This window comes from Palaemon carinicauda, chromosome 20 (assembly GCF_036898095.1).
Source record: "Palaemon carinicauda isolate YSFRI2023 chromosome 20, ASM3689809v2, whole genome shotgun sequence".
Lineage (NCBI taxonomy): Eukaryota > Metazoa > Arthropoda > Malacostraca > Decapoda > Palaemonidae > Palaemon > Palaemon carinicauda.
In genome coordinates this window covers 94,677,953-94,966,310 of record NC_090744.1, presented here as the reverse complement: position 1 = coordinate 94,966,310, position 288,358 = coordinate 94,677,953, and the positions used below count along the sequence as shown (strand labels likewise).

Genomic DNA, 288,358 nt, shown 5'->3' with positions numbered 1-288,358 from the left:
TATATATGACAGATCACTATCCTGGAGTTCCTATATGTATTGGTTTATGGATATACTTTTATTTCCCGGCCCGGGCTTAACCTCGCTCCGGGAAATCAGACACCATGTGTCTTAATTCTTTGTTGCATCCTTTTTTATGATCCCGGCTCGACCGGAATGGATAGCTATACTCTAGTCTTAAGTTAGACTTATGTTTAGGCCCGGGTCCTCCGGACCCGCCCCTACTTGAGAGTATTACAGTTAAGCTCTAGTCTTAAGTTAGACTTATGTTAGTCCCGGGTCCTCCGGACCCGCCCCTACTTAAGAGAATTACAGTTTCTCATATACTATTCTTTTTATAGATGGTGCATTGTCAGACGACGGCCTGTGCGGCTGTTCTTCATCAGCCTTGTGGCCATACTGTATGTAGGTCTCACGCCCTCTGCGGAGTTCAGCTGGAGGACATAGTGGTCTGGCACCCTGATAACTGTATGGTCTGTTTTGACCTCATCACCACCCTCGGATCTGATTCGGTGAGTCCCGTTGGCTATGTTGCCTTTCTAATTATTTTACCTTTTTTGGTATACATACACTATTTAGTAAGATTTCTATGGTCTTGAAGGACCACCGGGAATCTTCCTTTTTATAATTCCCACTATTATTTCAGGCATCCCCGGAGCAGAAGACTGCGGCTCGGGCCACACTGAAAGTGTGGGTTGGGGGATTTGCCAGAAACGTCAAATCTAAACAGCCTTACGTCCTATCTGAAGACTACTGTGCCATGATCTACCCTAATGCCAAGTCTTCAGCCGCTGTGGCTAGGCATGTTGCGGCACCCATCATTGCCGACATTGATGCCACCATAGCGGGATTCATCGACCAGGAACAAGATCCGTTGGATGCCCCCGGAGATCAGGAAGACAATGTTGCTTCCATGAACTTGGATGTTGAACCCATGTTATTGGATGATCCGGATGCAGGTAGGGTGGTAAGTGAGGCAGGTGTTACCGGCGCTGAGATTCCTATCCTCAGCCCCGCTCTTTCTTCTTCATCTGATCTCTCTTCTTTTCATGGTTTCTCTGGGGACCGTGATTCGTCTCATCGATCACACCCGGTTCCCCCCAAAGATAAGTCTACGTCTAGAACTTTGCCAAAAGCTCGTAAGCCCCACAAGGCTTCCCATAGTTCCAAGCCAAATACAAACCCGTCATCTAAGGCTTCCGGCTCCTCCTCTAAGTCTCACGACCCGGGAGTACAATCCGCCACTTCTGCTCCTAGCCCAGGCCTTTCCGAATCAGCCATGCTTCGCATCGTGTCGGAGATGCAATCTAAGATTGTGTCGGAAATGCAGGCCAAGATGGACAAGATGTTCTCTAACATTGGTCAGAGACTTGGGGCATTAGAGCAAGGTGCTCCGGAGCGAGTTCAAAGCTCTCTCATACCGGATGCCTCTAAGCTCCCGCCGTTTACCAAGAATAACCCTTGGCGCATGGCTCTTCATTCCCCATTCTCAGACGGGATGTTAACATTGGAAGGTCTTGGCACTCGTCCTCTGGAGGATTTTGAATTCTTTCCTCCTGGTCTAGCATTTCCATTTCATGGTTATGCCAGGCTTACCGAGGAAGCTCTGGTTCGGCTGGATAAGGTCCCCAAAGAGACTGTCATTTTCCCAAAAGAACAAGCCCAATCTGTTTGGGCTAGGTTCCTGAATGATATTGGTTGCACCAATACCATGTTGACTCCTTATAAGAGTTCCTTCACAATGTTCTTAATGGACAAAAACACCGTGACTCCATGCGTCAATAAGGTAGCAGAGCTTGCTTTCCAATATGCTCTGGAGGAGAAGCCCTTGCCTCCCATCCGAGAGGTGGATCCGATCTCCCTCCTTCTTCCTTCAGGTAATGAGTGTTGGGACAATGTCCATACCACTTTTACTTCTGGCAAGCTAACAGCGGACTGTGCTTCAGTTATGTTTAGTGAGCGGCTTCCCCGTCTCCCGGAGTCCCTTATTAAACAGGAGTATGATTCCCGCCTACGTGTTGGCCGAACTTTGAACTTGGCCACGTCTACGGAGTCGATAGCCTTAACTTATGATACTGAGAGTATCTTTAAGTCTCTCAATAAGGCTACGTTGCAGTCATTATATTTCGATTTATATGACTTTGCTATTGCTAAACGTAGGTGCCGCAAACACGTCCTGGCTGAGGCGACTATTAGGCACGAGCCTAATAAACTTATCCGGTCCTCTTGCTGGGGTTCAAATCTCTTCCCTGAGGATCTTGTGGAGGAAGTCTTGGCAGAGGCTACTAGAGTCAATCAGAGCCTTAAAGCCCGTTGGGGTTTGACTCCTAAACGGAAATATGACCCCGCAAATTACCAAGCCCGGGGTAGGAAGAAGCTCCGCCCGTATACCTCCACCCAGTTCCGGCAACAGCAGAGTAGTTCGTCCATTTTTCGACAGCCTCTTCCTCCATCTCCTGCTGCTCCTGCACAGCCTTCCACCTCTCAGGCTCCTTCATCGGACGACTATGTCACCGTTCTGCTCCCTAAGAGCCAGCTTCCCGGTGCCTCCACCACCTCTCCAGCCTTTAACCAGTCTTATGAGGCTCAAGGCTCTTCCCAGAGTTATAACAGAGGTAGAGGCTACCACCGTGGTTCAAACCAGAACAGAGGTAGAGGCAGATTCTTTCGCAAGGGAAAGAACTTCCGAGGCGGACGTGGAGGCAACTCCTCAAGCCAATACTGAGGTGCAGCGGGTAGGGGGGAGGCTTTATGCCTTCCGCAACAAATGGAGGTTCAGTCCCTGGGCTTTCAGTATCATCTCCAAGGGACTGGGGTGGAGTTGGATTCAAGGACCTCCTCCTCCGAACAGATTTCATCAACATTCCACTCCGGACCTAGTCGAATTTGTCCAGGACCTGTTACAAAAGAACGCCATACAAGAAACGAAACACCTGAAGTTTCAGGGTCGGCTGTTCAGTGTCCCGAAGAAGGATTCGGACAAGAGAAGAGTGATTCTAGACCTATCCCTTCTCAACTTGTCCATTCAATGCGACAAGTTTCGAATGCTTACCGTCTCGCAGGTGCGGACCTTACTTCCCCGTGGGGCCGTCACCACCTCTATCGATCTTACAGACGCCTATTATCACATCCCGATAGCGAGACACTTCCGTCCGTATCTAGGCTTCCGCCTAGGGGGCAAAAATTACTCCTTCAAGGTGATGCCTTTCGGGCTCAACATCGCCCCAAGGATCTTCACAAAGTTAGCAGAAGTTGCTGTTCAGGAACTCAGAAATCAAGGGATTCAAGTAGTAGCCTATCTGGACGACTGGCTCATTTGGTCAGACACCTCCCAAAATTGCCTAAAAGCCACTCACAGAGTCATCCAATACCTTCAATCTCTAGGCTTCCAGATGAACTTCAAGAAGTCCCGTCTTCTCATACTCTGTGTCTTCCCAAACCCAAGAGGTTAGAGATTGCAAGGAACGCCAAACGCTTTCTCAAAGACAAAGTAAGTTCCAGACGACTCCAAGAGAGGATCCTAGGGTCCCTTCAATTTGCCTCAGTGACGGATCTACTTCTGAAGGCAAAATTGAAAGATATCAATCGTGTCTGGCGTTCGAGGGCGAACCGGAAGCTCCGGGACAGGAAAGTCCGCCTTCCTCCTATTATCCAGGAAAGACTTCTTCCTTGGACAAGGGCCAACAATCTGTCAAAGTCAGTTCCCCTTCGATTTCCGCCTCCGAAGTTAATCATTCACACGGACGCATCCCTATCAGGTTGGGGCGGCTATTCTCAGCTCAAGAAAGTTCAAGGTCTTTGGTCTCCCTTATTCCGCCAATTTCACATCAATGTGCTGGAGGCCATGGCAGTTCTTCTAACCCTGAAACGTCTCGCTCTACCCAAGAGACAACACCTTCGCCTGGTTCTCGACAGCGAAGTGGTGGTCCGCTGCCTCAACAGAGGCGGATCAAAATCAGGGCCTCTGAACCATGTTCTAGTAGCCATATTCTCCCTAGCAGCCTCGAACCGTTGGCATCTTTCAGCTGTCCACCTGGTGGGAGTCCGGAACGTAGTGGCAGACGCCTTGTCCCGGACCTCCCCTCTAGAATCGGAATGGTCACTCGATCTAAAGTCATTCCGGTGGATTCTCTCTCGAGTTCCCGGTCTCCAAGTGGACCTCTTCGCCACGGAGTCCAACCACAAATTGAGAGTATATGTGGCTCCCAATCTAGACCCTCAGGCTTACGCCACAGACGCCATGTCACAGAATTGGGACATCTGGGAAAGGATTTATCTCTTTCCCCCGGTGAATCTTTTACTGAAAGTCCTAGACAAACTGAGATCCTTCAAGGGACGAGTAGCCTTGGTCGCACCCAACTGGCCCAAGAGCAATTGGTACCCTCTCCTGCGAGAGTTGAGACTACATCCTCACCCGATACCCAATCCGGTTCTGTCTCAGATAGTACAAACACGCGTTGTGTACGCTTTCTCAAACATTCAGAGCGCCCTAACTTTATGGACTTCATGAAGTTTGCGGCCATGCATGGTGCCAATATCGATCCTCAAAACACCCTGTTCCTAGAATCAGATAAACGGGATTCCACCATCCGCCAATATGATTCTGCGGTTAAAAAGTTGGCTAAATTTTTGATAGACTCAGACGTACACTGTATGAACTTGAACCTTACAGTCACTTTCTTTAGAACTTTATTAGAATCAGGTCTGGCAGCCAATACTATCACCACTATTAAATCTGCTTTGAAAAAGATCTTCCTAGTGGGTTTTAACATAGACTTAACCGACTCTTTGTTAGCTTCAATTCCGAAAGCCTGTGCCAGACTGAAACCGGTTACTCGTCCTACCCCGGTTACCTGGTTCCTTAATGATGTACTCAAATTGGCTTCTGATACCATTAACAGTTCTTGTGATTACATTCCCCTTCTCAGGAAAACACTTTTCCTGGTGAGCTTGGCTTCCGGGGCAAGAATTTCTGAACTGGCAGCCTTGTCAAGAGACCCGGGTCATATTGAGTTCCTTCCTTCGGGAGAGGTCCTTCTTTCACCTAACAAATTCTTTTTAGCTAAGAACGAAGACCCTCAGAACAGATGGTCCTCCTGGAAAATTGTTCCCCTCACACAAGATCCGTCTCTGTGCCCTGTTACTACTCTTAGGTCTTATTTATCCCGGACCTCCTCTAACTCCTCGGGACCTCTATTCGTTAGAGAACAAGGCGGTACCATTACCATTAAAGGGATCAGGCAACAAATTTTGTATTTTATTAAACAAGCTAGCCCTGACTCTTTTCCTCTTGCACATGATATCAGAGCGGTTGCTACTTCGGTGAACTTTTTTCACCACATGAATTTTACGGACCTTTCCAGGTATACAGGGTGGAAATCACCGTCAGTGTTCAAGAAACACTACCTTAAACATTTGGAAGCCCTTAAATTTCCTACAGTAGCTGCAGGGAGCGTAGTTACCCCCAGGTAACTCACATGTTAATTCTTTGTCATTTTATCTCTCCCCCTTACCTGCCTCATTTATACCCTATTTGTATTCGTTGGTTTCGCACCTGATTACTATTACTATATTTGTAAATTTTTGACCTCTGAGTATCTGTATATATCATCACTCACGGCATTATTATACCTTACCTTTTTGTCAATTGTTCTACCAAGTGGATTTATATTCTTTTTAAGATACCCTTATAGCTGTTTTTGGCACTCATCTCTGATTAAAGTAACTTGTATTTTCCTTATGTTTATGTTTTTCCTTTATTTTGCAAGTTTGGTGACATTTCTCTTGTATATATTCACTGGCCGGCACAGGTTCAAGCCCAGAAAAGGGATTTTGACGTAGGAAAAATCTATTTCTGGGCGAGGGACCTGTGCCGCCCAGTGAACCCTCCCAGCTCCTCTCCCTTGGAGTCCCCAAACTTTGGGTGCTAAGGAGTTGGGTTCTGAGCGGATGCAGAGTTGGTGGTGCCGAGTGAGGTTGAACGGCTCTCCTCTATTGGGGTCTTTGTCGTGGATGAATCTAAATAGTGCGGGACCTCTGGATTATACGCCTAATTTTATACCGACACCAATAGGTGAGCGAGCTAGTTAACCTAGCACTCCTTTACATTTTTTCTCTGGTATATTTAGCAGTAAATTACCTAAGAATAAGTGCTAATAGGAGCTTATTCACTGGGCGGCACAGGTCCCTCGCCCAGAAATAGATTTTTCCTACGTCAAAATCCCTTTATTATTCTTATTGATATTATTATCAATATTAAAATACTGATTATTATTATTATTATTGTTATTACTATTATTATTATGCACTGTAATAGCAGAGGTGCACTATGAATATGATTTTATTTTACTGAAGATCATGACACATTTAGCACCCTTTTCATTATTTACACAAAGACCACTCTCTTCTTTATGTCCTCAATCGCAAACACCAACAGACTAAGTATTCTGTGCACTGATGCAGATGAACCGTGTGGAAAACAACCATTCTGCACTGTAATAGTTCAGTGGCTACTTTCCTCTTGGTAAGGGTAGAAGAGACCCTTTAGCTATGGTAAGCAGCTCTTCTAGGAGAAGGACACTCCAAAATCAAACCATTGTTCTCTAATCTTGGGTAGTGCCATAGCCTCTGTACCATGGTCTTCCTCTGTCTTGGGTTAGAGTTCTCTTGCTTGAGGGTACACTTGAGCACACTATTCTATCTAATTTCACTTCCTCTTGTTTTGTTTAAGTTTTTATAGTTTATATAGGAGATATTTATTTTGATGTTACTGTTCTTAAAAATTTTTATTTTTCCTTGTTTCCTTTCCTCACTGGGCTATTTTCCTTGTTGGGGCCCCTGGGCTTATAGCATCCTGCTTTTCCAACTAGGGTTGTAGCTTAGTAAGTAAGTAAGTAATAGTAGTAATAATAATAATAATAATAATAATAATAATAATAATAATAATAGTAATAGTAATAATAATGATAAAAGCAAGCTTTTTTGACATCCTAACATGTGGAAAAAATCTGCTCATGTGAAGCGAGCCCAAAAGGCCATTCCCTGTTTAGTGAAGTCATGTTATGAAAGGACTCAGATTTGTTTAGTTAGAAAAAAATCTAAATTACTTTTCATAAAATGTGTTTGTTATAAAATTGTTTTGTCTCTGCTCTTTCATACCTCTTGTCGAACCATTTGTTTGGTGATCTTTTCATACTTTGTTTACCTTCCTGATGAGGGACAGTCAGAGCAATGTACAAAGTAATTCCATTCTCTTTTGTATTTCCTTTTGTATATATTTGGTTTAATTAGATTTACTTTGGGGATCTTATATAGTTTGTATTACAGTACATTTATTATGAGGTCATTGCTAATGATATTCATGGTTGTTTCAGGAAATAATCTACTGAAGTTCAAGTTGAATAAAGCTTGGGTAGCAGCAGCCAAGTCTTTTAATGTCACAACAATGATCTTTTATTTATTTTATTTAGCAGCTATGTTCTCAGTTACTGTATATGATATGATTGATAGTTTTTGTTCAATTTCAGTCTTGCCTTATTCTTTTTTTTCCTTTTTTATTATGCATGTACTCATTTATGGAATCTTGTTCCTAAGTTCATGCTCCTATTACTTCAATAAACTACCTCCCATTCATGGTCATTCTCGTCTACCAGTTTTAATCCTCGTCCAAGCACTCGAGCATTCACCTCTCTCACCCACCACTCCATCAACATACACAAGTTAAACAACCACGGTGACATCACACATCCCTGTCTCAGCCCCACTCTCACCGGAAACCAATCACTCACTTCATTTCCTATCCTAACACATGCTTTACTACCTTTGTAGAAACTTTGTTAGGCTGGAGGAACGTAGAGAGTAGAGGTCCCCTTTTTTGTTTTGTTTCATTTGTTGATGTCGGCTACCCCCCCCCCCAAATTGGGGGAAGTGCCTTGGTATATGTATGTATGTATCATATAAAAAACAATGATTGTAAATGGTGTACAGTCAAAGAAAATAAGATAACATATTTGTTTTTCATCAGTTAATTGAATTTAGGATTTATGCACGGTAGCTCTGTAAATTGAGTTTTGTAAAGGTATTGTACATGTCTTATGTTTTTTTTTCCAGTGCCAGGGTGGTTCCTAGAAGAGGAAGGTAGAGAGTTCGCGCAAGTGTTTTCGGCTCTACGGACAATTTACCTCATTTACCACCACTTGGATGTTGAGATGTTATATTCTGATCACATCCTTCCTCCATCATGGCTTACTCCTGCCAGCATGCATCAGTGGTATAATATGCTGAGAATTGATCAAGGAAAAGACAGAGGGTGAGTTTCCTGTAGATATAGAGAATTTATTGAAATTAATCTATACTGTTTAAAATACGACAGAAAATATTGCCGACTTGTTACCGAAAGTTAGTCTATTCAATGTTGATAAACGAACCCAGCCTACGTGTGAAAACCTTGAACACCCACAGAGAAAAATAAAGCTTTTATATATATTGTACTAAACCAAAATAATGCTTTAATACACCATCATTACCACAACCATTAAAATTATCGAAAGGTTGGAGAAAGATAAAGATTACCGGGACGTAACCACAATTCTGTGTACATTTTGTCAGATAGACTCGCTTAGTTAAAAGTTGATTTCATTATTGATTTGGAATTTTTCCTTAAATAGGCTATTTATTATGAAATTATGTTAATAAAATGTTTGGTTACATTTATTATCAGGCACTGTACTTAGAGCTACCAATATACTTGAAAAGACACTAAGATTTGATACGTTTTGTGGTGCTTGACTCGCAGACTTCGAATATCATCGCAGATACAGAAAATTTATTTTTGAAAACTAGCGACTGCATAAATGGGGAATCACACAATTTGAACACTCATAATTCAGGACTGTACTATACCACAATGGAAGGAACTGAAGTACTTTTGATGGAGTGAGGCTTGAGGAAAGACTATCAACTTGATGATTCACTGTGTACCAACAGAACCCTTACTGACTGGTAAATCAGGCTCAGCCTGAAGAGTTAGACTAGGATTAAAAAGGGCAGGTTACACTCGGTTCTCTACCTTTGCTTGAAGGCTCACTGGCCTCGTTAGATTGTACTAACATGGCAAAATGTTTTTGAAGCTCTTTACTATCAACCCCCGCAAGCATGGTATGTGCTGGAGAGGCATTAGCAACCTCACTCTCATATTAACCCTTTTACCCCCGGGCTATTTGGAAATTTCCAACCCTTAACCCCCAGGGGGTTATTTTTTTCCCAGCACATTTTGCAGTTTATTTTTTTTTAATTGCTCTAAAAGCCTTAATTTTTGTCATAGAGAGGTCAGGTTGGTCTCATTCTCTTGGAAAATGCCTGAATTTTCTCAAAAAATTATTAAAAATATGAAAAAAAAAATTTTTATAGCATTTTTTTGCAAGGACGTACCGGTACGTCCATTGGGATAAAGGGATGGCTTTTGTGAAACGTACCAGTACGTCCTTTGGGGGTAAAAGGGTTAATCAACTAGCCTAGTCTTTTCTGGAGATTCCCTGAAACTAAAAGACAATTTTCCTTTACTACTGGAATCTTTTACTGGGGGAGTCATTGATTGAACATATAACTTCATAAGAGGAACTGTTAGGAAACTACGTTCTTCACAACTGTTATTTAAATCACACTTTATCCTTGGCACAGGCACAAAAGAGAATGAGGATCAGAATAAATCACCCAGTAAGAAATTAATTGAAAAACCAACACAGGAAGACATAGAAAAGCCAGAACACATCCCCTATTAATCTATATTTGATAATGAATTTCTACAGAACTCAATAAAACTAAAATCACAATCTGTTGTGTGAATAGAATGACAAGATGTACACATTATTACAAGAGAACCGAAAGGCAGAGAAAATATGGCTCACCCACAGACAAGTACAGTATCGATATGCACTGCCATATAATTTTAATACTACACTAGGAAAGAAAAGAGGAATATTTTTAGTTTTAGGGTAGATGTCTATGTTTCATTAAAAGAAAAAAAAATTGTTAGAAAGATAGCGTAAATGGAGTGCTGACCATAACCTTGTTGTCACACCTCTTTAGAGTAGTGGGAAAGGCAAGGCTTACTATTAAATCCATTGTTATAGAAAATTATTTTTACATACCTATGAGCTTATTTTTTATTCAAGTATGGATGCCATGTCCCATTTCCTCTACCCCATTATCATTATCTTTAATACACTGCTCCGAAAGCTGTTTAAGGCACAGGAATGTTTGTTGTGTTAAATATAGAAATTGACAGTATGATAACCAACGGGACTATAGTGGAGGTCGAGGATTTTTTTACCCGGCAATGCGGATAGAAGTTGTCTCTTGGTTTGTCCACTTCAACAAGGTGTCTAACGATTAGAAAAGATTTCCAATTATAAAAAGCTGTTATTTCAATGTAATACATTTCATCGTGTTTCCTGTCGTATATAAGGCTTACTTCATTCTACTGTACAGAATTTGTAATTTTTCCCACATTGTATTTTTTTCATGCTTATAAGATCGATGAAAGTTATATGTGTTCCATTGATTATAGGATAGTGCAGTACAGTTGTCTTTTTAAAATTTACCTCAGTAATGCTGTTAAAGTTTTTATTGTTTTATGTTATAAGATTTTATTACTGAAAAATATTTTGTTTAAAGCCGACATTTATTACCAGACCAAGCGACATCTCTGAGGAAGAATTCAACCGTACATGTACTAGATGTGGAAGAGTTTTAGCAGGTTCAGGACAGCATATTTGGAGATGGACAGGGTACAACTTTGGTCTTGATTTAGTGATGACCCATGATGGAGCTTCTCTAAGACTGAAGCGAAACCACCGAAATGAAAACATTGCCAGTATTGTTCAACCTGGGAGAAGGAGCATTATGTACAGGTGAGGTCCAAGAATCATGATTCTTACTTTAGAAGTTTTCATCTGTAATATAGTACATGTGATAGGAAACTTAAATTTTTGTTGCCCAGAAGAAAAATGTATATTTGTAAGTAAAATGTGACATTCATTATATCATTTGTACATCTGGAATAAAAGTTTATGTTTTGTTTCTTACACAGTTGCAAACCCTTTATTCATCATCATCATTTATTTCTATGAACCTCCCCTGATGTTCCTATTGCTTTTTTCCTGAAGCCAACTCAGCAATGACATTACCCCAAAATTTCCTGTTCTTCCCTTGAAGAGGCCACACCTCCCACTCACCAATGTAACAGCTAGTGACTAACTGTAACTTGAGGCAAGGACTGGCTATTATTTACCTTATCAGTCTCTGACCTTGCTAGAATTGGTGATGTTTATGCCTTTTAGCTGCTGCAGTTGTTTGCAAAAGATTTATGTTTTACGATGGTCCAAACATAAAGTAACTTATCATTTTTTTGAATGCTAATTTTGAGTTAAAAGTAATATTCATTATCAACCACTTGTTAACTTTTTTATTATAACTTTTAGTAGCTGTTATTTGTAATGATACCTGCCACAAAGTGAGTGTTATCTGGGTTTTAATTAAATATTAATTAGGTTGTCTTCTCTGGGAGTTGCTTTGTATCTCAAAGATAGTGCACTCATCTTTGTGAAAGCATTTTGTTTTTATGGTTGAAGGAAGTTTGTTCGCTAACATTTCCTCTTTTAAGCTCTGTTCAGCTAATAACTGACCCCTTTCAACTTCATACTTGAACTAAGGTAACATTTTGCCACTGTACATCTTTATTAAGTTTTGTTTTACAATTAGAGTAGACCGTTTAAAAGTTTTTCATTTGCATATGCTTCACTAATTTCCGTTCCCGGGTCAGAACTTTAAATCTCCGGTGTTCAAGATAGTAGCAAATCTGATACTAAGGTAATAGGCGTTTGTGATTAATGCCTTTTTATTTATAGAGTGATGTGAATTTTTATGGTTTCAGTAAAATAGAAGAGATTTCTATTAGAATTTTTTTTTAATAAACTTTACTGTAGTATGTTTTGTCATAAATTATGTTTCATTTGGACAGTGAGCTCAGTTTATGTAGACTCAAGACATTTACTGTTTGTTTTTAATGAAGAAGTAGCATCAACCGATGATAAAATTAAAATGTGAATTTTAAACTTTTCATACAATTGAATTTTAGTAATAAAAATTTTCATTACTATACTCACCTGATGTCCATATTGCTTTGTTCCCAAAGCCAACTCAACTGCGACAGTGCCCCTAAAAAAAACTAACTTTCCATTCTTCCCTTCAAGATACCATGCTTCCTACCCACCAAACAACATCTAGTGAGTAATGGCAGCTCAAGGTAAGGTCTGGCCTTCCCTACCTGATCAGCCTTGAACTCATAGCTAATATCCTATCCTCTTAAACTTATAAGTCAGTGGGGAGGAGGGTGAGCATGTATATGAACATCAGGTGACTATAGATATAATAAATTTTATATTCAAAATTACAGTACATTATCTTAGATCTTTGCTTTATGTGGTTTGGTGCCAGGTGAGTTATCTCCAGTTTTCCTCATCCTTTGGTTTCTGGCTAGATTTCCATCTGGTTCAGGTTTTCCTACATTTATACCCTTTCTTTCTCGGTGCTCCTGTTTGACTCCAGAATGATCAGCATCTTACCACTCAAATCTTTCTATCTATCTACCTTGGTACTTTCCCTAATTTTGGGAGGTAGCTGACATCCAAAAAGAAACAAAAAGGGATTACAGTATCTCCCCTGTGCTTCCTTGCCTGATAAGGGACTTGGCCAAGTTTAGTTGGTACTGCTAGGGTACCACAGCCCACCATTCTCCATCACAAATGAAGCTTCATATGCTTACTCCTCTTCTTCCGCTACCTCAGAGGTGACCCAAGGTAGCAGTAGCAGGGCCTATCGGAACTGCGTCACAATCACTTTCACATCTATCCTCCTGTCATCTAGGGTTTCTTCACTCCATCCATCCACCCAAACTTTGGCCTTCCTCTTGCATTTCCATCAACTCTTGCATTCATCACCTTCAGCAGACAACCATTTTCCATCCTCTCTATATAGCCAAACCACATCTGTCCTTATTCCTACTATTTCCTTCCTTATTCTATCGAACCAAGATACATTAGCCATACTCCTCAGACATTTCATATTGAACATATTCAATTTCTGTCTCTTACACTTTCATTCCTCACAATCCAATCCATACATCATATAATTACTTTTTCATACAGAACTCTCTTTACATTCATCCTTAACCCTCTTTTGCTTCACTGCCTCCAACACTTTACATCCTTCATTCCCTCTCTGATGTACATGTGCTTCCACTCTACATTTTGCAGTAACAACAGAACCCAAGTATTTATACTGATCTACTTCCTCACGTAACTTTCCATTCAACATGACATTCAGTCTAGCACCACCTTCCCTTTTTGTGCAGCTGATAACCTTACTCTTATCCACATTAACTCGTAACTTCCTTCTCTCACACACCATTCCAAACTTTTATCACAAATTGACAAAGCTTCTCCGAGTCTGCGACTCATACAGTATCATTCGTATACAACAATTGATTCACCTCCCACTCATGATCACTCTCATCTGTCAGTTTCAATCCTCGACCAAGCACTTGGGAGCATAAACCTCTCTTACAGCTCCATCAACAAACAAATTTAACAACTATGATGACATCACACATCCCTGTCTCAGCCCCACACTCACAGGGAAGCACTCGCTCATTTCATTCCCTATCCTAACACATGCTTTACTGCCTAAGTATAAACTTTTTGCTGCTTGCAACAACCTTCCTCCAATTCTGTATAACCTAATGTCATTCCACATAGCATCCCTATCAACTCTATCATAAGCTTTCCCTTGATCCATAAATGCAAAACATACTTCCTTACCCTTCGCTAAATATTTTTTGCATATCTGCCTAACTATAAAAATCCGATCCATACCTCCCCTACCTCTTCTAAAGCCACCCTGTACTGTACTTCTAAAATTGCATCCTCCATTTCATCCTTAATCTTATTAACACTCTACCATACACTTTTCAAAACACACTATACAAACTAATACCCCTAGAATTACAACACTCATGCACATCTCTTTCACCATTGACAACATAAAATATATTAAAAAATCTTACCAACCATTCCAGCACAGTCGTACCCCCTTCCTTTAACATCTCAGCCTTCTCACCATCCATACTAGGTGCTTTTCCTGCTGTCGTTTCATGTATTGTAGTGCTTTCTTCACTTCCTCTCATTCAATCTCTATTTCATTTTCATCTCCCATCACTGGCACCTTAACACCTACAGCAGCAATTATATCTACCTTCCTATCATCTTCAACATTCAGTAACCTTTTAAAATATTCAGCCCACCTTTTTGCTTAAATACCTACCAATTTGCATTTAAATGGAAGGAATGAAATGGTGAATCTAAGCTTAACAACAAGTACTGCAGCGCTTTGATACTAAAACTTGTATCCTTTACTCAAGAGAAAAATTACGCTTGAATAAATACACTGGTGATACACTTCCTTTGGAATTACTGTAGTCTACTTAGATGAAGGAGAAAGAAAGAATGAACATTATGACAATGGGAAGAGTGATAGTGGTTAAAGTTCTTTGCTCTAACTGCAAGTATATGGCTGATTGAAGGTTTGCTATTGTCTTGGGATACTAAGATTATTACATATTTCTCTGTCCTTTTCCTTCAAGCCATTCACCTATTTATCTTTCCACCTGAACTTTGGCCTTCCCATCCTCCTTCTGCCCTCCACCTCCATGTTCATAACCTTTTTACATACTTGTTTGTCTTTTTTCCTCGTGACATGACCAAACCATTTCAATCTTCTTTCCTGAGCTTTCTTTGAAACCTTTAATACAGTACTTTGACTGTCCCCATGATTAATTTATTCTGGATCTTATATTTTTTTGTGACACCACACATCCATCTTAGCATTCTCGTCTCAGGCACTTCCATTTTTCTTTCTTGCTCAGAACTATAGGATGAATACCATTGAAGAGACATTGAAGTTTAAGGGATTTTTTTTTATGCACAAAATGGCTTAATTATAAGAAAAGGGTTTGTGATAAAACTGATCACATTTTACTAATTGATAAGCTTGGTGGTAAGATCTTGATAATATATTTAATGTTTGTAGTACTGTAACTTAGATGCATATTGCTGCAAGCAGTCGGTTGATATTTGGTTTATGGCAAAAGAGGTTAACAATATTTGTAAGTACAATTCATTGCTGTCACTTGACATCTTTATAGTTGCTAAGTGAGCAAGGGAATAAAAAAAAGGGATATTAATGTCTATTGTTACAAATTTTTTCCCAGAATTACGGTTGCATCTCTGAATGACCAGAAACAAGTGATTTACACAAAAACTTCTGGGGTTCAGTCTGTAACACTCGCTAAAAATGAAGAGGTAAGTCTTTTTTTTTTTTTATATTAAATTTTGTATTGCACAATTAAGCTATATATTTCTTTTAGTTACTTTAGGGAATATATGTTGCAGTTTATTAAGTGCTGCAGTAGATAATTATCTAGAAAATATACCCCTTTGGCCTTTTTAACTGAGTTAAGAGTTCCATGTCATTTTTTTAAGGCAGTGTTTCCTAGTAATATACAAATCCTTTATCTTACTCATGGTCATACAATCAGTATGGAGTATCAACCTATTCCTATACTTGGTTCATTTACTAAATGAAGGAAATATCCCTCGAGCAAAAGGGTTCCCTTTGTTATTTCTTATGTACTGTATTATTAACTACCGTATTTGAATTCTGTTTTTGGGATTAATTTACAAAGTGTTCTCTTAGGACTTTCTTGTAAAAGGCTAGAACATGTAATCCAATATGACATGTATTACCAAAGAAATATTGTCTCCCTTACTTTAGGTCCAGTATTCCAATACACAAAGCACAGACTCAGAGTGCATAAGAGAGACTCGTAAATTCATTCGCTACTGACCCTGTCTCAGCACCTTTATGCTGAAATCATCTGGCAGCCAGAGACATGACAATACTGAGAACCAATACTAATACTGAAGACAAAGCTACTTGTATCCTATTCAGCTCAGGGAAGTGATTAGTCTTCATATACTGTACTGTTAAGATACAAATATCAAGTTATGATTTAGTTATCCACACTTCTTAGTATCAGTGTTTGTTATGTCTGTTTATATGACTGCTTCATACAGTAGTGTTTAAAGCCATTCACTCCCATTTTATTTTTTACAGCACAGAGGTGTTTAAGTTTTTGTTGCCTGTCACTTCTTACAATTTTATGATTTTTACCCCCTTTCATTTTAATTACTGTATTACTTTTGTGAGTTTGATTCCTTACCATAAAACTTTCGGCTAACATAGCATTGTAAATTACACGATTGCCAGTCTTTTATGTCAGCTTTGGAGGGTCATGATTTTATATGTTTTTTGAGTCCAGCTCAAGTTGTCAACGCCTTTTAAATGTTTAGACGAGCATAGCCTAATGTTTTTCGCATATGCTAGTGTAATATAAGTGTGTTTACTCTATTGATAGTCACTCCATGGCTATTATTTTGGTAGCTTTCAGTAGTTACCTGCCAAAAACATCTTGGTCAATGGGTACTATACCCATGTAGGCTAAATTTTATTGTTTTATATGTAATTACAAAATTTTTGTCGAACTGTCTAACCTCAGTTAGGTTGGGCAGGAGTGTGAATTAATTAATTCCCAAAGCCTTTACATGGTAGTTTTATATCTTGTGCCTTATATCAGTAGGAGAGATAATAATGGAAAATTGAATACAGTAAAAATTTACATCAGCTTCTTTTTTTTTTTTTTAGTATTTTCTCTTACATGGCATTGTCTGTGAATATATGAACATATTTTTGGGGAAGAGATATAGACTTTTCTTCTACTTTGCGATACTAATAAATTAATTATCCAATTGTGAATATTATATTATATATGAAGGAAATCAAGGCTAAATGTAGCTAAAGCTGATGTATAATAATCCAGTTAACCATAACTAGTGCATTATATTGTTGCTAGTTAAGTAACTTTTGTGCTTGTTGGAGCAGGGATTTTTACCCTGTAAATTGCACTTTCTGCTTCCAGTGGATTCATTCTGCCCTGGATAAGGGTTTATAAGCAGCAGGTTTGAGAGAAAGTGCCATATCTCCTTTTGTGAACGTAAAAGGATTTGTTTAGCTCACGGGTTCCACTGGGTATTTACCTAGTTAGGATCTCCTTTTGCTTAGGTAGAGTCCCAAATCCCTGGTCCTTAGGATATTTTTCAAGAGAAATAGGGCAACTGGAGGCAAACCAGGTGAAACCAGAGGCTGGTCAGCATTGCAGGGACTAAGGACCTAATCCATGATTGTCCTCAGATTCAGGGTTGTATCCATCGTATCAAGAATGTTCGATTTTTTCTTGGTAGGGACAGAGCATAGTCTCATAAGGCTTCCCAAGAAGGATAGGAAAAGTTCTAAACAATGAAATTGCGGGAATGAACTCTTCATGTCAGTTGATGGCAACATATAGCAATATTCAAAGCCCCTCAGGTTAAGGAAACACTCGGCTTCAAGCTTTTTCTCAGAGAGTTTATGCCTCAACTGGAAAGGAGTACAATTTAACCATAAAAGAAACTCTTTCTGGTACAACTCAGGAACATAAATGGTGGTCTACTCTTAAAATTGCACTCTTTGGTGTAGATGCAACAGTTCCTCCTTTACTTAAACCTGATGGCTCAGTCACTCACTGTCCAAAGGAAAAGGCAACCCTTTTGGCTGATGTTTTTGACAGTAAACAGAGTAATGAAGAACTTGAACTTCCTCATTCCTGTTTTCCTGAGGCTAAACTAGTTTAGCTTTTCAATCTCGTGAGATTAAAGCTCTGTTGATGGACCTTGATGCTTATGGAGGTGTAGACCCAAATGGTATTTTTCCTTTGTTTTTTTATAAAGACAGCAGATTTCTTAGCTCCAAAGTTATCTGTTATTTTGCGCAAGTTAGCAAGAAGAGGAGCTTTTAGCACTTGTTGGAGAATTGGTAATGTTACTCCTCTATGTAAATGTGTTTGTGGTAGCTCAAGTCCCACTGATTACCGCCCAATTTCCATAACTCCCATATTATCTAAAGTTTTTAATCTAAAGGTTTTGAACGTCTTCCGGCAAAACGTCTTAATAGGTTTGCTGAAGGTAATCATCTACTCCCCAGTTTGCAATTTGGTTTTCGTAAAGGCCTTGGAGCATGTGATGCCCTTCTTACAATCTCCAATGCTGTACAGAAATCCCTTGATTGTGGTCGGGAAGTTCGTATGATTGGCCTTGATTTTAGTGCTGCCTTTGACCGTGTTAATCATGAGGCCCTTGTTTTCAAACTGAAACAGTTGGGAGTGGGTAGGTTGTTTCTTAGCATTATTATTGATTTTTTAAGTAATAGATCTCAAAGAGTTGTTGTTGACGGGCACCATAGTGAGTATAGGAATGTGATATCCGGTGTTCCACAGGGTAGTGTTCTTGGCCCATTACTTTTCATACTATATACACATAACATGTGGTTTGGCCTAGAAAACAAGCTTGTTGCATATGCAGATGATGCTACTCTCTTTGCATCAATTCTATCTCCTGAATGTAGATCGGTGGTTGGTGAATCCCTTAATAGAGATTTAGCTAAAATTAGTGCATGGTGCAAATTATAGGGTATGAAGTTGAATCCTAACAAAACTCAAAGTATGATTGTAAGTAGGTCAAGGATGGTGGCTCCTCAACATCCGGATCTCAGTATTGATAATGTTTCTTTAAATTTGTCTGACTCTTTCAAAATTTTAGGTGTGATTCTCGACAGCAAATTTACTTTTGAGAAACATTTAAGGTCTGTTTCTTCTTCAATTGCACGAAAAATTGGCTTATTGAGAAAGTCTTTTAAGATTTTCGGTGATCAATCTATTCTGAAGAAGTGTTTTAATTCTTTCATTCTACCTTGTTTTGAGTATTGTTCTCCTGTCTGGTCTTCAGCTGCTGATTCTCATCTTAATTTGTTGGACAGAAACTTACGGTCTATTAAATTTCTTATTCCTGATCTAGATATTAATCTCTGGCACCATTGTTCAATTAGTTCATTATGCATGTTGCATAAGATTTTTCATAATTCTGACCATCCTTTACATTCAGATCTCCCTGGACAATTCTATCCTGTTCGTATTACTAGGCAGGTAGTTAATTCTAATAGCCAGGCCTTCTCCATCATAAGGCTCAATACTACGCAGTACTCTAGAAGTTTTATTCCTGCTGTTACCAAGTTGTGGAATGATCTTCCTAATCGGGTAGTTGAATCAGTGGAACTTCAAAAGTTCAAAGTTGGAGCAAATGCTTTTTTGTTGACCAGGCGGACATGAGGCTTTTTATAGTTTATATATGACGTATTTGTTTTTGACGTTGTTAAAAGTTTATATATATTATGACATATCTGTTTTGACGTTACTTTTTTAGAATGATTTATTGTTAATTTGTTCTCTTCATTTATTTATTTCCTTTTTTCCTTTCCTCACTGGGCTATTTTTCCCTATTGGAGCCCCTGGGCTTATAGCATCTTGCTTTTCCAACTAGGGTTGTAGCTTGGATAGTAATAATAATAATAATAGTGGTAGTAATGACCATTGTAATATTCTCAGGCAACAAGAAAGCATTGACATATATCGGGAAATAAAGGAAGGCAAAATTCAATTCCTATTCAGGATAAGGGAAAAAAATATTTGACAAGAACAGGTCTTTTTCCTCTTCTCATGAAGGCTGCTTCTGCCTATAGGGTCAGCCCAACACAGACATGTTTAGAACCTCACTGAACCAAAATATAGCTCTGTTTTGTTCACCCCTGTGTCAAGATAGGTTAAACCTGGATTTTTACACCTTTCCACTTGACATGATTTGGTAGGTGATAGATACATAAAAAATTTGGTAAAGAGCAAAATTGCACTGATAACTACATTTTGGCCAGAGAAGATATGTACATAATTTTGTGGTCCGTTATCAAAGCATGATGAGGTTGTCATCCAATCAATCTGTTCAGACAAACAATTTTCAATCATTCTCTGAATCCAAGTGAGGTGGACCTTACTGAATGGAATTCTATACAACATCTCAGAAGGGTTGTGGTGGCCGTTGTGGTAACGTTCCCGACTGGTGAACGCCAGACTGGGGTTTGATTCCCACTCAAACTCATTAGTTTCCTTGGTTGCTGTAACCTCACCATGCTTGTGAGCTAACGATTGGGGTGTTTCTTGGTGCCTTTAGATCTAACTGCCATTCATCAGCACCCATTGCCTGCCCCTCCTTAGTCCTAGCTTGGGTGGAAAGGGGGCTTGGGCACTGATCATATGTGTGTACATGGTTAGTCTCTCGGGCATTGTCCTGCTCGATAAAGCAATGTCACTGTCCCTTGCCCCTGCTATTCATGTGCAGCCTCCCCACATATTAGTGGCATCAAGAGGATAGGAAATTATTTCAACTCTGAGACTGAAGAATCTATCTGACATTCTTTACTAGAGGTATTAGTGTATTGGAAGGAAATAAAATGGGAAAATTTCTTAATTTTAAGGAGTAGCATCAACATTCCAAGCTTCAGAGATGAAAGCAATATGAACATCAGGCGAGTATAGATGTGAAAAATTTAATGATCATTTTAATGATAGTGACATTTACACCATTTTAATATTGGAGAAGATTGTTTCTTAACTTTTGCTCCCTCTATATTGAATTACCTTTAATAATTATTTCATATCAGTTAAAATATGTCACAGTTTCCAAGCCAAGATTTTTGTTAAGAAAAGGAACATACGCCACGAAACAGATGCTGACCTTCTTGAAAATTAATTAATAAGACGCGTAAATGAAACAATCTTTACAGCTAGAGATAGGGAGTGATATAAAAAGGGTTATCTCCAATAAACAATTAATCAAGTTAGTCTCCGGGTGAAAGATTTCCACGAACTGTCAATGCATTAAGTTAAGGAATCATCTAATTTGAATATTACTGTACTGCCTCATAAACATTGGAAAAATCTGTACGATCTCTAATTTATATTGGAGGACATCTTTTTTAAATATTAAACTTAGCCGGTGAATATATAATAGCTGACGTCTCCGACGGCTCGACAGAATTCAAAAACTCGCAAGCGATCGCCATGAAGGTAGCGGGTGTGCCCACCAGCGCCGACTATCGGCCAGATACCGCATATACATGTAAACAGCTCCAGTTCTTCTCTGTCGGTTTCATCGACAAGTCGATTCCACTCGCTATTATGACCTCGAGTTTTCTACCGAATTGGTGAAGTACTTGGTTTTGGTTTTATTGCTTTCGCCGTGTTGGATTATTCAATATTATCCTCAAAAGAAATGCTTTTGAAAGGAGAGTAAAAGTGTTTTTGCCCTTGCTTTTATCTCTGGTTTTTTTTCCATAGAGTAAAAATGGCCGACCCTTCCCTTAGTGTACGGAAGTGTGTTTTAGGCTTTTAGCAATTATCTTATCACATTATAAATTGTTGTTGTTAATTATAGATTTTCCTCTATATATTTTATATCTCACCCGCCTTTATTAGGCCTCTTCGATTAGCTTTCCACTTATACTAAACATCAAGATAAATTTTAATGATTTGTTTATATACGGCCTTACCTATTCCTCCCCTAATCCGAGAGTAGGCGGTCCTAACTTGGAAACCGAAGTTAAACAACGTTGAGCCCATTCAACTTTTATTTTCGTTAAGTTTAAATCATTTTCTCTGTAAGAGTTATTAAATGAATATTTTTTAGTAAATATTTTATGAAAGATTTTCTTTGAATAGTCTTCGTGCTGTTTCAAAGATGAACTAACAATTGGTTTATTTATGCTACGCAGTTTGCGCTCTATCGTTACGATAGAGAAAGAGAGAATCACGGTTTCACTTTGCAGAAAGAGTAAATCGATTTTGACGTTTTGTTCATTCTTCTTTCAAACTGAAATGTTTTAATACTAATTTAAAGGAACTTGTTAATTTTCAATTTCTTAGTTCTTTAAGTTTTTTCCTTTGGTCAAATAACCTGTTTATTGACGAAGGGTAAGTGGGCTTTTCTCTTCTGTGTGAAATCAAGAGAGAGAGAGAGAGAGAGACGGAGAGAGAGAGAGGAAGAGAGAACGTTCCGATCTTTATTCTCGTCCCAAGCGAGTAATGTTGTTCTCGAGTCAGTTTTTTTTTTTGCTCTCGTCCCAAGTCTCTGTACGGGGAGAAAGGATAAAACGTTTTTAGTTTTTATTCTCGTCCCAAGGCACTGTACGGTGAGAGATTGAAAACGTAGTTTTTAATGAACTAGTGTTTAGTCTCCTCCCCAGTCACTGATCCTTTTAACTTTATATATTTCCGTTTTATTCGATATATATGTTTACTGTTTTTTTTTGCTTGTATTAATGTGCTTACATTATACGACTTATTTCGCAATTAAACCTTTTGATGTAGGGGAGAATTGCGTGCTTCAGGTAGAAATCAGTTTTTATTCATGCCTAATTTGAAATTATTGAAAAATTCGATTTCAGTGAAGTAAGTGCAAAAACAAAATCGTAGTGATAAAGTGATAATTGCGCAAAGTGTTTTTTAGTGTTGCGATCGAGGGTTCGTCTGTTCGTGCTTGTCGTTCACCTAGTCCGATACCTCTTTCAGGCTCCCATGCTCCAGGGAGAAGTAATGTCGTAGGACTTATGGGGACGAGAGGCTTTAACCAACGAACAAACGTTCCCTCTATGGTATCGGGCGTGTCTAGCAAGATCGCCCCTACCATAAGACGAGCGAGGCTGTTTTTCTCCTCGTCATCCCAAGGCTTCTCCCAAAAGAAATCTTGGAGCAAAGTTTCTAGACCCTTAAAGCGGAAGTCAGTCCATTCAGGACAGGTCCAGCGTCCTGGCTGTAGCCATGGGGACAGCTCTGACCCTTTGCAGTCGTTGGAAGACGATTCGCCTATTAAACGCAAGCGTAACACGGGGTCCGAGGGTCGCGGTAAAGGCAATGTTTTGCCAACACAGACGTTACCGTCGTCTCGGCCCGTCCCGACTCCTGTTGATCCTAAATGGGTTGTCCTGCAGGACATGCAGACTAAGCTTGCCTCCCTTATGGAGAAGTATGACGTTGAGCAGGTTCACGATAAACCTTCGCTTTCGAGTCGCCGTTACACTAAACGAGACTCTGGCCGTCAGCCGCCCAAATGAGCATTTACTCGTCCGTTTGACGTTATGAAACGTGATGTCGGTAGTTTGTCACGTCAGTCACGTGACTTGGATCCTTACTCGCTGCAGTCCCGTGTTGACTTTCAGCCGCTGCCGCAGCCTCGTGTTGACGTTCAGCCGCTGCCGCAGTCTCGTGTTGACGTTCAGGACGCTCGCCAACCAGCTACAGTTGCCTTGTTTTGACGTTGAACGTCAAGCACCGCAGTCAAGAGTTGTTTTAACTACTCTATCTAGGCAGTCAAGGCAGTCTCGACTTGACGTCGAGCGTCCTCCCGCACCTGTTGTTGTTGTTGGTCAGTCCTTTAAGCAGTTACATGACGTAGCCTCCTTGACTGCTACTGATGCTCCTTTGCGTGTGGACTCTGCTTGTCAAGCATTGCCACCACGGCAGGTCTCTCCCTTGCTTGAGACTCGGCAATTGTCAGACGAGGTTCCTTCAGATGAGGAAGTTGCTGATCCCCCTCCTACTGATATTCCCTTGGGGACTCTGTCAGACGGAGAGGAGCCTAAAGCTGCTCAGCCCTCTATGGACTTTAAATAAATCATGCTGATTTTTAAGGATCTTTGTCCGGATCATTTTGTAACTGCTGCTCCTCGTTCGCCTAAACGTCAGAGTTTACACTAGGCCTAGCTACTTCGAAGCCGTTGTTTTCTAAGCTAGTGCTCTCTCGCTCTTCTAAGAGAGCTTTACGTTTGCTAGGCGACTGGTTGATCACCAGGAGGAGTTTGGGGGAGACAGCCTTTGCTTTCCCTCCTTTTAAACTGGCTTATAGAGCGAGCGTCTGGTATGACACGGGAGAAGTTCTCGGCTTGGGAGTTCCTGCCTCTGCCCAGATAGACTTCTCAAGCCTCATAGACTCTCCCTGGAGCCTGGCCATGAGACGCTCCAAGATTTTATGGTCGGCTTCAGAGCTAGACCATCTCCTGTTAGGAGTTTTTTTTTCGAGCGTTTGAAGTTTTGCTGTACAATTATGTCATGCATAAACAAGGCTATCAGGGATGGCTCCAATGATCTGACAGCCACGTTCTCTGCAGGAACAAGACTATCAGGGATGGCTCCAATGATCTGGCAGCCACGTTCACTGCAGGAGTACGTAAGATGCAAGTGCGCTCAATGTGTTCATTGTCAAGACAAACTTCACAATGAAGTCTACCTAGCTGTCTTGACAGCATTAATGGAAGGCGACTGGATGGTCTCTCTCGACCTTCAGGATGCATACTTCCACATCCCGATTCATCCAAACTTTCAACTACACCTGAGGTTTGTGGACGTGAAAGTAATGTACCACTGTCGAGCACTGTACTCCAACCTCATTCCCTCTCTTCTTGTTTTTACAAGGCCATTGCAAAATGTAGCAAGCTTTCTACATTTTTTGAGGATTCAGAGCCTCCCTTTATTTTGACGACTGGCTAATCAGGGCGTTCGTCATTATATCGCTGTCTGGAGAGCCTCTAATGGACATTAGACCTAACCAAGGAGCTAGGTCTCATAGTGAACGTAGAGAAGTCGTAACTTACAGTATCCCATCCCAGACTATTCTTTTTTTGGGAATGGAGATACAGTGTCTGATTTTTTTACCCTTTTCGTCTCCCGCAAGAATGGAACACGCTCTGTTAAAAGTCCTTCACTTGCAAGAGAAAAACAGTTGCTCTGTAAGAGTTTGAACTAGCCTCGTGGGAACTCTTTCATCGCTGGAGTAGTTTATCTCTCTGGGGAGACTCAACCTATGCCCTTTCCTATTTCACCTAAACATTGGAACAAGGAGAAGGGCTTAGTGAGTATCTCTTTCCCAATCTCCAACTCAGTCTAGACATGTCTGACTTGGTGGGACAGCAACATCAGACTTCGAGAAGGTCTTTCTCTTGCGATCAAGAACCCAAACCATGTGTTGTTTTCAGATGCAGCGGATTTGGGTTAGGGAGCTCCACTGGACAGTCTGGAAGGCTCGGTTCTTTGATCCACGGATCAGAAGGAACTCCTTTTAAGGCAGTAACATCTCTCCTTTGGCGAGATTTGTGCAGAAATGAATGTCTTGGTGGACGGCCTCAGCAGAAGAGGACAAGTCTTCTCCATGGAGTGGACGTTGCATAAGACTGTATGCGAGAAGCTATGGATGACATGGGGTCTACCCACCATAGATCTTTTTGCTACTCTCTCTGACAAAGAGGCTCTCGACTTACTGCTTTCCAGTTCCAGATCCAGAGGCAGCTCACATAGACGCTTTCCTGCTGGACTGGTCTCACCTGGACGTTTATGCCTTTCCACCTTTCAAGATCCTAGACAAGGTGCTGCAGAAGTTCACCTCTCACGAAGGGACCAGGTTGACATTGGTTGCTCCACTCTGGCCCGCGAGAGAGTGAGTAACAGAGGTACTTCAATGGCTGGTAGACGTTCCAAGGAGTCTACCTTTAAGGATGGATCTCTTACGGCAGCCACGTAAGGAGTCTTCATCAAAGCCTCCCCGCGCTTCGTCTGACTGCCTTCAGACTATCGAAAGACTCTCAAGAGCTAGAGGATTTTCGAAGGAGGCAGCCAGAACGATTGCGAGAGCTAGGAGAGCATCTACCATCAAGGTCTATCAGTCGAAGTGGGAAGTCTTTAGAGACTGGTGCAAGTCATCATCCATTTCCTCTTCCAGTACCTCTGTAGCCCAAATTGCAGACTTTCTCCTACATCTGAGAAATGTTCACTCCCTCTCAGCGCCCACTATTAAGGGCTACAGGAGCATGTTGGCGTCTGTGTTCAGACATAGAGGCTTAGATCTGTCCAATAATCAAGATCTCCAAGATCTCCTTAAGTCCTTCGAGACCTCTAGGGAGCGTCGTATGGCAACTCCTGGATGGAACTTAGACGTGGTCCTAAGGTTCCTAATGTCCGACAGGTTTGAGCCATTACATTCAGCCTCCCTGAAGGATCTCACCCTCAAGACGCTTTTCTTAGTGTGCTTGGCTTCGGCTAAAAGGGTCAGTGAGATCCATGCCTTCAGTAGGAACATCGGCTTTTCTACAGATAAAGCCACATGTTCACTTCAGCTTGGTTTTCTTGGCCAAAAATGAACTGCCTTCTCGTCCTTGGCCTAAGTCATTTGATATACCTTGCCTGTCAGAGATCGTAGGCAACGAGCTTGAAAGAGTGCTGTGTCCAGTTAGAGCTCTGAAGTTTTATTTAGCTCGGACTAAATCCTTACGAGGTGGATCTAAGGCTTTGTGGTGCTCAGTTAAGAAGCCTTCATTGCCTATGTCAAAGAATGCTTTGTCATATTTTATTAGATTTTTAATCCGAGAGGCTCATTCTCACTTGAGTGAAAAAGATCGTTGCTTGCTTAAGGTTAAGACGCACGAAGTAAGAGCTATAACAACTTCTGTGGCCTTTAAGCAAAACAGATCTCTGCAAAGTATTATGGATGCGACCGTTTGGAGAAGCAAGTCGGTATTCGCGTCATTTTACTTAAAAGATGTCCAGACTCTTTATGAGGACTGCTACACACTGGGTCCATTCGTTACAGCGAGTGCAGTAGTGGGTAAGGGTTCTACCACTACATTCCCTTAATTCCAATATCCTTTTAATCTTCTCTTGAAATGTTTTTAATTGGGTTGTACGGAAGGCTAAGAAGCCTTTCGCATCCTTTTTGATTTGGCGGGTGGTCAAATGTCATTTCTTGAGAGCGCCCAGATTAAGGGTTTTGATGAGGTCCTGTTGTATGGGTTGTCGCCCTAGATACTTCAGCTCCTGGGAGTCTTTCAGCATCCTAAGAGGATGGCTGGGCTTCGTGAGGAAAGCGGACTAACAAGGCAGAGTAATCGTTAGAGTCAGCTTCCTTACCAGGTACCTATATTTATTTGGGTTTGGTTATGATATAACTGTCAAAAACTCTAAGCATATACGCCGTAAACTGTATTAATACTGGTCTCTACCCACCACCATGGGTGTGAATCAGCTATTATATATTCACCGGCTAAGTTTAATATTTAAAAATGATATTTTGATTATAAAATAAATTTTTGAATATACTTACCCGGTGAATATATAAATTAAAGGCCCCCCCTTCCTCCCCGATAGAGACCCAGCGGGATGAGAAGAACTGGAGCTGTTTACATGTATATGCGGTATCTGGCCGATAGTCGGCGCTGGTGGGCACACCCGCTACCTTCATGGCGATCGCTCGCGAGTTTTTGAATTCTGTCGAGCCGTCGGAGACGTCAGCTATTATATATTCACCGGGTAAGTATATTCAAAAATTTATTTTATAATCAAAATATCATTTTTAACTAAAGAATTATTGTATTTAGGTCCGGATAATGGTGCTAGATCCAGAAGTAAAGTATCCTCTCCTTCTGAGTGCAAATTTTCTCATTACTACCAATCATCCTATTCTTCTTCGTGCTGGAAGCCAAACATCAAGCTCAGGATGTCTTCCACAACCAGAAGTACCCAGCTGTGTACCGCAAGAGTAGGATGTATTGACAAACACATTCTGTCTGTTGATAATCAAATGTATATAACTAGGTTGTCTTATAGAAGTCTTTTGTAGCACACGTGGTGTCAAGTTAAATTGTTTTTTTTTTGGGGGGGTATGGTCGCTTTCATGTAAGTTATACAGAATTTCTTGAAACAAATTGTTTTAACAATAGTGGAATTCTTAACTGTACTGTTTTGATAGAAATCTTGTATTATGTCCAATGAAAATTACTGTTTTGTTATCCAACAATATGTAGATATTGCACAATTTGTGGATGCGAATGAGGTAACGATAAGTTTTAGCTCTTTTTATGCATAGTAGTATATGATAGACTCCAGTGTATTTTGATGATAGACCATATAGGATTTTTATAATAGACAACTGCATAATGCATTATTAGGCTAAAACCAAAACTTTACGTGCAGTACATCAGCTTACATAAAGTAAGATCTTCCAAATTCATGAAAGCTATCATTTGAATTAAGATGAGAGTTGAAGAGTGAAGGCGAGCTACTTCAGAAACTTGCCACTCTATGTAGTTCATAGTTGTTCTACAATTCAGAGCTATTCTGGAAAGCAGCTTAGGAAATTCCATTAATTTTTGCATCTGTTCATTATTCTGCCATTCTAGCTAAATAGCATACATTCTATCATTATTATTACCTAATGATTGTGAACATCATAATTATCATTTGTTCATTCATGATATAGCAACCGCATGGTTAAGATTCATTGTATATTTTATGTTTTCTGGGTGTTTACACGTTTTACTGAACCTTTTTAAAGACATGATGGATCTGTGCACTAATTACTTTTTTTCTTCTGTGTATTCATAGGTTACATTGTATTAATTTTTTTTTTATAAATTCTTCATGCTATATAGCTCATTGTTACAATTATTCATTAATTTATTTTTAGGCTAAAATTTGTTCTTTTGCACTAGTACATACTTACTTTATTGCATAATGATGATAGGCATTTATTTCTTTTTGACAAGAAAAGGATGGCTTAAATAACCCCAAAAGAAAATATGAGTTTGCATTGTATTTTTTCAAGAATTAATGTTTTTTTATGCTTAGTGTTTTGTTGAGGGTTGGTGTTCACACACTACTTTTCCTTGAAATAAGTTTTTGACTCATTACTATAACTCCATTTACACATTTTCACAACAGCTTTTTAATTGTATAAAATGTTAAATTCATTCTTTCTATTTCTCTGCCCTGTACTCTATCTTCCTGAACTCCCTATCAAGTCCAGGTCATTGTTTTTCTCCTTTTTCTGCAATGAACTTACCATTCCTAAAGGCTTTTATATGGTCATTTCATCATATACTGGCTTTCTAATAAACTGTTTTGATGTTTTATAATTAGTGTATTATGGTTTCATCTTTGTAGAGATAAGCATCCAAGCTTCCTTCCTCCTCAGTTGGTAGTATATGGGCTACCTGGCCGCAGCACTGATTCAAGTGCCCCAAATTATATAAATCCAATTTACTCCTTTCTTTTTAGGAGTTCCTCACTTCACCACTTTGAACTCTGTGTTGGTATGCCTGTAGTACATGCTTTCCCTTCCTAATGATATACTTTCATCACTAGGAACAAATATATAGTGTAAATTATGTAACAGTACTGTATTCAACATAAATGATGAGGAACCAGTAAGATATTGTAAACTATTAGTTTTGTGATAGTTACATCCTGAATTAAATTTTCCTTTTACCCAAACATTTTGATGGTTTACAGGGTACCTAAGAGAATTTCACCACTTCTAAACTGTTGACACTTCCAGAAATGTTATAATTATTCTTATGGTTTCAGGTGAACTGTGGGTGGAGATGCTTTTATTAGTCACCAGGGATCCATATTACATGGAGGAAAAAGTCAAAACTATTAAGGCCTATTTAGCATCAGAATCACTGTACACAATTTCAATTTATGGCGAAACTTCCCTAGTAACAGCTCCCATTGACTCTGAATTTTCCTAGGAAATTTAAAGTGCTGTGGATGCAAATGAAGGACAGGGGCCAGTCACATTCTGCTTGGATAGTGAAAATGTGGTTTTGCTTAATAATTTATCCAACAAGCCAGGGTGGTTTTCAGCATGCTGAGTGGTGTTTTGAAAAACACGTTTTACATCCTCATCGTCCTTAGCACAGGATTTCAAAATCTGCATTTCAAATAGACCTGTCAAAATCCTTAAGCATTGTGTCCTCATTAGGGGTTCATGTGTTACAAATATCTTTTTGAGTTCATTAGTGAGTCCAGCAAACATTTTGAAGTCTTGGAGTTTTCTGTCCTAGCAAAACTTCCAATTTTCTGAAACTTTCCAGAATATGTCTGATTGTGGCCATATTTGGATACTGTCTTTCTAGAAAGTCCCATCCCTAACTGTAATTCATTGACTACAATATTAATAGCTTGACCCTCTCCTGCAGTGAATGTTAATGGGCCCAACTATGGTTCACATGACATCAAAAGAAATATCAACCGAAATGAAAAAAATATGGAAGTGGTAAAATTATAGGGACATCCGTCTGTTGTACTTTATAGCTAGTTCCTACATTTTCATAAAATTGATCTGAGGTGTGCCAAAATACAGTATATTTACTGTACTTGATTTACAGTAAATATTTAAGTGAAATATGAGAGATTTTCATCTTATTGTTTCTGGTAGACCACTCTAAGTTAAGATCTACAAAAATATTTTCTTTTTTCTTGCATTAATACAAATCATTAAATTTATTTTATAGCTTTTCTTTCTATGAGGCAAACCCCTTTCCATGCCAACTTCTACGCTATGTATAATTTTTAAAGTTTTTTATGATGGGAGTGGAGGGAGGTAGCAGGAGTAGTATGTGAGAAAAAATGCCAGTCAAACTAAAAGTCGATCTATAACAGTAATAAGATCAGTGTAAATGTATGGATTGGATACATGAGCTAAGACAAAGAGAGGAAGCAAAACTTAACAGAACAGAAATGAGAATGCTCAGGTGGATTATGGGAATATCACTGCTTAAAAAATTGGAAAATCATGAAATAAAAAGATTGGCAGGTGCAGTAAAGATTACATTGTTCATAAGTGTGTCACAATTCAGACAGTGTGGACACGTGCGGAGTATGGATGGTAGGGAAAGTGAGGAGAGCTTGGGAGGAACTTGTAGGGTGGATCAAGACGGAGAGAATTAGATGGCGAGATAAGGTGAATGATGATATGGAGGGAAGAGGTTTGTTGGAAGAGGATACCATTGATAGAACCAACCCTTTAATGTAAGGATAATAGTGGGAAAGAAGATATTGATTTCAATGTGGTTGGTTGTCATCTTTCACTGGGCTAATATTAGCTGGACAAGGTACAGTATACAATACAATGTACAGTGGCCATCATAAGTTACTCTGATAAACGGGTGATCGTGGTAGGTGTCAGTGGCGTGGGCCAACTGAGTTCTCTAGGGCCTGTTATGGCCCTTCCCTTTGATGGAGGAATTATCTAAATGGAAGACAGCCTGTGAATAGTGGTTTTCACACGCCCCTGTTATATACACGACACCCACAAGGTGCTCGCGCGAGGGTAGTAACCTCTGCATTCCATGCTTTTATCTTTCTCTAGTATATTTGGAAGATTTATATTAGAAAAGTGTAAAGAAGGACTTCTTTCACCGGGCGTCACAGGTCTCTTCCCAGAAATAGATTTTTCCTTCGTCAAAATCCCTTTTTTTATTTATGAAGCATTTAATTAATCTATACTGTACTGTATATTTGTTTACATTAATGAAGATCAATAATCCTATTAATCAATAAGCTTTTTAATGAGACCATAAAACTCAAGTGCAGGTGTGCTGGAGACCAGGCCATCTTTAAAAATCTCTCATGATTTACTAACACAAACTTTGCAGCATAGTAAACATTCTTGGTGTTTGCCTGTTAATGGTTTTAGCTTCATATCAGGTATCCCTTGCATTATTTCATTCTCTATCAGTATGTATTTTTGACATTTCCAATGGTGGGTTTTGATAAAAGCTTAAAAAAAGTTGTTTAGGGTGCATATATTTGACTTGACTACAGTAGGAATAGGAAGGAGAGCTTACGCTAGATTTAGCTTGTTAATTTAAAAAAACTAAAAACTCATGTGGTGGAGTAAAAAAAATGTTTTTTTTTATGACATTTCAGATTTTCCTTCTTTGTAATCAGATAAACAATGAAGGTTTATAAGCTCCTTATTACTCAGTGAGGGTATGTATTTTTCCTTCATTGCTTTTTATTGCACATTTCTCATCATATGTAGAGGTGGCCATCACTACTTCATGTGTGCAAATTCTGATAATTTATTCATTAGTAACTAGATGCTATTCCATCCATGAATCTCGGTGGTCTATAATAACACACTTTAATGATCTCACCCATGGCGTGCTGCATACCAGAGTGCAGGTCTTATACAGTAGGTCCCTACCATTTGCGGGTTTAACATTTATGGATTTGATTATTCGTGTGGAGCTAAATAAGGTAAAATATTTCTAGTTTTAACTGTTTATGCAGATTTTGTGCTAATGGAATACTATACACTTATCAATAATCCAGCAGTAATTTTTTTTCCTATTCCTATGGACACTTTAAGGTCAATTTTTTCACCCTAGTTTCCCTGCTGTATTTGACTTCATTGCATTTTCAGGTACATAACTTTTTATTTGTTTTTATTGAAAACATTGGTAATCAGTGCCAATAGGCATTTATTCTGTTTGGGTATTTCTACTGCCTTCGGTGCCATTGAATGTATTTTACGCCGAGTTACAGTACTGTACTACCATTTTTTCTCATTCATGTGTATAAGAATTTTTAAATATTTAACTTAGCCGGTGAATATATATAAGCTGCAACTCTGTTGCTCGACAGACACATACATAAAAAACTCGCGAGCGATCGCTATGCAGGTTGCGGGTGTGCCCACCAACGCCAACTGTCGGCCAGATACCACTCTCGGATGTAAACAAAACCTTCAATTTCTTCTCTGTCGACGTGTCGACAAGACGTACTTTTACTCGCTGTTGAACCTGGAGTTTTTCCCATCATATTTGGTGAAGTACTTTAATTTGGTTTGAGCTTTCGCAGTACAGGTGTTTTTCTTCAAATAAATCCTTGAACTCGTTTTTGGATAGATTTAATTTTTGATAACAAAGAGAGTATGGACTTTCTTTGACTTTTAAATGGCCGACCCTTCCCTTAGACGGAAGTGTGTTTAGGCTTTTAGCAATTATCTTATCACGTTATAAATTAATTATAGATTTTCCTCTATATATTTTATATCTCACCGCCTTTTTTAGGCCTCTTCGATTAACTTTCCATTTATAATAAACATAAAAATAAATTTTAATGATTTGTTTATATGCGACCTTTCCTGAGAGTAGGCGGTCCTTACTTGGAAACCGAAGTTAAACAACGTTGAGCCCTTTCAATCGTAAATAGCTTTTAAAGAGCTAATGATTTAAAACTTTTAAAATGAATATTTTTTAATAGATATTTTATGAAAGATTTTCTTTGAATAGTCTTCGTACTGTTTCAAAGATGAACTAACGTTTAGTTTATTTATGCTACGCAGTTTGCGCTCTATCGTTACGATAGAGAGAGAGAGTATCACGGTTTCACTTTGCAGAAAGAGTAAATCGATTCTGACGTTTTGTTCATTCTTCTTTCAAAGCTTAAATGTTTTAAATTCTATTTTAAAGGAACTTTTTAATTGAAAAACCTTTCAGTTTTTTCCTTTGGTCAAATAACATGTTTTTTTGACGAAACGTAAGTGGGCTCTTCTCTTAGGTGCGAAATCAAGAGAGAGAGAGAGAGAAAGATAGAGACGGAGGGAGAGAGAGGAGAGAAAACGTTCCGTTCAAGCGGGTAACGTTGTTCTCGAGTTACTCTCGTCCCTAGTCTCTGTACGGGGAGAAAGGATAAAACGTTTTTAGTTTTTTATTCTCGTCCCCAGGCAATGTACGGTGAGAGATTGAAAACGTAGTTTTGAATGAACTAGTGTTTAGTCTCTTTCCCAGCCACTGAATTTTTTATCTTAAAATATGTTTACTGTTTTTTGCTGGTATTAATGTGCTTGCATTATACGACTGATTTCGCAATTACTACCTTTTGATGAGGGTAGAATTGCGTGCTTCAGGTAGAAATCAGTAAAAGTTTCGATTTCAGTGAAATAAGTGCAAAACAGAAAATCGTAGTGATAAAGTGATATTGCGCATAGTGTTATCAGTGTTGCGACCGAGGGTTCGTCTGTTCGTGCCTGTCGTTCGCCTAGTCCGGGACCTCTTGCAAGCTCCCAAGCCCAGGGGAGAAGTAATGTCGTACGACTTATGGGTTCGAGAGGCCTTGATCAGCGAACAGACGTTCCCTCTATGGTATCGGGTGTATCTTACCAAGATCACCCCTACCATAAGGCGAGAGAGACGTTTTTCTCCTCGTCATCCGAAGGCTTTTCGCATAAGAAACCTGAAACAAGGTTTCGAGGCCCTTAAGCGAAAGTCAGTCCTTTCAAGACAGGTCCAGCGTCCTGGTTGTAGCCATTAGGACAGCTCTGACCCTATGCAGTCATCGGAAGACTGCTCGCCGCCTAACAAAAGCGTAACACAGACTCCGAGAGTCTTTTTGTTGGCAAGGTTTTGCGGTCACAAACGTTACCCTCGTCTCTTACCGCAACCATTCCCGTTGATCCTAAATGGGTTGTACGGCAAGACATGCAGAATAAGCTTGCCTCCCTTATGGAAGACTATTCTGCCGATAAGTCCGTTGAGCCTACCCGTTTATCTCATCGAGATCCTGGCTTTCAGCCACCCTAACGTTCCTTTGTGCGTCCTGTTGACGTTGGCGTAGCTAAGTCACGTCAGTCAGGTTGTTTAGAACCACACTCGATGCGGTCTCGTGTGGATTTTCAGCCACATTTGGACGTTAGGCCACTTGCTGATGCTCCTGTTGATGTTCAGGACGTTCGCTAACAATCGGAGTTGACTTGTTTAGACGCTGAGCGTCAACCTCCGCATTCTAGAGTTGTTTTGACTGCTCAGTCTAGGCGGTCAAAGCAGTCTCGAGTGGACGCTGTGCGTCCTCACGCACCTGTTGTTGTTGACAGTTCACAGACTGTCAAGCAGTTACATGACCTTGCGTCCTGGCCTCTCGCACCTGTTGTTGTTGACAGTTCACAGACTGTCAAGCAGTTACATGACGTTGCGTGTGGACTCTGCTTGTAAAGGATTGCCACCACGGTAGGTCTCTCCCTTGCTTGAGACTCAGCTATTATCGGACAAGGTTCCTTCAGATGAGGAAGTTGCTGTTCCCCCTCCTACTGATATTCCCTTGAGGACTCTGTCAGACGGAGAGGAGCCTAAAGCTGCTTAGCCCTCTATGGACTTTAAATAAATCATGCTGATTTTTAAGGATCTTTGTCCGGATCTTTTTGTAACTGCTGCTCCTCGTTCGCCTAAACGTCAGAACTTACACTAGGCCTAGCTACTTCGAAGCCGTTGTTTTTATAAGCTAGTGCTCTCTCGCTCTCCTAGAGAGCTTTACGTTTGCTAGGCGACTGGTTTATCACCAGGAGGAGTTTGGGGGATACAGCCTTTGCTTTCCCTTCTTTTAAACTGACTTATAGAGCGAGAGTCTGATATGACACAAGAGAGGTTCTCGGCTTGGGAGTTCCTGCCTCTGCCCAGATAGTCTTCTCAAACCTCATAGACTCTCCCTGGCGCCTGGCCATGAGACGCTCCAAGATTTTACAGGTCAACTTCACAGCTGTTTTCGAGCCTTTGAAGTTTTGCTGTACAATTATGTCATGCATAAACAAGGCTTTCAGTGATGGCTCCAATGATCTGACAGCCACGTTCTCTGCAGGAACAAGTCCCTCAGGGATGGCTCCATGATTTGGCAGCCATGTTCACTGCAGGAGTACGTAAGAGGCAAGTGCGCTCAAAGTGTTCATTGTCAAGACAAACTTCACGATGAAGTCTTCCAGGCTGTCTTGACAGCATTTATGGAAGGCGACTGGATGGTCTCTCTCGACCTTCAGGAGGCATACTTCCACATTCCTATACACCCGGATTCCCAACCGTTTCTGAGGTTTGTTTACAAGAATGTGGGGTACCAGTTTCGAGCTATCGGGGATACGAGCCTCCCTGTACTTGGACGACTGGCTTCTCAGAGCATCGTCCAGCCTTCACTGTCTGCAGGATCTACATTGGACGTTGAGTCTGGCCAGGGAGTTGGGACTTGTGGTCAACCTAAAAGTCCCAACTGATCCCATCCCAGATTATTCTATTTTTGGGGATGGAGATTCGCAGTCAAGCCCTGCTCGAAGTCCAACTAATGCTGAAAAGAAAACGTCTATTCAGTCAGGAGTTGGAACAGTTTCGTAGGGACTCTCTCATCCCTGGAGCAGTTTGTCTCACTAGGGAGACTACCCCTTCTGCCTCTCCGGTTCCATCTAGCCTCTCACTGGAACTAGGACAAGACATTAGAGACGGTATCATTCCCAGTCTCCGAACCAATAAAGGCATGCCTGAAATGGTGGGACAGCAATATCAGTCTGAGAGAGGGACTATCCCTAGCAGTCAAGAACCCAAACCACGTGTTGTCCTCAGACGCGTCGGGTTTGGGTTGGGTGCGACCCTGGACGGTCGGGAATGCGCTGGTCTGTGGACCTCAAGTCAGAAGAGCATGCACATCAACGGCAAGGAGCTATTAGCAGTCCACTTGGCCTTGATGATATTAGGAAGCGTCTTCAAAACTAAGTGGTAGAGGTCAACTCAGACAACACCACAACTTTGGCGTACATCTCCAAGCAAGGAGGCACACACTCCTTCACGCTGCTCGAGATCGCAAGGGACCTTCTCTTATGGTCTAGAATTCGAGGCATCTCCCTGTTGACGAGATTCATCCAGGGGGACTTGAACGTCTTGGCAGACTGTCTCAGTCGGAGGGGTCAGGTGATACCCACGGAATGGACCCTCCACAAGGACGTGGGCAAGAGTCTTTGGGCTTCTTGGGGTCAACCAACCATAGACCTCTTTGCCTCCTCGTTGACCAAAAGGTTACCAATCTTTTGCTCTCCAGTCCTAGATACAGAAGCAATCTACATACAGTGAACCCTCGTTTATCGCGGTAGATAGGTTCCAGTCGCGGCCGCGATAGGTGAAAATCCGCGAAGTAGTGACACCATATTTACCTATTTATTCAACATGTATATTCAGACTTTTAAAACCTTCCCTTGTACGTAGTTCTGTTAACAAACTACCCTTTAATGTACAGAACACTTAATGCATGTACTACAGTACCCTAAACTAAAACAGGCACAAATATTAAAGGTGATTTTATATCATGCATTTCCTAAACACGCTAAAAAGCACGATAAAAATTGGCAACCAATGTTTTGTTTCATAATGATCATAATGAAGAAACAAACTGGAGGTAGAGCTTTGCTTATTACCCAGACATATTTCCCATACTTTTCCCTTAGAACTACATCACATCTTCCTAGTTTAGTATATATATATATATATATATATATATATATATATATATATATATATATATATATATATATATATATGTGTGTGTGTGTGTATATATATATATTTATATGCATACACATATACATACCTACATATATACATAAATACATGCATACATATATATATATATTACTGTATATATATGGGTTATGGAAAAAATCCGCGAAGTGGTGAATCCGCGATGGTCGAACCGCGAAGTAGCGAGGGTTCACTGTAGATGCGTTTCTACTGGATTGGTCTTTTATGGACTTATATGCATTCCCACCATTCAAGATAGTCAACAAGGTACTGCAGAAGTTCGCCTCTCACGGAGGGACAAGGTTGACGTTGGTTGCTACCCTCTGGCCCGCGAGAGAGTGGTTCACCGAGGTACTTCAATGGCTGGTAGACTTTCCAAGAAGTCTTCCTCTAAGGGTAGATCTGTTACGTCAGCCCCACGTAAAGAATGTCCATCAAAGTCTCCCCGCTCTTCGTCTGACTTCCTTCACACTATCGAAAGACTCTCAAGAGCTAGAGGTTTTTCGAAGGAGGCAGTCAGTGCGATTGCAAGAGCTAGGAGAGCTTCTACCATTAGAGTATACCAGTCGAAGTGGGAAGTCTTTCGAGACTGGTGCAAGTCAGCATCTGTGTCCTCGTCCAGTACCTCTGTAGCCCAAATCGCAGATTTTCTTTTACATCTGAGAAAGGTTCGCTCCCTTTCAGCTCCCACGATTAAGGGCTACAGGAGCATGTTGGCTTCGGTCTTTCGACATAGAGGCTTAGATCTTTCCAACAATAAAGATCTCCAAGATCTCCTTAAGTCTTTCGAGACCTCTAAGGAACGTCGTTTGGCAACTCCTGGATGGAACTTAGACGTGGTCCTAAGGTTCCTCATGTCAGACAGGTTTGAGCCATTACATTCAGCCTCCCTGAAGGATCTCACCCTCAAGACACTTTTCCTAGTGTGCTTGGCTTCGGCTAAAAGGGTCAGTGAACTTCATGCCTTCAGTAAGAACATCGGCTTTTCTACAGAAAAAAGCCACTTGTTCACTTCAACTTGGTTTCCTGGCCAAAAATGAACTGCCTTCTCGTCCTTGGCCTAAATCTTTTGATATTCCTAGCTTATCAGAGATCGTAGGCAACGAACTGGAAAGAGTATTATGTCCTGTTAGAGCTCTTAAGTTCGATTTAGCTCGTACTAAGTCTTTACGAGGGAAATCTGAGGCATTATGGTGCTCAGTTAAGAAACCTTCATTGCCTATGTCAAAGAATTCTTTGTCATATTTTATCAGATTTTTTTTAATACGAGAAGCTCATTCTCACTTGAATGAGAAAGACCGATGTTTGCTTAAGGTTAAGACGCACGAAGTTAAAGATATAGCAACCTCCGTGGCCTTTAAGCAAAATAAATCTCTGCAAAGTATTATGGACGCGACTTCTTGGAGAAACAAGTCAGTGTTCGCGTCATTTTACTTAAAAGATGTCCAGACTCTTTACGAGGACTGCTACACACTGGGTCCATTCGTTGCAGCGAGTGCAGTAGTGGGTGAGGGTTCTACCACTACACTTCCCTAATTCCAATATCCTTTTAATCTGTCTCTTGAAATGTTTTTAATATTGTTTTATGGGTTGTTCGGAAGGCTAAGAAGCCTTTCGCATCCTGATTGATTTGGCGGGTGGTCAAAGTCATTTCTTGAGAGCGCCCAGATTAGGGGTTTGATGAGGTCCTGTTGTATGGGTTGCAGCCCTTGATACTTCAGCTCCTGGGAGTCTGTCAGCATCCTAAGAGGATCGCTGGGCTCCGTGAGGAAGACAGACTTACAAGGCAGAGTAATCGTCTAAGTCAACTTCCTCACCAGGTACCTATTTATTTTGGTTTTGTTATATTGATAACTGCCAAAATGAAAAAAACTCTTAGCTTATACGCTGTAAACATAATTAACTCTGGTCTCTACCCACCTCCTTGGGTGTGAATCAGCTATTATATATTCACCGGCTAAGTTAAATATTTAAAAATGATATTTTAACCCTTTTACCCCCAGGCTCTTTGGAAATTTCCAACCCTTAACCCCCAAGGGGTTATTTTATCCCCAGCACATTTTGCAGCATATTTTCTTTAAATTGCTCTAACAGCCTTAATTTTTGTCATAGAGAGGTCAGGTTGGTCTCATTCTCTTGGAAAATGCCTGAATTTTCTTAAAAAATTATCAAAAATATGAAAAAATAAATTTTTATAGCATTTTTTTGCATGGACGTACCGGTACGTCCATGGGGGTAAAGGGATGGCTTTTGTGAAACGTACCAGTACGTCCTTTGGGGGTAAAAGGGTTAATTATAAAATAAATTTTTGAATATACTTACCCGGTGAATATATAAATTAAATGACCCTCCCTTCCTCCCCAATAGAGACGCAGTGGGATGAGAAGAAATTGAAGGTTTTGTTTACATCCGAGAGTGGTATCTGGCCGACAGTTGGCGTTGGTGGGCACACCCGCAACCTGCATAGCGATCGCTCGCGAGTTTTTTATGTATGTGTCTGTCGAGCAACAGAGTTGCAGCTATTATATATTCACCGGGTAAGTATATTCAAAAATTTATTTTATAATTAAATATCATTTTACAAAATATGTGAAATTTTATATCAAAGGAAAAGAATTTAATTCAGCTATATTATTACAAAAACTGTAAAGTCCTATTTCTATTATTTTTTTTGTGTTGAATTAAGAATATGTCCTAGTAATAGGCCTGAAACTTCTGTGCCAAAGATTTTGATGACGTGTTGGTGCTCAAGAAGTTACGATAGATCACAGACCTTCAGTTGGCTGTCCTGGCCATCTGCAAGTTTTAGCAATTCAATCTTTTCAATTGGCCAATAATTAAGTAAGACGTGAATAGCAGTATTTCTGCTAAAAGCTGTTTGGATAGTATGGTAATTTGGTATTTTGTTTACAAGACCACCCTCTCCATTTACTCCCAAAATATGCAGTTCTGCAGCTCTCCTCTTCTTGTACAGTAATTAGGATGTTCTTTGAATGCTGGGAAAGTACAAAATGACGAGATATGTTGAGCAAGGGGGGATAGGTTATGAAAAAAAAAATTAGCTTGGTTTCTTCACTAAACGATCTAGAACTGACATTGTCAACATAGTCAACAACCAGAAGTTTGTGATGCAGAGTACATAAACGGAAGTTTGTGATGCCAGCGTACATAAACGGAAGTTCATGATGCCAGCGTACATTCGATATGCTTTATATTCAAAATATATACTAAATTAAAAATGGAGTAATTATTCAAGTGTCATTATTTGTGAATTGTATATTTTATAGACTTTTGAGTAATTACTCCATTTTCAATTTAGTATATATTTTGAATATATATCAAATGTACGCTGGCATCATGATCTGTTTATGTATGCTGGCATCACAAACTTCTGTTAGGTTGACTATGTCAGTTCCAGGTCGTTTGGTGAGGAAACCAAGCTAGATTTTTATTACCCGTCCCCCATTGCTCAACATATCTTGTCATTTTTTGTTTTCCAAGCATTTAAAGAACCTCCCAATTACTTTACAAGAAGAGCTGCAGGACTGTATAACTTTGGAGTAAATGGAGAGCGTGGTCTTGTAAACAAATAAGGATAATTCATTTGGCTTGGGTACTCAGACTGTGAAATATGTGGAAACTACAATGGTATTCCAGTAGCTGAGTCATTCAATATAATGATAGCTTTGTTGTCTTTTGTGGACATGACCCTTACAATTCGTAATGTTTATGATATATCTTACTGTACATAGAATTGGGAGTTATACTTCTGATTTAACAATCAAGGAGTGCCTTTAAAATATTAGGATAGAGTTTTTGTAATTATGAGGCGGCAATATGAACGTGCTTTAATGTTTTCTAAAAAGTAAGCTGTAAACTTGTTTTCATGGGACTGAGTAAGATATACTTTAGGTTTTTAAATGTGAGAAGACTTGTCTTTTTGTGTTTAATTATTTCTGATCTGGAGTACTTAGAAATCACAGTATGGGAAATTAAGTGGCTTTAATGATAATTATAATAAAAGAGTACTATTTCATATTTTGCAGGTAGCACATAGCAATGTTTGGTATAGATAGCTCATATTTAAAAGTTAATACAAGATACTTTATGTAGAAATATTTCTGTAATGTAGAAATTTTATTCTATTTCTTCTCGTGTGATTTTCTGGGTTTAGGTCATTGTTTGTACTGCTGTTGAGTTTGGAAAATAATGTAAGTGTCAATAATCATAGTGTGTAAAATATTGATACTGTCATTTGAAAAGTCCTGGGTTTGATCCCAGTGTGAGATTATTGTTATTATTGTCATTATCATACTTAATCTCAGACGGTTGACTAGAATGGTATATCTTTAATAGTTAAATTCAAACCTCCTTTGATAAATTCCACTTTTTTAAAGGAGGAAAATAAAGTAAGCTTGTTTGATTAAAATTTTGCTGTGATCACACAGCAGAAAGTGAAGCGAGAGGCAAGGTACTGTACGCTCCAATTGGGTGAGCCCTTACCTACCAACTTTACAAGTTATTGGTTGAGTCATCATACAATTAAAGGTAGTGTCTTCTGAATGTTTAGAATTGATATTTTTTATGAGTATTTTAAAGTTTTTATCATATTTAAATTATATTACATGATTTTCATCAATATTTGTTTAATTAAAGCTTTGATGTAGCTGGTTCATGAAAAAATCTTCAAAAACCTGCTTAATACTGTGACAACTCACCAGACCTTATAGATTAATTTCAATTGTGAATTTAATAAGGCAATTAGGCATCTTTGGTTGTAAGGAGTAAAAAGGTGACAGTGAAACACCTCAAGCCTTTTCAAGAATTGTATGCACTGCAACTTTGAAACAAAGATCTTTGATATTCATCAAACACAATTGTGCTCAGTAAGGTGTGACCGGACTTTAAGTTTTAAATATAAAAAATCTTTACTGCATTTGAAATCATGTACCAAATAAATGAAAAACAAACCAATGCAAGAGAAATTATCAGTTATACTGTACTGTAAATTTGCAGATTTTAAAATCAACTATAAGGCCAAACATCCAAGTGTAAGGAGAATATCTCATGATAGATTTTACAATTTTTGGTATGCAAGATGGGTAGCAGGCCACAGTTTGGTGTAATAGTATCTCATCTTTATCTATAATGAAAACCTTTACTTTTACATGTGTGCCATATTGTTGATGCTTGTTGGAATGGAGGTTTCATTGAAGAAGTGCCATTCATAACTCTGAACTGACATAGTTTTTTTCTAAATGTCATGTACTTTTTATTTTCAGACAATGTTATTCAGGTCTCAGAATACACTCATCTGCATTATAATTTTGGTGCCTATTGCATTCTCATATCTCAAAATCTGTTAGCAATTTTCTGTACCTAGAAATTAATGAAGGGTTGGAGTTAACCAAGCTGGTATAAAGCATAGCAAATATGTTTGGGATAAGATTATCTCAAGAATTTAGAGTTGTCATAAAAATTGATTGAAGGTTTTTCCTAGTACAGTATTAGTATATATAACACCATAAGTTTTCACTGCCATTATTATAGCTATTCCTAAGTGTGGATGTGATTTTTGCTGGTTACATATTAGTGTTAAATGGAACCCTATAATTTTTTTCTAATTTTTAATTCCCTGCTTTGTACTTAAAATCTCGAAACCTCAAAGATGCCTTGGGTGCTAATTTTTTCCTCCCTTTATTTCAATCAACATTGTTTTATACCTATTTTTCATAATAACAAAGGTGAAACTTCATAAAAAATTTTCTATAGATATGTATGAGCCACAACCACTTTTGTGTAGCTTTTGTGGATTTTAATGATGTTCTTTCCACCTTTATTCTTACTAAGTTCTGTTACAAATGGTTACAAATGCTATGAATTTGGTACAGTATTTATTGATAGATAATGATAAGATCAAATCTCACAACAGTTGCAACAAAACCTTGAAATCTGTATAGGTAAGCTTATAATATTAGTATAAAAAAGATTTATACTGATGACCCATATGGATAACTATGCAGATCAACTCTTGGTCATGATGGCATTATCATTACTAAGTAACATATACTGTACAGTAGGTCTAAAATGTTTTTTTTTTCTACTGGTTTGAACTCAAAAGATGCTATAGTATATTATCCATCATTATCAAAATCATAACATTCTTATGTTATTGCTGCCTTTTCTAGAGTTAGATGTCAGTAAACTACTGTATTGTGTTTCATGAGCTATTTGTAGAACAGCATTTCCATATAATTTATTGATAAACATTTAATAATAACTACATCTAAATAAATATTGGCTAAACATTGCATGTATTAGAAAGGTCAGGTATAAGAAATATTTATCTTTATGTTGTTATTGTGTGTTGTGTGTGAAGTCACTCCAGCATTTGATTTAATTTTATAATTAACAATAGTACAAGCATTATAAATGTAAACTGAAAAATTTCCCTTTATTTTCTATCCCTTTGTTTCATTTACCTCAGTCTTGATGATATAATCTTTGCACTAAGGTTGTGGTAAGGCCACGAATGTCATGTGCTCGAGAGGCCCCCTGGCGACGCTTCCTAATGAGAATTTATATGCTCCCATAATAGTTTCTCACAACCAAAATGAATTATTATTCTAAGAGATTTTCTTTTTGGAACAATCAATACTCATAAATAAATTAGGAATTTTAGGTCCAAAAGGGGCTGTCCTCCTCAGGTACTGTATTTGCTGACTGCTCTTATGGGACCGAGTAAAATTATCCGGATCATCAGTTACCTCTTTGAGAGACAAGATCATGAAAGTGTAAAATCTAGAGTCAAGTATGCCACGATTTTAAGTTTAAGCCACAAACTCAGGAATAAAAGATAAGGATAATTCTTTCCACCTCTTAGAATGTGAAATAAGATGAGCCATGTAATCTGCTTACCTTCTTGGCTGAGGCTAGAGCAAGGAGGAGGGCAATCATTAGGGGAAGATCCCTGATTAGAGTTCATAAGGGCCATCTTAAGGGACCTAAGGGGGAGGCCTTCCCAGAAGAGGGCAGGTCTGTTCAAAACTCCTGATGAGAGCGGAGAATTCCATGAAGAGGAGAGATTAAGACCCTTCAGATTAAATACCTGGCTCAAAGCTGAGCGGTAACCTTTCTAACAACAGTGACCGAGAGGGACTAACCAATCCTCAAGAACACTGAAAAGTCAGCAATCAGGAGAATAGTGGCCTTGAGTGGAGCAATATTCCCCTTATAACACCAATCACAGAAAGTTGACCACTTAGACTGGTAGACAGCTGCGGACAACTTATGGAGGTATCCATGAAGTTGTTTTGCAGTCTGTCCCGAAAATCCTTTCAGAGAAGTTGGATAACCTCCAGCCGAGAAGAGCTAGGCAGTGGACTGCCTTGTGGAACCCTCGAACGTGTAGTTAGCGTAGTAGGCTTGACCATTCTAGAAGTTCTCTTGGTGCTTACATGAGAAGATCCGGCAAGTCTGGATACCACTCCACGTATGGCAACTTTGGGGCTACTAGCATTACTCTGACTTCTTGGGACAGGCATACTCTGTTCAGCACCTGACAAATCAGACAGAACGAAAGAAAGGCGGGTAGGTCAAATCCGTCCCATGGGTATTAGAAGGTGTCTTCCATCGCCGCTCCTGGGTCTGGTCCTAGCGAGCAATGCACTGTGAGTTTGGTGTTCAGGTGTGTGGCGAACATGTCCAGAGTTGGGGAACCCAACAAAGTCACAAGACTCTAACCAACTATCATCCCTGGTCTACTCAGATGATCTGCAATAACGTTCCTCTTCCCGGGAATGAATATCGCTGAGAGATACTGCATTGACTTGCACCCTATGGTGGATTCCCATTATTAGCTGGCATAGCAGGTGCAATACCAAGCCGCCTTGTTTGGAGATGTAGGTCACCACTGGAGTTATCACTCATTAACACCACAGTGGTGTGAAAGGCCTGAAATCTGCTCCCTTCGAAGTTGGCAAAAGGTATCGGAGAACAGAAGGCACTCCAGAGGAGGAACCTGTAGGGGTGTGCTTGTTAGCAGGTTCTCTTGTCTCAGCCACCATTGGAGATCTGTCACCATTTCTTGAGGCATAGGCACTTGTGACCACTGGCTCTTCAGAGCTGACTGCACCAAGCAAAGTTGGATCCTCCTGAAGGGGACCAATTTCTCTAATGAGGCGAGGTGTTCCAGAATCTTCTGGCAAGAGCACAATGGGAGTGATTCTCTTTCGAGAAAGGATTTTACCACTTGCCTGAATATTATTGCCCTATCAGCAGATGGAAAATCCCTGGCTTGGGCCAAGTCGATCTCCATGCCTAGGTATTTGATACATTGTTGAGGGACGAGGCTGGACTTCTCTAGATTCACCTGGATTCCTAAATCCTTGCAAAAGTCAGGTTTGTGACTATTATTACTGGCTAAGTTACAACCCCAGTTTGAAAAACAAGATTTTATAAGCCCAAGGGCTCCAGCCACTGAGGGTGGGCAAGCCAGCCTCAACTTCGTGCCGGTCCCAAGCCCGGGTAAATGGGGAGGGTTGGCGGAAGGAAAGGCATCCGGCCATGAAAAATTAGCCAAAACAACTATGATCAGTGAGTATAAGGGCTCCAACAGAAAAATAGCCCAGTGAGGGAAGGAAATAAATGCAGAATATGAGAAGTAATGAACAATTAAAATAAAATATCTTAAATACAGTAACAACATTAAAACATATTTCATATTATTATTATTACTTGCTAAGCTACAACCTTAGTTGGAAAAACAGGATGCTATAAGCCTGAGGGCTCAACAGGGAAAATAGCCCAGTGAGGAAAGGAAATAAGGAAAATAGAATATTTTAAGAAGAGTAATAACATTAAAAGTCACACGTTCTATGGAAGATATTTTCCCCTTTCGCTACTGTGCTATTTATAACGAAAAAACAACGCCAGGAAACCATGTTTACACTCCATTGTTCCCCCAGTCTCGACTCGACGCGTTTAGCGAGGGATGATGGTGGACTGTTCAATTCAGTTCAGTTGTTGGGTGGACTGACTCGCCTTTCCATCGGCACATCCTTGTTTTTTTTTTTTTTATTCTAATTCTTTTGTTTTCTTCTCTCACTTTTTTCCACATCTGATAAATATATTCTTTTCTTCTCTCTATTCCTTCTTTCTTAAACAGTACGTTTCATATTATCTTCTTTTCTTCTTCGTATTCTTCGTACAGCTGCTGTAATTCAATTATTTTCCTTTTGTTGATTTTTGGTTCTATCTAAGCAGGACCTACCCCATGGAGGTAACAGACAGCTATTGTTGTCTATCCAAATTTTTTATTTTTAAATGTTTTTTTTTTACTCTCTCTCTCTCTCTCTCTCTCTCTCTCTCTCTCTCTCTCTCTCTCTCTCTCTCTCTCTCTCTCTCTCTCTCTCTCTCTCTCTCTCTTCAACATCACCATCATCAGTTCCAATACATTAGTGAAATGCTGAAAACTGAGGCGACCATTTATTTTATGGACGTATTCGGGGGTGGGGGTGGTGTTTAAAGTGACAAATATGGCTAAGGAAATTGATACCTTCCATAACTTGAGAATTCCCTTGCAATGACAAGGGCACACGAGCTCTATGGTATCGGGGTATTAACTGGTCATTTTAAATGAGGCCTAAATCCTAAATTCAATTTGTATTTGTATCCTTTACTTGGGCGTTTGAAAGAATAACTCAAAAACAAACCATAAATCAAAGGGACTTTCTCGCCTTATACATTCAAGCGGGAAATATTTAGCTTCTCATTGGCTGATTCATTCTCAGCTGTGATTGGTGTTTGTATGTGACGTCATCCAATTGTGTAATTGAATGAATTTAACCGGGAAGAGGTAAAAAAAAAAAACTATACTTATTATTTCTAAACTGTGACTCAAAATTACAATTTTTATGGAAATGAACTCGAAAATTGTTATTATTTATGAAATTAATACACAATGAATTTTTGAAAGGGTATAAGTTAAATAAATAGGTCAAATTTGAAGGAATACTTTCCGGCGATTTTGGTACAATGTTAGATGTGTGTGTGTGTGTGAAGCTATAATACGGAAAGGAACCACCAATCACAGCTGATGAGGATTTGGCCAATCAGAAGACAGGAATATATCGTCAAGAGAGAGCGACAAGGTCTTATGAATTGCTGTTTGAGAAACCTGCCGAATTTCCATACAGTCATTTTCAAACGCTCTAGTACGTCGGGACTGAAGATTTTTTCTTTAATTTTTAGGGGAATTTAAAATATATATTTTTTTCAATATATATATATATATATATATATATATATATATATATATATATATATATATATATATATATATATATATAAATATATATATATATATATATATATATATATATATATATATATATATATATATATATATAGAGAGAGAGAGAGAGAGAGAGAGAGAGAGAGAGAGAGAGAGAGAGAGAGAGAGAGAGAGAGAGAGAGAGCATTATAACATTATAGGATGTTTGAATAACATATGCTATTAGAGATAAATTCTGATTACTAAATATATTCAGAAAATATGTCTTAGTGACGTTATCAAGAGTAAGATGAATTTTACAGCTTGCCTTTGCTTTTGTTTGCTGGTTTGAGAGCTATTATAATATCGAGCTTGAATAATGTAATAACTACGTAACTTTAATTCGCATTTTGTGACGTTGATTATGCGCTTATTGAGGAAATATGTTCTGATAAGGGATAGGGATAAAAAAAATACCAGTATCCATACATATTTCTGCTCCCAAGAGATTGTGCTTGGTTCGAGCAGCACATGTGGTGAACTCAGACCAGGACAAGTATATTGTTTTTTTTTCTTTTTTTCAATATTAAAAATACGGGACAAAGGGCAGGACAGGACATATGTGATAAATATGTGATGATCCCGTCAACTACGGGACATCTGGTTACTTTGATGGAACTCTGTAGCAAATACATATATATATATATATATATATATATATATATATATATATATATATATATATATATATATATATATATATATATATATATATATATATATATATATATATATATATATATATATATATATATATATAAAATCCCCATTGTTAGACTCAACTTGATTGGTTAAGAAACACAAGGGAAAGTAGATTATAATGTATGCGAATAATAAAAAGCTCTGGGATTGATGGCAATATTTCATAGTAGGATGCAATCTAAGTTGATTGATTAATAAAAGGGAAATTAACACGATAATGCAATAGTAAATTCGGATGCTAAAAATGAGATATATATATATATATATATATATATATATATATATATATATATATATATATATATATATATATATATATATATATATATATATATATGCATTGGATATTTTTTCTTATAAATTTTGTAAGTTATGGATAAACTGATTAACAAGATATTTCTAAATCTTTGATCATTACAGGAAACGAAATCTGTCGGATTATCAGACCTACCTTCCTCATCGCAAATAATTGCAACAATTATTGTGCATCAATTTGTAGCTGAATATATATTTTGACGAATATTAGGATATGGAAGATTAAACAATAAGTGCTAAAATGATATGACATTACCACCCAAAAAATAAGTTCCTTAAAGAAATATCTAAGTGTGAACTAACAAAGGCGTTTATATTGGTTTTCTAAATACTGATGTTTATTACTAAACGGACAAAAATAACAAATACACTGTAGGACAAAAGCCTCAGAGATTCCTTATTTTGGCCCTTTCATCATCACACGGTCCTCTGTGGATTGGTGATAGTGGGAAACTTTAGTCTGATCGCTCACAGCAAACCAACCTAAAATGGATGACCCTGTCTATTACAGCTTTTCTGATCATGGTGATACATAAATCCTTTCACCAAATTAAGGCATCCCTACTGATGATGGTAAATCTGACAAGACAGAGCCTGCATATCAAATGAAAAATAAAATGTGTCTTTGTACCTTCATCACCTTAAAGAGTATTATACGAAAATATCTAAGATAGTTCCAAAAGTCCTGCAACAAATTAACCATAACTGTACAAGTAAAGTTGGTATAACAAAATAATTTGGAATGTTCAAACAATTTTCAGTTGGAAGCATGTTTCTTTTGAATAGGCCTACCCATCCAGGCTGGCACAAATATCTTTATAGCTTATATATGAAAGATATGTTTTCCCTGTTGGAGCCCTTGGTGTTATATCATCCTGCTTTTCCAACTAGGGTTGTAGCTTAGCTAATAATAATAATACTAATAATTTCTATGATAATAATAATAATAATAATAATAATAATAATAATAATAATAATAATAATAATAATAATAATAATAATAATAATAATAATAATAATAATAATAGCATGATATAAGTAGGGCAAAACAGAAAAAATAAGAATAAAGACGTGTCTGAAACAAAGGCAGCACAAAAAAGTAATTAAAAAGAATACATATATAAAAACCTCACCATTAAAAATAGAGAGCAAACTGTGTCATAGATACGAGAGCCGTCACATGTCTACCTCCCTCACCATTGCAATACAACCTCCATCATGCGAGTCTGAATCGTGTCAACGTGACCTTATACACAAGTCAACATGCCATCCTGTGCTGTATTCTGTATGAAGAATAGAAACTGTGACATCGTGTAATAATAAACATCATTTATGTTGACAATTATCTTAAAGCGGCATACGAATTCCTTGCGTTAAAAACTGGATAAGTTACGTAAGTATATGCAACTTTATTTAATGAAAAGTGTAAATTTATTGAGAGACAGCAGAACAAGACCAGAAGCCTTTCTCGAATTAAACCAACCTGGTCTTAAAGAACTAGGTTAAGAAATCCTATTTCGAGTTCCGCAATGTACCCAATCAAGCCAAACCTTCCGGTAGTCCCCAGAGGTTACGTTAGGTTAACTAAGCCACTATAATGCCATCAGAATAACTTTGGGGTGTATGTATGATAGCGGCTACTTGTATGTATTATTGTACTGTATTACAGGGCAATGTAACCTAGGAAAAAAACTACTTTTTCTTATAGAAAAAATTACGCTCTTCAAAAATGACACCCGTTTCCGCCGCTAATGAATAGTTTCAGAAATATATATACATCTATATCCTACGATAATGGGGGAACCCCAGTGGGAACTCGGGGTTTTGGGTGGGGAAACGATATATAATTGTTTTCCTATAGTAAATAACGTGAATTAACCGAATTTGATGTTCATTTCAATTGGAAACAAACAGATCAACCAATTCGGATAACTTTGAGTTGCAATGTTCTCTTACGAACGAACGATAACATTAGCAACGTTACCAATAATACACAGTGTTACCAACGTTGACGTATGGTACACAGAGTTACCAACGGCACGCTGAAATTACTAAAGATAGTAATGATAGATATTTTCATGTGTATTTTAAATAATTTCTCCATATAAGTTTTACTCAATATATAAAAAGTACAAAAAGGGCACAGAACCTAACAAACCCACCTAACCTAGCCTAGTAGTATGACAGGTCACAAAATAACATTTTATATACATCGGACGTTGGCAGCACTGGTTACTGTATTTTTTCATGACACAATCTTTGTAACGGCGCCTCCAAAGTTTATCCAGATATACTGTTTTGTATTTTCCTCCGGTTATTATAATTTCAAGAAGGTAATGTATAGAGAAGAAAAGGCTTGTTTTACGGTTATATATCGATTCCCCAGTATGTTTTCCCCACCCAAAACCCCGAGTTCCCACTGGGGGTCCCCCATTATTGGAGGATATAGATGTATATATATTTCTGAAACTATTAATTTGCGACAGGAACGAGTGTCATTTTCGAAGAGAGCGTAATTTTTTCTATAAGAAAAAGTAGTTGTTTTCCTAGGTTACATTGCCCTGTAATACACTACAGTGAAACCAGTTTCAGAAATATATATATATATCATTATGTCTAACTTAGAATACAGCAGTGTAAAGGGGGTCACAGGGGGGTGTTAGCCCCCTCGTTAGTTAAGTAGGTAATGACACGCCTTGTAGGTTAAGGGGGAAAGTTTAGGTTAGTTGATGTCCATTTTAAATGAACACATGAGGAACTGGCCGCTGATATACAAAGGCTCCATAACTTTAATCATAAATTGTTCTAAGATACTTGGATATTCGATTTGTACAGACACGTTATCTTGAGTTATCCTAGGTGGGGTTAGGTGGGAACAAAAAGTTTCTATATTTACAGTTGACAGCACTCAGGTAAATATTTTGGTAAAATCAGATTTTCTTTACTGTAGTAAAATATTTGAAAATTAATATGCTTAAATTATAGTTATGGATGGAACAACATTTTGAACAGAAAATGTAGTTTGTCTTGTAGTAAATACTGTGCTTTCATTGAATTTGACCTTCAAACCAAAAGCCCGTTAGACTGACTAAGAACGGGGATATTTTTTTTTAGAAATCAAATGGTTTTTGCTCCACCATGCGCTCACTTCGCTCACGGAAAAAGAAAAACATCAAGTGCCTATTTACTGGCAAGCAGTACATGGTGATGTGTGCATGCTAATCCCATTGATGTCTATTTTTTAGATAATTAAGTTTTTCTTTGCAGTGAAAATAAGTATCATTATCGAAGAAAACGGAAATTTTTCTAAAGGAAACACTGTTTTTTTAGTGAACCGCTCTTCCGACCATAACTATAATAAAACTATTGATTTCACCCAGTGTAATTGAATAGATCTCTACTAATTCACTAGTTTGAACCCCATAACCTACACTTGGTGGGTAATGTTAACCTAGATATCTGTTTTTGTAAAAAAAAAATTTGCTGTTTTATATTTGATGTATTGTATTTACCCACTCCCATGATGCAAGAATATCCTGGAAACTTAATAATTTTCAAAATTAATCTTACCCGATGATCATGTAGCTGTCAACTCCGTTGCCCGACAGAAATCTACGGTCGGGATACGCCAGCGATCGCTTATACAGGTGGGGGTGTACTCACCAGCGCCATCTGTGGTCAGGTACTCCAGTACTTCTTGTCAACAAGACCTCAATTTTTCCTCTGTCGTGCCACCGGCAAGACCTACATGGATACGCTGTTGATTTTGGAGTCTTTTGTTCACGATTTGGTGAAGTATTTGCTCTGAAATTTAGCCTTCGCTGTACAGGAAGCTTTAGCCTTAGCTTAGCAAGCTTTTGGTATTAATTTGATTCATTGGTTAACGATCTTTGCTTTACTTTGGAATTCCCCCTTTGACTACTTCTAGAATTCAAGATGTCTGACACTTCCCAAGTTCCTAAATATAGGCGATGTAGTGTTAGTGCTTGTAATAGGCGTCTTCCGAAGGCCTCTGTTGATCCTCACACCGTATGTTCCAATTGTAGGGGAAAATCCTGTCAATTGGAAGATCGATGTGGGGAATGTGCTGGGCTTTCGGAATTCGATTTTAATGAATTCCTCAGATATACTCGTAGGTTAGAGAAGGAGAGAGATAGGAGGAGTTCTTCTCGCTCTTTGGTTATTTCCTCTCCCCATGCCCCTCAACCTTTTCCTTCCCCTGTGGTGGTGACCCCCGAACCTGCTACGAGTGCTCAGCCTTCAATGGCTGATATGTTGCGTGCCATTCAGGCTCTCGGTGATAAGGTGGAGTCGTTGGTTAGTGACCGCAATCAGCTCTTGGCGGATGTCAGAGAGCTGAAAGCGAAGAGTGCAGTGGGAAGTGTTAGTGCTAGTGCTGTGCATAGTGTCAGTGTCAGTGTTGCGCATGAGGATACATCTGTGCGTGCCAGTCGTCCTCCCAGTCCGGGACCTCTTGCAAGCTCCCAAGCCCAGGGGAGAAGCAATGTCGAAGGACCAAAGGGTTCGGCGGGCCTTGATCGGCGCACAGATGTATCCTCTGTGGTTGCGGACGTATCTGCTAAGGATCGTCCCTTCCACTCCCAGACGAATGAGCCCTTACATTCCTCGTCTGTGGAAGAGGTTTCCAGGAGGAAACGGTGGACTAAGGTCTCACGACCGCTTAAGCGTAAAGTCCCTTCAGAGCTAGTCCAACGGCCCAGGTGTAGCCACTGGGTCAGTTCGGACTCGCCGCAGTCATCGGATGACTGCACACCTCCCAAGAGAGGTAGAGTGGTCCCTCAACAGGCCTCTGCTCCAACCACAGTAGACCCTAAGTGGTCCATGCTGCAGACTATGCAGTCTCAGCTTGCGGCTTTTATGCAGGATTATCAGGCAGAGAAGGTTAACATCCCTCCTCCTGTGAGAGCTCCTCCACAGTTGCGCAGTCCTCAGCCCATGCAGCATGCTCTGCAGACCTTACAGCATGAGCCGCATTCCATGCAGCATGAGCCTCATACCATGCAGCATGAGCCTCATCCCATGCAGCATGAGCCTCATACCATGCAGCATGAGCCTCATCCCATGCAGCATGAGCCGCATGCCATGCAGCATAAGCCGCATACCATGCAGCATGAGCCGCATCCCATGCAGCATGAGCCGCATGCCATGCAGCATGAGCCGCATGCCTCACAGCATGCTCTGCATACCACCGCAGACCCTCCCTCACACCGGCCCTCTGCTTTTGTTGTTGCCAGCTCACAGTCTGTCCAGCAGAGGCATGATGATGGATCCGCAGGTACGCATGCACCCGTTCTGCAGGATTCACCTGTTCAGCTTGCTGCTCTGCCTTTGCCTCTTACAACTCAACTGTCGGGTGAGGAGGCTTCTGAGGATGAAGCTGCTCATCTTGATGATCCTCATTCTGATGTTGAAGGACACAAGTCTTCGCCACCCTCCTTAGACTTCCGCAAAGTCCTTGCTTTGTTCAGAGAGTTGTACCCTGAACACTTTGTGTCTGCAACCCCTCGTTCTCCTCCCTCCGAGTTTGCTCGGGGCATGCAGCCTACTGCGCCTGCCTTCACCAAGCTTGTTCTTGCCAGATCTTCAAGGAGAGCTTTGAGGGTTATGGGGGATTGGTTGCAGTCCAAGAAGCAACTGGGAAGGACCTCTTTTGTGTTTCCTCCTCCCAAGCTGGCTTCTAAGTCGGGCGTCTGGTATGCCACGGGAGAGGAACCTGGCTTGGGGGTTCCTGCCTCTGCCCAGGCCGACTTCTCAAGTCTGGTTGACTCTCCCCGCAGGTTGGCTATGAGACGTTCGAAGATCTGCTGGTCCCCTACAGATCTTGATCACTTGTTAAGGGGAGTCTTTCGTGCCTTCGAGATATTCAACTTCCTCGATTGGTGCCTGGGAGCCTTAAGCAGGAAGACTGCCCCTTCTGACAAGGACTCAGCCATGCTGATCATGTCCAGCATGGACAAGGCAATACGGGATGGGTCTGGCGAGCTTGCGGCTTCTTATGTATCAGGGGTCCTGAAGAAAAGGGAACATCTGTGCTCCTTCTTATCTGCTGGTATCACCCCTTGCCAGAGGTCAGAGTTACTTTTTGCTCCTCTGTCCAAGTGTCTGTTTCCGGAGGAATTAATTAAGGGGATGACTGCCTCTCTTCTCCAGAAGGATACGCATGACCTCATGGCTTCTTCTGCACGTAAGGCTAAGACCTTACCTTCCGTGTCTAAACCTTACCGCCCTCTAGCAGTTGATACTCCTGCTTCCAGGTTCATCCCACCCTTTCGTGGCAGAACCTCCAGCAGAGGAGGTACCCGTGCAGACAGTAACCGTGGCAAGCCCAAGAAGGGTTCCAAGTCCACAAGAGGCAAGTTTTGACTTTCCTCCTCTCCAGACAGCTGTAGGAGCCAGACTCAAGACCTTCTGGCAAGCTTGGGAGAGCAGAGGTGCAGACGCTCAGTCTGTGAAGTGGCTGAGGGAGGGATACAGAATTCCGTTCTGCCGCAATCCCCCTCTAGCTACATCTCCCATCAACCTCTCTCCCAACTACAAGGAGAAGGACAAGAGGCTAGCGTTGCAACAAGAGGTGTCGCTCTTGCTACACAAGGAGGCAGTGGTCATAGTCCGGGACCATCAATCCCCGGGCTTTTACAACCGTCTCTTCCTGGTAGCCAAGAAGACAGGAGGTTGGAGGCCGGTGCTGGACGTCAGTGCGCTCAATGCTTATGTCACCAAGCAGACGTTCACTATGGAGACGACGAAGTCGGTCCTAGCAGCGGTCAGGCAGGAGGACTGGATGGTCTCGTTAGACCTGAAAGACGCATACTTTCACGTCCCCATCCATCCAGACTCCCAACCTTTCCTGAGATTCGTCTATGGAAAGGTTGTGTACCAGTTCCAAGCCCTGTGTTTTGGCCTAAGCACGGCACCTCTTGTGTTTACGCGACTGATGAGGAATATTGCGAAATTCCTTCACTTGGCAGACATCAGAGCCTCCCTCTATTTAGACGACTGGCTTTTAAGAGCTCCCACAAGTCGTCGCTGTCTGGAGAATCTCAGATGGACTATGGATCTGACCAAGGAACTGGGCCTCCTGGTCAATTTAGAGAAGTCCCAGCTCGTCCCATCCCAGACCATTGTTTACCTGGGTATGGAGATTCAGAGTCGAGCTTTTCGGGCTTTTCCGTCGGCCCCAAGGATCAACCAAGACCTAGAGTGCATCCTGAGCATGCTGAGAAGGAGCCGATGCTCAGTAAGGCAGTGGATGAGTCTAACAGGGACACTTTCATCGCTGGCCCTGTTCATCGAGTTAGGGAGACTCCACCTCCGCCCCCTTCAGTATCATCTGGCTGCTCACTGGATCAAGGACATGACGCTAGAGACGGTCTCAATTCCTGTTTCCGAAGAGATGAGGTCTACTCTAACGTGGTGGAAGAACAGCATTCTTCTCAAGGAAGGTCTTTCGTTAGCTGTTCAGACCCCCGACCACCATCTCTTCTCGGACGCATCAGACTCGGGCTGGGGTGCGACATTGGACGGACAGGAATGCTCGGGAACATGGAATCAGGAACAAAGAACACTCCACATCAATTGCAAGGAGTTGTTGGCGGTTCATCTGGCCTTAATGAACTTCAAGTCCCTCCAGCTAAACAAGGTGGTGGAGGTGAACTCCGACAACACCACAGCCTTGGCTTACATCTCCAAGCAGGGGGGGACTCATTCGAGGAAGTTGTTCAAGATCGCAAGGGACCTCCTCATTTGGTCAAAAGATCGAAAGCTCACGCTGGTAACGAGGTTCATTCAGGGCGATATGAATGTCATGGCAGATCGCCTCAGCCGGAAGGGTCAGGTCATCCCCACAGAGTGGACCCTTCACAAGAATGTTTGCAGCAGACTTTGGTCCCTGTGGGGTCAGCCAACCATAGATCTGTTCGCTACCTCGATGACCAAGAGGCTCCCATTGTATTGTTCGCCGATTCCAGACCCAGCAGCAGTTCACGTGGATGCTTTTCTGCTGGATTGGTCCCATCTCGACCTGTATGCATTCCCGCCGTTCAAGATTGTCGACAGGGTACTTCAGAAATTCGCCTCTCACAAAGGGACACGGCTGACGTTGGTTGCTCCCCTCTGGCCCGCGAGAGAATGGTTCACAGAGGTACTGCAATGGCTGGTCGACGTTCCCAGGACTCTTCCTCTAAGAGTGGACCTTCTACGTCAACCTCACGTAAAGAAGGTACACCCAAGCCTCCACGCTCTTCGTCTGACTGCCTTCAGACTATCGAAAGACTCTCAAGAGCTAGAGGCTTTTCGAAGGAGGCAGCCAGAGCGATTGCTAGAGCTAGGAGGACATCCACTCTCAGAGTCTATCAATCTAAATGGGAAGTCTTCAGAAACTGGTGCAAGGCCAATGCAGTTTCCTCAACCAATACCACTGTAACCCAGATTGCTGACTCCCTGTTACATCTAAGGAACGTTAGATCCCTATCAGCTCCTACGATCAAGGGTTATAGAAGTATGTTGGCAGCGGTTTTCCGCCACAGAGGCTTGGATCTTTCCTCCAACAAAGATCTGCAGGACATCCTTAGGCCTTTTGAGACCTCTAAGGAACGTCGGTTGTCCACTCCAGGCTGGAATCTAGACGTGGTCCTAAGGTTCCTGATGTCATCTAGATTTGAACCGCTCCAATTAGCCTCTTTCAAGGACCTCACATTAAAAACTTTTCCTAGTATGCCTAGCAACAGCTAAGAGAGTAAGTGAGATCCACGCCTTCAGCAGGAACATAGGTTTCACATCGGAAACGGCTACATGTTCCTTGCAGCTCGGTTTTTTGGCTAAAAACGAGCTTCCTTCACGTCCTTGGCCTAAATCGTTCGAGATCCCTAGCCTATCTAACTTGGTGGGTAACGAGCTGGAGAGAGTACTTTGCCCAGTCAGAGCTCTTAGGCACTATCTGAAAAGGTCAAAACCTTTACGAGGACAATCAGAAGCCTTATGGTGTGCTGTTAAGAAGCCTTCGCTACCAATGTCTAAGAACGCAGTTTCTAACTACATCAGGCTTCTGATTAGAGAAGCTCATTCTCATATGAAGGAAGAAGACCTTGCTTTACTGAAGGTAAGGACACATGAAGTGAGAGCTGTGGCTACTTCAGTGGCCTTCAAACAGAACCGTTCTCTGCAGAGTGTTATGGATGCAACCTATTGGAGAAGCAAGTCAGTGTTCGCATCATTCTATCTCAAAGATGTCCAGTCTCTTTACGAGAACTGCTACACCCTGGGACCATTCGTAGCAGCGAGTGCAGTAGTAGGTGAGGGCTCAGCCACTACATTCCCATAATCCCATAACCTTTTTTAACCTTTCTCTTGATTGCTTTTATTGTTGTTTTTGGGTTGTACGGTCGGCTAAGAAGCCTTCCGCATCCTGGTTGATTTGGCGGGTGGTCAATTCTTTCTTGAGAAGCGCCTAGGTTAGAGGTTATGATGAGGTCCTTTAGTATGGGTTGCAGCCCTTTATACTTTAGCCACCTAAGAGTCGTTCAGCATCCTAAGAGGACCGCTACGCTCAGTAAGGAAGACGTACTTATTAAAGGCAGAGTAATGGTTCAAGTCGACTTCCTTACCAGGTACTTATTTATTTTTTATTGTTATTTTGAATAACTAATAAAAATGAAATACGGGATACTTAGCTTCTTTGTTAACATGTATACTGATAATACTGGTCTCCACCCACCACCCTGGGTGTGAATCAGCTACATGATCATCGGGTAAGATTAATATTGAAAAATGTTATTTTTATTACTAAAATAAATTTTTGAATATACTTACCCGATGATCATGATTTAAATGACCCGCCCTTCCTCCCCATAGAGAACCAGTGGACCGAGGAGAAAATTGAGGTCTTGTTGACAAGAAGTACTGGAGTACCTGACCACAGATGGCGCTGGTGAGTACACCCCCACCTGTATAAGCGATCGCTGGCGTATCCCGAGCGTAGATTTCTGTCGGGCAACGGAGTTGACAGCTACATGATCATCGGGTAAGTATATTCAAAAATTTATTTTAGTAATAAAAATAACATAATTCCCAACCGGTGATTAGCCTGTCCAAACTTTGATTCCCCATTTCCTGTATTATAAATACTGGTACAGTGTATTCATATTCAATCTCAAATGACAGGTGTATCATTAGGAATATTATACTACAGTAAAAATTTAAATAAAGGTTTACCTAGGTATAGTAGACAAGATAGTTTTAAAGTATAAATTAAAAAATCAATCTATGGATAAGAAATATAGGTTCTAGAAAATGTTTACCTAGATCATGGGCAGCTCCTCTACAATCTTTCTAGCCTCATAACCATCAAGATATGTGTAGGGAAATGGAGGAAAACCCCCTCTGGCTAGGAAGGATATGGTGCCTTAAGTAGGTTGGTGTCAAATATGTCACAGATGCATCTATGATGTATTTTTGAACTGTGACTTTTGAAAACTCAGCATGCACAACTGTTGGTACAAAATCAGATGTGCACATGTTGCGTTTGTATAGATATTTTAGGAATATTGTCTAATTTCTTTTACACAACCCAAATTGCCTCTTGGAAGGTTTGTTTACTGAACTCTGTTCCTACTCATGAATCCGGTTATTTGAGCTACCCAAAATGATATGGGTAATATGCTAAGTGTTCTCAGCCCTGGCCTGGCCATGGAGAATCTTGTGCCCCAGGTTAGGATGAAATCTTATAGATATCTCTGCCATATTTATTTGCTAATTTGTAGGGGATTCAAAGATAGAGCAAAGTTCCAATCATTTACTGTATGACTTTGAGGCAAGCTTAGGTTAGGAGGCAACTGGGTTAATACCATTGCCAAGTTTCTAGTTAAGGTTAAGGTAGTTAGGTAGGTCTTTTTTGCTTAAAGAAGGTTAGTTTAGTATGTATTGCTGTAATTTCCATTGGCACATTTTCATAGTTTTTAAAGTGAATGTTGCTGATCACATAAACCAAATATTTTTCCATATGCCTAATATCTTACCTACCGACTTTTTGTATTTTATCTTCTTAATATGGCAGGTTTTGGTTCAAAGTAACATTGGAATTAAGGGTATGTTTAAGAAAGATAAATGTTTTTTTTTTATCCATGGATAGGGTATAGATTAGCTTATTTAAAAATTGCTCTAGTTTTTTCCGACTAATCAATAAACAATCGAAATATAGGAAATAAATATAAAGAGCAACTCACAATAATGTTAGAAATTTTAGTATAATTTGTATTTTTTCCTAGTTATACAAACCACAGTTACTTAAATGGGTTAGTAATTGAAATATAGGAAATAGATATAAAAAGCAACTCAATAATATTACAAATTTCAACATAATTTGTATTTTTTCAATATTAATCTTACCCGATGATCATGTAGCTGTCAACTCCGTTGCCCGACAGAAATCTACGGTCGGGATACGCCAGCGATCGCTTATACAGGTGGGGGTGTACTCACCAGCGCCATCTGTGGTCAGGTACTCCAGTACTTCTTGTCAACAAGACCTCAATTTTTCCTCTGTCGTGCCACCGGCAAGACCTACATGGATACGCTGTTGATTTTGGAGTCTTTTGTTCACGATTTGGTGAAGTATTTGCTCTGAAATTTAGCCTTCGCTGTACAGGAAGCTTTAGCCTTAGCTTAGCAAGCTTTTGGTATTAATTTGATTCATTGGTTAACGATCTTTGCTTTACTTTGGAATTCCCCCTTTGACTACTTCTAGAATTCAAGATGTCTGACACTTCCCAAGTTCCTAAATATAGGCGATGTAGTGTTAGTACTTGTAATAGGCGTCTTCCGAAGGCCTCTGTTGATCCTCACACCGTATGTTCCAATTGTAGGGGAAAATCCTGTCAATTGAAAGATCGATGTGGGGAATGTGCTGGGCTTTCGGAATTCGATTTTAATGAATCCTCAGATATACTCGTAGGTTAGAGAAGAAGAGAGATAGGAGGAGTTCTTCTCGCTCTTTGGTTATTTCCTCTCCCCATGCCCCTCAACCTTTTCCTTCCCCTGTGGTGGTGACCCCCGAACCTGCTACGAGTGCTCAGCCTGCAATGGCTGATATGTTGCGTGCCATTCAGGCTCTCGGTGATAAGGTGGAGTCGTTGGTTAGTGACCGCAATCAGCTCTTGGCGGATGTCAGAGAGCTGAAAGCGAAGAGTGCAGTGGGAAGTGTTAGTGCTAGTGCTGTGCATAGTGTCAGTGTCAGTGTTGCGCATGAGGATACATCTGTGCGTGCCAGTCGTCCTCCCAGTCTGGGACCTCTTGCAAGCTCCCAAGCCCAGGGGAGAAGCAATGTCGAAGGACCAAAGGGTTCGGCGGGCCTTGATCGGCGCACAGATGTATCCTCTGTGGTTGCGGACGTATCTGCTAAGGATCGTCCCTTCCACTCCCAGACGAATGAGCCCTTACATTCCTCGTCTGTGGAAGAGGTTTCCAGGAGGAAACGGTGGACTAAGGTCTCACGACCGCTTAAGCGTAAAGTCCCTTCAGAGCTAGTCCAACGGCCCAGGTGTAGCCACTGGGTCAGTTCGGACTCGCCGCAGTCATCGGATGACTGCACACCTCCCAAGAGAGGTAGAGTGGTTCCTCAACAGGCCTCTGCTCCAACCACAGTAGACCCTAAGTGGTCCATGCTGCAGACTATGCAGTCTCAGCTTGCGGCTTTTATGCAGGATTATCAGGCAGAGAAGGTTAACATCCCTCCTCCTGTGAGAGCTCCTCCACAGTGGCGCAGTCCTCAGCCCATGCAGCATGCTCTGCAGACCTTACAGCATGAGCCGCATTCCATGCAGCATGAGCCTCATACCATGCAGCATGAGCCTCATCCCATGCAGCATGAGCCTCATACCATGCAGCATGAGCCTCATCCCATGCAGCATGAGCCGCATGCCATGCAGCATAAGCCGCATACCATGCAACATGAGCCGCATCCCATGCAGCATGAGCCGCATGCCATGCAGCATGAGCCGCATGCCTCACAGCATGCTCTGCATACCACACCGCATGCTCCTCAGCCCACCGCAGACCCTCCCTCACACCGGCCCTCTGCTTTTGTTGTTGCCAGCTCACAGTCTGTCCAGCAGAGGCATGATGATGGATCCGCAGGTACGCATGCACCCGTTCTGCAGGATTCAGCCGTTCAGCTTGCTGCTCTGCCTTTGCCTCTTACAACTCAACTGTCGGGTGAGGAGGCTTCTGAGGAAGAAGCTGCTCATCTTGATGATCCTCATTCTGATGTTGAAGGACACAAGTCTTCGCCACCCTCCCTAGACTTCCGCAAAGTCCTTGCTTTGTTCAGAGAGTTGTACCCTGAACACTTTGTGTCTGCAACCCCTCGTTCTCCTCCCTCCGAGTTTGCTCTGGGCATGCAGTCTACTGCTCCTGCCTTCACCAAGCTTGTTCTTGCCAGATCTTCAAGGAGAGCTTTGAGGGTTATGGGGGATTGGTTGCAGTCCAAGAAGCAACTGGGAAGGACCTCTTTTGTGTTTCCTCCTCCCAAGCTGGCTTCTAAGTCGGGCGTCTGGTATGCCACGGGAGAGGAACCTGGCTTGGGGGTTCCTGCCTCTGCACAGGCCGACTTCTCAAGTCTGGTTGACTCTCCCCGCAGGTTGGCTATGAGACGTTCGAAGATCTGCTGGTCCCCTACAGATCTTGATCACTTGTTAAGGGGAGTCTTTCGTGCCTTCGAGATATTCAACTTCCTCGATTGGTGTCTGGGAGCCTTAAGCAGGAAGACTGCCCCTTCTGACAAGGACTCAGCCATGCTGATCATGTCCAGCATGGACAAGGCAATACGGGATGGGTCTGGCGAGCTTGCGGCTTCTTATGTATCAGGGGTCCTCAAGAAAAGGGAACATCTGTGCTCCTTCTTATCTGCTGGTATCACCCCTTGCCAGAGGTCAGAGTTACTTTTTGCTCCTCTGTCCAAGTGTCTGTTTCCGGAGGAATTAATTAAGGGGATGACTGCCTCTCTTCTCCAGAAGGATACGCATGACCTCATGGCTTCTTCTGCACGTAAGGCTAAGACCTTACCTTCCGTGACTAAACCTTACCGCCCTCTAGCAGTTGATACTCCTGCTTCCAGGTTCATCCCACCCTTTCGTGGCAGAACCTCCAGCAGAGGAGGTACCCGTGCAGACAGTAACCGTGGCAAGTCCAAGAAGGGTTCCAAGTCCACAAGAGGCAAGTTTTGACTTCCCTCCTCTCCAGACAGCTGTAGGAGCCAGACTCAAGACCTTCTGGCAAGCTTGGGAGAGCAGAGGTGCAGACGCTCAGTCTGTGAAGTGGCTGAGGGAGGGATACAGAATTCCGTTCTGCCGCAATCCCCCTCTAGCTACATCTCCCATCAACCTCTCTCCCAACTACAAGGAGAAGGACAAGAGGCTAGCGTTGCAACAAGAGGTGTCGCTCTTGCTACACAAGGAGGCAGTGGTCATAGTCCGGGACCATCAATCCCCGGGCTTTTACAACCGTCTCTTCCTGGTAGCCAAGAAGACAGGAGGTTGGAGACCGGTGCTGGACGTCAGTGCGCTCAATGCTTATGTCACCAAGCAGACGTTCACTATGGAGACGACGAAGTCGGTCCTAGCAGCGGTCAGGCAGGAGGACTGGATGGTCTCGTTAGACCTGAAAGACGCATACTTTCACGTCCCCATCCATCCAGACTCCCAACCTTTCCTGAGATTCGTCTATGGAAAGGTTGTGTACCAGTTCCAAGCCCTGTGTTTTGGCCTAAGCACGGCACCTCTTGTGTTTACGCGACTGATGAGGAATATTGCGAAATTCCTTCACTTGGCAGACATCAGAGCCTCCCTCTATTTAGACGACTGGCTTTTAAGAGCTCCCACAAGTCGTCGCTGTCTGGAGAATCTCAGATGGACTATGGATCTGACCAAGGAACTGGGCCTCCTGGTCAATTTAGAGAAGTCCCAGCTCGTCCCATCCCAGACCATTGTTTACCTGGGTATGGAGATTCAGAGTCGAGCTTTTCGGGCTTTTCCGTCGGCCCCAAGGATCAACCAAGCCCTAGAGTGCATCCTGAGCATGCTGAGAAGGAGCCGATGCTCAGTAAGGCAGTGGATGAGTCTAACAGGGACACTTTCATCGCTGTCCCTGTTCATCGAGTTAGGGAGACTCCACCTCCGCCCCCTTCAGTATCATCTGGCTGCTCACTGGATCAAGGACATGACGCTAGAGACGGTCTCAATTCCTGTTTCCGAAAAGATGAGGTCTACTCTAACGTGGTGGAAGAACAGCATTCTTCTCAAGGAAGGTCTTTCGTTAGCTGTTCAGACCCCCGACCACCATCTCTTCTCGGACGCATCAGACTCGGGCTGGGGTGCGACATTGGACGGACAGGAATGCTCGGGAACATGGAATCAGGAACAAAGAACACTCCACATCAATTGCAAGGAGTTGTTGGCGGTTCATCTGGCCTTAATGAACTTCAAGTCCCTCCAGCTAAACAAGGTGGTGGAGGTGAACTCCGACAACACCACAGCCTTGGCTTACATCTCCAAGCAGGGGGGGACTCATTCGAGGAAGTTGTTCGAGATCGCAAGGGACCTCCTCATTTGGTCAAAAGATCGAAGGCTCACGCTGGTAACGAGGTTCATTCAGGGCGATATGAATGTCATGGCAGATCGCCTCAGCCGGAAGGGTCAGGTCATCCCCACAGAGTGGACCCTTCACAAGAATGTTTGCAGCAGACTTTGGTCCCTGTGGGGTCAGCCTACCATAGATCTGTTCGCTACCTCGATGACCAAGAGGCTCCCATTGTATTGTTCTCCGATTCCAGACCCGGCAGCAGTTCACGTGGATGCTTTTCTGCTGGATTGGTCCCATCTCGACCTGTATGCATTCCCGCCGTTCAAGATTGTCAACAGGGTACTTCAGAAATTCGCCTCTCACAAAGGGACACGGCTGACGTTGGTTGCTCCCCTCTGGCCCGCGAGAGAATGGTTCACAGAGGTACTGCAATGGCTGGTCGACGTTCCCAGGACTCTTCCTCTAAGAGTGGACCTTCTGCGTCAACCTCACGTAAAGAAGGTACACCCAAGCCTCCACGCTCTTCGTCTGACTGCCTTCAGACTATCGAAAGACTCTCAAGAGCTAGAGGCTTTTCGAAGGAGGCAGCCAGAGCGATTGCTAGAGCTAGGAGAACATCCACTCTCAGAGTCTATCAATCTAAATGGGAAGTCTTCAGAACCTGGTGCAAGGCCAATGCAGTTTCCTCAACCAGTACCACTGTAACCCAGATTGCTGACTTCCTGTTACATCTAAGGAACGTTAGATCCCTATCAGCTCCTACGATCAAGGGTTATAGAAGTATGTTGGCAGCGGTTTTCCGCCACAGAGGCTTGGATCTTTCCTCCAACAAAGATCTGCAGGACATCCTTAGGTCTTTTGAGACCTCTAAGGAACGTCGGTTGTCCACTCCAGGCTGGAATCTAGACGTGGTCCTAAGGTTCCTGATGTCATCTAGATTTGAACCGCTACAATCAGCCTCTTTCAAGGACCTCACATTAAAAACTCTTTTTTCAATATTAATCTTACCCGATGATCATGTAGCTGTCAACTCCGTTGCCCGACAGAAATCTACGGTCGGGATACGCCAGCGATCGCTTATACAGGTGGGGGTGTACTCACCAGCGCCATCTGTGGTCAGGTACTCCAGTACTTCTTGTCAACAAGACCTCAATTTTTCCTCTGTCGTGCCACCGGCAAGACCTACATGGATACGCTGTTGATTTTGGAGTCTTTTGTTCACGATTTGGTGAAGTATTTGCTCTGAAATTTAGCCTTCGCTGTACAGGAAGCTTTAGCCTTAGCTTAGCAAGCTTTTGGTATTAATTTGATTCATTGGTTAACGATCTTTGCTTTACTTTGGAATTCCCCCTTTGACTACTTCTAGAATTCAAGATGTCTGACACTTCCCAAGTTCCTAAATATAGGCGATGTAGTGTTAGTGCTTGTAATAGGCGTCTTCCGAAGGCCTCTGTTGATCCTCACACCGTATGTTCCAATTGTAGGGGAAAATCCTGTCAATTGGAAGATCGATGTGGGGAATGTGCTGGGCTTTCGGAATTCGATTTTAATGAATTCCTCAGATATACTCGTAGGTTAGAGAAGGAGAGAGATAGGAGGAGTTCTCGCTCTTTGGTTATTTCCTCTCCCCATGCCCCTCAACCTTTTCCTTCCCCTGTGGTGGTGACCCCCGAACCTGCTACGAGTGCTCAGCCTGCAATGGCTGATATGTTGCGTGCCATTCAGGCTCTCGGTGATAAGGTGGAGTCGTTGGTTAGTGACCGCAATCAGCTCTTGGCGGATGTCAGAGAGCTGAAAGCGAAGAGTGCAGTGGGAAGTGTTAGTGCTAGTGCTGTGCATAGTGTCAGTGTCAGTGTTGCGCATGAGGATACATCTGTGCGTGCCAGTCGTCCTCCCAGTCCGGGACCTCTTGCAAGCTCCCAAGCCCAGGGGAGAAGCAATGTCGAAGGACCAAAGGGTTCGGCGGGCCTTGATCGGCGCACAGATGTATCCTCTGTGGTTGCGGACGTATCTGCTAAGGATCGTCCCTTCCACTCCCAGACGAATGAGCCCTTACATTCCTCGTCTGTGGAAGAGGTTTCCAGGAGGAAACGGTGGACTAAGGTCTCACGACCGCTTAAGCGTAAAGTCCCTTCAGAGCTAGTCCAACGGCCCAGGTGTAGCCACTGGGTCAGTTCGGACTCGCCGCAGTCATCGGATGACTGCACACCTCCCAAGAGAGGTAGAGTGGTCCCTCAACAGGCCTCTGCTCCAACCACAGTAGACCCTAAGTGGTCCATGCTGCAGACTATGCAGTCTCAGCTTGCGGCTTTTATGCAGGATTATCAGGCAGAGAAGGTTAACATCCCTCCTCCTGTGAGAGCTCCTCCACAGTTGCGCAGTCCTCAGCCCATGCAGCATGCTCTGCAGACCTTACAGCATGAGCTGCATTCCATGCAGCATGAGCCTCATACCATGCAGCATGAGCCTCATCCCATGCAGCATGAGCCTCATACCATGCAGCATGAGCCTCATCCCATGCAGCATGAGCCGCATGCCATGCAGCATAAGCCGCATACCATGCAGCATGAGCCGCATCCCATGCAGCATGAGCCGCATGCCATGCAGCATGAGCCGCATGCCTCACAGCATGCTCTGCATACCACCGCAGACCCTCCCTCACACCGGCCCTCTGCTTTTGTTGTTGCCAGCTCACAGTCTGTCCAGCAGAGGCATGATGATGGATCCGCAGGTACGCATGCACCCGTTCTGCAGGATTCACCTGTTCAGCTTGCTGCTCTGCCTTTGCCTCTTACAACTCAACTGTCGGGTGAGGAGGCTTCTGAGGATGAAGCTGCTCATCTTGATGATCCTCATTCTGATGTTGAAGGACACAAGTCTTCGCCACCCTCCTTAGACTTCCGCAAAGTCCTTGCTTTGTTCAGAGAGTTGTACCCTGAACACTTTGTGTCTGCAACCCCTCGTTCTCCTCCCTCCGAGTTTGCTCTGGGCATGCAGCCTACTGCGCCTGCCTTCACCAAGCTTGTTCTTGCCAGATCTTCAAGGAGAGCTTTGAGGGTTATGGGGGATTGGTTGCAGTCCAAGAAGCAACTGGGAAGGACCTCTTTTGTGTTTCCTCCTCCCAAGCTGGCTTCTAAGTCGGGCGTCTGGTATGCTACGGGAGAGGAACCTGGCTTGGGGGTTCCTGCCTCTGCCCAGGCCGACTTCTCAAGTCTGGTTGACTCTCCCCGCAGGTTGGCTATGAGACGTTCGAAGATCTGCTGGTCCCCTACAGATCTTGATCACTTGTTAAGGGGAGTCTTTCGTGCCTTCGAGATATTCAACTTCCTCGATTGGTGTCTGGGAGCCTTAAGCAGGAAGACTGCCCCTTCTGACAAGGACTCAGCCATGCTGATCATGTCCAGCATGGACAAGGCAATACGGGATGGGTCTGGCGAGCTTGCGGCTTCTTATGTATCAGGGGTCCTCAAGAAAAGGGAACATCTGTGCTCCTTCTTATCTGCTGGTATCACCCCTTGCCAGAGGTCAGAGTTACTTTTTGCTCCTCTGTCCAAGTGTCTGTTTCCGGAGGAATTAATTAAGGGGATGACTGCCTCTCTTCTCCAGAAGGATACGCATGACCTCATGGCTTCTTCTGCACGTAAGGCTAAGACCTTACCTTCCGTGTCTAAACCTTACCGCCCTCTAGCAGTTGATACTCCTGCTTCCAGGTTCATCCCACCCTTTCGTGGCAGAACCTCCAGCAGAGGAGGTACCCGTGCAGACAGTAACCGTGGCAAGCCCAAGAAGGGTTCCAAGTCCACAAGAGGCAAGTTTTGACTTTCCTCCTCTCCAGACAGCTGTAGGAGCCAGACTCAAGACCTTCTGGCAAGCTTGGGAGAGCAGAGGTGCAGACGCTCAGTCTGTGAAGTGGCTGAGGGAGGGATACAGAATTCCGTTCTGCCGCAATCCCCCTCTAGCTACATCTCCCATCAACCTCTCTCCCAACTACAAGGAGAAGGATAAGAGGCTAGTGTTGCAACAAGAGGTGTCGCTCTTGCTACACAAGGAGGCAGTGGTCATAGTCCGGGACCATTAATCCCCGGGCTTTTACAACCGTCTCTTCCTGGTAGCCAAGAAGACAGGATGTTGGAGGCCGGTGCTGGACGTCAGTGCGCTCAATGCTTATGTCACCAAGCAGACGTTCACTATGGAGACGACGAAGTCGGTCCTAGCAGCGGTCAGGCAGGAGGACTGGATGGTCTCGTTAGACCTGAAAGACGCATACTTTCACGTCCCCATCCTTCCAGACTCCCAACCTTTCCTGAGATTCGTCTATGGAAAGGTTGTGTACCAGTTCCAAGCCCTGTGTTTTGGCCTAAGCACGGCACCTCTTGTGTTTACGCGACTGATGGGGAATATTGCGAAATTCCTTCACTTGGCAGACATCAGAGCCTCCCTCTATTTAGACGACTGGCTTTTAAGAGCTCCCACAAGTCGTCGCTGTCTGGAGAATCTCAGATGGACTATGGATCTGACCAAGGAACTGGGCCTCCTGGTCAATTTAGAGAAGTCCCAGCTCGTCCCATCCCAGACCATTGTTTACCTGGGTATGGAGATTCAGAGTCGAGCTTTTCGGGCTTTTCCATCGGCCCCAAGAATCAACCAAGCCCTAGAGTGCATCCTGAGCATGCTGAGAAGGAGCCGATGCTCAGTAAGGCAGTGGATGAGTCTAACAGGGACACTTTCATCGCTGGCCCTGTTCATCGAGTTAGGGAGACTCCACCTCCGCCCCCTTCAGTATCATCTGGCTGCTCACTGGATCAAGGACATGACGCTAGAGACGGTCTCAATTCCTGTTTCCGAAGAGATGAGGTCTACTCTAACGTGGTGGAAGAACAGCATTCTTCTCAAGGAAGGTCTTTCGTTAGCTGTTCAGACCCCCGACCACCATCTCTTCTCGGACGCATCAGACTCGGGCTGGGGTGCGACATTGGACGGACAGGAATGCTCGGGAACATGGAATCAGGAACAAAGAACACTCCACATCAATTGCAAGGAGTTGTTGGCGGTTCATCTGGCCTTAATGAACTTCAAGTCCCTCCAGCTAAACAAGGTGGTGGAGGTGAACTCCGACAACACCACAGCCTTGGCTTACATCTCCAAGCAGGGGGGGACTCATTCGAGGAAGTTGTTCGAGATCGCAAGGGACCTCCTCATTTGGTCAAAAGATCGAAAGCTCACGCTGGTAACGAGGTTCATTCAGGGCGATATGAATGTCATGGCAGATCGCCTCAGCCGGAAGGGTCAGGTCATCCCCACAGAGTGGACCCTTCACAAGAATGTTTGCAGCAGACTTTGGTCCCTGTGGGGTCAGCCAACCATAGATCTGTTCGCTACCTCGATGACCAAGAGGCTCCCATTGTATTGTTCGCCGATTCCAGACCCAGCAGCAGTTCACGTGGATGCTTTTCTGCTGGATTGGTCCCATCTCGACCTGTATGCATTCCCGCCGTTCAAGATTGTCGACAGGGTACTTCAGAAATTCGCCTCTCACAAAGGGACACGGCTGACGTTGGTTGCTCCCCTCTGGCCCGCGAGAGAATGGTTCACAGAGGTACTGCAATGGCTGGTCGACGTTCCCAGGACTCTTCCTCTAAGAGTGGACCTTCTACGTCAACCTCACGTAAAGAAGGTACACCCAAGCCTCCACGCTCTTCGTCTGACTGCCTTCAGACTATCGAAAGACTCTCAAGAGCTAGAGGCTTTTCGAAGGAGGCAGCCAGAGCGATTGCTAGAGCTAGGAGGACATCCACTCTCAGAGTCTATCAATCTAAATGGGAAGTCTTCAGAAACTGGTGCAAGGCCAATGCAGTTTCCTCAACCAATACCACTGTAACCCAGATTGCTGACTTCCTGTTACATGTAAGGAACGTTAGATCCCTATCAGCTCCTACGATCAAGGGTTATAGAAGTATGTTGGCAGCGGTTTTCCGCCACAGAGGCTTGGATCTTTCCTCCAACAAAGATCTGCAGGACATCCTTAGGTCTTTTGAGACCTCTAAGGAACGTCGGTTGTCCACTCCAGGCTGGAATCTAGACGTGGTCCTAAGGTTCCTGATGTCATGTAGATTTGAACCGCTCCAATCAGCCTCTTTCAAGGACCTCACATTAAAAACTCTTTTCCTAGTATGCCTAGCAACAGCTAAGAGAGTAAGTGAGATCCACGCCTTCAGCAGGAACATAGGTTTCACATCGGAAACGGCTACATGTTCCTTGCAGCTCGGTTTTTTGGCTAAAAACGAGCTTCCTTCACGTCCTTGGCCTAAATCGTTCGAGATCCCTAGCCTATCTAACTTGGTGGGTAACGAGCTGGAGAGAGTACTTTGCCCAGTCAGAGCTCTTAGGCACTATCTGAAAAGGTCAAAACCTTTACGAGGACAATCAGAAGCCTTATGGTGTGCTGTTAAGAAGCCTTCGCTACCAATATCTAAGAACGCAGTTTCTTACTACATCAGGCTTCTGATTAGAGAAGCTCATTCTCATATGAAGGAAGAAGACCTTGCTTTACTGAAGGTAAGGACACATGAAGTGAGAGCTGTGGCTACTTCAGTGGCCTTCAAACAGAACCGTTCTCTGCAGAGTGTTATGGATGCAACCTATTGGAGAAGCAAGTCAGTGTTCGCATCGTTCTATCTCAAAGATGTCCAGTCTCTTTACGAGAACTGCTACACCCTGGGACCATTCGTAGCAGCGAGTGCAGTAGTAGGTGAGGGCTCAGCCACTACATTCCCATAATCCCATAACCTTTTTTAACCTTTCTCTTGATTGCTTTTATTGTTGTTTTTGGGTTGTACGGTCGGCTAAGAAGCCTTCCGCATCCTGGTTGATTTGGCGGGTGGTCAATTCTTTCTTGAGAAGCGCCTAGATTAGAGGTTATGATGAGGTCCTTTAGTATGGGTTGCAGCCCTTTATACTTTAGCCACCTAAGAGTCGTTCAGCATCCTAAGAGGACCGCTACGCTCAGTAAGGAAGACGTACTTATTAAAGGCAGAGTAATGGTTCAAGTCGACTTCCTTACCAGGTACTTATTTATTTTTTATTGTTATTTTGAATAACTAATAAAAATGAAATACGGGATACTTAGCTTCTTTGTTAACATGTATACTGGTCTCCACCCACCACCCTGGGTGTGAATCAGCTACATGATCATCGGGTAAGATTAATATTGAAAAATGTTATTTTTATTACTAAAATAAATTTTTGAATATACTTACCCGATGATCATGATTTAAATGACCCGCCCTTCCTCCACATAGAGAACCAGTGGACCGAGGAGAAAATTGAGGTCTTGTTGACAAGAAGTACTGGAGTACCTGACCACAGATGGCGCTGGTGAGTACACCCCCACCTGTATAAGCGATCGCTGGCGTATCCCGACCGTAGATTTCTGTCGGGCAACGGAGTTGACAGCTACATGATCATCGGGTAAGTATATTCAAAAATTTATTTTAGTAATAAAAATAACATTTCCTAGTATGCCTAGCAACAGCTAAGAGAGTAAGTGAGATCCACGCCTTCAGCAGGAACATAGGTTTCACATCTGAAACGGCTACATGTTCCTTGCAGCTCGGTTTTTTGGCTAAAAACGAGCTTCCTTCACGTCCTTGGCCTAAATCGTTCGAGATCCCTAGCCTATCCAACTTGGTGGGTAACGAGCTGGAGAGAGTACTTTGCCCAGTCAGAGCTCTTAGGTACTATCTGAAAAGGTCAAAACCTTTACGAGGACAATCAGAAGCCTTATGGTGTGCTGTTAAGAAGCCTTCGCTACCTATGTCTAAGAACGCAGTTTCTTACTACATCAGGCTTCTGATTAGAGAAGCTCATTCTCATATGAAGGAAGAAGACCTTGCTTTACTGAAGGTAAGGACACATGAAGTGAGAGCTGTGGCTACTTCAGTGGCCTTCAAACAGAACCGTTCTCTGCAGAGTGTTATGGATGCAACCTATTGGAGAAGCAAGTCAGTGTTTGCATCATTCTATCTCAAAGATGTCCAGTCTCTTTACGAGAACTGCTACACCCTGGGACCATTCGTAGCAGCGAGTGCAGTAGTAGGTGAGGGCTCAGCCACTACATTCCCATAATCCCATAACCTTTTTAACCTTTCTCTTGATTGCTTTTATTGTTGTTTTTGGGTTGAACGGTCGGCTAAGAAGCCTTCCGCATCCTGGTTGATTTGGCGGGTGGTCAATTCTTTCTTGAGAAGCGCCTAGGTTAGAGGTTGTGATGAGGTCCTTTAGTATGGGTTGCAGCCCTTTATACTTTAGCCACCTAAGAGTCGTTCAGCATCCTAAGAGGACCGCTACGCTCAGTAAGGAAGACGTACTTATTAAAGGCAGAGTAATGGTTCAAGTCGACTTCCTTACCAGGTACTTATTTATTTTTTATTGTTATTTTGAATAACTAATAAAAATGAAATACGGGATACTTAGCTTCTTTGTTAACATGTATACTGGTCTCCACCCACCATCCTGGGTGTGAATCAGCTACATGATCATCGGGTAAGATTAATATTGAAAAATGTTATTTTCATTAGTAAAATAAATTTTTGAATATACTTACCCGATGATCATGATTTAAATGACCCGCCCTTCCTCCCCATAGAGAACCAGTGGACCGAGGAGAAAATTGAGGTCTTGTTGACAAGAAGTACTGGAGTACCTGACCACAGATGGCGCTGGTGAGTACACCCCCACCTGTATAAGCGATCGCTGGCGTATCCCGACCGTAGATTTCTGTCGGGCAACGGAGTTGACAGCTACATGATCATCGGGTAAGTATATTCAAAAATTTATTTTACTAATGAAAATAACATTTTTCCTAGTTATACAAACCTCAGTCACTTAATTAGGTTAGTTCTGGCATAGTATGTTATGACCAGTTGAAGAATTATCATCAATAATTTGTCAACTGGCAACCCGGTATGATTGCATCACCCACCCTCTATGAGGGCCGGTACGTTGGTGCTCATGGCTGGGTTCCCAATCTATCCCTGGCTGGGACTTGCATGATGGCAGAGGTGGGAAATATAAATTAAATGAGTCAAGTTTGTGTAGCTAAGAAAATACAGATTATATTAAAATTTGTAGTCTGTTCCTACGCAGATACGCAGATATAAACTCTTGTCATTTAATTGGGAGTCTTTCTTCTTAGGAGGGAGGAAGTCCCTGAAGTTAGCAGGGCATCTGTCTGGCCATTCATTTAGAATGATCATGACCTGCTCTGATGAGGAGCAAGGACGTGGCATTCGAGCCTCTTGTGACTCATGGATAGGCAAATGCATCATGTCCTGACAAGAAAGGTTATAATTGTGTAGAACAGCCTGAGGTACAGTATTTGATTGAAGGATTTTTTAAAAACAAAACATCATTACCCATAATAGTGAGCTTACCTGCATAAGTGTTCAATCAGTGGAGATACTCCCAAGGGAGGGAGAGCAGGAAGAGAAGAAAAGATCAGGCATTTAACTCTCAAACCCCCAAAAAACATAGATGTACCTAAGCTATTAAGTGGTTTTGCGGAAGACTAGAGTTGTGGCAACATCACGAATATCATGTGCTTTGAGAGGGGCCCCAGTAGATGCTTCTTCTGAAGATTTGTAAGCTTTCATGATTGTCACGCATAACCAAAAAGAAATACTAATGTTGGTTACTCTTTCTTTCATCCGGTATTCACAAATAGATTGGGAAGACTCAGACAACAAGGACTTGTCCTCTTTAATTAAAGAAGGACTGCTATTACAGGACCCAGCAGCAAACTGTCAACATCATCAGTTACCTCCCTGATTGAGGAAATGGTGAAGAAGTCAAACCAATGGTCATTAATAGTTGGATTTTGGGCCTTGGCTATAGAATTAAGTACGAACAAGAATGACGGATCTTCCCACCTCTTGGAGTGTGCCACAAGATATGAGAGACCATGGAACTTGCTTACCCACTTTGATGAGACTAGGGTGAGGAGGGAAACTTTTTCAGAGTGAGGTCTCTAAATGTAGTCTTATGGAGAAGTTCATATGGTGCCGTCACACTTCAAGTCAGGGGTTTGATTTTCAATGTTTGACAAGATTGTTTGAACCTTTTAATCAAAGCCAAGAGCTCCTACTAAGAGGAGAGATTAGTTCCCTTGTCTAAAAATTTGGCTCAAGGTTGAGCGATATCCTTTCACCGCAGAGACCAAGAGAAGTTTCTTCTCCCATGGGAAGAAAAAAGTCCGCATTTAGGGGAATAATGGCCTTGAGTAGAGCAGTGATTTGTCTACAACAACAACTACAGAAGAGGGACCACTTCACCTGATAGACTGCTGCTGAAGATTTGCAGATGTATCATGACAGTTTGTATCATGACAGTTACTTTGCAGCGAGTCTCGAAAAGCCCTTCTTTCGGAGGAGGTACTGGGTAACCTCCAACCTAAAGAGACTGGCACTGAACTGCTGTGTGGAACGTTCTTACATGTGGTTGTTGTAGAAGGTTTGGCCAAACTATAAGCTCTGTTGAAACTTCTGTGAGCAGATCTAGAAGATCTGGATACCACTCCACATGAGGCAACTTTGGTGCTACTAGTGTTACTCTGAGGTTTTGTAACATTTGGATCTTGTTCAGGACCTGACAGATCAGGCAGAATGGGGAAAAGGCATAAAAGTCCATTCCATCCCAGGGCTGTTGGATTGTGTCATCCATCACTGCAGCTGGGTCTGAAACTGGAGAACAATACACTGTTAGATTGTGGTTCAGGTGAGTGACAATCATATCTATGATTGGAGAACCCTGCAAAGTCAGGATTTTCCTCGTCACTTCAGAATTCAAATACCATTCTGAACCAAATATCATTCCTAGTCAGCTCAGATTGTCTGCTATTACAGTAGATTTCTTTTCCCTGGGATGAAGCGGGCTGTGAGGCAAACAGTGTTCACTTGCGCCCAATGTTGCATCCCTACTGCAAGTTGGCAAAGGTGAGACACAGAGTCTCCTTACTTGTTATTAAATGTCACTACAGTGATGTTGTTGCTCATCAGCACTACTGAATTACCCTTGACTGTGTCCGTGAAGTGGAGCAACTCTCGATACACCGATTTCTGTTTTAGATAGTTTATGTCGAATGACTTTTCTTCCTGTATCCACATCCCTGACACCTGTTCTGTTTGCTGGTAGGCCCCCCATCCTCGGCAGGATGCATCTGAGAACAAGGAAATCCGGAGGATGGACTTGTAATGGTGAACTGACTTACAAGTTCTCCTTGATCCACCAAGTGAGACCTAGTCTGATATCTCAAGGAACTCTTAGGAGAGCAGACAGAGGGTTGGTTGACTGAGACCACTGTGGCCATTAGTGCCCACTGAAAGGAACGAAGGTGCATTCTTCCAAAAGTCACAAGTTTCTCCAGAGAGGCCATATGTCTGAGTGATCTCTGCCAATGCTGGGCTTGGAGGAAATCATTTTCAAGGAATGTTGCTGGAATCACAGGATCCTGTCTCTGGATGGAAACAGTAGCTTGGGCCGAATCTGTGTCCATGCCAAAATACTGTAGACAGCGCTAGGTTGCCAGACCATCAGTAATTTTTCAACTGGTTGTATCAGGTTGTGCCAGAGCTACTCAATTAAATGATGAGTGTTTATATCCAGGTAGGAATAAATAATGCGTTTATTCAGAAACTTATTTACAAAAGAAATGATGTTGTTTCCCCTTTTGGTTTTATTGGCAAAATTTGCAATAAATCCAAGTAGTTATAAATAGGAGAACAGGCTGGAAGACAAAGCAATAATTTGTGATATTTAAATGGCGAGTTAGTGAGTTATTCTTTGTGATTTGGGTTTTCCGTTGAAGAGATTAAGCTAGCACGATGGCTTTAGACTTGAAGATCGTCATAGAAGGGATGGCTTCAGGATGGGACAGCAAATGTTGTTTGTTCCTACACTGAATACAAACCTTAGGTTCTTGACATAAAAGAAATCACTGCTAGCTGGCGTACTGCTATAAAACTGGTAACCATTACAGTTGTTACCAGTGGTAGCAGGGAGAGTCATCACCCCCCCCAGCAAACTCATTCCTCCACTTTTATCTCGGCTGTGGTCGAAGAAAGATGTCTCCTTCCACGTTCCTAAGTGGCTTTGGCAAAAACTTACACTTTTCCCTTCTTTCTTTTTAGATTGTGGTGTGAGTGTAATTGAGGGAGCACAACATGTGCATTTGGTTTGGAGGACACAGCCCATCACCATCTGTGTCCTCCATGTAGAGGACACTCCTGCTTGGAGGCTTTCCCTTGCCCAGAGTGTAGGGAGTGGCCATCCTCCCAGTGGGAGCAATATGGCTGGAAGAGGAAGAAGTCTAAGAGAGATTCTTCACCTTCTGGTTCATCCAGGAGGTCGAAGAAGTTGCGACTTCTCTCCCTCACCCCTGGTACCCTCCTCTCTGACTCTGCTCAGTCAGTCTCCTTTGGGGAATGGTCTAGTAAAAGCGATGATCGTTTGACTCTCTGTCAAACTTCGGGTTAGGCTGCATCCTCCTCCTCCCCTAGTGAAGTGGAAGGCACAGTCTCCCAGGGGGAGGCCTTGTTTCAAGATGCCTTGCGTCTTCTGTGGCCGTACTTAGGACTTTCGGGTCTACCTTCTTAGGACCGGCGGCTGAAGGTGTTGGCGAAGGGTTCACAGTAGGAGACGGTTTCTGCTCCTGCTTGAGGAATACTTTAGTCTTTTTCCCCTTCTGAGCTTGTTGGCCTTTTAGGGTTTGGCAGACATCCACCTGGGAGATCTTCTCTTCAGGTATCTTGGAAGTGCCAGCAAAACTTGTTGCCTATGCTCCTTAGCCCTTTGGAGCTAAGTTCTGAGGAGCTTACAGAAGATTTTTGCAATTGTTTTGCAACCCAAAGTGCTTGCACAGCTGGGGCCTCGTGAGATTCTTGTAGTCTTCAGTGAGTGCAGTTACCTATGGTAACTTGCCCCTGACGCTCTGCCAGTCAGAGCTCCCCAGGTAGGTTAACAAGCGCTGCACAACACCTGCATGCTCCCGCTGTCCCTTCTACTGTGTCTCACTCACACGCAGGTGAGCACTAAGTACCTCTTCAGGTAGCTTGCGAGTCAAAATTATGTGCACCTGCTTCCTGTGTGCTTGGGGCAAGTAGCGAATTGTCCAGCAGTCACTTTCAGGTAACTGCGCAATCCTTAGTAGCTGATGAGTGTGAGCGATATCTTGTTCGCGATTTAGGGAGTGCTCTTATGAACCAGTTAGATGTCCCATGTTCATGCTTCAGTACAGGAGTAGGCCATCACTGAACCCATGTCGTCAAGTTTGTTTCGCTGTGGCTCTCCTGAAGGAGATTCCTAGCACAGTAGCCACCATTGTCCCTGATCCCCATGGAACTATGACAGACCAGGTTTTGACAGTTCCTGGGAAGGTAGCTGTGCATCATTTATCCTTTGACCGCCTCCAACCTGAGGTTACATCGGCCTGCAAACCTTGACTGCATGACTTTCAACCCACCTCAGGTCCTGGTGCCAGCGATGCCACCTTAGGCCTTGCATGGCACCATGAACCTTCTCTCTCAGCTATTGCTTTTAGGTGTCCTACACTTTTTCCTGTTTTGGTCCCTCAAGTTCCGCTCTCAGTACAGGAAGGACACACTTCTAGGTGGCAAAACCAGGACATCGGGCATTGATACAGAGTGGGAGAGATTAGGAATAGTACCCATTAAACCTGGTTCAGAAACGGCATTGACTTAGGCCGGTCATGCCCCCGCCTGGTGATGCCTACCATTCCAGGACCCATAAGGAATTGAGATTCTCCAAGGGAGATCTCTTTTGTTGACTCTTACAGAATTTTGTATATTAAGATCATGCATTCCTACACCTCAGAGGCACCTCCCATTCTGGTGCTAGTCCCAGAGAAACTGACCACGGTTTCAGGGCCAGAAGAGGCATCTTCTAGCATTCTCACTTCTTTCACAGGAAAGCCCTGTGAGTGGAAGGATTCAAAGACCCTGCCGAAGAATTGGACTTCCATACCCTTGTAGGATCCAAATCTTCAGAAGCAGGTCCCTTCGACTACAAGCAATCCTGTACAAGAGGTGAGTGTAGTCCCTACTAGGTCTCGTTCCCTTATGACCAACCAAGATGACGGCCTTGAATCTAGTTCAGACCATTTGATCATCGATCTCCCTTCAGCTACTAACCCTGAGTCTTTTGACATGGAGGAAGACGACGAGTCAGATTTTGCATTTATGCTGGTTCTCTATTCTCACATGCATCCATATGGTCAACAGACTTGAGGCTCCACACTCAACCTCCCAAGGAAATTGTGAACATTCTGTCCCATGCTCCTGGAGCCACTAGACAACGGTTAGAGCTACCGTGGTCTAAGTTGGCTGTTGGGTCCAATGACAAGGTTGACTCAGATTCCCTTAGGGCGAGCAAATCGTCAAAGTTACTTTCTCCTCTGTTTGTGAGACAGAGGAAGTATTATAATATCCAGGACAATACTCAGTCTCCTCTGCCATTAGATCAGGCAGTGTAGGCCTTGTCTCAAGGTTTGACGATTGAGAAGCTATAGACGCAGATGGTGACGTTCACGTCTATTGAGGCGCAAAACATGGAGAGGTTGAGGAAGGCAATTCTTCAGTCTTCCTCGTAGATGGACCACTGGTCTGGGACTGTTGGCTTCTTAGCCACAACTGAGGTCCGCTGATCTCAAAAGCGGCCTGTGCTCATGAATATCGTTCTCTTAAGTGCGAGAGTGATAGAGTTCTTGACACGCAATGCAGCTAACCAGTGGAGCAACTGGATCCTCAAGAGGTGTGACACCATCATTTCCAGCTTTCAGAAACAGGTTCTGAAGAGGGAGCCTCTCCTTCTTCATAACTCTTGTTTGTTCCGTAACGGTAATACAAACCTAATTACGACATGCAATTGCCATTGTCAGGTAAGGAGTTTTTTTTTTTTTTTTTTTTTTTTGCATACAAATTGGTTCCTTAAAAACACAGTTTGGTCATGCCATAAAAGCTTCTAGAACCATTTTTCTGATACAGTCTGGACCCAATATTGCACTATATAACAAAAATGTGGCATTGGAGACCACGTGGTGTCATTTACAACAAAAGGCGGTTTAGTTTGAATCCTGATTTGGCCCTGATGTGATGACACTTTTGAGAAAACACTACTTAAATTTCTTCTTGCTGGAGTTACTCTTGAAAGATACAATAAATCAATTTTGATATATTTATTTAGTATTATTGCATCTACACGACAGTGGACAACTATTATTTTTGAGACAAATATTGCGATGTTAACATAATAATAATAATAATGAATATTATTAATGATAATAATAATAATAATAATAATAATAATAATAATAATAATAATAATAATAATAATAATAATAATAATAATAACAATTAATGATAATAAATATTTAGATGATGAGTCATTTTGGTTTATCTTAGCCAATATTTATATCATGATCGCTTTTCTTGTACATTTATTTCTGATACTGTAAATAAGTTCTTTAGTCCATCAACACTATTTTGAATCTTCAGGAGAATGCATCGAGGCAAAATAACCTTTGGGAAGATTGGCTTCAGTTTTGGAAACTCTTCAACTTCAAATAGTCAGGGAGGAGACTTGATCTTAAATGAAAAGGAAGAAAAGACTGAAGATGGGGATGCAGCTGGCTTTGGATCATTTGGAAAAATTCTAGCAAAACCTAAGAAAAATGATGAAAATGAAGAGCAAGAAGAGCAAGGTAAGTTAAAGTTAATATAGATATTGAACTTTAAATAATCAGGTAATTTGTAACCCTAAATTCATGCTTTTTGCACAACCATTTTTCTTAATGCCAACTATTTCAAATTTTTTTTTCAGTTTGAGTGTAGTACTTTACTGTACAGTACTCACTTTTGTTGGTAATATTATTATAATCATTTATTGTTCTGTCACTAAATACAAATCCATTTACTCTTTATTAGGGAATATACTTTCGTCAAAACTGGAAGACTAGCCATAAGACGTTTAGTGAGGTATAACTACCCCACCGCTCCTTCTCGTTAGCGGGTGGAGTAGGGGTTAGTACTGGCTATCCCACTCACACACACACACCGGTGTTGTCTCGTCACATTTGCTTTTGGCTCGGTTGAGAGTGGACGCTGTCTCTCTCCATTGCACATACTGACTGGCCATTATAGACTTATCTTTTCATTGCTTTTTCTCTTTTCAAGTTGTGAGTGTTTCTTCTTCCTGGTCATCATACGGACTTGTCGTGGACTTGAAGGGCGCAGATGCGGCACCTTCATGTCCGCGGTTGAGACAGACCCCCATTCGCTGTGCCCAGCCTGCCGAAGACAACCATGTAACCAAGACGACACCTGTGAGTTGCGTAGGGAGTGGTCATCCTCCCAGTGGGAGAAGTTTAGCAGGTGGCACAAGAAGAAGTTGAAGAGGGATTCTTCTCCTTTGGGATCATCCTTGAAGTCGAAGAAACCTTGACTCCCTTCTTCTGCTCCTCAATCTCTGCCCGAAGCTCCTTCTCTCTCGGTCTCTCCAGGGGATCGATCAAGCAGAAGAGTTGATCTTTTAACCCTTGGATGACCCCTAGGTTCAAAGGACGTTGCCGCTTCCTCTAGCGGAGCGATGATGCCCTTCTCCACAGGGGAGTCTTTCTTTGTTGACGACCTTTTACAGATTTGGCCTTCCCTTGGTATCGCTGGTCTTCAGTCAAAGGAAGGCCTGTTCAAGTTGTTGCAGTTGGGAGCAGAGAGAGAGGAAGCTTTCACTGGCTTCCAAAGAGGTGGACGTTGATCTTTTCCCAAAGGGCTCTGAAGGTTTCGTACTGGAGGAATTCCCCGCTTCCGTGCCGGGCAAATTCTCTCCAGCCCAGTCTCTGACTTCGCCTCCCTCAGTGCTGGCCCAGCACGCCAATGATGATGTTCCTCCTTGTTCTGAGTTCACTCAGCCTGCAGAGGGGGCCATAGTCCAAAGGCATGTTTCCTGTTGCTCTCGAGGGTCACCTTTCCCGTTCATGGATTAGTTCCTCCTCGGAGTGGTCTCCACTATGTGGGACTTTGAGAAGGCGGCCGGCTTCGCCCATGCCTTTATCTAGCCCCTCGGAGTGTGGTTCGCCATCTGACGTTACTCGGCCTCCAGTGATTTTGACGTGCTCCTGCTTTGCCTTGCCCTGTTCCTTCTTTGGATTCCAGGAGTTGTTGTCGCTTTCCCCTGGGAATCGTTGGAGCGCTGAGCGCACCTTGCCACTGACCAACACTCGCTACCCCTATCTTGCAGCATTGACAGGAGGATTATCCTGAATATCCGCTGCGATCCAGAATCACCCTCTTCCATATCCCGCAGTGGTTCAGCGCGTGACCCAGGCACAGCACACTACCATTCTTCAGCGAACGAGCAGTCACCTCCTCGTCATCGGGTTCCAACGCGCATCCAGGCAGTGTGTGATCCAGTTCCAGTTTGTCAGAGAGCTCCAGAGCGCGACCACTTGTGACCGCGCTCCGGGGCATTACTCCTCGTTGACCCAGTGCTTTGCACCTCGTGAGAACCTTTCTTCACGCTCCCGGCTTCCTGAACGCGATCACCCTTCTGCATGTGATCGCCCACCTGCTCGCAACCACGACGCCTCCTCTTCTCGGTCTTCTACCTCAGCTCGTGATCCAGTTCCTACTTGCGATCACACGTCCTCTCGTGAGCGTCTAGTAGCGTGCAGCGAGGCATTTGTCCGCGACCCCCCAATAGAGTGAAATCCCTCAGCAGCGTGCGAGCGCCAAGCAACGCACAACCACCAAGCAGAGTGCGACCACCCAACAGCAAGCTTCCACCCTGTAACGCTGTAGTTGTTTGCAGGCTACTGCCAGATGTAGCACACAGACTGCCTAGTGTTGGAATGCCGACCACACCCCAACTTTTCACTACACAAAAATTTGGTGGAATGCCCAGAGATCTGGGCACAAAGTAAACAATCAAGAAAGAACTGGGCACCACCCTTTGATTTTATACTGAGCAAGGGGACCCAGCTATGACTGCTGAACTTCCCATTATCTTTTCTTGTCTTGAGTTTGCCGAAAAAACAGTTAGTATGAGTGTTGATTTAATTCTGGAGAAAATCAATAGTATATAGTGTATAGTATAATAAATAGCTTGAATCTCAGGTAAGATTTTAGAAAGGAAGCAAATAACACATAATTTCTAAATTGGTGGCTGAGGAAGGGACAGGTTATGCGGGGAAAAAAAAACGCTTATTACTGTTTGTAAAAATAAAAAAATTTCTGGGCTCGAACCTGTGCCGCCCAGTGAATAAGCTCCATTTAGCACTTATTCTTAGGTAATTTACTGCTAAATATACCAGAGAAAAAATGTAAAGGAGTGCTAGGTTAACTAGCTCGCTTACCTATTGGTGTCGGTATAAAATTGGGCGTATAATCCAGAGGTCCCGCACTATTTAGATTCATCCACGACAGAAACCCCAATAGAGGAGAGCCGTTCAACCTCACTCGGTACTACTAACAATGCATCCGCTCAGAACCCAACTCCTTTTAGCACGTCTTGTGTGTAACCCGCTTTTTTGTTGTGCTCTCGTTTTTTCGCTTATTTTCTTTGGATTATGGCTTCTTCGTCGGTTTCCCTGGAGACACCGTCTAAGTTAAGTACCAAGCTGTGTTTTGCTGTGTTTTGAGCAACCTAGATCGTCTAATATTTGAATTATAGGAGTGTATTCTCTTCGTTCATACCGATCTTGCTTGATTCCATTTACAGTTGGTACTCCTGTTTTGAGAGCTTTTAGTTTCACTCGCGGTGTTACTATATGTATTATTTTTATTATTAAATTTTATTTGTTATTATGGATATTCATTATTTAGCGTTTAGAACCCTCGTGGTTCAAATTTTGGGCCGATATCATTTACGTATCGTTATGGCTGCCGACCTTCGTGCTAGGCGGCAATGTTATCTTTTAAGCCATCAGGTGTGTCTTTTGTGATTTAATTATTATGTTGCATGCCTTGCCCAAAAATTTTTATGTGTTTATTTTATATTATCAACGCTATTACTATTATAATGAATATTGTGCTATTACTCCGTTTGATCTGTCTGGTTGGGGATCGTCAGTTGGTAGCCCTGCTGCTCCGTATCACGTGATCCTCCCCCATGCTCCCCCTCTAGCTAGGTGGGTGGCTAGGCTTCTCTCCCCCTCTCCCCTAGGGGACCGTTGCCTTCCCTCCATGTAGAGGGGGTAGTTCAGTGTTTATGGACTTTGTCCTCCGGGTGTCCCGGCGGGTTCGGCTCTGTCTAGTCTGGTTGGCCACCGGTCAACAGAGTTGGATCCCGGTGCACCCTATTTTATATTCACTTATCACACTGGTTTATGTTATATGAAACCCTCTGGGTTCCGTTGGCGGTTCTTATCTACAGTTCCGCCCCCTATTTAATTTATAACAGTTCCTATGATGATTATATGACAGATCACTACCCCGGAGTTCCTATACGAATTGGTTTTGGATACTTTTATTTCCCGGCCCGGGGCTTAGCCTCGCCCCGGGAAATCAGACACCCTGTGTCTTAATTTTTTGTTGTTGCATCCTTTTTTATACTCCCGGCTCGACCGGAATGGATGGCTATACTTTAGTCTTAAGCTAGACTTATGTTTAGGCCGGGTCCTCCGGACCCGCCCCTACTTAAGAATATTACAGTTAAGCCCTAATCTTGTGTTAAGCTTATGTTAGGCCCGGGTCCTCCGGACCCGCCCCTACTTAAGAGAATTACAGTTTCTCATATACTATTCTTTTTATAGATGGTGCATTGTCAGACGACAGCCTGTGCAGCTGTTCTACATCAGCCCTGCGGCCATACCGTCTGTCGGTCTCACGCCCTCTGCGGTGTGCAGCTGGAGGATGTCGTGGTATGGCACCCGGATAACTGTGTGGTCTGTTTTGACCTCGTTACCACCCTTGGATCTGACTCTGTGAGTCCCGTTGGCTATGTTGCTTTCTTATTTATCTTACCTTTTTTGGCATACATACACTATTTAGTAAGATATCTATGGTCTAGAAGGACCACTGGGAGTCTGCCCTTTTATAATTCCCACTATTATTTCAGGCATCCCCGGAGCAAAAGTCTGCGGCTCGGGCCACACTGAAAGTGTGGGTTGGTGGTTTTGCCCGGAACGTGAAGTCCAAGCGGCCGTACGTCCTCTCCGAGGACTACTGTTCCTTGATTTACCCCAACGCCAAGTCTTCAGCCGCTGTGGCTAGGCATGTTGCAGCTCCCATCATTGCCCACATTGATGCCACCATAGCGGGGTTTATTGATCCAGAGCAGGATCCGTCGGACGCCCCCGGAGATCTAGAAGACAATGTTGCCTCCATGAACCTTGACGTGGAACCCATGTTATTGGATGATCCAGATACAGGTAGGGTGGTAAGTGAGGCAGGTGTTTCTGGCGCTGAGATTCCTATCCTCAGCCCCTCTCTTTCTTCTTCTTCTGATCGCTCTTCCTTTCATGGTTTTTCTGGGGACCGTGATTCGTCCCAACGATCACACCCGGTTCCCCCCAAGAATAAGTCTAGAACCTTACCTAAAGTTCATAAGCCTCATAAGGCTTCTCATGGTTCTAAACAGAATACAAACCTGTCATCTAAGGCTTCTGGCTCCTCCTCTAAGTCTCGCGACCCGGGAGTTCATTCCGCGACACCTGCTGCTAGCCCGGGCCTTTCCGAATCAGCCATGCTTCGCATCGTGTCGGAGATGCAGGCTAAGTTTGTATCAGAGATACAGTCTAAGATGGACACGATGTTCTCTAACATCGGTCAGAGACTTGGGGCATTAGAGCAAGGTGCTCCGGAGCGGGTCCAAAGCTCTCTCATCCCGGATGCCTCTAAGCTCCCGCAGTTTGCCAAAAACAACCCTTGGCGTATGGCTCTTCATTCCCCGTTCTCAGACGGAATGTTAACTTTGGAGGGTCTTGGCACTCGTCCCCTAGAGGACTTTGAATTCTTTCCTCCTGGTCTGGCATTTCCATTTCATGGTTATGCCTGGCTTACCGAGGAAGCTTTGGTTCGGTTAGACAAGGTCCCCAAGGAGACAGTCATCTTCCCAAAAGAGCAGGCCCAATCTGTGTGGGCCAGATTCCTGAATGACATCGGCTGCACCAACACTATGTTGACGCCTTATAAGAGCTCCTTTACAATGTTCCTAATGGACAAAAACACCGTGACTCCATGTGTCAATAAGGTAGCAGAGCTTGCCTTCCAATATGCTCTGGAGGAGAAGCCCTTGCCTCCCATCCGAGAGGTGGATCCAATCTCCCTCCTTCTTCCTTCAGGCATTGAGTGTTGGGACAACGTCCATACCACATTTACCTCTGGAAAGCTAGCAGCAGACTGTGCTTCGGTAATGTTTAGTGAGCGGCTTCCCCGTCTCCCGGAATCCCTCATTAAACAGGAGTATGATTCTCGCCTACGCGTTGGCCGTACTCTGAACCTGGCCACTTCCACGGAGTCGATAGCCTTGACTTACGATACTGAGAGTATTTTTAAATCTCTCAACAAGGCTACGTTGCAGTCATTATACTATGACCTGTATGACTTCGCTACTGCTAAACGCAAGTGTCGCAAACATGTCCTGGCAGAGGCGACTATTAGGCATGAACCTAATAAGCTGATCCGGTCCTCCTGTTGGGGTTCAAACCTCTTCCCTGAGGACCTTGTAGAGGAAGTCTTGGCGGAGGCCACTAGAGTCAACCAGAGCCTTAAAGCCCGTTGGGGTTTGACTCCTAAACGTAAATCTGACCCTGCAAATTACCAAGCCCGGGGTAGGAAGAAGCTCCGTCCATATACTTCCACCCAGTTCAGGCAACAGCAGACTGGTTCGCCCATTTTCCGGCTGCCTCTTCCCCCATCTCCTGTTGCCCCGGCACAGCCTTCCACCTCTCAGGCTCCTTCGGACGACTATGTCACCGTTCTGCTTCCTAAGAGCCAGCTTTCTGGTGCCTCCGCCACTTCTCCTGCCTTTAACCAGTCGTATGAGGCTCATAGCTCTTCCCAGAGTTATGGTAGAGGTAGAGGCTACCACCGTGGTTCTAACCAGAACAAAGGCAGGGGAAGAGCTTTTCGCAGAGGAAAGAACTTCCGAGGCGGACGTGGAGGCAACTCCTCAAACCAATACTGAGGTGCAGCAGGTAGGGGGGAGGCTCTATGCCTTCCGCAACAAATGGAGGTTCAGTCCCTGGGCGTTCAGTATCATCTCCAAGGGACTGGGGTGGAGTTGGATTCAAGGACCTCCTCCTCCGAACAAATTTCGTCAACATTCCACTCCGGACCTGGTCGAATTTGTCCAGGATCTTTTACAAAAGAACGCCGTACAAGAAACGAAACACCTGAAGTTTCAAGGTCGGCTGTTCAGTGTCCCGAAGAAGGATTCAGACAAGAGAAGAGTGATTCTAGACCTATCCCTTCTCAACTTGTCCATTCAATGCGACAAGTTTCGAATGCTTACCGTCTCGCAGGTGCGGACCTTACTTCCCCGTGGGGCCGTCACCACCTCTATCGATCTTACAGACGCCTATTATCACTTCCCGATAGCGAGACACTTCCGTCCGTACCTAGGCTTTCGCTTAGGGGACAAAAGTTACTCCTTCAAGGTGATGCCTTTCGGGCTCAACATCGCCCCAAGGATCTTCACAAAGTTAGCAGAAGTCGCTGTTCAGGAACTCAGGAATCAAGGGATTCAAGTAGTAGCCTATCTGGACGACTGGCTCATTTGGTCAGACACCTCCCAAAATTGCCTAAAAGCCACTCACAAAGTCATCCATTATCTTCAATCTCTAGGCTTCCAGATCAACTTCAAGAAGTCCCGTCTTCTTCCAAAATCGAAGTTCCAATGGCTCGGCCTGCAATGGGATCTTATATCTCATACTCTGTGTCTTCCCAGACCCAAGAGGTTAGAGATTGCAAGGAACACCAAACGCTTTCTCAAAGACAAAGTAAGTTCCAGACGACTCCAAGAGAGGATTCTGGGGTCCCTTCAGTTTGCCTCAGTGACGGATCTTCTTCTGAAGGCAAAATTGAAAGATATCAATCGTGTCTGGCGTTCGAGGGCGAACCGGAAGCTCCGGGACAGGAAAGTCCGCCTTCCTCCCATTCTACGGGAAAGACTTCTTCCTTGGACAAGAGCAAACAGTCTGTCAAAGTCAGTTCCCCTTCGATTTCCGCCTCCGAAATTAATCATTCACACGGACGCATCCTTATGAGGTTGGGGCGGTTATTCTCAGCTCAAGAAAGTTCAAGGTCTTTGGACTCCCTTGTTCCGCCAATTTCACATCAATGTGCTAGAGGCCATGGCAGTTCTTCTAACCCTGAAACGTCTCGCTCTTCCCAAGAAACGTCTGGTCCTCGACAGCGAAGTGGTGGTCCGCTGCCTCAACAGAGGCGGGTCAAAGTCAGGGCCTCTGAACCATGTTCTAGTAGCCATATTCTCCCTAGCAGCCTTGAACCGTTGGCATCTTTCAGCTGTCCACCTGGCGGGAGTCCGGAATGTAGTGGCAGACGCCCTGTCCCGGACCTCCCCTCTAGAATCGGAATGGTCACTCGATCTAAAAGTCATTTCGGTGGATTCTCTCTCAGGTTCCCGGTCTCCAAGTGGACCTCTTCGCCACGGAATCCAACCACAAATTGAGAGTATATGTGGCTCCCAATCTAGACCCTCAGGCTTACGCCACAGACGCCATGTCACAGAATTGGGACACCTGGGAAAGGATTTATCTCTTTCCCCCGGTGAATCTTTTGCTGAAAGTTCTAGACAAACTGAGATCCTTCAAGGGACAAGTAGCCTTGGTCGCACCCAACTGGCCCAAGAGCAACTGGTATCCTCTCCTGCGAGAGTTGAGACTATACCCTCACCCGATACCCAATCCGGTTCTGTCTCAGATAGTACAAACACGCGTTGTGTACGCTTTCTCAAACATTCAGAGCGCCCTAACTTTATGGACTTTATGAAGTTTGCGGCTATGCATGGTGCCAATATTGATCCCCAAAACACCTTGTTCCTAGAATCGGATAAACGGGATTCCACCATCCGCCAGTATGACTCTGCAGTTAAAAAGTTGGCAAAATTTTTAATAGACTCAGACGTGAACTGTATGAACTTGAACCTTACAGTCACTTTCTTTAGATCTTTATTAGAATCAGGTCTGGCAGCCAATACTATCACCACTATTAAATCGGCTCTGAAAAAGATCTTCCTAGTGGGTTTTAACATAGACTTAACCGACTCTTTGTTAGCTTCAATTCCGAAAGCTTGTGCCAGACTGAAACCGGTTACTCGTCCTACCCCGGTGACCTGGTTCCTTAATGACGTACTCAAATTGGCTTCTGATACCATTAACAGTTCTTGTGATTACATTCCCCTTCTCAGGAAAACACTTTTCCTGGTGAGCTTGGCTTCCGGGGCAAGAATTTCTGAATTGGCAGCCTTGTCGAGAGACCCGGGTCATATTGACTTCCTGCCTTCGGGAGAGGTCCTTCTTTCTCCTAACAAATTCTTTTTGGCTAAGAACGAAGACCCTCAAAACAGATGGTCTTCCTGGAAAATTGTTCCCCTCACGCAAGATCTGTCTCTGTGCCCTGTTACTACTCTTAGGTCTTATTTATCCCGGACCTCCTCTAACTCCTCGGGGCCTCTATTCGTTAGAGAACAAGGCGGTACCATTACTATTAAAGGGATCAGGCAACAAATCTTGTATTTTATTAAACAAGCTAACCCTGACTCTTTTCCTCTTGCACATGATATCAGGGCGGTTGCTACCTCGGTGAACTTCTTTCACCACATGAATTTTACAGACCTTTCCAGGTATACAGGGTGGAAATCACCGTCAGTGTTCAAGAAACACTACCTTAAACATTTGGAAGCCCTAAAATTTTCTACAGTAGCCGCAGGGAGCGTAGTTACTCCCAAGTAACTCACAGGTTAATGCCTTGACTCTTTATCTCTCCCTCTTACCTGCCTCATTTATACCCTATTGTATTCGTTGGTCTCGCACCTGAATACTGTTATTATATTTGTAAATTTTATACTCCTGAGTATCTGTATATATTATCACTCACGGCATTATTATACCTACCTTATTGGATTTATGTTCATATTTAAGATACCCTTATAATTGTTTTTTGGTACTCATCTCTGATTAAAAGCATCCTGTATTTCCCTTACGCTTATGTTTTTTCCTTTATTTTGCAAGTTTGGTGACATTTTCTCTTGTATAGATTCACTGGGCGGCACAGGTTCGAGCCCAGAAAAGGGATTTTGACGTAGGAAAAATCTATTTCTGGGCGAAGGACCTGTGCCGCCCAGTGAACCCTCCCAGCTCCTCTCCCTTGGAGTCCCCAAACTTTGGGTGCTAAGGAGTTGGGTTCTGAGCGGATGCATTGTTAGTAGTACCGAGTGAGGTTGAACGGCTCTCCTCTATTGGGGTTTCTGTCGTGGATGAATCTAAATAGTGCGGGACCTCTGGATTATACGCCCAATTTTATACCGACACCAATAGGTGAGCGAGCTAGTTAACCTAGCACTCCTTTACATTTTTTCTCTGGTATATTTAGCAGTAAATTACCTAAGAATAAGTGCTAAATGGAGCTTATTCACTGGGCGGCACAGGTCCTTCGCCCAGAAATAGATTTTTCCTACGTCAAAATCCCTTTTATATTTCCGAATGGAAAAATAAAGATGGAAATTATGTATGAATTTTGAAAAAAACACATGATTCCACATTAAGTTATGATATCTATGAAAATGTTAAAATCCTAATGATTTACATACCATTAAACACTGACAATAACCAAAGGTGTCATACTATATGGTATAAAGTCACCAGGATCAGGTTATACAGTAAGCCATACATTTAAGAAAATAAGATAAGAAAAATATAAAAATCCTTCTTCAGAATATCATCCCATCGGGTCCCAGATACAAAATCTGTATTGTAAGCATTAACATCATAACAGAGCCTTTACAGTCAAGGTATATAAGAAAGCTTCAGGCTTAGGAGGACCCTGCACCACTGCAGCCCACTATCTACACAATAAGTAAGCAGGGTCTGGACATTGACTGTCCTTAAATTTTCACGGCCACTCTGACATATTTTACTCCACTTTGTGGTTACTTGTTTCTGGGACCTAATATATGACCCTAATACTGGGACAATTGTGTCACTATATGCAAAGAGGCACCCACACTATGACAGGGAAAGGTCTGTCAGGGATTCTGGGCAGACAATAAAAATCACATGATAAGTGGAATCCAGCCTCTACTCTACAGTAATTTCACTGAAAGGTCCACTTACTGTGTGCAGTGTTCTGGGTCAACAAACCCTTTTTCCTTTATTTTGAGAACTGAACTTTTCACAACATTTGAGCCCCAAGAATGAAATAGCACAATCGTGTCTATGTACATGGGCACACTAACAAACTAAAGGTCTGTATTTGTCCATTATGTGCAATGATGGGGGTAAATCAATTGTTGAAAGATGAAATCAGGAAATCGTTGGGCCAAGACCAGATATGAGAGAGTAAAAGACTCAAAAGTTCAGTACAAGGAAAAGATAGTGCAGTGGTGATTCAGTGAAGTTAATCTAAAACAAGTTTCTATAACTCTGATCCCTGCTGGGTGCAGGGCACCATTACTCTGTAAAAACAAAGAAAGGGGTCATGAGACACAGGTATTTTGAGATAAAAGCTCAACAAATTAATAAAAGAAAAATAATATTAATTACAACAAATCTGAAATAATTTGTATTTTCCTTAATCTTTCTGGTTTTTCTTTTACAACGCAATGCCATCCAGCAGCACGTGATCAACCAGCAACACGTGACCTCGCTGCAACGCGCATCCACGCAGCAGCACAGAGAAATGCAATCCACTGTGATCGAATCAGGTGTTCTCCCAGAGCTTCACGGTCGCTGATTCGTTCTAACAAGATAGAGTGTGACAGCATGCCGGTCCCAATACAGACAGATAAGAGACCTCTTTCTCCCAACAGATGACAAAATCATGGACTCTTTGTAGGAAATCTCCAGCCCGTGGGCTTCTCAGAGAAACTCCATCCTCAGTGCTGGCCTTCATTAAGGTTGCACCTCGGTTCAACGAATGGGTGAGAGTGGTTCGTCTGATGGTTACCAGGTCTACGCAGACTCCCACAGGTAAGTATGTACTAGCAGCATTGACCAGCACATCTTGGATCCCATTGGATACTTCGGTTTCTTTGAAGCTCTCCTCTCCTCCGTCCGACCTAAGGCATAGGACTTCCGTTCCAATCCCATCTCATGAATGTCAGCCCCTGATGATTGTGTCACCAATTAGATCTAAGGTGGGCAACCCTCCTGGAGCCGCAGAAATGTTGCAGCAGGATTTCTCCCAGTTGGAGATCACACCCATTATGCCAACCAAGAAGAGTAGAAGGCAGAGGCATCCTATTCCTCTTCCAGGCAACACCCATCTCTCCCTTACAGGCCAGGGTTTGAGATCCCCTAAGGAGATCTCTGACTAAGACCTACAGGCTCTCTCCCATCGAGGTCGCCACCCTAGGGCAGTGTGCTTCATCAACGTATTAGAGCAGCCTTCACAAGTCTCTTCACTCAAAGATACTTCCGAATCTTCCAGATGCAAGGAGAATGCAAGACCTTACCTTCTGGCAGAGTTCCTTCCCCCCCCTACGGAGAGTAAGGATTCCAAGACTGTCCCAAAAACCGCTCTGCTAGAACATCGTCCCAGCCTCAGGAAAGGTCCCACAGCTCTTCAGCATCGATGGTAACTACGGCGACAAAGGAGGCTCCCATGTCATCTAGGGAATCTTACAGGCACCTCAAAGACAACTCCAACTCAGCCTGGGCCCCTATGAATGAGGACCATGATTCCAGGCATGATGACTCTTTCCAGGGAAGAGTGTTTAAGATATTCGGAGGCCGAACAGAGAGAATCTGACCACAGGTTCTGGCAGGTGCTGGCCTGCACGAGGGCCATCAACGGCTTGGACAACCCTTTTACAGCTCCGCCAGAAAGGAAGGACAAGGTACTAGACCATCTGTACAGCACCCAGAGACCCTTCAAAACCAGTTCAGCTTTCTCCTGATCAAGGGGGTTGAAGGGGGCCCAGGAAGAAGGCCTCGCAGATCTCTGGAGCTTTGAATTCTCTATGTGCCAGTGACTCCTCTAAGCTTCCACCTCTCCTATCATCCAACAGAGGAGGTATTATGAGGTAGCTGAAGAGAAACTGTCAGCCTTACTTCTAGAACCAGTCATCGAAGCTTTGATGAGGGGCGTATCATGCTAGAAACTCTCTAGCCTTCCTGTCACCTAGATATTGAGAAGGTCGCAAAGTTCGCCATGCAGGCAACTTTGTGGCTTGATCTGTGGCTAGGGTCAGTGAGCCATCTCATCAGGACGGAAGACTGGTCTCAAGAGCGTGCTAGAAAGTCCATGGCAACTTTTGTATTGTCGGAAACCAGAACCATGGAGTTTCTTGCTCATCAAGTGGTCACCTTGTGGGCAAACTTGATCCTCAGGCAAAGGGACTCGATAATAGAAAAGTTCCATAAGCAAATTTCTAAGACAATGGAGGGCTCATCACTGGAGGGCTCATCACTGTTCAACAGAAGACGTCGAGAGGGCTGTGGAACACTAAAGTAAGTTGAGTGAGGGACTCTCTCCTTCAGATGGCGATGACCTTTAGATTCTACGGATTGGCTCCTCCACTGAGGAAACCACAAACATCCAGACTGCAGGGGAACAAAAGAAGCTCAGGCAGTCCCAAGGCTTCTGCCAAGAAGCCCTTTCCTTCCCGAGAACAGCCGATGGGAAGCAGGAACAGTAGAGGAGGCAAAGGAGGAAGAGGTAGCGGTCAAGGCTGCTCCCGCTAGTGAGGGCAATCCTCCCACTTGTCCACCCGTGGGGCGATGCCTGTAACGCTGGTGGCAGAGGTGACTGCAGCTGGGGGCTGAGGCCTGGACTGTCTCCTTGATTCATTTTGGATATTGCATCCCGTTCACGCAATCTCTCCCTTCATTGACTCAATGTCCAATTCCGTCAAGCTCCTACACGAAGGAATCCGTAAAGGAGCTGGCCTTCAGGGCTGAAGTCCAGACCAAGTTAGAGAAGGGCGCTCTCCAAGATATCCTGGATGAGTCCCTAGGCTTCGCTGTTGACTATTTCTCGTGAAAAAGGTATCTGGAGGCTGAAGACCCTTCATCCACCTTTCCTCCATGAAAAAGTTGGTGCAACAGACTCCATTCAGGCTGGAGATGGTAGATAGGGTCAGACAGGCAGTAAGACCACAGGACTACATGTGTACAGTACTGTACATTGGACCTAAAGGATGCATATCTCCAGATCTCAGTCCACCCATCATCAAGGAAGTAACTAAGGATGATCTATGACAACAAACAGTACCAGTTCAACGTGCTGTATTTTAGCCTGTTGACAGCACCTCAGGTTTTCACAAGAGTTTTCTCCATAGTGTCAACCTGGGCACTCAGAATCGGCATCTGTCTCCTAAGATACCTGGACGACTGGCTAATCCTAGCAGACTCGGTGGCCACCCTTCTTCAACACCAAGACGGACGCCTCGTGTTTAGTCACAATGTGGGGATTGTGGTAAACCTTTAGAAGTGATCCCTGCTACCATCACAAAGACTGTTACATCTGGACATGATCATCGATACTAGCCTGCAGAAAAACTTAACTTCAGACGAAAGGATCCAGATGCTGAAGAAGGTAGCAAGTCCCTTCTGTACCAACCGTGTGTCACACAATTGTACATAATTCCTATTGTATATATTATGCTTGTATCTGCGCTCTTCCCTCGCACTAAAAAGAACCTGAATGATCATGTCTCCGGTTTTGCTCTGAACTTTGTCTGTCCCTCGAACATGCCATGGCCTGTTGCCTTGAGGTTTTGTATATAAAGAAGAGTGTTCCTTAATATATAACTCAGTCGTTTCCAATCTGCCTTTGATCTCACTACTCCTCTCTCGGCCCGTCACATTGGTGACCCCGGAGTGACTCGCTCCTCCCGCCTCCCCATCCCCCCTACACCTCTCACCGTTACTATGACGCCGTCAACGCATACCTTCTGCAGCAGTACTCGCCGTCGCCAGCCGCCCGTATAGCAATGCCTTTTCAGCTCTCTCAACAACCGTTGGGGGACCAAAGGGCTTCGCTCACCCTCGGGAAAATGACCAGTATCACTCGCCTGCAACCTGCCGCAGACAGCTCTCCTCGTGAGGTGAACTTACTTCGTGCCCTTATGGACAGCCACTTCATGACCTTCAAAACCTCCATCAACGCCTCCACTCGTGACGAAGAGGACACCTATTCAACTTCAACCGAAGCTGACGTGAATGCTGTAGGACATACACGCCTATGAACGCCGTACGCCTATGAATGCCGTAGGATATACTCGCCTATGAATGCCGTAGGCCTATGAATGACGTAGGACACACACGCCTATGAATGCCGTAGGACACACTCGCCTATGAATGCCGTAGGACACACTCGCCTACCCCGTGACGAGCCGGAGCGGCAACACAGCCAACCATCATCCACCACTTGCTCGCACCCCAACCAACGACTTCTACAGCCACTCACTGCTGCTCATCGGCGCAGTTGTTACTATTACCTCTCCAGATTCAGGGCACCTATTTAACATGTTCAGTATGTCATTTTTAGAGGGGGAGCCATGTACCAACCGTGTGTCACACAATTGTACATAATTCCTATTGTATATATTATGCTTGTATCTGCGCTCTTCCCTCGCACTAAAAAGAACCTGAATGATCATGTCTCCGGTTTTGCTCTGAACTTTGTCTGTCCCTCGAACATGCCATGGCCTGTTGCCTTGAGGTTTTGTATATAAAGAAGAGTGTTCCTTAATATATAACTCAGTCGTTTCCAATCTGCCTTTGAGTTCACACAGCCTCTCTCGGCTCCGTCACACTTCCTACAACGAGACGCTCTCTTGGCTCAGCAGTAGTTACGTCTCATAGGTCACTTATCCTCCCTAGAACGTCTAGTCCGCAATGGCTGCCTATGAATTTGATCGCTTTAATGGCGGCTGAAGTCCAGGTGAGTTCAGCATGAGGACTTTCCAGATTCACTGGTCCACATGGGGCCTGAGCTGTGGATAGACCTAGAATGATGGGTAACAGATGAGAATCTCCACCGAGGGGTTAACCTTCTCACTCCTCCCCCGGAATTGATGCTCTTTTCAGATGCGTCAAAAAAAGGGTGGTGGCCCATCTGCTGAATCACACAGCCTCCAGACTCTGGTCAGAGTCCTAAACATCCCAGCATATAAATATTCTGGAGATGAGGACAGCCCTGCAACAGTTCCAGTCCCTGGCAGGTCACTCGGTGGTGTTGATGAGCGACATCACCATGGTCGTGGCTTACATAAATAAGCAAGGTGGTACTTTTTCACAGCACCTTTGCTATCTACCAGTAGAGATGCTAGAATGGACAGTAGACAACTCAGTGTCCCCATCGGCTTACTTCATTTCAGCCATGAGGAATGTGATCGTGGACAATCTGATCAGAGCGACTCTAATAGTGGGCTCTGAGTGGTCTTTGAATCTTCCAGTAGCCAATAAAGTCCTGACTTTGTGGGGTTCCCTAGCAGTGGACCTATTTGTGATGTCGCTAAACAACAAACTCCCGCTTTACTGTTCCTCAGTTCCATATCTCCAGGCTCTCTGGCAAGATGCATTCCAACAACGATCGGACAATATCCTTTCCCCCATTTTGCCTGATGAGAATGGTGCTCAACAAGTTAACATCATCCTCCAATCTAGCAATGACTCTTATTAGCTCCACTATGGCATCATGAGGAATGGTTCCCGGACCTTCTTTAGCTGCTGACAGAAGTCCTGAGAGAACTCCCTCCACGACACGATCTACTCAGACAACCAAATGTGGACATCTACAACAAAGCCGTAGAATCCCTACATCTTTCTGCCTAGAGGTTATCCAGCAGCTCCTCTCACAAAGAGGTTTTTCACAACACTTTGCAAAGAAGATGTCTGATGTCTGGATATCTCCAGCTGCTGTCTACCAGGCTAAGTGAACTCCATGGTCTTTCCTACGATGTCTTCCATTCAATGGGATGGGGAGAGGTAATCCTTGGCTTGGTCCCTGACTTTATTGCCAAGACTCAAAATCCGGAAATAGCGGATCCCAGATTTGGCCCCTTTCAAATTAAGTCTTCATAATGTAACTGATGACCCGGATCAACTGCTACTTTGTCCCGTGAGGACCTATATGTGCTACTTGAAAAGAACTGTGGGAGCTTGCTGCCGAGTGAGAGCACTCTTTGTCAGCATTGGAAAGGTCAAGAGGAGGATCACCAAGAACACAATCTCAGATTGGATGCGCATGGTCATAGACTGAGCCTTGAATCCTTATCCTTCTTAGCAGACGAGGAGACCTAGAGCTCATGACGTTAGGGGCATTGGTATGTCCCTAACGTATAAGAAGAACTACTCTGTGATGCAGGTCCTTCAATCGGGTTTGTGGAAGTGTCAAATAACCTTCACTGCCCACTACCTGCAAGACATGACCCATAGGAACATAGAGACGTTCTCTATCGGTCCTGTGGTGGCTGCACAACAAGTAGTTTAGACACCTCAAGCTTCTTGATGGTCAAGTTGCATATGGTGAGGGCAGAGGTTACCCTGAATTAATTCTGGGGTGAATGATAAAAATGACTGGCTGTTTCTTTCTTTCATTTTCCCCTCTCTTGGGAACAGCACCTATGGTACTCTGCAAGCTGGCCTCCTCTGTCTACAGGTAATAACCATTTCCCTTGTGTAACCTGGTATAGAAATATGTACTTGTTGCATCCCTATACCCCCTGGCAAGGTGGAATTGGGTAACGTCTGTGGTTGGTTCAAAGAATTCGGATTTGTAAGAATTCTTACCTAGACTATTCGCTTTGCTAGTATCACACAGTCACACAGATTGCTCAGGCCACTAAAACTTGCTATTGCACAGAGTTTTAGCAAGGTATCAGGGTATTCCTCCTTATGCATATATAGCACAGGAAGAAAACCCTTGGTCAAAAGGTAGCTAGTGGGTTAGGACTACCACCGCCCTTGGGGGTGAGTCTTCCTTAATAAAGAGCGAAAGGGTCTGTATTTAGTGACAGAACAAATGACAAATTTAAAGTAATTTGTAGTTTTCCTAACGATACAAACCTAGAGCTCTTTATACAAATTTGGCCCGTCATCACCTATCTCCATGCAAGTCCTGCTTACAATTAAAAGTGACGAGACAACACTGGTGTGTGTGTGAGTGGGGTAGCTGATACTACCCCTTGACCCCTGCTAACTAGTGGTTGGGTTGTTACACCTCTATATAAGTCTTATGGCTAGTCTTCCAGTTTTGCTGAAAGTATATTTACTAATAAAGAGCTCAAGGTTTGTATCTTTAGGAAAAAACACAAATTTGTCATCTTAAGAGCATTATGATCGTTACATCATGTATTTACATTGACAAATAGCCTGTAACTTCCACACATGCAATTATGTGTTGGACCAGTAATTAAAATTTGCATATTTTATTACTAGAACAAGCTTCTTGAAATGTGGCCAAAGGTGCTCATGCTTGTTTTATTTACATAGAAAAGAGATTATTTGGTTAAATTAGCATAAAACGAACTACAACCTTCTACTGTTCTGAATCTTCAAATAATATGCATTTGTTGACCATAGTTTTGTATAGATAAAAAATTAACCACAATTAAAAATAAAGAATAACCATAGGTCAAATAATTAAAAATAACTTTAGTATGAAGACGTTGAGAAAATGTAATTGTTCCGTAACTGGAATACAAACCACGCTATTTAATAGTGGTATTACTTTCGGCATAGCTGAAATGACGAGGCATTAATTTTTAACTAGGGTTTACTACCCACACCGCTAGTTAGTGGGAGTAGGGGAGGGTAGCTTGTTACCCCCCCCTTCTCACACACCTGTGCTTGAGCTCACTTTGCTCTCGGCCCGGATGGTGGTCGGACATGTCCGCTCTCATCCTCGCTGTCATATTGGCAGCCATTTAATTGCTTTTGTTCATTTCTTTTTCTAGTTTCTGTATATGTGAAGTTGGCCTCTGCAATCATGCGCACCTGCCCTGGGTTTCCCGACCGCCCCTGTGGAACATTTATGTCGGCGGTTGAGACTGATCCTCACACCGTTTGTCCTTCTTGTAGGGGCCAACGTTGTGATAGTACCAACAAGTGTAGTGAGTGTAGGGAGTGGTCTACCTCCCGGTGGGAGAGGTTTTCGCGACGACGGAAGAGGAAATCCAAACGGGATATTTCTCCTTCGAAGGTTGGTTAGAAAGGAGAAAAACCCAAGGCCTCTTCTTCCGTTGCCCAAACCTCGTCCGAAGCTCCCACTCGGTCGGTCTCTTTCGAGAGACCGTCGAGTGGTAGCGTAGACCGATTTATTGTTAACCAACATAAAAATAAAATACGATCATCCCAAAACATTAAATTAGATGGCCATAACATATACAAGGGCTTACAAATAATATAAGAAACTAAATGAAAGCCCGAAAAACAAAGAGATCACGAGGAAGCGACACCAAAATGGCCGCGGGAGAACCCCCGAAAGGGAACCTGAACAAGCGGCGATAAGATGAGAAATCAAAAAACCCAACACGGTAAAAGATTAAATGAGTGTCGCTACCTAGAAATCCCAAACAGACAAATATAATACTCAACTTGGGAGCAGGGATCTCTAAAATGTTGGACATCTTCAAAAACAAAACAACACCGAGCAAAGCAAAACACGTCTGACCAACGCTGGTTCTTTAGAGGAATAAAGTAAGGGGGTGGGGAGGTGTAGAGGTGGGGAGGGATAGTCGTAGTAGGAGGCAGCAGACGGGTGTAGGATGGTACTTCGTTGTTCCGGGGGATGTTGATGAGGGAGAGGTCTAATTGGTGAGAGACCTAGGGTCGTGGTTCAATCACACCCCAGTTTTCTATACTGACACTCAAAGAGTGAGCGAGCTAGGTTTATTCCTGGCATTCCATGCATCCTTTTTTCTCTGGTATATTCAGCAACAACTATGCCTTAGAAATGGTCTTAGAGGAGCATTTCACTGGGCGACACAGGTTCCTTGCCCAGAAATAGATTTTTCCTTCGTTAAAATCCCTTTTTTGGGCTCGGCCATGTCCTCCTGATGGAAGGTTCCTTTAGGTAGCCTTTCTAAGGGATATTTGCTACAGTGATACTCCCAGAGAAATAAACCGAAGGTTTCCAGAATTCTAACTCCTGGCACGATTCATCCGTAATATAACTTTAAGGATGTCGCATATTATCAGGGGACGTATTTTTTAGATACGACACATAGCAATCTTCACCCCGAATAGATTTTACTCTTTGAGGGGGAAGAGTGGCGAACGAAGGGGGGCCGTTATCAAGGTACTTGTTAGACCCCCTCCCTGTACTACTACGGCGCATTATTCCTTGTTGCATTTAAGCTGGAATAGCCGCAGATAGAGTAGTTTCAGATGGGGTCATATAGGAAAGAAAGAAGGGTGGGTCCATCAGGACGACATGGCTATCTCACCCAAAAATAGATTTGTTCCGTAACTGGAATACAAACCACGCTATTTAATAGGGGTATTACCTTCGGCGTAGCTGAAATGACGAGCTATTAATTTTCAACGAGGGTTTACTACCCACACCGCTAGTTAGCGGGGGTAGGGGAGGGTAGCTTGCTCCCCCCCCCCTCACACACCTGTGCTTGAGCTCACTTTGCTCTCGGGTCGCATGGTGGTTGGACGTGTCCGCTCTCATCCTCGCCGTCATTGGCAGCCATTTAATTGCTATTGTCATTTCTTTTTTTTTCTCTAGTTCTGTATATGTGAAGTTGGCCTCTGCGATCATGCGCACCTGCCCTGGGTTTCCCAACCGCCCCTGTGGAACATTCATGTCGGCGGTCGAGACTGATCCTCATGCCCTTTGTCCTTCTTGTAGGGGCCAACGGTGTGATAGCAACAACAGGTGTAGGGAGAGGTCTACCTCCCAGTGGGAGAGGTTTTTGTGACGACGGAAGAAGTCCAAACGGGATTTTTCTCCTTCAAAGGTTTCTTTGAAAGGAATAAAACCCAAGGCCTTTTCTTCCGTTGCCCAAACCTTCTCCGAAGCTCCCACTCGGTCGGTCTCTTGCGAGACACCGTCGAGTGGTAGCGTAGACCGATGTACTGTTTACCAACCTCGGGGCTCGAGAGATGACGTTGCTTCCCCTAGCGAAGCAGCTCCACCTCTCCCCCCAGGGGAGGATATGTCACTAACCTTATTTCAGCTTTGGTCCTCCTTGGGGCTTACGGGTTCGCCCTCTAAGGAGGTTTTGCTTAACTACATTCGATTGGGTGCCGCTGTCAAGCAATCGCCGTCACCGTCAGAGGTTGATCCTCTGTCTCTTGTCGACGTTGTGGTGTCAGAGGTATCCAATGCGGTATCACCCATCAACTCTGCCTTTCCAAACTCTACGGTAGCTGACGGCTTAGTTTCTTCCGTTCCTGTTCAACCTACGAGGGAGAAACTAAGTCCATCGTCAGTCTCTCCTGCTAGTGTTTCTTTCCCTCGGGGAAATTCACTTACAGAGACTCCTCTTCGGAGGACTGCAAAAGGTCAACGTGCTGATCCAACGGCCCCCAGAGGGCGCATTCGTCGGAAGGCGAATAGAGGCCTTCCTTCACCTGCGGTGAGGAGGCGCCTCTTTGGTTCAACACCTTTGATGCTGTCCACCGCAGAGGATCCTCGAGACCAATCATCTATCACTGCTACTGCACTGGTCCTGGACCTTTCTGCAGATCGTTCGCGATCTCCATCGGTAGAAGGTCGTCCTTTTAAAGCACACGTCGACCTTCCATCCGACAGACCTGCTGACCTGCCTTCACCATTTCTACATGGGCCTAATAAGGTTTCACCTAAGCATGCCAAGGCGCGCCAACCAGATACGCACTACGCACCAACGAAACCTGATGAACGCTCCTTAGTAGCTCGTCAGGCCCCATCACTAAACCCTAACACAGGGCATCAAGGGCGTACGCGCCAACACGCGCATACACCCTGACAGGAGCATAGCTCCACCACGCGCTACGCGTGCCCTCATGCGCATACGCGCCCATGTTCTCCTGCGCGCCAGGTCTTGCCTGCGACTACGCGCCAACATTCTCCTACGCGCCCGCGCCCATCTGCGCGCCATCAACCTCCTGCGCGCCATCAGCCTCCTGCCCGCGCGCATACGCGCCCAACATCTAACTCTCCTGGGCGCCAACGATCTACTGAACGTAGTGCTGCTGGAAAGTCAACAAAGCTGGCTTCTCCCACACGCCAACTAGTACCCTCGCGCCAGCGCTCACCTTCGTGCCAGCCTTCTCCCACACGCATCCGCGAGGATATGCGCGCGCGGCCTGCGCACGCTCGCCCATCCTCTCCAAAGGATGTGAGCCAACATTCTCTCACGCTCCCACGCGCCTCACATGACTCAACTGCGCGCCCACGCGCTAGGGATCTTTCTCCTGCGCGCGCGCACCCTACGGCTGGTACAGGTGTGCTCGCGCCAACAGTGTCCCACATGCGCACCAACAGTCTCCCACGCGCGCGCCCCATCAGTCTCCCGTGCGCGAGCCCCAGTATTCTCCCTGGCGCGAGACTACTGAACTACGCACGGCAAGGTCGCCATCGCCTCATTTCCCTTCCCTGCAAGCGCATACCACCGCGCATTGTGGGAGAAGGGAAACATCTAGAGGGGTCCAGGATCTCAAAGCCACCACAGGCGAACTCACCAATGATGGGGACTACTGAGGGATCCTTCAATCCCTATCCCTTTAAGGGGTATGTCTGACAGCGCATCTGTCAGCCAACAGCCCTGGTTTGGTGCACTGATCAGAGCCGTAACGCAGGCTTTCAAGCCTGTCTTCTCTGAATTGGGACACAGAACCATGGCTTCTTCTACCCCTTTGAAGAGAAAAGAGGAGTTCCAGACGCGGTCACTTCCCCAAGGGCGAAACTGACTCCACGCAGACTTTCGAGGCAGATTCCTTCCTTTCCTCAGACTGCTTCTCCTTCCCTTTCGGACGAAGATTTCCCGTCCCTAAGGGAATCACACGAAGAGAGACTTTCCCCCATGGCACCAATGGGGGAAACCACTCCTCGCGCCAAGCGGTCTACTCAGTCGGGGATTGAAAGGAACATGCCACCCTTGTCAATGTTGGAGTCCTACATCCTTCCCAGGAAGGAATCTAAGGACTCCAAAACATTGCCGAAGTCCTCTACTAGGACTAGGATGGAACCAGCTAGCCACTCGGGGAACGTCCGCGACTTTCCCCAAGAAGAGCCTTTGGGGACAGAAGGAGACTTCGCTGCAAGTCCTACAACAGGAGGAGACCAGCAAGAGTCAGAACATGCATTTCGGCAAGTTCTGACTCTAATGAGGGCTCTCAACAGGTTTGCCGACCCAGAGATCCCTCCTCGAAAGGGCAAGGACACAGTCTTGGACCGTGTCTTTGGTACTCAGAAACCCTCCAAGACCAGTGCAGCACTGCCCTGGTCTCAAGGGGTTAAGAGTACCAGGGACAAGATCTCACAGCAGCTCTCCGAGATGTCCTCCTCCAACCGTTCCGGTGCCACCAACAAGCTCCTTCCACCTTCTCGCGTTCAGCAGAGGAGGTACTTCGAGATCCTTGAGGAGCCTTGTTTAGCTCTTCCTCTTCACCACTCACTGGAAGAGCTAACCAGGGAAGTCCCTCTTGAGAGACTCTCCAACCGGCAGTTCTCGTTCTCGGCATCCGAGATCCTCAACCAGGAGAAAGTTGCGAAGTGTGCTATGCAAGCCACTTCGTGGCTCGATATCTGGTTGTGGACTTTAGGTATCTTGATACGTTCTGAGGATTTCTCCAAAGAATGCACCAGGAAAGCTATGGAAACCTTCCTTCTCTCAGGCACTTGCACGATCCAGTTTCTGGCCCACCAAGTCTCGAACTTGTGGGCAAATACCATCCTGAAACGTCGGGATGCAGTAGCTGAGAGATTCCATCAGAAGGTCCCTAGCATCAAGATCAATAGGCTCAGACATTCCTACCTAGAGGGATCCGTCTTGTTCGAGCCTAAGGATGTGGAACATGCCGCTGAGAGGTGGAGGAAGTCTCATCAAGACTCCCTCCTTCATAGGGCTGTAATATCCAAGCCCTGTAAGCCTCCAGCACCACAGCAGTCCCGTCCAGTCAAGACCACTAAGACGACAACAGCAGCGAAGACCCTGGTTTCTAAGCCCTTTCCTGTCAAAGAAAGGAAAGGCAAAAAGTCCTCCAGGGGAGGTAAGAATCCTAGAGGGAGCAGCCGAGGCCGCAAACGCTAGGATAGGCAGTCCCTCTGCATGTTCACCAGTGGGGGGATGCCTACAAACTTGCTCAAACAGGTGGAATCAACTCGGGGCCGATTCCTGGACAATCTCCGTGATCAGTTTAGGACATAGGTTCACTACAGCTTCACGCCTAGAGACTATCCAGCATCTCCTCTCTGAGAGAGGATTTTCGCAACAAGTTGCGATCAGGATGTCTGGACACCTGCGAAAGTCGTCAGCAGCAGTTGTTGCAATCCTCGTGGGGATCGAACCAGGTTCTTTTGAATTGATTAATTAAATTAGGATAACTCGACAACCACCCAAATTGAAAAATGGAATATAGAAAGAAAACTTGCAAAAGAAAACATAATTTTATTTACAACTAGTAAAAGATCAATGTTTCTTGATTGAGTACTTGGGAAGCACAGAAAATCATCTGATTAAACTACGCTCCAACAAATGGGGGAACAGTCAAGAAAGCAGACAAATAATGCTTAAAAGAAACGATGATACTCTTCACAGCAGATCTTGACGAATCAGGAACGTAGATACTTCAGGTCTGGGCGTTTCGTGGTTGGTAATACTGTAACGACAGGGGTCAACTCGTTCTGACATCTCGGACAAGTTGTCGTATGGCTGGTCACGTCTGCATTCTGGCCCTTAAGTTCTCTCTCTTTCTCTGTGCTTGTTCTCCTCTCGTTCTCCCTCTCGTCCTCTCTCTCTCTCTCTCGTTCTACTTTTTGTACTCCCCTTCTCTCGTTCTCTTTGAAGTTTATATACCCCTGTATGGGAGGGGCTAACTATGGACAATTCGATATAAGGAAATTTTCTCCTTCATCCTCATTGGTTTTCCTTAAAACCACGCCTCTTTGATCGCACCTTCCCGAACGCTCTGCTGGTGTAATCATGATCCATATGGTGCTATAATTGAAGCGAGACATGTGTTTACCTTCCGTTAATGTATATTCTTCGGCGACAACAGGCTCTCCTTTTCCTTCAATAATTATATATATATATATATATATATATATATATATATATATATATATATATATATATATATATATATATATATATATATATATATATATATATATATATATATATATATATATACGGGCTACTAGACCTGTATATATGACATTACCGTTATTTTCATATCCACCAAGCTTGGAACTAGCTTAGGGCTTCCTGCCCCCTGCAGGGACAGTATCGACTTCGTCTATAAGGATTCAAAGTTTGTATCTCCATAGGGACGGAAGGTAATACTTAGAGATTACCCTTCTCATACCTTGGAAATCTGTACTCTGATTTCAAGTTGGGCCCTTCTAGGGTTTAATTAAAACTCTAGTACGCTTTATTCGTCTGTAATTGAGATAGCAGCAATAAGACGCAAATACGTTTAGTATTTTACCTTGCAACTAGATTATGAAATGTAGCTACAATAGGGTATGAATCTGATCCGGCATTGAAAACACATCAGGGTCCATATTTTCTCTTGTTGAAAAAATATGTAATTTCGCCGAAATGATACCACTCAATGGAGATGTGAAACCAAATCTGACTGATTTGTACAGATTTTGGAAATGCATGAACACCGTGACGCAACGTTCACTCGGCACTGGTATTATTGGTCAGATATGCACCTATATTGAACATTGTGTTGATCATCGTTGTGATTTGCACTCGAGGGTAAATGTACCCATGCACCCGATGCACTAGAAAGTCCCAAAGTAGTTCACTGTTCATCGCAGTGCTAGACGACGGGTTTTATAACACTACCCGCCGCCACCACAACATGTTTTATTTCATGTAGTTGCTTCGTATAGTGTTTGTAAAAGATCTGGGTGATCTCCACCCAGTGTATGAACGGAGTCTACCAAAGCCCCTGTGTTGGAAGAAGTTCCATGAAGAAGCAATTTTCCTTGGATTGTGACCTGCGGGTGAGCTGTCAGGATCCGCTCTGTGAATAAGTAGGTGAGCTTTGCTCTCAGTTGTCTTAGGGAAAGATTTTGATCCTGAGGTTTCGCTTCGGAAGAGCTGTCCTTCCTTGAAGTCTGAAGTTCTACGAAGATAGACCTTAAGACACTCTACTGGGCATAGAGAGACATCTTTCTTCAGTGGGCAGATTTTCCATGGACCCTGTCACCTGTTTCATCTGTTCCTGCACCTCTTTCTTCCCCTGCTTGGAGCCGCTTACCGTCAGGATATAAAAGAGTTCACCGAAGCACAGGACGACTGATCTGGAGAAGTCTCTTGAGATGTTTCCAGTTTCCTCTCCATCCTTCTTTATAAAGAGAAAGATGGAGAAATGTATGCATTCCTGTCAGTCTTATAAATGCCTCTGCATTTGGAAACACAATTTGATAGGATTGAGATTCTCCTAAGACCGTCCACTTTACGTAGTGGAGGCCTAGTCTAACATCTTCGACACTTGTATTCTCAGGTAGTTAGGAGGTTAAACAGGAGTAAACTGACATTTCCTGGGTCAGGAAACCAGCCACATTGATTATATAGGGACTTCCATACTGCCTCAGGATAAGTCTCCTATTATGTATAGGAACAACTCACAGAATCTACTGTATCAGTATTTTTTCTAACCAGGCAAACTTCGAGATCTTTCAGTTGCACTACTGCTTTAGCCACCCCACTAGTCTTAGGACAAAGGTCAAAGTGAAGGTGAACGCTACCACCAGTCGGGTTGGCGTAGCTTCACCACCTAACTGTCAGCTGTGTTTACCTCATTAAAAGCTTAACAGCTGCTTTCCATCATACTCCTATTAAAGGTCTCAGGTTTGTATGGTTAGGAAAAATACAAATTCATTAGAAAATATGTGATTCTTTTTCTAATTATTATTATAATTATTATTACTTGCTAAGATATAACCCTAGTTAGAAAAGCAGGATGCTCTAAGCCCAAGAATTCCAACAGGGAAAATATCCAAGTGAGGAAAGGAAATAAGGAAACAGAATACTGTAGTACTTTATGCTTAAGTAAATTAGAGTTCTCAAATTAATTATTGTGAGTTCTTTGTAATGTTTTGTACATTTAAAATTACACTTTAATCTTCAGAAGAAAAGTTTGAAATTTATTTTTTTCTCCCCAGCTGAAGTATCGACATCTATGGGATTTGCTACCTTTGGGAAGAAATCAAGAGAGTTTGATTTAGAGAAACTTGTTGAGGAAACAAGGAAAGCAGCTTTGGATAGAAATAAGACAAATTTGGGTAAGTAAAAATGTCTTTGAGTATTAGCAAAGTATTGTTTATCTCAATACTGAAAAGAACTTGTGGTTAGTATGATGAGTTTATATGTACAGTACACTCATATAAAGAGGAGAAAGACTTTTGTATAGTCTTCAGAGTAGGAAAATTGATCTTCAGTAAATATTAGTTGTTCCGTAACTGAAATACAAACCACGCTATTTAATATGGGTAATTACTTTCGGCGTAGCTGAAATGACGAGCCATTAGAATTTTACCAAGGTTTTACAATACTACCCCACCGCTAGTTAGGGAGGGTAGCTTGCTACTCCCCCCCTCAGACACAGCTTATTTTGTTCTCGGCTCGGGTGGTAGTCGAACGTGTCTGCTGTCACCCTCGCCTTCTTTGACAGCCATTGCTAATCTTTTGTTTGCTTCTCCTTTGACAGAGTGTGTGTAAAGTTGGCCTCTGCGATGTGTAAGTGTCCTGGTTTACCTGACCGCCCTTGTGGTACGTATATGTCGGCGGTCGAAACGGACCCCCACACCTTGTGTCCTTACTGTAGGGGCCAACGGTGTGATAAGAATAATGTGTGTGGTGAGTGTAGGGAGTGGTCTACCTCCCAGTGGGAGAGGTTTTCCCGGCGCCGGAAGAAGAAGTCCAGGCGGGATATTTCTCCTTCGAAGGTTTCTTTGAAAGGAGAAAATCCCAAGGGCTCTTCTTCCGTGGCCCAAACCTCCTCCGAAGCTCCCACTCGATCGGTTTCTTCCGAGAAACTGTCGAGTGGTAGCGTAGGCCGTAGTTCTGTTGACCGATCTCGGGGTTTGGGAGAGGGAGTTGCCTCCCATAGCGAGGCAGCTCCTCCTCCTCCCCCGGGGGAGGATTTAAATGTAAATGTTACTAATAATGATTTGTTGCAGCTTTGGGCTTCCTTGGGGCTTGAGGGTTCGCCCTCCAAGGAAGCCTTGTTTGACATGATCAGGTTGGGGGCAACTATCAAACAATCGCCGACTTTGGCAGAGGTTGATCCTCTGTTTATCGTCGACGTTGTTGTGGCAGAGGCTTCCGATGAGTTGTATCAAACCTCTGCTCCTGATGTTGCTGATGTAGTTGAAGGCTTAGTTCCCCCCTCCGAACATCTTTCGAGGGAGGAACTAAGTCCAACGGTCTCTCCTGCCGGTGATTCTCCCCCTCGGGGGAGTTCACTCACAGAGACTCCTCTTCAGAGGACTGCTGATGGTCAGCCCGCTGACCCCATGGCCCCCAGAGGGTGTGTAAGGCGTAAAGCCCGCCTTCCTCTTCCCCGTAGAGGCCTTCCTTCACCTCACAAGGGTGTTAGGAGGCATCTCTTCGGTTCATCGACCCCGCAGTCCGACGCAGAGGAACCTCACCGTCGTTCGCCGACTACCAGTTACATCCCTGGACCTCTCCGCAGATTGTTCGCGATCTCCTTCGGTGGAAGGTCGTCCTTACAAGGACACGCCGACCTTCCACCCGCCAGACCTGCTGACGCGCTGTGGGCGCCTACTCACCCTGTTGTTAAACGGGCAACGGTCCCTTCGGGGCACTAGGGACTTTCACACAAAATTGTGTCTAAGTCCCTTACGCGCCAGGTATCCCCTGTGCGCCAACATTCTCCTGCGTACCAGTGCGCAACTGCGCGCAAGCGCTCGCCTGCTGATGATCCTGTTATAGTGCGCCGGCGCTCACCTGCGTTCCAGCGCTCATCTGCGCACCAACGCTCACCTGTTCGCCAGCGCGCTACTGCGCGCCCTCATCCTGATGCGCGCCATGCGCGCTTCCGTTCTCTTGCGCGCCAGCGTTCGCCTACGCGTTAGCGCTCTCCTGCGCGCCCACGATCTTCTGATCTGGGCGCAAAGGGGAAGATAACCTCTTCCCCTGCTCCCCAGCGCTCTCCAAAGCGCCATCAATCGCCGACGCGCCATCGGACCCCGCCTGCTTGCCATCCTTCACCTGCGCGCCATTGCGCGCAGTCTCCAATGCGCGCCCTGCGCGCCCACCGGTACAACCAGATGTGCGCTCTCATGCGCGCCCCCGCGCAAGGGATACATCTCCTGCGCGCGCGCCTAACGTTATTGCCCTAACGGGCTCTTCGAGATCCTGCGCGCCCGCGAGCGTGCAAACAATCGCCTTTGCGGGCGAGAACGCTCATCCAGCCTTCTGCGCACCCTCTGCAATGTCCGGAACGCGCCATCGCTCGCCCACGCGCACCCTCGCCATCGCCCTTGTGCGACCCAGGCCAAATCCTATCGCGCGATCCCACGCACGAGGCTGCAGGACGCCTCGCGGCCAGGTCATCATTATCGCGTCCCCCTCGCAAGCGCAGAACAGCGTGCTCGCCGGAGGGAGGGAGGATTCCGGATAGGTCCAGGGACTTCTCTCCTTCTTCTTTTCAGGCAGACCCTCCTTTGGTAACTCTTCCTAGGGATCGAACGATCCCCTTCCCTCCAGAGGGAGTGTCTGACAGCGCAGCTGTCAGTCGGTAGCCCTGGTTTGGGTCCCTAGTCAGAGCGGTCTTGCAGGCTTTTAAGCCTGTTCTCTCTGAGCTGGGCCACAAATCAGTGGCAGCTTCAACTCTTCTGAAGGGGAAGAGAAGAGTATCTGATGTGGTAACTTCTCCAAGGGCGAAACTGACTCCTCGGAAGTCTTTGATTAAGGGGAGTCACGTGAGGTGAGGCGTTCCCCCATCGCACCAATGAGGGAAACCCCACCTCGCGCAGGAAAGTCTTCTCGGGTAGGGGTGGAGAAGAGCCTCCCACTTTACCGAAGTCATCCTCGAGGATTAGACCAGAGCCAGCCAAGCCCTCAGAGAATGTCCACGAGTCCCCCAAAGAAGAGCCTTTGGGGACAGGAGACTTTGCTGCTAGCCCTTCAGGAGGAGAGCTACAGGAGTCAGAGCATGCGTTCTGGCAGGTTCTGACCCTTATGAGGAATCTCAATGGATTCGCGGATCCAGAGATTCCCCCTCATGAGGGCAAGGACACGGTCTTGGACCAAGTCTTTGGTACTCAAAAACCCTCAAAGGCCAGCGTGGCTTTGCCCTGGTCTCAAGGGGTTAAGATTGCCAGAGACAAGGTCGAGGGCCAGCTCTCCGAGCTTGCCTCCTCCAGCCTATCCAGCGCCGGTAACAAACTCCTCCCGCCTCCTTGTGTCCATCAGAGGAGGTACTTTGACATCATGGAGGAGACTTGTTTAGCTCTACCCTTACACCACTCTTTGGAAGAGCTTACCAGGGGAGTCCCTCTAGAGAGACTCTCCAACCAGCAAGTATTGTTCTCGGCTACGGAGATCCTTAGCCAGGAGAAGGTGGCGAAGTGTATCATGCAGGCAACTTTGTGGCTGGACATCTGGCTAGGGTCTCTGGGCATCCTGTTACGATCTGAGGACTTGTACAAAGAGAGTACCAGGAAGGCCATGGAGACCTTTTTACTCTCAGGCACTCGTACCATCGAGTTTCTAGCCCACCAAGTCTCGAACTTGTGGGCTAATACCCTCTTAAAACGTCGAGATGCGGTGTCCGAGAGATTCCACCAAAAGGTCCCAAGTACCGAGATCAGCAGGCTCAGACATTCTTCCATCTTGGGGAAGAATTTGTTCGAGCCTAAGGACGTGGAGCAGGCGGCTGAGAGGTGGAGAAAGTCCATCCAGGACTCTCTTCTACATAGAGCTTTAACATCGAAGCCCTATAAACCTCCAGCAACCCAGCAACCACGTCCTACCAAGACCACGAAACCGGCAGCTACAGCGAAGACAACGGTGTCTAAGCCCTTTCCTGTCAAGGACAAGAAAGGCAAAAAGTCCTCCAGGGGAGGAAAGAATCCTAGAGGGAGTGGCCGAGGCCACAAACGTTAGGATTGGCAGTCCCCCTGCATGTCCACCAGTGGGGGGATGCCTACAAAGTTGCACAAACAGGTGGCAGCAACTCTGGGCCGATTCCTAGACGATTTCTGTAATCAGTCAGGGATATCGCGTCCCGTTCACAACATCTCTACCTCCCCTGACAGCGAATCCAGTGTCGTTTAGCTCCCTTGCCATGGGATCGGCAAGGGGGCAAGGCCTTCGGGCAGAAGTCGAGACCATGTTGAAGAAGGGCGCTCTCCAAGAGGTTGTCGACAGGTCCCCAGGCTTCTTCAGTCGACTCTTTCTTGTAAAGAAGGCATCTGGAGGCTGGAGACCAGTCATCGACCTCTCAGCTCTGAATAGGTTTGTCAAGCAGACCCCGTTCAGCATGGAGACGGAAGACACGGTCAGACTTGCAGTCCAGATCCCAGTCCATCCGTCTTCAAGGAAGTACTTAAGATTCAGCCTAGACAACAAGATCTATCAGTTCAAGGTGCTGTGTTTCGGTCTCTCCACAGCACCTCGGGTTTTCACCAGTGTTTTCACCCTAATATCGTCGTGGGCACACAGGATCGGCATCCGTCTCCTCCGTTATCTGGACGACTGGCTGATCCTAGCGGACTCGGAGTCAGCCCTTCTTCGACACCGAGACAAACTTCTGGGACTTTGCCAAGATCTGGGGATCATGGTAAATCTCGAGAAGTCTTCTCTGCTTCCTACTCAAAAACTGGTATATCTAGGCATGATCATAGATACCAATCTCCACTAAGCCTTCCCATTAGACGACAGGATAGCAAGGCTGAGGAGGGTCGCAAGTCCTTTCCTCAGACGAGAAGAGCTCCCAGCCCAATCGTGGTTACGTCTCCTCGGTCACCTCTCATCCTTGGCCCGTCTAGTTCCCAACGGTCGCCTCAGAATGAGATCTCCCCAATGGCGACTCAAGTCTCGGTGGAATTAAGGTCACGATTCCCCGGACGTCATGATCCCTATGAGTCCTGCGGAACAGACGGACCTTCAGTGGTGGGTGACAGACGAGAACCTACGAAGGGGAGTGGATCTTCTCGTCCTCCCCCCGGATTTGAGGCGGTTTTCGGATGCCTCAAAGAAAGGGTGGGGGGCCCACGTTCTGCACCACAGGACCTCAGGCCTGTGGTCAGAATCAGAAAAGTGCCTCCATATAAATCTGCTAGAAATGAAGGCCGTATTCCTGGCCCTTCAACAGTTCCAACATTACCTGGCGGGTCACTCTGTGGTGGTGATGAGCGACAACACCACAGTAGTGGCTTACATCAACAAGCAGGGAGGTACCTTTCCAGAGCAGCTATCCCATCTCGCAGTAGAGATACAGGGATGGACCGAAGTCCACTCAATTCCACTATCGGCTCGTTTCATTCCAGGCAAGAGGAATGTGCTCGCCGACAGTCTGAGCAGAGCGTCTCAAATAATGAGTACCGAGTGGTCTTTGGATCATCTAGTAGCCAACAGAGTCCTGACTTTGTGGGGTTCCCCGACTGTGGACTGTGGATCTGTTCGCTACAGCGCTGAACTTCAAGCTCCCGCTGTACTGCTCCCGAGTCACGGATCCCAAGGCACTCTGGCAAGATGCCTTCCAACGATGGTGGGACAACATCGACGTATACGCCTTTCCCCCGTTCTGTCTGATGAGGAGGGTACTCAACAAGACCAGAATATCAGTCAATTTTTCAATGACCCTCATAGCTCCACTATGGCATCACGCGGAATGGTTTCCAGACCTTTTGCAACTCCTAACGGAACTTCCGAGAGAACTCCCTCCACGACACAAGCTACTCAAACAACCACACGCCAACATCTTTCACAAAGCCGTAGCTTCGCTTCGATTTCACGCCTGGAGACTATCCAGCATCTCCTCGCTGAGAGAGGATTTTCACAACAGGTTGCAAACAGGATGTCTGGACACCTGCGAAAGTCATCCGCAGGGGTCTACCAGGCAAAGTAGCGAGTTTTCTGTGGTTGGTGTTGTGGAAGTGGTATCTTTCCACTCGATGCCACTATTCCAGCAATAGCGGAGTTCTTCGTGTATTTGCGAGAAGAAATGCGCCTTTCAGTCTCAGCAGTGAAAGGCTATCGCTCAGCCTTAAGTCGAGCCTTCAGGCTCAAAGGAGTGGACATTTCTTCTTCGCTGGAACTTGCCCTACTCATACGAAGTTATGAACTTACCTGCCCTCAGTCGGAAGTGAGACCTCCTCCATGGAACGTGGTTCGAGTTCTCAGGTCTCTTAAGAGACCTCCCTATGAACCATTACGCCAGGCTTCAGATCGCCACCTAACTTGGAAGACGGTGTTCCTACTAGCTTTGGCCTCGGTCAAGCGAGTCAGTGAACTTCATGGTCTCTCGTATGACATCGCCCATTCAAGGGGATGGGAGGAGGTAACGTTCAAATTCATCCCTGAGTTTGTTGCTAAAACTCAGAATCCGGGAGTGCCGGACCCTTGGTTCGACTCTTTCCAAATTTAGAGTCTTTGTTCTGTAACAGATGACCCAGACCATCTCCTACTGTGCCCAGTAAGGAGTCTGAGGCTATATCTCAAAAGAACGGCTGCAGTTCGTCCCCAAGTGCAGGCATTGTTTGTGAGCACTGGGAGAACAAAGAGGAGGGTTACCAAGAATACAATCTCAGCATGGATTCGTAGGGTAATCCATCTGTCCCTGAATCCAGACCCTACTCAGTCACGTCACCCTAGAGCACATGATGTCAGTGGCGTAGCTACGTCCCTGGCCTTCAAGAGGAACTTTTCAGTGACGCAGGTTCTACAAGCAGGGTTATGGAAGCGTCAGACGACCTTCACAGCCCACTACCTGCAAGACGTGACCCACAGGAGGCTCAATATGTTCTCTATCGGCCCTGTGGTGGCTGCACAACTGCTGGTTTAAACCTCAGGCTCCTTAATGGACAAGTAGCAGAAGGTTGAGGGCATTGTTACCCGGTCTTAGTCTACATGAATGAAAAGGTTTGTCTGGCCCTTATTCTTTTCTTCATCCTCCCCTCTCTTGGGGAAAGCAGCATCCTGGGTTCTCTGCACAGCTGACCTCAAACCACTGCAGGTAAACCATGTTTCCTTGTGTTCCTAGTATTAAGCTAATACTGTCACGTCCCCATACCCTGACGAGGTGGTATTGGGAGAGTCCTTGCCTAAAGTTTCCATCTAAAGGACTACAGGTCAATTTCCTAGGATGAGTCACACTTCAGACCTTCACACACAGCTTACGTAGGCCGCAGCCCTTGCGCAGCAAGGTTCTAGCGAGGTGCAGAGACTCCTTATTGTTGAGTGTCAGATACTGAGTCCCCAGGCAAAGCCAAAAGCCAGTACTGGCTGGGACTTACCACCCTTCCTAAGGAGTGAGTCACCCATATTAAATAGCGTGGTTTGTATTTCAGTTACGGAACAAATGACAAATTCGTAGGTAATTTGTATTTTTCCTAACTATACAAACCTTAGCTATTCAATTAAACTTGCCCGCCAGCCCTATCCCCCGTGAAGTCCTACCTCCAAGCAAAGTGAGCTCAAGCACAGGTGTGTGTGAGAGTAGGGGGGGGGGGGTAACAAGCTACCCTCCCTACCCCCTGCTAACTAGCGGTGGGGTAGTAAACCCTCGTTAAAATTCTAATGGCTCGTCATTTCAGCTACGCCGAAAGTAATTACCCATATTAAATAGCTAAGGTTTGTATAGTTAGGAAAAATACAAATTACCTACGAATTTGTCATATTTCATACAATTATAAGTTTCTACTCTATCAAATTTAGAGTGGGAGAATAAAACCTGAAATACATTAGACCCTAACCCTCTTATTTTATTCAGGTTATTAAGATTAGATTCAGCACAAAGGAGCAAGTGTGTATGTAAGGATTATCCTTTACTGTTGCTTTTAGTGCACTTCATAAGACAAACTGTAGACACTATCCTTCTTTGTTTACTAGATTAATTGTTTGTTTCGTCACTAATACAAATCCTTTCACTCTTTATTAGAGAATATACTTTCGGCGAAGCTGGATGACTAGTATAATTACCTCACCGCTAATTAGCTGGGTGTGGTTTGGGGTAGTACTTGTTCTATTGACACTTTTGTGAGTGTTGCTGTTTTAGGTCGTCATGCGGACTTGTCCTAGACCTGAAAGGCGCAAATACGTCACCTTCATGTTCCTGTTGAGACCGACCCTCACTCCCTGTGCCCGGCCTGCGCAGAATTTCGGGAGTGGTCATCCTCCTAGTGTGAGAGATTTGGTAGACGACGTAAGAAGTCGAAGAAGGATTAGTCTCCTTCGGGGTCATCCTCGAAGGCGGAGAAACCTCAACTTTCTCCTTCGTCTTCTCGATATCTTCATGAAGCTTCTGCTCAATCGGTCTCCCCTGGGCCCTGGGGAACGATCAAGTCGAATCTGTGGCCACTTGACCCCTGGAAGACCCTTAGGACTGAAGGACTACACTGCTTTCTCTAGCAAAGTGGCGCTGCCCTCTGCCTCAGGGAAGTCTTTCTCCGTCGATGATGTACTTCAGCTGTGGCCTTCCTTAGGGATCACTGGCCTGCCGTCGAAGGAAGGTCTAGATCTGATTCACTTATGGGAGTTAGGTCTACTCCTGAGTGGTCTCTGTGCAGGGCAACAAGAAGGGTTTTGGATTCGTCTTGGAACGAAACGACAAGGTAGAGCGTAGACTGGGTGCATCTGCGACACCTCACCAGCGAGTTCAACATACTCATCGGTCTTCGACCTTGACTCGTCCAGCCAACATGTCTCGTCTAACCAGTTTGAATCGTCCTTCCAGCATGATTCACCCAGATCCTGTAGTGCATCCTAATGCTGGATCACACAGGATTGCTCGCCAGACTCCCAGGCGAGTACTGGTGACTGACGCATGAGCAACTTCGACACATGATCCAACACGTGGCTGGATGATGAAGCATGATCTGACAATCCCAGAAGCACTCACTGACAACGACCCTCGCAAGTCACGGTGTTCGCCTTCACCAGCTCACGATCCCTGTAGCCTAGTCAACCATAGTAATCGACGTGGTCGCATAAACAACGGCTTCAGTGATGAGACAGTACAGTATTCCAGCGTGCAACCACAATTCAGCAGCGAATGACCATGCAGCAACGCTCGACCACGCAGCACCTTGCAATCACGAAAAGAGGGTTCCTATTCGTGACTTCCTGTTTGTCAGCATCGAAGAGCATGCTCGTCCAGAGTTTTCACTTCAGCACTTGCACATCCACGAATGCCAGTTCCTACTTCCAGGTTGGAAACGACAGCTTGCCTGTGTGCATCCATTTAGCTAGGCGCAAGCGCTCTTCTCCCAAAAAGGAAGACAAAACATTACAAGATCTTCCTCAACGAACTCCTGGCAGATGAAACCCAAAACGCAGCTCCCTCATGGGGCCCCAATGACCGTTCCTTCCTTTAACAAGGACATGCCCTGGTTTCATGAGTTGGTTAGGGCAGTTCAACAAGCAGTATCTGGTATTTCACAGGTTCCTTTAGGTAAAGGTCCAGTAACTTCATCTTCGACAAGCACCCGATAGATCCCGCTGGAGGCTTCAAGTGCCTCTAGGTTATCCTCTCCCCCATCTGATCTGAGATGGAGGAGTTCGGCTCCAGCTCAATAGCAGGAGCCGCAGGTTCCTATAGTCTTGTCTCCCATCCGATCTTCCAAGGTATATAAACCTCTTATAGAATCTGGCAAGCTGCAGCAGGACTTTTTGAAGTTGTAACTAACTCCGATGGTTTCTTCAAAGAAGAGGAGGGGACAGAAGGAGGCAACTCCTCCCCAAGGTGACACGTTTCACCCCCTGACCAGCAGGGGCTTGATATCTCAGAGAGAGACCTCATTAACGAAGAACTATCGGTTGTCGCTGATTGAGCCTGTTCGACCTGTCCAACCCGCTCACCCTGTAGAAGCAGCCAAGCCCACTCACGTCTTGCTTCCTACGTGTACTTCAAGGAGAGCATAAAGAGAACTTCCTCACTCAACGAATTCTTAACCTCGGCCGAAGGAGAGGAAGGACTCGAAGTCGGTGCCAAGAACTGGACATCGAAGATGATTGCACCAATTCAGGAACAAGTGCGAAGCTCAACAAGAACCACAACAATAACCACAACAATGACAGCAGACAATGAGTTTCCCTCGACGATGGAAGACTGGGAGACACCACAACAAAGACTACGCCCCACCCTGAGCTTTTATGGGTGCGAGCTTGTGGGTGGAAGACCTCGATCAAGATTCTGGGCACAGTGACACACTCCCGAGCGGCAAGTCCTAAGATCTTAGCTGCAGAGCAGAATGAGACAGATCATGCATTTTATCAAGTCCTTACTTGTATCAGGGCCATCAATGAGCTAGACGTTCCTGCCTGAAGGTAAGGTAAGGACACGGTCTTGGACCTTCTGTATGGCACCTAGAAACCCGCCAAAACCAGCATAGCTCTGCCCTGGTCGAGGGTATTATAGTGGGGTAAGAAGAAGGCTTTCTCACAGATCACTGAAGGTTCTCATTCCTTGCAGTCCAGCAATGTAGCAAATCTCCTCCCTCCACCTTTTGTCCAACAGAGGAGGTACTATGAGATCGTGGAGGAAAACTTAGCGGCGTTACCTCTCAATCCATTGATAGTGTCTCTAACCAAGGCCATATCATATCAGAGACTTTAAGGTTTACAGGTGAACTTCTCAGCAAGCGACACCCTTAACATGGAGAGGGTCGCAAAGTATGCCATGCTGGCTACTTCGTAGCTTGATATATGGTTGGGATCAGGAGGACACCTGTTCTAGAAAGAAGACTGGTCCCAAAAACATATAAGACTCGATGTTTACCTTTCTACTCTTAGGTACTAAGACCATCGAGTTCCTGGCCCACCAAGTGGTAAAATTGTGGGCTAATTGGGTACTCAAACGTCAGGATGCTGTGATTGAATGATTCCATAAACAAGTGTCTAAAACAGAAGAAATGAGACCACGAACCTCATCGATGGAGGGTCCTTCACTATTCAATGTTGAAGACATCGAGAGGGCAGCAGAGTATTGGAGAAAGACCAGCCGGGACTCTTCTCTAGAGGGCTATGACGATGAGACCCTACGCAGCAGCCCCTCCAGCCCAGAAACCTGTGCCTGCTAGATCTCAAGGAAGCAACAGAAGTCTGGGTGCTCCCAAGATGTCCGCAAAGAGCCCTTTTCTGCGAAAGACCAGAGCAAGGGAAGTAAGAGGGGAAAGGAAGAAAAGGAGGAAGAGGTAGTGGACGTGGTTTATCCCGCTATGGAGGGCAGTCCTCCCACTTGTCCACCGGTGAGAGGATGCCTGCAGAGCCTGCGGCAGCGGTGGTTGGCCCACGGGGCCGAAGCTTGGACGGTCTCCATGATACATTCAGGCTATCATGTCCTGTTCACGCTATCGCTCCCTCTTAACAAGAGAATGCCTTGTCGAAGTCATCGTGCTTCACCAGGAAATAATGTTTTCATGTTGAAGCATTGTGACGGGCAAGAGGGCTCTCGAACTTGGGGAAATTGCTCCCCCAGTTTGAATCTAAGTTTCTCTCTCTCATCTTTTTCTTCCTCTGAATTTTACGTCGACCTTCTCCTAATTTTATAAATTTTCTTTCGTGTTGCCATCCCAACTCTATGAGTAAAATTTCCCTTATTTTATAAGTGTATGTATGCATGTATATGTATATATGTGTGTATGTACTGTATGTGTATATTTACCTTTTTTTTTTTTTTTTCAAGGCGTGATGTTTCTGCATCCATTATTGTCGCTGCTTTAGATGTTTCTACATCTGTTATTGCTGCCAGCTTCGATGAATGGGAGGAGGTGTCACGGTTAGGAGGTATTTGCGCTCAAAGCTATATGAGAGTATTGGATGATCTCAGCCATCCCAAAGATGGTTTGGACCTTTTTGGCGGAACTATTCTCAAGTGTTGGGTCTTCGGAATCCAGGGGGATCCAATGCTTGGGGTAGGACTCTCGGCTTTTGGCCGGAAGCCCATCATTACAGATATGGGGAGGATGATTCCATATTTTCTTGGTCTCAGTCCTAACAGGCAGGTTTAGCTTACACCTGTGCATCTATATCTGTTTTGATGCTATCCTTTGGGTAGGGTATGGAGTGGACCATCTGGGAAGTATACTCTCATTGTGCCAATAGTGGAGAGTGCAGATTTCCTTTCTGAAGTGTGATGCCTTAATTTACTCGAGCAGGTAAATCAAACTAATCACTTTCTCAATGTCAACCCCGTCTTATGGATTCTTCAAGCAACGAGCCCCCATTCCCTGGATATGCTGACTCTCCCCCGGCACTGTTGACGACCTCTACTAATTTAAGGAAAATTCTGTGGATGACCTAGGAATAAAAAAGGACCCCTCTACTAATGTTTCAAAACCATGTACAGTGAACCCTCGTTTATCGCGGTAGATAGGTTCCAGACGTGGCCGCGATAGGTGAAAATCCGCGAAGTAGTGACACCATATTTACCTATTTATTCAACATGTATATTCAGACTTTTAAAACCTTCCCTTGTACGTAGTTCTGTTAACAAACTACCCTTTAATGTACAGAACACTTAATGCATGTACTACAGTACCCTAAACTAAAACAGGCATAAATATTAAAGGTGATTTTATATCATGAGTTTCCTAAACACGCTAAAAAGCACGATAAAAAATGGCAACCAATGTTTTGTTTACATTTATCTCTGATCATAATGAAGAAACAAACTGGAGGTAGAGCTTTGCTTATTACCCAGTCATATTTCCCATACTTTTCCCTTAGAACTACATCACATCTTCCTACTTTAGATATATATATATATATATATATATATATATATATATATATATATATATATATATATATATATATATATATATATATATATATATATGTGTGTGTGTGTATATATATATATGTATATATATATATATATATATATATATATATATATATATATATATATATATATATATATATATATATATATATATATATATATATGTATGTATACACATATACATACCTACATATATACATACATACATATATACGTACATAAATACATGCATACATATATATATATATATATATATATATATATATATATATATATATATATATATATATATATATATATATATATTACTGTATATATATGGGTTATGGAAAAAATCCGCGAAGTGGTGAATCCGCGATGGTCGAACCGCGAAGTGGCGAGGGTTCACTGTAAGTCGGGTAACAAAGGTAAACTTTGCATCCTTCATGTTACCTTAATTCCAATAGATACTGATTATGGTATGCTATATAAAGCATTTAAATGCTATGGAGTGATAAAAGGAATAAGAATGAAACTTGAAAATGAAAAATGCCATTCATGGATATCTTAAGATAATCAGGAAGAAGTATTTAAGGCAATATGTAACATCAATAATATTAAGACTAATATCATAAATGTCATGGGCGCCCTATGTGATAAGATACCAAACAATTTGGATGTATATAGACCTGCTGACTGGTTTGAAAAAGATGTTGATGTAACTTTGCCTCCCCAGAGAAAGCCAAAACCACCTATGTGGCTTCTTGCCGAGCCTAAAGGGAGTAATGGGAATTATTTTAGAATTAGCAAACTAATTCAGAAAAATGTAGGAACCATTGCACCAGGTGATATATCTCGCTTTAAAAAAAGTAGCTTCCTAATCCGTGCCAAATCCGGCACGCAATTGGTAATACTGTCTAACCTCAAGACTAATTAGTGATATGTTAAATGTCAAACCCCACGTAAATTTTAGTTACGGAAGGTGAGTAGTCTTCAATAAAGACCTATATAAATTTACAGAAGAGGAAACACTGGCCATGTGTCCATTAACAGTGTAGAAAGTGCATAAGGTTCATGGGACGTCGATGATTATCCTCACTTTCCAGGATGCTGATATGCCTTTCAACATCATTATTGAAAATGAAAGAATTAAAGTTCGATCTTTCAAACAGAAACCCCTACAGTGATTCAAGTGTTTCAAATTTGGACAACCTCTAAAGTTTGCAAAAATGAAAAAATATGTAGCATCTGTTCTAGACCATACCATCGAGAGTATACACTTGAAGTCAGCTGTTTGAACTGCAACTCAAACCGTAAAGTCACTGACAGGAGCTGCGATATTTATAAGTTTGAAGAGGCTACCCTCAACAAATCCAGTATAAAACACATAAGTGTGGGACATGCCAAAAGACTACTGAATAAACCAAACAGTTATGCAAACGCATTAAAATCAAGAGAAAATATACCACAGGAGACATCAAACCCACGTAGTGCTGCCAGTAATTCCAAGAAAAGAAGTACATCTAATGATAGTAATGTTTTGCATGGCAAGGTAAGCATATTGCTTTCTAAGGCTTTGTCAAGGTGTATTAAAACTGCGGTATTGCCCATTACTGTACAACCTTCATCCCCCATTACCAACAATAGCACTAACCTCTCAGGCCATGTCCTTGCCTGATTTGATGGAGTTTCCACTTGAAACCAACTTACCAGGTGCACCTGTGGTGAGGAAGGTGCAAAAACCTGGTAGCTCACCACCTATTAATCGGAAAAGAGAGAGACCTCCATCTCTCTCACCCCCTTCCATAAGAAACATTAGAGTTATGACGTCAAATAAGTGTGATGGTTTGAAAGTTGATGTTTCTGATCAACCAGAAGACAATTTAAATAAATCAGAAATTCAAGTTGAGGTCCACCATACCCCTCAAAAATTAGATCAAAAGGACATAAAGAAAATTACAAACACAAAACCCAATTTATCAAGACCCTCTCTAATAAAACCACCGGGAAATAGTGATAGATCAAAAATTGCTAATGGGAAGACTTCATCCAAAATTTCTTCCAAAAAATAAACCGTAGTTTTTTTCTCCATTTTGCAATGGAATTGTCAGGGTTTAAGGGCCAAATATGAACTTAAGCTTATCATTCATGAGCACTCCCCCATAATTATGTGTCTACAAAAGAGCAAACTTGATGACGATACTCCTTGTCCTCGCGAATATATTAGCTATAGGACACCATATGATCATCAAGTAGGGAGCCATGGCGTAAGTCTCATATACGTTCGTCGAGATGTTCTCCAAATATCTTTGTCTATTCGTACACCATTTATTTTACTTGGAGACTTGAATGGTAGACATCCCTTGTGAGGTGATGTTTTAGCAAACACCAGAGGCAATATGATATCATCAATTGTGGAAAATGAGGATGTCGTACTCCTTAATACAGGAGAGCCCACACAATTCCATGTTCAGACAGTATCATGCATTGACCTTTCAATTGCAAGCTCTAACTGCCTTCATGATTTCAATTGAATGACATTAGATGATTGGCTTACTAGTGATCATGCACAAATCATTATAAACACCAACAATATTCCACCTTTACAAAGATCGCCACGATGGAATCATGACAAGGCGAACTGGGTTAAATTTGGTATTAAGTGAAATCGAGGGGAGTGCAGAACAGTTTGAAAGTATTGATGATGCCATAGACTTATTGAATGGAACTCTCCATACAGCAGGATTCAATTCGATTCCCAAAACCACAGGATTATTCAAACTACGACCAGTCCCGTGGTGGTATTCAGAATTAACTGCCTTGCAGAGAACCACAAGAAAATCTCTTGACTGGATTGCATAGATGCCGTACAGAGGAAAATTTGATAACATTCAAAAAATGTACTGCACAGTTTTGTTTTACCATGAAAAAAGCTAGGCACCAATCTTGGGTATCTTTTATTTCCTCAGTCAACAGTAGAACACCACAATTTTCTGTATGGAGGAAAATAAAAAAGATTGCAGGCAAATTTACCCCAAACCCACCACCAGTGTTGAAGGTGAAGAAAATTTTAAATTTGGTAACAGGAAGGGAAGAGTCGTATCCTTCTCTCTGGTTACGGTTCATTTTCCTTTCGCCTACACACATCCACACTGAATAGTCTGGCCTATTCTTTACATATTCTCATCTGTTCTCATACACCTGACAACACCGATTACCAAACAATTCTTCTTCACTCAAGGGGTTACTGCACTAATTGTTCAGTGGCAACTTTCCTCTTGGTAAGGGTAGAAGAGACTCTTTAGATATGGTAAGCAGCTCTTCTAGGAGAATGACACTCCAAAATCAAACCATTGTTCTCTAGTCCTGGTTAGTGCCCTTGCCTCTGTACCATGGTCTTTCACTGCAATGATTAAACATGTACAGTACAGTACCTATTAATGCTAAGTTATTTATTTCAAGCATTACTAACAGAATATGGCATGATCATAGTATTCCAAGTGTTTGGGAACTAGCCATTATTTAAGCGTTTTTAAATCCCAGTAAGGATAAGTTTTTAGCTGCAAACTATCAACCAATTGCATTGACATCCTGTTTATATAAGATCATGGAGAAGATGGTCAATGTGAAACTAATGTGGTACCTTGAAAAGAAGGGTATTTTATCACCTTTTCAGTGTGGATTTAGAAAAATGTACTCAACGATTGATGTGTTGATACGAGTCCTCTATTTGTGAAGCCTTTGCTTCCCAACTGCACCATGTAACAGTCTTTTAATGCATATGGAGATATGGTATACTTAAAATCATTCATAATTTAGGATTACGAGGAGAGCTACCATTGTTCATTCAATCATTTATTTCACATAGATATTTTGAAGTGAGAGTGGGGGAAACTCTATCGGAGAGAAAATGTCAGGAAGAAGGAGTTCCCCAGGGTAGTGTGCTAAGTGTAACCCTATTTGCACTGGAAATTAATGGGATATCATCTGTCATTCCTCAAGATATTCTCTCAACACTATTTATAGATGATCCCTCCACATCATTTGCTGGAGCTAGAATGGCAATGGTTGAGAGAAAACTACAACTCGCAATTAACAAAATTATTCAGTGGGCTATGAATGGGTGTAAGTTTTCGACAAGCAAAACTGTTGTCCATTTCTGTCGTATTTGGGGAGTACATCCAGATCCTGATATGTACATCAGAGGTCAACAGATCTCAAGTGCAAGTGAAGCTAGGTTTTTAGGCTTGATATTAAATTGAATGTTGACATTGGTTCCTCTCTTAAAGTCCTTAAAAGCAAAAAGTCTTGATGCTTTGAAGCTTTTGAGAGTTTTGTCCCATACATCATGGGGACGGACCGCAAAACTATCTTAAAGTTATACAAGGCCTTGATTATTTTAAAAATTATTTATGGGTGCGAGATATACTCCTCGGCCACCCCAAGTCAACTAAAGATACACCATTCTGGTATTAGATTGACAATAGGAGCATTTGAACTTCACCTATTCCAAGCCTCCTTGTTGATGCTGGAGAATTACTGTTAGACCTTTACCGAAAGTCTTCTATTGTTCGGTATTTGTTTAGGTTGCAAAGACTCCCTAATTCTTTAGCTTTTCAGACTGCAAGCCTTGTAAGGCACTCAGCATACTTTGAGAGTTACCAAAATCTCCTCAACCTTATGGTTTTTGGGTGAAACAATTATTGAACAGTCTTGATACAATAGAAGTAAGGTGCTTCTATTCAAGATATCATCAACCCCTCCATGGAAATTACCGGAGATATCTTTTTGTAAATATTTTATTGGTGTTAAAAAGGATATGACTGTCATAGAAGCCAGATCTTTTTTATTGAACATGTTGCAGAACATAGGGAATCAACTTTTATATATGTTGATGGCTCCAAATTTGATGTTGGCATTGTATTTGGAGTACATAGTAATGATTTTAATTGTAGAGATGCGCTTCCTCTAACAACTTCCATATTTACTGCCAAACTGTATGGCATACTAACCACTATTGAGAAAATGGCATTGGAGAAGGAGAGTAATTTTACTATTTTTAGTGATGCTGATGCCAGGAGTGTCCTTCAAGCTTTTAGAAGTTTTTAATTCTAGTATCCCTTTAGTTTTAAAGATTTTATAGGGGCTTTTTATTATTGGACTGAGAGGTATAACAGTTTGATTTTGTTGGGTTCCATCACATGTAGGTGTGTCTGGGAATGAGAAGGCATCTATGGTACTCTGCAAGCTGGCTTCCTGTGTCTGCAGGTAATAACCATTTCTCTTGTACAACCTGATATATGTACATATATTTGTTACGTCCCCCATATCCCCTAATGAGGTGGAAATTGGGTAATGTCTATGATTTGTTCAAAGAAGTCGAGGACTTCGAGAATTCTTACCTGGGTAAGTAACATTGCTAGTATCACGCGGGTTGCTCAGGCCACTAATACGTGCACATGCACGGAAGTTTAGCGAGGTGTCAGGGTGACTCCTCCATAAAGCATGGAGGATCACTTCAGGTTAAAATCAACCAGTTGGTTAGGTCTTCCACCCCTTTTAAGGTGAGTCATCCTTAATAAAGAGCAAAAGGGTTTGTATTAGTGACGGAACAAATGACAAATTTGGAAGTAATTTGTATATTTCCCAACCATACAAACCTTGAGCTCTTTATACAATTTTGTCCTGCCATCACCTATCCCCATGCAAGTCCTGCCTGCAATCAAAAGTAATGTCATATCACAGGTGTGTATGTGAGCAGGGTAGCTGGTACTACCTCCTACCCCATAGCTAACTAGTGGGGGGCTAGTTATATCTTACTAGTCTTCCAACTTCTCCAAAAGTATACTCTCTAATAAAGAGCTCAAGGTTTGTATCATTAGGAAAAATACAAATTGCTTTTAAATTTGTCATTTTAATAACTCATGTCAGGACTTTAACCCAAATAAAAAGTAAATCAGTACAAGCCTTTCTTTGAGAATGGTATCTAAATCTAATTTTAGGAAGAGATTACCATTTGGCTTTGGTGATAGTTTGCAGAATATTAAAACTCAAGTTACATTTTTTCCATCAATCAGTGGCCACTTTGCTTTGGAAATTTTCTTGTGATTAATTCAGATGTCTTTCATTTCAGAAAAGATGAAAGTAGAGTCCAGTTTAGAGGTAGAAAACCCTATGGTATCTTCCTCAACTGTAAAAGGTGCAGTGGTAGATGACTCCTTTGATGAAGACGATGATGACTTCATAGGCCCACCTCTCCCACCAGGCTTGAAAGACAACTCTAGTAGTGAGAGTGAGGAAGAGACTTACCAGCTGCCTATATCTCATGAGATGACCCTTGATCACGGCACAAAATTAGTCTCTGCTCTAGCTGTAGATCCTTCAGGATCACGGTTAGTTAGTGGTGGCTTTGATTATGATGTGCGTTATTGGGATTTCCAAGGAATGGATCAAGCTAAAGAACCCTTCAGGTCATTTTGTCCTGCTGAGGGTTATCCATTGAATTGTGTAGAATACAGCTGCACTGGTGACAAAGTCTTAATTGTATCTGGCTCTCAGCAAGCTAAAGTATATGACCGCGATGGCATAGAACTTTTCGAATGCAATCGAGGGGATATGTATTTGCATGATATGGCAAAGACAAAGGGTCACATTGCAGGGTTGACATCTGGTACTTGGCATCCAAAGGACAAAGAAGAATTTCTTACAGCAGGTCGTGATGGCACGTGCCGCATATGGCATACGGATTCACCTCACTGCCAGAAATATGTTATAAAAGCGCGAGCGATGAACGGTTTGAAAACTATACCAACCACCTGTGCTTTCAGTCGCGATGGCCTTTTGGTTGCTTGTGCTTGTGATGATGGTTCAATACAGATGTGGGATCATCGAAAGACTTTTGTAAATGTTTCCATTAATGTCAAAAAAGCTCATGATAAAGGGACTGACACATCGAGCCTTCAGTTTGCATATGATAACAGAGGTTTTGCTACCAGAGGAGGTGACGACACACTAAAACTGTGGGATATAAGGAATACCAGAGAACCAGTTCACGTTGCTGGAGGATTATTCAATAGGTTTAGCATGACAAACTGTATCTTCAGCCCAAATGATCAACTTGTTATTACTGGAACCTCACAAAATCGAGGAGAAAAGTCAGGGAAAGTGGTTATGTACAATCGTAGTACTTGGGAGGTATATAAGGAACTGGAAAGTGGGCCAAGTCACATTGTCAGACTTATATGGCACCCAAGATTGAACCAGTTGATGGTAGGATGTGGCGATGGTAAGGTTCGCATTTTGTATGACCCCAACCTGTCACGAAACGGTGCTGTACTTGTTGCGGGTAAACATAAGAAGAGACTGAAAAAAGCTGAAGTTGTTGTATCTCAGCAAGTTATAACACCCCATGCCTTGCCTATGTTCCGTGAGGAACGCCACAAGTCCACAAGGAAAGTAGAAGAAAGAGATCGTAAGGATCCTGTTAAATCACGTCAGCCGGATTTACCAGTTGGCAAAGCAGGGTCAGGAGGCCGTGTATCTGCAGGAGGCTCCACTCTGTCATCTTACATCATACGTAACATGGGTCTAAGAAATAAAGTGCACGAGGAAGGAGACCCCAGAGAAGCCCTTCTTAAGTATGCCAAGGATGCTGCAGAAAATCCATACTGGGTCACGCCAGCTTATGCCAAAAATCAGCCTACACCTATTTTTCAAAATCAACAGCAGCAAGACCAGAATTCGGATGATGATAGCACCAAAACAGAAGAGCCTGATAAGAAGAAACTCAAAACTGTGTAAATGATAATTCTGAAAATAAAATTATTCTTATGAGACATGAGGCAGTTTTCCAGAAGTCTGACCCTAGTTTTGAAAGAGAGTTAAAGGCAGGGCTTGGAAATGCTGTGAAAAATTTTTATTGTAAAATAGTTTTGTTCGATTCAGTGAAGGAGTTTATAGAATTATTCATACTCATGGGATGTGGGTTATTTCTTGTGCCCAGAAAATGGACACCGACACAAAAATTCTTTGTGAATAAATATGTAATCTTTAAAGAAAGCCTTGGGTGAAACAAAATTATAGTGGGGACTGTACAAACATGCTCACAGTACCAAGAACAAAGCCAGACTAGGCTAAATCTTGCACATCAGTAAACTCCAGTATATACAATGCAAATCATTAAGAAAATACTACATGTAAAAATAAAATATTTTGACTAAATCCTCATATGAAACTTATCCAAAAGTAAATATCACACAGAGTGAAAGGAAAAGTATAATTTAGTAATTACAAGACTTACGCACTTGTGATAATTTGGAGTACCTGCAGATTGACATTTAAAATTAGGAGTTGAACAATGGAATGAATAGGAAGTGTAGGTCCCTCGACAGTGCCTAAAGGTGTTGAGAGCGTTTTTTTTTTTTTTATTTATATGGAAGTGTTTGGAGACTGTTTCCTGACAGATAAGACTACTTATGATTAATGGGTTGTGATGAGCAGAAAAGATTTTGGCAGTTGCTTTATTATGCCCGCACCTAGACAAAAGAAAAGACAGTACAAGCAATGTTGGAAAAAATTTTGTTTTGTAAGAGAATGTAAGGACTTCAGTAATGCCATCTATTGGTGTTCTGAGGAACAAATTGAGAAAAGATGTCAGTTAGTGCTAGAATAGAAAATTGCCACTTCATGCTTTTACCATTTTTTGTATATTATAAAACTTTACTTTCTTTCATCTTCAATACTAGTCACTTTCCCATTTTGCTGTTCATCTGCGTCTTCAAATTGATGACAATACAAAATGACTACACCAATAATCATCCTATGGAACGGATGTGCTGATTTTACTATAATCCTCGAGTTAAAGTTTTAGTGGTAAGAGGTTGTACTGTACTAATTATACAGTGTTACTGGATAATGCAAGTTATTAAATGAATATATTACAAAGTATGTGCATATAGTCTAACTAAATTGCAAATATTAAAAAATTATAGTAACATAATACTGTAATTCTTATATGCAGAAAAAATAAATACTAAATGCTAGACTTTCAAAACATTACTGACTTGTTCAATGCAACCTGTCAGTCATAAGTAAGCTTATCTGCTGTGATCTAGTGTCCAGTTGCATCCTAATTAAAGTCATAACCTGCACCCTCATCTTAACGGGAATGACATAACCTGGTTAAAACTCTACCTCTTTTTGTCTTGCAACACCATGCAATGGTATAGTTAATATCTAAGTCCATCAGCATATTGCCCAAATTGTGTTCATTTATCAACTGCTGTTTTCATTCTTGTAATTTGTTCCTATAGTACACAAGAATACAAATCCTATGTTCTTTACATAGGAAGATGATAACAGGGTGAGATGGCTTATGGCTATAAAAACTTTTAATGAGGTGTGTACAACCAGACGGTTGTTACCAGTGGTAATGGGGAGAAGTAACCCCCACTCACTCATGCCTCCCTCACTTCAATTTTCCTTTTTCTTTTGCATTGCAGTGTGACTGTGTTTGAGGGTGCAGCATGCGTATTTGCCCAGGCAAGGGGTGGCTGTTCCAGCGGTTCGTTCATGGCCCAGGAGGACACGGAACATCACCGGCTTTGCCCTGTGTGCAGAGGAGACACTTGCACACAGGCTTCCCTTGCCTAGAGTGTCGGAAGTGGGAATGGTACAGCAGAAGAAGAAGTGTGAAAGGGATTCTTTGCCTTCAGAGTCATCCTCAAAGTTCCAACCTCTCTCCCTCATTCCTGGTAACCACCTCTCTGACTCTGTTTGATCGGTCTCCTCGTAGTAGTGATCAATTATGAGTGATGGCTAGTTAATGCCCGGTCAACCTGTATGTCAGGCTGTTCAACCCTCCTTCCCTAGTGAGGCAGGGGAACAGTACCCCAAGGGGAGACCTTGTCTCAAAATGCCTTGCATCTTCTGTGGCGGTCATTAGGACTCTTGGGTCCACCCTCAAAGGACTGGCTAGCGTAGGTGTTGATGAAGGGTGCACAGCAGGAAAGGGTTTCCGATCCTATGGCAGTTGGCCTCGCCACTTCCCCCTCAAGAGCCGACAGTAGGGAGTCCCTTCTGCTTGGTCTCGTGCCACCTGAACCTTCATCCTGGGGTTGGTGAGCACTCTGAGTTTGCTCAGCAGTAGGAAGACCTTGGTCATCCTCCCCTTTCAATGCATTCCAGCCCTTCAGGATTTGGTGGAAACTCTTGCAAGTGCAAGACCTTGTCCTCTTCAGGGAGTTCTCCCCTGGCAGCTCAAAAGCGATAGCTTAACTTGTTTCCTATCCTGCTTAGCTCCTTTTGATTCGAGCTCTCACGAGCTTGCAGATGGTCTAGACCAGGGGTGTGCATCCTTTTCTAAAGAAGGGCCACTAGTCAAGAATCTCATGTTGTGGAGGGCTGCACATAGGGGCCTCAATAAAGAATCAACTACAAAATTAGTTATGTATTTTCAACCAATGAAAAATATTCTGTAGTAACAAAAGGCTTCATAGGACATATGAATATAATATATAATACAAAATAAAATAAAAATCCTTTCACCTATGTCAAGCAAATTATCTCAAGAAATAAGATTCTTTACATTCCCATCCTAAACTAAATACTGTTTATTTCTCATCTAGGTACCCATCTGAATTTTATATGGATATTTCTCAGGGGGTAATTATTATTAGATATGGCTGTAATATGCATCTAAAGATAACTGTGTACTTGAATTGATGTTATAATATCATAACCTTTATGCAACCAAGTAAAAACTAATACAGTATAGGAGAATGGCTGACTGCATTATTTTGACCAACTGGTCAATATCAGGCATTTTTCAATATTTAACTTAGCCGGTGATTATATAAGCTGCAACTCTGTTGGTCGACAGAAAACTCTACGTTAAAAATCCGCCAACGATCGCTATGCAGGTAAGGGGTGTACTTCAACAGCGCCATCTGTCGTGCAGGTACTCAGTACTCAATGTAAACAAAGAACTCAATTTTCTCTCTGTCGGGCTACCGGCAAGACCTACTAATTCGCTGTTGCTAACTGGATTTGTTTTCACAACTATTTGGTGAAGTACACTATTCTAGTTTTGAGCTTTCGCTATGCAGGTGTTTTATCTTCATCTCAAAACTTGAACTCGTTTTGGATAGATTTAATTATGGTGACAAAGAGAGTATGGACTTTCTTTCACTTTTAAATGGCCGACCCTTCCCTTAGACGGAAGTGTGTTTAGGCTTTTAGTAATTATCTTATCACGTTATAGATTTTCCTCTATATATTTTATATCTCTCCGCCTTTATTAGGCCTCTTCGATTAACTTTCCATTTTTTATAAACATATAAAATAAATTTTAATGCTTTGTTTATATAGACCTTTCCTTAGAGTAGGCGGTCCTAACTTGGAAACCGAAGTTAATCAACATTGAGCCCTTTATATCGTCTTTAGCTTTTAAAGGATTTAAAACTTTTTAAATGTAATATTTTATGAAAGAATTTCTTTGATAGTCTTCGTACTGTTTTCAAAGATGAACTAACGTTTAGTTTTTTATGCTACGCAGTTGTTGACGTTCAGGACGTTCAACATGCGCTCTATCGTTACGATAGAGAGAGAGTGTATCACGGTTTCACTTTGCAGTAAGAGTAAATCGATTCTGACGTTTTGTTCTTTCTTTCTTAGCTTAAATGTTTTAAATTCTAATTTAAAGGAACTTTTTATTTGAAAAACCTTTCAGTTTTTTCCTTTAGTCAAATAACATGTTTTTTTGACGATATATAATTGGGCTCTTCTCTTAGGTGCGAAATCAAGAGAGAAAGAGAGAGAGAGATAGAGACGGAGGGAGAGAGAGGAGAGAAAACGTTCCGTTCAAACGGGTAACGTTGTTCTCGTGTTACTCTCGTCCCTAGTCTCTGTACGGGGAGGAAGGATAAAACGTTTTTAGGTTTTTATTCTCGTCCCCAGGCTATGTGCGGTGAGAGATTGAAAACGTAGTTATATGAACTAGTGTTTAGTCTCTTTCCCAGCCACTGATTTTTCTTTTTATCTTAAAATATGTTTTCTGTTTTTTGCTGGTATTATGAGCTTGCATTATACGACTAATTTCGCAATTACTACCTTTTAATGAAGGGTAGAATTGCGTGTTTCAGGTTGAAATAAGTGCAAAACAGAAAATCGAAGTGATAAAGTGATATGCGCTAAGTGTTAAAGTGTTGCGTCCGAGGCGCAAAGTGTTACAGTGTTGCGTCCGAGGGTTCGTCTGTTCGTGCCTGTCGTTCACCTAGTCCGGGACCTCTTGCAAGCTCCCAAGCCCAGGGGAGAAGTAATGTCAAAAGACTTATGGGTTCGAGAGGCCTTGACCAACGAACAGACGTTTTCCCTCTATGGTATCGGGTGTTTCTTACCAAGATCTCCCCTACCATAAGACGAGAGAGACGTTGTTTCTCCTCGCCATCCGTAGGCTTTTCGCATAAGAAACCTGTCACAAGGTTTCGAAGCCCTTAAGCGAAAGTCAGTCCTTTCAGGACAGGTCCAGCGTCCTGGTTACAGCCATTAGGACAGCTCTGACCCTATGCAGTCATCGGATAACTGCTCGCCGCCTAACAAAAGCGTAACACAGACTCCGAAAGTCTTTTTTTGTAGGCAAAGTGTTGCGGTCACAGACGTTACCCTCGTCTATTACCACAACCATTTCCGTTGATCCTTAAGGGGTTGTATGGCAAAACATGCAGTATATGCTTGCCTCCCTTATGGAAGACTATTCTGTCGATTAGTCCGTTGAGTCTAGCCGTTTATCTCATCGATATCCTGGCTTTCAGCCAACCTAACGTTCCTTTGTGCTTACTGTTGACGTTGGCGTAGCTTAGTCACGTCAGTCAGGTTGTTTAGAACCGCACTCGATGCGGTCTCGTGTGGTTTTTCAGCCGCATTTGGACGTTAGGCCACTGGCTGATGCTCCTGTTGACGTTCTAGACGTTCACTAACAATCGGAGTTGACTTGTTTTGACGCTGTGCGTCAACCTCCGCATTCTAGAGTTGTTTTGACTGCTCAGTCTAGGCAGTCAAAGCAGTCTCGAGTGGACGCTGTACGTCCTCACGCACCTGTTGTGGTTGACAGTTCACAGACTGTCAAGCAGTTACATGACGTTGCGTTCTGGTCCGCTACTAATGCACCAGTGAGAGACTCGGCTTTTATCGGACAAGGTTCCTGTAGATGAGGAAGTTGCTGTTCTCCCTCCTACTGATATTCCCTTGAGGACTCTGTCAGATGGAGAGGAGCCTTAAGCTGCTTAGCCTCCTATGGACTTTAATTAAATCATGATGATTTTTTTAAGGATCTTCGTCCGGATCTTGTAACTGCTGCTCCTCGTTCGCCTAAACGTCAGAACTTACACTAGGCCTAGCTACTTCGAAGCCGTTGTTTTTAAGCTAGTGCTCTCTCGCTCTCCTAGAGAGCGTTACGTTGGCTAGGCGACTGGTTTTTCACCAGGAGGAGTTTGGGGGATACAGCCTTTGCTTTCCCTTCTTTTAAACTGGTTTATAGAGCGAGAGTCTGATATGACACGAGAGAAGTTCTCGGCTTGGGAGTTCATGCCTCTGCCCAGATAGACTTCTCAATTCTGGTAGACTCTCCCTGGCGCCTAGCCAGGAGATGCTCCAAGTTGTTTACAGGTCAACTTCTCAGCTGTTGTCGAGCCTTTGAAGTTTTGCTGTACTATTATGTCACGCATAACAAGGCTTTCAGGGATGGTAAACGGTTCCGCCTCAGTCGCTAACCCCGTCTGTTGCCACACCTGCTCCCGTAGACCCTAAATGGGCTTTGCTGCAAGACATGCAGTCCAAGCTGGCGTCCTTGATAGAGGACTTAAATGCGGAGAAGAACCTTCTGGCCAACAACCTTCCAACCGGTCGGTTGTGCGCCCTGTTGACGCTGAGGTAACCTACTCGCGTCTGCCAGTTGAGGTGGTTCCTCCACCGATGCGACCCAGTGTGGGTTGCCAGCCGCACGTTGACGTTAAGCGACGCTCGGAGGTGGTTGTTGACATTCAGGACGTTCAACAACCAGCAGAGGTGACTTGTTGTGACGCAGTGCGTCAACCTCAGCAACCCGGTAGGGTGTTGACTGCACAACCCAGACGGTCTAGACAGTTTCGGGTTGACGCTGTGCTTCCTCGCGCACCCATGGTTGTTGACAGTTCACAGACTGTACAGCAGTTCCATGATATTGCGTCCGGCTCCGTCACGCATCCACCAGTGCGACCGGATTCAGCGAGTCAGACGTTGCCCACTCCGTTGCCGTTTCCTCATCAGTTTCGGATGAGGAACCCTCTGATGAGGGCGTTGCTGAACAAGACGATCAGCCCCCAGCCCTGCTATCCATCCAGAAGATGCTGAAGAAGGAACGCTGCTCAGTCAGGCTGTGGATGAGTCTGGTAGGGACGCTGTCATCCGTGAATCAATTTGTGTCACTAGGAAGACTACACCTCCGTCCTCTTCTATACCATCTAGCTTTTCACTGGAAAAAGGACAAGACGCTAGAAGCGGTCTCGATCCCGGTTTCCGAAAAGATAAAGTCTTGTCTGACTTGGTGAAAGGACTATATCAACCTAAGAGAGGGTCTTCCCCTGACTGTTCAGACTCCCAACCACGTTCTCTTCTCGGACGCATCGGACGTAGGCTGGGGTGCGACATTAGACGGACGGGAATGCTCGGGATTATGGAACTCGAGTCAAAGGACAATGCATTTCAACTGCAAGGAGCTACTGGCAGTACGTCTGGCCTGGAAAAGCTTCAGGTCTCTCCTTCAAGGCAAAGTGGTGGAGGTGAACTCGGACAACACCACGGCTTTGGCGTACATCTCCAAGCAAGGAGGGACCTACTCTCTGACGTTGTACGAGATCGCAAGGGACCTCCTCACCTGGTCAAAAGGTCTAGACATATCACTAGTAACGAGGTTCATCCAAGGCAACTTGAATGTCATGGCAGATTGTCTCAGTCGGAAGGGACAAATAATTCCAACAGAATGGACCCTCCACAAGGATGTATGCAAGAGACTTTGGGCCACCTGGGGCCAGCCAACCATAGATCTCTTCGCAACCTCGATGACCAAGAGGCTCCCAATATTTTGCTCACCAATCCCGGACCCAGCAGCAGTTCATATAGATGCCTTTCTCCTAGATTGGTCACATCTAGATCTATATGCATTCCCTCCGTTCAGATTGTCAACAAGGTACTGCAGAAGTTCGCCTCTCACGAAGGGACAAGGTTGACGCTAGTTGCTTCCCTCTGGCCCACGAGAGAATGGTTCACCGAGGTACTTCGATGGCTAGTAGACGTTCCCAGAACACTTCCCCTAAGGGTGGACCTTCTACGTCAGCCACACGTAAAGAAGGTACACCAAGGCCTCCACGCTCTTTGCCTGACTGCCTTCAGACTATCGAAAGACTCTCGAGAGCTAGAGGCTTTTCGAAGGAGGCAGCCAGAGCGATTGCTAGAGCAAGGAGAACATCCACCCTTAGAGTCTACCAATCGAAGTGGGAAATCTTCCGAAACTGGTGCAAGTCAGTATCCGTATCCTCGACCAGTACCTCTGTAACTCAAATAGCTGACTTCCTCTTATATCTGAGGAAAGAACGATCTCTTTCAGCTCCCACTATCAAGGGTTACAGAAGCATGTTGGCATCAGTCTTCCGTCACAGAGGCTTAGATCTTTCCAACAATAAAGATCTACAGGACCTCCTTAAGTCTTTTGAGACCACGAAGGAGCGTCGTTTGGTTACACCTGGTTGGAATTTAGACGTGGTACTAAGATTCCTTATGTCAGACAGGTTCGAACCGCTACAATCAGCCTCCCTGAAAGATCTCACCTTAAAGACTCTTTTCCTGGTATGCTTAGCCACAGCTAAAAGAGTCAGTGAGATTCATGCCTTCAGCAAGAACATCGGATTCTCATCCAAAACGGCTACATGTTCTACAACTTGGTTTTCTAGCCAAAAACGAGCTGCCTTCTCGGCCTTGGCCAATATCGTTCGATATTCCAAACTTATCGTATGGTTGGAAATGAACTAGAAAGAGTCTTATGCCCTGTAAGAGCTCTTAAGTTCTATTTAAAACGAACTATGTAAACCTTTACGAGGCCCGTCTGAAGCTTTATGGTGTTCAGTTAAGAAACCATCTTTGCCTATGTCAAAGAATGCTTTATCCTATTTTATCAGACTGTTAATACGAGAAGCTCATTCCCATCTGAATGAGGAAGACCAAGCTTTGCTGAAGGTAAGGACACACGAAGTTAGAGCTGTCGCAACTTCCGTGGCCTTTAAACAAAATAGATCTCTGCAAAGTATAATCGACGCAACCTATTGGAAAAGCAAGTCAGTGTTCGCGTCTTTTTATCTTAAAAATGTCCAGTCTCTTTACGAGAACTGCTACACTCTGGGACCATTCGTAGCAACGAGTGCAGTAGTGGGTGAGGGCTCAACCACTACAATTCCCTAATTCCATAACCTTTTTAATCTTTCTCTTGAAATGTTTTATTATTGTTTTTGGGTTGTCCGGAAGGCTAAGAAGCCTTTCGCATCCTACTTGATTTGGCGGGTGGTCAAAGTCATTTCTTGAGAAGCGCCTAGATTAGAGGTTTTGATGAGGTCCTGTTGTATGGGTTGCAACCCTTGATACTTCAGCTCCTAGGGGTCGCTCAGCATCCTAAGAGGATCGCGAGGCTCCGTAAGGAAGACGTACTTAAAAAGGCAGAGTAATTGTTCAAGTCGACTTCCTTACCAGGTACTTATTTATTTTAAGTTTGTTATTTTGATAACTGCTAAAATGAAATAAAAAATCCTTAGCTCATAATAATATAAACATTTATTGCTGGTCTCTACCCACCCCCCTGGGTGTGAATCAGCTTATATAATCACCGGCTAAGTTAAATATTGAAAAATGTTATTTTTATAATAAAATAAATTTTTGAATATACTTACCCGGTGATTATATATTAAAGGACCCTCCCTTCCTCCCCAATAGAGACGCAGTGGACCGAGGAGAAAATTGAGTTCTTTGTTTACATTGAGTACTGAGTACCTGCACGACAGATGGTGCTGTTGAAGTACACCCCCTACCTGCATAGCGATCGCTGGCGGATTTTTAACGTAGAGTTTTCTGTCGAGCAACAGAGTTGCAGCTTATATAATCACCGGGTAAGTATATTCAAAAATTTATTTTATTATAAAAATAACATTTTAAGTGCCTATCAGTTAGTGATGACCAAAATTTATTCTTAACCAGGTTCATTTTTTTTAAAGAGATGTGCACTACATACGTGCTACTAAAATCTGCCATCATCTTCCTTGCATGACCAGATAGTTTGGGATATTTTGTTTGATAAATGTTGTTTATAGAACTGATATATGGAGCTACCACCATACTTATTTCTTAGTTCATTATTAAACTGCGGTTCCATTATTTCAATTTACATATCCTTTGCAGTAGTTTCCACATCCACATGAAATGCGGAAGCAAACAGTTCAATAGCTAGTGAATGTTTTCTAAGGTCATGAAATCTCATTGAAAATTCTTCTTGTAGAACTGCCAACCTTTCATCCTATTTCAGACACTGTTCACCGCTTATTACATGGTTATTTAATGTTTGGAAGTGGGCTGTGTTTTAATTACTGATTTGTGATTCCTGCAACCATAATTTGGTCTGAAACCCTTTGATAAGGTAGAACAAATCATTAATGAGTTGAGCTTTCTCTGGAAGCATAATATTTAGGGTACTGAGATAGTCTGTTATACCTACCAAAAATGCTAAGTCACAGTTCATGCATTATCATTCATTTCAGGGATAGAGTTACCTTTCATGCCTAAGAAGAGCGCGACTTCATTCAAAAGTTTATATGCTCTTTTCAGCATTCCTGCTTTACTTAGCCACTTGACTTCAAAAAATACTTCATCAAAGTATTGTGCTTCAGTATCTGCCTGTAACTTTTTAAACTGGCGATGATTCAGACTTTTTGACCTAATGAAGTTGACTGCTTTCACAAGAACATTGGTTTCATGCGTAAAGTATATTGTCATTGCACATAAAGATTTCTGGTTTATAATACTTTGCAGGACAATAAATGAAGACGAGTTAATATTTTGAGACTCCATTTTACCCTTCAACAATCCTACCAGACAATTCTTTTTACCTGCCATTGCAGGAGCCCCATCTGTTGTAATGCAAAACTAAATTCTTGTAATCCAGCCCAAACCTAGCTAACACAAGTATTATTCCTGATGGGTGAAGGCTACAGCATCTCTCTCTCTATCTCTCTCTCTCTCTCTCTCTCTCTCTCTCTCTCTCTCTCTCTCTCTCTCTCTCTCTCTCTCTCTCTCTCTCAAAACAACATCTTAGGAATATAAGTTATTAAGGTTTAGTAAATTTTCAGCTTGGCAGTTGGCTCCATGAGCCGCACTGTGGGATATTCATTTTTGGAGGGTCAGGCCGTACTGAGAAGTCTTTAGGGCCGCAGGTTGCACAGGCCTGATCTAGATGATCATCCTGCAAACCAGTGTACTACCGCAGCTGGGTTCTCGCGAGATTCTCATAGTTTCCAGCAAGCCAGGTTAACTGCAGTAACTTGCCAGGCTAACCTCGTCAGAGCTTGCCAGGGAAGTAGGGGAACGGTGCAAAACATCTGCGCATTTCCCCTAATACCTCTACTGTTGCTGGTGAGCACAAACTACTCCATCAGGTAGCTCGTGAGCCACCGGCTAGCATGCTTTCTACTAGCAGAGAGACTATTGAATTGCCTCATGATTGCGACTGCACTACCTCTGGAAGTTCTGCTTACTCGTGATCTAGTGAAGTCTCGTATACAGTATATCAGCCTCGTGTGCCCCTACAACAGGTTTACACTCAGGTACAGGCGCAAGTTAACAGTGAATGATTGGCTTCAGGCTTGTCTCATGAGGCTCTCCCGTAGGAGATCCTTAGAGCAGCGGCCCTCCATCGTTCCTGCTCCCCAGTTCTCTTTGACAGACCAGAGTGTGATATCCTGGGAGGGTTGTTGGGTATTGCTGGGACATGGTAGCTCCGTCCGACCTGAGGTTGCGTCATGCTGCATATACCAGCCTCGCAATTCCTCCTCAGGCCTAGATGCCGGCGCCAGTGATTCTAGCTCAGGCTTCCACTGTTGCCCAGTGTCCTACGCCTTTTCCGGCTGGGGTTCCTCTAGTTTCATCCTCCGTACAAAAGGTTCACACTTCTACTGTAGGTGGCAGCATCACCAAGAAGCACTTGAAGCTAAACCCAGAACATATGGGATTGCTCCTGAATGGGAAAGGTTGGGAGTGGTTCCCATTAAACCAACACAGAAGCAGTATTGGCCTAGACAGGTTACTCCTCTGCCTGGTGACGCATACCATACCAGGATCCATAGGGAACTCGAGCTCTCTGATAGAGATTTAGTTAGTTGACTCACTCAAGCTCTGGCCTAATGCGGTCGTATATTTTTCCGCCTCGGAGGTGCAGCACAGCTGGGTGCTAGCCCCAAAGTAACCATCTTCCGTAGCAGGGCAGCAGAAGCTCAGTTAAGCATTCTTGTTTCTTTGACTAATGAACTCCATGAATGGAAGGATACGAATTTGGCCGCCAGACTTTTGGAAGACCCAAAACTTCAAAGGCCTGTACAGGAGGTCAGTGTTGACCCTATCAGTCTCATTCCCCATGCTCAACCCCGACAGCGACCCATGCACTGATTCTGACAATTCTGTTGGTAATCTACCGACAACTGCTAGCCCTAAGGCTCCCAACATGGAGGAAGGCAAGTCAGAATCTGCATTCTTGCAGGTGGTCTCTCTAGACAATGGTTGGGGTTACCGTGGTCTAGACTTATGGTGATGTAAGTTATCAAAGTTACTTCCTCCTGCATTTGTGAGACAGAGGTTCATTTTTGAAAAGAGATGTGCACTGCATACGTGCTACTAAAATCTGCCATCATCTTCCTTGCATGACCAGATAGTTTGGGATATTTTGTTTGATAAATGTTGTTTATAGAACTGACATATGGACCTACCCACCATACTTATTTCTTAGTTCATTATTAAACTGCGGTTCCATTATTTCAATTTTCATATCCTCTGTAATAGTTTCCACATCCACATGAAATGGGGAAGCAAACAGTTCAATAGCTAGTGAATGTTTTCTAAGGTCATGAAATCTCATTGAAAATTCTTCTTGTAGAACTGGCAACCTTTCATCCTATTTCAGACACTGTTCACCGCTTATTACATGGTTGTTTAATGTTTGGAAGTGGGCTGTGTTTTGATTACTGATTTGTGATTCCCACAACTGTAATTTGGTCTGAAACCCTTTGATCAGGTGGAACAAATCATTAATGAGTTGAGCTTTCTCTGGAAGCATAATATTTAGGGTACTGAGATAGTCTGTTATACCTACCAAAAATGCTAAGTCACAGTTCATGCATTATCATTCATTTCAGGGATAGAGTTACCTTTCATGCCTAAGAAGAGCGCGACTTCATTCAAAAGTTTATATGCTGTTTTCAGCTTCCCTGCTTTACTTAGCCACCTGACTTCAAAAAATACTTCATCAAAGTATTGTGCTTCAGTATCTGCCTGTAACTTTTTAAACTGGCGATGATTCAGACTTTTTGACCTAATGAAGTTGACTGCTATCACAAGAACATTTGGTTACATGTGGAAAGTATACTGTCATTGCACATAAAGATTTCTGGTTTATAATACATTGCAGGACAATAAGTGAAGACGAGTTAATATTTTGAGACTCCATTCTACCCTTCAACAATCCTACCAGACAATTCTTTTTACCTGCCATTGCATGCCATTGCAGGAGCCCCATCTGTTGTAATGCAAAATTAAATTCTTGTAATCCAGCCCAAACCTAGCTAACACAAGTTAGAAATGTAGAAATGATTAACACTACCCACCAGGCTTCTGCGGGAGGCAGGTCGTACGAGAGTACTGTACTGTACTCTAGTTCATTCTTCTTGGGCGTGGGCATAGACCCAAGTCTTGTGCACTGGTGCGCAACTGTTCACCGGGCACTAGCAAGGTGGGTGGGCAAGGTCTTTTGCATGACGTAGGTTGGCGTGCGATCCAGGTCATCCATTATCTTAATGATAGAGGTAGATACTTCAAAAGACTGAACCTCAGTCGGTCTCTGTACTCAAAGAGGGATACATCGTTCCGTTCATGCTTTCTCGCCCTTCTTTGACAATGTCAGATTCCTTCGCAAGATAGCATGCTATGTGGAATATAGCGGACGAATCTTGTCCCTATCATCTAGCGAGGTGGGTGGGCGAGATCGTCTGCCAGATGAAGCTGTGCAACTCACTTCTGCTATGCTTGGTGCTTTCTGAGGCGAGTCTTTCTACCAAGAGTCACTCGCACAAGAAACATTGTCTGGAATAAAGGAGAGTTCTACCTCGCGTATGCATGCAGGGAGGTAGAGGCACACAGGTGGACTACACTTTACCTGGGCGAGCTGAGAAGCTTGCGTGCATTAGTGCACCTTATCAGCTTTCGCCTTGCCAACGCTCACCTTGCAGTTGATCTACTTTGCGAGAGGAACAGCAAGTTCCTTTGCAAGGGCAGGTAGCATTTCCTTCACAGATGATCTCTTGGTCAGACTTGGACAGCGCCCACTTCCTTAAAGAAGTCAAACACAAGGAAGGGCACGAGGTGACATCCTCTCATGCCTTCCCATTTCCTTATCATTCCACCTAATCCAAGGAAACCGGCTTGTGGGGTTCAATCGGGAACAGTCTCGTTCTCGAGAGGCAACTCCTGGTTCCTGGACCCTGTCCAGATTATGAAGCAGGCGGTCTCAGGATCGACCGGTCATCCTCCAACGGTTCCACCTTTGGGTCTTAACACCTCAATCCACTGAACACCTCAGTGCTGGTAGATCTAAAGCAGAAGAGAGACCCGATTGGTGGGTGGCAGATACCAACCTGCTCAGGGGAGTAGACCCTCTCTCTCCTCCCCCATATTTGTTGCTCTTCATGAATTCATCAAAAGAAAAGGGAGACTCACCTGTCACGCCTCAGCATCCGGACTTTGGTTCGAATCTGAGCAAGTACCACATAAAACTCCTGGAATGAGGTCAGTCTTTCTGGCCCTCAAACAACTCCATCAGCTCATTTCAGGGCACTCCATAGTGCTGATGAGCACCAACACTGTGGTTGTGTCACATACAAACAAGCGAGAAGGTACTTTTCATGGCACCTCTGCCAATTAGCTGTGGGATCCTCAGAGGGAAGGAGAACTCCATAGCCTTTCTTTCATCCTGGGCAAAAAGAACGAGCTGGTGGACAACCTGACCTAGGTTACTCAGATAGTAGGCTCCCAATGGTCTCGGAGACGACAGTTAGCCAAATAAGTTTGTCTTTGTAAGGTTCACCGACAAGCGACCAGTTTACGTCATACCTAAACCAAAATCTTCTGGTGTACTACTTGCCAGTATCGGGTACCCAGGCAATCTTACAAGAAGCCTTTCAACATCCATGGGACCGGACAGAAGTCTACACGTTCCCCTCCTTCGGTATATTAATGAGGCTTCTAAACAGGGCATTGCAAAATCCCTTGATGACACTAGTACAGTAGCTCAGTTGTGGCAACATGCAGTGATTCCTGGCCCTTTTGCATCTGCTCACAGAGGCACCAAGAGGGCTCCCAACACTTCCCAATCTACTTAGATAACCACGTGGAGACCTTCCATAAATCGATTCCATTGCTTCGTCTTCACGCCGAGTGGTTATCTATCAACCCCTCAGAAAGAAAGGCTTTCGAGACTGGGGACAAAAGAATAGCAGGATACCTCTGGGGAAATATCTCCTTGATAAACCAGGCAAAGTGGACCATCCTTTGTGGTTGATGTCATAGATGGGGTATCCATTCCCTCAGTGCCACTATACAAATAATAGTGGAGCTCCTGTTGTTTCTCAGGGAGGAAAACTTTGTTTGGTATCGGCAATGAAAGGCTATCACTCGGCCTTAAGCATCATTTTAAACTGAACAAAGTTAGCATTCCCTCCTCAACAGAATGATCTCTTCTTGTACAGAATTCTGAGCACACCTACCCTCAGTCGGGAATTAGACCATCTGGGAACATAGTGGAATACTGCGCTCACTGAAGGAACATTGTCTTCGTCAATCATCAGATCATGATTCGACTCGAAAGACGGTGTTCTTCCTAGCTGTCCTCTGCAAAGAATGTCAGCAACCTACATGGTCGGGTCTATGACATCACTCATTTACGGGAATGGGGGCAAGTGACACTCTGATTCGTCCCAGAGTCACAGCAATGACTCAAAACCCTGCTGGAGTGGATCCTAGTCAGTTCCTTCCAAATTGAGAGTCTCCGTTCTGTAACAGAGGACCCAGACAAACTGTTACTCTGCCCTGTGAGGGCATGGAGGAAATGCTTTAAAAGAACCTCAGAGCCCAACATGAAGCCAGAAGTGTTCATACATTCCGCAGGTGTTACAAGCTGGTGTGTGGAAACTGCAAACAGTGGCCAAATCCCCCATTAACTGCAAGACATAACCCACAAAACGTTGTCACTAACACCTCAGCTCCCTGGTAGGACAAGTAGCAGCTGGTTGAGGGAAGATGTTACCTGCGAATAAGACTAGAATGAATGTGTGGTAAGACTAGAATGAATGTGTGAGTGACTGGCTACTTCTTACTCCATTCTCCTCTCTCTAGGGGTTCAGCATCAGAGCAGCTCTCCAAACTGACCTCCTCTGACTACAGGTGGATACCATGCTTTGTGCAACCTGGTATATACTGTATACATACATATTTGTTATGTCCCCGTTCTCCCTGCAAGGTGTAGTTGAGCAATGTCTAGGTTAAGTGAGGGATTTAGCTCCAATTTTAAGCTTACCTGGTAGTCACATTGCTAAATTTTATGCTAGCACCAATTGGCCAGGCTGTCATCCTTTTAGGATCATGAGGTATCAGGGTTCTCTCTAAACAGCTCATGCTTGCACAGAGGGATGGTCTCCAGCCAGTTAGTTTTAGGGACTTCCACCAACCATGGGGTGAGTCTCCTATCTGGTGTCGGAAAAAATGACAAATTTGAAATCATTTGTATTTTTCCTAACCATACAAAACTGAAGCTTTTTGCACCTACTAGTCTCGCCATTACCTTCCCCCAGAAGTCCTGCCGCAGTTGCAAAGTGACATTTGTTTACTAGTGCTTGTGTGAGTACGGTGGTTGGTCTACCTGCACTGACCCCCTCCGCTAACTAGCGGAAGGTAGTTACACCTCACAAAAACTTTAACGGATGGTTTCAGCTATCACCAAAATAATACTTCAATGTAAAGAGCTTCAGGTTTGTATAGTTAGGAAAAATACAAATTACTGTATTCCAAATTTGTATTATTACAGTACAGTACTTTGAAATTTGTCATTTTCTTTTTTCCACGTGTGATCATTGTAGTTTTTTTTATTCGGATTTGGAAAAGCTTAATACCAGGGTTAACCTACCAGAGTGCGTTATTTAGAGGATTGCAATGTTGTTTTGCAGCGTTCCAATGGTCACTTGAAATTTCATGAAGAGTTATTTAGCAAAAAATTCTAACATAGCCAAGAGTTATTATTCAGGTTTTAAAACTGATATGATTTTAGAATATTTCTATTACAGTATTTTTGGATTATCATTTTCTAATACTACCCGATTGAACAACCAATTTACAAAGGCTAGCCTTTCATGGGCTACAATTTGCATTGTTAGCCTAGTTTGGGTTGAGAGTACTAAAAAATTTTGATTTTGCACTGCAATCTTGATTTTATGTTCTTTTTCATTCATCGTTGTTTAGTCATGTTTTTCCTCATGTCATCTTTAGTTAAAAACTCAACATTTGTTGTGGATTAAAAGGATTGTGTTTAATATAACACTTGCAGTGTATGGGAGATGAGCAATTTTAAAGGGTTTGAAATTTTCAGAGCATATAACTTGTAATTGTTGAGCATCCTTTCCTAGATTTTCTCTTTTTTATCAGCTATTACGTTAACTTAACCTTACTTCAATCTGAAGCATTCCAGCTCAGTCATAGATGGGGAGTGTGCTAAGGCTTTGATACGTTGTTGAGATGAAGTTTAAGGACTCTTTATTTTCCTCGCACACCAAAAGAGAGATTTCTTCTTGTTTTGCTGCCTTGGGAATGCAGCTGTCTGTTCTACCCACTAGACCCTTACCACTAAGGTTTGCAAGATTGAGTGTACTCACTGTTGTCCACTTGTCCTCACCAAGCTGAATTATTTTGACCCAAGATATTGACATACCTATCACCTAACTCTTTCCTACTCCCTCTAGCTATTACATTAACAAGTTTTCCTCACAACAATCCACTCCCATTAGCGATTACAGTAACAAGCTTGCTTTAAGATGATCCAGAACATCCACCTCTGCCACCTGCTATGTAGGTATCCTGCCACTGGTGGAGTGGTAGGAGTTATGTCCCCCTAGCAGGATTGATTGATTGATTAAGAGTTATCTGGCATCCTGACATCTAAGGTCATTGATGCCAAACCTCCTAGCAGGAATGGCCACGCTTTCCTGCCTTCGCTCTTCTACCCTTGGAGCCTCATGTTCGAGAGGGTTGCTTAGATTCCTGCTTATTCTAAGCTGCCTGCTTAGGTGGTTGTAACCCTTTTTTATGTCCCTGGTGATTGAACGGGAACAATCGCTGTGGCAGCGGTGCCGAGTTGTAAGGGTAAGAAGTCATTGCCCAATGGAGGAGGGAGTTCTGGCTCACCTTCCTTCCTCTCTGCAACTGGCTCCATGCCCTCCATGTTGAAGAGGGAGGGGCCATCCAGTGAGGAGTTGCGAAGCTTCATAACTTCTCTAATAGGCACCTGCCTCTGGAATTTTTAGACTACACCATCCCGTCATCTCAAAATCCACTTGATTCACTGGTTGAGGATATTGAGTAAAAACTTCACTGTCCTGGTACCTGAAAGAATTAAAGCAGACATTGCCTCCTTCTTCTGGTCAATGGAATAGTCCTCGTTTTTAAACAGGTACCCCACCGACCCTAACCCTAACCCTGAAGCGGTCTACAAAGAACCCTTTTCAACCCGCTCCATGTTCCATGTTTATGGCATCCGCTGCAAAAAGGCTACCGGCAAGGATGCAAACTTATCCAGAGACATATTTTGGGTTAAGGCCACAATAGCTGGATCTAGAGTATGAGGCGACGGATCGTCATCAACAATCTCGTAGTACTTCCTCTGTCGTATGTATGGCGGAGGAAGCAAATGAGACGAGTTCACAGACCTGAGGGACTGCAAGACTCCTGGCACTTGGGCATAAGCCCTCTTCTTGCCACCCTTGACCCCACCTAGACTAAGGCAAGGCTACCTTAGTCTCGGTGGGCTTGGGAGTGTCTTAGAAAAAGTCCAGGACAGTCTCCTTTCCCTCAGCTGGAACTTGATCTGGTTCCCCCCAAGGAGTTGATCATCTGGATGTAGAAAGACGTAATTGGAGTCCTGCTCCAGGGGGGGGAGAAATCTTCGGGCTGGCAGATGCAGGCAGGATTCCATCAAAGTATTCTGAGTTGTCATCAGATGGATCTTCCTTCACAGAGCTCACATCCATAGGAACATGGGGTGAATCAAGGTCGTCAACTGTTCTCCGAAGAGGTTCCTGAGATTTCTCGGAGGGAGGCTACTGTGCTCTGATCTTATGTAAGCAGACCTGGAATCAGGAAAACCTTTCCTCAGATCTGTTTGCTCAGATCTCAAGTACCAGTTCTTTGAAACTGTCTTAGCATCCTTCCTCTCATGTAGGTGGGATTTAAAGTCTGCAAGGAGAGGATTCTCCTTCCTTGCCGGTTCCTTGAACCTTACGTCCTCAGAGGGCACGGGAGGAGGGGCTGGAACCTAAGCCGCTGGGCGAATGATTCCTGTTGACCCCAGTCTATTGGTGAGAGCGGATAGGTGTCCTTGAATAAGACATCTTTAGGAGATCTCGAGCCTCTGCTGGTCCTACGATGGATGGAGTCCGCTGGGGGACTGAGTAGCCGCCTAGTGACCTCGTTTCTTCTTCTGTGGTATGATGGGTATGATACCCTTTTCCCACTCAGGGTCGTAGTCGGTGTTAGAGGAGGCCTTGGTACTAAGGTACTACTGGTACCTGGAAGACCTCTTACAGGAAGGAAGGCAAAACACCTCTGGAGGAGAAATCTGTTTAGCAGCAGGGCTACTGCACCTTGGGTCAACTGGAGAACTACTCCTCCCCGAGGAGTTCAAAACCTCCAACGGTATGATTGGAGTACTGCAGGAGGATCATGGGTCAGGCCTGAGACTGCCTGCACCAGATCAGCAAACCATAGTGCGTTCTTCAAAAAGGGCATGGCATTTGAAGGGGCGCCACGAGTGTTTCTTAGGCTTAAATGGAGTACCTAAGAAAGGAAGAGCACTACCGGATAGACCATTGTGCCTTTTTGCATGCTCCGTTCCCCTGAAAAAGCGAGAGCGTTCAGCCTGTCATTCATGAGGGATTGCATCCTTACCTACCTACAGTAGTAGAGTCGAAATATGTAGTGGTCAATGCTACCAAAGCAGTATTGCCTTAAGAACGTGATCACGGTACCACTTGATGGCAAGGCGAGAGTGCTTCAACAAACACCTGTGTCAGAGCAAGCAGATAAGGTGTAACTCACCTTTACTTGTTGTCTCGTCACCTGCTCGTAGTGCGCTGGCGAGTGAGCTACCAAGGTATTGCTCAACTGTGGTCAAAGCATGATGGGCTAGTGAGTAGGGTTTAGCGAACTTTGTGGTGAGCATGGCACTTAGTTGGGAAAGCGCAGACCCTTATCAGCAGAGCTCGCCTGCCCACCTCACTAGTTGATTAGGTGTGCGACACCACGCAAAACTAGGATCTGTGTCTCTCCGAACTAATGCGCTCTGTAGAAAAAGACACGCTTGCTCATCCTTCCTCTTAAAGGAGATCGGCAAGCAGCCTTCCCCTTCTCCTACGAGAGGAGATATTCGCTCACAATGAGACGAAGAAGGTCGGGCTGTAGCTGTGCAGTGGTGCACAGGGAAAACAGCAGGTTCTCTCTTGTGAGAGGTCGAAACCCTAGAAGAACTTGGTCTTACAAAACACTGCTTCTAGACAATTTGCTGACAACAGTGAGGGGTGGGAGATGCGGGCAGCTGCCTAACCCTATCATCGTTAAGCTCTGAGAAGCTACACTTTGAAGAGCTAGAGCAGGGTATCGATGAATCAACCACATGCTTGCGTTAGTATCAGGGTGGGAGACCACTCTGGCGAACAGTGCCTTTCCCGTGAAGGTGATGCCTGCCTGACACCTGGAGCTGAAAAAGCTGCCTTTCCCTTGAACAGGATGGCTGCCCGATACCTATAGCTGGCGAAGGGTGCCTTTCCCACAAACAGGATGGCCGCCCTACACCTGGAGGTGGATCTCCAAGCAGTGCACTCTGCTTCCTGGCAACGCACTTAGCAAGCCCAGGATGAAGATTGGCATCATGTGGTGCCAGCGAAACAGCGGAAGCTAGTTACTGGGTTGACAGTGCAGGCATCCCCGACGAGTAACTCCCTACGGGCACTCGTCTGTATCTGCACACGTTTGTCCGCCGAAGCAGGGTGAACATAGAGTGGTTGAGCAGACAAAAAGGTTAGTAAGGCCAGAGACACAAGAGGCTCTTTTAGGTACGTGACCTCCACAGCCTCCGGGTAGGAGGATCAAAATCAACCTCTAGGGAGACGGCTGTTCCTTGCACGGGCGGCCTTGCAGCAGAGAGACTCACCTATGGCCTAAGTTGATGCTGCTTTTCTAGGGGGATAGTAATTAATGGGAGACTTCAGAACTGTAAGATTGTCCTGGGGGTCAAAGGGCCACCACTCATACTTGACCGATCACCAGAGAAGACCGACTGAGCATAGTCGGAATGACAGGAACGAGCCGACTGAGTCACCAGGTTTCTTTGCCTTCGAGGATGAACTCGAAGGGGAAGAATCCCTCTTTGCCTTCTTTTTCCGCCCCCTACCGTATCGCTGCCGCTGGGAGAGAGGCCACTCCCCACACTCATTACATGGAGATGCCTGCGAACAGGTGTAACCCCTACACCCAGGACAAAGGCCATTTGGATCTGCTTCCACAAACTGACATAAAGATGTCGCAACGGCGCCTTCTATGCAGGACTATCCCGCGTGCTAGATCCTCACGTACTCACACTGAAAGACAAAGTGAAAGTCTTTAAGTTTAAGGCCAGTTGAATTCAATTGTAACAGAGTACAGTAAATCAGTTTGCAGGGAGAGAAAGACAGCAAGTCTGTTCTCTACTGAACCGAAATGAAAAGTGATGTTATGTTACCTGTGAGGGGTGGCCAGTCTACCCGCCATTAACTAGTGGTGGGTAGTTACACCTTGCTAAAAGTCTCATGGCTGGTTTCAGCTGTTGCCTAAATATGTCTCCAATGTAAAGAGCAAAATGGCTTGTATAGTGCTGGAGCAAATGCAAAGTTGTAACTACTGTATTCCTAATCATAAGTGTGGGAAAGCCATTAGGACTTTTTCCCATCGTTTATCATAAGGACAACAGGAGTATTAGTGATGACCCCTCAACATGACATGATTGGTCTACTTTTATATAATGTATAGTTATTGAATTTCCTTCCAATACATGACATCATAGATAAAAAAACATGAGAGCTACAAGGCCACTTACAGTGCTCTGAAAAATCTGGTATTTCAAGCTCATACATAACTTATGTTGCTTATACAGTACAGTACTGTATTTGGACATGGAATATTGGGACTTCAGCATAACTCAGTTAAATGGGATGAGAATGAAATGTTTCCCGTTATTCAAAAGTCCTATTTTTATGTCAAAACATGAGTTAACTAATGTCTACAAAAAATTTTAGCAGTTTGTACACAGGTTCATCTTTGGGGGTGGGAGTTCACATTAATGTGGAAAAAGAATGGTGCAATAAATTAAAATAAGTCTTGATATATACAATAACTTGAGACAAAACACTTTACTTTACAAATAATTATTTTGTCTCAAGTAAACTAAGGCTAACACAAATAGTAATAAAATGGAGTTATCTACCTTACATGAATGACAGAAATTATCAGCCTATTGCATGCAATTACATTTGACTTTTTTCCTTTCCATTACCTGACATTTCAATATGAAATACAGTATACCTAAACTTACAATCCAAAGTAGAAATAGAAAATTAAAAAAAGATGGTAAACACTAGTCTACAAGTGTACCAAGTCTCTTTTGATGATGACATTACAGAGTGAGTACTGTATGTATAAAATGTTTTGGAATGACAAGAAATTAACTTATGAGAAAGAGCCAGCAAACTCATGACTTCATCAATGGATTTCTAAACATAAGATGCTGTCTTCACTAAATCTTTTTACAAATTAATTCACACAATATCATATACAGTAATACCTTGAGATACGAGCGACCAAGCATACGAGAAAATTGAGATACGAGGAGAGTTCCGAGCAAATTTTTATTCTGAGATACGAGGAAAAACTTGAGATACGGGGTACAGTAGTTCCTTATGCGGCCGCAGGGTGGCCGTGTGTGCGAGAGGCTGCGCACAAGGACAGCATCACTCGGACTTTCCCGTTGGATCTCCGTAGCGTAAAGTTATCTCCGAGCATCGGCCATATTGTTTACTTTTTTTTATGTGATTTTTGCATGAATCGGTACATAATTCATTAAATAAACAATGGGTCCAAAGCAAGCGAGTGCTAATAAGGGTATTGAGAAGAAAAAGCGTATGATGACAATGGAGATGAAGCATGAAATAATCGCAAAACATGAGAGTGGCGTAAGAGTGACTGAGCCGGCGCGCCATTACAAGAGCAGTACATCGACTATATGTACCATCCTCAAGCAGAAGGATGCTATAAAGAGCACCAAGCCTTCCAAAGGAGTAACCATCCTTTCCAAGCTGCGCAGTGATATCCATGACGAGATGGAGAGACTTTTTTTAATATGGATAAAGGAGAAACACTTGGCAGGAGATAGTGTGACCGAGACTATCATATGTGAATAAGCCAGCAGATTCTACGATGACTTGAAAGGGAAGCAAGCAGCCGAAAGAGGGGAGACTTCACCACCAGCAGAAGCCTTCAAAGCCAGTTGTGGCTGGTTAAATAACTTTAAAAAACGGACTGGGATACACTCGGTTGTGAGGCATGGGGAGGCAGCAACTTCCTACTCGAAAGCCGCGGTGGACTTCGTCACAACCTTTGCCTCGGTTATCGCCCAACATGGCTTCATCCCCCAACAAGTCTTCAACTGTGATGAAACTGGCCTTTTCTGGAAGAAGATGCCCAGGAGGACTTTCATCACGGCAGAAGAGACGAGACTACAGGGCCATAAACCCATGAAGGACCGGTTAACTCTAGCCTTGTGCCAATGTCAGCGGTGACTGTAAGGTCAAGCCACTGCTAGTACCACTCTGAAAACCCACGTGCTTTCAAGAGCCAAAGGATCTTGAAAGAAAAACTGCAAGTGACGTGGCACGCTAATGCTAAGGCTTGGGTTACCCGGCATTTCTTCACAGAATGGGTTAATCTGTGCTTTGGTCCGGTAGTCAAAAAATATTTGGCTGAGAAAAACCTGCCAATGAAATGTCTCTTGGTCCTCGACAATGGCCCTGGTCATCCTCCTGGCCTCAAAGAGGACATTCTTGATGAATTCAGGTTCATCAAGGTCCTTTATCTCCCACCCAACACCACGCCACTCCTCCAGCCCATGGACCAACAAGTTATTTCCAACTTTAAAAAACTGTACACGAAGCATTTGTTCAAGAAATGCTTCGATATCACAGACAACACCAGTCTCACTCTTTGGGAATTTTGGAGGGAACATTTCAACATCATGCATTGTTTGAAAATTATTGACGATGCATGGCAGGGTGTCAAAAGACGAACTCTTAATGCAGCGTGGAAGAAATTGTGGCCAGCTTCCATCACTGAGAAGGACTTTGAAGGATTCGATACGTCAGACCCTGATGACCCCGAACCTGTTGTGATAGATGAAATCGTCTCTTGGAAAGTCCATAGGGCTGGAGGTAGACGAGGAAGACGTGAACGACCTCGTCGAGGAGCATCAGAAAGAGCTCACGACTCAGGAATTGATCGAGCTCCAGGAGATGCAACATTCGGAGGTATTGCAGGAGCTCAGTAGCGAGGAGGAGGTGGAAGACGAGGGCCGCCTTTCTACGGCAGAAATCAAAGACATGTTAGTGAAGTGGCAGGAGTTTTCTAATTTTATGGAAAAGAGGAGCCCGGACAAGTTGGCGAGTGGTCGTGCGTTAGCCTTGTGTGACGACACTTGCGTGCATCATCATCGCAACATTTTGAAGGTGAGATAAAAGCAAACATCCCTAGATAGGTTCCTTTTAAAAAGGCTGTCAAAAACTGCAGGTGCAAGCGAGGCAAAAAGAGCCAAGCCAGAAGAAGAAAAGTAAAAAGATCAAAATGAAAACAAAATATAGAATTAAGTTTAGTGTACCGTAAGAATAACATTTTATTTTTAAGTGTGTGTACCGTAAGCTAATTTCATTTAAGTTAAAAAGTTGAATTTCATTTAAGTTGAATTTAAAGTTAAGGTTATGTTACGTAGTGTTACAAAAGTGTTGCGTACCGAACTTGTTTCCGTCAAGTCTCTCTCCTTCTCCTCTTCCTCCGCACACACCGCCGGCTACCGTCTGTCTCGAAGGTAAGAACTTCATAATAATGATACATTTCATAACCAGTTCATAGCTACCGGTATTTGTTATTTTGTTTGCGTAAGGTGTTGATTACAACCAACCATTAAAATGTTATTTTCATTAGTAAAATAAATTTTTGAATATACTTACCCGATAATCATGTAGCTGTCAACTCCGTTGCCCGACAGAAATCTAAGGAGGGATACGCCAGCTATCACAATACTAGAAGGGGGTGTACTAACAGCGCCACCTGTGGCCAGGTACTCAAGTACTTCTTGTTGACACCTCCTCAATTATTCCTCGATCCCACTGGTTCTTTATGGGGAGGAAGGGAGGGTCAATTAAATCATGATTATCGGGTAAGTATATTCAAAAATTTATTTTACTAATGAAAATAACATTTTTCAATATTAAACTTACCCGATAATCATGTAGCTGATTCGCACCCAGGGGGGTGGGTGAAAACCAGTGAACAAGATTAAAGGATAGCCAAGTATCCCCAAATTTCATATAACAGTTATCTCTAATAACAAATGAAATAATAAGTACCTGGTAAGGAAGTCGAATTGAACCGTTACTCTGCCTCTTTTTTAAGTTCGTCTTCCTTACTGAGCGCAGCGTTCCTCTTGGAGGCTGAATCAACCCAAGGTGCTAAAGTATATAGGGTTGCAACCCCTACTAAAGGACCTCTACACAACCTTTAACCTAGGCGCTTCTCAAGAATGAATTGACCACCCGCCAAATCAAAAGGATGCGGAAGGCTTCTTAGCCTACCGTAACAACCATAAAAACAACAAAAAGAATTCAAGAGAAAAGTTAAAAAGGTTATGGGATTAAGGGAATGTAGTGGCTGAGCCCTCACCTACTACTGCACTCGCTGCTACGAATGGTCCCAGGGTGTAGCAGTTCTCGTAAAGAGACTGGACATCTTTCAGATAAAATGATGCAAACACTGACTTGCTCCTCCAATAGGTTGCATCCATTACACTCTGCAGAGAACGGTTTTTATTAAAGGCCATCGAAGTAGCTACGGCTCTTACTTCGTGGGTCCTTACCTTCAGCAATGCAAGGTCTTCCTCCTTTAAGTGAGAATGTGCTTCTCTGATCAGAAGCCTTATATAATACGAAAGCCCATTCTTGGACATGGGTCTCGAGGGTTTCCTGATGGCACACCATAAGGCTTCTGACTGTCCTCGGAGAGGTTTAGACCTCTTGAGATAATATTTGAGAGCTCTGACAGGGCAAAGAACTCTCTCAAGTTCGTTACCTACCATGTTGGCAAGGCTAGGTATCTCGAACGATCTAGGCCAAGGACGTGAAGGAAGTTCGTTCTTTGCTAGGAATCCAAGCTGGAAAGAACATGTAGCAGACTCGGTCGTGAAACCAATGTTCTTGCTGAAGGCATGAACCTCACTGACTCTCTTAGCTGTTGCCAGGCAAACGAGAAAAAGAGTCTTGAGGGTAAGGTCCTTGAATGAAGCTGACTGGAGAGGTTCGAACCTAGATGTCATAAGGAACCTTAAGACTACGTCTAAATTCCAGCCTGGGGTGGAAAGACGACGATCTTTAGACGTCTCAAAAGACTTAAGAATGTCTTGAAGGTCCTTGTTGGAAGAGAGGTCCAAACCTCTATGGCGGAGAACTGAGGCCAACATACTCCTATATCCCTTAATCGTAGGAGCTGAAAGGGATCTCTCATTCCTAAGATGAAGCAGGAAGTCAGCTATTTGGGTCACAGAGGTATTGGTAGAGGATATTGAATTGGCTCTACACCAGCTTCGGAAGACCTCCCACTTAGACTGGTAGACCCTACGAGTGGAAACCCTTCTTGCTCTGGCAATAGCCCTGGCTGCCTCCTTCGAAAAGCCTCGAGCTCTAGCGAATCTTTCGACAGTCTGAAGGCAGTCAGTTGAAGAGCGTGGAGGTTTGGATGTAACCTGTCTACGTGAGGTTGACGTAGAAGGTCCACTCTTAGAGGTAGAGTCCTGGGGAAGTCTACTAGCCATTGTAGTACCTCTGTGAACCATTCTCTTGCAGGCCAAAGGGGAGCAACCAGCGTCAGCCGTGTCCCTTCGTGCGAGACGAATTTTTGCAGAACCTTGTTGATTATCTTGAACGGAGGGAATGCGTACAGGTCGAGATGGGACCAGTTCAGTAGAAAGGCATCCACATGAACTGCTGCAGGGTCTGGAACAGGAGAACAAAACAGAGGAAGTCTCTTGGTCATGGAGGTGGCAAACAGATCTATGGTAGGTTGACCCCACAAGGTCCAAAGTCTGTTGCACACACTCTTGTGGAGGGTCCATTCCGTGGGAATGACCTGATTCCTTCTGCTCAGACGATCTGCTGACACGTTCATATTGCCCTGGATGAACCTCGTGACTAGAGAGAGGTTTAGACTTCTTGACCAAATGAGGAGGTCCCTTGCGATCTCGTAAAGGCTCCTCGAATGGGTCCCCCCTTGCTTGGAGATGTAAGCCAAGGCTGTGGTGTTGTCCGAGTTCACCTCCACCACTTTGCCTAGCAGGAGGGACTTGAAGTTCAACAGGGCTAGATGAACTGCCAGCAGTTCCTTGCAGTTGATGTGGAGAGATCGTTGTTCCTCGTTCCACATTCCGGAGCATTCCTTTCCGTCCAAGGTTGCACCCCAGCCCGAGTCCGATGCATCTGAGAAGAGATGAAGATTGGGGGTCTGAATGGCCAAGGATAGACCCTCTCTGAGAAGGAGGTTGTGCTTCCACCACAGGAGAGTGGTCTTCATCTCTTGGTTGATAGGGATAGAGATTGCTTCCAGGGTAGAACTCTTGTCCCAATGAGCTGCAAGGTGGAATTGAAGAGGGCGGAGGTGGAGTCTGCCCAGCTCGACAAACAGGGCTAGGGACGAGAGAGTCCCTGTGAGACTCATCCACTGTCTCACTGAGCAACTGTTCCTCTTCAGCATGCTCATGATGCACTCTAGGGCTTGGCTTATCCTGGGGGCCGATGGAAAAGCCCGAAAACTCTGACTCTGAATTTCCATTCCCAGATACACGATGGATTGTGAGGGAATGAGTTGAGATTTTTCCAAATTGACTAATAGACCCAGGTCTCTGATAAGGTCTAAAGTCCAATGAAGATTCTCCAGACAACGACGACTCGAGGAGGCTCTCAACAGCCAGTCGTCTAGGTAGAGGGAGGCTCTGATGTTTGACAAGTGAAGGAATTTGGCTACATTCCTCATCAGAAGGGTAAAGACCATAGGAGCTGTGCTTAGGCCAAAACACAGGGCTTGGAATTGGTAGACGACCTTTCCGAAAACGAATCTTAGGAAAGGTTGGGAGTCTGGATGAATCGGAACGTGAAAATAAGCATCTTTCAAGTCCAATGAGACCATCCAGTCCTCCTGTCTGACCGCTGCTAAGACCGACTTGGTCGTCTCCATCGTGAACGTCAGCTTGGTGACATACTCGTTGAGAGCGCTGACGTCCAGCACAGGTCTCCAACCTCCTGTCTTCTTGGCCACAAGAAAGAGGCGGTTGTAGAAGCCCGGGGATTGATGGTCCCGGACTACAACCACAGCCTTCTTCTGCACAAGAAGCGACACCTCCTGGTGCAAAGCTAGCCTCTTGTCCTCCTCTTTGTAGTTGGGAGAGAGGTTGATGGGCGAAGTGGTCAGAGGTGGTTGAAGGAAGAATGGAATCCTGTAACCGAACCTCAGCCAACTGACAGACTGTGCGTCTGCACCTCTCATCTCCCAAGCTCGCCAGAAGGTCTTGAGTCTGGCTCCTACTGTCGTCTGGAGAATCGGAGAGTCAGTGTTTTCCTTTGGATGGCTTGGATCCTTTCCTGGACTTGCCTCTGTAAGAGTCTGGACGGGAGCTTCCTCGGCTGGGGGCTCTACCACGAAAGGGCGGTATGAATCTAGTCGCAGGGGTATCAGCCACTGGGGAGCGGTAAGTCTTAGGGGCTGAGGTGGAAGCCTTAGACTTACGAGCCGAAGAAGCTACAAGATCGTGCGTGTCCTTCTGTATCAAAGCAGCCGACAAATCTTTAATGAGCTCTTCGGGAAAAATGAACTTCGAAAGAGGAGCAAACAGAAGTTGTGAACGTTGGCAAGGGGTAATGCTGGCGGAAAGGAAAGAACACAGCTGTTCTCTTTTCTTCAAAACCCCTGAGACAAACAAGGACGCTAGCTCGCCCGATCCATCTCTGATGGCCTTATCCATACATGACATTAACAGCATGGCAGAATCTTTGTCCGTATGGGAGGTTTTCTTGCTGAGGGCCCCCAGGCACCAGTCGAGAAAATTAAACATTTCAAAAGCTCTAAACACTCCTTTAAGCAAGTGATCCAAGTCCGAGAAGGTCCAACACACTTTTGAGCGTCTCATAGCAGATCTTCGAGGCGAGTCTACCAGACTTGAGAAGTCAGCCTGGGCAGAGGCAGGTATTCCCAAGCCTGGTGCTTCCCCTGTGGCATCCCAAACGCTCGCTTTCGAAGTGAGCTTCGTTGGAGGGAACATGAAGGAAGTCTTGCCAAGAAGTTGCTTAGACTGCAGCCATTCCCCTAAGATCCTAAAAGCCCTCTTGGAGGATCTAGCTAGGACAAGCTTGGTATAGGAAGACTGAGCTTGTTGCACTCCCAGCGAAAACTCAGATGGTGGAGAGCGGGGTATAGCTGAGACAAAATGGTCTGGATAAACCTCCCTGAGAAGAGCCAAGACCTTGCGAAAATCAAGAGACTGTGGAGAGGGTTTGGATTCGTCCACGTCCGAAGAGGGATCAAGGTGTGCTTCCTCATCATCCGAAATCTCAACCCCAGAATGAGGCGACGGGATCGGATACGAATGCTGAACCGCAGAGTCAGAACGAGCAGGAACAACAACAGAGGTGGAAGGAGGAGGTGCAGCAAGTTCCTGTTCCTGTGGTAAGAGTGGAGCGTGAAGAGATCGAGGCTGTGCAGAACAAGGTAAAGTTCCCGCAAGCAGAGATGTCTGAGGTGCAGGATCAGGGTGCACGGGTAGAGCTCGGTGCAGCAGCTGAGCAGACTGACTCACAGGTGGAAGAGGTTGTTGTACCTCCACCGAGAGTTGCACCGCCGGTGGAGCAGCCAGGGGAGGAGGAGGAAGAGTGGAGTAATCCTCCTGATCCCAAACTGAAGGTTGCCTTAAAGAAGGCTGATGCTGAACAACACCGGGAACAGTGAACACAGAAACTGGTTCAACATCGTACGCCTGGCAGATGGAGCTGCGACTGGGTGCAGCGAGTGCAGGCGGGTGCAGCACAGGCTGAACAGGTGCAGGAGGTTGGTGCACCACCGGTGCAGGCGGGTGCAGCAAAGGCTGAACGGGTGCAGGAGGTTGGTGCACCACCGGTGCAGGCGGGTGCAGCACAGGCTGAACGGGTGCAGGAGGTTGGTGCACCACCGGTGCAGGCGGGTGCAGCACAGGCTGAACGGGTGCAGGAGATTGGTGCACCACAGGTGCAGGAGGTGCAGCACTCTCAGCACAACACTCACGCATCAGGTCCGAAAGCTGAGCTTGCATGGACTGAAGCATAGACCACTTGGGATCAGCAGAGACAGTAGCAGACTGAGGTAAAGCCATAACAGTGGTTGCACCACCGGTGCAGCTCTGTTGTACCTTACTCCTCTTGGGCGGAGTACAATCGCTAGAAGACTGAGGCGAGTCAGAGCTGAGCCAACGACTGCAACCTGGCTGAGCACTCGAGGGTTGGACTCTGCGTTTAAGCGGTCTAGAGACCTGAGACCAACGTTTCTTCCCCGAGAGAAGATCAGCGGACGAGCGGAAGACGGGCTCAATCGTCTGCAAGTGGGAGTGACGGTCTGTGGAAGACACGCCCGCAACCACTGAGGATGATTCTGTGCGCCTAACAAGGCCTGCCGAACCCTTATGCCCTTCGACATTGCTTCTCCCCTGGGCTTGGGAGCTTGCAAGAGGTCCCGGACTGGGAGAACGACTGGCTCGCACAGAAAAATCCCCACGCACCACACTGGCACTAACACTAGCACAAGGCACTGCACCGACACTAGCACTCGTCACAGCACTGGCACTAACTTCACCCACTGCACTCTTGGCCTTCAACTCTTTCACTTCGGCCATCAGAGACTTATGGTCACTTACCACTGACTCTACCTTATCGCCTAAAGCCTGAATAGCACGTAAAACCACTGACATATCAGGCGGAGGGCACACAGTAGGATCGGGGGTAGCCACTACAGGGGTAGGATCAGGAAGAGGATCATGAGATGAGGAAAATAAAGAAGAGTGAGAAGAACTCCTCCTAGCTCTAATTCTCTCTAACTTAGAAGAATACTTTAAAAGTCGGACAAAATCCAATTCCGAAAGACCGGCGCATTCCTCACATCGATTTTCTAACTGACAGGGTCTGTCCCTACAGTCAGAACAAGCGGTGTGAGGATCTACCGAGACCTTCGGAATACGTCTATTGCAAGACCTACAACGTCTATGGGAGGGGGCTTGCGAAATGTCAGACATTTTGTTTTCAAGAGAAGTCAAAGGGAGATCCAAAAAACAAGCAAAAATTCGTTAACCGTTAAACTGAATTAAATAAAAGCTATCTAGCTAATATCAGAAGGTTTCCAGTAATGCGACAGCCGTAAATCAAAGAGAATACATCACCAAATAAGCGAGAATAAACTCGAAGACCATAAGCGTATCCCAGAACGTCTAGCCGGAGGCACGACAGAGGAATAATTGAGGAGGTGTCAACAAGAAGTACTTGAGTACCTGGCCACAGGTGGCGCTGTTAGTACACCCCCTTCTAGTATTGTGATAGCTGGCGTATCCCTCCTTAGATTTCTGTCGGGCAACGGAGTTGACAGCTACATGATTATCGGGTAAGTTTAATATTGAAAAAACAAGTTTTTCCTCTGTAATATACTGTTATTAGGGTTTTTTCAGACGGTTGGAACGTATCAATTTATTTTTAGTTATTTTATATTGGAAAAATTCATCTGAGATACGAGAAAATTGAAATACAAGCTCGGTCCCAGAACGGATTAAACTCGTACCTCAAGGTATTACTGTACCAAGTAGAGCTTATATTTTCTTTATCAGCATCAAAATCATATTCAAAATACTTTCCTACCAAGTCAATGGAGATACCTAATAATGAACAGATGCTTAGGTGTTTATATTGTAAAACATAAAGGCATTTCAGAACTTATACAGTAGTAAGCCATAACTGACTGGTACTGAGAAGAGAGCCAACATGTATTATCACTGGAAACCAAAATTGTAAAGAAGAAAATGGATTCAAGTATCCCTTTTCTGTAGTACTCTGGTGGAATTTTTTCTACCATTACTGCTTCTTAAAGCTTTTTAATATTGGATAGATATTGTCAAAGGCCTCGTAAATCTGGTCTCTCACTTTTGCACCTGGAATAAGAAATGAAGAGATTTCATCACAATACTTGAAAAATAATACCTATTGTAAATTACTTAAATAATATTTACACAAAGTGTATTCAAACCCTTATATGAAGTGAACCAAACTTGCTTCTGGGTTACTGTTTAAGAACTTAGAAGAGAGGATTTTTTATAACTAAATTTATTTTTCATGGCAAAGTGTTGACCTTAGTCTCATTTAAAAGCTTAATACTTTTATTAATATAATACAAAATATAACCAATTATACCATACAATATTATGATGTGGTAAAGTTAGCCAAAAAATATTACTCTTCATAAATATTTAAAATATTCATACATAGTTTTTACACCTCAAAGCAATATCATAAGTATCTTTAAACAAGGATATGGTGTTACATGATCCCACATACACACTCCATATGTCACCCTAATGCTATTTAACATCCGAGTATCTATGATTAATTTAATTTTGTTTTAACTGATGACATCACTGGAATCTATCTCATGGGCTAAACCATAATATTCCAGAATATTGTTGGCTTCAAATTTCAAGAAATAATACCTTCAAGCTTTAAAAGTACAGTAGTATACCATACAGAACTGTACTATGTGTCTAAATTTATTTTCCTTTCCTCAATCTAAAAGTACTTTTACTGTTAATACTTTAACCCTTTTACCCCCAGGCTATTTGGAAATTTCCAACCCTTAACCCCCAGGGGGTTATTTTTTTCCCAGCACATTTTGCAGTAATTTTTTTTTAAATTGCTCTAAAAGCCTTAATTTTTGTCATAGAGAGGTCAGGTTGGTCTTATTCTCTTTGAAAATGCCTGAATTTTCTCAAAAAAATATCAAAAATATGAAAAAAAAAAAATTTATAGCATATTTTTGCAAGGACGTACCGGTACGTCCATGGGGGTAAAGAGATGGCTTTTGTGAAACGTACCAGTACGTCCTTTAGGGGTAAAAGGGTTAAAAGTACAGTACACCTTGTGTTCTTTCAATAGAAAAGAAAAAAAAAATTACAATCAGTTTATAAAACAAGTCCTGCATCTTAACTTTTCTCATGGAAAAGGAAATTAAACTTGTGAACAGTACTAGCAAGTATTAAGTTATAGCCTCCAATGATTACCCATTACTGTACATAAAATTCTGAACTATTGATTTCCTTGTAGTTGACACTGAACTGAGAATAACAGTATACTACACAAAACCATAGGTGCAAAAAAAAAAAGAAAATAAAAAAATAAATAAATAAATAAAAAAAAAAAAATAAATGAATAAATAAATATATACATACATACATACCTGTTAGTACTACTTTCCCGGAGACGAATATCAGTAATACGATACGGGGTTTCACCATTCGGTAGATCAGACCAGGAAATAGTTCAGGTTCGTAGCTGGAAAAAGCTTTTCAATTAATCTACTTACAATATAGTTATCATTACCTAATTTTACCAGGCTTGATTATATGTTACAAATGGGTAAGGATAAAAAAATTTTTAAATTGCATTTAATCAAAATAATAAAATCCATTTTTTAAATTTCATTTATAAAAGAGTATCTTCAAAAAGGTATATTTGGGGAAAAAAATAGCTATTTTTATATATAGTCTGCATAGTTGCTGGGAGTATTGGTGCCTCTTTGTTTAGCTATTGTGCTATCATGAGTGCAACATCTAGTAATTTTATGACAGCTGAATTGACTATTGGGTTGCATCATTGTACCTATGATGGCCTAAGACTCTTAATTCAACTATTTTTTTTTTTACCCTCTATTGTACATACATATACCAAGGCACTTCCGCCAATTTTGGGGGGTAGCCGACATCAACAAAGAAACAAAAACAAAAAGGGGACCTCTACTCTCTACGTTCCTCCCAGCCTAACAAGGGACTCAACTGAGTTCAGCTGGTACTGCGGGTGTCACAGCCCTCTATTGTACTTCATTTTATTTAGGCAATATTAACTTTTATTCATACGTTATCACCAACATTCACATTTTTATGTCAAGACTTTCCATTTATTAGGTGAAAGGATCCATAAAGTTATTTCTATTCACTTTTGCTCTTGTGTACTTTCAGCTACCAGTAAATTAATTCAAAATCTCACTTTCCCATTCTTCACAATTTTAGCTTTACCAAAGGTCCACATCCTATCCTTTTCCATATTTCTGACTTCGGCATCTGATCATTCCTATCACTCTTTCTCATTCTGCACAACACCTCAACCCCCTACTTTCCATAAGTCCATACAATTTCAGACTTTTAAATTTTCATTTCAATTGTCCATATATTTGCTATGTATGGAAGCACAGAGGTTCTATACAAACATAAGAAATATTTACCATTTGCCTAGATGATAGTCTTATTTTACAGAATTCAAACAACTTCTCTCTTTAAACACATTTTACAGTATTCAAACAGTACCTTCTTACTTTAAACACTACAAATTTTTATAATGATTTGTAGTTTTCCTAGCTATAGACACCCCGAGTCATTTCAATGGGTCACTCCTAGTCTCATCTTCTATGACCAGACAATAAAAAGGGCTTAATTGCATCATAATACAGTTGCTAGGCAACTCTAGTGCATGGAGGCGCGGGGTGCTGTCGCATAACACACTTCACTCTCTTTTGGTCAAAGCATTGTGAGGATGAGGCGGGACCTATGATTTAATGACTCAGATTTATATAACTAGGAAAAATACAAATAGTTTTAAAAATTTGTAGTTTATTCCTACGCAGATACAAACTTCCGAGTCATTTATATGGGCTTCTTTGTTAGGTGGAGGGGGGGAATGCTCCGTTAAGAGATATTCCCTTCCTCCCTGACAGACCAAAGGTCAGAAGTGGATTAAATTGGAACTACATAGCTGGGTCGTAACGAGGTAGGGCCGTAAGGTCCAAATCGAAAGTCTAAGTCTTGTGCCAGGGGTGAAGCTATGTGAACATCGAGTTACATAAAGAATATATTCAATATATAATCAACAACTAAAAAAAACATGGCATTCTTACTTGCCTTATGGTGAATTCCAAGTAAAGGCTTCAGGTCCATCTGTGAACACCATCCACCTTCATCCACATTATATACCCTTACAATGCAGAGAATAACTGATGACTTTGATAAAAATAGTTAAATGTCCAGTAAGAGCATATGATTAGATTATTTGCTGAGCAGTAACTATAGGGCCTAAAGAGAAAGTGTAAAAGGACCTACAAGTACAATATCCATAAGTGTTATGTTGCCTCCATACGTTAGCTTCGAGGACATGTGCTACTAAGTGGTTTTAGTGGAATGCTCGGGTTGCCGTAAGTTCATTGATATCATGTGCTTTAGAGGGGTGTACTGGCGACACTTACCCTGAGGATTTATAAGCTCTCATGACTGCTTCTCTTAACCAAAAGGAAACTATGTTTTTTGGATACTTTCTTTTTGAAGGGACTTGTGCTCACAAATAAATTGAGAATTTTAGGCATAAGGAGTGCTGTTCTCTTTAAATATTTACAAATTGCTCTGACAGGACAGAGTAATATATCATCCAGGTCATCAATTACCTCTTTTAGATTGTTTTCTACTGGATGTTGGGTCTTGGTGTCACAAATTTGGGAACAAATGATAGGGACAATTCTTTCCAACCCCTGGAATGTGACATAAGGTAAGATAGATCATTTACTTCATTTATTCTCTTGGCTGAAGCTACGGCAAGGAGAAAGACGGTCTTTAGGGTAAGGTCCCTGTCCGAGGCTTTATGCATAGGTTCATAGGGGCTTTCTTCAAAGACCTAAGGACCTTTGTCACATCCCAAGAAGGGGGTTGAATTTTATGGAGAACAAGTCTGCTTGAAACTCCAAATGAGAACTGAGTTCCCATGAAGAGGAGAGATCATGCCCTTTCAGTTTGAAAACCTCAGTGAGGGGCGAGCGGTAGTGCCCATGTAATCATTTCTCATTCTCTACAAATATATGACTTTTCCTTTTTGTACAGTAAAGTGAATGGTCATGTGTGAAATAGTTTTTTCTGGGAAGACATTGCATAATTACAATATACTGTATAATGCTGGAGAAGAGAGAGGGGATTCCTGGCAATTAAATTTTTACAAAATGATGTGTCCCAATTAGTTTTATAATACTATTTTCCTCAACCATTGCTGACCCATCAACTAATTATATAGCACTGTGAATACATTTCACTCATGGGTCTCTACATTATGAATTTGTCTGGCTAAACTGAACTACAAAAAGGAATGAGAAGTAACTTGTTACTTTCTATATTTTGTGTTGGGATGTCATTTCTATGATTTTATGGTATCTCCAGCAAAACAGAGTAATGTTCATCCCACAAAAAAAAAAAAAAAAAAAAAAAAAAAAAAAAAAAAAAAAAAAAAAAAAAAAAAACGTTGATTGAGAAATACATTTGGTGCTATTGGGTGGCAGTCTTGAGAAAAAAAAATGTTTACTGCCTTCAAGAATACTGTGCATCTTATGGTTTACATCACTACTGAGTATGGCAAAGGAGATGAAAAGTAACAATAAGGTATGAAATTTTTATCAAAAATAAATATCATCTTATATAAAAATGGCTACTTTTATTTTTCCCAGTGGTAAAATAATTTTTAAGCTATTGTACCAAGTGTATATACATTTCATGAGATTAACTATATCTATATTATAAAATTTGGGGAAATTTTGATAAACGCATAACAATCAATACAGAAAAAAAAGTGGTTTTGACGAACGAAAAACTTAATTTTAGGGAGGTGCTGTCTGGTCTCCTTTCCTGTAAAAGGCTAGGACAGGGAATCCAATCCAATATAACCTAATTTTCAATATTAATCTTACCCGATGATCATGTAGCTGTCAACTCCGTTGCCCGACAGAAATCTACGGTCGGGATACGCCAGCGATCGCTATCCAGGTGGGGGTGTACACAACAGCGCCATCTGTGAGTAGGTACTCAAGTACTTCTTGTCAACAAGAACTCAATTTTTCCTCTGTCGTGCCGCCGGCAAGACCTACTTGGATACGCTATTGATTCTGGAGTTGTTGTTCACGATTTGGTGATGTATTCACTCTAGAGTTTAGCCTTCGCTATTCAGGAAGCTTTATCATTAGCTTAGCAAGCTTTTGGAATTAATTTGGATTAATTGTTAACGAACTTTGCTAGATTTTGGAATTCCCCCTTGACTACTTCTAAAATTCAAGATGTCTGACCAGTCTCAAGTCCCTAAGTACAGGCAGTGTAGCGTTAGGACTTGTGCTAGGCGTCTTCCAAAGGCCTCTATAGATCCTCACACCGTTTGTTCCAATTGTAGGGGTAAATCCTGTCAATTGGAAGATCGATGTGGGGAATGCGCTGGGCTTTCGGAATTCGATTTTAACGAATTCCTCAAAAATGCACGTAGGTTAGAGAAGGAGAGAATCAGGAGGAGTTCTTCTCGCTCTGTGGATTTTTCCTCTCCCCATGCCCCTCAACCTTTTCCTTCCCCTGTGGTGGTGACTCCCGAACCTGCTACTAGTGCTCAGCCATCCATGGCGGATATGTTGCGTGCCATTCAGGCTCTCGGTGACAGAGTGGAGTCATTGGCTAATGACCGTAATCAGCTCTTGGCAGATGTCAGAGAGCTGAAAGCGAAAAGTGCAGTGGGAAGTGTTATCAGTGCTAGTGATGTGAAAAGTGTCAGTGTCAGTGTTGCGCATGAGGGTACATCTGTGCGTGCCAGTCGTCCTCCCAGTCCGGGACCTCTTGCAAGCTCCCAAGCCCAGGGGAGAAGCAATGTCAAAGGACCAAAGGGTTCGGCAGGCCTTGATCGGCGCACGGATGTATCCTCAGTGGTTGCGGACGTATCTGCCAAAGATCGTCCCATCCACAAACAGACGAATGAGCCCTTACATTCCTCGTCTGTGGAAGAAGTTTCCAGGAGGAAACGATGGACCAAGGTCTCACGACCGCTCAAACGTAAGGTCCCTTCCGAACGAGTCCAACGGCCCAGGTGTAGCCACTGGGTCAGTTCGGACTCGCTGCAGTCATCTGATGACTGCACACCTCCCAAGAGAGGTAGAGTGGTTCCACAACAGGCTTCTGCTCCGTCTGTTGTTGCTCCAACCACGGTAGACCCTAAGTGGTCCATGCTGCAGACTATGCAGTCTCAGCTTGCGGCATTCATGCAGGAGTATCATGCTGAGAAGGTTAACACTGCACCTGTTAACCTACAACCCGCCGAGGTTGTGCGCTCAGCAGATACTGCGGCTGCCTGCTCCCACACTCCACCTGTGAGAGCTCCACCACCGATGCGCAGTCCACCCTGCCAGACGCATGTTCTTGCTGCTCCATCCGTTGACATGCGTGAGCTACCGCATCAGCAGTGGGAAGGTGCTGTAGAGCTGCCGGGTTCCAGCACTATGCGGCTTTCTCCGCAACCCATGCAGCATGCTCCGCATACCATACAGCATGCTCCGCATACCATACAGCATGCTCCGCAACCCACCGCAGCCCCTCCCACGCTCCAGCACTCTGCTTTTGTTGTTGCCAGCTCGCAGACTGACCAGCAGCGGCATGATGTTGGATCCGCAGCTACGCATGCACCCGTACTGCCGGATTCAGCCGTTCAGCTTTCTGCTCTGCCTTTGCCACTTCCTACTCAGCTTTCGGATGATGGAGTATCGGATGACGAAGCTGCACACTTGGATGAGCCGCACTCTGACTTTGAAGGGCCCAAGTCTACGCCTCCCTCCTTAGACTTTCGTAAAGTCCTTGCCTTGTTCAGGGACTTGTATCCTGAGCAGTTTGTGTCTGCAACCCCTCGCTCTCCTCCCTCCGAGTTTGCTCTGGGCATGCAGTCTGCTGCGCCTGCCTTCACCAAGCTTGTTCTCGCACGATCATCTAAGAGAGCTTTGAGGGTTATGGGAGAGTGGTTGCATTCCAAGAAGCAACTGGGAAAGACTGCATTCATCTTTCCGCCTACCAAGCTTGCTTCCAAGTCGAGCGTCTGGTATGCCACGGGAGAGGAACCCGGCTTGGGAGTTCCTGCCTCTGCCCAGGGCGACTTCTCAAGTCTGGTTGACTCTCCCCGCAGGTTGGCTATGAGACGATCGAAGATCTGCTGGTCCTTTTCTGATATGGATCATCTGTTGAAGGGAGTCTTTCGTGCCTTCGAGATCTTCAACTTCCTCGATTGGTGTTTGGGAGCCTTAAGCAGGAAGACTTCCCCTTCAGATAGGGACTCTGCCATGCTGATCATGTCTAGCATGGACAAAGCCATTCGGGATGGGTCCGGTGAACTTGCGGCTTCGTACGTGTCGGGAGTGCTCAAGAAGAGAGAACATCTTTGCTCCTTCTTATCGGCTGGTATCACTCCTTGCCAGAAGTCAGAGTTGTTGTTCGCTCCTCTCTCCAAGTGTCTGTTTCCGGAGGAGCTGATTAAGGGGATGGCTGCCTCTCTTATCCAGAAGGATACCCATGATCTGATGGCATCTTCTGCACGTAAGGCTAAAACCTTACCTTCCGTGCCTAGACCCTTCCGCCCTGCAGCAGTTGACACTCCTGCAACTCGGTTCATCCCGCCCTTTCGTGGCAGAACCTCCAGCAGAGGAGGTACCCGTGCCGACAGTCACCGTGGCAAATCCAAGAAGGGTTCCAAGTCGGCAAAAGGCAAGTTCTGACTTCCTTCCTCTCCAGACAGCAGTGGGAGCCAGACTCAAGACCTTCTGGCAAGCTTGGGAGAGCAGAGGTGCAGACGCTCAGTCTGTGAAGTGGCTAAGGGAGGGATACAGAATTCCGTTCTGCCGCAGTCCCCCTCTAGCTACATCTCCCATCAACCTCTCTCCCAACTACAAGGAGAAGGACAAGAGGCTAGCGTTGCAACAAGAGGTGTCGCTCTTGCTACAAAAGGAAGCGGTAGTCATAGTCCGGGACCATCAATCCCCGGGCTTCTACAACCGTCTCTTCCTGGTAGCGAAGAAGACAGGAGGTTGGAGACCGGTGCTGGATGTCAGTGCTCTCAATGCTTTTGTCACCAAGCAGACGTTCACGATGGAGACGACGAAGTCGGTCCTAGCAGCGGTCAGGCAGGAGGACTGGATGGTCTCGTTAGACCTGAAAGACGCGTACTTTCACGTCCCCATCCATCCAGACTCCCAACCTTTCCTAAGGTTCGTCTTTGGAAAGGTTGTGTACCAGTTCCAAGCCCTGTGCTTTGGCCTAAGCACGGCACCTCTTGTGTTTACCAGACTGATGAGGAATATTGCGAAATTCCTTCACTTGGCAGACATCAGAGCCTCCCTCTATTTAGACGACTGGCTTTTAAGAGCTCCAACAAGTCGTCGCTGTCTGGAGAATCTCAGATGGACTATGGATCTGACCAAGGAACTGGGCCTCCTGGTCAATATAGAGAAGTCCCAGCTCGTCCCATCCCAGACCATTGTCTATCTAGGTATGGAGATTCAGAGTCGAGCTTTTCGGGCTTTTCCGTCGGCCCCAAGGATCAATCAAGCCCTAGAATGCATCCAGAGCATGCTGAGAAGGAACCGATGTTCAGTCAGGCAGTGGATGAGTCTAACAGGGACACTTTCATCGCTGGCCCAGTTCATCGAGTTAGGGAGACTCCACCTCCGCCCCCTTCAGTATCATCTAGCTGCTCACTGGATAAAGGACATGACGCTAGAGGCGGTCTCAGTTCCTGTTTCCGAAGAGATGAGGTCTACTCTAACGTGGTGGAAGAACAGCATTCTTCTCAAGGAAGGTCTACCATTGGCTGTTCAGACCCCCGACCACCGTCTCTTCTCGGACGCATCGGACACGGGCTGGGGTGCGACACTGGACGGACAGGAATGCTCGGGCACATGGAATCAGGAGCAAAGGACACTTCACATCAATTGCAAGGAGTTGTTGGCGGTTCATCTGGCCTTGATAAACTTCAAGTCCCTCCAGCTAAACAAGGTGGTGGAGGTGAACTCCGACAACACCACAGCCTTGGCTTACATCTCCAAGCAGGGAGGGACTCATTCGAGGAAGTTGTTCGAGATCGCAAGGGACCTCCTCATTTGGTCAAAAGATCGAAAGCTTTCGCTGTTAACGAGGTTCATTCAGGGCGATATGAATGTCATGGCAGATCGCCTCAGCCGGAAGGGTCAGGTCATCCCCACAGAGTGGACCCTTCACAAGAATGTTTGCAGCAGACTATGGGCCCTGTGGGGTCAGCCAACCATAGATCTATTCGCTACCTCGATGACCAAGAGGCTCCCGATGTATTGTTCTCCGATTCCAGACCCAGCAGCAGTTCACGTGGATGCCTTTCTGCTGGATTGGTCCCATCTCGACCTGTATGCGTTCCCGCCGTTCAAGATTGTCAACAGGGTACTTCAGAAGTTCGCCTCTCACAAAGGGACACGGCTGACGTTGGTTGCTCCCCTCTGGCCCGCGAGAGAATGGTTCACCGAGGTACTGCAATGGCTAGTCGACGTTCCCAGGACTCTTCCTCTAAGAGTGGACCTTCTGCGTCAACCTCACGTAAAGAAGGTACACCCAAACCTCCACGCTCTTCGTCTGACTGCCTTCAGACTATCGAAAGACTCTCAAGAGCTAGAGGCTTTTCGAAGGAGGCAGCCAGAGCGATTGCCAGAGCAAGGAGGACATCCACTCTCAGAGTCTATCAGTCTAAATGGGAAGTCTTCCGAAGCTGGTGCAAGGCGAATGCAGTTTCCTCAACCAGTACCACTGTAACCCAGATTGCTGACTTCCTGTTACATCTAAGGAACGTATGATCCCTATCAGCTCCTACGATCAAGGGTTACAGAAGTATGTTGGCAGCGGTATTCCGCCACAGAGGCTTGGATCTTTCCACCAACAAAGATCTACAGGACCTCCTTAGGTCTTTTGAGACCTCAAAGGAACGTCGGTTGTCCACTCCAGGCTGGAATCTAGACGTGGTTTTAAGGTTCCTAATGTCATCAAGATTTGAACCGCTCCAATCAGCCTCTTTTAAGGACCTCACATTAAAAACTCTTTTCCTCGTGTGCTTAGCAACAGCTAAAAGAGTAAGTGAGATCCACGCCTTCAGCAGGAACATAGGTTTTACATCTGAAACGGCTACATGTTCCTTGCAGCTCGGTTTTTTGGCTAAAAACGAGCTTCCTTCCCGTCCTTGGCCTAAGTCGTTCGAGATCCCAAGCCTGTCCAACTTGGTGGGGAACGAACTAGAGAGAGTACTTTGCCCAGTAAGAGCTCTTAGGTACTATTTAAGAAGGTCAAAGCCATTACGAGGACAATCAAAAGCTTTATGGTGTGCTATCAAGAAGCCTTCTCTACCGATGTCTAAGAACGCAGTTTCTTACTACATCAGGCTTCTGATTAGAAAAGCACATTCTCATCTGAAGGAAGAAGACCTTGCTTTGCTGAAGGTAAGGACACATGAAGTGAGAGCTGTTGCTTCTTCAGTGGCCTTCAAACAGAACCGTTCTCTGCAGAGTGTTATGGATGCAACCTATTGGAGAAGCAAGTCAGTGTTCGCATCATTCTATCTCAAAGATGTCCAGTCTCTTTACGAGAACTGCTACACCCTGGGACCATTCGTAGCAGCGAGTGCAGTAGTAGGTGAGGGCTCAGCCACTACATTCCCATAATCCCATAACCTTTTTAATCTTTCTCTTGAATACTTTTTATTGTTGTTTTTTGGGTTGTACGGAAGGCTAAGAAGCCTTCCGCATCCTGGTTGATTTGGCGGGTGGTCAAATTCTTTCTTGAGAAGCGCCTAGGTTAGAGGTTGTGATGAGGTCCTTTAGTATGGGTTGCAGCCCTTTATACTTCAGCACCTAGGAGTCGTTCAGCATCCTAAGAGGACCGCTAGGCTCAGTAAGGAAGACGTACTTAAAAAAGGCAGAGTAATAGTTCAAGTCGACTTCCTTACCAGGTACTTATTTATTTTATGTTTGTTATTTTGAATAACTGATAAAATGAAATACGGGATACTTAGCTTCTTGGTTAACATGTATGCTGGTCTCCACCCACCACCCTGGGTGTGAATCAGCTACATGATCATCGGGTAAGATTAATATTGAAAAATGTTATTTTCATTAGTAAAATAAATTTTTGAATATACTTACCCGATGATCATGAATTTAAGAACCCGCCCTTCCTCCCCATAGAGAACCAGTGGACCGAGGAGAAAATTGAGTTCTTGTTGACAAGAAGTACTTGAGTACCTACTCACAGATGGCGCTGTTGTGTACACCCCCACCTGGATAGCGATCGCTGGCGTATCCCGACCGTAGATTTCTGTCGGGCAACGGAGTTGACAGCTACATGATCATCGGGTAAGTATATTCAAAAATTTATTTTACTAATGAAAATAACATATTACAAAAGAAATATTTTCTATCCCGCTCTAGCACTAGTGTTTCAACGTGCCAACCATGGACTCGGTGTGTATAAGGGAGTCCTTCGAGTTCAGGCCTTATTGAACTTGTCACAGCACCTCTAATGCTGAAACAATCTGGGAACTGATGACATCACCATCAAGAACCAGTACTAATACTGGTGATTGCTACTCGCACATCAACTTGTACCAAGCTGCAATCTTCCATAATGAGAATGGGAATTAAATGCCCACCTTCCTTACACAAGGCTATGGAAGCACCTCCCAAAAAACTGGTTTTTCTTTCATCAAAACCAAATTTTTGGGGTTAATGTGCTGTGTGGTCTCCAAGGAGTAATACTTGAGCAATAAATGAGTAGATTCATGCATTGTACCATAATAGACAACCAAACAAGCAAAAAAAAACTCAATCAGGCATGTAAAAGTGAGAAGAAAACAGGTTTGATGTTCCATTCCTAAAATAGAGGAAAAACACCAGAGAAGAAACTGGATGCCTGTCATGTTTCTGTTGAAGAGCCTAGATGATGTGACCCTTCTATCAATTTTCCCTTTTAAGTGTCACGAACAAGCCGAGTACCATGTGCATGTTACACTGCTTGGATTTGTTTCTTGTAGTACCCTATCCCCAGACCAATTCATGAAGCTCTGTATGGCCTGAAATTGCAAATTACTGAAGATTGCTAATGAAGAAGTAATTTTTCTTTGTTTTTTTTACGAATGGAGAAAGAATCAGCTTTCTTGACCCATTCACTACGAAGTCGCAGATTCGCTACTCAAGCTATATACGAGATTTGTCACCATTGGATATACTTGCTCACTTACTGTACTCTATAATAATCTACATTACCATGTTTATTTGTTTTAATCCTGATTACAGAATAAATTTTTCATAAGTTTGCTTTATCTCCCATTGTATTTCACTTTAAACAACCAAAATATTTTTTCCTTTCAATGTGAAGTGATTATAGAATAATTTTTCAAAAATTTGTTTGATATAATTTTCTCATAAAATCATGGTACATGATATATAGCCGTTAAAATATTTAAACTACTCATCAGTATTAAATGGACTTTACGTTGTACATAAATGTTATGAAAATATCCATTTGTTTCCTTTGACACAAGAAGTATTCTCTAATAGCCGTTGGAAGATATAAAACTATTTGTTAGTAATAATGGATATTCCATTATAAAGAAATGTAATGAAAATATTCATTTGTTTCCTTTGACACAAGAAGTATTCTATACTGTAATGTATAATATATAAGGTAAATGATAAACTAAATACTGATGATAAAAGACACACATTTCAGTGTGTGTGTGTGAGACAAAGCTCTCACAGGAAAGAGGCCACAATAGCACAGCCAGATGATAAATCCTCAGCACCTTCCGGGATCATAAGTCAAAGTGAAGGTCATGTTACCAGGAAGGTGAGTGGGACCCCCACACCCACCAGCTGCTACTACTACCTGGTTTAAAGTTTAAACAAACATTCTAGCTTTTCTGAAGTCATGCAACTATTAAAGGAAGAAGGTTTGTATTACGTGTAGGAACAAACATATACATTATTTATCACCTACAAATTTTTTCTCAAACCTTTCTATTCTACCTCCAGTCCCAATACTATAATAGTAGTGTATGTTCTTGAAACTACTAGAATTTCCTATGGAATTTAAAATACTAAAAGGATCATACTTTAATCTAACAATTTACCTGCTGAACTGACTGTGTGTCAAGACTAGACCTTCTAATCTGATGGGAAATCTTACGTCGCAGCTGCCAACCATATTTTGAATTTTGAACTCCAAAAATTTTGCCTGTTCAAAAAGACATGTATGTCAATAACATTTGGTTATAAAATTCATATATTATTCATGATTACTGTGCATGAGAAAAGAGGAAAACGACAAATTTTAAATATAACTTGTATTTTTCCTAACTATACAAACCCGAGCTCTTTACTATAGGAGTAGAAGTACAGCGAAGGCTAGAAATATGACAAATTCGGAGATAATTTGTATTTTTCCTAACCATACAAACCTTAGCTATTTACATTGGGTTTACCTTTTAGCGTAGCTGAAATGACGAGCCAATAGTTTTTAACGAGGGTTAATTACCCCCGCGCTAGTTAGCGGGGGTAGGGGAAGGGATAGCTTGCTACCCCTCCCCCCCCCACACACCGGTGATTTGCTTCACTTCACTTAGAGGTAGGACTTGACTTGGGGGCCAGGGTTGGCGGGCAAATATGTGTAAATAGCTAAGGTTTGTATGGTTAGGAAAAATACAAATTATCTCCGAATTTGTCATTTGTTCCGTAACCGAAATACAAACCACGCTATTTACGTTGGGTGACTTACCCCTTAGGAAGGGTGGAAAGTCCGCAGCCTTACTGACTTCGGCTTTGCCCGGGGACTCCATCCCTCAGTGAGTAGCACTTGAGAGAAGGAGCCCCTGCACCTCACAAGTTCCTTGCTTCGCTAGGAACGAGTGGCCTACATAAGTTGTGTGTGGAGGAAAGTGTGACTTGTCCTATGAAGTTGACCTTGAGACCTTTAGATTGGAATCTAGGATAGGACGTTCCCAATACCACCTCGTCAGGGTATGGGGGACGCAACAGTATTAAGCTTAATACTAGGAGCACAAGGAAGCATGAGTTACCTGCAGAGGTCGAGGTCAGCTATGCGAGGACCAGGATGCTGCTTCCCCAAGAGAGGGGAGAATGAAGAAAGAAGTAAGGGTCAGACATACTCTTTCATTCACGCAGACTAAAACCGGGTAACAACGCCCTCAACCTACTGCTACTTGTCCATAAAGGAGCCTGAGGTTAGACGAGCTGTTGCGCAGCCACCACAGGGCCGATAGAAAATGTATCGAGGCTCCTGTGGGTCACGTCCTGCAGGTAGTGGGCTGTGAAGGTCGTCTGACGCTTCCAGACCCCAGCTTGAAGCACCTGCGTCACAGAGAAGTTTATCTTGAAGGCCAGGGACGTAGCAACACCCCTGACATCGTGTGCCCTAGGGTGACATGACGGAGGAGGGTCTGGATTCAAGGCGTGGTGGATAACCCTTCGAATCCAAGCTGAGATGGTGTTCCTGGTGACCCTCCTCTTCGTCCTGCCTGTGCTCACAAACAATGCTCGCACTTGAGGATGGACTGCAGCCGTTCTCTTCATGTAGTACCTCAGACACCTCACTGGACATAGTAGCAGCTGGTCTGGGTAGCTTGTTACAGAGCGGAGACTCGCGATCCTGAAAGAGTCGAACCGAGGATCCGGCACTCCAGGATTCTGAGTGTTGGCCACAAACTCAGGGACGAACCTGAACGTTACCTCCCCCCATCCCCTTGAATGGGCGATGTCGTACGAGAGACCATGAAGTTCACTAACCCGCTTGGCCGAAGCCAAAGCGAGCAGGAAAGCCGTCTTCCAAGACAGGTGGCGATCGGAGGCCTGGCGTAATGGTTCGAAGGGAGGTCTCTTAAGAGCCCTGAGGACCCGAACCACGTTCCAAGGAGGAGGTCTCACTTCCGACTGGGGGCAGGTAAGCTCATAGCTACGTATGAGTAGAGAGAGTTCTAGCGAAGAAGAAATGTCCACGCCTTTCAGCCTAAAGGCCAAGCTTAAGGCTGAGCGATAGCCTTTCACCGCCGAGACAGAAAGGCGCATTTCCTCCCGCAGATATACGAGGAAGTCCGCTATTGCTGGAATAGTGGCATCGAGTGGAGAGATACCCCTCCCACGACACCAACCACAAAAGACTCTCCACTTCGCCTGGTAGACTCCCTCAGAGGACCTTCGCAGGTGCCGAGACATTCTCTCCGCAACCTGTTGCGAAAAGCCTCTCTCCGTGAGGAGACGCTGGATAGTCTCCAGGCGTGAAGCCGAAGCGAGGCTACGGCCTTGTGAGGGACTTTGGAGTGGGGTTGTCTGAGAAGCTCGTGTCGTGGAGGAAGTTCCCTCGGGAGCTCCGTCAGGAGCTGCAGAAGGTCCGGGAACCATTCCGCGTGATGCCATAGCGGAGCTACCAGAGTCATCAAACAGTTGACCGATAGTCTGGTCCTGTTGAGCACCCTTCTCATCAGACAGAACGGTGGGAAGGCGTACACGTCGATGTTGTCCCACCGTTGCTGGAAAGCATCTTGCCAGAGAGCCTTGGGGTCCAGGACTGGGGAGCAGTATAGAGGCAGCTTGAAATTCAACGCTGTCGCGAACAGGTCCACGGTCGGGGAACCCCACAAAGTCAGGACTTTGTTGGCTGTCTGAGGATCCAAAGACCACTCGGTACTCACTATCTGCGAGGCCTTGCTCAGACTGTCAGCGAGCACATTCCTCTTGCCAGGAATGAAGCGAGCTGATAGTGTTATCGAGTGGACTTCGGTCCACCTCAGAATCTCTAATACAAGATGGGTTAGCTGCTGCGAGAAAGTGCCTCCCTGCTTGTTGATATAAGCCACTACCGTGGTGTTGTCGCTCATCACCACCACAGAATGACCCGCCAGGGTCCGTTGGAACTGTTGAAGAGCCAGAAAGACGGCCTTCAACTCTAGAAGGTTGATGTGTAGGCACTTTTCTTATTCTGACCAAAGGCCTGAGGTCCTCTGGTTCAGAACGTGCGCCCCCCACCCTTGTTTTGACGCGTCCGAAAACAGTGTCAATTCCGGGGGGAGGACGAGAAGACTCACTCCCTTCAGCAGGTTTTCGTCGACCAGCCGCCACCGCAAGTCCGTCCGTTCCAAAGATCCTATCGGGACCTGAACGTCCGGGGAATCGGATCCTTGATTCCACCGGAACTTGAGCCGCCACTGCAGGGATCTCATCCTGAGGCGGCTGTTTGGAACCAGACGAGCCAGGGAGGACAGGTGACCTAAGAGACGCAACCACGATTGGGCGGGAAGCTCTTCTCGCCTGAGGAAGGGTTCCGCCACCCTCCTCAGCCTTGCTATCCTGTCGTCTGATGGAAAGGCTTTGTGGAGATTGGTGTCTATCAGCATGCCTAGATAAACCAGTCGTTGGGACGGCTGCAGAGGGGACTTCTCGAGGTTTACCATGATCCCCAGATCCTGGCAAAGACCTAGAAGCCTGTCTCGGTGCCGAAGAAGGGTCGACTCCGAGTCTGCTAGGATCAGCCAGTCGTCCAGATAGCGAAGGAGACGAATGCCGTTCCTGTGCGCCCAAGATGAAATCAGGGTGAACACTCTGGTGAACACCTGAGGAGCTGTGGAGAGACCGAAACACAGCACCTTGAACTGGTAGATCTTGTCGTCTAGGCAGAATCTCAAGTACTTCCTGGAAGACAGATGGATTGGGATCTGGGAGTACGCGTCCTTTAGATCCAGTGTGCACATGAAGTCTAGAGGTCTCACCGCAAGTCTGACCGTGTCCGCTGTCTCCATGCTGAACAGAGTTTGCTTGACAAACCCGTTCAGAGCTGAGAGGTCGATGACAGGTCTCCAGCCTCCAGACGCCTTCTTTACAAGAAAGAGTCGACTGAAGAAGCCTGGGGAGCCGTCGACGACCTCCTGGAAAGCACCCTTCTTGAGCATGGTCTCGACTTCCGCCCGAAGGGCCAGCCCCTTTGCCGATCCCGTGGCATAGGAGCTCAACGACACTGGATTCGCTGTCAGGGGAGGTTGAGATGTTATGAACGGGACGCGATAGCCTTGGCCGATCACTGAAACCGTCCAAGCATCGGCCCCGTGTTGCTGCCACCTGTGCACGCAACGTTGAAGGCATCCCCCCACAGGTGGACACGCAGGGGGACTGCCACTCCTAGGGTTTGCGGCCGCAGCCGCTCCCTCTAGGAGTCTTGCCTCCCCTGGAGGACTTACCGCCCCTCTTGACCTTGGCTGGAAAGGGCTGGGGCTTAGACACCACTTTCTTAGCTGACGGTGCCTGCTTCGGTGCCTTACGAGGCTGCTGCTGCTGTTGCTGCGGAGCTGGTGGCTTATAGGGCCGAGCTGTAAGGGCCCTATGGAGGAGGGAGTCCGTGCTAGATTTCCTCCACCTCTCAGCTGTTCGCTCCATATCCTGTGGCTCCAACAGATTCTCCCCAAGGAGGGAAGCATGTCTGAGCCTACAGACATCCACGGCGGGGACCTTCGGGTGGAACCTCTCGGTCACCGCATCGCGCCGCTTCAACACCGAGTTGGCCCACAGGGTGGTGACCTGGTGCGCCAGGAACTCGATGGAGCGGGTGCCCGAGAGTAAGAAGGTCTCCAGGGCCTTCCTATTGGTCTCCTTAGACAAGTCCTCGGAGCGCAATAGGATGCCCAGAGTTCCTAGCCATATATCCAGCCACGAAGTGGCCTGCATGGCGCACTTCGCGACCTTCTCATGGCTCAGGATCTCCGACGCCGAGAACGACACCTGCCGGGCAGAGAGCTTCTCGAGGGGAACTCCCTTAGCCAGCTCTTCTACGGAGTGATGGAGAGGAAGAGCGAGACTAGACTCACCCAAGATCTCAAAATACCTCCTCTGCTGGAGACGAGGAGGTGGGATGAGTTTGTTCCCGGCAGAGGAACGACTGGAGGAGGCAAGAATCGCGAGCTGGGCATTGGCCCTGGCTCTGGCACTCTTCAATCCCCGAGACCAGGGCAGAGCCGCACTGGTCTTAGGGGCCTTCTGAACATCAAACACTTGGTCCAGGACCGTGTCCTTGCCTTCTCGGGGGGCAATCACGGGGTCCATGAACCCATTGAGTTGCCTCATCAGGCTCAGGACCTGCCAGAAGGCATGTTCAGATTCCTGCTGGTCTCCTCCTTGCGGGCTGGCAGCTAAGTCTCCCGTCCCCGGAATGTCTTCCTGGGGCGAAGCGTGGACGTTCCCCCGGGGAGCAGCGGGTTCCTGGCGAATCCTTGAAGACGATTTCGGGATGGTCTTGGAGTCCTTGGGTTCCCTCCTGGGAGGGATACAGGACCCCAACAAAGAGGTTCGGAGAGCCCCTTCCGCGCGAGACGATTCTCCTCCATGAAGAGAAGGCTCCCCCCTTGGTGCCGAGGGGGAGACTATCGCCTCACTGGACTCACCCAAGGACGGAAAAGCCTCGTCCACGGGAGCAGGAGAAAACGCCTGCGAAGGGGATGGGGCCTTCCCGACAGACCTCTTAGGAACCAACTTCTCCCTGGGGGAAGTCACCACGAAGTCCACTCCTCTCTTTCTCTTCAGCGGAGGTGAGGTAGCCGTTGGTTTGTTCCCCTGATCGGCGAGTGCTGGCTTCATAACCCTCACTAACGCCCGCATCAGAGGACCAAACCAAGTCTGTTGCTCCACGGACACAGAGTCCGAAATCCTCGCTGGAGGGAAAGGGATCGGGCGATCCTTCGGAGTGGACACCACTGGACCTGCCTGAAAAGGAAAGGGGGAAGAAAGACGCACTGACCTCTCTGAAGTGTCTTCCCTGTCCTGCACAATGGTCCTGCGCTTTGGTGGAGGCGATCCTGAGCGCGGTCTGGTGACACGCGTTCCTGCTGCTGTCACTGGCTGTGAAATTCGGCGCGAACGGTCGCGCGGGCGAGCGGTCGCGCGGGCGAGCAGGCGAGCGGTCGCGCAGGCGAGTGGGCGTACAGGCGAACGAGCGTGTGGGCGAGCCGGTGAACGAATGCCTTGGCGCGTCGGCGAGGGAACGCGTTGTCGTGCGGGCGAGCGAGAACGCTCCGAAGATCGCTGGCGACGTTGGTCAGGAGACCTGCAGCGCGTGGGAGAGTGATTGCGAGCAGGCGATCGGTGGTGCGCTGGCTGGCGCGCAGGCGAGCGATGGCGCGTTGGCGAGCGACAGCGCGTAGGTCGCGCAGGCAAACGCCCGCGCGAGGGCGAGCTAACAGAGGGCAACCCATGTCCTTCCAGATCCTCTGGGCGACGGCGCGTTGGAGAACGCATGCGCGTAGGCGATAGGTCACGCGGGCGGTCCGGAGATCGCTGACGCGTAGGAGAACGCTGACGAGCAGGCGATTGTTCAATTGTCTGTGATCGCTGGAGAGCTGGCGATCGCTGGCGAGCAAGAGGGCGACGCGTGGAATCCTGTGAAGGAACAGTCGGCGCGGTGCGTTCACGAACAGGAACAGGAACAGGAAGCGCGTGGGCGAACATGTGTTTTAGAAACAAGCGCTGGAGAACGCGAGCGACGTTGTGCAGGAACAAGCTGAGGATCGCGAGGGCGCTCAGGAGACTGATGGCGCGCAGGGCGCACAACAGGAACTGCAGGATATTCGGAGACCATAGGGGAGCGCTGGCGAGCAGAAGGGCGATGGTCCTCAGAAGAGCGCTGACGAACAGGAGAGCGCTGACGGTCAGAAGAGCGCTGACGAGCAGGAGAGCGCCTGTGCGCTAACACTGCAGAAGCGCGAGCAGGGGAACGCTGGCGCGCTGGGCGCTCTTCAGGAACCACAGGTTGAAGGATGTCCTCAGGAGAGCGCTGGCGAGAAGAGGGGCGATCATCAGGAGAGCGCTGGCGAACAGGAGATCGCTGACGAACAGGAGAGCGCTGACGAGCAGGAGAGCGCCTGTGCGCTAACACTGCACACGTAAGGGAAGAATCCTTTTGCCCCGAAGGGACCGTTGCCCGTCGGGTGACGAGGTCAGGTTGCTGAACATCTGCCCCGGAAGTTGAAGGTCTGGAAGGCGTAGGAGACCGATCCCCAGAGAGGTCTAATGAAGCTGGAGCTGCAGGCTGTTTACGGCGAGGAGAGTCCCCTTCGGAGGAAGAAGGAGAAGATCCAAAAAGGCGCCTCTTAGCACCCTTATAAGGAGACGGGAGGCCCTTGCGACGCAGCGGACGGTGAGCCTTACGGCGAAGGCGGCCACGAGGAAGATCCTCAGGACCATCAGTCCTCCGAAGGGGAGTCTCAGTCAAAGCACTCCCCTTAAAGGGAAGCTGGACAGCAGAAGAGCCCGTAGGACTCCCTTCCCCCTTCGAAGGATGTACGGAAGGGGGAGGAGAGCGTCAGCACCAACATCCCCAACTGCACCTGCAGAGGATTGCCCCGCCCCGTTGGAGGCCTCTGCCACCACGACGTCGACGATAGACAGAGGATCTACCTCTGCTATCACCGGCGACTGCTTAACGGCGGCCCCCAACTGGACAAGGTCAATCAGGGCAACCCTGGAGGGCAAGCCCTTAAGCCCCAGTGAGGCCCAAATCTGTAAAAGATCATCGTTAGACAAAGATTTATCAATAACCTCCCCCGGGGGAGGAGGAGGAACCGCCCCGCTATGGGAGGCGACGCTCTCTCCTCCAACCCAAGGTCGGGAAATAGAACTAGGGCCTGCGCTCCCACTCGGCCGACTCTCCTTAGGAGCCGAACGAGGGGGAGCTTCGGAGGAGGTTTGGGCGGCGAAAGAAGAGTCCCGAGAACCTTCCTCCTTCAAGGCAAACCCGGAAGGAGAACGGTCTCTCTTGGACTTCTTCTTACGCTGGCGGCCAAACCTCTCCCACTGGGAGGCAGACCACTCCCTGCACTCACTGCACTTATTTTACTGATCACACCGTCGGCCTCGACACTGCGGGCAAAGGGTGTGAGGATCAGTGTCCACGGCCGACATAAAAGTACCACAAGGGCGGCCGGCAATTCCAGGGCACGTACGCATAGTAATCATAAAGGTGGTCAACTTCTAACACACACACACAAACTGAAAGAGAAAGCAGAAAAAGATTAAAGGCTGTCAACGACGACGATGGACAGACACGTCTGTTCATCGCCGGAACCAAAAGTGAAGGGAAGCAAATCACCGGTGTGTGGGGGGGGGAGGGGTAGCAAGCTATCCCTTCCCCTACCCCCGCTAACTAGCGCGGGAGTAATTAACCCTCGTTAAAAACTATTGGCTCGTTATTTCAGCTACGCTAAAAGGTAAGCCCAATGTAAATAGCGTGGTTTGTATTTCGGTTACGGAACAAATGGCAGTTAAACTTTTCAACAAGGTGTAAACAACCGACAGGGTAGTTACCCTGCTGGCCATATGGGGGCTATAGCCACCCCTTCAACTCACTCTAACCTTCATTGAATTGCAGCCTGGACTTAATCGGGGTTGGCGATGGCAGAAGGTTTGAGTAAAGAGCCTAAATTTGTGTAGTTAGGGTAAATACAAATTATTTTCATAATTTGTCTTTTATTCCTACACGAATACAAACTATCAGTCTTTACAAAAAGAGACTCACCCTTACAAGGGATGAAGTCCCCTTTCCAATTAACTGGAAAACCACCCAGGAATCTCAGGCTTTACATTGAATGGTACAGACTGAGTTCCTACACCTCATGAACTAAGAGATGGCTAATGGTCATCATGGCCCATGAAAGGAAGGGAGGAGGAAAGATTTAAGCTGTACTTCACTATGCTGAACTCAAAGCTAAACTGAGGTTGCTAACAGAAAGGTAATATTCACATTTCCCCTCATAAGAATTATGGGGAACAGACTTATGGATATTTACACACCCTGTAGCGGAAGGCCAAAGGAGCTTCTTAACTATCTCCGATAAAGTCCAGCTGGCGAGGTTGTGAAAAACAAAATATTTATAGATAGGAAAAATACACATTTCCGAATTCTTGATTTTTTTTATTTATATAGTTTTATGCCTTTTTTAACTTTTTATATTTTTGTCCCTTAACATTGCCTCATTATATATTTTTTTTCAGCACACACTACTCCCTATAGAGCTTGGAGATGATAGTTAGAATTGCAGTCACGCAGTAGAGGTACTGTCATGAATAAGCATGTGGATATCAAAGACAATGTAATCGACATACGTCATTAAGAAGATGCATGGATCAAAATAACCAATGTTATTTACTGAACGTACCTACATCTACATGTCTGATGCGATGCCATTGGCTTGGCTTAACAACAGTGTCAGATCAAGAAAGGGCATGGTGGAGTTAATGATCCCGACATGAAATACTCACTTGATAGGGGGTAGAAAATGGCCACAGTAGGGTGATATCCTTTCTAATTGATAGTGCTTACCTGCTGACAGTACTCTTGTATCAATTTAAGCTGCACTTTATAAAACACAAGTAAACACAATCAAGAGACATATACTTTGTCTATAGGACTGCAGTTTATAATGTGAAAACACTTAAGAGAGAGTTAGCTTCCGTGGAACGTCTGTGTTGTTCAGTAAACAAAGTAAATAAAATAAATGTACAATTGTCTTTGAGCATCACATGAATGCAGGCAATTGAATTTTCATATTGACAGAAATTCCCAAGTGTGAGGGAATGTGTGACAAGACAATATTATTGTGAATTAGCCTAGTTGTGATGAAATATCACTTGGAAGGTGGTTGTTCAGAAGAAAAGTTTGTGTGACTAAGTTACCTGTCAAATTACAGTTGAATTTGGCCCAAATATATACACTTATGCTGGTCTTCGTTTATAGTTGTGTATGTGGATTGGATGTTTGGAGGATTGATTCCTAAGAGGTTCTGTATGGAGATATTTATGTCTTTCCTTCTGGTTTTGAAGACTTGCATTTTCATATTATTGTACAGTATCTGTTTTTTTCTATCACTGATTAATTAAAATATTTTTTTAATGAATTTTTTTTTCCTTCTATACCATCCCCTCTTACACTGTCCTGTCCCCTAGACCAGAGTTAATTTAAAGTTATTTTTTCCTCTCCGAATGTTTGTAATGTTCAAATAACTTGAAATATAGTGAGGAAACCTCCTACCTAGAAATCATATTGCTCCTCATATTTAAGACTCTGTGCATAGCACTATGGAGAGAGACGGGGAACCAAGAATAGAAAAGTGAAATTTGAGGTTATAGCAAAAAAATCGAGGGGTGGTGCCCCAGCCCCCAGTTCTCTTGACTGTTTACCTTTTGCCCAGATTGATGGGTATTCCACCATTTTATCTTTTTGTGTAGTGAACATTGGAGTGTGGTTGGCATTTGAACACCAGACAGTCCGCAAAACACTACAAGGTTATGATGCTGTATCCCAAGAGGGGGGAAGATTGAAAGGAAAAGAATATTAGTCACTTCATTTTCATCCCAGACTGTAACCTCAGACCTTGATCTACCAATACTGGTCCTGTTATGTAGCCCAGGGAAGCTAGACCACCTGCTGAGCAACTACTACAGGACCTAAAGTAAATATGCCCATAGTCCTGCGAGTCATATCCCCCTGGTAATAGGCTTTAAAGGTGGTCTGTCTCTTCCAGAACCCCGCCCTAAGAACCTGTGACACAGAGAAGTTCCTCTTTAAGGCCAAGGAGGATGCAATACCTCTGACATCATGGGCCCTGATAGAGAGTTCCTTGCGGACAACTCTAAGGAGTGGGAAATAACTTCCCTCAATTAGAAAGAAATGGTGTTCTTCAAAACTTTTTTCTTTGTCTTCCCTGTACAGTACTATGAACAGGTTCTGGAGGCAAAGGTCTGGCTACCCTGGTATGCCTAAAACAGCTCCTCAAAATCCTAACAGGACACAATTGTAGCTGATCAGGATTGTCAGTTACCTTATAAAGAATAATCAACAGGGGTCTGAAGAAACAGTATACTTGGTTTTAGCAAGGAACTCAGGGATGAAGCTCAGAGACCTTCCTCCATTGAAGGATAGCCCGTGAAGATCATTTTTTGGGGGGGCCAAAGTCAAGCCAAGAAGGAACACTGTCTTCATGGTAAGGTCCCTGTTTGTAGCATATCTAAAAGTTTTGTAAGGGGCCCTCTTCAAACTGATCAGAACTTTCATGACATTCTAAGCTGGCATGCTGACTGCAACTGGAGGTCAAGACTGCTCGAAGCTTCATATGAGCAAAGAAATCTTGAAGCAGAAACATCTACTCCATTAAGTCTAAAGACTAGGCTCAAGGCTGAGCGATAGCCTTTTATCGCAGAAACGGAGAAGAGCTTCTCCTTACAGAGGTAAAACAAAAAGTTCGCAATCACGGGAAGTGTGGCTTTGAGTGGATGGATACCCATACAAAAAGGTCAAACATAGAAGGCAGCCCACTTGGATTGGTAAATTGAAGCTGAGGATTTTTGGAGGTATCCAGATATTTGTTGGGCAGTCTCCCGAGAAGAGCCCCTCTGAGAGAGATGATGCTGGATAACCTCCACCCATGATGACGCAACGATTGTACACAGTTGTAGAAAATCCTGATGCGGGCCTGTTTCAGCTGTGAGAGGCATGGGATCTCCACTAGCAGATGAAGATGATCTGAATACCATTCCTGTGTGGCCACATTGGGGCTATCACGGTCATTGAGAGGTTTGGTGTTTCTCTCTCCCTGTTGAGGACTCTTCTCAGGAGGCTGAAGGGCGGAAAAGCGTAAACGTCTAGTCTGTCCCACGGATGTTGAAAAGTGTCTTTGAAAGCTGTTGAAGGATCCAGAACTGGAGAACAGTACACAGGAAGCTATGTGTTGAGAGAAGTAGCAAACAGGTCATGTTTGGTGAACCCACAAAGTCATTACCCTTGTTCCTATCCGAGGACTCAAAGACTATTCTCCACCAACAATCTGAGTCCTCCTCCTCAGCTGATCTGCTATGATGTTCCTTCTGCCTAGGATGAAGTGGGCTGAGAGAAAGATTGCACTGTCCTCTGCCCATTGAAGAGTCTCTACTGCCATTGGGCTCTGACGATGAGAAACTGTGTCTCCCTGTTTGCAGCTTTTAGTTCCAAATAGTTGATGTTTTTCAGACGATCTAGCTCCAACCCCTCTTCTGAAATTAACAAATCGTCGAGTTTGAGTCCCTCAACCCTCGGTGAAAGCATCTGCCAAGTGCCTACAGTATATTTTGGGGGAGCTATTGCTATGAGAAACACTTTTATGAGGTTTGACAGGTCTAAACACCAGAGAAGATCCTTCCTGAAGCAAGCTCCTCTGGGGATCATCCCAATGCTGGGAGCAAGATGACTTCAGATACCATTGTAGGTTTCTTACCCCACCATGGGAACTAGGCATTGCATCGAAGCTTGATGTCCCAGAAACACCTGCCATTGTCGAGCTGGAAGCTGGAGCTGTTGGAGAAAAGGAAGGACAGCACGACGCAGGCGAGAGACTTTCCCTTGGCTTAAATTTATCTCCATGCCCAGTAGATGAGTACCAGAGTAGGAGAGAGGACAGACTTTTCTAAATATATCAAGATCCCTAGATCTTGACAGAACTCAAGGAATGTTTCAGTGAGCCACTAGTGTCTACAGAGTCGGCGAGGAACAGCCAGATGTCCACGTACATAGGCAGAAAAATCCTGATGGCGTAGGACCAAGATAATACCAGTTCGAAGACCCTCGTGAAGACATGCGATGACATCAACAGACTGAAGCAGAGGACCTGGAACTGGTACACTTGACCAGAAATTACCATATGCAAGAATTTTCTGGACGCCAGATGTACTATATCGGGATCTGAAAGAAGGCATTTTTCAGATCCAGAGGGACCACAAAGTTTCCTGATCTGACGGCTTGGATGATGTATGGCCGCTGTCTCCATTTTGAACTTGGTCTGCCTGACGAACAAGTTCAGGGCTAAGAGATCAACAATGGGTCTCCAGCCTCCAGAAGCCTTCTTGACAAGAGTCTACTATAGAAGCCGAAGGACCCGTCATACTTTTTGGAGAACGTCTCTGTCAATCATTTTCTGAATCTCCTGACGGAGGGTTTATGCTTGTCTAAGACTTCCTTGTAGGACAATGATACTGTTAGTGGAAGAATTAGAGGATGGGGAGAGTTGATAACCAGGAGGAGGTACCCAGACTGCAGAACTTGGATGGTAAGACTGCCACCACCTCCAATTTCTCTGAAGGTATCTCCAACCTGGTCGAGAGGGGGGAGCCCCCAGTCCTAACGTTGACCTCTTCCTCTCCCTTTCCTCATTCCCTGGATTGGCCGTGTCCTTGTCTAGACTGAAAAGGCTGGGCAGGCTTCTTGAGGATGGACTGCATCCTGCTGGTCTCCTTAGCTGAGGATTTGCTGGGAGTAGGAGCACAACCAACTGGCCTGGAATTATGGAGTCATCTGTTTCTTTTGTCAGTTCTCCGTTACCGCAGTGATGCCCTCTTGGGGAAAGAGACGGGTGGTCCAAAGTCATATTCTTTAAGTCCATACCCACCTGCTTCCCTATCCACTTGTGGAGGCCAGCGGAGACAGCATACGCCACTTCAAGATTCAGTTTGCCAAGATGTCAGCTGAAACATGAGGTACTGTACTCCATGGCTTTAGATCCCGACAGGATGATATTCTTCAGAGCCTTCCTTTTCTTGCCATTCGACAGGTCTTCCATGCTGGCCGGGTAACCAATTGTACCTGACCAGTTGTCGATCCAAGAAGAGGCCTATAAAGTGTTCATGGTTGTCGCCTCCACATTTGCAGCCCATGACTGACTGAAGGATACAGGAACATAGGACAGCCTGTCTGCAGAGCACAATGGAGTCAGCTTGATCATTCTAGAGGAAGAGGAGAGGGGTTTGCATCTGGCATGCAGTAATACTTCCTCTGCTTGGGCATTGGGGCACGAATGAGGTGAGAGGAGTTCAAAGATACTAAGGGATCCCTCCCACTGGAAACCTGATCCCCCTATCTTCTCGAAAAAATCCATTGCAAGCATTGTACATGGAAGTTCCAATGTAGGTTTGGCACTAGGAGGAAATCCGCACAACAGGCAACAGGTCGAAGACTGATCTTATTCCCTTCAGGGAAGAAGGCAGAGCTTCCCCCATCCAGGTGACCGATTGAATAGTGTGGAGTACAGCTAAGAGGGATGACTTTAACTCCTCCTTCTTAGAGAAGGAATATCCCATGCTGAAACATTTGACTATCTGAAAAGCAGGAATCCTGGCTGTCCTAGGTCTGAGAGATGGACTGTGAAAACGCAGGCTTGTTGCTCTGGTATTTAACCATAAAAATCTGGATCTGCTCCTGAAGCCTGGGATCATTGGTTGTAGCAGAATTCCGTTTACCCTTTAGGTCCTTCCTCTCCCTCTTGGTGACAACAGGCTCGGGAGAGAAGAACTTTGACGTAATCCTAGGGTCTCAAGGTTTGGAGGTGAGAGGAGGAGGGGCATACTACAAGGAATCAGCTTGTAAGATTCCACCACTGGGTAGTTGGTTGATCAAAGAACCAGCCACCCATTGACATAGTACTTACTGCTAAAGAGTTAATGGGTCCTTTGACTAGCCAGATAGTATTATGGTACATTGGGTCCTTTGACTAGCCTGATAGTATTACGGTACATTGCATCCTTGTCTAGTACGGCCCATTTTCGTTTGCCTGCACATACACATTATCTGCATTCCTCATACACCTGACAACACCAAGATAATTGAAAAATTCTTCTTCACTCAAGGGGTTAACTACTGCACTGTAACTGTTCAATGGCTACTTTCCACTTGATAAGGGTAACAGAGACTCTTTAGCTATGGTAAGCAGCTCTTCTATAGGACACTCAAAAATCTAATCTTGCATAGTGCCATAGCCTGTGTTACATGGTCTTCTACTGTCTTAGGAAAGGAGTTCTCTTGCTTGAGGGTAGGGTACACTCAGGCACACTATTTAGTTTCCTTATTTCATTTCCTCAATGGGCTATTTTCCCTGTTAGAACCTTTAGGCTTACAGCATCCTGCTTTACAAACTAGGGTTGTAGCTTAGCAAGTAATAACTATAAGGAACCCATTTGCATTTGAGATCTTGAGTCTCCACTGTGTAGCCTAACCGGAATTGATCCCTTGGACATTTCTTGAGACTGGGCCTAGCTTTTGAGGTGTTTAGCAACAGGAAAGGCGAGGTCAAAGCTCTAGCGGCAGGCAGAGAAAGGTAGGAGATATTTGCCTCTTCCAGATGCATGGTGCCACCTAAAGTGAGCTTCTCGATGATACGGGAAGGATGTCAAGATTGAGCACCATCTGAAAAGTACAGAGAAGCAGGATTAGGAGGTAATTTACCTTTCGAAAGGGAAGGGCTCCAAAAAGAGTACCTGAGTTATTTGTGCGGATATCTCATTGAAGAGCGAGAAGACTGGGCAAGACTGCAGTTGAAAGGCGACTGACGACTGGAAGGTAAAAGAGTGATCGCAAAGGAGGAGAGACAAGGCTTGAAGGCAAGGCGTAGTAAGAGCGTTTAAGGAGAAGAGTGCCTGGAATGCGAAGGTGAAGTCCGACTAACTCGAGATAGAAACATATGGTAGGAGCACCCCAGAGATGAGCGCCTATAGCGCCAAGGCGAAGGATGGTTGTACAGTATATCAGAGATTGCCTAGATTGTGGAGGAGGAGAGCACCTGGAGCATAAAGGCAAGCACTGGCTGCGATGGCAAGGAGGGCTGCGAATTCTCCGGCAGGGTAAGAAACTCCTCAGGGGTGACCTGGAGCGCTGACGTCATCTGCAGGGAGAAGGCAAAGGTGTGCGACAAGGCGAAAGCACAGCAGAAGTGGCAGATGAGCACAACTAAGCCCACAAGGGACTACAAGAGGTGGGGTGGCCCTTGCACACAGCACAAGGAGAAGTGCTAACAGGTCTCTGAAATGAAGCTCTAGAAGAACGATGAGCGGGCAAAAGTGCAGTCGGCAATCGTTCACCAGATCTTGATGATCTCGAAGAGAACGCCCAAGACTGTCTACCAGAGAACGATCTCACACCCTCCACCAAAGAGGAAGGATCAAGCCCTGGATGAGGAACAGCCTTGCAGGAAGGCACTGAAGAGCTGCGAGGTCCTCCAAGGGAATGAGTAGTCGACTGAAGAGACGAATACTTAAAAGAGAAAAGTTCTGCAGAGACGCTCACAGGAGCAGGAGCTGTCTGCTGGGAAGACACCGGGCTGATATCCTACTAGCGATGCTTCGCCTCCAAAAAGCGTTGGAACTTCTCCTTTGAAGGGGATCCCCAAAGAAGGCCACAGAAGCCAGAAGGTGCCTGTCCTCTGCAAAGAAAGAAAAGACACATTAGAGGGACTACCCAGATTAGGCGGTAACAGCGTTTCACTAGGGGAAACAGCGGAGACTCTCTGATCTTGTCAATCGACTATTGGTCTTACCTAACCGCCCTTTAGATGAGAATGGAAGGGAAGAGTCCAAAGGAGTTCCAGGAGAAGAAGAAACAGGGCAGGACATCTTAGGCTTTGAGGACAAAAGGGAAGTCCAAAGGGAGAGTTCCAAGAGAAGAAAAAGCAGACAAACATCTAAGACTTTAAGGACAACCCCAAAGGCAAAGAAACCCTTTTTTGCCTTCTTCCTCCTGCCAAGCAACACATGCTGGGAGGATTTTCACTCCCTAAACTCCTCACAAAGAGAGGTCTGAAAGCACATGTGCTTCCAACAGCCGGCATATCCAATAAGGGTCCACCTCAATATTGCTCATGACTGCCCTGCAGGGCTTCAGCGGGATACCAGTACATATCCACATGATAATCAACTGCTAACACACAAACACAATGTTGGAAGCAAAAGAAAAAAGTTAATGCAAAGCATAAACTGCCAAAAAATTCCCAGTTCAGAAGAACAAGTTCACTATACGACAGCTGCAATTCAATTGAGGTTTGAGTGAGCTGAAGGGGTGGCTGTAGTCCCACTGCAGCCTGCAGGGTAGTTTACACCTCGTTAGAAAGTCAGTTTAACTGCTATACTTTCACTGTAATTATATTCCTATAATAAAGAATGATGGTTGTATTTGTAAAGGAACAACTCTGTATTTATAGAAAAAGTTGAAAAATTGGCATGTTATATACTCTAATTTACAGAGACCCTGAATATTTCCCAACCAATAATTCTTCTCAGAATTCATAGAAAAGTTATCTATAGCACACTATTTAACAAAAGTTAGCGAAAGGAAAAGAGGTTACACTACCAGCCAGCAATTTACATAAAACATCACATGCATGAGGAATAAAGTCAAAACTTGAAATCCTCTAATTTAGTAGAGGACGGTTATTTGGATAGCATTTATAAAGTTGATGCGTTACGTATAGTTGAAAGTTGAATAAGAAATCAAGATTATTAAATGTTCAAGATAGTTGTTCACAAATGTTTACTATCACTTATTAAAAGAATATTGTTTAATTGGTTATAGACTGCAATGCACAAAATGAAATACCCAGTTTAGACCTGTAAACAAGTTTGCATAAACAAGAACTTAAAGAAAGCAGAAAAATGTCTTCAATCTGATCAGCATTAAATATGCTCACCACAAAAAACTGCTAAAATAATTCTGATACATGCTGACATTCCTATTTTCTAAAATACACATTCTAATATACTTTTACATACCATGAAAACGATTGAAGGGCACTCATTCCATATCTTGATATTAACCGCTAATGGTAGTTCTGGTAGAATATTAGTTGACCAACTGAATGAGGTGTCACTAGAATGCCTATCACTAAAGAGTAATGTGCATCAAATACTGAAAAATTATACAGTACATACAACTTACGGGGAAACCTAGTTTTTGTACGATTCTCGCATATTTTCTCGCTGCTAGTCTGGAATCATCTTCACTTTTAGCACCTGTGCAAACCATCTTTCCAGAAGAGAAAATAAGGGCAGTTGTTCGAGGTTCTCTGATTCTCATGATGACAGCGGCAAATCGTTTTGGATTATATTCTGCATTACGTGCGTGAAGAGCAATTTTCTTGAGGTCTAGTCTACAACTAAGGTTCACTGTTGATACAATATTTCTGAAAATACAGAAAAGAACACTAGAGCTATCAATCTAAACAATAGTGAAATGCTTAATAATTATTTTGCATTAATGAAAAAAATTTAAATATAAAATTGATTTTTTCGATACTCAGCCAACATTCATTGTATCATAATGTAAAACAGTCCAACTTTGGATGACAACTGAAACTTTAGAGGAAGTGTTGTGGATTTGTTTCACAAGTACCCCTAACATATCTCAAAAACTATTACTATTATATATGAAAGTGTGTACAAATATATATCACTGTCATTACAAGCTTCCTGGACCAAAGTTCGGTATGGTCTTTGAGTGGTTCACTTTGGGACTCTGGATCCCGAGGTCGATAAGAGAATCCAGACATTAATGTCTTAAAATATATGGCTTATTGGAATATGAAAAACATGGCTAAATGTGCAAAATTTATCACATATATATATATATATATATATATATATATATATATATATATATATATATATATATATATATATATGTATATATATATGTATATATATAAATATATATATATATATATATATATATATATATATATATATATATATATATATATATATATATATATATATATATATATATATATATATATATATATATATACTCACACACACACACACACACACACATATATATATATATATATATATATATATATATATATATATATATATATATATATATATATATATATATATATATATATATATATATATATATATATATATATATATATCTCAAATTTTTAAGTAATTTGTATTTTTCCTAACATACTTACCTAGAACTACCTTCTTAGGAGTTACTGGTTAACTCTACCTAACTGACCAGCTTTTTGTATATTTTACCCCCCTCTTCCCGTTTTCTACGGGGTCAACCTCTGGCAGTGTGATACGTGCCATGAGGCGACCCCGGGGTCAGGCAGCGTGCTAGCTCAGGTCGAATCGCCAGTAAGTTTCGTTGGAATAGGTATTACTCGATCCTGCAGGTTCTCGGGGAAGGATGGGAGGGCCATAACCCGAAGCTAGTTCTAGGTAAGTATGTTAGGAAAAATACAAATTACTTAAAAATTTGTGATTTGTTCCAACACGGTTACTTACCTAGAACTACCTTCTTAGGAGACTTACACTTTAGGAGGTGGGAGTGTCCTGCAGGAATCAGGATTCGACGGGGAGGCACGCGAGAGAGGGAACCTCTAAGGAGGTCTTGATTCTAAGACCACTTGAAAACTGCACGAAAAGTAGGGGAAAACTATCCAAAAAACTCACTCAGTGTCTAAATGGCTTACCTTTTCAAAACCAATTCCCATACATGTTCTCTTGAAGGGTGTTCCTTTCAGTGATTAAGGTCTTCTCAACATCTTCCTGGCCCGTTCGATCCGGGGAAGGAAGGAAAAAGGGGGGGGGGGGTAAGGTTAAGGAAGGAACTAGTGTCTCTTGGCATCAACACCCCCGGTTACCCTGGGGCTATGACCTTAGATCTCCTGAAGGGCCGACACGATTGGGCCAATAGAAAACTTGTCCAAGGATTTTCTCGTACAATCTTTTAGATAATGTTCCGTGAAGGTGAACTGTCTAGACCAGGTCCCAGCCTTCAGGATCTTACCCACAGCCATGTTCTTCTCGAAAGCCAGAGAGGTACTCAGAGCCCTGATATCATGAGGTCTTGGTTTTCCAGGGAGAGGAGTCCCACAAGCCTCGTAGGCCCTCCTTATCACTTGTCTCAGCCAGAAAGATAGAATTTTTCGAGACCGGTTTCTTCACCCGGCCTGTTGAGATGAATAAATTTTTGATCTGAGGGCGATATTTTGCAGTCTTCTCCAGGTATTTTCTTACAGTTCTCACGGGACATAAGCGTAGATCCTTCGGGTTGTTGGATCGAGGGATGGCTGGCACCGAAAAACCCTCAAACCGAGGATCCCAACACGCTGAGTTCTGCGTTTTCGCCACAAAACTAGGGACGAACCTAAAGACAACTTCCCTCCATCCTTTGGAGTGTGAGACCTTGTAAGAGAGGCCGTGTAACTCGCTAACTCTCTTCGCCGAGGCCAGGGCAAAAAGAAAAGCTATTTTAAGGGTGAGTTCTCTGTCTAGTACATCCCTGAGAGGTTCGAAGGGCGGCTCTGACAGAACCTTGAGAACTCTTGCTAAGTCCCACTGTGGAACCCGTACCTCCTAGGGGGGACATGATTGCTCAAAACTGCGGATGAGCATTGAGATGTGCCTTGAGGCTCCCAAGTCAATGCCCCTAAGGAGGAAGACTTGACCTAGGGCTGCTCGAACTCCTTTGACGGCCGGGATGGACGAACCCACGTCGTCTCTCAGGTACACCAGAAAGTCTGCAATGTCCTGGATCGACGCCCCTAAGGGCCTGATGTTTTCGGATGCACACCACTTCAGGAAGACTGCCCACTTCGCCTAGTAGACAACTGCCGAGGAACGCCGTAGATAACCAGACATCCTTGTCGCGGTTCTCGATGAGTATCCTTCTTTCTTCAGGAGCTTCTCGATAACCTCCACGCGTGAAGGCGGAGGGATCGACGGTTTTCGTGCCACCTGTGAAAGTGAGGTTGTCGCAGGAGGTCTGGCCTGTCCGGAAGCGGCCAAGGAGGACGAAGAGCTAATTCCTTTAGGTCTGTGAACCAATCTCTCTCCGGCCACCAGGGCGCTACTAAAGTCATCGACAGGTTGGACGACACTCACTCTGTTCAACACTTGCCTGATCAAACTGAAGGGAGGGAAGGCGTACACATCGAGACCGTCCCAGGGATGTTGGAAGGCGTCCTCGAACGCTGCTGACGGGTCTGGGATTGGAGAACAGAACACGGGGAGTTGGGCATTCAGACGTGTGGCGAACAAGTCTATCACTGGGGAGCCCCACAGTAGGATGACTGCTCGAGCTACCTCCGGGTGTAGGGTCCACTCCGAACCTATCACTTGACCCGCCCTGCTGAGGCCGTCGGCCATCACGTTCCTCTTTCCTGGAATGAACCCTGCCGTCAGTTCTATCCCTTTTTCTGTGGCCCACTCCAACAGTTCCGTGGTTAGGGCGCAGAGGACCTTTGACTTCATGCCTCCCTGCTTCTTTACATACGCCACTACTGTGGCGTTGTCGCACATTAACGCCACAGTGTTCCCTCGCAGGAAGTGTATGAACTGTCGACACGCCCTCAGAACCGCTATCATCTCTAGGATGTTTATATGGAGAGACGCCTCCTCGCTGGACCACTGCCCTTTTGCTGATTTTCCTAGCAGGTGTGCTCCCCAGCCCTCCTTCGATGCGTCCGTGAACAACAGCATCTCCGGGGGGTCGGAGGCGAAGGGGATCCCCTTCTCTGTGTTTGACCTGATGTTCCACCAAAGAAGGGTTTCTCTAGTCTTCGGGAGGAATGGGACTATTTTGTGGGGCTCCTTGCCTTGGATCCACGCCTCCTTTAAATTCCACTGTACCGGGCGGAGCCTGAGTCTCCCTTGCGGTACTAATTTTTCCAGGGAAACCAGATGACCCAGTAACTTCTGCCAGTCCTTGGCCCTCCTGGGTTGTCCCGTCAGGAAGGGTTGAAGGATACGTTCTAGGTTGGCTAACCTCTCCTTTGAGGGGAAGGCCCTTACTAACTGGGTGTCCAGGACCATCCCCAAGTAAGTCATCCTGGTGCTGGGGACTAGCTGGGACTTCCCTAGGTTGACCGTGATCCCTAACACCTTGCAGAGGTCGAGCAACATAACGCCTTGCTCCTTCAGTTGTTCCCTTGAGGCAGAAAGCAGCAACCAGTCGTCCAGGTACCTGAGTAGTCGTATGCCTTTCTCGTGTGCCCACGCCGAGATCGCGGCGAACACTCTCGTGAACACTTGCGGGGCCGTCGAGAGGCCGAAGCACAGGGTTTTGAACTGCAGGACACTGGACTCCCACTTGATCCTGAGGAACTTCCTGCTGGAGGGGTGCACGGGGATTTGAAAATAGGGATCCTTGAGGTCGAGAGACATGAGGAAATCCCCCTCCCTCAAGGCTGCAATCACTGTCTTGGGGGTATCCATCTTGAAATCCGTCTTTGGGACGAACTTGTTAAGGGCGGAGAGATCTATGACTGGCCTCCACCCTCCTGTCGATTTCTCCACAAGGAAGAGCCTGCTGAAGAAACCCGGGCCGGGGTTCTCCACTGTCTCCAAAGCTCCCTTGTCAATCATGGACGCTACTTCCTCTTGTAGCGCTGCCCTCTTCAAGGGGTCCTTTGGAACCAGCCATTCGGCTCTCTGGGCTGGGATGAGAGGGGGAGGCTCTTCCAGGAACGGGAGTCTGTAGCCCTCCTTCAGGACCGTCACCGTCCAGGGATCCGCACCGAGATCCCGCCATGCTTGCCAAAAATGTCTGAGGCATCCCCCTACTAGGGGCTCCTACGGGAGTAGGGGGCCTCTCTTCCTACCTTCTCCTGGAGGAGCGGCCAGATCTACCTCTCCTAGCGTTACCGTAGGAGGGTCTGTAGGCTGACTGAGGGCCTGCCGTGGTCCTACGGGTGGGCTGCTGCGAGGCTTGGAGCCAAGGGGCTGAAGGAGGATCTCTTCGGGGCAGCAAGGGTGTGGCCTATGAGGGGTGAGGGACGTCCGTTGGGGCTCTTCTAAACGTGGCCTTCCTCATAGGAGGGGGCCTAGGATCTGCTTCTTTCACTTTCCTCACCTTCTCCATAGTATTTTCTACCAAATTGATGGGGAAAATGTCATTCCCCCACACGGAGGAATTCCTCAGCCTCCTTGCTTCCCTGTCCGGCAATTTCCGCACTAGCTTGCTCAGTACTGTGTCCCTTTTCCTCAGGACCCAGTTTGAAGCCACCGACAGAGACTGGGACAGTAAAAACTTAAAAGCTTTGCCCCCAGAGCTAACAAGATCCCTCAGCATGGCCTGATTTTCTGGGAGGAAGAGGTCGTGTGATGCCTGAAACCCCACCAAAGCGCATGACCACCAATCTAACCAGGAGGACACGTAGACCAGGTCCTGAGCCATGTCCTCCATCATAGATGCTTCCGACGGGGAAAAGCACACGGGGGCAGTGGATGCCCTGTCTTCCGAGGCTCCCTGGTTCAGCGTGGTCACCGCTGCTTCTACTGCACGGGGACCACCGCGATGCCCTTCGGGAACGTAAAATCGCTTCTGGGATTTCAGGCCCGGAAGAAGTTTGGAGGAACTCTGGCTTCTGGGGGCCTCTGCTAGTCCTGCCAAGTATCCATCAATCTGCTCCATCCCCAACTTCACGTCTTGAGCGAGAGGGAGAGACAAAGATGGCTTTTGTTGTACCGGACTGTCGATCATCCTGGACAGTCCGGAAAGTACGGCCTTTGCAGCTGAGGGCTTGGGCTCATCCAACCGGTGATGCCTTCGAATAAGGGCTAGAACCTTACGGTAGGAGGAGATGTCGTCCGTCGAGCACTCCCCTCCTTCCACCAGGTCTTCCGTCACCAGTTCCTCCGTACGGGGTTACGCCGTGACGGTGGGAAAAGCAACGCCCGACGAGCCTGCCAGTGGTATGGGCTGCCCCGTGGGGACGAAGGCATCTGTCATGGGAGTACCAACGCCCTCCAAGCCTGCCAGTGGTATGGGCTGCCCCGTGGATACGAAGGCATCCGTCATGGGAGTACCTTGTTCCACGGGGGGCTCCGTGGATGGGGGATCCATGCGGACCGACGGGCGCCCTTGGTGCTTAAGGAAGGCCTCCAAGGTGTCCGTGGTCGACGCTAAGCCTTCCTTCACACTCCTTATATCCTTCCTAAGGGAAGAAGGGGCGGAGGCTACCGTCGGGTTAAACATTACACGGGGGTCCCGGTTCGAGCCCTCATGCCGGGCGGCTAGTCCGAAGGAGGAGCTAGGAGGGCGACACAACGAAGGCGAGGCTCTTGGGAGCCACCCGGAAGTGGCCGCGGCTGTGGAAAACCTAAACAGCTCGCTCTGGGGCACTGTGACATTCACCCAGTCCTTTGACTTACTCCTCTTCGCTTTTTTCTTAAAGGACTTCGACCGTTTCCTACCGTGCCTCGAGCGGGAACGAGACTTTTTCTTCTTGCGGTATTTCTCCCTCTTCCTCTTGCTAAGGTTCCTGTCTTCGTCCTCTGAAAACGAAGAAGACGAAGAGTCCGATGACAACGATGACGACGGAGCTCTCCGACCGGCCGACACGTCCAAGACCGCGGGGGGAAAATCACGTCGTTTCTCAGGTGTGGGCGGTTGCAGAAACACGGGGGGTAGCGTAGCCGAGGGAGCTGGAGGAGACCGCGCGAGCCCTTTACAGAGCCATTGATCTACATCCTCTTCTCCTCTAACGGGAGACCTGAAGGGAGTCCTTGGTTTCACCCACGTGGCGGGGTCCGAGGAGGACGAACTACCTTTCTCCGTGTCTCCCCCGGCGGTTGAAGCACCCAAAACACGCCACGAGGCAGGGGAAGTATCGGCACTCGGCCTACTCCACATTGGATCTTCCGAGGCGACGGGACCTGCGGGCACCAGGCCCTCGCCTCCTACCCACACTTCTGCACTACACTCAGGCCCCACACATGCCTGCCCCACACTGGAAACTTCCCCCACAGGAATATCAGACTCTTGGGGAAGGGCAATGGGCCTCTTCCCTGCAACGGACTTACCTCGTCCCCCATGCTGGGTAGGGGAAGAAGGACGGGCTCTACGGTCTACCGAGTCGTCTGGCGAACCTACAGGCGAAGAAATGCTGGAATCCTTAGGCATCTTCTTCTTCGTCCCGAAGAGCACCCACTGGATATCAGACCAATTAGCACACTCCGGGCACGTAAAGGTAGAGGAACACGCTTTCCCCCTACACGTGGAGCACAAGGAGTGGGGATCAACCTCAGGCTTAGAGAGGAAGGCCCGCAAGACTTCCCAGCCACAGGCCCAGGGCAATGACGAGGATGCTCCATAACACAAGGCTAACACACCAAGAGACACAAGGATGGAACGGGAAAGTGAAAATGAAACACGTGGGTAACACGCGGTAAGCACAAAGGATCGGGGGACACAAGGGTCGCACAAGGTAAGAGAGAGCGCGGCGAGATGTTTATCGCGTCGCGACCAGAAACTTACTGGCGATTCGACCTGAGCTAGCACGCTGCCTGACCCCGGGGTCGCCTCAGGGCACGTACCACACTGCCATAGGTTGACCCCGTAGAAAACGGGGAGAGGGGGTTAAACTATACAAAAAGCTGGTCGGTTAGGTAGAGTTAACCAGTAACTCCTAAGAAGGTAGTTCTAGGTAAGTAACCGTGTTGGAACAAATATATATATATATATATATATATATATATATATATATATATATATATATATATATATATATATATATATATATATATATTTATATATATATATATATATATATATATATATATATATATATATATATATATATATATATATATATATATATATATATACATACATATATTTATATATATATATATATATATATATATATATATATATATATATATATATATATATATATATATATATATATATATATATATATATATTATATATATATGTACTACTATTACTACTATTTTCTCTGATATGAGTTATAACACTACAGTATTATAGTACTGTGCTTGCATCATTTTCCTAATTTTTTTTTTTAAATTTTCATCTTGAATAGCTTCAAGAAGACTGAGCTTCAAAATTGGTAAAATGATGCAACAATATGGAAATAGCTCCAAGGTGCTACGTCATTACAATGCTCCTCTCAGAAAAATATAGTAATAATTCAAATAAGCAAATCCAAAAGCTCATGAAAACTGCTTTTAAATTTTCATTCATATCTTGATTTGTTACACAATACCAGTGACAGGTAAATACATTGCGGTAGTGTAATGATAAAAATTATCAACTTACTGAAGCTGAGGAATAATACTTGGATCTGAGGAATGTGGAGTCATTGGAGTCATAGGTCCACCTAAAGGAGTGGCGGGGCCAGTTGCTGAACCAAACATTCCAGCCCCTACCTGGGAACCACCACCTACTGCAGGTGACATAGTCTGCTAAAGAAATAAAGGAAATTATTTACTATATCCTTATGGTATGCTTGTAAGTACAGTACATACATGTACTGTAGTTTTCTGGTGCAATAAATCTACAAACAACATGACTAATACAAGAGAAAGTGATAATGCACATTAACCAAATGGCAAATATCAGCCATTAATACTACTCATCAATGGTAACCCAAAAACTGAACTAAAGGGAACATTAAGCTAAAGTTGAACGTACATAGCAAAATGCAACAAATGCTTACAGATTTTCAGTTAATTATCAATTTATATAAATCATGGACCTGACAAGACATACAAAGTTAATGCTTCATCAAGAGCATTTTGCAAGAAAATTCATAAGTTTTTAAATCAATATATATTTTTCCTAGCTAGACAAACTTGAGAGCTTTAATAGGTGCATAACTTCAGCAAGGTTGGAAACAGTGGCCACGCTTTTCAATGAGGTAAACATAATTACCTGCTGGGTGGCAAGTAGGTGTACCAACCGTGTGTCACACGATCGTACATAGTAACGACATTTCATTTTGTGTATATATTATGCTTGTATCTTCACTCTCCCCTCGCACTAATAAGAAACTGAAATAACATGTCTGTTTTTCTCACCGTTAACTGTTAATTGGTGTGGTGTCGGTTTGAACATGAAATTGCCTGTTATATTTTGTATTGCCTTTTTGCCTGGAGTCTTTGTATATAAAAGCGAGTGTTCTGTAATAAAGTTACTCAGTTGCTTTCATCCTGCCTTTGAGTCAAAACCTTCTCTCGGCCCGTCACATTGGTGACCACAAAGTGACCCGCTCCTCCCGCTTCCCCCCTCACCGTTACTATGACGCCCTCAAAACATACCTTCTGCAGCAGTACTCGCCGTCGCCAGCCGCTCATATAGCAAAGCTTTTTCAGCTCTCTCAACAACCGTTGGGGGACTAAAGGGCTTTGCTCACCCTCAGGGAAATGACCAGTATCACTCGCCTGCAACCTGCCGCAGACTGCTCTCTCTCCTCGTGAGGTGAATCTACTTCGTGCCCTTTGGCTACGCCGTTTACCTGAACCTGTACGCGCTGCCATACCTGATGTCGGTAGTTTACCCATAAAGGACTTAATGACCAAAGCCGACGCCCTTATGGACAGCCACTTCACGACCTTCAAGACATCCATCAACGCCTCCACACCTGACGAAGAGGAAACCTATTCAACTTCAACCGAAGCCGACGTGAATGCCGTAGGACACACGCGCCTATGAATGCCGTAGGATACACACGCCTATGAATGCCGTAGGACACACACGCCTATGAATGCCGCAGGACACACACGCCTATGAATGCCGTAGGACACGCCTATGAATGCCGTAGGACACACACGCCTATGAATGCCGTAGGACACACGCGCCTATGAATGCCGTAGGACACACACGCCTATGAATGCCGCAGGACACACACGCCTATGAATGCCGTAGGACACACACGCCTACCCCGTGACGAGCCGGAGCGGCAACAAAGCCACCCATCATCCACCACTCGCTCGCGCCCCAACCAACGACTTCTACAGCCACTCATCAGCCGCAGTTTTGCTACTACCACTCCAGATCAGGGTGCCCTATTCAACATGTACAGTACAGTATGTCATTTTTAGGGGGGGGGGAGCCATGTACCAACCGTGTGTCACACGATCGTACATAGTAACAACATTACATTTTGTGTATATATTATGCTTGTATCTTCGCTCTGCCCTCGCACTAATAAGAACCTGAAATAACATGTCTGTTTTTCTCACCGTTAACTGTTAACCGGTGCGGTATCGGTTTGAACATGAAATTGCCTGTTATGTTTTGTATGCCCTTTTTGCCTGGAGTCTTTGTATATAAAAGCGAGTGTTCTGTAATAAAGTTACTCAGTTGCTTTCCTCCTGCCTTTGAGTCACAACCTTCTCTCGGCTCGTCACATAGGATACGCACACCTGACAGCTAGAGCTATCTTCACTTTTACCTTTGGCCTAGGACTTGTGGGATGTTTGAAGCGGGCAGTGTAACTTAAAGATTTCAGGTTTGTACAGTCAGGAAAAATACAAATTGATTAAAAAATTTATTATTTCTTCCTACATGCAATACAAACCTTCAACCTTTAATAGGTGACTCATTGTAGGAGGGTGATAGTCCATATTAAGAAACTGACCAAGGGATTGTTAATGTACTTTGGTCCTGTATTGGAGAGAAAGTCAGAACTCCTGTCAACCTCCTAACTACTAAAATATAAAGATGCTAGGTTAGGTCTCTACAAGGAACTAGATGTCCTCTGAAGAATCTATATTCCTACGAATATGAATGTCCAAATGTATAGGCATTATGTGAGATATGGGTGTCCATATATTTTATCCATCCTTCCCCTCAAACAGAAGGATTGGGTGATAATTCAACAAAAAACAAATTTTAAAAGAAAGATACTCTGCAGAATAGTTTACCTGCATTGATTGTCTGGTCCAACTCCATAACAGCATGACTGCTGCACATCAAAGTGAGGGGAAGAAGAAAGAAAAATTGGCCAGACATTCTTACCTTTCATTCTTAAGCTTATGTCATGACTGCTACCTAATACAAGATGCTTCTTGTCCCATGAGGGAGCTAGGCTTGCTATACAGCCTCTTGAACAACTACCTCAGATCCCAGGATAAAAGCATAGACGAATTTGTGGGTAGATATTCATACAGGTAGTGACCATTGAATGTTGTCTCGCACCTACAGACTCCTCCCTTCCCCACTTGCACTACAGAAAGATACTTCTTGAAGACTAGGGGGACTCGGGCCAGAGGCATCTGATGGTCTCACGAAGCCAGAAAGAGACTGTGTTCTTAGTTATTGGATAGTGATTCTGGCACTCTGGTCTGAGGACCTGAGTTTCCTTAAGATAGCGCAGTAGCACTTTCATAGGATAAAGAAGCAGATCATCCCGATCACTCTTGGAGAGAGGAGATGGAGGACTCAAACCTGGAGTCGTGGACAAATGGGTTCTGGGTTTTGGTTACAAACTCTGGGATAAAGATTAATGAGACCTTCCTTCCCAAGGAATGACTAATGGCATAGGTGATGTTTTCACTTACCCTTTTTGCTGAGGTTTCAGTAACTGGAAGACAGTCTTGAGTGCCAGATTCCTACCTGACACCCTCCTTAAGGGTTTGTAAAGTGAACATCTGAAAGAGCTGAGAACGCTAGTGACATCCCAAGCTGGAGGTCTGATTTCCCTCGTGGGGCAAGACTGTTCGAAGCTTCTCATGAAATGGACAATTCGCGCCTAAAAGAAAGGTACAAGCCCTTCAGTCTGAAGACCTGGCTCAAGGCTGAGCGATAGCCTTTCACCTCTAGGACTGAGAGGAGTTTCTCCATGTGAAAGTAAATGAGGAAATCTGCAATTAGTTGCAGAGATGCTCAGACTGGAAAACTATTTTATCTAAGACACCATTCGCAATAGCAGTAGATGCCTCCCTTTCCCTGGTAGATAGCTGCTAAGGATCTTCGCAGATATCCAGACATCTCCTATGCAGTGCCTTGCAAAAATCTTTTTACTCTGAGGAGTTGCAGGATAGTCTCCATCTGTGAAGTGACAGGGACACTACTGAGTTGTGGTGCCATTGCAGATGATGCTGAAAGAGAAGATTGGGCCATTGGGATAGTTCTAGGGGTAACTCGACGACTCGACGAAGAGCAGCTGCAAATTCTGGAAACCATTCGGTGTGTGGCCACGTGAGAGCCACCATGGCCAACCTGACATTTGAGGTCATCGACAGTCTGTTGATTACTTGACATATCAGACAGATAGGAGGAAAGGTCTAAGAATCCAAGTTGTCCTAGGGATATTGGAAAGCATCCTCAATTGCTGCTGACAGGTTTGGGATTGGTAAACAGTACATTGAAAGCTTCTTATTCAGCCAAGTAGCGAACAAGTTGATCGATAGGGAACCCCAAAAGGGCAAGAAGCCTTTCTGCCACACAGCGTAGTAAGGACCACTCTGCACCTACCACCTGCCTCTGACAGCTGAGAGAATTTCCTCGCCAACAGCTCTTTTAAGTCACTACAGTAGCGTTGTCGCTCACCAACGCTACCAAGTGCCCTCACAAACTTTGTTAGAGAGTTTATAGCGTTAGGAGCGCTACTAGCATTTCCAACAGATTGATATGCAGGACATTCTCATCTTTGGACCACAGTCATGAGGCGGTCTGGTTCCTCAGGTGTGTGTACTACCTCTCCTTGGATGCGTCTGTGAACAGCAGCATCTCTGGAGGCAGGGAGTCAAGTGGAACTCTGCTGGTGAAGTTTTTGCCATATAGCCTGACAGCTTCCCAAGAGTAGAACTGGTTAAGGGTCTATGAAACATGGACCACTTCGTTGATGTACCTAAATCATTTGAAAAGCTTGCAATATTATTAACACTGCATGCATTTCTATCAAGTTGAAAAGCAGGCGCGTTTCTTCTGTGGAACATATCCCTAAGACAGATGTGTTACTCAGGTGGGCACTCATTCATCCTTGGATACATTTGTGAACAGCAGAGGAGTTTCTGCGATCAAGTTTGTCATTCAGCTATTAGAGTAGGTCATCTGGTATAAATGTTCCACCGAAACTAGACGGTAAAGTGCAAATTATGGGGCATGAAGTTAAACCAAAACAAAACTCAAAGTATGATTGTAAGTCAGTCGAAGACATTGGCTTCTCGACATCCAGATCTCTGCATTAATAAAGTTTCTTTACCTATATACAACTTTAAATATTTTAGGTGTGATTCTTGATTGCAAATTTACTTTTGAGAAATATTTGGTCTATTTCTTATTAAACTGCAAAAAAAAAAAAAAATTGGGAAGCTTTTTTAAGATTTTTAATGATCTATCTATTCTATAGAAATGTTTTAATTCTTTCATTCTATCTTATTTCAAGTATTGCTCTCCTGTCTGGTCTTCATCTCCTGACTCTAATTTTAATTTGTTGGACAAAAATGTGTGGTCTACTAAATTTCTTATTCCTGATATTGATATTAATCACTGGTACTTTCTTTCAATTAATTCTTTTTGCATGTTGCATAAGATTTTTCTTTATTCTGACTATACTTCACATTTAGATCTTCCCAGACAGTAACACCCTGTATGTAGTACTAGGTATGCAGTTAATTCTAAGTCTTGCCTTCTCCATCATAAAGCTCAACACTATAGTATTTTAGAACTTTGATTCCAGGCATGACCAGATTGTGGAGTGATCTTCCCAGTCACACAGTTGAATCGGTCGACCTACAGAAGTTCAAACTTCCAGCGAATATTTCTGTTGAACAGGCTCACGTAAGTCTCTCTTCAAAGTTTATATATAACAGATCTGTTTTAATACTGTTACTAATCCAAAGATATTTATATTTATTCTTTATTTCTCATAAAACTTATTAATTTCATTACTTCCTTTCCTCACTGGGCTATTTTTCCTTGTTGGAGCCCTTGGGCTTATAGCATCCTATTTTTCCATCAAAAGTTGTAGATTGAATAAAAATAATAATAAAATGCTGGTTTCAGACTTATGACACTTCAGAAACTACTTGAGTTATCGCTTGGGGAGCCTCTCCATCAACGAAAGAAGTCTTGAAAAACATTGTCACTGTAGATCTGGAAGGTCGTTTGTGCATAAACAGTTGCGCTGACTGTTGATATGGTAATCTGAAGGGAAAACTCTCGCTGCTGACATGCCATCAGTATTCCCAAGAGCTCCACTCTCTCCTTGGGAGTTCAATAGAGCTTTCCTGATACTGTATATCATGATCCGTATGTTGTGATCAAAAGAAGGAAGATTGAATTGATCTTGAAGCAATTCTCCTAGTGGAAGACCCTTCTCTACTTGGAAGTCCAAAAGAAATTCCTCAATATACCCCGATCCATAGGCTGTGACAAAATGAAGCAAGTCTGACTCGTGAAGCAATTCTCTCTTAAGAGAATAGAATATTGCAATTGTCGAGATACAGTGGAACCTCTACATCCGAACGTATCTACATCCGAATTTTCCAACATCCGAAGTAAAATTCGAGCAAATATTTGACTCTACACCCGAATTTTATTTCGACACACAAAGTAAGGAATTTTCGTCGTACCAGTTGTATGGTTGTATCCGAATTTTTCTACACGCGAAGTACAATTCGAACACGTTCCTACTCTACACCCGAATGTTTTTTTCGACACCCGAAGTAAACAATACTCGTACGAGTAGTCGGTGCTCATAGCGCCTGAAGTGTTTTTTATTTCCGCCGATAGAAGGCAGCACTTCGACCTCGGAGGGACCCTCAATTAGTGCGGCTCGGGTCAGTCCTCTGTTCTCGTCGGCTGCTTGTGGTTGTGCCCTGTGCGTTCTGCTATCAACTATGTTTTAATCGTGATTTTTTACGTGCATCCTTTAACGGTAATTTACGTAGAGTATGGGTCCTAAAAGGCTTAGTTTTGCAAGTGGTAGTGGTAGTGGTGAGAAAAGGAAGAAGGAAATGCTTTCTTTAGACGTAAAGCAGGAAATTATTGAAAAACATGAGCGTGGCGTCCGCGTGAGTGAACTTGCTAAACAGTATGGCCGTAATATGTCGACGATCTCGACAATCCTTAAACAGAAGGAAGCTATTAAAGCAGTGAAACCTTCTAAGGGGATCACCATTATTTCAAAACGCCATAGCCCTATCATAGAAGAGAGGGAACGACTTCTGCTAGTGTGGATCAAGGACAGAGAGATCGTTGGCGACACCATCACCGAAACCGTCATCTGCGAGAAGGCGCTCGCCATCTTTACGGACTTGAAGGAGGAGAGCTCTGGGGGTGATGCTGGGGAGAGTTCAACCGAACCTTCCTCAGATGATTTCAAGGCATCTCGTGGCTGGTTTGAGAAATTTAAGAAACAGTCCGGGATTCATTCAGTTGTTCGCCACGGAGAGGCTGCTAGTGCGGACACAAAGGCTGCAGCTGACTTTGTCAAGAACTTCGAAAGGATTGTGCTGGAAGAAGGCTACGTAGAGCAGCAAGTGTTTAATTGTGATGAAACCGGGCTGTTTTGGAAGAAGATGCCCAGTCGAACCTACATCACCGCCGAAGAGAAGAAATTGCCTGGGCATAAGCCAATGAAGGATCGGTTGACTCTTGCCCTATGTGCCAACGCTAGCAGGGACTTTAAAAGTCAAGCCCTTACTGGTTTACCATTCTGAGAACCCTAGGGCCTTTAGGCACACAACGTCGATAAGGACCAGCTTCATGTTTTCTGGCGATCAAACTCGAAGGCCTGGGTCACTAGGCAGTTCTTTGTGCAATGGGTTAACCAAGTTCTCGGCCCTTCTGTGAAGAAGTATCTTCATGAACAGAAATTGCCTTTAAAGTGCCTGCTATGCCTTGACAATGCACCCGCTCACCCCCCCCCCCCAGACTTGAAGATGATATCTTCAATGAATTCAAGTTCATAAAGGTGCTGTATCTTCTAACGAATACCACCTCTATCCTCCAGCCCATGGACCAGCAAGTCATCTCTAATTTTAAGAAGCTGTACACCAAGCACCTATTTAAGCAGTGCTTTAATGTCACGCAAAGCACCAACTTAACTTTGCGTGAATTTTGGAGGAGCCACTTCAACATCGTGCACTGCTTGAAGATCACAGATCAGGCTTGGGTGGGATTAACTTGACGGACCCTCAATTCTGCCTGGAGGAAGCTTTGGCCTGATGCAGTTTCTTCCCGAGATTTCGAAGGTTTTGACCCCGAACCTGATCCCGTAGAGGGTGCAGCGGAAGACGTAGAGGAAATCGTCTCCCTTGGCAAGTCCATGGGTCTGGAGGTCGACGCAGATGACGTTACGGAACTCGTCGCCGAACATCACGACGAACTTACCACAGATGAGCTCAAGGAACTCCATGCTACGTCTGAGCACATGAGTGATGACGAGGAAGGGAGCGAGGAGGTAGAACATGTGTTAGGTTCGGCGCATATAAAAGAGGTGTTAGGAAAATATCAAGACGTGGTCGACTTCATCGACAAATACCACCCAAAAATATTGCAGGTTTGTCGTGTAGTTTCGCAGTTCGATGATGTTTGCCTAACTCACTTTCGAAACATTCTGAAAAGCCGTACCAAGCAACTATCTATCGATCATTTCTTTAAAAAAACTACAAAGCGAACTCGTGATGAAGAGGATGTAAGTGATTCGAAGAAAACGGCAAAGAGTGAAGCGGAAGAAAGTGAAACAAAGAAAACGGCAAAGAGTGAAGCGAAAGAAATTCAATCAATTTTAAGTGTAGAGAGTAAAAGTGATTGAAATTAATCATCAAAAAGAAAAAAAGAAAATGCAAAAAAAAATATAAAATATAAAAATAAAAAAAAAAATAAGCTAAGTTATGTTAAAGTTCACTTAGTGTAAGTTAGAATAAGTTACGGTAGTGTACGTTTATCGTAGTTAACCTCTCTACCTCCTCGTCGCCCGTCCGTCTCCTCTCTGCGTAGCAAGACCAACAACACCTGCGCTGGAGTTTCTAAGGTAAAGTGACGCTAAAAACCCGTTTCTTATTTATCATTTTTTGCTAATTCTTCTTTTTTACATGTCTATTATCTAATTTAGTGTGCATTATTCTCATGGGAAATTATGTGTAGTAGTTTATTAAGAAGTTATCATAGGTTTTTGGGCTCAACCACGGATTAATCCTATTTCAATGTATTCTTATGGGAAAATTTGTTTCTACATCCGAAGTTGGTTCTGGAACGGATTAAATTCGTATGTAGAGGTACCACTGTACAGTACTTGCGTGGATGAATGCCATTCGATAGTGCTCACGAAGAAACTAGCGTAAACATTTGGAGAATGGTGCACGGCTTTTAACTGGTATACAGTACAGTACTACTCTAATAAAGATGGAGCACATAAACCTGTAGGGAAGAGGGATTAGATCTGAAGATACACAGGAACTAAAAAGTGTTCTTTCCTAATATGGACAGTATGCTTTCAGCTGTCTCCATTCTGAATGGTGTCTGAGGAATACCTTGTTTAATGGAGAGACATTGATGACTGGTCCCCAGTTCCCCATTCAGTAGAGTCAACTGCTGGAGTCCGGAAAACCACCTTGTACGACTTATACTTTCGTTCTTCTGTCGCCTCCCCTTCTTCACTCAAGTGGTTAGCTATTATCATTATTATTATTATTATTATTACTATTATTAAGGTAATTTTTTCAGTGGCTACTTTCCACTTGGTAGGTAGTAGGTTGGCCAGGGCACCAGACACCCATTGAGATACTACCACTAGAGAGTTATGGGGTCTTTTGACAGGCCAGACAGTGCTACATTAGATCCTTCTCTCTGGTTACGGTTCAATTTTCCTTTGCCCATACACACACTGAATAGTCTGGACTATTCTTTACATATTCTCCTCTGTCCTCATACACCTAATAACACAGATTACCAAACAATTCTTCTTCACTCAAGGGGTTAACTACTGCACTGTGATTGTTCAGTGGCCACTCTCCTCTTGGTAAGGGTAGAAGATACTCTTTAGGTATGGTAAGCAGCTCTTCTAGGAGAAGGTCACTCCAAAATCAAACCATTGTTCTCTAGTCTTAGATAGTGCCATAACCTCTGTACCATGGTCTTCCACTGTCTTGGGTTAGAGTTATCTTGCTTGAGGGTACACTTGAGCACACACTTCTATCTTATTTCTCTTCTTCTTGTTTTGATAAAGTTTTTATTGTTTATGTAGGAGTTATTTATTTTAATGTTGTTACTCTTCTTAAAATATTTCATTTTCCTTTTTCCTTTCCTCACTTGGCTATTTTCCCTCTTGGAGCCCCTGAGCTTATAGCATCCTGCTTTTCCAACTAGGGTTGTAGCTTCGCAAGTAATAATAATAATAATAAGGGCAGAAGAGACTCTTTAACTATGGTAAGCACCTATTCTAGGAGTAGGACACCAAATTCAAACCATTGTTCTCTAGTCTCGGGTAGTATCAGAACCTCTATACTGTACAACGGTCTTCCACTGTCTAGAGTTAGAGTTCTCTTGCTTCAGGGTACACTCAGGCATACTATTCTATCTGTTTCCATATTTCATTTCCTCACTTGGCCATTTTTCATGTTGGAGCCTTTCAAACTAGGGTTGTATATAACTTAGTGTCAAATTAACGTAATTTATTGCTTGTTTATTTTCTTAAATCAGCCTTGTACTTAAGTTTTAAGTGCTCTATTATATTCAGTTCAGTAATTGTATTTTTTTTTACGTTAACGTAACGTTCAGTGGTTTTGCTCAGTGATTCCTCCTCTTGTTGTGAATTGCCTAACTATCGTGTTAACGATTGTTTTTATTTTGTTTTCGAGTTGGAATGGAACTGTAGTGCAGTGAGTGGAGGCCGGGCTAAGGGAGTTCGGGCCTGTCTAAGCTTCTGGACGTACAGTACGCTCTTTTGTTGGTAGCCTTCTGGAGATTTATCCTATGCCTTTTTAGAGGAATACTCCGATGGACGTCCTTTGGAAGTGGTTTTCCGTAGATGTGCTGAGCCATCTGCGGCATATGTGCATTGTGGAGTGTGATCACTGCTGTGATATCGCAAGTTATTGTCACTTGCGACACCTGTACTCCTGATTCCCGCCGGAGGATTTGGCGGAAGACGTGGTCGACGTTGTCCCGCCACGTAGGAGGTGTTACGCCAACCACTGTCCTGTCCGGTTTGAGCTGCATGTCCAGGAGAGCTAATGGCTCGTGAGGAGGCCTGTAGGGAGGCAATTGCCAGGTAAGACGTAATTATCCTGTGTTGTTCCTCGGAATTGATCTCGAGCCCTGGGTCTTACCTGGACAATTTGTGGACTCTCCCGTATATCTGCTGGGAGGTTGAAGAGACTCCTGTGCACTTCGTTGTACGCGAGGATTTGTGTATTTAATCATATTTGTATATATTTTGCTATATTAAGTTGTCGGTATTTGGTTAGTTTTAAGTTTAGTACCAACATGGTTAGGTAGGAGATTTAAGGTTTTCCTGTCTTTATTTTCTCTAGTCTTCCTTCAATCTTATAATTATAGGTTAGTGATTTTTAATTATTGGGCCCGTATTATTATTATTTGAGCCTTTGGCATGTTATTTCCTTTCCTTACTTTGTTAGGGTCAGCTTCTCATTATTAGGTATCTTTGTGAGCCCGTTATTGTTTATACTCGTATTTACTGTTAAGTTTGCTCACAAGGCTTATTTAGTAATAAGTGTATTGTGTAATTAAATATTGTTCATTTTATTCTGATGTTTGTTTCCACATTCCTCATACCCTGTGTACTTTCTTACTGCCTACAATCCCTGTGAGTATTGAAATAAAGAACCTGTATTACGGCCAAAGGGGTCGTAACACTTAGCTATTAGTAATAGTAGTAGTAGATGATGATGATGATGATGATAGGGGACACGTTCTGGAGATATCAAGTGAAATTTGAAGGTAGATCTAGAACATCATTGGTTTTTGACTGAGGGGAGGGTATAGTAACCATCCAGAAGGACTTCCGTTTACCCGTTCCTTGCTCCGTGTCGTTGACACTTGCACAATGCTTTGACCGGCATACCCTTATTCGTGGTGACTGTAGGATGGTAATGTAGACTTCAGTCACCATCCCCCTATGTCCTTGCCTGGAATGGCCAGGCTAAGGGCGAGAGGATGGAGCGGTATTATTGTTTTTACCAGCTAAGCTACAACCCTAGTTGGATGAGCAGGATGCTATAAGCCCAAGGGCTACAACAGGGGAAAAATAGCCAAATGAGGAAAGGAAGCAAGGAAATAAATACTCTACAAGAGAAGTAATAAACAATCAAATTATTTTTCTAAGAACAGTAACAACATTAAAATGTTATTTTCATTAGTAAAATAAATTTTTGAATATACTTACCCGATAATCATGTAGCTGTCAACTCCGTTGCCCGACAGAATTCTACGGGAGGGATACGCCAGCTATCACTATACTAGAAGGGGGTGTACTCACAAGCGCCACCTGTGGCCAGGTACTACAGTACTTGTTGTTGACGCCACCTCACTTTTTCCTCGGTCCACTGGTTCTCTATGGGGAGGAAGGGTGGGTCAATTAAATCATGATTATCGGGTAAGTATATTCAAAAATTTATTTTACTAATGAAAATAACATTTTTCAATATTAAACTTACCCGATAATCATGTAGCTGATTCACACCCAGGGGGGTGGGTGAAAAACCAGTGTACAAGACTAAAGGATAGCTAAGTATCCCGTATTTCATATAATCAGTTATCCACAATAACAATGAAATAATAAGTACCTGGTAAGGAAGTCGACTTGAACCGTTACTCTGCCTTTAATAAGATCGTCTTCCTTACTGAGCGCAGCGTTCCTCTTGGAAGGCTGAATCAACTCAAAGGTGCTAAAGTATACAGGGCTGCAACCCATACTAAAGGACCTCATCACAACCTTTAACCTCGGCGCTTCTCAAGAAAGAATTGACCACCCGCCAAATCAACAAGGATGTGGAAGGCTTCTTAGCCGACCGTACAACCCATAAAAAGTATTCAAGAGAAAGGTTAAAAGGTTATGGGATTATGGGAATGTAGTGGCTGAGCCCTCGCCTACTACTGCATTCGTTGCTACGAATGGTCCCAGGGTGTAGCAGTACTCGTAAAGAGACTGGACATCTTTGAGATAGAATGATGCGAACACTGACTTGCTTCTCCAATAGGTTGCATCCATAACACTCTGCAGAGAATGGCTCTGTTTGAAGGCCACTGAAGTAGCCACAGCTCCCACTTCATGTGTCCTTACCTTCAGCAAAGCAAGGTCTTCTTCCTTCAGATGAGAATGTGTTTCTCTAATCAGAAGCCTGAATAGTAAGAAACTGAGTTCTTAGACCTTGGAAAAGAAGGTTTCTTGATAGCACACTATAAGGCTTCTGATTGTCCTTGTAAAGGTTAAGACCTTTTTAGATAGTACCTAAGAGCTCTAACTGGGCAAAGTACTCTCTCCAGTTCATTCCCCACCAAGTTGGACAGGCTTGGGATCTCGAATGACTTAGGCCAAGGACGTGAAGGAAGCTCGTTTAGCAAAAACCGAGCTGCAAGGAACATGTAGCCATTTCAGATGTGAAAACATTGATCCTGCTGAAGGCGTGGATCTCACTTACTCTTTTAGCTGTTGTCAAGCACACGAGGAAAAGAGTTTTTAATGTGAGGTCCTAAAAAGAGGCTGATTGGAGAGGTTCAAATCTTGATGACATAAGGAACCTTAGGACCACGTCTAGATTCCAGCCTGGAGTGGACAACCGACGTTCCTTTGAGGTCTCAAAAGACCTAGGGAGGTCCTGTAGATCTTTGTTGGTGGAAAGATCCAAGCCTCTGTGGCGGAAAACCGCTGCCAACATACTTCTGTAACCCTTGATCGTAGGAGCTGAAAGGGATCTTACTTTCCTTAGATATAACAGGAAGTCAGCAATCTGGGTTACAGTGGTACTGGTTGAGGAAACTGCATTGGTCTTGTACCAGCTACGGAAGACTTCCCCTTGAGACTGATAGATTCTGAGAGTGGATGTTCTCCTTGCTTTGGCAATCGCTCTGGCTGCCTCCTTCGAAAAGCCCCTAGCTCTTGAGAGTCTTTCGAAAGTCTGAAGGCAGTCAGACGAAGAGCGTGGAGGTTCGGGTGTACCCTCTTTACGTGAGGTAGACGTAGAAGGTTCACTCCTAGAGGAAGAGTCCTGGGAATGTCGACCAGCCATTGCAGTACCTCTAAGAACCATTCTCTCGCGGGCCAGAGCGGAGCCAACCAACGTCAGCCGTGTCCCTTTGCGAGAGGAGAACTTCTGAAGTACCCTGTTGACAATCTTGAACGGCGGGAATGCATACAGGTCGAGATGGAACCAATCCAGCAGAAAAGCATCCACGTGAACTGCTGCTGGGTCTGGAATCGGAGAACAATACAATAGGAGTCTCTAGGTTATCGAGGTAGCGAACAGATCTATGGTTGGCTGACCCCACAGGGCCCAAAGTCTGCTGCAAACATCTTGTGAAGGGTCCACTCTGTGGGGATGACCTGACCCTTCCGGCTGAGGTGATCTGCCATGACATTCATACCGCCCTGAATGAACCTCGTTACCAGCGTGAGCTTTCGATCTTTAGACCAGATGAGGAGGTCCCTTGCGATCTAGAACAACTTCACGAAAGAGTCCCTCCCTGCTTGAAGGTGTAAGCCAGGGCTGTGGTGTTGTCAGAGTCCACCTCCACCACTTTGTTAAGCTGGAGGGACTTGAAGTTTATCAAGGCCAGAAGAACCGCCAACAACTCCTGCAATTGATGTGAAGTGTCCTTTGCTCCTGATTCCATGTTCTCGATCATTCCTGTCCGTCCAAAGTCGCACCCCAGCCCGTGTCTGATGTGTCCGAGAGGAGACGGCGGTCGGGTTTCTGAACAGCCAAAGGTAGACTTCCTTGAGAAGAAAGCTGTTCTTACACCACGCGAGAGAAGACCTCCTCTCTTCGGAAACAGGAACTGAGACCGTCTCTAGCGTCATGTCCTTTATCCAGTGAGCAGCTAGATGATACTGAAGGGGGGGAGGTGGATTCTCCCTAACACGATGAACAGGGCCAGCGATGAAAGTGTCCCTGTTAGACTCATCCACTACCTGACTGAGCATCGGTTCCTTCTCAGCATGCTCTGGATGCATTCTAGGGCTTGGAAGATCCTTGGGGCCGACGGAAAAGCCCGAAAAGCTCGACTCTGAAGATCCATACCCAGGGAGACAATGGTCTGGGATGGGATGAGCTGAGACTCCTCAAAATTGACCAGGAGGCCCAGTTCCTTGGTCAGATCCATAGTCCATCTGAGAATCTCCAGACAGCGACGACTTGTGGGAGCTCTTAAAAGCCAGTCGTCTGACGGAGCCGGACACAAGATCATGGTACTGCTGCACAGTCTGTGAACTGTCAACCATGGGGAAGCGAGGAAGTACAGTGACAACCCGAAGCTGTCTAGACTGTCTGGGTCGTACAGACAACTCCTTATCGGGTTGCTGAGGTTGCCGCACTGCGTCACAACAAGTCACTTCTGCTGGTTGTTGAACGTCTTCCCAGTGACACACTGACTCCGTAAACAAAAAATCCTTTAACAAGGACTAAGCTTGGACTGTATGTCTTGCAACACAGCTCAAGGTCTATGGGAGCAGGTGTGGTAACAGACGGGGTTAGTGACTGAAGTGGAACCATTACCTTCCCTGGAAGCATGTTATGCTTAAATAAAAGTCCATAGGAGGCTACGCAGCTAAAGGCTCCTCTCCAAATGACAGAGTCCTCAAGGGAATATCAGAAGGAGGGAGAAAAGCACTCTCTAATCTACAGGGACCATATCCGAGAAAAGTTAAGTTCTCTCAGTGAGGGTTTCAATGGTGCAAAAGCAGCAGACTAGAAGGCAACATTATGAAACTGCTTGACAGTCTAGTGAGTTGGCAACAACCAAAGATGTATGACTGAGAAGCATGCGGTAAGGTATGCAGAGCATGTTGTATGCAGAGCATGCTGTATGCAGAGCATGCTGTATGTAGAGCATGTTGTATGCAGAGCATGCTGTATGCAGAGCATGTTGTATGCAGAGCATGCTGAATGCAGAGCATGCTGTATGCAGAGCATGTTGTATGCAGAGCATGCTGTATGTAGAGCATGTTGTATGCAGAGCATGCTGAATGCAGAGCATGCTGTATGCAGAGCATGTTGTATGCAGAGCATGCTGTATGCAGAGCATGCTGTATGCAGAGCATGCTGTATGTAGAGCATGCTGTAAGGTAAGCAGAGCGTGTTGCATGGCGTTTAACATTTCTCAGAAATTCCATGACCAGTGCTAGAGTGCTTCATGCATGCTTGCATGGGGTTTTAATATCAACATAATATTTACCTTACATTCATAACTCATGATTCATTTTTGTTTTGAAGATATTTTTGCCATATTTTGCGATATTGTTAAAAATATATTGCAAGGAATACATATATATTTTTATATAAGTAAGACAAATAACCTCCATTATCATAATGTTTGTGTAGGCATACATGTATATGATTACAAATGCAAGTTATGAAAGTAATGAGGTGTTATTATTGTCATTTGTTATTTCTCAAGTTGAGGAGAAATTGGCAGATGCATGCGTTGAGGTGGCTGACTCATAGCATGAGGTTGCTGCCTCAAGAGTTGCGCTTGCTGTAAGGGTTGCGGATGCGCAGTAGCAGGTTCCTGAGGAACGAGTTAAGGTTCCTGAGGTGTGAGCTGCGAGAGTTGAGATAGCGGCTGCGCAGAACGCAGTTCTTGTCTCGCGAGTTGAGGTTCCTGAGGAGCTAGCCTAAGCTGCAGCGAGTGCTGAGGTGGCTGCCTCATTGATGGAAGAGGTTGTCGTACCTCAAGAGATTGTTGCCTCGCTGGTGGAACCGCAAACGGAAGCGGAGGAAGTAAGGCATAAGACTCCTGCTCCCATTGCTGAGGTTGCCTTAAGGAAGGTTAAGGTTGCTGCACAACGCTGGTAACTGGCAACTCAGAACGCGGTAAGGTAGCCTGAGGAACCTCAACTTCGTACGCCTGGCAGACTGGACTGCGGTGAGGCGGAGCTCTCGCAGGAGGAGGCGGAGGTTGCTGCACACCGCTGGTAACTGGCAACTCAGAACGCGGTAAGGTAGCCTGAGGAACCTCAACTTCGTACGCCTGGCAGACTGGACTGAGCCTGAAACTCACGCATTAAGACCCCAAGCTGCGACTGCATGGACTGCAGCAAAGTCGTCTTGGGATCAACAGACGATAAGGTCTGTTGTGGCATCGCCTTACCTCTCTTAGGAGGTGTGCAGTCACCTGAGACTGAGGAGAGTCAGAGCTAACCCAATGACTGCATCCGGGTTGTAGAACTCTAACTTCGTACGTCTGGCATAGGTCTGGACTTTACGTTTAAGAGGTCTTGAGACCTGAGACCAGCGTTTTCTCCCCGAAATTTCTTCTGCAGACGAGCAAAAAAAAGGGCTCAATCGTCTGCGGGTGGGAGTGACGGTCTCTTAAGACACGCCCGCAACCACCGAGGATACTTCTGTGCGCCGATCAAGGCCTGCCGAACCCTTTTGCCCTTCGACATTGCTTCTCCCCTGGGCTTGGGAGCTTGCAAGAGGTCCCGGACTGGGAGGACGACTGGCACGCACAGAAGTACCCTCACGCACAACACTGACACACTTTGCGCTAATCACTTATCACTTTTGATTTTCTGTTTGCACTTATTTCACTGAACTCGAAACTTTAAGTGGTTTGTACCTGAAACACGCAATTCTATCCTTTCTCAAAAGTTAGTAATTGCGAAAACAGAATTACAATGTAACAGAAAAATCTAATGAAAGATAAATAATTCAGTGGCTGGAAAGAGACTAAACACTAGATCAAATAAACTACGTTTAAAATCTCTCACCGCATAAAGCTTGAGAACAAGAAAAACTCTAGAAACGTTTACCTTCTTCCCCTAAAGAGACTAGGGAGAAGAGCAAAAACGATAACAACGTTACTCGCTTGAACGAAACGTTTATCCTCCTCTTTCTCCCTCCGTCTCTATCTCTCTCTCTCTCTCTCTCTCTCTTGACTTAGAACCTGAGAGAAGAGCCCAATCATATATATCGTTAAAACATATTATTGTTAAAGGAAAATATTTCCCAAAATGAAAAGTTCCTTTGTAGAATTAAAACCATTAAGTTAAGAAAGAATGAACAAAACGCTAGACACGGTTACTCTTACTGCAACGTGACACCGTGAAAATTCTCTCTCTATCGTAACGATAGAGCGCAAGTTGAACGTTCTGAAACGTCAACAACTGCAGAGACAAAACAAAACGTTAGTTCAACTTTGAAAACAGTACGAGACTATCAAAGAAATTCTTTCAAAAACATTAAAATAGCATAATATGTTAACAGGTAAAACCGAAATGACGGGCTCAATGTTAATTAACTTCGGTACAAGAAAAGACCGCCTACCATTAGGAAAGGTCGAATATGTAAAAATTAATTTTAATAATTTTATAATAAAAGGAAGTTAATCGAAGAGGCCTATAAAAGGCGGAGAGATATAAAATAAATCTATAACTTTTGTTAAGCAAAATTAAGAAAGAGAGTCTATACTCTCTTAGACACCAACACTTCCGTCTAAGGGAAGGGTCAGCCATTTAAAGGTGAAAGAGAGTTCATACTCTCTTCGTCACCATAATTAAATTAATTCCAAAAGCTAACTAAGCTAATATAGAAGTTTCTAGTATAGCGAATAGCTGCAAATTTTAGAGAAATACTTCACCAAACCGTGAACAATACTCCAAAATCATAAGCGTATCCAAGAACGTCTTGCCGGAAGCACGACAGAGGAAAAAGTGAGGTGGCGTCAACAACAAGTACTGTAGTACCTGGCCACAGGTGGCGCTTGTGAGTACACCCCCTTCTAGTATAGTGATAGCTGGCGTATCCCTCCCGTAGAATTCTGTCGGGCAACGGAGTTGACAGCTACATGATTATCGGGTAAGTTTAATATTGAAAAATAAATATTTCATACATAAACTATAAAACTTTAAAAAAAACAGAGGAAAAGAAATAAGATAGAATACTGTAGTGTGCCTGAGTGTTCCCTCAAGCAAGAGAGCTCTACCCAAAGACAGTAGAAGACCATCGTACAGAGGCTATAGCACTACCCAAGACTAAAAAACAATGGTTTGATTTTGGAGTGTCCTTCTGCTAGAAGGCTACTTACCAAAGCTAGAGTCTCTTCTACCCTTACCAAGAGGAAAGTAGCCACTGAACAATTACAGTTCAGTAGTTAACCCATTGAGTGACAAAGAATTGGTTGGTAATCTCAGTGTTGTCAGATGTATAAGGACAGAGGAGGATGAGGAAAGAATAGGCCAGTCTATTCAGTGTATGTGTACAAAGGAAAAATGAGCTGTAATCAGAGAGGGATCCAATGTAGAACCACCTGACTAATCAAAGGATCCTATAACTCTCTATCAGTAGCATCTCAATGGATGGCTGGTGCCCTGGCCAACCTACTACCATGCCTTTTCTATGTGATTAAGAGGCAGGGCGTGAAGAACTGGGCCTGTAGGTCGCAGGAATCTTCTTCAGCGCCAGCTTAAAAGTGAAATGGAGCTCTCAGAATATCACAAATTTCAAGTAATTTGTATTTTTCCTAACAATACTTGCCTCGAACTACTTTCTTAGGAGTATCTGGGATCTCCTCCCTAACCGACCAAGAATTTTGCGCAGTTCCCCCTTGTCGGGTCCCACCGTGGCGGATGGATACGTGCCCTGAGGCGACCCGGGGTCAGCGCGCGATGGTGTGCTGCTAGGTCTTTGTCGTCGGTAAGCATATGTGTTTTACTTCAAACTCCTGTAAAGCACCCGGGGCAGGATGGGTGGGCAACAACCCGAAAGTAGTTCAAGGTAAGTACTGTTAGGAAAAATGATATTTTAATTATAAAATAAATTTTTGAATATACTTACCCGGTGAATATATAGCTGCAACTCTGTTGCTCGACAGACAAACTGTACAGAAAAAACTCGCCAGCGATCGCTATACAGGTTGCGGGTGTGCCCAACAGCGCCATCTGTCGGCCAGATACCAAGCTCTATGTAAACAAAGACTCAATTTTCTCCTCGTCCCACTGCGTCTCTATTGGGGAGGAAGGGAGGGTCATTAAATTTATATATTCACCGGGTAAGTATATTCAAAAATTTATTTTATAATTAAAATATCATTTTTAAATATTTAACTTAGCCGGTGAATATATAGCTGATTCACACCCAGGATGGTGGGTAGAGACCAGTAATATATGTTTACATTTTATGAGCTAAGAGTTTTTATTTCATTTTAGAAGTTATCAAAATAACAAAAACAAAATAAATAGGTACCTGGTAAGGAAGTCGACTTGAACGATTACTCTGCCTTATAAGTACGTCTTCCTTATGGAGCCTCGCGATCCTCTTAGGATGCTGATCGACCCCTAGGAGCTGAAGTATCAAGGGTTGCAACCCATACAACAGGACCTCATCAAACCCCTAATCTAGGCACTCTCAAGAAATGACTTTGACCACCCGCCAAATCAACCAGGATGCGAAAGGCTTCTTAGCCTTCCGGACAACCCATAAAAACAACATTAAAAAACATTTCAAGAGAAAGATTAAAAGGATATGGAATTAGGGAATTGTAGTGGTTGAGCCCTCACCCACTACTGCACTCGCTGCTACGAATGGTCCCGGTGTGTAGCAGTCCTCGTAAAGAGACTGGACATCCTTTAGATAAAAAGACGCGAACACTGACTTGCTTCTCCAATAGGTTGCGTCCATTATACTTCGCAGAGATCTATTTTGCTTAAAGGCCACGGAAGTTGCAACAGCTCTAACTTCGTGCGTCTTCACCTTAAGCAAGGCTCGGTCTTCCTCACTCAGATGTGAATGAGCTTCTCGTATTAACAGTCTGATAAAGTATGATAAAGCATTCTTTGACATAGGCAAAGATGGTTTCTTAACTGAACACCATAAAGCTTCAGATTGGCCTCGTAAAGGTTTGGTACGCTTTAAATAGAACTTAAGAGCTCTCACAGGGCATAAGACTCTTTCTAGTTCATTGCCTACAATCTCCGATAAGCTGGGAATATCGAAAGATTTAGGCCAAGGCCGAGAAGGCAGCACATTTTTGGCTAGAAAACCAAGTTGTAGCGAACAGGTGGCTTTTTCTGACGAAAATCCGATGTTCTTGCTGAAGGCATGAATCTCACTGACTCTTTTAGCTGAGGCTAAGCATACCAGGAAAAGAGTCTTTAGAGTGAGATCTTTCAGGGAGGCTGATTGTAGCGGCTCAAACCTGTCTGACATGAGGAATCTTAGTACCACGTCTAAATTCCAACCAGGGGTAGCCAAACGACGCTCCTTGGTGGTCTCAAAAGACTTAAGGAGGTCTTGAAGATCTTTATTGTTGGAAAGATCTAAGCCTCTATGCCGGAAGACCGATGCCAACATGCTTCTGTAGCCCTTGATAGTGGGAGCTGAAAGGGATCGTCCTTTTCTCAGGTATAAGAGAAAATCAGCTATTTGAGCTACAGAGGTACTGGTCGAGGATACAGAAACTGACTTGCACCAGTCTCGGAAGACTTCCCACTTTGATTGGTAGACTCTAATGGTGGATGCTCTCCTTGCTCTAGCAATCGCACTGGCTGCCTCCTTCGAAAAGCCTCTAGCTCTCGAGAGTCTTTCGATAGTCTGAAGGCAGTCAGACGAAGAGCGAGGAGGCTTTGGTGTACCTTCTTTACGTGAGGCTGACGTAGAAGGTCCACCCTTAGAGGAAGACTTCTGGGAACGTCTACTAGCCATCGAAGTACCTCGGTGAAACATTCTCTCGCGGGCCAGAGGGGAGCAACTAACGTCAACCTTGTCCCTTCGTGAGAGGCGAACTTCTGCAGTACCTTGTAGACAATCTTGAACGGTGGGAATGCGTAGAGATCCAGATGTGACCAATCTAGGAGGAAGGCATCTATATGTATTGCTGCTGGGTCCGGGACTGGGGAGCAATAGATTGGAAGCCTCTTGGTCAGCGAGGTTGCAAAGAGATCTATGGTTGGTTGGCCCCAAGTGGCCCAAAGTCTCTTGCACACATCCTTGTGGAGGGTCCATTCTGTTGGAATTACTTGCCCTTTCCGACTGAGACAATCTGCTATGACATTCAAGTTGCCTAGGATGAACCTCGTTACTAGGGAGATGTCTTGACCTTTTGACCAGATGAGCAGGTCCCTTGCGATCTCGTACAACGTCAGTGAGTGGGTACCTCCTTCTTTGGAGATGTACGCCAAGGCCGTGGTGTTGTCTGAGTTTACTTCCACCCCTTTGCCTCGAAGGAGAGACTTGAAGCTTTTCAAGGCCAGATGTACTGCCAACAGCTCCTTGCAGTTGATATGCATGCTCCTCTGACTCGAGTTCCACAGTCCTGAGCATTCCCGACCGTCTAGTGTCGCGCCCCAGCCCACGTCCGATGCGTCCGAGAAGAGAACGTGGTTGGGAGTCTGAACAGCCAGGGGAAGACCCTCTCTTAGGTTGATATTGTCCTTCCACCAAGTCAGACAAGACTTTATCTTTTCGGAAATCGGGATCGAGACCGCTTTTAGCGTCTTGTCCTTTTTCCAGTGAAAAGCTAGATGGTATTGAAGAGGACGGAGGTGTAGTCTTCCTAGTGACACAAATTGTTCCACGGATGACAGCGTCCCTACCAGACTCATCCACAGCCTGACTGAGCAGCGTTCCTTCTTCAGCATCTTCTGGATGGATACCAGGGCTTGATCTATTCTGGGGGCTGATCGTCTTGTTGTTCAGCAACGTCCTCATCAGATAGTTCCTCATCCGAAAACTGATGATGAAACGGCAACGGAGTGGGCAACGTCTGGCTCGCTGAGTCCGGTCGCACTGGTGCATGCGTGACGGAGCCGGACGCAACATCATGGAACTGCTGCACAGTCTGTGAACTGTCAACAACCATGGGTGCGCGAGGAAGCACAGCGTCCACCCGAGACTGTCTAGACCGTCTGGGTTGTGCAGTCAACACCATACCGGGTTGCTGAGGTTGACGCACTGCGTCAAAACAAGTCACCTCTGCTGGTTGTTGAACGTCCTGAACGTCAACAACCACCTCCGAGCGTCGCTTAACGTCAACGTGCGGCTGGCAACCCACACTGGGTCGCATCGGTGGAGGAACCACCTCAACTGGCAGACGCGAGAAGGTTACCTCAGCGTCAACAGGACGCATAACCGACCGGTTGGAAGGTTGTTGGCCAGAAGGTTCGGCAGCAACCTTCTCCGCATAAAAGTCCTCTATCAAGGACGCAAGCTTGGACTGCATGTCTTGCAGCAAAGCCCATTTAGGGTCTACGGGAGCAGGTGCGGCAACAGACGGGGTTAGCGACTGAGGCGGTACCGCTTTCCATCCCTGAAAGCCTTGTTTATGCATGACATAATTGTACAGCAAAACTTCAAAGGCTCGAAAACAGCTGTGAAGTTGACCTGTAAAAAACTTGGAGCGTCTCCTGGCCAGGCGCCAGGGAGAGTCTACGAGATTTGAGAAGTCTATCTGGGCAGAGGCATGAACTCCCAAGCCAAGAACTTCTCTCGTGTCATATCAGACTCTCGCTCTATAAGCCAGTTTAAAAGAAGGGAAAGCAAAGGCTGTATCCCCCAAACTCCTCCTGGTGATAAACCAGTCGCCTAGCAAACGTAAAGCTCTCTAGGAGAGCGAGAGAGCACTAGCTTATAAACAACGGCTTCGAAGTAGCTAGGCCTAGTGTAAGCTCTGACGTTTAGGCGAACGAGGAGCAGCAGTTACAAAAAGATCCGGACAAAGATCCTTAAAAAAATCATGATTTAATTAAAGTCCATAGAGGGCTAAGCAGCTTTAGGCTCCTCTCCATCTGACAGAGTCCTCAAGGGAATATCAGTAGGAGGGGGAACAGCAACTTCCTCATCTACAGGAACCTTGTCCGATAAAAGCTGAGTCTCAAGCAAGGGAGAGACCTACCGTGGTGGCAATGCTTTACAAGCAGAGTCCACACTCACTGGTGCATTAGTAGTGGACCAGGACGCAACGTCATGTAACTGCTTGACAGTCTGTGAACTGTCAACAACTGAACTGTCAACCACAACAGGTGCGTGAGGACGCACAGCGTCCACTCGAGACTGCTTTGACTGCCTAGACTGAGCAGTCAAAACAACTCTAGAATGCGGAGGTTGACGCACAGCGTCAAAATAAGTCAACTCCGATTGTTAGCGAACGTCTTGAACGTCAACAGGAGCATCAGCAAGTGGCCTAACGTCCAAATGCGGCTGAAAATCCACACGAGACCGCATCGAGTGTGGTTCTAAACAACCTGACTGACGTGACTTAGCTACGCCAACGTGAACAGGAAGCACAAAGGAACGTTAGGTTGGCTGAAAGCCAGGATATCGATGAGATAAACGGCTAGACTCAACGGACTAATCGGCAGAATAGTCTTCCATAAGGGAGGCAAGCATATTCTGCATGTCTTGCCGTACAACCCATTAAGGATCAACGGAAATGGTTGTGGTCAGAGACGAGGGTAACGTCTGTGACCGCAACACTTTGCCAACAAAAAAGACTCTCGGAGTCTGTGTTACGCTTTTGTTAGGCGGCGAGCAGTTATCTGATGACTGCATAGGGTCAGAGCTGTCCTAATGGCTGTAACCAGGACGCTGGACCTGTCCTGAAAGGACTGACTTTCGCTTAAGGGCTTCGAAACCTTGTGACAGGTTTCTTATGCGAAAAGCCTTCGGATGACGAGGAGAAAAAACGTCTCTCTCGTCTTATGGTAGGGGAGATCTTGGTAAGATACACCCGATACCATAGAGGGAAACGTCTGTTCGTTGATCAAGGCCTCTCGAACCCATAAGTCGTTCAACATTACTTCTCCCCTGTTTGGGAGCTTGCAAGAGGTCCCGGACTAGGTGAACGACAGGCACGAACAGACGAACCCTCGGACGCAACACTGTAACACTTTGCGTAATATCACTTTATCACTTCGATTTTCTGTTTTGCACTTATTTCACTGAAATCGAGACTTTTACTGATTTCTACCTGAAGCACGCAATTCTACCCTTCATCAAAAGGTAGTAATTGCGAAATCAGTCGTATAATGCAAGCTCATTAATACCAGCAAAAAACAGAAAACATATTTTAAGATAAAAAATTCAGTGGCTGGGGAAGAGACTAAACACTAGTTAATATAAACTACGTTTTCAATCTCTCACCGCACATAGCCTGGGGACGAGAATAAAAAAAACTAAAAACGTTTTATCCTTTCTCCCCGTACAGAGACTAGGGACGAGAGTAACTCGAGAACAACGTTACCCGCTTGAACGGAACGTTTTCTCTCCTCTCTCTCCCTCCGTCTCTATCTCTCTCTCTCTTTCTAACTTGATTTCGCACCTAAGAGAAGAGCCCAATTACATTTCGTCAAAAAAACATGTTATTTGACCAAGGAAAAAACTGAAAGGTTTTTCAATTAAAAAGTTCCTTTAAAAAAGAATTTAAAACATTTAAGCTTTGAAAGAATAATGAACAAAACGTCAGAATCGATTTACTCTCTCTGCAAAGTGAAACCGTGATACTCTCTCTCTCTATCGTAACGATAGAGCGCAAACTGCGTAGTATAAATAAACTAAACGTTAGTTCATCTTTGAAAACAGTACGAAGACTATTCAAAGAAATTCTTTCATAAAATATTTATTAAAAATATTCATTTAAAAGGTTTTAAATCATTAGCTCTTTAAAAGCTATTTACGATTGCAAAGGGCTCAACGTTGTTTAACTTCGGTTTCCAAGTTAGGACCGCCTACTCTCAGGAAAGGTTGCATATAAACAAAACATTAAAATTTATTTTTATATGTTTATAATAAATGGAAAGTTAATCGAAGAGGCCTAATAAAGGCGGAGAGATATAAAATATATAGAGGAAAATCTATAATTAATTTATAACGTGATAAGATAATTACTAAAAGCCTAAACACACTTCCGTCTAAGGGAAGGGTCGGCCATTTAAAAGTGAAAGAAAGTCCATACTCTCTTTGTCACCATAATTAAATCTATCCAAAACGAGTTCAAGATTTAAGATGAAGATAAAACACCTGCACTGCGAAAGCTCAAACCAGAATATAGTACTGTACTTCATCAAAGATGATGGGAAAAACTCCAGGTTTCAACAGCGAGTAAAGTACGTCTTGTCGACACGTCGACAGAGAGAAAATTGAGTCTTTGTTTACATAGAGCTTGGTATCTGGCCGACAGATGGCGCTGTTGGGCACACCCGCAACCTGTATAGCGATCGCTGGCGAGTTTTTTCTGTACAGTTTGTCTGTCGAGCAACAGAGTTGCAGCTATATATTCACCGGCTAAGTTAAATATTTAAAAATACAAATTACTTAAAATTTGTGATTTGTTCCAACACAGAGTACTTACCTCGAACTACTTTCTTAGGAGACTTACACTTTAGGAGGCGGGGGTGGCCTTACAGGCCGCAAGACCCACCACTACCATCCCAGGACACGGGACCTAGATAGGAAGCTAGGTCCAGACGACACAAAGAACAGGGTAGGAGAGTCAGGGGAAGCACGCAAAAGTCTACCTGTTTGTATAACTCACCTTTATGCATAATCTGGACATGGGCTTCCACAACATCCATCTCTCACATGGGAGGAGGGAAGGAAAGGGAAAAAGGGTAGCAAGGAAAGGGGAGTAAGGAGGAAACTTGTGTCGCTTGCAATTACTTCCCTTGGGCTACCCGGGGCTTTAGCCCTAAACTTGTTGCAGGACGGAAATCACTGGTCCAATGGAGAGGACGTTCAGGGACTTCCTCGTACAGTCTTTCAGGTAGAGGGCCGTAAAGGTGTACTGCCTGGACCATGTGCCTGCTCGCATGATTTGGCCTACTGCCATGTTGCTGTCAAATGCCAAAGAAGTGCTAAGACCCCTAATATCATGGGGCACGGGGTACCCGGGACTGCAGACCCCTCACTGGCGTAAGCTCTCTTGATGACTTGCCGAAGCCAGAAGGAGATCGTGTTCTTTGACACTGCCTTCTTTACTGGGCCTGAGGAGACAAACAGACTTTTGATGTTCGGTCGGAGTCTGGCTGTCCTGCTAAGGTATTTCCTGACTTTTCTCACTGGGCACAGGAGCAAGTCTTCCGGATTGTCTGAGTGAGGGATCGCCGGGACCGAGAACCCCTCAAACCTTGGGTCTGCAATGGCTTGGTTCTGTGTTTTGGCCACAAATTCAGGCAGAAACTTAAAGGACAGGTCCTTCCATCCTTTCGTGTGAGACCTCGAATGACAAGCCATGGAGCTCACTCACGCGCTTGGCTGATGCCAGAGCTAGCAAGAACACTGTCTTGAGGGTGAGGTCTTTATCTAGGATATCCTTAAGGGGTTCGAAGGGAGGCCTTGTCAAAATCTTGAGAACCTTGGCCACGTCCCACGGCGGGACCCGAGAGGTGCGGGGGAACAAGATTGCTCGAAACTTCTGATGATTATGGAAATCTGGCGAGAGGCTCCCAGGTCGATGCCTCTGAGTTGAAATACCTGCCCCAGGGCTGCTGGGACCCCCTTGATGGCTGGAATGGAGACCCCCAGATCGTCCCTCAGGTGGACCAGGAAGTCTGCAATCTTGTGGACTGATGCATCCAGAGGCCTCAGATTCTGTGTGGCACACTACTTTACAAACGTGGCCCACTTGGCCTGGTAAACCATGATCGAGGACTTCCGAAAATACCCTGACATCCTCGAAGCTGTCTTCTCCGAGTATCCTTCTTTCCTTAATAGATGCTCGATAACCTCCACGCGTATAGCTGAAAGCACAGAGGGTTTTCGTGAAGCCTTCGAAAGTGGGGCTGGTGCAGCAGATCTTCCCTTATTGGTAGGGGGCACGGAGGAAGGGTGGCCAGATCCTGTAGATCCGCTAACCACTCCCTCTCCGGCCACCAGGGCGCTACCAAAGTCATCATTGTAGCCCTTGATTGTCTGAGTCTGTAGAGCACCTGCCTGAGAATCCTGAAGGGGGGAAAGGCATACGCGTTAAGTCCGTCCCACAAGTGCTGGAAGGCGTCCTCGAACGCTGCTGCCGGGTCTGGCAGAGGAGAACAGAACACGGGGAGCTGCGTGTTGAGCCTTGTGGCGAACAGGTCTATCACCAGTGAGCCCCACAACTGTAGGACCTTCTGGGCCACTTGTGGGTGTAGGGACCACTCAGACCTCACTACTTGCCCTGCTCTGCTGAGGCCGTCGGCTAGAACGTTTCTCTTCCCCGGAATAAACCTGGCTGTGAGAATGATGTGTTTCCTCTCGGCCCATTCCAGGATCCGAGCCGTGAGATCACACAGCTCCCTTGACCTCAATCCTCCTCGTTTCTTTATGTAGGCCACCACGGTGGCGTTGTCGCACGAGGGCTATTGTGATTCCCTGTAGTCGATGGGCGAATACTGTGAGGGCCCTTTGAACCGCAAGCAGCTCGAGCAAGTTTATGTGGAGGAGCTTCTCCTCCGGGGACCACTTTCCCTCTGCTGTCTCTACGCGTCCGTGAAGAGCAACAACTCCAGAGGAGCGGACGCGAACGGCACCCCCCGTAGGGTGTTCGCCCTGTCAGACCACCAGAGGAGCATGTTTCCGGTGGCTGGAGTCATCATGACTAAGGCCTGAGGCGGGTCTCCCGGTGACCAGAGGTCCTTCAGATTCCACTGGACTGGCCTCAGCTTGAGCCTCCCCTGAGGAACTAGCTTCTCCAGCGCGACCAGGTGGCCCACGAGACTCTGCCAATCCTTGGATCTCATTGGTGCATTTGTTAGGAATGGTCGCATTATATAGTCCAGATTGTCCAGCCTCTCTTGAGAGGGGAATGCCCTTGCTACCTGGGAGTCCAGGACCATCCCTAGGTATGTCATCCTGGTGGTGGGGACCAGCTGGGACTTCTCTAGATTGATGGTAACCCCCAGTTCTCTGCAGAACTGTAACAGCTTTACCCCCTGCTCCTTTAAGGTTGCCTTTGAGGCTGAAAGCAGCAACCAGTCGTCGAGATACCTGATCAACCTGATGCCCTGCTTGTGTGCCCAGGCTGATACTACGGTGAACACCCTCGTGAACACCTGAGGAGCCGTTGACAGGCCGAAGCAGAGGGTCCTAAACTGAAGAGACTGGGATCCCGACTTCACCCTGAGGAACTTCCTGCTGGAGGGGTGTACGTAGATCTGAAAGTAGGCGTCCTTGAGGTCCAGGGACATCATGAAATTCCCTTCCCTCAAGGCTGCCACTACCGACTTTGGCGTGTCCATCTTGAAGGATGTCTTCTTGATGAACTTGTTCAGGGCAGAGAGGTCGATGACTGGTCTTCAACCCCCCGTAGCTTTTTCCACCAGGAGGAGCCTGCTGTAGAACCCCGGGGACAATTCCTGGATGGGTTGCAGTGCTCCTTTGTCGAACATGGCTGACACCTCCTCCTGCAAGGCTGCTCTCTTCATGTGATCCTTGGGGGCCAGCCACTCCGTCCGATGTTCGGGAATTAGAGGGGGAGGCTCTGTCAGGAAGGGAATCCTGTATCCCTCTCTGAGGACTGCCACGGACCATGGGTCCGCACCGTTGTCCCGCCATGCTTGCCAATAGTGTTTGAGGCATCCCCCCACCTGTGGCGTGGGAAGGTGTAGGGAGCCTCTCTTCCTATCTCCTTCTGGGGAGACGGTTTGAACGGCCTCGTCTCGAACCCGAGTATTTGTCTAAAGGAGGCCTGGGTTGGGGCACCACTTCTGCGGGAGGGCCGCGGGGACTGATGCCAGGAAGGGGAGGGGGCCTCCTGTCTAGCTAGTGGTGTAAGCGGGTGGGCCCCGTCCACAGACGGTCTTCTATGTGGAGGACGTCTTGTTGTTGGCTGCCTAGGCTCAGTCGAGTCTTTCAGTTTCCCCACTCTTTCCATAGTTTCTGCTACCGTCTGTAGGGGGAACAGGGTCTCACCCCACACCGGAGCATTCCTCAGGAATTTGGCCTCACGTTTGGGGAGTCTACAGAGGAGCCTGTTAAGCACCGTATCTCTCCTTCTTAAGATCCAGTTTGCTGTCTGAGTCAAGGACTGGAACGTTAGGAACTTCATGGCTTTGCCCCCCGAACGTATGAGCTCATGCAATAGAGTTGGATTCTCCGGCACCGAGAGATCGTGGGAAAGTTGAAAACCTGCAAGGGTGCATGCCCACCAGTGCAGCCAGGAGGCCACATTGATGATGTCCTGCGACGTGTCCTCCATCATAGCGGCCTCCGCCTGAGAGAAGACCACTGGGGCAGTACTGCCCTGGCTTCATCCGTACTGCCCTGGCTCAGAGCCGCGACGGCTTCTTCCATAGTCCGAGGCCCCATAGGCTGCCCGTCTGGCTCATAAAATTTCTTCTGGGTCCTCAATCCAGGCAGGAGCTTGAAGGATCCTTGGGCTCTGAGGGAGTTCTTGTGCCCCAAGACAAACCGGTCGACATGGTCCATGCCTAGGGACACGTCCGGAGCCCCTGGTAGGGTCAAGGATGGCTTCTGCTGTACTGGATTATCCACCATCCTACCCAAACCCAAAAGCCAGGCCTGCTCTGAGGACTGTTTGGGCTCATCTAGCCTGTGGTGGTGCCGAATCAGTGCCAATATCTTCCTGTAGGAGGATACTTCATCGGGAGAACATTCGCCAGTATCTAATAAGCCCTCTACCACTTGATCCTCCGTGTCGGCTGTATCCCTGACATCCAGCCGGCTCGATGGAGCGGCTGTCTCCATCACGGATGGAGCCGCCGAGGAGGAGGTAGCCGTCATGGGTCTACCCGCTCCCGGAGGAATCTGTGGAGAGTGACTGCCCTGCTGTGCCAGCGGCTGCATCCGATGCCTGGATGGAGCCGGTGAGACTTTGGGTATGGGAACAATGCTGCCGGGCTGAGCCAGCGGCTGCCTCCACTGAACGGATGGAGCCGGTGACTTGCCGGACGAGGGCAGGGGAAAGTTAGCATGTGCCAACGGCTGCATCCGAAGCGTGGACGGAGCCAAAGACACTGGGCAAGGGCGCGGAAGCGGCTCCAGCGGCCGCCGAGGCAGGCACTGGAGCGGCAAGAGCCCTGTTCGACCCGCAAGGGGGAAAAACTACTTTAGCCCTTTTCTTTCTGAAACACCTCTTCTTCTTGTTCTCCTTTGCAACTTTGGCCTTCTTCCTTGCCGGGCCTGAGTTCGAGCTCGACTTCTTCCTCTTCGACTTCTTTTTCTTTTTCCTCATCTCCCGGTCACTGGAGTCTTCCGACGATGAAGAGCTGGAGGACGAGGTAACGTCCGAGGAAGACGAAGAAGAAGAGGAGCTATCCGAGTCCTCTGAGTCCTCTGCCACCAACATGGGGGCTTGAAATTGTGCTACTGGGGTGACGGGTTGCATGAAATCAGGCGGTAGCGCAACAGAAGGCGCCGGGGGGTGTGAGTAGTGACCCACGTGAGGCAAACCAGCCCGAAAACTCTTCTTCCTGCCGCATGGGTGACCTGAAGGGTGTCCTTGGCGTCGTCCACACAATGGAGTCGGGGTCCGAAGAGCACGTGACTCGCCTTTCTCTGTCTTGATCGCCCCCTGAAATCGTTGTACCTGAAAAGCACTGCCACGATGGGGGGAAGGAGCTGGTGTTCCTGACCTCCCCCACACCGGGTCTTCACTCGAGACGGATCCTGCAGGCACCAGAACCTCGTCTACGGAAAGCACTTCCGTCACAACAGCAGACTCCACACTCGTCTGCGTAGGCACAATGCAACTTGATTCATTAACATCAGACTCATGGGGAACAGCAATGGGCTGTTTCCCTGCAACGGACTTACCTCATCCCCTACTCTGGGTAGGGGAAGGGGAAGGAGAACCCCTCTCCGAAGGAGCTGAAGGAGACGTTAACGGCGAACCGAGACCGTGCTTCCTCGGCGACCGCTTCGATGCCGCCTTCTTCTTTGTACCGAATAAAGTCCACTGCAGTTCCGGCCAGGACGCACACTCCGGACACGTGGAGGCAGGCAAGCACACTCTGCCTCTACACGTGGAGCACAATGTGTGCGGATCGATGCTCGACTTAGAGAGCCATGCCCCGCATGACTTACCGGCCTTGGCCCGGGATAACGACATTGGGATTCCATAAGGGAAATCACAAGCAACACAAGTAACACAAGGAAGGGATATGAACGGGAATGCACAAAGGGAACACGTGTAACACAATGGTGGGTCAAACGGGATGTGAGAGAGAGCGGCGAGATGTTATCTACGCCGCGACCAGATGCTTACTGACGACAGAGACCTAGCAGCGCACCCTCGCGCGCTGACCCCGGGTCGCCTCAGGGCACGTATCCATCCACCACGGAGGGACCCGACAAGGGAAAACGGAGATAGGGGGAACTGCGCAAAATTCTTGGTCGGTTAGAGGAGATCCCAGATACTCCTAAGAAAGTAGTTTGAGGTAAGTACTCCGTGTTGGAACAAACATCAGTTGCATTTATATGGGCCTTCTTCCACTTCTCTATCGTGATGTCTGTTTCCTTCTGCAGTATCTAACATCAGTATGTTGAGTAAGGAACATGACTTCTGTCTCACCTGTACGGGGAAGCAGAAGGCTATGACATCCCTTCTCTTCAGAGTTTAGTTGACCTACTAGTTAGCTAAATGGTGTGCCAAGAAGATCCTGGTATTGGTGCCTGACAGGATCAAGTCCGTGTACCTCTCCTTCATCTCAAGGTTGTCAAGCCCTTAGTTGTGGTGACGCAAGCAATTGCATCTGCCCAGTGTTCGAACCATGATATTGTTTGGAGGCTGGCAATGTCGTGCCCAAGTGCTTGAGCCTTTCTATCCAGGTTCCTATCATTAATGTAGACTCTGTTGATTCAATCTGTTGAGGAGAAGATCTGTGGACGGCGGGAATAAGTGTTCTGAACATAGCAACTCAAGGGTGACTTTGATCCTTAAGGAGTGCTGAGACACTGACATTCCTTCCTGATGGGAGCAACGGGTGCCTCCATCAGGTCAATGAACTCATGAAAGTGTCAATATCTTGACAAATTGACAAATGCAGGCTACGTCTCATGATTTTCTGCTTTCACTGACCTAGAATTAAATGCCTCCTTGAGGTCCCAGAACTCCTTTTCTCACAAGAGAGAAGGTCTTAGCGTGAGGCTCAAGAAAATCCTTCGAGTGTATTCATGTACAAGAAAGAAAATGGAACAGGGACAATACTCTGAAAACAAAGGGATGACAGGTTGAAGTCTAACTCTTCAGAGTCTGAAGTGCTCCCAACTTCCTTGCCCTCAGAGGCTTTAGAAGCATTAGGCGCTTCAGCTTCTGACAGGCGAACATTAGAGCATGGCACTGAGTGTTGTGTGAATACCTGTTGCTGATCAAGAGTCTTGTTGATTGTAAGAGCATTCAGAGTGGTCATGTGAAGTAAACTGCTTTGAACCAACATGGGGATGAGCAGGAAGGCCTCAATGAGTGAGGTCTCGTAAATGTAAGCACAAGCTGATTCCACCAGGTCAGGAATAGAGGCTTGAGGGAATTACCTCGAAAAGTTATGTCTCACAAGAATGTTGTACCCTGAGGCGATGACACGGTGAGGCGGAGATCGCAAGGTGTCGGAGGCCGACATCATGTGAGTGCTCCGATGAGCTCTCTATCCCAATATGGAGGAAAAGCCCTAAATAAAAAAATCTGAAGGATTATGTTTCAGGAAACTTGTTGAGCCCTGGGGGCATAATAGTGGGATGCAGCAGCTATAAGTAGTACTGTAGGCAGGCATTCCCAGCTTTGGCAATAATCGGGCAGAATTATGTCTAATGAGATTCGTTGTGCCCGTGAAATGCGGTGGCCCTGAGCATCCCCCATAAGCAGCATTAACCCCGGAGGGTTCTGTCTTACAAGCCTAGTTGTATTGCCGCAGGTTTCCACCTCCCAAGCAAGTCTGGTGGTCTTATAAGCAAGCAAGCATGCGCAACTGAAGCAGCTTGTGCCAAAAACTAAGTATGGGGGTGTTGGCGAGTAGCTGTAAGTGCAGAGACCTCGTCAGCGAGAGGAGCTCATTAACACTTAGTGTCTGGATGGTCTCTCTCACATGAATATGAATAGGGTAAAGGTTCTCGCCAGCACTCAGCACTTGAACAGACCCTAGTCAGTGAGAGGTGCTCACCAGCGCTAAGAACTCGAGCAGACTCTCATCATTGAGATGAGCTGGCCAGTTCATCTCAACTAAACTCCATGAGCTTTGTTGTTAGTGAGAGGCAGCAACTGCTAGAGGTCAGCAGGCATCACCATATGCAGCAATAACCCAGAGGAGTTATAATCTACTAGACTTGTCGATGGGAGAGGTGGTTACCGTAAGCACTCGGCAGGCATCACCATATGTGGAAATGACCTTGAAGGTATATAGCTCACGAGTCTCATTGTACGTTGGGGGCACGATGGTAGAGGTGGCGACTGCAAATGGTCGGCAGGCCCCACCATTTGCAGCAATAACTCCGAAAGGTTATATCCCACAAAACTTGTTGATGGGAAACGCAGTGACCACACGCAGTCGGCAGGCATCACCATCTGCGGCAATGACCCGGAAGGGCTACTGTATTGCTCACGAGACCAGTTGTACCCTGAGAGCACAATGGGAGAAGTGACGACCGCTTCACCATCTGCAGCAATGACCCCCAAGGGTTATAGCTTATGAGACTCATTGATGGGAGAGGTGGCAACCACAAGCGATTAGCAGGTACGGTATCACTATCTGCGGCAGTACCCCCGAAGGGATAATGCTCACAAGACTAGCAGTATGAAAAATGACCGTAGTCAGTTTCTCGGTTCTCCTTGAGTGGATTGCCCAACTAGTAACCCCGAGGGGAACCAATCTGCAACTACTCTCGTTCCTCTGCCGAAGCTGCATGAACGAAAATGATCAGATGTAGAGTACTGCAGCTAAGGGCATGAGAACTCTATCAGAGCATTACCTCCAGAGTCTTGGAGGGGTAAACCGTGGTCAACCCGTGGGGAGACAGGTGTGCACTCCCGCAGTGCCTTTAACCGTAACACACACGTAAGCCCTTCCTTAAAAGGGGAGACCCAAATGTCCCAAGAAAAGCAGGAGCAGCAACGAAAGAGAGTCCTCCAGTGGAGGGCGGCACCGTTGCTAGGAGAACCAACTATTTCCGTACCTAAGGGTAATCCAGGGTCAGCTGATCATCAATCTACTCGACTGTCCACCGGAGGAGGCTGAACATAGAGGATACGAGACGATGGAATAAGAAGCCAAGACTTCTTACTCCACCCTCCACCGAAGCCCCATTGGGAGGAGGACCACTCCCTGTAAATGTTTAGTCAATAACCAGTTTATTAAGGGTTAAATGGAAAGCGAGACAGAACGTCTACAGTATTCACTCCTGAGCCAAAATAAAAAGTGACGGTTTTTCAGCGGTAGGTGTGTGACCGGGTTTGCTAGTCTACCCCCCACAGTCCTCCTGCTAATTAGTGGTGGGTGGTTATACCTTGCTAAAATCTTTTGGCTGGTTTCAGCCTTCACCAAAATAATCTCCACTGTAAAGAGCGAAAAAGTTTGTATTTAGTGGTTTGTTGGGTGGACGGGGCTTACCCACCACACTCCAGCTAACTACCACCACCTTGTTATAAATTTCAACATCCGTATCCAGCTTCGCTGAAAACAAAATCCTATTAAAGGACAAAGGTTTGTATTCGTGCATGAACAAAAGCATCATTAGTTCATATAATTAAAAAGAAACTGTCAAAATAAGGGAAAATAGAGTAAAACAGAAAAAATCACCCTTAACTAACCGGAGTATGAGGCTGCATCAAACTGTGAGGTGTAAAGCCACTGCCAAATGACTGCTGATTCATTTGTTCTCCTTGTTGTGCTGCTTGCTGTTGGGCTTGTTGTTGGCTGTGCTGCTGAGCTGATTGCTGCTGCTGCTGCTGTTGTGCTGAAGGTAATATCATTTCCTCTTCCCCAGAATGTGCCATAGTTGGGGTTCCAATACTAGGGATGCTGAATCCCGGTGATGGTAGCATGTGATCCATGGTGAATGAAGTGTTGTTGTCTCAGTATTCTAAGGAAAATAAATTAACTGTACAAAAAATGGGCTAAAAAATATTGTAAGCACCAAACTAGTACTACTGGCATAAAAAAAAAGGATTACATTAATTATGAAGGCAGCTTTTTCTTGCTTCCTAAAACTGTAGTGGACAAGAAATAATATAAATTTCCTGTTAAACAGTGGTTTAATATGTAGCGCAGTATAACTTGCACTGTAACACATAATGAAATCACAAAAATGTATCATGAACATTTGCATGAGCTTTAGTGTAATTTTGTATATGTAACTAGCAATATTTGTCTACCCTAAATTATTTCTTTTAAAGGCATTTTAAATTTCATAAGCACAAACCACTGCCTTAGGCAGCTTTTGCCCTGCAATTCAAGATGAATGACCACTTACAAATTATACAAACTAAACTATAAAAAATTTTGTAAGCCATGAAACGTAATCAGATTCCACCATATTCTTCTAACCATTCCAATCTCTTTCCCTCTCAGGCAGATCATGCTACCCTATACACAACTTCTCCATATAGATATTGACATTCACACTCTTCTACAACCTTGAAGCATCGGTATAACAGCACGACATACAATTCTTTCTGGCTATAATAAAAAAAAACATGTCCCGAGATATGGACATCATACAGTGCATTAAAATGTCTTCCAATCTCAGAGACTATCATCTTCCATGCACTTGATATACTTTGACATATACTCTGGGAGAATTCCAATAATCCACATACTGGACTTGCACAAAATTGTCAAAATTAATTATTCCATTCAGTATATGGTACAGTACTTTCTAATCATGACACCTTTGTCATCATGGTTAATAACTTTTAACAAAGCTTACTAAATGCAGTTACCTTTTTGTAAAGCACAGGGTACTTTTCTTTCTCTGATCTGCCTATTTGTGGTAAACGGCAAAAATGACAAATTCGTAGATAATTTGTATTTTTCCTAACAATACAAACCTTTGGCTATTTATTTGGGGTATTACTTTCGGCAAAGCTGAAAGGACGAGCCATTACAATTTAGCGAGGGTTAACTATCCATTCCGCAAGTTAGCGGGGGTGGAGGGTGGGGGGTAGCTTGCTACTGCTCCCACTCACACACCTGAGATTTAGCTCACTTTGCTTGGAGGTAGGACTTCAAGGGGGATAGGGCTGGCGGGTAAGTTTGTATAAATAGCTAAAGGTTTGTATTGTTAGGAAAAATACAAATTATCTACAAATTTGTCATTTGTTCAGTAACTGGAATACAAATCTACGCTATTTATTAGGGGTGACTCGCCCATTAGGAAGGTGGACGTCCCTGCCAAACTGGCTTTTTGGCTACCCGGGGGCTCCTTATTTTAAATAGGTTTGTACCAAAAATAAGGAGTCCCTACACCTCGCTAAACCTTGCTACGCAAGGTACGCAGTCTACACAAGCCATGTGTTGAGATATATAGTAGTGTGACTGTTCAGGTAAAAGTTATTCCAAGTCTTTGTAGGAAAAACTGTTGTAACCAAGACTTTTCCAATACCACCTCGCCAGGGTATGGGGACACAACAATATAACTTAATACTAGGTACATAAAGAAGCATGGTTTACTTGCAGTGGTTTGAGGACAGCTTGTGCAGAGAACCCAGGATGCTGCTCTCCCCAAAAGAGTGAAGGATGAAGAAAACAATAAGAGCAGGTCATACCTTTTCATTCACTCAGACTGTAACCAGGTAACAATGCCCTCAACCTTCTGCTACTTGTCCAATAAGGAGCTTGAGCTATACAACCAGCTGTTGTGCAGCCAACACCGGGCCAATAGAGAACGTATCGAGCCTCCTGTGGGTCACGGCTTGCAGGTCGTGAGCTGTGGACATATCTTGACGTTTCCATACCCCAGCCTGTAGAACCTACGTCACTAAGTAGTTCCACTTGAAGGCCAGGGACATAGCTACGCCCCTGACATCGTGGTGTCTGGGGTGACATGAAGGAGGATAGTCCAAATTCAGGGCATGGTCTATCACCTTGTGAATCCAAGCAGAGATAGTGTTCTTGGTGACCCTCTTGTTCCTCCCTGTGCTGACGAAAAGTGCAGATACAAAGGGACGGACTGTAGCTGTTCTCTTGAGATACAACCACAAACTCCTCACTGGGCAGAGTTAGAGATGGTCCGGGTCACCTGTTATAGAGACTCGAAATCCGGAAGAAGTCGAATCGGGGATCCGTAACTCCCGGATTCTGAGTCTGGCAATAAACTCAGGGACGAAGCTGAACGTTACCTTTCCCAATATCCTTGAATGGGCAATGTCGTATGAGAGACCATGCAGTTCACCGACTCGTTTGGCCGAAGCCAAAGGTAGTAGAAACACCGTTTTCCAAGTCAGGTGGCAATCTGATACCTGGTGTAATGGTTCATAGGGAGGTCCCTTCAGACCTGAGAACTCAAACCACGTTCCACGGGGGAGGTCTCATATTAGACTGAGGACAGGTAAATTCGTAACTCAGTATGAGTGAAGAAAGTTCCATCGATGAGGAAATGTCCATTCCATTCAGCCTAAGGGCAAGGCTTAAAGCTGAGCAATAGCCTTTTACTGCTGAGACTAAAAGGCGCATTTCTTCACGCAAATACACTAGGAACTCTGCCATTGCTAGAATAGTGGCATCAAGAGGAGAGATACCCCTTCCACGACACCAACCACAGAAGACTTTCCACTTTGCTTGGTATACTGCTGCTGATGATTTCCACAGGTATCCAGATATCATAGTCGCAACTTGTTTTGAAAATCCTCTCTGAGTGAGGAGATGCTGGATAGTCACCAGGCGTGAAGTCGTAGCGAAGCTACGGCTTTGTGGAAGATGTTGGCAAGTGGTTGTCTGAGTAGATTGTGTCGTGGAGGGAGTTCTCTTGGAGACTCCGTCAGGAGTTGAAGAAGGTCCGGGAACCATTCCGCATGATGCCATAGCGGAGCTATGAGAGTCATTGAGAGATTGACCGATGTTCTGGCCTTGCTGGTACCCTCCTCATACGACAGAACAGGGGAAAAGCATAAATGTCGATGTTGTCCTACCACTGTTGGAATGCATCTTGCCAGAGAGCCTTGGGATCTGGGACTGGGAAGATTACAACGGGAGACTGAAATTCAAGGCCGTTGCGAAGTGATCCACTGTTGGAGAACCCTACAAAGTCAGGAGTCGGCTACTAGGTGATCCAAAGACCACTCGTTACTCACTATCTGAGATGCTCTGCTTAGGTGGTCGGCGAGCACATTCCTTTTGCCTGGAATGAAGCTTGTCGATAGTGGTATCAAGTGAATCTTGGCCCATCTCAGTATCTCTACTGGTAGATGGGATAGGGGCTGCGAAAAAGTACCTCCTTGTTTGTTGATGTAAGCCATTACTGTAGTGTTGTCGCTCACCACCACCACTGAGTGGCCCGCCAGGAACTGGTGGAACTGTTGAAGAGCCAGGAAGACGGCCTTCATCTCAAGGAGATTTACGTGGAGGTATTCTTCTGAATCTGACCAGAGGCCTGAGGTCATGTGGTGTAGGACGTGAACCCCCACCCTTTTTTTTTAAGCGTATGAGAACAGCATCAAATCTAGGGGGGGGGGGTAAAACGAGAAGATCCACTCCCTTTCCTAGATTCTCGTCTGACGCCCACTATTTGAGGTCCGTCCATTCCGCTGGTCTAATGGGGATCAGAATGTCCGGGGAGTCGAAGGCCTGATTCCACCGGGAATTGAGTCGCCACTGGAGAGATCGAATACTGAGGTGACCGTTGGGAACTAGATGGGAAAGAGAAGAAAGATGCCCGAGGAGACTTAGTCATATCTGGGCTGGAAGTTCTTCTCGTCTGAGAAAAGGTCTTGCCACCTTTCTCAGCATCATTATCCTGACATCTGATGGGAAGACTTTGTGGAGATTGGTGTCTATTATCATGCTTAGGTATACCAGTCTCTGCGTAGGAAGCAGGGACGACTTTGAGGTTTACCATGATCCCTAGATCTTGGCAGAAGTTTGTCTCGGTATTGAAGAAGAGTTGACAACGAGTCCGCTAGGATTAGCCAGTCATCCAGATAACGGAGGAGACAGATGCCAGTCCTGTGTTCCCAAGATGACACTAGGGCGAACACTCTGGTGAAGACTTAAGGTGCTGTGGAAGGACCGAAGCACAGCACCTTGAAATGCTATTTCTTGTTGTCTAGGCTGAATCTTAAGTACTTCCTTGAAGACGGATGGATTGAGATCTGGAAGTACGTGTCCTTTAGGTCCAGTGTGCACATGAAGTCCTGTGGTCTTACTGCTTGTCTGACCATGTCTGCCGTCTCCATACTGAACGGAGTTTGCTTGACAAACTTGTTCAGAGCTGAGAGGTCGATGATTGGTCTCCAGCCTCCAGACGCCTTTTTCACAAGAGCCGAATGAAGAAGCCTGGAGACCCTTTGAGGACCTCTTGGAGAGAGCCCTTCTTCAACAGGGTCTGGACTTCTGCCCGGAGGGCTAGCCCCTTTGCTGATCCCATCGCAAAGGAGTCTATTGACACTGGATTCCTGATCAAGGGTGGAAGAATGAATTACGGAAATTGCCCAGGGTTCAGCCACGAGTTACTTCCACCTGTCCCAATTACTTTGCAGGCATCCCCCCACTGGTGGACAAGCGGGGGGAGTGCCTATCCTTGCGATTGAGGCCTCAGTCACTCCCTCTAGGATGTTTTCCTCCTCTGGAGAGCTTTGTGCCTTTCCTGTCCTTGGTCGGAAAGAGCTTTTGAGACACCGCTGACTTTGCTGCTGTCTAGTTCGTCAAGGTCTTGGCTGGACGGGACTGTTGAGGAGCTGGTGGTTTATAGGGCTTGGATGTCAAAGTCATATGGTGGAGGGAGTCCTGGTGAGACTTTCTCCATTTCTTAGCAGCGTGTTCCACGTCTTTCGGCTCGAATAGAGAGGATCCCTCTAGAAAGGAGTTCCTGAGCCTAGCGATCTCGGCATTCAGGACCTGCTGATGGAATCTCTCAGACACCGCATCTCGACATTTCAGGGTGGAGTTCGCCCAAAAGTTTGAGACTTGATGAGCGAGAAACTCGATGGTGTGAGTGCCTGAGAGAAGGAATGTTTCCAAATTTCCCCAACCAAAGATCAAGCCATGAGTAGCCTGCATGGCATACTTCGTGACCTTTTCCTGGTTGAGGATCTCAGCTGCCGAGAAAGACTTGACAGATGAAGTGCCTCTCAAGGGTAAGCTCTTCCAGAGTGTGGTGGAACGTAAGAGCTAGAGGAGGCTCATCCAAGACCTAAAAGTACCTCCTCTGCTGGACGCGAGGAGGTAGGAGGAGGTTGGCGGTAGAGCCCAAACGTTGAGAGGAGAAGTCAGAGAGATTTTGGGTGATCTTCACTCAGGCTGCACTGGTCTTTGAGGGTTTCTGAGTGCCGAAGACACGATCTACGACCGTGTCTTTGCCCTCTCGTGGGATTATCTCCAGGTCGGTAAACCCGTTGAGTACCCTGATGAGAGTCAGGACTTGCCAGAAGGCATGCTCTGACTCTTTCTGCTCCCCCTCTAAAGTGGGACTGGTAGCGAAGTCTCCTTCTTCCATCCAAAAGAACTCATCTCAAGGTGGGTTGTGAACATCCCTAAGGTGACTGGTGGATCCTGCAGGCCTGGTGGTCCTCGACGAGGACTTTGACAGTTTCAGAGTCCTTCGATTCCTTCAGGGAAAGAGATAGAACTCTAACACTGAAGGCTGGTTGGAGTTGATTTTCCAGACTTCCGCCGGAGGTGGCGAGCTCTCCATGCGAGGGGAATCTTCCTTCGAAGGTGGAAGTTAGGAAATCCGCCTCTCGAGAGGCTCCCTCATCAGAGGTGAGGCAGGAGAGCGTCCAGAAGGGGAGTCAGGAAGGACAAGTGGGGGAAATGCCTTTCCTAGCGTTTGCGGCCTCGGCCGCTCCCTCTAGGAAATTTTCCTCAGACGATTTAGTGTCTTTCCCGTCTTTGGTCGGAAAGGGCTTTTCAGACACCGCTGTCTTTGCTACTGTCTTGTTCGCCATGATCTTCGTTGGACAGGACTGTTGAGGAGCTGATGGTCTATAAGGCTTGGATGTCAAAGCCCTATGGAGGAGGGAGTCCTGGTGGGATTTCTCCATTTCTCAGCAGCATGTTTCACGTCCTTTTGCTCAGAGAGGATCCCTCTAAAGAGAAGTTCCTGAGCCTAGCGATCTCGGCATTTGGGACTTGCTGATGGAATCTCTCAGATACCGCATCTTGGATTAAGTTTCCATCGCTTTCCTCGTGCGTTCCTTGGAGAAATCCTCGGTTCAAACCAAGATTCCCAGGGTCCCCAACCACAGATCAAACCATGAAGTAGCCTGCATGGCATACTTCGTGACCTTCTCCTGGTTGAAGAGAGCTTTGAAGTGCTGGAGGGCGCTGACATGATGCTGGTGATCGCTGGTGCACTGAAGGGCACTAGGGCGCAACTACACACTTAGGTGGTGCAGCAAGAGTAAGCAGATAATGAATTGAAGACAGGAACGGTGAAGGCAGGTCAGCAGGTCGGAATGAAGGTTGAATGGAACAGCGATTTGCCCCTTTGAAGGACGAACATCCACAGATGGGGATCGCGAACGATCCACAGAAGAGTCCAAGACCGAGTCGGAGACTCCTCTGCGGGAGACGGCTGCGAGGATGAGGCTGAAGAGCCAAAGAGGTGCCTTTTCACCAATGGTGAAGGGCCACCTCTAAGGCGAAGCGAAGGGCGAGCTCTGCGTCGAAGGCACCCTGTAGGGGCTGGGCGATCAGCAAGCTAACCTTTAGAAGCAGCAGTCCTCCGCAGAGGAGTCTCTATAAGGAGAAACACTCGCAAGAGAGACAGAAGAAAAACTAAGTTTCCCCTCAAAGGATGAACAGGCACAGGGGGAAACAGAGTCGGCAGCAACAGCTGGGGAGTGTGAAGGTGCAGGGGCATCAGCAGCGGCCACAGAAGACGCCCCAGAGACTACAGTACAATGTTGATGCACGCCAGAGGATCTAATTCCGAAGTCGACGACGGCTGCACACTAGCACCACAAATGATGAAGCACAGCAAGGAATCCTTGGAGGGCAGACCCGGAAGCCCGAAGGACGACCACACCTGTAAAAAAGGAGACAGAGACAAGGCCTCACCCAGGGGGAGAGGTGGGGCCGCTTCACTAGGGGAAGCAACACCATCTCTTGAAGACAGGGGTTGGCCGTAAATTAATGGGTCTACGCTACTACTCGACAGTCTTCCGGAAGATACCCAACGAGCAGGAGCTTCGGAGGAAGGTCGGGAAGCGGAAGAACAGGTCTTCGAAGGAGAAATATCCCGGTTTGACTTCTTCTTCCGCCACCGCCCAAACCTTTCCCACTGGGAGGCAGACCACTCCTGACACTCACTACATCTGTTACCACTATAACACCGTTGACTTCTGCAGGCGGGACAAAGGGTGTGGCGATCAGTGTCCACGGCTGACATGAAGGTTCCGCAGGGCCGGCCTTCGAGTCCAGGGGAAGTAAGCATGGTCACAGAAGTCAACACCCACACTTATAAAACGAGAAAGCACAAATAAAAGCATTTAATGGCAGTCTAAAAATAGGTGAAGGATGAAGAACAGCAAAGACCATACACCATCCGAGCCAGAGGCAAATTGAGCTAAATCACCGGTGTGTGAAGGGTAGCAGTAGCAAGCTACCCCCCATCCTCGCTAAATAACGGAATGGGTAGTTAAACCTCACTAAAATTTTAACGGCTCATCCTTTTAGCTCCGCTAAAAGTAATAACCCCTAATAAATAGCGTAGGTTTGTATTCCAGTTACGGAACAAAGATACTTTTGCGGGACAGTAATAACCAGAACAAAATAGAAAAAGAAAACTAAAGGAAAAAATGGGTTTTTATGCAAAAATGGCAGGGTGGGACAGAGCATTTGTATAACGACGGACAGAAACACATGCATAGAACACCACATAATCTATACTTCCCTACATAACCTAACCTACAAGACTTGTCCTTACCAACTTACCTAACGGGGCTAAGAACCCCTTTAAACTGTCGTATTCTTACTTTATTTAGCGATAGGGTTGAAAATAAGGGAGTTATGGAGCATAGCCATCATCATACATACACCGTGAATACTTGATAACTGGGCCCAAATTCCAATTTCGGGTTGCAATAAGAAAAAATAAGTTTATCCAGGACCGAAGAGGAACAGGGTTAAGGAAGGCAGTAAATTTATAGAAAAATACAGGACAACATTTTTACGATAATGAAAAAACTTTTACTTAAGTAAATAATGTGCTTTCAACAAATTTGACATTTATTTCCACTGGAAATAAGCCATTCTACCGTTATGGACCCCTTCTCCTCCCCAAAGGACATAGGTGGAAACCTGGGATTTTGGGTGTGCGAAAACAGGACAAAACGTGATTATCTAACACTTTTGAGATTTGTAAAAAAGCGTACAGAACCTAACAAACCCATCTAACCTAACCTAGTACAGTAGTTCCCAGGTCCCAACCCCTAGCTGGGGGGGGGGGGGCAAGCCTCCCGGACCCCCTTTCCAAGGACATAAAACCCAATTATTTAAAACTCTTGAGATTTGTAATAGGGTACAGAAACTAACAAACCCACCTAACCTATCCTAGTAGTTTCCAGGTCACAACCCCTAGCTGGGGGGGCAAGCCTCCCAGACCCCCTTCCAAGGTGACAAACCCCTAGCCAGGGAGTAAGCGCCCAGATCCCCCTTCCCAGGTCACAAACTAAAAGTAAATCACAAATAGATCCTTATAATATGATAAAATAATCACAAATAATTACATACCTTATGATTGACACCTACGTCTTTTTTTTTTTTTTTTTCTTTTTTTGGTCTTCGCAATCTTTACAGGAGCGTTTTACTAGTAAAGTTTGTCCTGTATATTTCTATAATTCCAAATTTTGAAATACAGTAGATTGTACTTCCCTCTTGTCCTTTCATCACTACAGGCATCCCTACTGTAGTCGATCCTACAAATAGCTCCAAAGCAGTTGCAACACTTTCCTTAAGAATTAAATTATGTCTTAGAGCATATCCGACCACTAGTTCAATACCACCACTACAAAAATAATGATAAAATTCTTCATAACCAACATAGCACAGCACATAATCCATTGGAATTGGGTTTTTGTAAAAATTAATGCCAGAAGGGCCGGCCACTGACTTTGCCGCAACTAGAACAAAACAAAATATCAGTTTTCTTTCATTATTCAAAGTATTTAGTATAGCACGGATACCAGTGGATGTTAAGGTAACTTCATTACTTTGCTGAAATCCTAGTAAAACTTGGCTTTTGACTTTAGGCGTTCGTAATTGGTTATAATAACCATTACGTCATAATGATAGTCACAACTCTCGGCCAATACAATGTAATTGGAACTGCTTTTGTTTGAGTGAGAAATTGAAATAAATGGCTCATTAAAAGTAAACATTGCCGTAGAACAAACGCCTCTCCTGAGGTAAAAACTTACCAACTTCATTTAATTCCACTTCATTCAAACTATACTTTTTATATAGCTTTTCATATGCTCTTTCCGTGCACATGATTATTTTTTTCAATATCGAGTGCGGCATGCTTCTGAAGCTTTACCAAGGATCCCCATATTTTCTGCCATTTTTCGTGGATTTATTATGCGTCTCAGAGAATAATGTAAAGCAAAGAAAAGATTAGTTTCACCATCACTTATCGCCAGGAAATTTTCCCCGCCCAAAACCCATGGTTCCCATTGGGTGGCCCCCTTTATCACAGGATATATTATGGTATATCTTATCAACTATTTTTTTGCAAGAGAAATACAGGTCCATTTTGAATAAAAATTGGAGCCTTTGTATATCAGTGGCCAGTTCCTCATGCGTTCATTAAAAATGAACATGAACTAACCTAAACTTCCCCCCCTAACCTAACCTACAAGCCATATCCTTACCTACTTACCTCATGGGGGGCTAATGCCCCCTGCAATCCCCTTTAAATTGACATATTCTAAGTTAGACATAATACATACAGGTGGCCGTAATCATACATACACCCAATAAAATTTTCTATGTACAGGTATAACCCAATTTTTTAACAAGTAAAGTCTGCCATATGCATTTCTATAATACTACCAGGAAGGCCTCGTCTGCTGTGCAGCGGCCCTCGACTGAGCCTCAGACTCCAGCCACGGCCGTCACTTTGCTCTCATCCCATTATCATCCCATATAATCTTTCTTTCACAACCTTATCTCGCTTACAGGCTGCCAAAAGGGCAAGAGCCTGTCGTACCCTAGTAAGGGAAGGCAATCTAAATCCATTCATTCTAAGGAGGCCTAATGAGAAATGGGATATTGGGTATAGTTGAGCAAGCCTCGTTTTGCTATAAATAGCCAATATATAAATATGTTTCTCGATCTCTAGGCCATCTAATGATGATGGCACAAGTAATAAACTTCTATACTGATGCGAGTTGAAGATAAAATGTCAATGTCAATGCTTAGACTAGGATAGCATTAACCTAATGGCCTAAACTTACTAGTATTTTTCTAGAAACAAATGGGATCAGAAGCTCGGTCCATTAATTCGGAGTGCCTTGAAAGATTGCATTACCCAAAATACTAAATAAAATAGAGAAAAAAAAATATAATTTTACCTTAATGTTATTAGTTGAATTTAAAAAACTATGCTACTGATCCGAAATTATTCGGCAAAAAGCGCTGTAGTAATGAAAATGTTACTTTTGCCCATAGATGGAGCCACAGATGTCAATAACAAACTTTTCAGGAGCGGAATTTTTAAATCACAATCTTTATGAAATTGAAATGAGTTAATTTGGAGAGGGGTTTTTGTAAATAAATAATTATTAAACTAAAATTAGCTAAATTTAAGCGAAATTTTCAAAACAAAAAGACGGTACTAACCGCCAGTTGGCTCGGGTTCCAGGGTCCTCCTTGATTGTGGGCACACTACTAGATCATGTATAATTAATTGCAGAAATTTCGGTGCCATTAGTTACTACAGACTCGGGACATTCTGAAATTAGGCAGGGATTATTATTATTACTTGATAAACTGCAACCCTAGTTGGGAAAGCAGGATGCTGTAAGCCCAGGGGCTTATGTCACGAATTTTGTCACTTGTAACGAGAATAAATGTATCGGGGTCAGGAAGTGATGCCCTATGACAACCCGGTGAAACGGTAATGATGTACTTCCCAGACGCTAACTATATTATGTCGGTTATGAAAAGTGTCAATACGACCCCTTTTAACTCCTCTTCGTACTTGTACCCCCAGGTCAAGGTGGGAGCAGGGCTACGGGAGGGACCGAGGGAGGTAAGCATCTTACATCAAGTTAACTCATCAAAAAAAAAAAAAAAAGAAAAAAAAAATCACGGGAAAAGTCGTTAACATTCGAACGACCTATGAACTTACCACTGCCCACCAGATTAAGATTTTCATTAAAAATTTTATATATGATTCAGTTCAGTTGTTGGGCGGGGGGGAGGGATTTGCCTTTCCATCGGCACCTCCTTGGTTTTCTTCTTTATTCTAACTCTTTTATCTTTTATTTTCTTCTCTCCTTTTTCCACATCTGATAAATATATTCTTTTCTTTTCTCTATTCCTTCTTTCTTAAACAGCACGTTTCCTATTATATTCTTTTCTTCTTCGTACGGCTGCTGTAATTCTATTATTTTCCTTCTCTCGTCGCTGAGGTCTGGACAGTCAAGAATGAAATGGGCGAGGTCTTCAGTAACTGCCCCACATAGCTTACATTTTACCCTCCCTCCTACTTCATGTCTTTTCCTATCATTTAATCTTAAACACTTAGCCCTAGCTCTCTACATAATAACAGAATTGGGTTTGTTGTCATAAAACATTTATTCTCCTGTATGACCTTTTTCTTGTTTGTATATTTCTAAACTATTTTTCTCTTTTATCTCATCCCTCCACTTTTTACCATCTACTTCTCTAATATTGGCCTTGAGCTCTTCTCTTCCCATTCTCCTAAAGGTTCTATCGTTCATTTTCTTATCTTTCATCCATTTCCTAGTCTCTTTCATCCACCCGTTATTTTCATTTTCTTTCATTTTTTCTAGAATTTTCTTCAGCAAATCATTTCTCCCCTCTTCTATCCGTTTCATAAACCTTAGCCTTCCTCCTGCTATCCTAGCCTTCATTTCGGACAGATAAAAAAGGCTCCATTACAGTAGAGGGTATAATCTTAGAAGCTTTGCACATATCTATCTTGTTATAGTCTTATAGAGTATCCGCAAACTTATTTTGCGGAGTGAGCAGTTAGGAACCAGGGTCCTGGGGATATAACAACCCACCCAAGGAGGTTGAATAAGAAAAGATCCATTCAAGCTGAGAGCCTGGGATAGATAGTTGATATTTTACATCAAGTTCCGTTGAGTGTCTTTTTTCTCTGCAGAACAGGGAGACACAATTACTATGATTGAAACTATCTATTCGAATTCCTCATTGCATTCCCTCCCGTCTTAACTCGGACTGGGTTCTCACCCAGTGTAACAGCAATAAATGACTTTACATTTTAAAGACTCATAAATTGTATTCACGTGACCTACTGTGTCAATAAAATCTGTTCTCTTTGAAAATATGTTTTCCGTATTCCCTGACTTTTGATATTCATTATTTGTCCCATTGAAAATTACCCCACTAATAATATATAACCAGTATGTGACAGACTTGCATTCTTTTTATTTCTAATTTCCATAGCTTGTATAATACATTATTGTTATTATTATTACTTGCTAAACTGCAACCCTAGTTGGAAAAGCACAATGCTATAAGCCCAGGGGCTCCAACAGGGAATACAGCCCAGTGAAGAAAGGAAACAAGAAAAATAATATTCTAAGAACAGTAACAACATTAAAATAAATATCTGCCGTATAAACTAGAAAAACTTTAACAAAACAAAAGGAAGAGAAATAAGATAGAATAGTATGCCCGAGTGTACCCTCAAGCAAGAGAACTCTAATCCAAGAGAGTGGAAGACCATGATACAGAGGTTATGGTACTATCCAAGACTAGAGAACAATGGTTTGATTTCGGAGTGTCCTTCTCCTAGAAGAGCTGCAACTTCTTTGGTTGGCAATTCTAATTTCCTTAATTCTAAGCTAAACATGTGCTCTGTTGTATCGTCTCCCTCTCTATAACTCACAAAGCTTATCATTTTAAATCTTATTTCTATCATTTTTTTTTAGTTTATCACAGTTAACCTCTTCACCACTATTACAACTTAATGTTAAATTCAAATATTTAATTTATTCTGCCATTAGCATTTATAAACCTCAACTTCGTCATTTCTGTTTCTTTTCTTTTGATTTTAGAATTTTATTTACCATTTTACTTTATATTTATTTCTTTAGTTCTTGTTTTCTATATTTTCTTACTTCTTCAACTATATGTTGTATTTTTTTTACATATTTCAATGGTGTTTTTTTTTTCCTCCAGTATTCCCCATATGGTAACCTTATTTGGTTTTTCCACTATTCCCTTAACTATTCGTTTATCTCCTGATGTTATGAAACAGCATCAGCTTTTTATACTCTATTTTCAACTGATTATATTCCTGTTTCAATAAGGTGTGATTGCAACCTGTTCAAACATTTCCCTCTTAATTTTGTACCACATACCCTTTGTCTCTTTCATTTATTTTTCTTTTATTACTCCCCATGTCTCAGCATTTGCAAACATTTATTATTATTATTATTATTATTATTATTATTATTATTATTATTATTATCATTATTATTATTATTATTAGCCAAGCTATAACCCTAGTTGGAAAAGCAAGATGCTATAAGCCCAAGGACTCCAACAGGGAAAAATAACCCATTGAGGAAAGGAAATAAATAAACGATGAGAACCAATTAACAATAAATCATTCTACAAACAGTAACAACGTCAAAACAGATATTTCATCTATGAAATATACCTTAAAATGTACCTTCATTCTCACCAGCAATTGCAAATCCCCTATTCTGTTACTGTCTCCATACTCCCTAGTTTCTTGCACCATGTGTTCTATTTTTACTTTCCTTTTACTTATGCTAAGACTGTGGTTTCCCTTTTCTGAGTACCACTCTTCTCAGTATTTATATTCCTTAACTGTTTCTATCCTTCCATTTTAAGCACACCATTAGCCTTTACAAGTTCATCTTTATTTGTCTCATTATCACCACTAACTTCTGCAGATTGGTGCTGAAAGTTGAGATACTACTGCTAGGAAGTTATTGGGTCCTTCAACTGGCCAGATAGTACCCCTGTACATTGGATCCCTCTGGTTATGACTAATTTTTCCTTTGCCTTCACACACGCTGAAATAGTCTGGCCTATTCTTTACACATTTTCATCTTTCCTTATTCATCTGACAACAATTTAATAATTGAAAAATTCTACTCTGCTCAAGGGGTTAACTACTGCATTATAATTGTTCAGTTGCTATGTTCCTCATGGTAGAAGAGACTTCAACTATGATAAGCAGCTCTCTTAAACAACGGGGCACTCCAAAATCAAACCATTATTCTCTAATTGGGTAGTGTCATAGCCTCTGCACCATGGTCTTCCACTGTCTTGGGTTAGGGTTCTCTTGCTTGAGGGTACACTCAGACACACTATTCTATGTTTCCTTATTTCCTTTCCTCACTGGGCTATTTTCCTAGTTGGAGCCTTTAGGCTTATAATTTCTGTCTTTTCCAACTAAGGTTGTATTATTATTATTATTATTATTATTATCATTATTACTAGCTAAGCTACAACCATAGTTGGAAAAGGATGATGCTATAAGCCCAACGGCTCCAACAGGGAAAGATAGCCCAGTCAGGAAAGGAGATAAATTAACTACAAAAGAAGTAATGAACAATTGAAATAGAATATTTTAAGAACCATAACAATACTGATATGATCTTTTATATATAAACTATAAAAACTTAATTTGAGATATAAAGGAAAACCTAAGAGGTTGGACAGTAAGTTGGAAAAATAGTTTTGTTATAACAAACAAAAGTTCAACAAACCATTTTGTGTGAAAAATGTGTCCCTTATGTGGAAATGTAAAAGGAAAACATGAAAATTGGGTTGGCTGTGAATTTAATGAGTGGTATCATAAAAAAAAAATTTCTAAAGATGTTTTAGTTCTTTCTTTACTGGGTCTTATATACACACAAAACAATCTGGACACTTTTTCTTATTTTCATACACTATTTGGTTAATCATCAATCAAAGCCTCTAATATAAATTCTTAGGAACTGCTACACAGTCGCATTAATCCATAATTAATTCAAAGTTACTAAAGTGACTAGATCCATACTTAATGTATTACCTAACGTGATGGAGATTCTAATTAAAACATTATGCGTACATTTATTGGCCAAGAAGACTTGGCATTGAATGTAAACAAATGGTGATGAATTTTGCACAGTTGCTAGTTTATTGTGCCAGGATAGATGTACATATACAGTACTGTAGTTCATCACTTTCTAATTACTGTACAGTATAGTATATAGAATTTACCCAAAGATAGATAGATAAATTTTTAAATGAACAAAACTTTGAGACATTATGAGACAAATGAGACAAACTATACCATTAGATGCAAGTCTAGGGGCAACACTTTGATTGTTAGCAATTGGCGACTCTGCAAGGACTAAAAGTGACAATTGATAGTAAAAAAAAGATGTTTGGAGAGAGAGAGAGAGAGAGAGAGAGAGAGAGAGAGAGAGAGAGAGAGAGAGAGAGAGAGAGAGAGAGAGAGAGAGAGAGAGAGAGAGAGAGAGAAAATAGTATTCAACTAAAACCTCCTCAGCAGGGTACCTGCAGGAATGATTAGAAAATGGGCTGCTTGGCATATTCGACACGGTTGGTCCTGCAATATTGACATCATTTAAAATAGATAGGGAATTTAAACATCATAACTTTGGTGTTTATATTAACTACCATCTATTCTACTTCCCGACTTCTTTGACATTTTCATTTGTCTAATTTCCCTATGATACTGGTGTCCTGAGGTTGTCTATTTTTTCACATCACTTATCAAAACTTTGAAGCTTTTACTGGTAATCTCATCAGAAACACTTCTTACTTTCCACAAACATTCATGTTAGTGTAATAATCCAATCAATTCAATAATGTTATCCCGAGACCAATACGTGTTTGCGTTGGACATGATGCACAGTAATAAATCAGAAAATAAAAAAAGCCTTCTGAACTCTATCACTATAGAACCGTAATGAACACCGATTTTGTGCCTGGTAGCATTTCCGTTTCAAATTCAGTCAGAAAAAGGGCATCGGCTGTGTCCTCTTTGCCAGCTAACACGGATACCGTGGTTTTATCTGCTTAGACTCCCCATTTAGAGGCAAGGTTTTTGTGTCTGCGGACAGTTCAACTGCATGGACACGGCTAAAGATTCACAATTTTTAAGAGCATGTTTGTTATAAAATGCAAATGAAAAGTGTATAGATAACTGAGATGCAATGCATCCTAAAGGTTTTTGAATAAAAAATAAAATAAAACACAAGGCATTGGTGACTGAGAGACGCATCGAGTATCGGAAGATATTGTAGGCCAGTCTCCTACAGAAGACCAAGATCCATGTACTGTACTATAGTGTAAAAAACTTTAGGTCATCTAGTTTCATACAGATCTTACCATTACAGTGAACCCTCGCTACTTCGCGGTTCGACAATAACCCATATATATATACATATCGCAGATTTTCCGGAAAATTCGAAAATACCGCGAAATCTGAAGACAACCAAATACGATATTTTGTTACCTGTAATTCCATTAATACTGTAATTAGTAATATCTGTTCTTACTGATTGTTCATTGCATTACATATGATATATAATTCAGCACAGAAAGAAATAAAACACAAAAAGAGAATGTGATCATACGATAATTCAGTACTGTATACAGTACGTAGTAAAATTAAATCGAACATGAAACGCAAATCAGATGCAGTCATACCATATTAGAATGGTGTGTACTGTAATGGATGTGCTTCTTTTCCATGAATCTTTTGTATGTATACGTACGTAGTACAGTACTGCATCCAATAATATTCTTTGTTGCAAAAATCACATTTCGAATAAGCGTACGAGAGAGAGAGAGAGAGAGAGAGAGAGAGAGGCGTAAAATAGCGTACGTAAAGCTGTATTATTATTATTGTTATTATTATTATTATTGTTGTTGTTGTTAATAAAATTATTATTGTTATTATTATTGTCATTATTATTATCATTATTACTGTACAGTATTATTATCATTATTTATTATTATTACGGTATTGTACTTAATCTACGTACGTTCGGTATGCGCGGGGCATCTTCTATGAGTAGGTAACCAACGCATCATAGTAATGTAAGACGGGTTGTGATTGGTTCAAGCGCTGATAGATGACGAATCAGAACTCAGTATTATTATCATTATTTATTATTATTACGGTATTGTACTTAATCTACGTACGTTCGGTATGCGCGGGGCATCTTCTATGAGTAGGTAACCAACGCATCATAGTAATGTAAGACGGGTTGTGATTGGTTCAAGCGCTGATAGATGACGAATCAGAACTCAAGTTTTGTTATCTAGCCTGTGATTGGTGTTTTGCCCGCATCTCCTACCCGCAGCATCAAAGTTCTCGCGGGGCTGGATCGTCCACTCTCTGTTCCCGCGTATCGCTGAGTAGACGTTCTTAAGTGTGTGAATCTGTGCTGTGTGCGACTTTTTTAAGTTGAACTTTTTGTTACTGTAAATCCTACTGTAATGGCTCCCAAGCGTTCTGCTTCTCTTAAGGCTGGTAGTGAGCCTAAACGCCACCGAAGGATGATGACGATAGCTGAGAAGGTTACGCTTCTCGACATATTAAAAGATGGTAGAAGTTACGCGGCCGCCGGCTGCCATTTTGGCATCAACGAATCTACTGTTCGCTATATCAAGAAGGACGAGGCGAACATTAGAAAGACGGCTGCAATCACCTTTAGCAGATCAGCAAAGCGAGTCGTTACAACGCGTAATAAAACGATCGTACGCATGGAAGGTGCTTTAGCTGTGTGGATTGCCGACTGCCGGAAGAAGAACATAGCGTTGGATACGAACACCATCCAAACAAAGGCTTTGAGCTTATATGAGAATTTTGCTGCAAAGGAACCTAAAGACGACGACGGCAACCATGCTGAAGATGATGATGATGCAGATGATCCTCAACCAGGGACATCCACTGATTCCCAGCCTCAGAAACGTTTTTCCGCAAGCAAAGGATGGTTCGCGAAGTTTCAGAAACGCTTCGCCCTGAAAAGCGTTTCCCTGCATGGGGAGTCTGCTTCCGCTGACACTGCCGCTGCTGAAACTTACGTGAACCAGACGTTCAAGAATATTATCGCCGAAGGTGGATACAAGCCGGAACAAGTCTTTAATATGGATAAGACTGGCTTGTTTTGGAAGAGAATGCCGTCGCGAACTTTCCTGTTCAAAGAGGAAGCCAAAGCCTCTGGCTTTAAAGCATTCAAGGATCGCGTTACCCTCGTGATGTGTGGCAATGCTGCTGGATTTTTGTTAAAGCCGGGGCTTATTTATAAGTCGAAAAATCCTCGCGCTTTGAAAAATAAAAATAAGAATCTCCTTCCCGTGTACTGGATGCATAATCAAAAAGCATGGATTACGAAGATGCTGACCTCCAACTGGTTCCATCAGTGTTTTATCCCGCAAGTCAGCAAATATCTCTTAGAGAAGGGCTTGCCATTCAAGATCCTTCTCCTTATGGATAACGCTGGTGGACACGCAACTGACCTGTATCATGAGGGCATTCAGGTTGAGTTCCTGCCACCCAACACCACGTCATTAATTTAACCGATGGACCAGGGGGTTATCAGGGCGTTCAAGGCCCTCTACACGAAGAATACCTTGGCGGACCTCGTTGCGTGTGTGGATGCTGCCCAAGATGACGAGGATGAAGATTTTAACTTGAAGGCGTACTGGCGGCAGTACACCATAGCCACGTGCCTGCAGAATTTTCAGAAGGCACTTCAAGAGATGAAACCTGCAACCGTGAATGCGAGCTGGAAGAAGTTGTGGCCCGATATTGTTTACGACGACAAGGGATTTACTCCGTCGGAAATCCAACACTCTGCAATACGGAAATCTGTGCAGTTGGCTGCCATAATTGGAGGTGACGGGTTTGGCGACATGACGACTGAAGACGTCGACGAGTTGTTGGACTGCCATTCCCAGCCCCTAACTGACGCAGACCTCGAAGACCTGACGAAATCGGCAAGTGAGGAAGAGAGTGATACCCAGGAAGACCCAAGAAAATGTCGAAGAAACGGGCTTAACATTAGAACGGCTTGCCAAGGCCTGCAACCATGCGAAGGAGTTGAAAGAAATGTTGCAAGAGTGGGACGAGGATATGGTTCGCTCGATGCAATTCTGCAACAAGATCGATGAAGACATGACTCCCTACAAAATGCTCTTGGATCGAAAAAAGAAGCAGCGGCAACAACTTCCGATCACAATGTTCTTCCAGCCTCGCAAATAAGAGCCAGTTCCTCCGGCTAGTACGCCTTCGGAAGAAATTGAAGAAGTTTCCCAGGAAGAAGTTGAAGAGGTGTCCCAGGAAAAGACACCTCCGTCTGAAGAGACGTAAAATACTATCATTGGCTGCACAGTAGAACACATCATCAGCTTCATCATCATCATTTCTACTGTGCAGCAAATTCATCGCCATCACCATTCAAGTTTTTCTTCAACTTCTTTCGTGGTGAGTACAGTAACAATCTTTATTTTTTACTTTAATATTCTTACTGTACATTCTAAAACTGTATTTGTGCCTGTTTTATAGTTTAGTACTGTACGTACTGTATGCATTAAGTTAAAGGGAAGGTTTTAAAAGTCTACAATTTGTAACCTATCATATTTTTTTTGTTTAAAATTTACATTTACGTACGTAAAACAATCTCTCTCTCTCTCTCTCGTAAATTGTTTTCCTGCTTTGGTACGTACAATACTGTATAATTTATATTTGTAAGGTAACATATTTTGTAAATGCTTTTACTGTAAATACTGTATGTACTGTATCATTATTTATCACTATCATCATGCGCGTTAAATGCCTTGTTTGTTCTGAGCGTGGTTGTTTACTGAGCGTACACGCCGTCGTTTCAGGCGGCGTCATAAAGAAAAAATTTCATTTGGAAGTCCTAAGAAAAATACGTAAACTAAAACATTGGTAATAAACAAATCAACATACAGTACTGTATAATCAATATAATCGATGCAAAAACTAACCTATACATATATGTGTACTGTACACTAAATGAGTTTGTTTCTTCATTATGATCAGAGATGAACGTAAACAAAACATTGGTTGCCATTTTTATCGTGCTTTTTAGGTGTTTAGGAAACGCATGATATAAAATCGCCTTTAATATTTGTGCCTGTTTTAGTTTAGGGTGCTGTAGTACATGCATTAAGTGTTCTGTACATTAAAGGGTGGTTTGTTAACAGTACTACGTACAAGGGAAGGTTTTAAAAGTCCGAATATACATGTTAAATAAATAGGTAAATATGATGTCACTACTTCGCGGATTTTCACCTATCGCGCCCGCGTCTGGAACCTATCTACCGCGATAAACGAGGGTTCACTGTATACTTTTATCTCTACACACCATGATAGGGAGCATGTACTACAATAATCATGTTGGATCTAGCATGACACACCTTAGTCAAGTCATGCTCCTACTATCCACCCTATATTGCTTTCTACCTTATATTTATCATACATTACCTTTTCATCTCTTCTTAAACATTTAAATTTTCATTTAGGTCTTGGGGGTTGATACTAGGACCTGCAGGCCATTCAATGCAGAGGTGCAAATGGGGGCAAACCACACAGTTGCAGTATGCATGAAAAGGCGAGAGGCTGAACAGCAAGATAAAGTGGAAACAGGTATAGTATAAGGCTGGAATGTGAATTTAGTTAGTAGGTAAAATGTCACAGAAAAGACTAAAAGTAATTTTAACTGAAGGGGGCTAACACTGGACTTTGGGAGGCCATCCAGCACATAATGCTATATAGGGAAGACCACAGTTTCCAATCTAGAGTAAAAGTTAAAAAAGGTAAATCAGAACGATGAAATGAAGCCTTGAATTTTACCTATTCATCTTTTGGTTGCAATTGAGAATAAAAACTAATGAAATCCTTTAGATCAACCTACTCTACTGAATTTCATTACAAAGCAACAATAATGTAATTCTTTAAAAGGGTTTTAAGGAGCAAACCATCATGCCAAAGATTTTTTTTTTTATTAAATTTCATTCTATAAAAAATTGTACATCATCAAATATTACAAAGCAAAGGCATGTTATTTTCTCTTGGTGCAACAAAACCAATTAGAGGTAGTCACCTTGTACGAAAACCATTTTGATTTTTTAGTATGCAAGAAATGTGAAATTATTTCAAACTGCCCCTAAGGTCTATTCTTTTTGTGTATAAAAAAGGAATCTACGAAGTTTAAAGTCGATAGTAGCTTCAGACATATAAAGTTACACATGACCTCTTCCACTATATCAATACAGTATATATTTCTTGAACAAATACAATTTTCTGATTAATAGAAACCAAATGTATACTGACAAACTCATTTTATACTGTTCTTTATTTTTTCTACTTCAGGAAAAATTAACTGAAAAAACATGTATACAAAGTATCTCATGATTAAAAAAAGAAAAAATTGTTGCCCTTTGGAAAACACCCACTGTAAATTCCATGAAAACCCTTCACTGTATAAAATCTTTCTTCACTTCGTTGCATGGTATTTGCACATTCTATGGTATCTACAACCAAACAGATCCTTCTGTTACCATTCCAGTAAGCACAATCACTGAATTGTCACTAAAGCAACTATAGTAGTCTGGGAGCATTGTTTTGTAACCAAACTAAATATGCAAATTTCCTTCCCTTCAAGCCACACCGGGCAAAATGAAGTAATGCACAGATAATTTGGTCAGCCAAAAGTAAAACAAAACAGAAGGCAAAATAATGCACCCAGCAATTTCCTACAATCCATGGCACATATCTACAGACTAGAGCTTTGTTTTCTGAGAACACGCCTTTAAATATACAAGAGGTTAGTTCTACAGGATGTGATACACCTGACAAATACAAAAGTTGTAAAGAGGCTTGGATTCTCTCTAATAAATAGTTCCTAAAATAAATACAAAAATATTTGTTCTGTATTAAATGAAAATACTGCAAAAGATAAAGAAAAGAGACTAAGTTGAGAACAGACTTTTTGGAACGACCAAAAATTGTCTGATAGAGGTGATAACGACATTCCTGTTTAAATACAGCAATCATAAAAACAAAAGTATAATCCCACAGTACAAGCAAAATCCTTTTATCAGTTTCAAAGTAGTTATCAACACAGTTGACTCATACATACTAACAAATAATAACAAAGAAGAGACGCATCCTTCAAAAATCCTCTGATGCAAATAATTACTTAGATACTTTCATTTCCAACAGATTTAGGCACAGACATAATCAACATTCGCATAAAAGATGCAGTACACAATTTATATTTTGACCAAGAAATAGGAGAAGAAAAAAAACCAAATTTAGAATTAAAACAACAATAACTAATTTTGTGTGCACATGTAAAATATACCTCTTCAACTCCAATGAGAAAAAATAACAGTCAAGAAATTTTTCTCCATCCCAGCCTCAGAATTAATGACAGTAACATAACATGAGAAGGAATGTCAGCTAAAATTCTTGAAGCTTGCCAAGGGCATATGTTTAAGTGGATAATCATAGAAAAAAGAAGTATCTTTAACAAAATATAAATTCAACTTTATGAATAGTTTAATGCAAAACCCGAGTAAAAGATTTCCAAGAAGTTTTCTGTGAGACCCAATTAAAAGACAAAAATAAAAATTAATGTGCATGACAGAATTAATTTATAATCAAACAACAATCTTGAGGAAAAAAGTAATAAAGATGAGAAAGCAAATATATATATATATATATATATATATATATATATATATATATATATATATATATATATATATATATATATATATACAGTAAAATAAATGTTGAAATCATAAAAAAGTGAGTATTTATACATTCATAAAAAAGGAAAAAATAGTGCAAATGATGTAACATGTGTATTCCATCATAATTCAACAAAATCAAAAATAAAGACCTTATAAACTATTAAGATAGAACTGGCTTTACAAATTAACAGTTAACAATTATGAAAGAGCACCAAGTGATCTTTAACTGTCCTGCAGAAAACGATCAGGATTCAAAGGAAAATAACGCACAATAAACAAACAGCTCATTTTGGCATTTTGAGAATGATAGGATGCATAGAATTCTCGGAGACAACCGAAAACACTGCTTGTGACCTTTTAAATCAAGAACCAACTCTTATACATTTACTTTTTATACCAAAAAGGACAGCAATATGGGACACAATTATACTGTAAGGAGCCTTACAAATGTACAGTGCTGTGTATTTTGAATATTAAGTATACTAACGAGTTTTACTATTACCCAAGTGTACCACTGAATCATAAACTGGTCTGAATGTATTACTAAGTTTATTCCGTCTATGAGAAAATACAAACTTTTTTGATAGGTTGATCATGGAAATGGAGAAAATTCTTAGCATTTTTGCTCAAACAGAGCATACATGTATTCTACTTTCTATTAATCACACCTGAAATGATCTTTTTAGTAGCACTATATTTCCACTTATAAGACCAAATGCATGAAATACTTCCCTAGACAAGGAATTCCCTTTTGACAAAAACCAACACCATTGGTTGTAGATTGCTTGATTAGTTTTATGGTCTTCTAAGCATGACTGGGATGCAGAATAGACATGTCAAAGTACTTTTAAGGATTTTAGTCTGCTTACAATTTGGGCTGGATCCGAAAATCCATTAGGACCCGTGTGGGATATTAAGTAGTGAGCGTATGACCCTTATCGACAAATATTGTGACACAACCAACATTCAAGGTTCTATAGTCCATTTCTTTTAGTGATGCATATTTGCACCGACTCGCAGCGGTACCCTTTTAGCTCGGAAAAGTTTCGTGATCGCTGATTGGTTGGAATTATCTCGTCCAACCAATCAGCGATCCGGAAACTTTTCCGAGCTAAAAGGGCACCGCTGCGAGTCGGTGCAAATATGCATCGCTAAAAGAAATAGACTATAGTAGTGACAAAGAGAAAGCACTTAAGTAAAGAAGTTTTTAAGCGTATGAAAATTTTGTCTCCTGTACTTTCCTGTGAATTCTAAAAGGCATAAAGGGATAAAAAACACAAATTCTCAATTCAAATAGCTTGCCCTCAGCAAAATCAACCCCTATAACAAAACAGTTATACCTCATACAGGGAGATAGTGTATATTGGTATAATTTAGCATTGCCTTACTAACAAGCACCTATGGTACATTAAATTTCTCTCACCTAACCAGAAAAATTAATAAACATTTCAATTGAATAAACTTTGTTTCCAGGGCCAATCTTATTATCCACAGATCTATTGGCATTTGATACCAAATTAATACTTCAAAGGGACTGTGTGTTTGTAAGGAATGATAGAACCACATATAATGGAACAACCTGCTTGTAACGTAAACAGTACTAAAGGTACTAAGCAGTGCCCTGTACTGCTAACGTCTTTTATAGTTCATTTATTCCCTTTGGTCTTTTCCTACGCAAGTTTCCAGCTTTTCTTTGTCCTTGGCCAAGCAGTGTGAGGGTAGAACACTAAGAATTTGTTTTCTTTTAGATTAATATAACAATAAGTATCTGATATTTGATAATTTACACACTTTAGTGGTCCTATTAGCTTGTGAAATTAAGATTTTAATGCTGAACCAGACCAGGTTGAAGCTTGTTTAATTACAAATCATAATCTATTTCTTGAGAATGAAGCTAAATAGGCTGCTATTATTGTATATATTTGTGTAACAAATATAATAGAATTTTCCCATACAGTATTTGCAAATGTGCGACCCCATCATGCTAATCTTTCGTCGGATATTGGTTGATAAAAGTACTCTCACAGAGAAACTAACATTTATTATATATATATATATATATATATATATATATATATATATATATATATATATATACACACACATATATATATATATATATATATATATATATATATATATATATATATACAGGAGAGAGAGAGAGAGAGAGAGAGAGAGAGAGAGAGAGAGAGAGAGAGAGAGAGAGAGAGAGAGAGAGAGAGAAAATTCTGAATTTAAATAACATTTCCTTAATGGCACTCACCAAGAAGTATTCATATCACTCTAACGATCCTAGATTGGATTACTGATTGTCGTTACTTAAACAGAATAAATTTACAACAAAAGAAAAGAGATTTTAAAGACCCTCTTCTAAAAAATAAATAAGAAGTTTAACCCTATAATCCCTAAGACAGACTTATTAAAAATTATCCTGGGAAAACTTTTAAGAAATAAAATCAGACACAAGTATAGTATCAATTGCTCTTCGTCTATGATATACGATCTTTAAGATTCATCACAGTAATCATTCTAAACAAAAATATATACTGCATTTGGTACCAATGACCCCATCCAAACCCACCTGATTGTGTAGATTTTCACTGATTGCTTTCCTTACAAGATATACTTGACACTTCTCATTAGGCTTGTAACTTTGTTAATTCTCAAATTAATCATATACACCTGTAACATTCATAACTTCTACATGTAAATACTGTACATACACCTAAAATTTTATAAACAGACCTCACAAAAAATTGCTTTCTAGCAATGAAAGAAATGTTTTTAGAAAGTTTCCACACAGGAAGAAAATCTTGATAGGCCTTTCATACACACACACTGAAGAAAATCCATTTCAATTACCTGTACAAAAATTATTAATAAATTATTCAGTAGAAAGAATAATAAAAATCTAAAAGAAATTTTTTTTTATGATCAAACTAATTCTTTACAATACTCAAGGGTCACTAACTTCATAGAACTCTTCACATTTTTGCAATAACTTTAAAACAGGGCTAATATTATAGGGAAAGAGATTTTTAGATACGAGCCGATCGATAGCATAGCGTAAACGAATTAGGACAGTCATGACCTCCTCTAGACGGCGGCCGCAGTGCGAAGCAAACTCTTGCCAACTGCGACGAATAAATTTGAGGTAGCGGAGCAGGTAGAGGAGGAATGACGTCTCGTTGGAAACCAATAGATCCAGAAGGACATCATGTTCTAGATAAATAGTCTCTAGAAAGACCAAGAAGGTCGTGTGTGGATTGACGCAAGCGTGGAGTTCCGGTTGTTGCCTGGAAAATATAAAAACAATATTAAGCAGCTATTGGTGTAAAATCTGAAAAAAAAATCCAAAATTTTGAAAGTAATTTGTATGTTTCCTAACTACTGCACACAAACCTTTGTCCTTTAATAGGAGACTTATATATCCTTAGGAGTGAGGAAGTTCCTATAACCAAACTGGCTGGTTTAACTAAATCCTGGGAAGTCACGGCATTTGGACTTGTAAAAGGAGTTGAAGTGATGATCCCAGCCATCTTCCTATTAACCTGGGAGAAGGATGTCCCAGGTGATAGGCTAGGTTTCTGCCAACACTTAACAGATACTCATGGAAGAACATACATCCATCAAAAGATAAGATGTCTGAAATGTACAGTAAGGTAATTCAAACTAGAGTAATGGGTTTGCTCATGTGTCCATCCTCCCCTTTGTAAAATGTATGGGGAAGACATTTCTACACTCAAAATGTACAGAATAGATGCTCTGTTTTGAGGTTAACATGCACCACCATCCGATCCAGCAAATAACAGCATAACTGCTGCACCTCAAAGAGAGGAAAAGGGGCCAAACATTCTTACCTCATAACCTAGGCGTGACGCTTCTTGTCCTGTGAAGTGGCTGGGTTTGCTGCATAACCAGTTGAACAGTTACCACAGGATCAAGTACAGTATACGGGAACTTGTGGGTACACTTCCAAAGCTAGTGGGTGGTGAAGGTTGTCTTGGATTTTGAGACTTGAGAATTCCAGACACTGACAGGTCCTTCCTGAAGGCTAGTGTTGAGTTAATCCCTCTTGGCTTTGCAACAGCATGCTTGGGAAGTTCCCACTGATCCTTCAGATGAAGCTGGAATTGCTTATCTCATGGTTTCCTGAAGCAGGAACATGGCATTACTGGTTATTTTTTCTTCACCCTAAGGAAGAGTCTCTGGTGCAGCGGTCTGAATGGCTGTCTTCTCCTGGTAGTGCCATAGAGCATTTACACAACAGAGAAGCAAGACAGCCTGATCTCTGGTCCCTTCTATTGAGGAGGAGATGGCGGACTCGAACCTGGAGTTGTAGACTGTATTTTCACAACATACTCCGGAACAAAGGTAAAGGAGACCTTTCAGCCCTCTTAATGACAATGTACCTGTACAACTCTGGTTGTTTGAGCTCTAAGCTCCTCATGAGAATAGATAGTTACCACGAAGGAGAAAGGTCTAAGCCCTTCATTCTGAAGATTTAGCTAAAGGCCGAGCAATAGCCTGAGAGGGGCTTACTGAGACGTAGGTATTCAAAGATATCAGCTACTAGTTGCAGAGAGGCTCCAACCAGAGGAGTATTCTGTCTACTGCATCAATCTCAGAAAATAGTCCACTTCAGTTACACAGATGCAGAGGATCTTCACAGATAGGCCTATTCACACATCTCCTGTGAAGGGCTTCACAAGAAGAATTTCACAGAGGAGATGCTGGATAGTTGCTACCTATGAAGTGACAGGGATGCCACCGAGTTATGGTACCTTTCCAGACAGGGTTGAAGAGGTAGGTTGGGCTATTATGGCAGATGTCTAGGTACCTCAATTCGCAGCATCAGCCAATCTGGGTACCCTTCTAAGTGTGGCTACTTGGGAGTCACCAGGATCATTCTGAGATTCAGTCATCAACAGCCTCTTATTTACCTGTCAAATTAGACAAAACAGAGGAAAAACGTAAAAATGTAGGCTGTCGATTGTTGTTGGTAAGAGTACTCTAGCAATGGTCACGGATCTGGAACTGGAGAGCAGAATACTAGGAGGTCCTTGTTGAGCTATGTGGCAAACCCCACAATGCCAGAAGCCTTCCTGCCACAATTCGATGAAGGGACCATTACGCTTCTACGTCTGTTGCTTGGCAACTCAGTGTGTTTGCTAAAACATTCCTTTTGCCCAGAATGAATCTCATTGACAGCTCTATCACATTGTTGTATGTCCACGTGTATGCCAACTTTGGTACCTCGCAAGAGGACTGTTGGAGAGAGCCCTTCTTCAACAGGGTCTGGACTTCTGCCCGAAGGGCTTGCCCCCCTTGCCGATCCCAAGGCAAGGGAGTTCAATGACGCTAGATTCTTGGTCAGGGGAGGTAGAGATGTTATGAACGGGATGCGATATCCTAGACTGATCACGGAGATTGTCCAGGAATCGGCCACGAGTTGCTTCCACCTGTAGGCATTCCCCCACTAGTGGAAATGCAGGGGGACTGCCTATCCTAGCGTTTGCAGCCTCGGCTGCTCCCTCTAGGATTTTTACCGCCCCTGGGGGACTTTTTGCCTTTCCTGTTTTTGACAGGAAAGGGCTTAGACACCATTGTCTTCGCTACAGTTGTCGTCATTGTGGTCTTGGTTGGATGGGACTGCTGTGGTGCTGGAGGTTTATAGGGCTTAGATGTTCAAGGCCTATGGAGGAGGGAGTCTTGATGAGACTTTCTCCACCACTCTGCAGCATGTGCCATATTCTTAGGCACGAACAGAAGAGACCCCACTATGGAGGAATGTCTGAGCCTATTGATCTCGGCGGTAGGGACCTTCTGGTGGAATCTTTCAGCTACTGCATCCCGACGTTTAAGGATGGTATTTGCCCACAAGTTCGAGACTTGGTGGGAAAGAAACTCGATCGTGCGAGTACCTGAGAGAAGGAAGGTTTCCATAGCTTTCCTGGTACGTTCCTTGGAGAAATCCTCAGATCGTATCAGGATACCTAAGGTCCCCAACCAAATATCAAGCCACGAAGTAGCTTGCATAGCACTTTGTGACCTTCTCCTGGTTGAGGATCTCGGTTGCCGAGAACGAGACCTGCCGGTTGAAGTCCCTCTCAAGAGACTCCCCTGGTTAGCTCTTCCAGCAAGTGATGAAGAGAAAGAGCCGAACTAGGGTCCTCCAAGATCTCGAAGTACCTCCTCTGCTGTACGCGAGGAGGGCAGGGCTGCACTGGTCTTAGAGGGTTTTTGAGTACCAAAGTCGCGGTCTAGAACCGTGTCTTTTCCCTCTCGAGGGTGGATCTCTGGGTCGGAAAACCCGTTGAGAACCCTCATTAGAGTCAGAACCTGCCAAAATGCATGTTCTGACTCCTGCTGGTCTCCTCCTGTTGTAGGACATGCAGTGAAGTCTCCTTCTATCCCCAAAGGCTCTTCTTGGGGAGAGTCGTAGACATTCCCTGAGTGGCTGGCTGGCTCCATCCTAGCCCTAGTGGAGGACTTTGGCAATGTTTTGGAATCTTTAGATTCCTTCCGGGGAAGGAGGTAAGACTCCAACATCGATGAGTGTGGCATGTCCCTTATACTCTCGGACTGTGGGAGCTCTCGGCGTGAAGAGAGATTTCCTCCATTGGTGCGATGGGGGTAAATCTCTCTTCGTGTGGTTCCCTAGGTAACGGGAGATCTTCGTCCGAAAGGGATGGAGAGTTAGTCTGAGAAATAGGAGGAACTTGCCTCAATGGTCTGAGTGGAGTCAGTTTCACCCTCGGGAAAGTGACCGCGTTCAGAACTCCTCTTTTCCTCTTCAAAGGGGTAGAGGAAGCCATGGTTCCATGTCCTAGATCAGACAGGACAGGCTTGAAAGCTTGGGTTACGGCTCTGATCAAGGCATTGAACCAGGGCTGTTGGCTGACAGACACACTGTCAGACATACCCTCTCAAGGGAAAGGGACCGAAGGTTCCCTGGGAGGAGTTACTAGAATGGGTGGGTTCGCCTTAGGATGTAGCTTTGGGATCCTGAACCCCTCTGCATGTTTCCCTTCTCCAACACTGCGCTGTGGTGTGCAGTTTCGGGGAGGAGAATGAGGCGATGGAAACCTTGCAAGACGTCGTTCCTTTTGGTGCGCATGCTCGCGCGAGGGAGAATATTGGTGCTCGCTCGCGGGAGAATCATGATGTGCGCGTGGGAGAGTGTTCGCGAGCAGGAGAATCATGATGTGCATGCGGGAGAAGGTTTCCGAGCGTGCGGGCGCGCGGGAGATTGTTGGCGCTCGAGTATCTGTGTGCGCGCGCAGGTGAGGGCAACAAGGTTGTTGCCTCACCTACAAACTTGTGTGCAGGAGAGTGATGGCGCGCAAGATGATGCTCAAGAGAGCGTGATGTGGGGTGCACATGTTGGCGCGTGGGAGAGCGCTGATGTGCAGGAGAACATTGCCGCATAGGTGAACGTTGGCGCGCAAGAGAACATTGGCGCATAGGTGAACGTTGGCGCGCAGGAGAGTGCTGGCGCATAGGTGCAGGAGATCGTTGGCGCGTAGATCGCTGAGGATCATGTTGGCGCGTAAGGTTGCTGCCCTTTGTAAGGGCGAGCAAGATGAGTGGTGCACCGATGCGTTGGTGCCTGACGAGCTGCTAGTGAGCGCTGGTCAGGGTGCGTGGTGCGCAGTATGATGGTGATGGAAGGTCGGCAGGTCTCTCAGATGGATGGTCGGCGCGCCCTTTAAGAGGACGGCCATCCACCGAAGGAGATCACGAACGATCTGCAGAGAGGTCTAGGACCAAAGTCACAAGACTGGTTGCAGGTGCAGTGATGTACGATCGGTCTAGAGGTTCCTCTGCGGGGGACTGCATAGACGACATTGAACCAAAGAGGCGCCTCCTCACCGCAGGTGAAGGAAGGCCTCTAAGACGAAGAGGAAGGTGAGCCTTCCTACAGATGAGCCGTCTGGGGGCCGTTGGATCAGCAAGCTGACCGTCAACAGTCCTCCGAAGAGGAGTCTCTGTAAGTGAAATCCCCCGAGGGAGAGAAACAGGAGAGACTGATGATGAACTTAGTTTCCCCCTCGGAAGATGGTCAGGAACGGGGGAAACTAAGCTGGCAGCTACCGTAGAGTCTGGATTGGCAGAGGAGATGGGTGATGGCGCATGAGACACCTCTGATACAACAACGTCGACAAGTGTCAGGGGATCTACCTCTTACGGTGACGATTGCTCGACAGAAGCACCCATGCGGATGAAATCAAGCAAAGCCTCCTTGGAGGGCGAACCCGTGAACCCCAAGGAGGAACAAATCTGAAACACAGAAGTTAGTGACAAGGCCTCCCCCAGTGGGAGAGGTGGTGCTGCTTCGCTAGGGGAAACAACCTCATCTCTCGAGATCCGGGGTTGGACAGAAATAAATCGGTCTACGCTACTACTCGACGGTCTCTCGAAAGAGACCGACCGAGTAGGAGCTTCTGAGGAGGTTTGGGCGACGGAAGAAGAGGCCTTGGGTTTTTCTTCCATCAAAGCAACCTTTGAAGGAGAAACATCCCGCTTGGACTTCTTCCGCCGTTGCAAAAACTTCTCCCACTGGGAAGAAGACCACTCCCTACACTTGTCGACACTATCACACCGTTGGCCTCTGCAAGAAGGATAAAGGGAGTGAGGATCTGTCTCGACCGCCGACATGAATGTTCCACAAGGGCGGTCGGGAAGTTCAGGGCAGGTGCGCATTGTCGCAGAAGCCAACTTCACACACACAGTCTAAGAGAAAAGATAAAGCAAAAAGCATTAATGGCTGCCAATTGTCGGCGCGGATGAAGAGCGGCAACGTTTGTTCACCATCTGAGCCAAAGGCAAAGTGAGCTCAATCACAGGTGTGTGAGGGGGAGCGGTAGCAAGCTACCTCCCCCCCCCTAACTAGCGGTGTGGGTAGTTAACCCTCGTTAAAAATTAATGCATCGTCATTTCAGCTACGCAAAAAGTAATACCCCTATTAAATAGCGTGGTTTGTATTCCAGTTACGGAACAAATAACGTTTAAAACGCTTGCAGAGGGCGACAATTAAAGAGATCATTTCTCAGGAGTATCTATAACATTTAAGACATTTCCTTAAGACTAAAATTACAGAAATATATGATAATAATAATAATAATAGTATCAGGATAATTGTTAGCCTACCTATTAACTCGGAACCTGAAACTATGGAGAATTGAAAACTGTACAGTGATTCTGCCATAAAAAATAGATAATATTCACTCATGATCTACAAGAATTCACTACAGTGGGTAATACAGCACTGTCTCTCTTGCATGTATGTGAAAGAATCTTGGTTAAAGCCTCAGGAGGCTTTATACAATTGGTCCTCTTCTTCATTTTAGGAGCAGGTGGTGCACTGTCCAATAGAGGTCAAAGATACAAGGCTAAGAAGAGAAGGAGAGCATATACACTTCTTTCCTTTGCCAGACGTCAAAATCAAAGATTTCCTGGGCAGCGACAAAACCACAGGTAAGGATCGGGGATGCTCTTCTACAGCAAGCAAGAATTTGTCAGTCATCACATCTTGTGCTTTTTCCACAGGTAGAACAGCAGAAGTCTAGGAGGTCCTAGCATCTGCTAATACTTTCTACAGCTTCTTCACAGATGGATCATCATCATCAATGCCTAAGGAAGGCCACAGCCTCCTCAGGTTCAGATCCATGCAAATGTCGTTGTCAGTCGTCATAAAGGAAGGTTGAACTTAATGGAGGCATGGCGGTATTACCTCCAATATTGTTGCCCTTCATCGCCTTCCCCCTGGAGAAGGGCAATGGCATGGAGTAACAGGCCAAAGTACTGTAACAGGGAGAGAACGAAGAGGTCCAGCAGATTTCTTAAATATCGTGAAAGATCTCAAAGGCAAAGAATCTCACTTGGACTTCCTCCTGCTGCTGTACTCTTGCAACTGGGATGACAAACACTCCATACACTCCTCACAGGGGGATGACTGTGCACAGCCATAACCCATGCAAGAAAGGCCCAAAGTGATGGAAATCCCAGGCTACCTTACACACAAAGTTTCTGTACTGACGGCCGGAAACTCCTGTGCAAGATCGCATGCCTACGCATGGTTTTTTCAGGTAACTAGCACACAGCAATGAAACAATCTGAAACTAGGAAAAGAAAATTAAAGAAACCAAGTTGTGAACACCGAGTGTACATCTGTACAACTCTGCAATGAAACCAAAGTGGCTATTCAGTGAGCTGGGCTTCCCCCACTACTAGCCAGTAACTACCTACACCTCATTATAGATTCTAATAACCAAGTTTCCAGCTTTGCTGAAATCATACTCCTATCAAAGGACTTGGGTTTGCATGTGTAGGAACAAAAAGTAAAAAAATTCTATTATCAAATATCAAATTAAAATAAACTCAAAATGAAAAGAAAACAATTACTTATTGTAAACAGCGGCCTACCTTATGCGAATCCCGAGACCTGTGAAGATATCTAATCCACACACCATTGATTCCACCAACCAGTCGTCTTGGTCGGCAAAGAGTCGTACCATCCACTCTGCCATTGGAGCCTCAGGGTGGAATGGAAGTTTTGATTTGACAAAACCATCGACTTTACGCATCACTTCCCTAAGACTACGTTCTATAATGGCCATGTCAACATCCTCAGATCCAGAACCTCCAGATCTAGAGGAGTTTTCTGAAGAAGAATCACATCGAGTTTCCTTGACCGTCACTGCAATTGCTTTCAAAATAACTAAAACCACTTTATGCAATATAGTACGTTCACTTTGGTCAATGCCACTAACACTACCCGAACTTGGTCCCGCACCAATATCCATTGCATTAGAGCTGTGATTTGGTAATGTTCTATGTTCCGCTGACCCTCCACAAGGCACACACTCCAACAATCTTCGATCTTTCACAGCGCGGATGAGGAGGTGAGCCAAGTTACAGGGCTCCTCTGCTAATACGTCCTGGAGGGCCAGCGTACTCCCATAACACAAGACCTCGTTATAAAGGTCAAGCACTTTACGCCACACTATTGTATGCGTGTGTCGAGTGAGAGGTGTCATGAGACGTTCTAATCCTGAGTAAAATTCCTTTGTATCAGTCACCGAAAGATTAGCTTTGACTGATATCAAGGATTCCCATAAAGTTAAAAAAGAAACAATGACATGTTCTCTCTCTGTAGAAAATTCATTAATTAGCTGCGTTAATCTAGACACCAAAATAAACCACTTGCAATCCAATTTTTTAGTTGCCACATACTTCACTTCATTGGCTCCCTGTGAATCAGCTGGGGTCAGAGTTATCTTGGCACATTCTCCTGGCTGTCCTGTGTCTGTAGGCTCTGTTCCCTCTAGTGGATGCTCATCTAAATCCTTCCACTCAATAACTCTCCTAACAACTTCTATTGAGTGACCCATTTCTATGAGGTTTGTTGACATGGCTAGATTGTCAACTAACTTTTCAAGGACAATTTCACTAGCCCGACCACGTAACATGAGCAAAAGTGAGGACAATGCACGAGATGATGAATAACTGACGTACTTATCTTCCGAGGCCATAAAACCAAAAAGAATATCAAGAACAGCCCCTTCATTATCTGCTCCTGCCGCAACCACCTCACTAATGCGAGAACATAACACACCTCTACTCTGCTGACGGAGAGACACTTCAAAGAAAAGTGTGAGCATACTGATGTACAAAAGCATTTCATCCCGAAGCTGTAACATGTGAGACACAGGGTGCGATGAAAAGCAGTCATTACAGACAGCCAATGTGTGAAGGATGTTGGGAAGCTGCAGGGAACAGAGACACTTTCGTATCAACTGGGCATGGATCATCTCCAAGTCCCTTCTTGGCAGCAGCTGCCCCCCACTGTCATCCCCAGAGGGGGGCAATTTCACCCTTTTCTGCTGGGGTTCTACCATTTTCACATGATTCACAATGCTGTTCATTTCACACCGGCATGATTTCGATGCCTGTCTCGAGTTCTTGGGTGGACAAGTACAAGCACTGACACGCCTGAGAAATCCTCCATAGCACAATCTTGTGTACCAGGATATTAGATGAAAATATTATACTGTCACCTGGCTGACAGTATGCTGTGCTTATGAGCATGGAATGAAAGAGGTAAGGTGTCACGATGTTTCCATATCCCATTCATCTTCCATGAAACTTTCATCTCCAAGTGCTGGACTTCCTCTGTAGTATAAATGGTGCCATGATCCTGTAAAATTTAAAATATTCAGTTTTGTGTAACATGAAACAATAATTGGTATTAAAATATTGCTGAATAAAAATATGACCAAATAAAAAAGGGAATATTCCATCATGACATCTTGGTAGTTCACGAGAAAAACTAAAATCTATTGTAACAATTTGTATTTTTCCTAGCTAGACAAACCTGAATCATTTAAATAGTTTACTCCTAGTCTCGTTTTCTACGACCAGACAATCAAAAAGAAAAAGGGAGGTTCAATCGCATCATAATAGGTTGCTAAGCAACCGGAAAGCTCCATTAAGTGGTATACCCTCCCTCTCTGACAGTTAAAATTACTTACATTGTACATAAGAGCAAAAAGTAAAAAATGGATTAAGCAGGTACTATGTAGCCAGCTCATAAAAAGGCAGGGTTGTACAGTCCAATCCAAAAGGTTAGTCTTGTGACAAAGTTAAAGCTATATGAACATTAAGAGTCATGTTTCATACATATCAATATGACATTCTTACTTGCATTAGGGTGAATTCCAAGTGAAGGCTTCAGGTACATCTACAATCACCCTCTGCCTTGATCCACATTCCATACCCTTATAATGCAGAGAATAACTGATGCCTTCGACAACACAAATAGGTGTCCTATGCAAGCATTAGATTACACTATTTGTTGAGCTACAACAATAGGGCGTACAGTGTCCAAGGACCTGCGAGTACAATCTCTCAAGTGAAGGGCTGTAAAAGTATTTTGCTTCTTCCAAAATACTTTAGAGGACTTGGGCAACCGAGTTGTTTTTGCGCAAGACCACAGATAACATGTGCTTCATGGGGGGCTCTGACAACACTTCCCCTGAGGAATTATATGCTCTCAGGATCATTTCCTTTACCCAAAATGAAACTGTATTCTTGGGCACCTTCTTATTGGAGCGACCTGTTCTCACAAACAAATTGGCAATTTTCGGCCTAAGGTAAAACATTCTCTTAAAAATATTTACTGATTGCTCTCATGGGAAAGAGTAAAATATCACTTGGGTCATCAAGTACTGTACCTCTTTGAAGACAAAATTGAGAGAGTAAAATGTTATTTGGATTATAAAATAAATTTTTGAATATACTTACCCGGTGATTATATAGCTGCAACTCTGTTGCTCGACAGACAACTCTACGGAAAAACTCGCCAGCGATTGCTACACAGGTTGCGGGTGTGCCCAACAGCGCCATCTGTCGACCAGATACCCAGCTCTCATGTAAACAAAGACTCAATTTTCTCCTCGTCCCACTGCGTCTCTATTGGGGAGGAAGGGAGGGTCATTTAATTTATAATCACCGGGTAAGTATATTCAAAAATTTATTTTATAATTAAAATAACATTTTTCAATATTTAACTTAGCCGGTGATTATATAGCTGATTCACACCCAGGATGGTGGGTAGAGACCAGTAATATATGTTTACACTTTTATGAGCTAAGAGTTTTTTATTTCATTTTAGAAGTTATCAAAATAACAAAAACAAAATAAATAGGTACCTGGTAAGGAAGTCGACTTGAACAATTACTCTGCCTTTTAAGTACGTCTTCCTTACGGAGCCTCGCGATCCTCTTAGGATGCTGATCGACCCCTAGGATCTGAAGTATCAAGGGTTGCAACCCATACAACAGGACCTCATCAAACCCCTAATCTAGGCGCTCTCAAGAAATGACTTTGACCACCCGCCAAATCAACCAGGATGCGAAAGGCTTCTTAGCCTTCCGGACAACCCAAAAAAACAACAATAAAAACATTTCAAGAGAAAGATTAAAAGGGTATGGAATTAGGGAATTGTAGTGGTTGAGCCCTCACCCACTACTGCACTCGCTGCTACGAATGGTCCCAGTGTGTAGCAGTCCTCGTAAAGAGCCTGGACATCCTTTAGATAAAAGGACGCAAACACTGACTTGCTTCTCCAATAGGTTGCGTCCATTATACTTCGCAGAGATCTATTTTGCTTAAAGGCCACGGAAGTTGCGACAGCTCTAACTTCGTGTGTCCTCACCTTAAGCACTGCTTGGTCTTCCTCACTCAGATGTGAATGAGCTTCTCGTATTAACAGTCTGATAAAGAAGGATAAAGCATTCTTTGACATAGGCAAAGATGGTTTCTTAACTGAACACCAAAAAGCTTCAGATTGGCCTCGTAAAGGTTTAGTTCGCTTTAAATAGAACTTGAGAGCTCTCACAGGGCATAAGACTCTTTCTAGTTCATTGCCTACAATATTCGATAAGCTGGGAATATCGAACGATTTCGGCCAAGGTCGAGAAGGCAGCTCATTTTTGGCTAGAAAACCAAGTTGTAGTGAACATGTAGCTTTTTCCGACGAAAATCCGATGTTCTTGCTGAAGGCATGAATCTCACTGACTCTTTTAGCTGTGGCTAAGCATACCAGGAAAAGTGTCTTTAAAGTGAGATCTTTCAGGGAGGCTGATTGTAGCGGCTCAAACCTGTCTGACATGAGGAATCTTAGTACCACGTCTAAATTCCAACCAGGTGTAACCAAACGACGCTCCTTCGTGGTCTCAAAAGACTTAAGGAGGTCCTGAAGATCTTTATTGTTGGAAAGATCTAAGCCTCTATGCCGGAAGACCGATGCCAACATGCTTCTGTAGCCCTTGATAGTGGGAGCTGAAAGGGATCGTCCTTTTCTCAGGTATAAGAGAAAGTCAACTATTTGAGCTACAGAGGTACTGGTCGAGGATACAGAGACTGACTTGCACCAGTCCCGGAAGACTTCCCACTTCGATTGGTAGACTCTACGGGTGGATGCTCTCCTTGCTCTAGCAATCGCACTGGCTGCCTCCTTCGAAAAGCCTCTAGCTCTCGAGAGTCTTTCGATAGTCTGAAGGCAGTCAGACGAAGAGCGTGGAGGCTTTGGTGTACCTTCTTTACGTGTGGCTGACGTAGAAGGTCCACCCTTAGAGGAAGACTTCTGGGAACGTCTACTAGCCATCGAAGTACCTCGGTGAACCATTCTCTCGCGGGCCAGAGGGGAGCAACTAGCGTCAACCTTGTCCCTTCGTGAGAGGCGAACTTCTGCAGTACCTTGTTGACAATCTTGAACGGTGGGAATGCGTATAGATCTAGATGTGACCAATCTAGGAGAAAGGCATCTATATGTATTGCTGCTGGGTCTGGGACTGGTGAGCAATATATTGGGAGCCTCTTGGTCAGCGAGGTTGCAAAGAGATCTATGGTTGGTTGGCCCCAAGTGGCCCAAAGTCTCTTGCATACATCCTTGTGGAGGGTCCATTCTGTTGGAATTACTTGCCCTTTCCGACTGAGACAATCTGCCATGACATTCAAGTTGCCTTGGATGAACCTCGTTACTAGTGTTATGTCTTGACCTCTTGACCAGATGAGCAGGTCCCTTACGATCTCGAACAACGTCAGTGAGTGGGTCCCTCCTTGCTTGGAGATGTAAGCCAAGGCAGTGGTGTTGTCCGAGTTCACTTCCACCACTTTGCCTCGAAGGAGAGACCTGAAGCTTTTCAAGGCCAGATGTACTGCCAGCAGCTCCTTGCAGTTGATATGCATGATCCTTTGACTCGAGTTCCACAGTCCCGAACATTCCCGACCGTCTAATGTCGCGCCCCAGCCTACGTCCGATGCGTCCGAGAAGAGAACGTGGTTGGGAGTCTGAACAGCCAGGGGAAGACCCTCTCTTAGGTTGATACTGTCCTTCCACCAAGTCAGACAAGACTTCATCTTTTCGGAAATGGGGATCGAGACCGCTTCTAGCGTCTTGTCCTTTTTCCAGTGAAAAGCTAGATGGTATTGAAGAGGACGGAGGTGTAGTCTTCCTAATGACACAAATTGTTCCAGGGATGATAGCGTCCCTACCAGACTCATCCACTGCCTGACTGAGCAGTGTTCCTTCTTCAGCATGTTCTGGATGCATAACTGGGCTTGGCTTATTCTGGGGGCCGACGGAAAAGCCCGAAAAGCTAGACTGTGAATCTCCATCCCTAAATACACAATAGTTTGGGATGGGATCAGTTGCGACTTTTCCATATTGACAAGGAGACCCAATTCCTTGGTCAGATCTAGAGTCCACTTTAGATCCTTCAGACAGCGACGACTGGAAGAGGCTCTGAGAAGCCAGTCGTCCAAATAAAGGGAGGCTCGGATGTCCGATAAATGGAGGAATTTGGCTACATTCCTCATCAGCCTCGTAAACACAAGAGGAGCTGTGCTTAGGCCAAAGCACAGGGCCCGAAACTGGTAGACCACCTTTTCGAAAACGAATCTCAGAAAAGGTTGGGAGTCCGGGTGGATGGGGACGTGGAAGTAGGCGTCCCTTAGATCTAACGAGACCATCCAGTCTTCCCTTCTGACCGCTGCTAAGACTGACTTTGTGGTCTCCATGGAGAACGTCTGCTTTGTGACAAAGACATTCAGAGCACTGACGTCTAGCACCGGCCTCCACCCTCCTGTCTTCTTTGAAACCAAGAAGAGGCGGTTGTAGAATCCCGGAGATTGAAGGTACGAGACTTAGACCACCGCTCCCTTCTCTAGTAAAAGAGACACTTCCCGTTTCAAGGCTCGTCTCTTGTCTTCCTCTCTGTACCTGGGAGAGAGATCGATGGGAGACGTTGCTAGAGGGGGTTTCCGTACAAAAGGGATCTTGTACCCCTCTCTGAGCAACTTCACAGATTGTGCATCTGCGCCTCTCTTCTCCCAGGTCTGCCAGAAGTTCTTGAGTCTGGCTCCCACTGCTGTCTGAAGATGCGGGCAGTCAGACTCTGCCCTTATAGGACTTGGATCCTTTCTTCTTCCCTCGTTTCCCTTCGGCACGAGCACCTCCTCTGCTGGAGGCTCTGCCACGAAAGGGCGGAATAAAACGAGACGCTGGAGTGTCCATCCTTGGTCTAGCTGACAAGGTAGGCAAAGGGGGAGCTTTGCGAGCTGAGGACGCAACAAGATCGTGAGTGTCCTTCTGCACTAACGAAGCGGCTATTTCCTTAATCAGGACTTCTGGAAAAAGGCACTTGGAAAGAGGAGCAAAGAGAAGCTCAGATCTCTGGCACGGTGTAACTCCAGCAGAAAGGAATGAGCAGAGATTTTCTCGCTTTTTTAGGACTCCGGACACAAATGATGCAGCAAGCTCATTAGACCCATCACGTACGGCCTTGTCCATGCAGGACATAATGAGCAAGGAAGTCTCTTTATCTGTCGAAGAGATCTTCCTGCTTAGGGCTCCTAGACACCAGTCTAAGAAGTTAAAAACTTCGAAGGCCCTAAAGATTCCTTTCAAAAGGTGGTCCAGGTCCGAAGATGACCAACATATCTTTGAGCGTCTCATGGCAAGGCGGCGGGGAGAGTCTACAAGACTTGAGAAGTCGCCCTGGGCAGAGGCAGGAACTCCCAAGCCGAGAACTTCTCCCGTGGCATACCAGACGCTCGATCTAGAAGAGAGTCTAGCAGGGGGAAAAGCAAAGGCTGTCTTCCCTAAACTCTTCTTGGACTGCAACCATTCTCCTATCACCCGCAAAGCTCTCTTGGACGAGCGTGCGAGGACGAGTCTAGTAAAGGCAGGAGTGGTAGACGGCATGCCTAAAACAAACTCTGAAGGCGGAGAACGAGGAGCCACAGAAACAAACTGGTCAGGAAACAGCTCTTTGAAAATGGCCAAAACTTTTCTAAAGTCCAAAGAGGGTTGAGTAGACTTAGGCTCGTCCAATTCTGATTGTGGTTCATCTATATGTGCAGCAACATCATCATCAGAAAGTTCCTCATCCGACAACTGATGAGGAAACGGCAACGGAGTGGGTAACGGCTGGTTCGCTGAGTCCGGTCGCACTGGTGCATGCGTGACTGAGCCGGACGCAACGTCATGGAACTGCTGCCCAGTCTGTGAGCTGGCAACAACCATGGTAGCGCGGGGACGCACAGCGTCTACTCCAGACTGTCTAGACTGATGTGGGTGCGTAGTGGAAACCCCACTGGGTTGCGGAGGTTGACGCACCGCGTCAAAACAAAGCAACTCTGACGGTTGTTGAACATCCAGAACGTCAACGGCAACCTCCGTGCGTCGCTTAACGTCAACATGCGGCTGGCAGATCACACTGGAACGCATGGGTGGAGGAACTCTCCCAACTGGTGTGCGTGAGAAGGTTACCTCAGCGTCCACAGGACGCACAACCGATCGCGTGGAGGGTTGTAGGCTAGGTACTGCACTAGCTGGTACGGCAGCAACCTTCTCCGCACGAAAGTCCTGCATCAGAGACGTAAGTTTAGACTGCATGTCTTGCAGTAGAGACCACTTAGGGTCTACGGGACCAGGTGCGGCGACAGACGGTGTTACTGTCTGAAGTGGTACCGCTTTGCCTCTCTTAGGCGGTGAGCAGTCATCGGATGACGGCAACGAGTCCGAACTGACCCAGTGGCTACAACCGGGCCGTTGGACTTGTGCTGAAGGGACCGATTTACGTTTTAACGGTCGCGAGACCTTGGTCCAAAGTTTCTTGCGAGAAACACCTTCAGAAGACGAGGTATAAATGGGCTCTCTCGTCTTAGTTAGGTAGGAGCGATCTTGGGTAGATACGCCCGATACCACGGAGGGAACGTCTGTTCGCTGATAAAAGCCTCTCGAACCCATGCGTCGTATGACATTGCTTCTCCCCTGGACTTGGGAGCTTGCAAGAGGTCCCGGACTAGGAGGACGACAGGCACGAACAGACGAACCCTCAAGCGCAACACTGTCCACAACACTATCACTTGGCACTTTAGCACTTCCCACTGCACTTTGACACTTAAGCTCCTTCACATCCGCCATGAGCTGATTACGGTCACTAGCAAGGGACTCAACTCTCTCACCCAGAGCCTGGATGGCACGCATCATATCAGCCATCGATGGTTCCTGAGTGCCAGGAGGGGGGTTAGGAGCAACCACTACAGGGGAAGTAATAGGTTGTGGGGCATGAGGAGAGGATATATCAATAGAACGAGAAGAACTTCTCCTAACTCTATCTCTCTCTAGCCTACGTGTGTACTTTTGAAATTCGATAAAATCGAATTCCGAAAGGCCAACGCACTCCTCACACCGATCTTCCAATTGACAGGTTTTATCCCGACAATTGGAACAAACAGTGTGAGGGTCGATAGAAGCCTTCGGAAGACGCCTAGAACAGTCCCTAGCATTGCATTTCCTAAATTTGGGGACTTGTGAAGGGTCAGCCATTTTGAATTGATCAAGGGAAATTCCAAAAAACGATCAAAAAGTCATCAACAAAGAATCCGATATCAAAAAGAGTTCAAGGATTTGTGTGAAGAAAAACCCTGCACAGCGAAAGCTCAAAACTAGAATATAGTACTTCACCAATTAGATGTGAAAAACTCCAGTTTAGCAACAGTGAGTAAAGTACGTCTTGTCGACACCTCGACAGAGAGAAAATTGAGTCTTTGTTTACATGAGAGCTGGGTATCTGGTCGACAGATGGCGCTGTTGGGCACACCCGCAACCTGTGTAGCGATCGCTGGCGAGTTTTTCCGTAGAGTTGTCTGTCGAGCAACAGAGTTGCAGCTATATAATCACCGGCTAAGTTAAATATTGAAAAATCTAATGTTATTCTCTACCAGCTTTTAGGTCTTGGCCACAAATTTGGGAACAAATGATAATGATAATTCTTCCTCTCTGGAATGTGACATAAGGTAAAAGAGGCCAGGCAACTCGCTTACTCTCTTGGTTGAAGCTAAGGCAAGGAGAAACACGGTCTTCAGGGTAAGATCCCTGCCTAAGGCTTTAGGCATAGGCTCGTAGCGGGCTTTTCTCAAAGACCTAAGTACCTTTGTTACATCCAAGGAAGTGGGTTGAGTTCTCGCGGAGGACACGTCTGCTTGAAACTCCTAAAGAGAGCTGAGTGTTTCCATGAAGAGGAGAGATCAAGCCCTTTCAGTTAGAAACCAATAAATCGGGAATCAGAGGAATAGTAGCCTCGAGTGGAGCAGTATTCCCCCTACAACACCAATAACAGAATTTCCATTAGGCTTGGTAGACTGCTGTGGACAACTTCCAGAGGTATTTGAAAAGTTGTTTCGCAGTTGGTCAAAAAGCCTCTCTTCTGGAGGAGAAGCTGGATAGTCTCCAGCTGTGAAGTGACAGGCAATGCACTGTTTTGTGGAATTTTCTTATGTGTAGTTCACAGAGTAGGTTTGGCCATCCTGGAAATTCTCTTGAAACTTCCATGAAAAGTTCCAGGAGGTCTAGATAACACTCCACTGTTGGCCACCTTGGGGCTACTAGTGTTACTCTAACCCCTTGGGATGTTTGAACTCTGTTCTGGATCTGACAAGTCAGACAGAATGGTGGGAACATGTATATCTAGCTGATCCCATGGGTGCTGGAGGGCATCTTCCATTACTGAAGCTTGGTACAGTATTGGGTAGGAATATACCTGGAGTTTGTGGTTCAGGTGAGTAGCGAACACGTCCAGAGATGGAAATCCTACAGAATCTAAAGTCTCTTCGACACTTAAAGAAGCAAAGACCATTTGGGACCAACTGCCGTCCATGGTTGGTTAACCCACATGGTCTGTAATGACATTCCTCTTCCTAGGGATAGACCTCGCCAAGAGGAAGATTGCACTGGTTTGTGCCCACTGTATACCTCTACTGCAACATGGCAAAGACGGATAGAGGCTGCATTCCTTTTTTAGAGATCTAGGTCACTTTTGTAGAGTTGGCAATCATCAGCACCACGAAGTGACTTCTGAGAGTTTTTGAGAAGTGGAGCAATGCTAGTAGTGCTGCTTTCATTCCCAGGAGATTTTGTCCATAGACCCGAGATTTGTTCCCTTTCTATGTAAACGCCCAACCCTTGGCGAGGAGCACCAAAAACAGAAGGTATTGGGGGAGGAGCCTGAAAGGATATTCTGGCTAACAGGTTCTCCTCTCTCGGCCACCAATGGAGGCTTGTCACAACCTCCTGGGGCACTGACAGCAGGGTTGCATGGTGATTGATGTCTGAGACCACTGGCTCTTCAGAGCCCACTGTACCGAGCGAAGATGCATTCTCCCAAAGGGGACTGGCTTCTCCAATGAAGAGAGGGTTCCTAGGAGCCTCTGCCAAGAGCAGACAGGTAGTTATTTCCCTTCCAGAAAGATCTCTGCTATCTTCCTGAATCTTAGGATCCTGTTGGTGGAAGGAAAAGCTCTGGATTGAACAAAGTCTATGTCCATGCCTAAGTACCTGATGGATTGTTGAGGGAGGAGGCTGAACTTCATAGATTCAGTTGGATCCCTAACTCCTTACAAAAGACTAGAATGAGATCACTATGCTTTATCAGTAGAGCCTGGGACTCTGCCATGACATGCCAATCATCTAAGTACCTCAAAAGCTGGGAAGAAGGTAAAGATTCTGGTAAAAATCTGAGGGGCTGTTGACAGGCCACAGCATAGCACCCTGAACTGAAAGATCCTATCTTAAAAGGGAAACCTTAGGGACTTCCTTGAGGTAGGATGAATGGGGACCTGAAAGTAGTAGCAGACCTGTTACTTCTTGTCTCTGATCGATGACTGCCTGGGTGCTGGTTTGGGCTGTATAGGCCTTTCTGCTTGGTCTACTGTCATTACAAAACAATGACTGAATCTTGCCATCCCTTGTCTCCTTAGCATTGAGGTGAGCCTTCTCCAGGGATGCAACAAGTGTCCTGCAACAGCTACTCTGTAAAGAGGGGTGAAGTCCTCAATGCTCTTTCCTGTTTGTTAAAGAGAGATGGAGGGGCATGGGACAAGAATAAATCTTTCCTCTGATATAATTCAGTCATGGATGACTAGATGAAGAGGTTTATGGTGGTGTCCAACTGACTGCAGAGGTTGGTAATGCTCCAAGGCTCTGAGAGAAGATACACAATCCCATCATGTTAAGATTCTCCTGAACTGCTCTCTCAACATCTCAAACTTTCCACAGTCCTCCAGATAAACGCCCCCTGTGATTTGTGGGTCTTCTGGAGATTTGTCATCTCCTCCTACGAGGAGTTGAAAGGCACTTGTGATAGATCTGGTGGATCCTTTCATAGCCAAGTAAGCTTTCCTGCTTTTGGCCAAGACAGAAGCCACTTTGTGAAGCTTGTAACCAACATACTCTGCTGACTTCTAGGTGACAATCTGTCCCCCATGTCTGAGAAATTCAGTCAACCAACGTGGAATTGGGTTCCGTTTCTTTGTTTGTTGTGGGTCCTCAAGAAACCTGGACAATGAAAGGAACTCTCTAAGTCCCTACTGGTGATGGTTGACTTCAACTCCACTTAAGCCTTTTGTGTGAAGGCAAACATCCTTTGAAAGGCAGACGAAAGAATGCCACCCTCCTCCAACCATTAAAAGTCGTCCCCAACCTCTGGGGAGAAGTAACTGGCCACCCTCATAATGCCCGACGACTCTGATGATGGGCTTCCTTCTCAAGAGGTCTCTTTGAGCTAACAGGAAAGTACAACTTTACTTCGAACCTGCTCTGTGTCGGGGCGAACACATACCTGGAGCCTGTAAGGGGCAAACCAAACCAAGGGTGGAATGGGGATACCCATAGGGCATCTGCATACATGCGCACACCTGTACCTGCTGTCTCGCCACTTGCATGTAGCGTGCTACCACCTCTAGTATGCACTATCCCGAAGCATGACACGTTGGCTAGTAATGTCTTGCGAACTTGCTATGGTGAACATGGCGTGCAAATGTAGTCGCGTGCAGACCTCCGTCAGCCGGAGAAGCTCGGCAATTCACCTCGCTAGCACTCGGATGATGGATACACAACACCATGCAAAACTCGCCCACAAGACTATGTTCTGTGCTTCCATGCGCTATGAGGAAAAGCACTCTTGCTCATCCTCCCTCTCACAGGAGGTTTGCTAGCAACCTTACTTTTTCTAACACAAGGAGGCGAAGAAGATTGGGGCGTTGCTACACGCTGACAGAACAGCAGAGTTCTCCGGCTTGAAGGTCAAAATCCGAAGCACAGACCATGAAAAAACTGGCCTCTCAAAACAGCTAACGTTTTATAGTATCCTATGAGTATGCCAGTGAGGGGCGGGAGATGCAAACAGCAGCCTAACCCCATTATTGTCTAGATCAAAAAAGCTTGAGCAACGAATTAAGCACATGCTTGTGTAAGCCAGGGAAAGGGGAGCATTGCTTGCAAATGAGACGGGAACTCATAACCTGGAGGAGGAGCTCTGTGCACCAAACTCTGCGCATCCTCAACATGATGAGCAAGCTCAGGTTTGGGGTAGGAATCGTAAGCTGTGAGCTGCAAAACGCTGCCACAGCTAGTTTCTGGGTTCACCCAAAGGGGTACTTGTCTGCAACAGCTCAAGATCGTCCACCAAAGCAGGACATACGAAGGTTGAAAGACCAGAAGCTGAGGTTGCTACAGGTAGTGACACAAGATATTTCTTTGGTATGTGAACTTGTCTTTCCAAGGAGGAGACTGAGGTCAACAACTGGGGACGCAGGTAGGCAATCCAGCTGTTTCCCTAACCGAAGAGCCTCCAGCAGCTGTTCCTTGCCCAGGGAACCTGAGAGCCCCAATCAAGGTCACAGCGTCAGCAGAGACTCCCCTACAGCGCAGCTTCTCCACGGAAAGTGACGGAATCCTCATAAACGCAAGATTATCCAGGGAGTCAAAGGGCCACCACTCTTACTCGACCGCTCCCCGGAGGAGAGCCATCTAGCTGAGTCAGAGTGACGTGAACTAACCAACGGAGTAAGACGGTGAGTTTTCTTTGCTTTCAAGGATGACCTCAAAGAGAAAGAGTCCTTCTTCCGTCACTACTAGGTTGCCCTTCAATCCAATGTCCAACCCACATCGTGGAGCCTCATGTTACAATCACCCTCAAAGAAATTTTTAAAAGTTTAAGCCAGTTTGTATTTCATTGTTAAAACGAGTAAAGGGTTGATGGCAGAGAACAACAGCATGTCCATTCTCAATCAAGCAAAAATAAAAAGTGATGTCATGTTACTGGTGTGGGTGTGAATAGAGTGGCTGGTCTAGCCACGCTAACTATCAATGAGTAGTTATATATCACTAAAAAGTCTTCTGAATTGTTTTCAGCTTTTGCCAAAACAATGTAAAGAGAGAAAGGGTCTGTATAAAGTGGTGGACCAATTAGGAAATAAACTATACTGCATATGAGAAGTACTGTAATGAATAAAAATATTACAATACCTTAAGATCAGTAACGTTAAACTAGATCTGCCATATATGAACTATGTAGAGAAACTTAATTACATTATAATGAGATTTCCAGTACCCCATGGATGTAAAAAAAAAAAAAATCATAACATCACAAGGAATCACAATTACAAAGCCTTGTGGTTCTATACCGGTTTTCCTTGTTCTAAGTTATAACGGAGAATTGCCATTTGCTGTTTAAGCAGTGTATATTTACCCATGCAACAGCACTACAAGAGTGTATGCTGAAACCTCACATTGATCCCCAACCCAACCTAATGATGGTACTTTTCGCTCACCTGCCTAACCTAAGGTGGTAGGCCATGTTCTTACTCTATGGTACTGTATATTAAAATAAGTCTGAATAGTGAACATACAGATATACCATTAGGGATATGCTCAACACTACACAGTATTATAGAAATTTTATTCCTGCGATGGAATGATCTTCCTAATCTTGCTATTGAATTAGTGGAACTTCAGAAATTCAAACTTGCAGCTAATTTTTTCTTATGTTACATAGGTTAACACAGTACATCTTTCTTCGTAGTTTATATATGACAGATCTATTTTAATGTTATTTTCTTCCAATATTTCATATTTTTTATTCATTCTCATATTCAATACATTTAACTCCTCATTGGGCTACTGTATTTTCCCTGTTGGAGCCTAGGCATGTAGCATCCTGCTTTTCGAACTAGGGTTGTAGCTTAGCTGGGGATGGTAATAATAACTATTACAATAATAATAACACCAGCACTAACTTTAGCTCTTCCAATTTCTATATTACAGTTGGCCATAAGGATCTAGCGTATGGCAACAAAATGACGAAGACATTCTAAGTTGCACGGTTTCAAGATAACATAATCTAAAAGCTAATAAAACTTTACCTAAATTTAATGACCAAAAACAAAGAGCCTTTGTATAACAATGGACAGGAATAGATCACCATCTAAACTAAACTTCCCCACCTAACCTAACCTATAAGCCGTGTCCTTACCTACTCAACATTTGGGGGATAACACCCCTTCTGCAACACCACTTACACTGCCATATTTTCAATGATAGAGTTGAAAATAGGGAAGTTACGTGGTACTGCTGTCATCCCCAAATACAATTAACTTAGCAAAACACTAAATGAGAAACGAACAAATTTTATCATTTATCAATATGCCCAGACATGAAAATTCAATGAAAGCGACACAGCAGTGGCATTAATAACATTCTGAAAAGCGTTCATTCTATGCTAGTTGCCGATAAATTTGAAAATAAGGTGGCCGTTATCATACATACAGGTGGCCGCTATCATACATATAACGCAAGGATTTAATACTATAAGGGAAAATGCAAACATTTAAACAGACAACAGACATATACGATAACCTATCTTACATGTAAAAAATTAATGCAACAGCACTATTCAATTATCGGTGAGCTATAAAAATGAACCCTAAAAAAGCCCTTGCATAATCCCACCTGACTGGGTAAAGTTGTGCCTGACTGGAGAATACTTCAGTCAACGAGGGATATATGTCCCAGCCAATCATTTCCCAGGTTATCTAGGAATCAGATATATCTATAGGTTTGCTCTACGATATAATGCTAAGATAGTATTGATAAGGATAGATGATATAATAATAATAATAATCGAATGTCAAACACGTAAACAAGAAGGGGCAGACGAGCATGTACGATGTTGTTGAATCGCCGCCACTTCTAAACGAACTCAAATTACAATTATACATTGCGACCGGTGTATGAATATTAATTGTAGATGAATATACACTATCCAGGTTAGTCATGCCACCTACCAACAAAAATACCAATAGAAATAGACCTCTTAAATACGTCCGGCTGTAGATGATGCTGTTGGAAGATCAGACAAACTCTTACTTCGCTTTGTCCTGTTTTCTTTCTTATCACACTCGTTACTTTCCTTTATTCGTTTCTTGTAAGCTTTATCACGTTTCTGAGTATCCACGCGGTTCACAAGCACATTTCACTCTCAAAATGCCAGAAATCAGGCATAATCATAAGATACACAACTCCTAAGTTTAGAGATCAACAACATCTCACCTTCACCAGTACCTCGATCGTGAGAATAAACCGAAAACCTAAAATGTTTGTTATTTTTCTAAAAATATTCAAATATATGTCGTTAAATTTCGTGATCATATGAAACTTTCTTACTTTTTCATATTACTATAATGGAAATTTTAAGGTTTGATTTCGAAAATTAATTTCTTAGAACAATAGGTTCTAATTTGTGTAAGGTGCGTGTGGTTGATCACTGTATCCGAAGAAGTCTCTTGTCAATAAATTGCATGTAATGAAATTATTTTATCTGGGAGATGCCAAACTTATAATACAGTCAGTCAGTTGCATCTAATATTCATGCCAAATTACTTTATCAAGCTCACTTTACCATCCATAATGTCCATAAAGGACGCCTTTACATCCTCATTTTTACCATTGTTTCCGCCTTGACCAGGTGTACGGACTCGGGGTATCCTTCGGCTTGGCACGGGCATCAATCGGGAGATAAGGTGAAGAGGATTTGTCTTAAACAACCTACTATGTTTAGAAAATGAAATAAGTACAGGCGTACCATTCTGATGTAAGATTGAAAAGTTCAATTCGATATAATTTTCAGGTGTGTAAAATTAAATACAAGAGGAGGAGTAAATGGTTGGGACCTTTGAATGAAGGTCCGGCCTACCCTCCGGGCACAGGCATGGCTGAGCACACTCTTATAAGCCCTCGCTGGAATCATTAATTTGTTCCCATTTATCTGCAAAAGCTTAACACTCAAGCGACCCCGGCTACATCTTAAAAAGCTTCTCATTTCAAGATTATTCAAGCGAAAATAGTCCACCACCGTCACTTGGTCCCAAATGCTCCCAAGGGAAACTCCTCGGAAGAAACGTCTTGTAAGTAAGTGTCGCGGAGGTGAGCAAGGAGCTAAAGGGGTGAGCGAACACCCATATATTAAGACCACCTGGCTATGACGACCAGGGAAGATTAAGATTTCCAGACGTCATTCAATTTTTGTAAAGGTGTTACACCTTGCTATATGACCACAACTCCCGGCCTTTGAATTCATCATCATCATCATCATTACTGCTAAGCATCGGAAATCGAGAGTTCCGTGGGAGTAAATTTGTGTAGTTTATCGTTTCTTATCCCCACAGGTATGCCAAATATCCAATTGAAGAAGCGTTCCTCAGTTTAATTTTCTTCTGGAGAAACGGGGCCCCGTATATATTAGGGAGTAAGACATGAGTATGTGACCCCTTGCCCCGTAACCTGTGTTGACCCCGTCAATGTGCACAGGGCTTTTCATGGGAGACAGCGGTAGACATTTCCTTTCGTTTATATGTTTTTTATCTCTCTCTCTCTCTCTCTCTCTCTCTCTCTCTCTCTCTCTCTCTCTCTCTCTCTCTCTCTCTCAAATGGTTCGTTTGCGTAAATGTGTTTGCACACATTTAAGGGAAATAATAACAAAGATTACGATAATGTTAAAACACCATCCAAATTTATAGCAGTAACGAATGAAATGCCATTGCACATAATTGATTGTCTATTGAAATATTTTTATCAGTAACTTACAATGCCAATTATGCCATTCTGCAGTAATTTTAAACTGCATGCTAGCTCACGGTAAGGGAATCGATAAAAAGAGAGATTTGTTCATTTTTGTATAAATATCAATTACATACATAAATGCGTGCGCATACATACACACACATGCATACACACACACACACACACACACACACATATATATATATATATATATATATATATATATATATATATATATATATATATATATATATATATATATATTACTGTTTCCTCTAGACTAGACACTTCCAAGTTAGCTAAAAGAAAATTTTCAAGGAAAACTTACATAGAAAGTAATGGAAATTCGTATCAATTTACAAGGAAACACCATGCCCTGTTGTTTGTGAAAGGAAACTATTACGTAAAAATCATTCCATTAATTTTGTTTACAGTTATGGGTAAAAATATATGATCCAGTATAACTTTTAAATCCAGTCTTGCAGAATGATCAGGAAAAGGTAAGGATGGAAGAAATAGATGCCTGCCTGTTCTTAGTCCACAGTACTTTATGGTTCTTTGGGCGACGAAAAATCTTAAGGCCCGGTCACACCGCCCAAACGTTGCTGGAGCGTTCCTTGAACGGCAGGGAGGTGGACCAAACCCTCGAAAAAGTAATTAAACGTTTTTACGTTCGGTCTTTATTAGGCTGCTGAACGTAGCAAATCCTCGCATATTTCCTAAGTTTTCTTACACCTCTATTATGGAAGTTGCTAATTTATGCAATAAGGGTATTGGTATACACGATGTCGAAAAGTGTAGCGGGGTGATATTATAGTCACCAACCTGTAAAAGATAATAACAAAGTAGGGTAAAAATTACGGTCGCTGTATCTTAAATAAAATTACGGGATTTTTTAACAGTTTATTAAAATAAAAGGAAAAAGCGACTGAAACTTTTCGACATCCTGTATACCAATACCCTTATTGCATAAATTAGCAACTTCCATAATAGAGGTGTAAGAAAACTCAGGAAATATGCGAGGATTTGCTACGTTCAGCAGCCTATTAAAGACCGAACGTAAAGACGTTAAATTAAATTTTCGAGGGTTTGGTCTACCTCCCTACCGTTCAAGGAACGCTCCAGCAACGATCGGGCGGTGTGACCGGACCTTTAAGCTCGTGACTTTATTTTAATAAATAAAGACCGAAGTTCTTGTATCTCGAGGCTGAACCAGTTTCGAAAATTGTTACCCGATTTCTTAGCGGAATGTTTTTTTTTTATTTACATAAGGGAGAGATTTTCTCCATTTTATACAAGTATTATAAAATTGTAGAATTCATACATAGGCCCTATTCAGTAATGGGAGGATTTGTATGTCTTTGTCCTCCCGCTCTTTTATATATATATATATATATATATATATATATATATATATATATATATATATATATATATATATATATATATATATCTTACTAAATATCTAGAAGACTTTGAGAGAGAGAGAGAGAGAGAGAGAGAGAGAGAGAGAGAGAGAGAGAGAGAGAGAGAGAGAGAGAGAGAGAGAGAGAGAGAGAGAGAGAAACTGACTTATCAATCATTAATATAAAATTGAAAATATTTTTCTTTCTAAAGTAAGAAATAAGAAAATCGCCTAACCTTTGTAATACAGTAGCCCAATAAAATCTAAGTTTAAATCGTGAAGACAATGATATATAAATCGGGAATGCTTTCACCCCATATTGCGCAATGTTGTGTGATCGATACGAACTTAATAAACGGAAGGAAAACTTTATGAGCTGACATTAGCTTTTTGCTACGAAAGTGAACACTATGGAGAAAAGTTCTGTACCTATGGTTTGGCAAAATAAATCTTATTTGCATACCCAGAAGAATTTCAGTTTTAATTGAAAAATTTGACGTTTATTTCTTCTTGAGAATAGATACAAATATTTGTCAACAAAAAATCAATGAAAAATATGTATCCCGTACATGACTAGAACCTGTGGTTTCCAGCAAGTCATTTGGGTTACAGGCGCTCTACCAACCGAGGCACCGGCCACTGTCAATTCTTGAGTAAAATTTTCATCTAATAACAAAATATAAAGATTAATGACGTGTGCGTGAACTATTTCCAATGTTAAGCCATTTCTTCAGTAACAAGTCTCAGGAAAATCTTCTTTGGCTGCTTCTGGTTAAGGGGAACTTCTTAACTGCTCCAATCAGAGGCGACCTTAACCAATATTCTACGAAATAACATCTAATATGTTTTAGCAACTCCAAGTAACTATGGAAAACTTTTTAGCCAAGTCTAGTAGTTGAGAACTTACTATCACTTCAAGCGTTAATGACTATTTCTTGTAGAGATGGACTCAGCCTCTTTAACCAAGAATTTCTTATCCAATTCATTTAAAGGAATCTTCTTGGCAACTTTGTGAAACTTCATAAAATCTTGTTTAGCGCGATCCCTTCGTATATCTGACGACATTTCCATTGTCTTAAGTAAGCGTTTTCTTCTTGTTTTTCTTTTCTGATTATTACAGCGTTTTGTTTCTGACACCTCTAGGGTAGTTTTCCCCACAAGTCCAGGTCTCCAAACAGTTATTTCAATCATTTATTCGTTTTGGGAATTTTAATGTCATGCGACATATATGGTTGTCACGAGAGCCATCCAATTTAAGTTCTCTCCTGTTTCTTCACGTTAAAATATTTGATATTACTGTATTGATCTTTCTGTATTTTTCTTACAACTCGGGAATATTTATTTGTCCCCATTAGACTACATATTTGTCACAATTCTACCAATGGTAAAGATATTGCTTTGGTTTTTACGGTTTCGGTTGCCATTAGAGCTCGAAGGCTGCTCCTGTAAATCCAAAACAAGGAACAACTATATCCAAGTTGAATAAAACTCTCTCTCTCTCTCTCTCTCTCTCTCTCTCTCTCTCTCTCTCTCTCTCTCTCTCTCTCTCTCTCTCTCTCTCTCTCAAAATCTT

The 288,358-nt window shown here is 44.1% G+C and overlaps 5 protein-coding genes across 10 annotated transcripts in view; 3 read left to right on the top strand and 2 right to left on the bottom strand.

Annotated features, from left to right (window-relative positions):
- gcl (germ cell-less) overlaps positions 1–29,541 on the top strand; it is a 151,970-nt gene extending 122,429 nt beyond the window's left edge. Inside the window, exons 9-12 of the mRNA XM_068344079.1 lie at positions 8,110–8,308; positions 10,692–10,910; positions 15,326–15,416; positions 27,514–29,541. Coding sequence (XP_068200180.1) covers positions 8,110–8,308; positions 10,692–10,910; positions 15,326–15,416; positions 27,514–27,678 — 674 coding nt within the window. The 3' untranslated portion in view covers positions 27,679–29,541. The remainder of the gene's footprint in view (positions 1–8,109; positions 8,309–10,691; positions 10,911–15,325; positions 15,417–27,513) is intronic.
- Positions 29,542–49,838: 20,297 nt separating this feature from the next.
- Positions 49,839–128,343, top strand: LOC137614320 (WD repeat-containing protein 70). The gene is made up of 4 exons (XM_068344078.1): positions 49,839–49,994; positions 79,756–79,961; positions 106,723–106,842; positions 125,647–128,343. The coding sequence occupies exons 2-4, from the start codon at positions 79,760–79,762 to the stop codon at positions 127,311–127,313; spliced, it is 1,989 nt and encodes a 662-aa protein (XP_068200179.1). The 5' UTR covers positions 49,839–49,994; positions 79,756–79,759; the 3' UTR covers positions 127,314–128,343.
- A 21,919-nt stretch (positions 128,344–150,262) lies between these two features.
- Positions 150,263–150,592, top strand: LOC137659994 (putative CENPB DNA-binding domain-containing protein 1). Its single transcript, XM_068394730.1, has one exon. It carries the CDS (start codon positions 150,263–150,265, stop codon positions 150,590–150,592), a length of 330 nt encoding a protein of 109 aa, XP_068250831.1.
- Positions 150,593–159,388: 8,796 nt separating this feature from the next.
- Tbp (TATA binding protein) lies at positions 159,389–245,396 on the bottom strand. Of its 3 annotated transcripts, none has more exons than XM_068344076.1 (7): positions 245,246–245,396; positions 234,058–234,329; positions 198,520–198,665; positions 190,375–190,618; positions 172,733–172,836; positions 160,956–161,050; positions 159,389–159,657 (listed from the first exon to the last, which is right to left on the bottom strand). In XM_068344076.1, the coding sequence occupies exons 2-7, from the start codon at positions 234,298–234,300 to the stop codon at positions 159,581–159,583; spliced, it is 909 nt and encodes a 302-aa protein (XP_068200177.1). In that variant the 5' UTR covers positions 234,301–234,329; positions 245,246–245,396; the 3' UTR covers positions 159,389–159,580. The 3 variants fall into 3 exon arrangements, with proteins under 3 accessions (XP_068200177.1, XP_068200176.1, XP_068200178.1); XM_068344075.1 differs by lacking the exon at positions 245,246–245,396 and adding an exon at positions 244,978–245,099; XM_068344077.1 differs by lacking the exon at positions 245,246–245,396 and adding an exon at positions 244,978–245,099 and having other exon boundaries at positions 198,520–198,662.
- A 14,440-nt stretch (positions 245,397–259,836) lies between these two features.
- Positions 259,837–283,888, bottom strand: lin (protein lines homolog). 4 transcript variants are annotated; one of them, XM_068344074.1, is made up of 3 exons: positions 283,872–283,888; positions 267,839–269,612; positions 259,837–260,706 (listed from the first exon to the last, which is right to left on the bottom strand). In XM_068344074.1, exons 2-3 carry the CDS (start codon positions 269,338–269,340, stop codon positions 260,367–260,369), a joined length of 1,842 nt encoding a protein of 613 aa, XP_068200175.1. In that variant the 5' UTR covers positions 269,341–269,612; positions 283,872–283,888; the 3' UTR covers positions 259,837–260,366. The 4 variants fall into 4 exon arrangements, with proteins under 4 accessions (XP_068200175.1, XP_068200172.1, XP_068200173.1 ...); XM_068344071.1 differs by having other exon boundaries at positions 283,607–283,882; XM_068344072.1 differs by having other exon boundaries at positions 283,633–283,882.
- Between the last annotated feature and the right edge of the window lie 4,470 nt (positions 283,889–288,358).

What these genes read in the sequence shown, in the direction of transcription:
- Tbp (XM_068344076.1), bottom strand. Translation starts at nt 234,300, where the DNA reads ATGGATCACATGCTACCATCACCGGGATTCAGCATCCCTAGTATTGGA. An exon ending in AGTATTATTCCTCAGCTTCA is followed by an intron (nt 190,619 to 198,519) that starts GTAAGTTGATAA and finishes CTGTATTTTCAG; the next exon opens with AAATATTGTATCAACAGTGA. An exon ending in TACAAAAACTAGGTTTCCCC is followed by an intron (nt 172,837 to 190,374) that starts GTAAGTTGTATG and finishes CTTTTTGAACAG; the next exon opens with GCAAAATTTTTGGAGTTCAA.
- LOC137614320 (XM_068344078.1), top strand. Translation starts at nt 79,760, where the DNA reads ATGCATCGAGGCAAAATAACCTTTGGGAAGATTGGCTTCAGTTTTGGA. An exon ending in TGAAGAGCAAGAAGAGCAAG is followed by an intron (nt 79,962 to 106,722) that starts GTAAGTTAAAGT and finishes TTTTCTCCCCAG; the next exon opens with CTGAAGTATCGACATCTATG. An exon ending in TAGAAATAAGACAAATTTGG is followed by an intron (nt 106,843 to 125,646) that starts GTAAGTAAAAAT and finishes CTTTCATTTCAG; the next exon opens with AAAAGATGAAAGTAGAGTCC.
- LOC137659994 (XM_068394730.1), top strand. Translation starts at nt 150,263, where the DNA reads ATGGGTCCAAAGCAAGCGAGTGCTAATAAGGGTATTGAGAAGAAAAAG.
- lin (XM_068344074.1), bottom strand. Translation starts at nt 269,340, where the DNA reads ATGAACAGCATTGTGAATCATGTGAAAATGGTAGAACCCCAGCAGAAA. An exon ending in GGTCTCGGGATTCGCATAAG is followed by an intron (nt 260,707 to 267,838) that starts GTAGGCCGCTGT and finishes TATATTTTCCAG; the next exon opens with GCAACAACCGGAACTCCACG.